The sequence below is a fragment of the Mustela putorius genome, unplaced genomic scaffold, assembly GCF_011764305.1.
Source record: "Mustela putorius furo isolate JIRA1106 unplaced genomic scaffold, ASM1176430v1.1 tig00000785_pilon_pilon_pilon, whole genome shotgun sequence".
Taxonomy (NCBI): domain Eukaryota; kingdom Metazoa; phylum Chordata; class Mammalia; order Carnivora; family Mustelidae; genus Mustela; species Mustela putorius.
In genome coordinates this window covers 7,558,501-7,846,858 of record NW_025421480.1, presented here as the reverse complement: position 1 = coordinate 7,846,858, position 288,358 = coordinate 7,558,501, and the positions used below count along the sequence as shown (strand labels likewise).

General features: G+C 41.7%; 4 protein-coding genes and 1 pseudogene across 9 annotated transcripts; 2 read left to right on the top strand and 3 right to left on the bottom strand.

Annotated features, from left to right (window-relative positions):
- Nucleotides 1-22,658: 22,658 nt before the first annotated feature.
- Nucleotides 22,659-65,469, bottom strand: DESI2 (desumoylating isopeptidase 2). Of its 2 annotated transcripts, none has more exons than XM_045084665.1 (5): nt 65,229-65,469; nt 37,036-37,108; nt 34,452-34,545; nt 32,299-32,440; nt 22,659-26,094 (listed from the first exon to the last, which is right to left on the bottom strand). In XM_045084665.1, the coding sequence occupies exons 1-5, from the start codon at nt 65,268-65,270 to the stop codon at nt 25,861-25,863; spliced, it is 585 nt and encodes a 194-aa protein (XP_044940600.1). In that variant the 5' UTR covers nt 65,271-65,469; the 3' UTR covers nt 22,659-25,860. The 2 variants fall into 2 exon arrangements, with proteins under 2 accessions (XP_044940600.1, XP_044940601.1); XM_045084666.1 differs by lacking the exon at nt 65,229-65,469 and adding an exon at nt 64,617-65,198.
- Nucleotides 65,470-75,736: 10,267 nt separating this feature from the next.
- CATSPERE (catsper channel auxiliary subunit epsilon) lies at nt 75,737-216,985 on the bottom strand. Its single transcript, XM_045084664.1, has 22 exons — nt 216,753-216,985; nt 214,857-214,905; nt 199,522-199,595; nt 199,155-199,224; nt 196,727-196,797; nt 183,382-183,406; nt 173,736-173,813; nt 144,902-145,008; nt 138,373-138,865; nt 130,030-130,504; nt 122,508-122,950; nt 107,956-108,014; nt 105,407-105,482; nt 103,650-103,702; nt 101,365-101,415; nt 100,943-100,976; nt 100,794-100,873; nt 92,936-93,035; nt 86,751-86,837; nt 85,265-85,422; nt 81,405-81,458; nt 75,737-76,216 (listed from the first exon to the last, which is right to left on the bottom strand). Exons 1-22 carry the CDS (start codon nt 216,815-216,817, stop codon nt 76,063-76,065), a joined length of 2,856 nt encoding a protein of 951 aa, XP_044940599.1. The 5' UTR covers nt 216,818-216,985; the 3' UTR covers nt 75,737-76,062.
- Nucleotides 152,555-162,572, top strand: LOC106006231 (annotated as a pseudogene).
- A 1,359-nt stretch (nt 216,986-218,344) lies between the features above and the next one.
- Nucleotides 218,345-253,353, top strand: ADSS2 (adenylosuccinate synthase 2). 2 transcript variants are annotated; one of them, XM_004756800.3, is made up of 13 exons: nt 218,345-218,791; nt 230,497-230,599; nt 231,366-231,434; nt 233,295-233,345; nt 240,128-240,194; nt 240,458-240,565; nt 241,511-241,592; nt 243,644-243,770; nt 245,020-245,174; nt 247,162-247,286; nt 248,299-248,396; nt 250,747-250,896; nt 252,197-253,353. In XM_004756800.3, the coding sequence occupies exons 1-13, from the start codon at nt 218,609-218,611 to the stop codon at nt 252,247-252,249; spliced, it is 1,371 nt and encodes a 456-aa protein (XP_004756857.1). In that variant the 5' UTR covers nt 218,345-218,608; the 3' UTR covers nt 252,250-253,353. The 2 variants fall into 2 exon arrangements, with proteins under 2 accessions (XP_004756857.1, XP_044940598.1); XM_045084663.1 differs by lacking the exon at nt 218,345-218,791 and adding an exon at nt 225,694-225,793.
- A 4,992-nt stretch (nt 253,354-258,345) lies between these two features.
- Nucleotides 258,346-288,150, bottom strand: CUNH1orf100 (chromosome unknown C1orf100 homolog). Of its 4 annotated transcripts, none has more exons than XM_004756797.3 (6): nt 288,049-288,150; nt 287,065-287,138; nt 278,641-278,709; nt 273,113-273,208; nt 266,120-266,292; nt 258,350-258,601 (listed from the first exon to the last, which is right to left on the bottom strand). In XM_004756797.3, the coding sequence occupies exons 3-6, from the start codon at nt 278,694-278,696 to the stop codon at nt 258,510-258,512; spliced, it is 417 nt and encodes a 138-aa protein (XP_004756854.1). In that variant the 5' UTR covers nt 278,697-278,709; nt 287,065-287,138; nt 288,049-288,150; the 3' UTR covers nt 258,350-258,509. The 4 variants fall into 4 exon arrangements, with proteins under 4 accessions (XP_004756856.1, XP_004756855.1, XP_004756854.1 ...); XM_045084662.1 differs by having other exon boundaries at nt 287,065-287,135; XM_004756799.3 differs by lacking the exons at nt 287,065-287,138; nt 288,049-288,150 and adding an exon at nt 284,773-284,842 and having other exon boundaries at nt 258,346-258,601.
- Nucleotides 288,151-288,358: the final 208 nt, after the last annotated feature.

The following is a 288,358-nucleotide window of genomic DNA, read 5'->3' as shown; positions in this document are numbered from 1 at the left end:
ATAAAAGGTCCTTCTTGCACAAAAGTCATATATCTTTGCCTGGTTCGAACCTTCCAGCACCCCTTCACCTCTTCCCGGTGGTTCCTGGTTGTCCATCTGTGAGGGCAAGCCCAAGTCCTAATCAAGTCATAAGGCAGGAGCTGTATTTGCGGGCTCTTCCTGCTTTAACCTACTGTCTCTGCTTAGTTCTAGCACCTTCAACAGCCATCTACGCCTCAAGTGTCCTTGCTTGTGAAATGGGATGCCGTTTCTTTTGCCTCAGAGCCTGGCGTGACACTGAAATGACATCATGCGTGTTACGCCCTTCTATTACAGTGTAATGGCCGGAGCCACTGAATGGTAGTGATGGTAATGGTGATGATGGTGGTGATGGTGATGATGATGATGGTGATGATGGTGGCAGTGATGATGATGGTGGTGGAGATGATGATGATGGTGGAGATGATGGTGGTGCTGCTGCTGATGTGGTGATGATGATGATGATGATGGTGCTAATGATGACAATAGTGATAATGATGATGATGATGATGATGATGGTGATGGTGGTCATGGTGCTAATAATGATGATGGTGATGATGGTGGTGGTGGTGATGATGGTGATGGTGGTCATGGTGTTAATAATGATGATGGTGATGATGATGGCGGTGGTGATGATGATGGTGATGACAGTGGTAGTGATAATGGTGACAGTGATGATGTTGATTCAAAGTATTCCTCCTTCTTCACTTACCCACCCACCACCTCTGATCCCACAGGGAAGTTGCAAAGGTCTACATTTAATAATAGAAATGTACTTCATGGGGCCCCTGGGTGGCTCAGCTGGCTAAATGTCCATCTATGATTTCAGCTCAGGTCTTGGCCTCAGGGTTGTGAGTTCAAGCCCAACATTGGGCTTCATGCTGGGTGTGGAGCCTACTTAAAAAAAAAAAAAAGAAATATAGTTCATGTGAGAAGATGATAAGGTATTCTTTTTAGATGGAAAAAAAAGAAAAAAAAGAAATATAGTTCATGTGAGAAGATGATAAGGTATTCTTTTTAGATGGAAATATCTCTATTTAAGGAAAATATCAAGCTGACTGAGGTAGGTAAGATTCTGAAGTCAGTTGTCCCCAAGAGTCAATATATCAGTAGAAAACTCGTTTGCTATGAACAAGGCAGAGGATTTTGTCTTTCTTCTTTGAAGAAGGAGGAAAGAGACATGGAGAGGAGAGAGGGGCAGGGTTGAGAAGAGCCAGGCAGGGTGAGAAGGCTGGGTTGGGTCAGGGTAGGCCACTGAGGTTACAGAGGTAGAAATCCTGAGCAACATGTCCTTACTGTTGTCCTTATGGAAGTCATTTGTATTTTTACACTGTGAACCTCTTATCCATCTCTGTGTCTGAAATTTCCATGAAACTCTATGAATTTCAGAATGCTTCATGCTTCAAGTGGTAAGGGGTTTTGTGAAAGTCAGAGAGAGAAACGTGTACATATAGAGATAAAGAATTTGCAGAAATCTGAGGGGGAAGCTTTGGATTTCCACAGGCCATGGTTTTGGGGGTCTCCCTAGGGGAGGCCCTATGTGACTTCAAGGTTGCGCTGGCATTTCAGTAGCCTTGACACAGTGAGGTTAGGATCCACCCGCACACAATAAAGGGGAGAGAATCTAGAGATTGTTCCCTTGTTGTTACTATAATTGCACACAAACATTCAAGGGTGCAATTAGCCAATGTCCTTGGATGCAGAATTGGCTTTCCTGATATGGGAACCAGGCTTTTCCTAGGATGCACTTATTTCATCAAATTTTATCTTAAAATATCTGGGGAAAACATGTGGTTCTTATAATAAAGAACCATTGCGAAATAGTCACCTTGTCAAGTCTGTATACTAGAAGGAAGGCCAAATCCATAAAGAGAAGAGATGAAGTCTGTTCTGTTTTGTTCAGATTCCACACTCCACTGCCGCCTGGGTGACTCTGTCGGTTAAGCAGCTGCCTTGGGCTCAGGTCATGATCTTAGGGTCCTGGGATCGAGTCCCACGCTGGGGTCCCTGCACTGCCAGCTCATATGCTCACGTTCTCTCTCTCTCTCTCAAATACATAAATAAAATCTTAAAAAAAATTTTCATGCTCCACTTCTGGCCCAGTTATCAATGTAATGGCAGGCGTTGTCCTGGGTGATCTCGCTCTCCCACTTCACGTGTCTGCTTACAAACGTGTCACCTTTCATATATAGGGGTGATGTCACAGGCTCAGCCTTGATGGAACCGGATGCCGCCTTCGTCTTCCAAGGCTAGGGCTTGGATGGCGTTGCTCCGCCTGTCCCTGGCTGCACGGGCAGCAGGTGCGTGAGGCGGGGGAGCTGGCTAGAGACGTGAGCAAGAGGTCTTATGGGTTGGGTCCTCTTGGCACTGCGCTCGCTCCCGCAGAGCTACCTGACCTTTCACTGTCCATGCTTCACAAAAACCAAAGCCATCTGCTTTCTCCCATCTCGTGTCTCTGCATGCCACGTTTTCCTGGGAAGGTTTCCAGGAGTTTGAGCTCACAAAGCTGGTCATTAGCTCTGGGGCTCCAGAAACAGAGGCCCTAATGGGACTCGTGTCAGGAGAACTGTATGTGCCGGGAGTGCTTGGGACAGGAGGTGCAAACTGGCCAAAGGGGAGAGGATTTCAGGACAGCAGAGCAACATTTGTCGAGCACTGGTTTTGCGTCGGACGCCGTCTAAGGACACACATGCTTGCCTCCTTGCTTGTCATAGTGACAACAGGCAGGACTAGAACTCCCACACTCCAGTGGGACATGAGGTAGAGAGACAGGTCTGTATCATACTCAAAGCCATTTTGCTAATTCTGTTGAGGCTGTATGACCCCACACGTTATGCTTTTAGTTGTGCTATCCCTTTTTTTCTGGATCTGGGGTTACCAAATCTTCTGTCACTTCCTTAAAACTCAGAGGGAAGGAAGGGGGTTCCCATAAGCTGCTCCTGCTTGGGGTTGGAGAATGTGGACAGTGCTCCAGTCTCTGGCCAGTTTTGAAGATCACCTAAGGGACCTGGAGGAGAACCAGCCCCAGAGAGCCTTTTAGGCAGTGTGCCCTTGACCCTCCCCAGGACCCTGGTGGGGTAGTGAATAGAAATACGAATGACCAGTTAAATAATTTATAGTGCCAGTATGCCGATGCAATATTTGGAATATACTTATAATCGAGAATTGTTCTTTATCTGAAATTCAGATTCTACTGGGTGACCTGTATTTCTTCTGGCAACCCTAGACCCAGGGTCCCCTAGGGCTAACCCAAGCAGCTGTGAACAGTGACAGGTATCAGAAAACTCCAATCTTTAAGACAGGCCCGTGGGGCTCTGTCTGAGGTCACCCAGATCTTCCCCAATTGCCTGGTGAGAGCTGTAAAGAGAGCATCCCTAGAAGGTAGCTTTGGGGAACCTGAGCACTGGGGTGCCAAGAAAGTGCCTCTTGGTGTTGTGAGAGGGAGGGCATGGAGGGCTTTATGGCAAAATAAAACGGGAGGCAAAGCCAGCGAGCCGGGGTGCCGTTGACTAGGGCTGTCGTAATAAAACACCGCACTGCGTGGCTCAGCCACCAAAAATTTATTTTCTCACAATTCTGTAGTCCAAGAGTCCAAGGTCAAAGCGTTGGCACCTTTGGTTTCTTCTGAGACCTTTCTCCTCGGCTCGTAAATTGACCACCTTGCCCTGTGTCTTCACACAGTCTTCCCTCTGTGTCGGTGTCCTATTCTTCTTATAAGGACACTAGCCATAGTGTCATAGTGAATTAGGGTCACCCTCAAGGCCTCGCTTTAACTCAATTACCTCCTTGGGCCCCATCTTCTCATTCTGAACTTCTAGGAGTTAGCACCTCAACACAGGACTTTTCAGGGGACACAGTTTAGTCCGTGACGGCCAGAAAAAGATTCAGGAAGCACGTGAATTGGTCTGTGCAGGTGAAGGCTCTGTCATGGTGCCCGGGGAGGCTCCCAGTACACATCCACACAGGCCTCATAAGCCAAGCTTGAATGACAGCTGAATCTAGGTCTTGACAGAACCCGTGGTACTTGTCCCAGAAGAGGAGGGCCCGGGAAGCTTGTGGAGCTGTCAGAGCCATCACTTGCCTCCTAGCTGCCCGGAAGGCTGTTCTAGAAAGTTCCACATCATCTCTCGGCTTCTGATGATGCGTGAGGCTGTCTGTCCTCCCCTCCCCCCCCCACCCAGAGCACAGATGCTCACTGGACACTAGCTGCAGCAGCCTCAGCAACAGGGGGTCCCAACACTGATGTTCGAGTCCCCAGGTCCCTTTCCTTTCAGGGTTGCCCGGAGTGCAGGGTGTCTGTGGGCATCTGGTATCTCTGGCTCATTCCCCTTTCACTGTCCACGTACATGATCCCCCTGACTCAGGGCTTGTTTCTTTAGCCGCATCTGTCAGTCGGGATTGACCTTGGACTTGACTTCGTGGTGCAGGCAGCAGAAAGCTCACACAACCCGAATATAAGGAGGAAGCACCCGTGGAAAACCCTGGAAGGAGCAAATGAAACAAAGGTGGGGGGTGCCTGGGGGGCTCAGTGGGCTAAAACCTCTGCCTTCAGCTCAGGTCATGATCCCAGGGTCCTGGGATCGAGCCCTGAATCAGGCTCTCTGCTCAGCGGGGAGCCTGCTTCCTCCTCTCTCTCTCTCTCTGCCTATTTGTAATCTCTGTCTGTCAAATAAATAAATAAAATCTTAAGAAAACAAAAACAAAACCAAAAAAACAAATGTGGACTCTGTGCCCTCCCACGGAGGGGAAGCGGCAAACAAAATCCGTGTCCGTCAGGATATGCTCAGGGGCTGCGGGGACCAAAAGGCTTCAGCCCAGATGACTGCGAACTTAAGACGTTCCTAGAAATAAGGACTGGGCACAGCTGGGGACTTTTTCCTCCTGTTTTCTGTGCCCAGAGTCTACACAAACATTAAATGCTGACCCTTACCCGTGGGCTGTGGACATTTGGGACGATGGGTGTACTAGAAGGAGGGACATGGAACTGCTAAGGTGAGTAGCTGAGCGCTTAACAGCAGGATGGTCATTTCACATCCTGGGACTCAAAGAATCTGGGTTCAAATCTTTTTCCTTAATTTATAAGCTATGTTTTCCCAGATCAGGGATTTTTAACCTCTTTAGGCTTTACTTTGCTCAGTCAGCACAATGGGAGTATCCACCTGGGAAACACTTCTCTTGAGTTGTGGTTAGGATTGCGTAATAATTGACTCACATGCACTTACTATGTGCCCAGTGTATACCAAATACTCTCTCTATATTATCTCATGTAATTCTCACAAGACTCTCCCAGAGGTAGGCTTGCTACTACCTCAGTTTTACAGGTGGGTAAGGTGAGGTGCTGAGAAGTCAAGTAACTTGCCCGAAGTTAAAGCTGGTGAATGCTGGAGTCAGCATTCAAAGTCAGGCTTATCGCAGAGCTTGATCACTTACTTGGTGGTGGGCTACCAACGGCACAACTAACAAAACCAAAGCCAAAACCACCAAACCAAAACAAAAACCAAACCAAACCAAACCAAAACAACAAAAACCAAAAAACAAAATCAAAACAACAAAACGAGACAAATAGACATGCTAGGTGGACTGCTTAGGACATAAAGACACGACAGATGCTAGCTTCCTCTTCTTTTTCCCTCTCCTCCCTTGAATTTGAGAAATTGACAAGTGCAAAAATTTGTATACAAAAGCAGGAAAAAGAGGTTATCTCTTATCTTTTAAAGATATTTTATTTATTTGAGAGAGAGAGGCAGAGAGTGCACAAGTAGAGGGAGTGGCAGAGGGAGAAGCAGGCTCCCCGCGGAGCAGAGCCGGAGAGAAGGGGACTTGATCCCAGGTGAGCTGAAGGCAGATGCCTAACCGGCTGAGCCAGCCAGGTGCTCCAAAAGATGTTTTCTTTGCTGTATTTGTGTTTTTCGGTTTTTTCCACACAAAAAAAAAATCTTAACGTCTGCAATCAGGAAAAAATCCTGGGAAAAAAAAATCGATCATCATCCCACAAGGAAGAGATCCGATGAAGAGTATCAGGTGCTGAGGTCTTTCCTGCAACTCTGGTTCCCGCTGGTGGAAAGCTACAGAACCCCTGAGACCAGTCCCCCTAAACGACCAGCCTCCAGGGCAACCCAGGCCTGGGGCTGACATCCAAGCTGGGATCCGGTGGGGGCCGTGCGCGGGCTTAATGTGGGGGGTCGAGGGCGGGGGAGGGGGTGCAGGGACCCCGGCAGGCCCTGGAGCCGGTGCCGCCTGTCCGAGGCCGCGGATCTGCCCCCGGAGCCTCGGGCCGACGGATCCCGTTCGCGGCCCGAGAGAGCCCCCGGCGTGGGGGAGCGAGGACGGCCGTGCGGGGCATTGTGGGGTCAGCGTTCGGGTTTCCCCGGAGACCGCAGACCCGAGCCCGAGCGCAGGCGGCGGCCAGGACCCCTCGGCCGAGCGGGGACCCGAGTGCGCGTGCGGAGGCCGCGTGCGGAGGCGGCGAGGGCCGGGCATGGCGGACGTGCGGCCCGGCGGGGCCCGGCGCGGGGGCGCGCAGCACGGGCTGGCGGAGGGGGCGGCGCGCCTGAAGCGCGGGGACGCGGGCGACGGCGGCGCGGGCTGCTGGTGCTGGCGGCGGCTGTTCCGGCGGGGCGCGGCGCGCGGCGGGCGCAGGAAGAAGGCCAAGCGCGCGCGGGGCCGGGCGGCTCCGGAGCGCGGCCTGTGGGCGCACCCGCGCCTGCAGAGGCTGATGCAGCGGCTGGCGGCGTGGAGGAGGCGCTACCTGCGGCGCGGCGAGCGGCCCGAGCGGCTGGAGGAGATCCCGCTGCTGGTGCTGGAGCGCGCGCCGGGCGGCGACTAGGCCGCGGGCGGCCGCCGGGACCCCGGGACCCCGGCCCCTTCCCCCCCCCCCCACCCCGGGCGCCCCAGAGCCTCGGTTTGGTTTGGTTTGACAAAGGCGAGAAAGAAAAATAAACCCGACGTCCTGTGAATGAAAGACCGCGCGGGCTCTTTGGGGCTGGGCGACCCCCGCGCGGGCTTTCACCGACGGGAAGGGCCCGTCCTTCGTCCTTCGTGTCTCCAGGCTGCAGGGCCTCAGGCCTCGAGGCGCTGGGAAGCCCTGGAGGAGCTGGCGGGGGTGCCCGTACCCCACTGGAGCCTTGAATCCTCCAGGGGCTTCGCATCCTCCTGGGGCCCTGCACCTTCCCAAGCACCAGACCCCCAGTTCCTCTGCCCCCCCTACCCTTGGGGAGCCCCACACCCCCCTCTGCTGCTCCTTCGCGGCTGGACACCCCCAAAGGGGATGAGGTGAGAGCGGCCGTTGTTGACACTCTGTGGATTAAGAATAGTTTGTGTAAGCAGCGGATTGCTGAGCTCCTCAGCCCACATCGAAGTGCTCCAACTCTGCTTTTATCTTTTGTTTTCAGGCATTTGTGAGCTCTGACCTAAGCCAACATTAGAACTAAGGTTTGGGGTTTGCCTGCAGGGACTTTGAAAACCAGCCTTGGAGATAAAAGAGCACAGAGCAAGGAGGAATCCGAGGAATCTGGGGGACCCCTGGATGGGTCTTTAATTTCTTCCTGTGCCTCATCAATAAAAGCCAGCTAATGATACTCTCCACAGGCTTGTGAGGATGGAAGTCAAATATTAGAAGCACAAGTGCTCGGAGCACTTTCTGAAAAGAAAGAAGGCAGGCGGTCAGGGTACTTATTAAACTGTTATGCTGGCCTCTCCTGGGAGCTATTCCCAGATCACTGTCTACACCTGCGGCCGCCCGCCCCCCATGCCCCCTCTACCCTCCCCGAAACAGCCCTTTGAACTAGCCAGAAGCATCCAGCAATGGGTCTAGAGGCTCTCCGCTTGATGCGGAAGTGGCCCCTGAGTTCCTGGTCCCTAACAGGGTTCTCCTGGTGCCCGTGACCTAGAAAGTCACTCCCTTCAAGGAAGGAAGTGCCGAGGATCACCACCCCTGTCCGGTGCATTGTAGTGAGAGAGCGGTGGGCAGGCCTGAGAAGGGCAGAGAAAACGAGGCATGGGTCAGAAAGCTGGGGACAGGACTCTGTAATTGAGGTCAGGTGCATTTTGAACTTCTACTACCTCTTCATTCCTGACCTTGCCCCCACAGCTTAAATTATTCCGTAGGGCTTCGATAAGGGGATGCGTTTTCAAGGGGAAAGCCATTAAGCCACGTAGCCAGCCGCCCTGTGTGTAGGGAAAGCAATCCCCACACCCCCACACCCCACCCCGCATCTCTCTAGCCGATTAGACAAGGATCCTAAGAAGCCTGAATTAAAAGTAGCCCACTGGAAGTAGCCCAGTGAAAACATCCTTGCTTGGAGAGGTTAGAGGTGAGGGACTTAGAAAAGGAGAAACACCCAGTGGCTCAGTCTGTTAGGCGTCTTTGGGCTCAGGCCATGATCTCACAGTCCTGGGATTGAATCCCGAACCCCTCAAATAAATAAAATCTTAAAAAATCAAAACAAGGAGAAACCCCTCAAAGAAGATACCAAATCACGGAATCCTCCGACCCGGGAAAGTGGGTTCTATTGTGTAATACGCAAGTACAGGTTGTGTTTCCTGGGTTCCTTTCAGAAAAGCAAGAGCCGCATTAATGCACAGTGAATTCTCTCTGAGCCATCATTTGGCTGTGGCTTTGCCTTTTTGTTTTGACTGACCGTCTACTGCCCCATCATACTTCCCTTTTCAGGAGGCAAGGGAAATTGGGTTCATCTCCGTGAACACATACACGGACTCTGTGTACAGGCACGGGGCATCACGTCCGTGTGTCAGAGAATCACTGTGGTGATGTAATGGGCGTCCTCTGGCATCCGCCCAATGCCACGTGTTTTTGGTAATGCTGCCTGCCTGTGATCGGAGCCTCCTGGCCGTGGGCCATCATGGATCCCTCCCAGGCCAAGAGAGGGGTAGCTTTGCCTAAATTTGTGGGTCGATATCTCCTATCAAAGACCAGATTCAGCAGAAACAATGGCCTTTGGGTGCTCAGGCTCCCTCCCGGGGTTGGGAAGGAGTATCTTCCCGTGGACACCCCATTAGGGACCCCCCTCCCACTTCTCATGAACTTGACTATTTCATGGTGACTGTTTGTACTTCTGATCTTCTGGGGCTGGAGTCCGACCAGCATGTGACTCGTTCTTCCTCTTATATCCATCATCCTCCAGGCCGGAAGCCAATAACAAGAAACGCAGTTTTTCATTAGCCGGCCATTTGGGGTGGTCTTCTGGTGCATTCCCCAAACCCTCCATGTGTCCCTGGGGAAGGACCTCAGCCTCCTAAGCAGTCCCACACGCTGAGCTCTGGGCGGTGGCGGCCAGCAAAGAGGACAACTCCTGGTGGGACTGGTCTTACTGGGATGATCCACAGTGCTCGGGGTTCTTGGAAAAGAGAGTTCCAGATGGTGAATTGCTTTACCCTCTGAAAGAGAAGGGGTGGGGCGCTGTATATTTGGGTCACCACCGATGAGCCCAAGAGGAGGAGCCTCAGCTCTGTGAATAGGCCAGTGTGCTCAGTGTTCCAGAAGCTTCACTCTGCCAGGGGCTCCAAGGAATGTATAGAGGACTAGGCATGCCTAGCAAGGGAGTGCAGTGAGATTTAAGATGCCCCCCACCCCAGTCTGATTTCCACGGGTTCAGGTAGATCTTACTTTGCCTTTATACAATATATTTCTGACCACTACTACATGAGTTGAATCATTTTTTAAAAATTATTTTTAATTGTAGTAAAATGCGCATAACATTTACCATCTGAACTCTTTCTGCATTCGGCGGTATTACACACTTCCATGTTTCGTAGCTACCAACATCCTCCAACCCAGAACTCTTTCCATTTTGCAAAAGTGAAATTCTGTGCGCATTAAACAATGACTTTCCCTGCCCTCGCTTCCCTGAAAACCTGGCTACACTATTCTGCTTTTTGTCTCTCTGAGTTTGACTCTATCCTATAAATGGAATCGCACACTATTTGTGATAAACCACCATGACAGGCTTATGGCTTATTTTTTTATTACTTTTAATTCCAGTTAGTTAACATAGCAGTGACATATTAACTTCAGGTGATCAGTGTAGTGATTCCACACTTCTATACATCACCCAGGGCTCATCACAGCAGGTGGCCTTCATCCCCATCACCTAGTCCACCCCCCCACCCACATCCCCTCTGGTGACCCGTCATCGTGTTCGTTATCCATGGACACTTGGGCTGCTTCCATATCTTGGCTCTCGTAAATAATGCTGCTACACACATAGGGATGCATGTATCCCTCTGAATTCGTGTTCTTGTACTCTTTGGGTAAATATTCAGTAGTGGAATTCCTGGATGGGAGAGTCGTTCTATTTTTAACATTTTGAGGAACCTTGTTATTGTTCCCCACAGTGGCTGCACGGGTTTCATTCCCACCCACCCTGCACGAGTCTTCCTATTCCTCCACATCCTCACCCACACCTGTTGTTTCGTGCGTTGTTGATTTTAGTGGTTCTGACAGGTGTGGGGCGAAATCTCACTGTAGTCCCAATTTGCATTTCCCTGACGGTGAGTGGTGATGAGTATGTTTTGAAGTGTCTGTTGGCCATCTGTATGTTTCCTTTGGAGAAATTCCCTTCGTGTCTTTTAACTGGATTAAAATTAATTTTTAATTGCATTATTTGTTTTTCGGCTGTTGAGGTTATAATGTCTTCAGATATTTTGGATACTAACCCTTAATCAGATAAGCCACTTGCATATCTCTTCCCCCATTCCAGAGGTTGCCTTTTAGTTTTGTTGATTATTTCCCTTGCTGTGCAAAAGCTTTTTTATTTTGAGTCCCAATAGTTTATTTTTTCTTTTGTTTCCCTGGCCTCAGGACACGTGTCTAGAAAAATGTTGTTGTCACTGATGTCAGAAACATTACTGCCTGTGCTCTCTTCTAGGATTTTATGGTTTCAGGTCTCACATTTCGGTCTTTAATCCATTTTGAATTCATTCTTGTGCGTGGGGTAAGAAAGTGGTCCAATTTCATTCTTTTGCATGTTACTCATCACTGTTCTCAACACCGTTTGTTGAAAAGACTGTTTTTTTCCCATTGGATGTTCTTTCCTGCTTTGTCAAAGACGAATCGGCCAAATACTTGTGAGTTTATTTCTGGGTTTTCCTTTCTTTTCCATTGATCTGTGTGTCTCTTTTGGTGCCATTACCATACTGTTTTGATCACTACAGCTTTGTCATATAACTCAAAGTCTGGAATTGCGATGCCTCCGGCTTTGCTTTTCTTTTTCAAGATTGCTTTGGCTATTTGGGGTCCTTTTTGGGTCCATATCAGTTTTAGGACTGTTTGTTCTAGTTCTGTGAAAAACGCTGTTGGTATTTTGATAGGAATTGCATTAAATGTGCGGATTGCTTTGGATAGCACAGACGTTTTGACAATATTCTTCTAATCCATGGGCATGTAATGTCTTTCCTTTTCTTTGTGTCACCCTCAGTTTCTTTCATGAGCGTTCTTTTGTTTTCAGAGTACCCTCTTCCACCTCTTTGGTTAGGTTTACTCCTAGGTATCTTATTATATTGGCTGCAACTGGGAATGGAATTGTTGTCTTAATTTTTCCTTCTGCAGCTTCAGTGCTGGTGTACAGAAATACAACAGATTTCTGTGCATAGAATTTATATCCTGTGACTTGACTGAATTCAAGCAGTTCTAGCAGTTTTTTTGGGTGGAGTCTTTCAAGTTTTCTATATAGAGTAAAATGTCATCGGCAAATAGTGAAAGTTTTGACTTCCTCCCTACTGATGTGTATTTGGAGACTTGAAACCTTGAACTCAGCTCCTGGCCGCTTCAGGCTGGGGCTTCCGGGACAAAGCAGCCCTCCTGGGAGTTCCCATCTGAAAAAACTCCAGGCTGTGGGAAGAATTTGCTGTTTGTTCTAGCCAACACCTGAAGACAGGCCCTTGACCTGCCTTTCTTAGAACTTGTACTAAAATGGGATTACAAGTGTGAATTGCTCTTCTGTCCCCTTGAGATGTCTGTATAGCTTCTCAGACTGACCTGTCTCTTTCTCAAGGACCCGAGAGCCATTCCTTTGAAATGGAATCTGTGGGAGCTGCTGGGCTCAGTCTCCCAGACTGTGTGGAGGAGAGATTCCTAACTGCGGGGATTGCCAGCTTGCAGACTTGATCGCCCGATCACATTTCCACTGACCAACCCTTTGTCATTCTTCACTTGAGGCACCCCCCCACCCCCACCCCTTGTTCCCCCTTAAAAAGCCCGGTCACTTCTGCACAAATGGAACGAGCTCTTTGACCCCAGCCCGCAGAAGCTGGACGCCGTTGCTTAATGGTCTCCTTTTTCGATTACGGACGGATCTACGGACACTGAGAAGTGGTATCAAACTGGACGTCGCAACTGGGGTTTCATTTCAGAATCGGACTAGTAAGAAGCCTGGGCTCCATGTTGAGTACCTGGAAAGGGCGTCCGATTGACTCACTGTGCTGTTTTCCTAGCAGAGCCCTAGACTCTGACTCTTAGTCTCCCCCTTCGCCCTCAGGGGCTCTGGGGGTTGCAGGAGGTGGGAAGAACGTTAAGACTCACTCTCTCACCTGGGAAGGAAAAGTGCAGCTGAGGCGGACATGCTTATCTCCATATTCAAAACAGAAGCCAGTCAGCAGCCACGGGAAAGGGAGGAACACGGTCTTTTTAAGTCCCAGAGCTGTGAGCTCCTGGGATAGGAATCCAGCTGGGCACGTGGTCCTTGACAGTGGCGTTCGGCTCTCATGGGTACACGCTTGTTTGCCACCGAGCATTCATTTCTCAAGCTGCTTGGTAAGAGCATCCCACGTTTCCTTTTGGAACCAGTCTCAGCCATTAGTTTGCAAAAGGTTGACTCTACTCCCGGGTTCAGGGATGGGTTCCAGCTGGCTTTACCAGTGGTCCCCAATCCTGGCTGCACACAGATTCTGTGCCCAGAGATTCTGGTTTAATTGTTATGGTTAGGGCGAGAGAGAGGGTAGAGAGAGTGAGAGAGCATGAGTGTGGGGGAGAAGCAGAGGGAGAAGCAGGCTCCGATGTGGGACTCGATCCCAGGACCCCGGGATCCTCACCTGAGCCAAAGACAGACACTTAACCGACGGAGCCACTCTGGAACCCTGGTAGACTTTTTTAGAGCAGGTTTAGGTTCACGGCAGAACTGAGTGGAAAGTACAGAGCTCTCAAATGTGCCTTCCCTGCTCCCCTGCCATGGCTTCCCCTCTCAACAGCATCTTCCAGCAGAGTGGAATATTCGTCAGAGTCATGGACCCTAAACGGACACCCCATTTTATCACCAGAGTTGATAGCTCACACTATGGTTCGCTCTGGTGGCCCACATCCGGCGGGTTTGGACAGACGGACGATGACACGTACCCATCGGCCTGCCATCATCCAGAGCAGGTTCACTGTCTTAAAAACTTTCCGGATATTCAAGGGCGCCCGGAGGGCTCAGTCAGTCAAGCATCTGCCTTCAGCCCAGGTCATGATCTCGGAGTCCTGGGACTGAGACCCACATTGGGCTCCCTGCTCTGCGGAGAGTCCGCTTCTCCCTCTGCCCCTCCCCCCGGTGGTGCTCTCTGATGATATCTCTGTCCCTACTCTGTCTCTCTCAAATACATAAATAAAATCTTAAAAAAAAAAGCTTTCTGATATTTAAATATTTTAAAAGGCGGGGGGGGGGGTTGCCTGGCTGGCTACGTCGGAAGAACATGCAACGCTTGATCTCAGGGTCATGAGTTCGCGCCCCACACTGGGTGTAGAGATTATTTAAATATTTAAAAAAAGAAGAATTTTCTGTGCTCTTCCAATTCATCCCTTCCTCCCCACAGATTCCTGACAACCACTGTTTTGTTGTTGTTGTTGTTACTATTGCTGTAAGTTTGCCTTTTCTACCATGTCACCTAATGGGAATCATACAGTATCTAGGCTTTTGCGATTAGTTTCATACGCATTGTTAAGACCCTTCGGGTAATTCTAATATGGAGAATTACCACTCTCTAGTGGAGAGTCTATCTGAAGCCAATTAGCAGATTCCATTTTGTGGCTACTGTTGAGTTCAGGGACGGGAAAGTTTCCCCAGTGGGTCTAGTCAAGATAGACCTTAGGACCTTGGGACACAGGTTCTTTTCTGTTGGTTCCAAACAAGGGACCCGTACCCTGATACCAGCTGCGGCTACAGTGACATCGCAAGGGGGGAGCCTGTCTCGAGGAAGGTGGAGCTAAGAAATGTGGAGAAATCGGGTCTGGGAGAAAGCCATGCACAAAGCCAGCCTGGGCCCTTTCAGATGGATGAGTCGGGATGCTTTTGGCAACGACATAAGCAAGTCAAATCAAAGTAGCATACAAATAGGGACATTATCTCACATTATAAGAAATCCCTAGGGAGACCGGTTCCAGGTTCGGATGATCAGCGCAGCAGAGCGGCAAAGCCCCAAGTTTGTGCATTATTCACGCTCTGCCTATCCTTGGTGCAAGGCTCTGCCTTGAGGCTATTGGATGCAAACCGGCTCGGCAGTCCCCATGCGCCTTCCAGGTATAACAGTCCAAAAGGAAGAGTATAGCATCTTGCGATCTTCCAGGAGGAGAAAGCCTTCTCAGAATCCCTCCAGCTGGCTCTCCTCCCGTTGCAATGACCAGGAAGGAAATGTGTTCACGGCCAGCACCATCTGGCTTTACCTTCAGCCTGGGGAATACGGTCCAGAGAGTTGAATGTCTGAATAAAATTGGAGCTTTGGGGACCCCCAGTTCCCTAAGGAGAGAATTTTAGAGGTGAAAGGAAGATGAGGGATAAAGAGGGGGTATGTCCTGCTCCCCCCCCTCACCCCTTCCGTAAGCCGATATGCCTGTTTAAGTAGGGCTGGCTGTCCCGAGTTAGAAAACCCTGGGGAGCCGGATAGAAATGCATATTTCCCGGGGCCCCATCTGGTCTGCTGACTCTGCCTAACTGGAGGCGATGCCCGTGGGAATCTGTTTTAAGCTCCCAGGTGATTCTTGGGTTCACAGTTTGGGGAACATGCAGAAGGGTAAGAGCTGCCGGGCGGGGGCACCTCTGGGAGCCCTCTCTTCTCTCTCCCAGCCCCATCTCCTGGGCTGTGCCAGAGTCTGGCCACGGCCCCTCAGGCCAGACCCAGAGGAGGAAACGGGCCCTGAGAGGGGACGTGAACTTGTCCAGCGGGTCGTGCTGTCTCCTGTTTGCACTGGCAAACGGGACTCTCCATCGAGCTCCCGAAGCGCCAGCTTCAAGCCCCTCGCTGTCCGGCTCCAGAGTCCAGGCGGGGAAGGAAGCCAGGTGCTGAGCAGGAAGCTTTTCCACGCAAAAAGTTTCGGGGAAACTGCCTATAGCGATCTTGAAAAACAAAAACAAAAGACCTTGAAAGCTCCAAGACTCTAGTCATTTATTCTAATTCCTTTTCTCCTTTGGGCTCCAGGTGGACTTGGATGATGTGCAAATGTCACGCCCTGCCCCGCCACACCCACCTTCCACCAGCGGCTGGGGAGGGTCACTAACTCAAGGCTGTCTCTTGCTCCAAAGTGCCCTTTTGCAAATCAGCACGTGGGAGAGGAAGGGCCACCTTGGCACGGTGGTGGCTCCAAGTGCACCCCAAGCTGGCCACCCCAAGCCAGAAGCCGAGCTAGCAGACCCAGCTGAGATGCCCAAATGGCACGGTGTATGGAGTCCTTGTAAAACCTACGCGCCCCAAGCCAGAAGGATGAGCCGGGTAACACACGCAGGGAGAGGACAGGCAGGGCGGAAGGACCAGCCTCCTGAACCCAGGGAGACCCCCTGTTCATCAGGGAAGTCATCTGGATTCCGTTCCTCACCCGAATGCTGAGGATCTGGGGGTGCGGGGCTCGAGGCTTGGGTGCCGTTAGCCTCACAGAGAATCCCATCTTCTCACTGTCTGCCCCATCAGCTGGCCCCACAGTGAGGGGAGACTGCGAGGACCAGAGCTGAGGACACCCAGGGTGGCTAAAGAGACTGAAGATGTCTGAGGTCATGTACACTGTCGAGGTGGCCGCAGCTGACTCATCAGGTAGCAGACAGAGCAGCAGGGCGGGGGCAGCTGTGAGGGCTCAGTCGGTTGAGCATCTGACTCTTGTTACTGGCTCAGGTTGTGATCTCAGGGTCCTGGGATCGAGCCCTGCGATGGGCTTCGTGCTAAGCGAGGAGCCCACTTAAGACTCTCTCCCCTGCCCCTCCCCATCGCTCACTCTCTCTAAAACAAAACAAAACAAAACAAAACAAAACAAGTCTTTCAGGGCACCTGGCTGGCTTGGTTGTTAGAGCATGTAACTCTTGATCTCGGGGGTTGTAAATTCCAGCCCAACATTGGGCGTAGATATTACTTAAAATCTTAAAAAAAAAAACAAAACAAAACAAATTTTTTTTTTTTAAAAATGAAAAAAGTCAATTGCATTCATACGTATGAGGAACAATGGGTCTGAAACTATAATTAAGAGATAAAAGATATTAACCGTAGCAAAAAAAAAAGTAAGGAATTGAGGCATAAATCTAACAAAAATATATAAAAGGCCTTTATGGAGAAAACTATAAACCTTTTTGAGGGTCATTAAAAATCAGTGTAATGGAGCGATGTATCATGTTCTTGGATAGACTCAATGTCATTCAGATGTTGGTTCTTTACAAGCTGATCTATAAATTCAATGGAATTTCAATAGGGTGTGTGTGTGTGTGTGTGTGTAACTTGGGAAGCTGATTCTGAAATTTATATGGAAAAAAACCAAGACTAACCAAAGCACTTCTATAGTAGTTGGGGAGACTTGCTTTTTCACAGACTGGGGCTTATTATAAATCTTAGCAGTTAGGAGAGCGTATCATGAGTCTGGAGATCGTAAACAGCCCAGCGGGACTAGAGGGCGCCCAGAAGGAGGCTCATCTGTGCACAGAAACCTGGTTAACAGGAGATGGGGATGGCCAACCGGGGGGAGACTGACAGGCCATTTGGTGTATTGCGTGAGGGCGAACAGTTATCCATCCGGAAAAAAACTAGATTGAGCTCTACCTCACTTACACACACACAACATACAACTCTGGGTGGATTGAAGACTTAGCTGCGCAAAGGAAACATTAAAATATTTAGAAGAAAATGTAGGAAAATACCTTGATGATCTAAGGGGAGAGATGAATGTCTTCAGATATAAAAAATATTTACCATAGAGAACATTACTGATATTTCTGGCTGCCTTTTCTTTCTTTTTTTTTTTTTTTAAGATTTTTATTTTATCTATTTCACAGAGAGAGACACTGAGAGAGGGAACACAAGCAGTGGGGGGTGGGAGAGGGAGAAGCAGGCTTCCAGCCGAGTAGGGAGCCCGATGCGGGGCTCCATCCCAGGACACTGGGATCATGACCTGAGCTGAAGTCAGACACTTAATGACTGAGCCACCCAGGCACCTTTATTTCTGACTACTTTAAAATGAACTTCAGTTTCTTCAAACACACCAGAAAGATAGTGAACGAAGTCTCCAGCTGGGAGAATATGTCTTTAAGACACAGAACCATCAAAGAAGAGTAGCCAGAATATGTTACTATTTCCTACGAATCAGCAAGAAAAAGACACGTAACCCAGTAGAAAAACAGACAAAGGGTAGGACAGACATTTCACAGAAAAGGAGACATAAGTACTTAGCCCAGAAACCCTTAAGAGTCTCAATCCTACTAATAATCAGGAAAATGCTGATCAAAAGCACACTTAGGTGCCGATTTCCGCTGGCCAGATTGGTGACCAGCCCCGGAGAGTCAGTCGGTATCAGGTATTGGCAAGGGTGTGGAGTGTCGGGACGAGAATCTTCTGCTGGTGGGACTGGACAGCGTTGCAGCCCCTTGGGAAAATAATTTCGGTGACCCGGTGCTGACAGGAGGACAGGAGAACTTTGGGCTGGTTTGTTAAACAAGATCTCTAAGCAGGGGCTTTGGTTTCTCCAAAACGCATGTGGTAGAGAAGTCGCCTGGAGGAAGACTGACTTGCCCTTTGCAACACTGTACGTAAACCAGCGAATTCTCACCTAAGATAATAAAGTGCTAGCAGACGCAGCTGTCCCCCGGAGGCCCCGCTGCTCGAACAGAGCTGCAAACAGCTATGAACGTTCACACGGGTCCACTTAGAACCAGACCTGCTGCAGAACCTTCTTCCAACCACGCCACTCGGACTCTTTGAACTGCTTTTGTGTCTCGAGTGATTTCCTTCCTGGCGGCCGTGTGGGCATACGATACAGTTCTCACCTCTTTGACTCCTTCAGTTAATAATGAAAAAAAAATTTTTTTTTTAAAGGCCAGGATCTGAAATTTCATTATATAACATGATTAGAAAATAGCTAGGCTATGGAGCTCTGTTTGGTTAGCAGGCGGAGAGAGGATTTTATTTAATAAAAGGATAATAAGAAGATGGCCTTGTTTCTTCTACATGAATCAAGTTGGGCAGGAACACTCTCTACAGCCTTGCGATTCCCTTCAGGGAGACATCTCTCCACAAGCAGCAGGAGACATGCATTGTAATAGTCACAGAAGCATCGCTCTAAGGGCAGTAAACCGGAAATGCCCCAGATATCCATTAAGAGTCGAATTGATAAGGGCGCCTGGGTGGCTCAGTGGGTTAAAGCCTCTGCCTTTGGCTCAGGACATGATCCAGGAGTCCTGGGATCGAGCCCCGCATCAGGCTCTCTGCTCAGTGGGGAGCCAGCTTCCCACTATCTCTCTCCCTCTGCCTACTTGTGATCTCTGTTAAATAAATAAATAAATAAATAAAATCTTAAAAAAAAAAAAGTCGAATCGATAAATAAAATGGTATATTTGTACGACAGAATACTATACAGCAATGAAAATGAATGAAGTATCACTACACATACTCATGTGCACGAATTCAAAAAAATAGATGGAATTTAAAAAATCACAGGAAAACATTCACAGTGGGATTCCATTTGTATAATGTTTTAAAGTAAGTAAAACCAAATGACATGCCGTCTAGGGATGAAAATGTGGGTGTAAAAACCATGAAGAAAAGCAAAGGGATGATGAGGACAGAGTTCAGGATGGGGGGGTGGGGGGACGTGTTGGGGCAAGTGCCTGGCAGATGGGGGAGCCCGGGATCCAGTGGCGAGGGGGGGACTGGTCTTTGGAAAGACTAAGAGACCTTCTCCCATTGGGACAGGGACAATGACTCCGATTACAAATTCAGGTGAGTTTGTAGACTGGGAAATTGGAGGTTGTGAGGTCATAGAAGACAGATACAGCGGGCTTTGCCCCTGGTTCCCGACACGGGCGCCTGAAACCCCTGTCCGTCCGACGTGGTGAGAGCACGAGGAGCAACTCCCGTTCTCCTGAGGTGGCTCTGCGTGGGCTCCCGGACGGGGGCGGGTCGGCTGAAAGGCCAAGCCATGATTAGACGCTTGGAATTCGCAGCCCTCCTCACCCCCACTTACCCAGAGAGGGGCAGGGGCTGAAAATGGAGTGGTGATCAGCCCCGCCTGCTTGAAGAATCCTCCGTAGAAATCCCGATGGCACAGGGTTGGGAGAGCCTCTGGGTGGGGGTCGGGGTGCGTGTGGATACTTCCTCGGGCGAGAGGGTGACACATTCCAGCTCCACGGGGACAGATTTCCTGCACTCGGGACCCTCCCAGATTCGCCCTATGTATCTCCTCATTCTTTATCATGTCCTTTAGTCAACGGTAAAACTAAGTAAATGTTTCCCGAGTTCTGTCAGCTGCTCCAGCAAATCAGCTGGACTTAAGAAAGGGAACCTGTGATCGGTCGCTAAGTCAGACAGAGGTTGGGGTCACCTGGGAGCTACTACTTGTGACCGGCACCTGAGCCCTGACAGCTGCCTCCGCTGTCTCTGTTGGAGGAAGCACACAGGGAGGGTCTCAGCTGACGTGTGTGAGGACATGGGGGACATCTGAAGTGACAGGGGGTACGGTGTTATCCGGAGCATCAGAGCCGTGCGGGCCCGGTGGGCAAAGACTTAGAAGAGGGTCAGTCGCGGTGGGGACACGGTCAAGGTTGGAGTGCCGGTGGAAGTGGGGCAGAGACCTTGACCCTGGTTCTCAACCAGGGGACCACCAGCTACCCCCTGGAGGCAAGATGTGTGGGGACCTTTGACGTGGCAATGACTGTGGACTGTCTTGCAGGAGGCACTGTCCCACCCCCGTGGCAACAGAGACCGGGGGGAGAAACACAGGGCCAGGGTACAGGATGGCTGTGACTGGAGTCCTTGCAAATGAATGAGGACAGGAACGTGGTGGAGGGGAAGGTAGGCAGGAGGAGGGAGAGCAGATGGCCGCGCTGAGGGTCACCAGGGAACACGGGCTCAGCGGAGCTGCTGGTTTGGGAATCTTGCATGATATCGTGACACCAGCGGCGCAGAGCTGGTGGTTTGGGACGGAGGAGGAGGAGGTGTTGGAAGCAGCAATGGCAGGTGCGGGGGGAGGGGGCACAGGCTGGGAGTGCGCACCTGCAGGGGACAGCTGGGCTCCAGAGGAAGCAGAGGAAGCAGTCTGCCTGCTGCAGACTGGAGTCCCAGTAGGAGGGGCCCAAGCGGCGGGGCAGGCTCGGTGCAGTCAGTGGTGCAGAGTACCGGGTCCTGCACAGATTGCACAGATGGGAGGTGCACACAGCAGGGCTAGAGTAAGACCATTTCTCTTTTGTCTGGTCTACAAAATCCACTGACAGATGCAAAGTGACTTTTTTTTTTTTAAGACTTTATTTATTCATTTGACAGAGGTCACAAGTAGGCAGAGAGAGAGAGAGGAAAGCAGGCTCCTTGCTGAGCAGAGAGCCTGATGCAGGGCTCGATCCCAGGACCCTGAGATCATGACCTGAGCCGAAGGCAGAGGCCCAACCCATTGAGCCACCCAGGTGCCCCCAAAGTGACTTTTTTTTGCAGAGATGCTGGTCTTCTGTGGATTGTCGGCTGCCCACCAGGGGCCTCTGCGAGGGCCTCTCCATGGCACCCACCCGCTGACCCTGGTGGGGCGGGGGGGGGGGGAGCAGGAGGCTGCAGGGTCCTTCTGTCTTTGATTAGGGCCGAGTCTGGTAGCCCTGCTTGCCTTAGTCTTTCTTGCTTCGGTTTGGTGACCTCAAAACCCCAGTCCCCATTTGGGTGGATAATCACATAGACAGGGCCCCAGGCGGACAGAGTAACTTGTCCTTGTCTAATTTTCTGCTGCCCTGCCCAGTGCATATCCCTTTCCCAGCAGAGCCAGCAGAGCGGGTTGTAACCCCCTCCACCTGAGGGGTCTGGCTTCTGGCTTTGCCGACCATATTCCCAGGTCCACCTGTCCGCAAAGCTAGGCCAGCCTGTTGGGCTACCTCTGCATGGCAGCAGCTTCTGGAGCATCTGAAGGTTGCTCAGGCACTAGCTCCCACCAATCGCTGGGGGTTAGGGGGTGAGGACGCTAGTGTGGTAGCCACTGGCTCCCCTAGCTGGGCCGGCTGAGTAGCCAGAAGTGTTTGGTGGAAACAGGCAACTGCTCCCGAATGAGGGGGTCACAGAGGAGCTCTGGGTACAGGGCTCTACTGTGCTCAACAGCATGGGAATGGAACGTTCCAGATTGGGGCTGTAGAGCCCTCCCCATCGGGACATGGCTGCAGGGTACAGGTACGCCCGTCCAGCCTCTGGAACAGAATGCCTGCATGACCAAGTTGGGAGAAGGCCCTTCTTAACTCCCGTTAGCTCCCCTCCTTGGTGCTGAGAAGAAGGAGACCATGCCCACTGCCCAGGGTAGGGTCAAGGTGCCATCTTCTTGGGGAGGATGTTGTTTTTGGGGGAAAGGATCAAAGGTAGGAGTCTGAGAGGGCTCAGCAGTTCTCTGGGCTCAGAATCTGTAAGGAAACGGGTAGCTGCCTGCATCCAAGTTACCTCTTGGAAGTACAGCCGAAGCCATTCATCTTTATTAGCACAGATTTCTGCAGACTCAGAACAAGGTCAGGGTCTGGGTAGTGAGAACTTGGGGAGGGTAACGGGGAAAAGGAGCTATTGTTTCTCCGTGTACTCGGCATCTTCTCTGTAGGCAAGACCAGCTGCTTGACCAGATCTGAGTTTGCGACCAACTTGTTGGAGGCTGTTCGGAACCTACTCAGATGGGGCACTGGGAGGGGGGGGGAGGTTCCCTTCGGTCCCCGTGCTTGAGGGGAGAGCACATGCCTGTCCGTCATTCCTTTTTAGCAGGGAGGGGGCTGCCAGCAGTTAAACAGTACTTAATTTAAGAGTTTTCGAGTTAGTGGAGGGACATGCTACTCGGCTAGGTACAAAAAAGCCAGCGGAGAAGGGCAGGGCCATGCTGAATGCGCTAGACAGAAGCGGAGCAGGTTTACGGGGAAGAGGGAGCCCGCGTGTGCAGCGGGGGCTCTTCCTCTGCGGGCCACCCCCCTGCGCTCTGGGCGCAGAGCAGAGAGGATGTGTCTTCCCTCCCAGCCTGCTCCCATGGCCCAGGAGCTGGGGCGCGGATACCCGCCGCCGCTGTGAGGAGTGTGGCCATGCTCTCTGGGAGCAAAGGACTTGGCCAGTGGACTTGGGCTTGAGGGAAGCACGTGAGTCAGCGCGTGGGTTGACCGGAGCGCCGACCGCATCCACAGAGCAGATGGCAGCCTGGGGTTTTAAGAGTCACCGCCCACCGCACCACAGCTGTAGTCAGAAAGCACTAGGAAACATTTCTTATAAAAGTATTTTTTAATAAATTGATGTATTTCAATGTTGTTAACATGATAGCCCAATGCTATATCAAGGTAGCAAAAGTGAAATTCCTGGTATTTTTTTTTTTTATATATATATAAACACTATGAATGACCGTACATTTGCATTCAACTTCACAAGAAATGATCTTCAGGTTCATGAAGATTCTTTAACAGCTGTAACACCTCTCGAACAGTGAAGATGTGTATGGACTGCGTAGACAAGGCGAGTCTGATGACTGAGCCGCACCCTAAGACCGAACGGAAGGGAAGGGGACGCCGCGGCAGCGTGGCCAGCTTGCGGAACAAAACCCAAAGGAAATACAGCACGGATCGAAACGACCGAGTATCTTGCAGAAACGGAGCCATAAGAAGACAACACAGATTCGAGCCCTGAAGCAGTGAGTGTGTTTCTACCCGTTTCGTGATGGAGAGAAGCCACGGACACGGAGTCCCGCAGCACGTGCAGCGAGGACTCTTCTGGCACACACGAAGGCGCCCATCGGCGAACCCCGGGCCTCCCTGCTCTGTACAGATGCTGGTGAAGGGAGCTGGGCGCTACTGCTGGGGGCAGAGCGGCGGCCGGCTGGGGGCAGGCCTCCGCAGGAGCCTCTCTCCGCACCTCCTCCTGCAGTTCCAGAGGCCACTTTCCAAAGCCGATGCCCCCTTCTTAGGGTTGACAAAACAAACCGACCGACCCAAGCAAGGGCACTGAAAACCAACAGAAACCAGAAGCTCTGACCGCCCCCACAGTCTGTCACTGTCCAACCCACCGTGAGAAATGTGTTTCGCTTGGTTCCCACTACAAAGAGCATCTCTAACTCCGCCACGTCATATGTACCCTAATGGACACGGATTTTTCTGAACAGGCCGAGAACAAGGGGCAAGGAAGAGCTGGTTAAGTGCTAGTCCATAAGTCCAACCGCAACTTTGAACTATAGAGGGGAACTAGTTTAAATGAGAGTTTCGAAAGTAAAGACGTTTCTTTCTTTTTCAACCTCAAGTACCCCTGGACGGCAAGCAATCTCACACCCAGGATTTTGGCTGATGACTGCTACTATGAGGAGCAGCCTCAGGCCACTATTTATTTCTACCAGGCCCCTTCACGCTATTTTTCACTCCAAATGCCGCAGATGAAAGTAAATACAACAGGACGATGGAGAAATCATTTGTGCGCGAGGCGCTGGGCTCCGGCTAAGCACTGACGGGATGTCCCTGGCGTTCTAGAGGGGTCTAACGGGCGGCCACTCCTTCATGCGGGTCAGCAGCGCAGACTAAAATCACGTCCACCGGAATGGACAGGAAACAACCGTCACCCACCACCGTATTTAAAAAAATCCCAAGCAAACTGCCTCCGACACTTTCCACTCCCTTGGCTTCTGGCGCTAGGGCTCTCCTCTGAGGGAACACATACCTGGCCAGAGTCTTAGTGTTTGATTCTAAATCTCCTTTTGAGGCCTGAACCGAGTCCACTTCTCACAAAGACCATATACTCCTTCCCTCCTTCGGCCGCGTCTCGTCTCTGAAACCAGCCCTCTGCACCCTCTGAAGAACCAAGGGCAGAATGGCCGAGGCTTTCCTCTCCAGAAACGGAACAGTCAGAAGCGTAAATTAGGTTAAGTGGCTTCATTTTCCTCGGGTCAAAGCTTCTAACCCAAGGTTTGGTTTCCCTAGGAACAGCGTGTGCTTCAGTTGGTAAAAATGAATCAAAATCAGCTGAATGGAAAAGTTAAAAACGTCCTTTACTGAAAGGGATGGATCTTCACAAAGCGCTCTAGCAAACAACCCAATCGAGAAGTCTGCGTGAGAGCAGGTGCCTTTGAAACTAACCGTCTCGACAGAGCTGAAGTCACTGCCTCGGATCTACTTCTACGCTGCATCCAATATTCTATGTAGGACATTCATTCTTAAGGCAGAAAAATTGAATCTGACACGTAATGACTTGGCTCTTACGTCCAGGGGTCAAACGGGAAGCAGCCTGCGCACACCGAGTCCTTGCTAATGAGGACCCGTCCGTGGCAGCCAAGTTCTCCCTCAGAGCAGGTTCTGTAAGAGACACATCTGAGAGAACAGAAAAAGATGACTTTTAAGACACACGAATATCTTCCAACAAAAAGTCAACGAGACTCGGTTTCCTATGATGAGGGGACACGACTCCCATCACGAGCCGCGGCCTCCGACGCGCTCGGTCGCGAATGGTAGGTAAGACCGCGGGACGGCGGAGTCGCTCGCTGGACGGTGTTACTTCAGCCCCCGGTTCTCAAGGTCTCATGTAACAGGCGGCCCGACCAGTAAGAAAGCAGCTGCACGTCACCTCACACGGCTACTCAGAAGGTTGTCGCCTGGACCCCCCCCCCGCCCCACCCGCACCCCCCGGCGTCGCAGCGCGGGGCGGGGAGGGTAGTGGATGCAGGTGAGGCCCCCAGCGCGTGTGCAAAAATACTCCTCAGTGACCAGCAAGGGAATCTTCAACGAAAACGAACTTAACGACAGAATCCGAGGTGTCTGAGCCGGACGGACACAGGAAGGGGCCTGCCTGCTGAGCTGGACCAGTATTTGGGATGCAACTGTCCCCCCTTCCCCCCCCCCCACCTCCCTGGCCTGGATCTGCCTGGGGACCGCGCTCCCTTGCGGGGCTGCGAGCCACCGCCCTCAGCCCCGGGTGCTCCTTCCCCACTGCGTCCCGAACATGGACAAACCAAACACGAACCTAAAAGACCACTCGTAAGCAGGGGACAGTGACTGGCTGCTCTGGGACCTGTCGCGTGCCTGGGGGCCCCAGCGCAGCTCCGGCTGCCGTCGGGAGGCTACAGAGCTGGCTCGCCTCGCCCGCTGGGGCCGCGAATGCTTCCTTCTTCCACGGTGGCAGGAGTCCATGCACGATTTGTAAACAGCGATACAAAATACTGTAAACATAACTGAACAGAGCTCGTATAAAACAGAAGGAAATCCAAATTTACAAGTGGGTAAAAAAAACCAGAGGGCGGCTTCATACAAAGTTCTCCCTCCTGCGCCGAGTGATTCTTTTGATTACAAATATAATCCTGAGCTGAAAAACTGGGATGGGGGGGGAGAGCCATCTTTGCATACAGAATGTCCAGAGGACGCGTGCTCTTGTACTTTTCTCTAGCTGACCGTCCCCTGTCCGAGACAGCTCTTGGGGGGGGGGCTTTGGAGACGCTTAGAGTTTGGTGTGGCGCCCGGGCCTGGGGCCGGCCGTGGCGCTGGCCACGGAGGCGGACGCGGCGGCGTCCTCGGCCTCCTCCAGTTCGTCCTGCAGCTCCTGGCTGACGCTGGACTGCAGGGCCGCGGGCGTGAGCCACTCCTTGGGGAGGCAGCTCTGTAGGAAGGGAATGCAGGAGCTGAAGTAGGCCAGTCGGTTGATCCAGCGAGGGATCTCTTTCCCGCAGAGGATCTGCGGACGACAAAGGGTGTCGGGTTAGGTGAGAAGGATGACGTGGGCCTGGCCCGGTGCCAGGGAGTGGGGGAGGCAGGGGTGCCCCGGAAACCTTGCACCCGGGCCTCCGGGGACACGCGGCACCTGCCTTGGGAGCCTGGGCCCTCCCGGCAGCCCCATCCCCCCTTTCTGCGGAGCCTTGTTCGAGGAGCTCGCTCTCTGCATCTCTCTCTACCCCGTGGACTTCTGTCCCTGACCCACTTCTCCCAAAGCACTCGCATCAGCTGAGAAAGCCCATCTCCCCAGACGCAGCCCTGGCTTCGGGAGTCCGGGGCAGGAGTAGGGCCGTGCCCAGGACGAGGCCACAATGGCCGGCTGCCTTTTGTCTGCAGACTCCGCTGGGGGTGGCGGGGGCGACGTGGGGCCAGGAGGGTCCCTCTGGCTGATGGTGTGTGGCTCTCTGCCCACTTCCTGCCCTGACCCTGTCCTTAGGACTCCGGAGCCACAAGCCACGGGCCACCTATCTCAGAGAGTGAGAATTGGGTCTTCCACAGTGAACTTGACTCTTTATTAACGCTCCTGCCTGTCCGCAGGCAATGTTGGGCTTCCTGAGCCCCCACCCCCGACCCTTGCCCTGCCCTGTCCTCCTGGCAGTTTCGCCTCCAGTCACGTCACAGTCACAGGCTAGGATCCGGACATCTTATCTTAGCTGGTGACTCCGGAAAAGATGTCAAAGTATCATAGTCCAAAAATCACTAAAATATAAACAAACCAGGACCTGTAATTAAGCAAGGTATCTCCTCTCTCTGAAGGGGTAGCCTTCCCTGACAAACGTCACTTTTCCTCACATACAACGTCTCTGACTTAACCACAGGGCAAGTCTCACTTAGGGAAGTGGTGGCATTGTTCTGACCAAATTCGGTCACCCGCCAGGCAGCACAGAGAGACAGTACTCAAAGTTATCTGGGAGAGGCGCCTGGGTGGCTCGATTAGTGAAGCGGCTGCCTTCAGCACGGGTCATGATCTCGGGGACGTGGGATTGAGCCCCACGTCAGGCTCCCAGCTCAGTGGGGACTGAGTCTGCTTCTCTCTCTCCCTCTGCCCCTCCGCTCGTGCTCTTTCAAATAGAATCTTTAAAAAACAAATACATGAGAAACATGTCCGTGAACTGGATCTGGGGGGAAGCTGAGGGGTCACCTTACACGATACCACTCCCGTCTCTCTACCGTCAGAAACCCAGGCAAGCAAGTTTTACGTTGTATTTCAGAGCCGAGATGAACCGGGGAGGGACACCCACACAGCTGCAGGGGAAGCGCAGAGGCGTGGCGAGCACCGTGCGGGGCAGCGACAGCCACCGCGGACTAGTCCCTTCCTCCAAACTACTTCCCAAGTCCTGGTTCTACCCAATGAGCTACCTTCTTCCCAACGCCCGGTGGTGTGGCCTGATCAGCCGAAAACATGGTATGAAGAACGACAGCCTCCTGTTCTGGTAGGTGGATCGTGCTGCGACAGGCCACACCCGTGGGCTGAGTTCTTGGTGGCGGAGTCCAGTCTGGGACCAGTCCCTCTCCCCCCGACCCTCTCAGAGGCGTGCTGGTCCTCTGCCAAGCCAACGTCTCGAAACTTCGAGTCCATCCATGAGTCATTCAGCATCGTGACTTGAAGTCTGAAGAGAGGAGGGCCAGCTGTGACACTAAATGCATTACGTACGCCCGTGTACCTGCTGCATCCAGATGTAAAACACACTTCTTACGGTGGGTGGTGGCTTACGGAGCAAAATTACTTCAACCAGTAATTCCCCTTGTAGAAATCCCCCCACCGACACACACTCGCTGGGGGCGAAGAGACAGACGCCCAGGGAGAGCTGGTCCAGCGCTATGTGGAAGGGCAGGAGGCCGCCCCCGTCTTGTTCTGGATCTTTCCCCACCATGTACGACGGGCACTGTGGGCCTGTCGCTTTCGGCCTTTAATGTGGTGAGGTAGTTACCGCTCTACCCACTTCACGGAGAGAAAATTATTGTTAAGCAGATGTTGAATTTTGTCGAGTGCTTTTCTGGACCTACTGAGATGATCAAATGATTTTGATTTTTCACTTTAAGGTGGCGTATCACACTGACTGATCTGCAAATGTGGAACTACCCTTGAGTCCCTGGGAAAAGTCCCACCTGATCCTGGTGTAGAATCCTCTTAATGTAGTGTTGGCTCTGGCTTGGTCTATTCTATTGAGGGTTTCTGCATCTCTGTTCATCCGGGATGTTGGCCTGTGATTTTCCTTTTTTGTGGTGTCCTTGTCCGGTTTTGGTATCGGGGTGTTGCTGGCCTCACAGAAGGAGTGTGGAAGTGTTCCCTCCTCTTTCTTTTTTAGGGAAAGGTTGGAGATTAGGTATTAAATCCTTGAATGAAGTTCGGTAGAATTCACCAGTCAAGCTGTCTGGTCTTAGACTTTTGTCTGCCGGGAGGTTTTTGATGCAATCTCCTCAGTAGTAAAAGGTCTAGCCAGATTTTCTATTCCTTATAATTCCGCCTCAGAAGACAGTGTTTCTAGGGATTTGTCCGTCTTTTCTTGGGTCGTCCGGTCTGTTCACAGCGTTTCTCTTACGAGACGGAGAACTTCTCTCTTTTGTTGAACCTGAAGTATTGATTTCGGTTATACCCTTTAGGGTTCCTGGCCTTACGCCAGTTAAAACAAATCCCACTAAGCATCGAGGTTCATTTTAGAAAGCCGGGTGGCGCCCACCTTTAGTGTCGGTACGAACCATCTTTACCGGGTCGGACGCATCATTCAGAACCTGCATGATCTGGCCAGGAACCCGAAGTCGGCCCAAAGAGGTTTTTAGGCCCGAAGCAATGTCATGACGGGGAACACACCCAGAAAGTAAAACCCCAGAGGGCACGCGGGTTACCCTTAGAACAGTCAGTTTATGCTGTCAGGGCACCCCAAGCAGGGCACACGGGTCAGGCAGTCTGGGTTAAAAGGTCTCCAGCCACTGCACTCTGTCTCTGGGAGTGAGCACCAAGGGCCTTGCTCTAGACCGAAGCTTTCTGTCCCCTCTAAGCTGGCGTGCTGCCACCATCCACTATCGTGCATGGAAGAGGGGCCTTTGGGGGGCTCGGCCCTGGGGCACAGATTAGTGCGCCAACCAGGGATCTGAGTGCCTCCCACCTCTCCCGCCTGTGACCCACGACACAGACCTCACCAGTCACTGAATCTGCCAGAGCCTCGACCTCGGACCCCTGGCCTCCAGAATGGTGAGAAACAAAGGTCTGCTGTGGAGAAGCAGCCCGGTCTGCACTCTCGGGCCCCAGCCACCAAACGCACGAGAAGACGGGGCTTCTGCCCAAGGGTTTCCAATCGAGCCTGGAAAACCGGCTGAATCTTGGTTCCGGAGGGTCTGCCTAGAGACGGTCGGATCCAAAGAGCTGTTTGTCCGTGATGCCAGGTTGTGGGCCTCGCAGGTGTGGAAGCCGCGTGCGGCAGGTGTAGGAACAGGGCGGCAGCCCGGTGGGCTCCAGGTCCTCGCAGCGGCCCAGAGAGGCCGAGCGCAGTGTTTTTCTTTAGGACAAGGGAAGGCGCGGTGTTGGACAAGAAAGGTGATGACGGCCGCTCCACTTCTCTCCTCCTGAGGGGCTGCGGTTTGGGGCTTGTTTGTTCTTGTTGTGAAATCAGCGTGTGCCGTTTAGCAATCCTAACTTTACTTTTTAAAATTGTCCCTGCTCTCATCCAGCCCTCTTTCTGATCTGAAAAGGATGAGCACAGGAGGGACAAAGAGTTCTTATTGGAAATATTTTTATGTACCTGAACTAGACAGCCATATCATGTTTAGGGATTTGTCAGGGTAAAATCCTGAGTTTTCAGAAAATTTCAAAATGGGTTCATACAGCCACTCCCTCTACCCTGACCACTTACCTAGCAAACAGCCTAGAGAAGATGGGGCCGTGTCTGCGGGAGGAGGGCCGTCTGGCTGCCAGTTCCCAACCGCACCAGTCGTGGCCGGAGCCACCCTGAAGCACCTGGGGAGGGGGGCGTCGGGAGCAGCAGGGGCTCACAGTCCTGGTGATGGGCTTTCCCCCCACTTGCAGTTTTGGCAAGAATCACTGGTTACGGATTCAATCATTCCCCATATTGGAAACTCGAAGCTGATGAGCAACTCAACGCAGCCAGTCCCAGCAGGAAAAAGCCCTTCCCAGGGGCATCTGCAAGGGAGCCAGGCCGGCCGGTCAGCGTCCCTAACTTTCATGGTGTAGGGGTCCGAGGACAGTGTCCTGACCTGCAATGGTCCCCAGGGCCAAGTCCCGTTCCCTGAGCCTCTACCTCTCAGTATAGCAGGGAGGGTGGCAGATGGCACCGGGTTTCAGTCTACGAGTCAAGCCCAGCCAATTAGGATTGTGAATTCAGAATTAAAAAATAAAAAAATAAAAATAGGCCGCGGCATTTCTTCTGGCAGGAGTGAGGCTGAGATGCCTTGAGGCCAGGAAGCAACATGCAAGTATTCCCTAAAGCCTTTTCTTAAAACCTGCTACAAAATGTGCGCATCAGGCCGGATAATCAGCAACCTCGATGGGTCAGACATCTGATGTTACAAGAGCTCATCAGTATCTAAAAACTGCTTTTTAATACTTTGAAGTCCCCCTGGAAATGGTCTCTGTCACGTCATCTCCCTCACAGTCTCCCAGCAGCAGCCTTAGACAGAGGTGGCGGCCGTCCGGGGAGATCCCAGCTGGGGCAGGGGAGCAGGGATGCGAGCAGCAGGGAGAGAGTCAGTGTGGTGTCCGCGCTGCTGCCCTTCCTACTTGGCTCAGGCCTGGAAACCTTTTAACCACATTCCCTCTCGCGAGGAGGAGAGAGCAACACAAAAGTTTTAGCACTTTGGGCTGCCTCCAAACTCAATTTTGGGGATTTGGGGGGCTTTTCTCTTCTTGCCGGCAGGAGAGGACAGATCCGGGTATCACCTGGGCCACACTTGGTCCCCCTGAGGTCTGCAGCCTGGCGGAAACAGCCGGGGGATCCAGACGCCGGGTCTCCTGGGGCCGGATCGACCGTTCCAGATCGTGTAGGCTGCCTCCCCTGTAACAACGGATGACAGCCCAGCGGCTCCTCCAGACCCCAGATGAGGGCACAGCGGCCCTGTCACATGAGGTGACTGGATTGGGTGCTTGCTACTGTCTCTGCCAATTTTAACATTTACGGATCCCTATGGGCCCCCGGATGAGGGGACAAGCAGTGTCAAGAAGGATCTGAACCACCTTCTCTCGTTCCCAAAAGGCAACCGGGTCACCTCAACAGTGTCAGCGTGTCGACAAGACTGGTGCTGCCTCTCCGGCTTCCACACCCGGGTGAACCGTCGGGGATCATGCGAATGTGAAGACGCCGACTCCGTGCACCGTGGCAGGACCCTCCGTGCGGCGGGCGCAGGACGCATCCTCCAAGCAGCACAGCGTCCCCACCATGGGTCTGTCCGAGAGCCGAGCTGTGGCAGCTGCGAGGGCCGGGGAGTCAGGGAGCCGGGCGCCCATGCTCAGGCCACCGAGGCAGTGGCTCCACCTGTCCTGCCCGCCGTCCGGGTCCTGCGGGGCCTGGCGCTGCCCCGGCCTCTGGCCGCCCAGAGTCGGCGAACTGGGAAGCTCCTCGAGTGCCCGTTAATCTGCTCGACCTGTTTCCTAATCTTGTGATTTCTTCCCTCCGTCTCCTGTGTCTAGGTCCTACGATTCTGATCTAGCTCCGATCTCCCACTTGGGACTCAAAAACTCCCAAGGCAAGTGCGTGCCCGTGTGTAAGCCGGCGGAACGAAATTTCCAGAGTGGCAACACAAACGACTTAGGAACAATTTTCAGAGCTGGGGGGACAAAACCTCACACCGGAACTGAAACAGAAAAGGAAGAATCTCGTGGCTGAGAGGCAGCCGTCGCTCAGCCCTTGCTTTCTTTCAAGAGCAAGTTCCAGGCTGTAAGAAAATGAATCGGGAGCCGAGGAGACGATCGTGGGTCATCGGTGCGCCCTCTCCCCGCGGCCACGGCGTGGTCGGGGGCACGGTCGGAAACTGCGCCCACTCGGAAGCCGCGGAGCTCAGGGAGCTCATTCATTCCGACAGGACAAGGGGCGCCACGCTCCCCCGACACGAAGGACTGTGCTTACAGGAGACACGCAGGCGGCGGCGAAAGCAGACAGCGAGGACGCCGGGGCCGTCTTTTGCTCGAAGGATCTGCGGAGAAAGCGGCACTCACCTCCGACAGCGCCGAGGAGAAGTGATTGCAGTTCTTGTGCATGAGGTGGTAGGCGTTGCCCTTGTACTCCTTGCCCAGCTCCTCCACGATCTTCTCGATGTCGTCCTCCAGGAAGTCCGTGCTCCCTAACACCACAGCTTCTCTTGAAGAAAAAGGAGGAGGAAAGAAACACGATCGTGTGAGTCTGAAGTATTTCTAAAGTATTAAGTATTTCTAAAGGGCACGTTTAAGGACTGGCTTATTCCCGGGACTACTGTGACTGGCCTAACAAAGCCACAACAAACACGACTACAAGGTCAATGCGATACTTTTCAAAAGTTCTGTGGAGGCTCGACTCTCCTACAATCAACTCCGAGGTGCGCTACTTCTGAATCATACAGACGCAAACCTAGTCATTTTCTTGATGAAGCAGTGTGTCGTGTATTAAAAATGTGGGAACACGTTATTTCCCAAGGCCTGTGTACGCCGTCAGGTTATCAGAGAACCAGATCCATGCCGCAAATTTTCCTGCTCAATTACGCCAGCCCCTAAAGAGCTGGCCACAGTCACGTTCAGAAATTGTCTTTTATGTCATCTGCTTTTGTGCCACTGTGAGCAGAATTAAAACCAACCAATCAACCAAGCCCACCAATTAAAAAATAACCGCCCTGTACCTGACTCCCAGCTACCCTGGACTTGCAACAGACATTATGCAACAGAAAGCAGAATTTTAGTCACATACAAGTTAGGAATCCAAGAAAACTGAAAATACTTAGAAAACCCCTTTACCAGTAGTCCTGTTAAAAGGGAAACCTAAGGATGGCATTATAGCCAATCTGTGACCGGCCAAGAAAACCGATGAACTTCATAGTGATAAAAATGTGTAGCCCTTGAGGCGCCTGGGGGGGCTCAGTTGTTAAGCGTCTGCTTTTGGCTCAGGTCATGATCCCAGGGTCCTGGGACTGAGTCCTGCATCGGGCTCCCTGCTCAGCGGGGAGCCTGCTTCTCCCTCTCCCACTGCCTCTCCCCTTGCTTGTGCTCTCTCTGTCAAATGAATAAATAAAAATCTTAAAAAAGAAAAAGAAAAAGTTGCGTCCTATCCTGAATTCCAAGGTTATAACCTCAATTTCACCACTTTTTACTTGGCAGATTAACGATCACAGGCCCAGAAGTTTCTTTAAAGCTGCTTGAACCTAAGGTTCTAAATAGCTCTTCAAATACAAACCTTCATTAAAAAATGGAAATTGGATTATCAAGCATTCAAATTCTCAGTGCTGCTGACTACTCATAAGGCTCCAGAGTATTTTGGTGTATCCAAACACGTGATATACACACACCTTACTAATAGTTTCTCAGCTAACCAACTGCTCCATTATTTCAAATGTATAAACAGTGTCCCTTTCATTGGGAAAAATGAAAAGATTAAAAAAAAAAATCCTACTGAATGGGGCACCTGGGTAGCCCAGTCGGTTAAGGGTCCCGACTCTTGATTTCAGCTCAGGTTGTGAGATCGAGTCCTGGGTCAGGCTCCACAGTGAGTGAGGGGCCTGCTTGGGATTCTCTGTCCCTCTGCCCATCTCTGTCCCTGCTTGCGCTCTTTTGCTCTCTCTTAAACAGGAAAAAAAAAAAAAAATCCTCCCCATCATTTCTTTTCTCTTCATGTATTTTTTTTTTTAAATTTTAAACTTTATTTGAGTTTAAAATAAACTGGATTTGACACCCAATGTCACATTAGTTTCAGGTGTATGCAGAGTCAACAGCCCCATATGCTCTGCTCACCCCGAGGGTAGCTACCACGTGAACCATACAGACACCTGTCACTGTCTTCCCTCTCCCCCTGCATGGGAGGTCGAGGGGAAACCACTGCTACATACAAACGTCTTCTAAAGCAGAACCCAAGTCCTACCAAGGTAAGAACGTTTTCCAAGTACACAAGGGAACTTACGTGGGTCCTGAATACAAGCAACAGACTAGGTTACGTCAGGCATTTCAGAGGGCCGATTCCCATCTTTATACAACTTCAGACAGATTCAGTTTTAAATAGTCAGCAACTACAACACCGTCAAAGAAACATTTTAACTTCCTAGATTTTCGTCTCCAGAAGGAATTCGGTATGCTTGTAAACACACGTTGGCACCTAAGATAGCATAATAAAAATGATCCTCCCTACTTACTTAAATTTAAATGTCTCTCCTAGTTCAGAAGCATTTCCTGGGGAAATTTCAAATATTCCAGAAAAGGGGTAAGGATGGCCACCATAAGCAAATTCTGAAAAGAGAAAACTCATGATTTTTAGTATTTATCACACAAAACTTAATCAGAAATGCTGTATTAGCTTTAATAAACCATGAGGATAATAATGATAGCATCTGAACATTTTGCAGGTTATCAATTCTTTCACAAACATCTCATTCGGCTGTTCCTCGTACACAACAGTTGATTCAAAAAACCTGAAACCACTAAGGAAAGATACTCCAAGGTGATCCATATCTCGTGTAGGCTGGTGAGAGCAGAATGATTACCACGGGGGAATGTGGTCTCTCTGCCTAGTTACTGTGCCAAACCAAGTGGGTGGTCCATTCCGTGTGTTGTCTTTTTCTAAATTAAAGCGGTCAAATGTTAAACTCGCACTTTACCGGAAAAGCTGTCTAATAACAATGATTTTGCACAGCTCCTGGGTTGAAGACTGTTGGTTTATCTTTGAGTAAGAGTGAAACATTAGCAAGCCTGAAAAACTGAATTCCATTCCCCTCATTCAAGAAAAAAAGAAGCTGCCACATTGACACATACACCTACACACACACTCTCCACAGCACGTCTCTGAGCCAGGAGGGGACGGTGCGTGCTATAGGCTCACGAGAAATCAGCTCTGATCCAGAACAGAAGCAGACAGTGCTTTCAGATAAGGAAGGAACTAAAATTCCTGGGAGGAGATACTGAGATCGTGGTGGACTTATTTTCAAAATCACAAATGTTTAAATGAATCTCCTCGCTGACCATTCACTAAATATAATCGTGAAAGGTCAACGAACAAGGCAGACACCAAGTTTCCTTTTGATCCAGACCTTCCAGTATCACTGGCACAAGGACGTGGATAAGGAATAAAGTGCCTGATCTTAACGACAGGATTTTATAAAACACTGTAGATAATCACGTCAGATGTGGAAAGGTAATGTTTAGTTTTTGTTTAGTTTTTTTTTTTTTTTTTTTACTTCAATTCCAGTAAGAAAAGTCATCAGCCATTTATTCCAGAAGTATCATTCCACTTTCAGGAAGATATTGACCTTAGCTTGGATAAGCCTCCCTGAACATGCTTGGACCGTGTTTTTAATTCTTCCTAAATCACTTGACGGAGGGGAGCACTGACTAGACTGGTGTGAGGGTACTGACTAGTAGGCAAGAACACTCAGGTTCAAGTCCCCGTTCTACTGATCAGCAGCAGGACTTTCAGCAGAGCTGAGCTTGGGCTTGTTTGCAAAATGGAGCAAGTGCCACTTGTCCCCATGTCCTTCTCTATCTCACAGCGGCATGGTCATGTGGCTCAGAACTGGATGGCACTTAAAAGACTGGAACACACCACAGAAAATCAGTTAAAAAGCAACACACACAACTTTGGTAGAAGCCAAATCAAACAGGGGAAGTAAACCCACGGATGACGATGCGGCCTGCAGCGACAATCTGACTGCTAAGCCTTCGGGCAGCAGCCTCCGTGCTCTGGGGGATTACTTGGTAGATGCAGCCTTTCCAGTAAGATGGAGCTCACGGGCCGGATCCCCACAGCAAACATTTCCTATGCTATGCCGCAGCCAGGGGCAGCTAATGTGGAGCGTGAGGAGGGGACAGTATCAGTGCCCCCGACACATTGGGGTACATGAGCCTTTTTCTCGTGTTCGCGCAAGTTGGTCTGCAACCTCCATGGGTGGCTCCGGGCAGGTTGCCATCACGTGTTCTTAAAAGTCTGGTACAGAGACCGCCTGGCTGAGGCAAATAAAAGAGATTTCTGCTACAGGGGGAGTTTATGATGCAAATAATACGGTCTTACAGCCCTGCTGGAACTGGCAATGTGCTCTGCGTTATGCAGACCGTTACCACTTATGGCTCGGTCTGGAGGAAATTACCCCACACCAACAGTGCGAATCAGAACCAAGGAAAAAGCTGTTGATAACAAGCTGCTTGGCCTGAGTGGCTCCTGTCGTATTTATCGTAATAAAGGACCAAGAGGACTAAAAGGGCTGAGTTAATGACAAAGGCCATCATTCCTGAGCAAAAAGCTAGATGTAATCAAGGGTGGGATTTGCTCTGTGACATTTTTAAACTTTGTAATGACACACTTGCAAGTCTATAAAAACAAATTTAATACTGAAATTCCCTCAGGAAATTGGTTATTTCAAGTCTGACACTAGCACCAACTCCTCTCCAACCGCAATGACTGGTTTTCAACGTGCAGGTTTTCTTAGGAACTCCAGTATCACTGGCACAAGACTGTCAATGGTAAGACAATCCCAAAAGGCAAGTATCTTTTAAGACCCTGTATGTGAAATAAAAGATAACTTCATGAATGTATGGTGTCATATACTTTCTCCCCAAATACATTCAACTTTGGGCATTTTCTCAAAATACAGTGTAAACGAATGTGGGGAGATTTTCTTTTTACCACAGTAATGTATGGAAGCAGCCGAAAGCGCTACAGACAGAACTGCAAGTCCTCTAAAAGAAAACAATGTTCCGAAAGTCTACTTAGACTGTGTGTACACATACCTCTGCCGTATACTTCAATGCCCGAATGAAAAACGCCAATTCCGATGGACGAGGTGTATTCGTTCATCCAGTACTAGGAGAAAAAGAAGAGATTCAGAGTATCTGTCCACTTACCACTTAACTCCACATGATAGGAAACTACTACCCCACGTCCTTCACGGAACAGTCAGGCACTTCTAGCTTCATTTCTTAGTATTTTTCCTTCTGGCCCCCGGACTCAACAATAATGGCTCATTTGGTCCTATCTCTGCGCTTCTGCTTGTAAGACATCCCATGTGGAATGCCTTCCTGGGTCAAAATGACTGCCTCAAAGTTGTAAAGGCTTAGAGCATAAGCCATACAGTCTAAACCTGGTCAGATTGGGGGAAAAAATGGATATAAAAGCTCTCCTGCGATTTAAAAAAAAAAAAAAAAAATCACACATAGCATATGCTTTCATATCTATTTTTTTTCTATCTTAAGCCTTCCCTTTCATTCTCTGGTGAGCTCCCTGAGGACTGGGCTATTGTATTTTTTCAAAAACGTTTGAAAAAGACATATAAGACATATATATGGCATGTATGTCCTGATTCAGCTCAAAGTTTGATCACAGTAATACAGGAACAGATAATATGAGGCACAAAGGCTACCACAGTCTTACCAGTGACATGCAGCAAACACTCCCAGAAAAGGCAGTATGTGAATTGGGTTTTTAGGAACAAATGAGGTTTCCCCAGGTAGAAAATGCAGGGGGTGTGGCAGAGTGGAAGGGAATGGGGAAAAATGTCTGGAATGGCAAAGAGGGTGCACCAAGCATCACGATGTGGATATCTGGGGGTGAACGCAGAGGGGTGCCAGGAGGACTGGAGAGGGTTTACCTAGAAGGCGGCAGTAAATGAGTCGACAGCTCATTAAACAATACTTAGGCAACACTTAACAGTGTTACAAACCCATTAAGTTTCTTCTAGATTAGAGGATAGGTAATTTGGTCTTAATGTTTCTGGGTTTATTCAAGTCTTAACCTGGTTCCAGATCCCTAGCCAGTTTTCCAGACTTTGGGAAGTGCATGTTCGCATACATATATATACTTCACTGGAGGAAGTATAAATGGATCATGTCAATTTATTCTGTCCTAAAGGTACCTGGAAGAAAAATTAAGCAATAATAAAGATGAAATACTTGAAAGAGAACAAGGAACTTTCTCATCTAAATATCAATACACTTGAGCGCCTGGGTGGCTCAGTTGGTTAAGCGACTGCCTCCGGCTCAGGTCAAGATCCTGGAGTCCTGGGATCGAGTCCCGCATCGGGCTCCCTGCTTGGCAGGGAGTCTGCTTCTCCGTCTGACCAACCCCCTTCTCATACTCTCTCTCTCAAATAAATAAATAAAATCTTAAAAAAATATATATCAATACACTCATTCACAGGACAGTACTGCTTTAGAACAGATCCTTGCACGTGTAAGAATCTGGTATATGATCAAGATGGTGTTTAGGAAGAATGTTAAAGTTTAAACTATTAAAAAGGTGTTGAAAAAACTCATGCATAAAAATATGTTTCATGTATCTAAAAATTCTGGTGTGTCTAAAAATAATCATAGAGAAGAAAATTGATAAAAAAATTCTTAGATGGGAAAAGATGACCTAAGTAAAGCAAAACCTAGAATTTTTATAGGAAAACCACAGATATTCAACAAAAACTTCAAATTTCTTATTGTGTAAAACCACATGCACAACATCAAAGGATGAACAAGACACAAGAAGAAAAGATGAGAATGATAATATGTCTCGCTCTCTATCAGATTCTATTTGGTTCCTGATTTAGGACAGCCTGAATTTGGATGGCAAGTTAGGGATATTATCTGAATTGAATTGATTTTGGGTATTGTAGTGAGGGTACATACAGAAAGGGATTTCTCAAGACTTCATCAAATCTACTTAATTCTACAGTTTAGGCAGCAAAAATTCAGACAGCAAGGGATACCATACACAAAAGCTCCAGTAAAATAACTCCTTTGGGGTGCCTGGGTGGCTCAGTCACTTAAGCATCTGCCTTTGGCTCAAGTCATGATCCTGGGGTCCTGGGATCAAGCCCCACATCAGGCTCCTTGATCTCTGGGGAGCCTGCTTTTCTCTTCCCTCCCCACTCCTGTGCTCTATCTCTGTCTCTCTCTCAAATAAATAAAAATCTTAAAACGAACAAACCTATTGACAAGTGAGCAATCATGGAAGAAATTAGTGGCTAACAAACATGAACTAACATTTTCACTAGTAAACAGAAAAATACTAATGAAAACAATAAGCTACCATTCTTTTTTTTAAATCCATCAGACTGGCAAATATAAAAAATATTGCTAAATATTGCTGGTGTTGGTAAGGGTGTGAGGAAGCTCCCACTGAAGTGTGAATCAGTAACAGTTAATCAACCATTATACTTCTTGGGCATCTATTCTACAGAAATACTTGAACATATGCAAAGACATTTTCTGGGATATTAACTGTTGTCTATAATACTGAAAACCGAGAAATAACACTGATATCGGTAATGGAATGGTTAAATAAATTATGGTAAATCTGTATTATGAACTATCATACAGCTACTAAAAGAGTAGCTATGTATAACTCGATACATATGACATAAAAAGATCCCTAAGACGTATAAGGTAAAACACCAATTATGATATCTTATCTGTCATGTGATCACATATTTGCAAAATAAATAAATATGCCCTTTGTGTATATTTTGTGCTAAAATGGAAACATACTACAAAACTGTAGTATTTTACTACACTGACTACAGCAAAAGAAAGTTTGAAGGATACAGACCAAACTGTTAACAGTCTGGGAAAGGGGTGCAGACATAGCAGGGAGGGAGCGGAGCAGTAGAAAGGGCTACTTTCACTTTTATCTGAAATATTTGAAAAAAATTACATTTATTGAGGTATAACTGACATACAATATTGGTTTCAGGTGTAGAATACAGTGATTTGAGATCTACATACATTGTGAAATGGTCACCATTATAAGTCTAGTTCCCATCTATCACCTTACAATGTTAATACTATGCTATGGACTATATTCCTGCATGGCACAATACATCCCAATGACTTATTTACTTTATAAATGGGAAGTCAGATCCAAAAAAACATTAAGACTAGTGTCAAGGAGCTTATCGCTGCCTATGTTTTCTTGGAGGAGTTTCATAATTTGAAGTCTTACAATCAAGCCTTTAACCCATTTTGAGTTGATTTTGTATCTGGTATAAGATAGTGGTCCAGTTTCATTCATTTGCATGGAGCTGTCCAGTTTTCCCAATACCATTTGTTAAAGAGACTGTCCTTTCCTTATCTCTATTCTTGCCTCCTTTGTTGTAAATCAACTGACCAAAAATACATGGGTTTAAGTCTGTGAGCTCTATTCAGTTCTAATGATGTATGTGTCTGTTTTTATGCCAATACCATACTGTTTGATTACTGTAGCTCTGTAGTATAGTTTGAAATAAGAGAGAGTGGTATCTCTGGCTTTCTCCTTCTTTTTCAAGATTGGTTTGGCTCTTCGAGGTCATTTGTGGTTTCATACAGATTTTATAATTATTTCTAGGTTTGGGACAATGTCACTGGAATTTTAATATGGATTGCACTGAATCTGTAGATTACTTTGGGTAGTATGGACATCTTAACATTATTAATTCTTTCAGTCTTTGAGGATAAAATCTTGCTATTTCTCCAATTTTTTTCACACATGTATTATAGTTTCGAGTGTACACGGTTTTGCTTCTTCCTCTCCAATTTGCATGCCTTTTATTTCTTTTTCTTGCGTAATTGCTATGGCCAGGAATCCCAATATGATGTTGAGTAAAAGTGGTAAGGGGGGCATCCTGGTTTTGTTCCTGATCTTGAAGAAAAAGGAGAATAATGTTCACTTGGTCTCAAAGTACTGAACCCCACATTTCTCTGTATTATAAGGAAAAAAAGGTATCTTTTAAAAAAATTATATTTATTTGACAGAGAGAGAGAGAGAGATTACAAGTAGGCAGAGAGGCAGGCAGAGAGAGAGGGGGAAGTAGGCTCCCTGCTGAGCAGAGAGTCCCCATGTGGGGCTCTATCCCAGGACCCTGAGATCATGACCCAAGACGAAAGCAGAGGCTTTAACCCACTGAGCCACCCAGGTGCCCCAAAAAAGATTATCTTTGAAAATATGAAAAAAATATGGTGACTATTACTTTATGTAGATGATTAAACACAGTATCACTGACTGATGTTATGTACCTCCTGATGTGATAAAACAGAAAGGCCACAACATTTCCTTTGTTAGTTTTGTCAGATATGTTTAATAGAATATAATCATAAGAAAAAAAATCAGTAACTGGACTGTGGGGCTTTCTATAAGAAAAGTAACCTGGTCTCTTAAAGAAATAGTGACATAAAAGTCAAAAGAAGGGTGACTATTCTTTAAAGAAGATGAAAAAAATTATGACAACTAAATGCAATGAAGGAACCTTGACTATATCTTAGGTTAAATCCCCCTCTCCCTAAGACATTATTAGGGGAAACAGTAATGGAAAATTTCCTGGGTGTGATAACAGTACTGTGGTTAGGCAGAGAATGTCTTATTAGGAAATACATGTTGAAGTATTTAGAGCTGAAATGCTATAACATTTGTGACTTATTATCTGCATGGGTGTGAAAGTGACTGTGTGCGTAGGATAGGGTACGAGAAAGCAAGTATAGTTAAAAAACTGGTGAATCTAGGGGAAGAGTATACACATTGTACTCTTCTTTCAAGTGTTTTTTTTCTAAGATTTTATTTATTTTTATTTATTTCAGAGACAGCATAAGCGGGGGAGCTGCAGGTAGAGCCGGCAGGAGAAGCAGACCCCCCGCTGAGCAGGGAGCTCGATGCAGGAGTGGATCCCAGTGGAGCAGGAGCTGAGCCCAAGGCAGCCGCTTAACTGACTGAGCCACCCAAGCGTCCCAAGTTTTTGTTTTGTTTTGTTTTTGAAGTCATAAACATTTTCAAAATAAAAAGTTAGGGGGAACTGAGGAGAATGATCTAGTTCTCATCTCCTTACAGCAGAAGAGCTGCTTTTCCCTGTTGCTTGCTATCCTCCTACTTGCTCTCCCTTCTCAGAAGAGGAAGCAAAAAATCCCACAAGGTGATCAGGCGAGTCTGCATAAAAATTTTGCTAGTTTCCTTCCAGTCAGTGGTTTCCTTGGCAGCCAACTTCTCTTCGACTTAAACTGTCTTTTCCGTTTGAAAAATTCCATTGTTTATACTGTTTGCAACCAATAATTTGGTCTGTATACTGCTGATTTCCTTAACAACAGCACCGACAGCTTTTGTTCCGAACGCAGACAGCTCTCATTTAAAGGTGACCTTTTCTCTTTTTATAGTGTGAGCTTCTCTACCAAAATATAGAACGTTTTCCAAAAAGAATCCATCTTTTCCAAAAAGAAAATCATCCAAAATGGTTTGTCTGCAATAATCAAATGGTTTAAAACTCTTAGTAAGCTGAGCATTTTTCTCCATTTAATGTCTAATAGCACTTAATTTTAACAATTTATCTTTTAGTTGCACACTAGTTTTCCAAAAGTGCTTTTATAATAAATTTCTATAATGGGACTCTAAATGTTTTCTCAGGAGACAGAAATGTTTTCAGGAAACTAAAAATCATACATAAGCAGTGACTTCTGGCCAGGGTGACAATGGGGACGCATTCGCCAGAGTGGGGATCCTGAACTCAGGAATCTTTTCTTTTCTGCCCTTCCAAGAATAAAGATCATGATCTCTCCCATGCTTAGAACTCCTTTCAGTCGCCTGGGTATGTATGCTACTACTTTAGAGTCTGAAATCTCCCTGTATTCAAGATTTTACATTCTAAAAAAGAAAGGGTATGTTGTGACACATTTTTTGAGAAGGAAAATCTGTAAAATTAGAGAAACTTAAAAACGAGAGAGAAATGTACTATCCAGAAATTTGGCTGGTCCTTTGGAATTCACTATAATAAGACCTGATCTATATAAGATTTCTCGTAAAGTGCTGACATACTACAGTGAAAAATGAATACTCGGGAGCTTTTCAAGCTCCAGCATCTACTTCTACCCTTGGATGCAAAGTTGGACAATCAGGTCAAATGTTTTGTTCAAGGTTTTAGGAAACTTAGAAGTTGCTAAGGAAAGGCTATCTTTACCCAGATTCCTTTGGGTAGTATTAGACAGCAGAAGCCTACCTCTCCTAACATCATTTTTTCCCCCCAGCAAAGGTTTTGTCTTAATATTCTGGGCCAGGCAGGAATCAATGGTGATGCTACATATTCACTGTGAGCAGTAACAACGAAGGGCTCAACAGTCCTCTGATGATCACGTTTCTTTGTATTTTCCATCCCTAGAAAGCCCCCAAATTTAGAGTTAATTTCTTTGTGAGATTAAGGTAACTATTTATTAGTTATAAATCTATGAACAGACAGCTTTGTGGACCTTACAGGAAAAAAAAGGATTATAAGAAATGCTATGAACAACCATATACCAATATTAGATAATAGACGGAATGAACAAATTCTTGAAAAGACACAAACTGCCAGAACTGACTCAAGAAGAAATAAAAAATCTGAATTGATCTATAATCAATGAGAATGAAAGAGAACAGATTAGTAATTTAAACCACCCACAAATAAAAGACTGTGACCAAATGATTTTGGTGAATTCCACCCAACATTTAATTTTTAAAATATTATTTGTTTTAGAGGGAGAGAGAGTGCATGCATGAGAGGGAAGAGAGATGGGGGTAGGGGGTGGGAGCGGGGAGAGAGAGAGAGAAAGAGAGAGAGAAGCAGATTCCCCACCAAGCGCAGAGCCCGATGTGGGGCTGGATCCCACAGCCCTGAGATCATGACTGGAGCTGAAATTAAGAGTCATGCTTAACTGACTGAGCCACCCAGGTGCCCTTCCACCAAATATTTAAACAATACCAGTACCAATTCTTCACAAACCACTCCAAAAGACAGAAGGGAACATTTCCCAATAATGTGACACCAAAACCAGACAGACATCATGAGAAAACTACAGACCAACATCTCTTAGGAATTTGGACTCAAAAATCCTCAACAAAATACTAGAAAATTGAATCCAGCAACATAGAAAAAGCAAGTGAGAGCTATTCCAGGAATGGAAGTTAGGTTTAATATTCAAAAAAATCAATTCATGTCATATACCGTATTGGTAATATACCATACCAACAGAATAAAGGACAAGATCCACAGGATCATCTCCTTAGATGCAAACAAGCACTTGACAAAATCCAACACTCTTTCATGATATAAACACTCAACAGACTAGGAATATAAGGAAACTTCCTCAGTCTGATAAAGGGCATCTGTGAAAACCCACAGTTTGGCCTTTTGGCTAAGATCAAGTGTAAAGTCATACTTAATGGTGAAAGATACAATGCCTTCTTTCCCTTTCGGATCAGGAACAAAACAACGATGTCTGCTCTTGCCCCTTCCAAAGATCCTGTCCTGGAATTTCCAGCCCAGTCAATTAGAGAAGAAAAAGAAACAAAAGACAGCCAGATTGGAAAAGAAGAAGTAAAATGATCTCTACTTGCAGATGGTGTACTCCTGCATATAGAAAATTACTGGAAGTCCACTAATGACCTATTAAAAACTAATAAACAAGTTCATCAAGACTGCAGGGTACAGGATGATACATAAAACATCAACTGCATTTCTCTATACCAGCAATGAACAATATAGAGATGAAATTAAGAAAATTCCATTTATACTGGAAAGGTATGTGCTATGATGAGTGCTGTGAAGTGTGTAAACCTGGCGATTCACAGACCTGTACTCCTGGGGCTAATAATACATTATATGTTAATAAAATAATTAAAAATAAAAAAAATAAAATTCCATTTATAGTTACATCAAAAAAATATTTAGGGATAAATTGAACAAAAGAATATAGCTCTGCATCTGAAAATGATTAAAACCTTCCCAGCAGTATTATTGCTAATAGCCAACCAATGGGAACACCTTAAATGTCCGTCAACTGATGAGTGAACAGGGTGTAGTGTTTCTACAATGTAATATTTCTCGACAAAAGGAATGGAGCACTGATGCATCCAATGACATTAAGAGCCCTTGAAAGCATTATGCTAGGTCAGAAAAAACCACCTACTGTAGGATTTCGTTGCCAAGAAATGCCTAGAATAGGTAAATTTAAAAAGCAGTATTATTAGTGGTTATCTACAAAGGGGAGGTTTGCAGGGAAATGGAAGTGATTGCTAACGGGATGGGGTTTCTTTTTTAGGGTGAAGACAAATTTCTAACATGGTCTGATATGATGGTTGTAGAACTCAGTGAACACACGTGGAAATGTGTCCACAGTAGTAAATAGTTTCTCAGAGTAAAGAACACATGAGTTCACATGTCCACTGAATTGTGCACAGGGTGAACTGTATGGGATGTGGATTAAAAACCCGTTTTAAAAAGGCTAGGAATAGAAATAAAGGGTGTACTAACTTGTGTCAAATGGCAGAAAGCCTATTATTTTACAGTTGGCAAACTTAAACGCAAACGGTTCTATAAATAACGTGTCCCCCAAGGATAAGTTTTCCTTTAAATACAATCCACTCTTAGCTTCTTGGGAGGGGAGGGAAGGAAAGATGGCATTACAGGGAAGTTTCCCTATATTAACAAAAGGAAAACCAAGAAATTCATGAGGAAAAAAGTTCCCATTTCCCTGTTCTTAGTCTTACAAATGGTCTAATACAAACTTTACTAGGAGTGAAAGAAAACAAACAATTATGAATGTGGGAAATTGACCAAAAACAAACAAAACAAACAAACAAGCAAACACCAGTTAAAAATATATTCGTGACCTTAAAACATTTTATAATAACAGAAAAGATGGTCCAATTCGTTCTTGAACTCTTATCCCCAGTCAAAAACCTTTAAATGGGTTACTTCTCAAATTACAGACTGCATTCCGAAGTCCAGACAGCTGCTTTCTAAAACATGTAGAAACCAGGCTATAAACAAATAACACATCAAGAACAGAAAAAACCAACTCTAAACAGATGTATTCTGGTCAGCTACCAGAATGAACATATGAAGAGCAGCGCGCTGCTGCCAAAACTTTCAGAATTTACGCTATGAAGTAGATTCGATGTTTTTTCCTTTGGTGTGATTTTTTTTCCCCCCTGAATGAATTCAGAAGAAAAGATGGTAAAACCTTCCAGGGAACACCGGTCATAGAGAGAGACGCCCTCCAAATGTTTCTGCTCCTGTTCGGGCTTCCTTGCTCTATTATTAGAGCACACGCCTGAAAGGCTCGATCTTGAAAAACTGGCCAGGCTGCTGGTGGAAGCGGGGCGCTTAATTCAAGGTCAGCGTGCCTCGCCTCCAGGAGTCTTTTGGCCTCAAAGTCCCGCCCAGGCTTTGCAGACAGCAGGAATGGTGCCTGTTTTAAGTGGGGATTCGATCAGGTAACTGGAAACAAACACCACCCTCTGGAGAAGCTAAGCCTTTTACTGAATGGTCTCAGTTATCAGACTTCCCCGCTGGTTTAACGGCCATCCCTTCCGAGCTCAAGGTGGTTGAAATTAATGGTAGTGCTTCTCAGCGCTTCTCCAACGCTTGCTATTCCTTGGCTTTACTTTGGGAAAGTATTTACTGCCGTGGACACATTTCACGTGGCATCTCCGCAGTGAAAACCTCCCTACAAAGCTCAACAGGGCTTCTCGAGCCGCTGTGGGAATTCCTGCTTTTGCAGAACGCCGTAAGACACGGACTCTTCTAAGAGAAAGAAAGATCTAAATCTGCAACATGAAATCCCAGCCAAGAACATGCACGCACGCAAAACAAACAAACAGAACAAGCTGCCGAATTAGACGAGACTGGATGGTAGTGCGACTTCTGTGAATTGTTGCTGGATAACGTCTTCGCTGATTTTGTTGTCTGAACAGTAGCAGATGCCAGAGTCTACAATGACACACTTGGGGGAAACGCGATAATGCAGAACAGTGTTACCCCAAGGCGTTTCGCTTGAGCTGGAGCAGCCTGCTCCCATTCCTGGAGCTTGGCGCAAGCCTAAGAGGTCGACTAGCAATCCGGGGGTTAGTTCAAGAACCGTGGCTCCTAGAGCTCTAGGGCATGACACCAGGGCCGGCCACCAGAGACCAGGCTGTGTGACACAGAACCTCGGGCAGGTCCACTGCAGGTGCCTGGATATCCAAGTTTACCCCGTGCTGAGAAAGGGAGTCCCTCAGAGGCTTCCAGGAGAAGTCGGATGTCTGCATTTGAGAAGTGAACTTACTGTTTGATTGCTCTCAAGTCCTTCCTAACATACTGAAGGAAAACAGTAAACCTGCCGGGCGCTACCACAAAATCCGCTCTCAAACCACGACCCAACAGCAGAGTCACCACGACCCGGCTGCAGAACTGCCCACCTAAATCATGTATGAGAGGCTGTCATGAGGTCCGCTTACTCCAAGGCTCTTTCTCTCGACGTCTAACAGGGAAGCCCACAGTGTTCCTCTGTTCCGGGTTAGATCATAAGGATCCGGCTTCTATTATATTCAACTTTCCTCCCGAGATCATGGCTCCGATAAAAAAAAAGGCTGATCCAAGTATGACAACTCACCGGAGCTAAAGCCCGTCAATTACAGAAGACAAGACAGTGGACGGAGGGTCGGGGGACTGGAGCACTTTGCCTCGGTTTCTTCTTATACATGCACACATGCCTGCTTAAGGAACCCGATCGGTCTCAGAAAGTGTCTGATTCCAATTCAGGTCCTGGAGCCAGCATGGGTTCGACTTCCGGCTTCACTCTTTGCCAGCGGCACAACCTGCATAACCCCATTATGATATGGGGATGAAACACAGCCTCTACCCCAGGGGACTACTTCAGAATTAACGAATATATACAGACTTAGAACACTTGTCTGGCCCGTGGTAGCCGCATTAGGAGTAGCAAACACATACATTTACCGACCTACACGATCCTTCCCTAATACTTCTGTTTCCCATAGCGGGAATGCACATGTAAATAAGCAGGTTAGCTCTAGCTCTCTTTTAATTCTCTGGAAGTTGATGTCAAATGATCAAGAGCAGTGACTCATTAAACTGAATGGCAAACAATGGCAGAATTAATTGGATTCTACTTTAAGACTCTGACAAGCAATTATTTATGCTCTTGAGAAGCACCGATTTGAGTAAAAGGTCTCTGTTCAGCGAGGCAGCAGGACGACAGCTACTCGAGCCGGAGCAAGGCGCTGCGGAGCTGACTGTGGCACAAGGACCTTAAGGCCTTGCACTTCCTCAGTAAACAGGGAAGGATCACTAACCCACACTTAACCTCTTTTGACACGAAACCCTGCCACTCGAGTTCACAAGGCTTTTCAAAGCATTTTAAGCATTAACATAAAGTAAAAGAACACACTTCAGAGAAAAATTATCTTGAAATATGTGGGAAGGCAACAAAGGCATAAATAAACTATAATTACTTTCGAACTCGATTTTGCCTTAATGCAAAAAAACTGGCCTCGGGATTTCCATTTATTACTTTAAAGCAGTGTTTACAGAAGTGACTTCACTGTGGCATATTATAGTCCTATATTAAAATGCTACATTATTCTTCTGGTTGAGAACTTCCATCAAACTTCATTTCAGTCAGTGATTTGTCTTATCAACTTAATAAAATTTTAAATTTCCTGTTTGAAAGCAGCAATGACAATAAATGCAATCTTTCTAGTCTGGAACTTAAAACACTTAATATAACCACTTAGGTCCTGGGCCTGACTCCCTTAAACCGATCTCAGTATGAAGTGTGACCATTTCCCCTAAAAATCCTAGAGCCAGTGTTCATATGGATTAAAGCAAATGTCTTTTACTTACTTCCCACAAAAAGGTACTTAGGGAAAAGACAAGGCATTTCAATTACGGAGTTAAGAATTAAAAATAAACGGTGAGCAGTGGAGGCTGTGGGGTAATTACTAGAGGGCAGACTCGCGGAAAACTGTCCTCGCGGTTCACACTGTGGAATCAACTCAGGAGGTCTTTTTGGCACCACTGGGTTGAGTCCCAGATAATTTTACAGCAAATGCTATTTAATAGTAAATCATATTAAAATGCTATCTATAGAGCCTTGGCATCGAGCTAATCGTAACACAGAGTCAATAAAAACTCACTGAACGAGCGGAGACAGTCTAGTATCTTTTCCAGATGAATCCATATGCATCCGGGGCTATCTGTTAATTTGTGTTGAGCCTGTAAGAAAGATGGCACCACACGGAGACCCTACTCTATTAGCGTTTTGAAGAAAATGTCCAATCTTTTCATTACCAGAGAATAATATCTAAAATAAGCATATCACTCACTTTGTAGGTCTTGGGGTGGGGGACAAAACTTTATATTAACAAAAACATTTTCATTATACATTATGTGTATGTTGTTGATAACGTTGCGTATTAAGCTGCAATCTCTGGAAATGATCTCTCCTGATTACAAAAGGTTTGCCAGTATTTTTTAGTTAATAGTGTTTCAAGGTTTGTAAACGCGCTGTCAAGTTTATTCCCTTTTTGAGACAATGTGATCAAACATACACATGTGCACTAAAGTTCAGGCACGGGTGCTTCCCGATTGCCTGGGACGGTCCCAGTTCACATGTGTTTCTGTGTAACTGTTCACCCTCTTTTATTCCCGAGTCCCAGTTTTGATAAATTTTAAGGTGAGCCCACGGCTGGGCTCCCGAGGGTGAGTACACACACCTAAACACGTGTGCGATAATGGAAAACCAAAGAAAATGCAGTGTTCTGTATTTTGAATAAAGTTAAGGTTTCCTCCTCCAATTTTGAAAACACATCATCGTGCTTCTCAAAGGACCCCATTTTAGGACCCACCACAAACTAGACACAGGATCCCTGAACTAGTAAGTTATTTAAAGGAGAATTGATTTTTTTTTTTTTTAAAGATTTTATTTATTTGACAGACGGAGATCACAAGTTGGCAGAGAGGCAGGCAGGGGTGTGGGAGGGAAGCAGGCTTCCTGCTGAGCAGAGATGTGGGGCTCGATCCCAGGACCCTGAGATCATGACCTGAGTGGAAGGCAGAGGCTTTAACCCACTAAGACACCCAGGCACCCATAAAGGAGAATTGATTTTTAAAAGTCAAATTGCTGGCGAACCAAATGCCCTTTGAATGTATTTCAGACTAAACCTATTTTACAGAACCTACAGTTAGACTCTTCTGCTGATGAAAAATCGATGGGCGAGGTACTGGGTCCTGATACCACATCTGCAGCAGAAAACCAAGTTCTTGGTAAAACCTCCCTATCCGGCCTTAGCTTTGTTTGTACCTATGGCTGGTGTCAGATATTTCAGTAAAATCTGAAAACTTCTTGTATGGCTTACGTCTACCTGACCATCCCCCTGGACTGGGCTATAAACTGAACGAGGCCTGAAACTGAGCCTTCTTGAATTCTGGATCCTTCGTGCTGCCTAGGACCTAGCAGACCACTCGAAAGCTTGATGAATCGAAGCGTTGCAGCAAGGAGTTTGCCATGTTCTCCTTTTACTGTCTTTTTAACTGTGGCCCATGGAAAAGAGCACCTCCATTCTTTTACGCACTCAAGCAATGTTTATTGAACACCTACTACGTGTCAAGCACTGGCAATGAAGAAGCAAACCTGAAGTTCTTGCTCTCACGGAGCTTGAGTTCTCGACAGGTGTCTTCAACTGTAGGCTGCAACCTGTTAGAGGATCCCAAAATTTTTTCGGGATGTTGTTACCAGCCTTATGCATGATATATATGACTGAAATATAATGGATGAAAAAATGAAATATAATGGAACAGAACTAATCAGAGGACATGATCCAGAGCAAGGTTGTTTCCTGAACATTTGGTCTCCGTTACCCGTGTATAATTGCATTATGTAAAATGTATTTCTGAGTGGGTCCAGGATAAAATTGAGAACCACCGCTCTAGAAGGGTCCCCCCTAAACTGCACCTCAGTTTAAATCTCATTTAAAATCTTTGCTTACAGCAAAGCTATAAATAAAGCGAGTCAGACAAGTCTGATGTAGTAACATGCGGGCACCCCTCCTATGTGGCAGGGACTGCTGGGCGCCGGGGATACAAGGATGATTAACTCACAGTCCTTGTCCGCAGGGAGCTCAGTAAGAATGAAAACAGTCACAGCTTAGTGTTTAAACAGAAATATGTATATATATAGTAAATTAAAAACTCACTTTTTGAATGTTACCCTACAACACACTTCCACTTACTCTGTCTTTCATAATGACAGGAGTGCATGTAAAATACATAAACTACTTTAGGGACGTCCTGGCAAGCCACTTGGCCACAGTCACATGACGAGGGCTGAAATGCAAACGGAGCGCGCGGGTTTCACAGTTTCCACCTACCGTTTTCCGAACACAGGGCTCTACCTCCAGCAGAGAGTCTCACATGCTCTTGCTTTTCTTTACACGATCTTGAAGCTTCCTGAACAACCTCACAGTAAGATGGAGACCATGACTACTAAGTCATCATTTTTCCTTAAGGGTGAAGTTACAGTGACCCCTCAGGCACCACCATAGACCCAGTCTTTGCCTAAATGCCCTATAATGTGTCCACCCGGTCGCTAATTTAGTAACGTAGAGAACTATTCTGGGAGCTGTCCTTCACATCTGAAAGGAGGGGGAGAAATCTAGAAGATACGGTCCTTTCGGAAACGAGCATTGCAACCGTACTCCGAGTGGACCACTCTTTTTATACCGTTTAGGAAACAAGAGTACGCGCGACAGATTATACTGAGAACCGGAGGAAACAGCTAACGTATAAAATTCTTTATCTGGTGGCTCCTTTAACTTTTTGCTGGACAATGAGCTAGAAATGATAACTAGGCTATGGTACACAAACCAGTCTCAGGCCGAGTTGTTTATTTTCACAATTTCCATCAATGTTTAAAGGCTTAGAAATAGTTCCCCTAAGTTCATCTGGTCGAAAGGCTATAGACCAGCTGTCAACGCCAACATTCAAGGGGGGAGAAAAGGCTTTATGTAATTAACCCAAGTGTCACGCACACACTACGATGGAGATTTTGGAGCAAATGTCAAACATCCAACAGCCTGCTTCTAATGCCTCAGCTTGGGTGGCACTTTGTTCCCTGAAGGAGTACACTCCTGTTGATCCACTGAGGAAACGCGACAGATCGGGTTACTCAGGTGTCGCATGCAAAGGTGCAAAGCATACAGACAGCTCATTTTGCTCCCATAATCTGGCAACAACTACACTAACACACTGCTAACACTTTCTAGAGCTTATCATAGGCCACGTCCCATTCTGTGCATTTCATTTAAGTTGCCTCAAGATCGTACAACCCTACAGACTTGATACCCTCTGATTTCCGTTCCAGCAAGGAACCCTCTGTTTAGCAGGAAACTTTCCTAGGTCACACAGTTAAAAAGCAGGAGGCGGGATGCAAATTCATGCAGGCTAATTCCAGACTGCGCCACAAAGACAAAGAACTGCACACACTACTTAGGAAAACAGATTCCAGACGACAGGCAGATGGCAGGCCTGACCAGGGAGGGCTGGCTGTCCCAAGCCTCAATCGTGGCTCTTTGTCACATCGATACTCTTGTTTCGAACCAGTGCAGGTGTATGGGGCTCTCATGTGCCACCTGACAGACTAGGGAGGTCCGTCAGGACTGCAGAGCAGCAGGTCCCTCGAGGGGAGCAGCAGCTGCGAGCGAGATGACACAGTGGAGAAAGGAACTGTTTCAGGATGACAGGTCCTAAGGGGAACCCAACACACCTTTTAAAAGCCATTACAAAGTACCAAGTTCTGGGAATAAAGAGTAAGACCCTGTCTCTGCCCTCAAGCTCACGGCAGAGTAAGAACTTCAACAGGTGTACTGCTGAATTACTGTTTATACCCACAGAAGAGAGCAACTGGAATGGATGAAGGGGCCTCACACCCCACAGCTCCGGCTTGCTTCCTTGCTAGCCTTCTGAAAGTGGCACACTTCTAAAGAAGTTGATTAAAAAGACATCCTCGGGCTGGAGGGCATAGTACACAATGGTGGATGGCCAGTGGGGATAATGCGGAAGGAACTCTACTCAGCTCCAAGAGGACAACAGGTACCTATTGCAGCATACGCGCATATACCAACTGGAAGGCCAATTTCGGAGCCTTAACCAGAGTGCAGTGCAGGGCTGCGATCTAGCACAGTGGGAGGTCTGACCTCGGATGGGTGGTGGTGACTCCCACCCTGCGCACAGGAGGTAGGACGGAGCACACCATGATGGCAGACTACAGAATCTAACTCAGATGAGGATGTAGTAAGGGAGTGATTATTTTAAGGCACCAGCTCAAACGACTTTGGGGGGTGCCAAGCATAAAGTTGGCAGGGCCAGCTGGCAGGTTGGAGACCCAGGAAGAGTTGATGTGGCAGCTCCTCTGGAAGCCGGATTCCTTCCCTCTTAGGGGACCTCAGTATTTTCTTGGGGTCTTCAACTGATTGGATGAGGCCCATTCACAACATGGAAGATAATCTGCTTTATTCAAAGTCTACTGACTTAAATGAAGAGACTCTTAACTACAGAGAACAAACTGAGGGTTGCTGGAGGGGCGATGGGGGGGGCGATGGGCTAATGGGTGATGGGGACTATGGAGGGCATCTGTGGTGATTAGCACTGGGTGTCACGCATAAGTGATGAATCACTAAATTCTACTCCTGAAATCAATATTATACTATATGTTAACTAACTAGAATTTAAATAAAAACTTTTAAAAAATGCTAACTGCATCTGAAAGATGCCTTCACAGCAACATCTAGACTAATGTTTGACTAAAACCTGGGGACTAGCTTGGCCTCGTCAAGTTGACACATAAAATTAACCATCCCAGAAATAATCACAGATATAGGGGATTTTTTTTTTTTTTCCTACTGCCCACTCATGAGTTCCAGAAAGCACAGAGTGGAAGTCAGTCTGGCAGAGGGGTGGGAGAGGCGGTGAGATTCGGACAAATTAATAGAGAAACAGCACCTTCCAGGGATGGGAGGGGGGGAGAAATACAATGTGGTGGTGAAGGGCACAGACGTCACTGTCGGAGCTCGTGGTTCCAGACTGTGCGCCACCACTTACGGCGTGATTCTGAGCAGGTTCTTCAGGTAAACCTGTGTCATCATCTGAAAAAGGGATAATAATATGGGGCAAGGGCTCACATGTTGTAATCACTCAAGCTTAGTCCTTATATTATGGGGCGACTTGATATTCTAACACCTAACCCCAATTACCATTCGTGAATTTAATGTCATTGCACTTAAAATTTCAGTGAGTTTTTTTTGACAAACTGATTTTAAATTTTACTTGAAAAACTAACATGTGAGAAACATAGAATTCCAAAAGAGAGAAAGAGAGTCTTCCCTCACCAGTATCAAAACGTGCTGGAATACTGCAGTTACACATCTGGTAACGGGGCAGGAAGAGGTAGCTAAATACACAGCTAGCCCAGAAAGTCAGGAAGTTAGATTCCTAGATCCATGATATCTTAGTTTAGGATGACTGCGGTATGTGCCTCCAGTTAGCATAGGGAACCACGGATCATTCAATCAACAGTGTTGGGATAATTGGCTTTCCACTTGGGAAAGTGGAACGCCTATTTCTGTAATTTTAGACCAGGGAAAGCCTCTCCAGGGCTGACAGAAGCCAGAAAGGTCCTAAAACAACAACAGCTTTGACCACATGGGATTTGAAATTTCTGGAAGGCAAATATGCTTAAGAAACTTACAAGGGGGATTACTGTATTTACGACCATTTCATGATCTCTGTATTTGGTCCTACTTGTCTTCATTCAACATTTTTCTCTTTGTTTTCTCTCTTACACTGTATGAACTGTGTTCTTTCTGCTGTTTTGCCTCTCGATGTAACTTTATCCCAACAATACTTACGTTTATATGAAAAAAACTGTACACATACAATCTTCCAATACCAACCCAGACCAACTGCCTCTGCTGACCAAAGATTTGGGCAATATAATCTGGGACTTAATCCTCTTAACATCGTGTTCTCTGTGAAGAGCAACTCTGGACACTGGCACTGGAACCATACATAGCATTATAGATAATATATTTATACATTATATTTTATATACACATACACATATATATAAAATAGAAGATAGCAGTGCTAAATGAGAAGTAGAGCCCATGGGCTGTTCTTTCAGCCATTCTCAAGGTCTGAGTCATTTTCAGCTTCCCAAAAGGTGCCTGATACTCTCTAGGTCCTTTTGCACGAGTGACAACTTACGAAGCCACGGCATTCAGACAGAAATGTCTGCCCTCTCCCTCTGTAGCGAAGGCTCCATTTTATTTAGGCTTTGGTGTCATGAAAAAAAGTTAGCTTCATTTTGTCCACTGGACAAAAGTTACTGGAGTAACTTTTTTGCCTGTGTGTATTTGTAGGACCTTCTACTTTATCCTTAACATTTAAAAGTTAAGCCAGGCTTTGGTCGAATGTTCCTTTTTTTGACTTAAAATTTTTTTTTTTAATTTATATTCAATTTAGTTATCATCCGTGTATTATCAGTTTTAGGGGTAGAGTTTAGTGATTTATTAGTTGCAAAGAACACCCAATGCTCCTTCCATCAAGTGCTCTCCTTACCCTGCCCCCTCCCCACCTTCCCTCCAGCAACGCTGTTTGTTTCCTAGGGCGAAGAGTCTCTTAAGAGTCTGTCTTCCTGCTTTCTCTTATTTTTCCTTCCCTTCCCCTGTGTTCACCTGTTTTGTTTCTCAAATTCCACGAATGTTCCTAACTTTTAGCAAGTTCTGCCTGGCACTCGATCCTTTTAGAGCCTAACATTGACCCTTCTACTCAGAGTTCTCACAGATTTTCTTAATCTTGCTATTTTCTCCTTAGTTTTCAATATCCTGTGGTAGTTTTCAATAAGGCAATGTTGCTCTTCAGCTCTGTGGAAACTATCCTCATCTCGGGGTGCTCTTTCTTTGGTATCAACTGCTCTATTTTCAATGGTCCTCACGAACCTAAGAACATCAGAAATTCCCCTCAAAATCTCTCTTGCTTCTTGCTGTATGATTTACTTAGGAGGCCTGTGGCCTGACTTATTACCCTTTGTACTTGCACACCCTCTGCCTGGAACATTCTCTCCCTACACAGCCACGTGGTGTACCCCTTCAAATTTCCGGAATGTCTTCTTGGTGAGATCTTTCTGGACCACTCTATTGGAAACTGGTCACCTACACTCTCCTACCCCTCCTCTGTTTATTTTCCTGTTTAGCCCTAATGCCACTTAATATACCGTATTATTTTTCACTCATGTCTTGTAGTTTTGCTACATGCATCTTGGCCATGGAAGATAAAATAACTGGATGACAGTCTGGCTTCATTTCTCCAAGGACGCATGGCGTGCCCTGGGCAGGGTTAATGTACCGAAGCTAGTTGTCAATTATTTCTCCATTAACAAAGCTCCTATTTTTAGGTTTGATAAATCTTAGCTAGCGATCTCTACACTGACACGTAGATGTGGCGCTCTTCAAAGAGTGGCTGGTAACAACTATATATATCGACTTGATAAAAAATACGGTGATGGAACCTACTGGAAGTGTGAAGTACAGAGTGTAAAGCCAGACTGCATACTGTACTGTGCTAGCACATGAGAACATCGCAGTTACCGTGCTAACAAAGCTCAGTCACAAACGCATCACAGCACTGGCGGTCTTCCATGCTTCCCCGAGAACTTTGGAATGTCTGTCAACGAACACGTGACAACACGCCAAGACAAAAACCCAGCCGTGCAGAAGGCTTGCACAATGCCATGTAAAGCTCAGTTCCACATGTGCATCCCGGTATCTGGCAACTGATACCTCTCTTAATGCAGGAAGAAACTTTAGTGAAAGAAGCAAAATTGTGATGCTGAGTAAGATGAATCAACAGGCCAAGAAAAGAAAAGAAAAGAGAAAAGAAAAAAGAAAAAAGATAAAAAAGGAAAGAAAAGAGAAGTGTAGTGTACTGCTACAAACTAAAGACTTCGAAGACAAGTGCCTGGTACAATCCACAAGATCAAATCAGTTGTTTACACAATATTGCCATGAGTCTACACGCATTTTAAATGCATTCAAATATGTTGTATTTTGCAATAAAGTCCTTTAATTTTGGTGCTCATTTTTCATGATTATGTCCTTTCAAATGAAAGTACCTCTTTTATATTTTGTGATTTTTTTTTTTTTTTGCAAATTGCCTTACAGTCAATTACTTTTGTGGCAGAAATGTTGGCAGCAAAGATGTCTGTGGCAAAGATGTTTATGGGGAAATCATCTAGAATATTTTACTTACTTTTTCAGTTTATTCTGTTAATAGAATGGCTCACATAGATGGGCTTGGAATGAACCTATTTAGCGATCTGCATATATTAACTATTTGCATTTTCTGGATTAAAAATTTCAAAGAGCGAGAAAAACCCAAACAAACCCATTTTCGTCATTGGGGAAGAAAAGAATATGGAAACAGGAAAGATGTCAGTTCTTCCCAAGTTACTTTAAACTGCTCAAGAACCAGTGTGATTCTGATTAAAGCAACAAGAACAATCTACAGACTGTGGGGCATACATCCACAAGAACTGAAAGCAGGGACGTGACAGGTCTTTGCACACTTACGTGCACAGCACGATGACTCCCATTCGTCAAAAGGTGGGAGCAACTCCGATGTCTGCTGACACATGAACGGATAAACAAAGGGGTGGGTACACATGCATACAGCGAAACATCATTCAGCCGTGAGAAGGAAGGGAACACCGGCACGTGCTACAACACGGATAAACCTTGGAGAAACTACGCGAAGGGAAGTAAGTCAGCTATGAAGAGACGAGCACTACCGGGTTTCCCTTCTTCGATGTATCTAGCCAAATTCACAGACACAAAGTAGAATGGTGGTAACGGAGGTGGGGGGGGTGTTTAATGAATACAGTGTTTTCAGGTTTCGCAGGATGCACACGCCCTGGAGACTGGCTGCACAGCACTGAGAATGTGTGCTACTGAACTATACGGCCATCAGCGGTCAAGGCGATAACTTCTAGGTGTATTTTAACACAATTAAAACAACAGCAACAACAAAGTGACAATGTATGGGATTTTTCAGAAAGCCTAGAAAAGGAAATGAGTAACAGCTAATAAAAACTTGGGAAAAAGAATGAAAGGAAACTGGCCCAGCCATATACAAAGATACGCCATGAAATTATAATAAAAATAGTGCAGGAACGAGACTCACCAATTCTGTACAGGCAAGACTTTAGTGTTATGACAAGGATGCCATCCTAATTTAGTGAGCAAAGACTTTTATTTCAAACGATGGGGGGGGGGTCAATCAGTTTTTAAGTTATTGTTTTGGGAGGCCGGTCACAGTCATATACCCATGTCTATTTCAGATTAATTGAAACTTACAAGTTATTTTCATGTGTCTCATCTCCCTCTATTATTTTTCTGCCTTTCTTATAGTTTACGATGATTTATTTTGGCCTTCCTCCCTTTACACTCTATTCACCAACTGGGTGAGACTTGGAACAAAATTGCTGCTTTGGAATGTAAACAATCTTGTAGAAAATCAGTCAACAAATGAAAAGTAAAGTATGTCCTGTTTTAAAAGAACATCTATTTAATGGAAGAATTCACCTACAATAGTCGGCTCTCCTTGGTATTTAATAGTATTTAATTTACAAGTTTCGCTGAATTCTATTCTGTGAACTTGAGCACAGATGTGACGTCAGGGCAGACAGACCAAACACCAGCACGGTTTGAAGGGTCTTCGGTCACCAACATGCCACTCACAAAGGGTTTCCATGCTTTATTTTTAAACTCTATTTATTTAAGTAATTCCTACACCCCACACGGGGCTCGAACTCTCAATCCCAAGTCCAAGCAGTCGCACGCTCCTCTGACTGGGCCCGTTGGGCACCCCTCCACGCTTTATTTTTTGAATACTTCAAGTCTTCCACTTGAAGTTAGTGAGTTAATACTCATTCCATGCCGAGTCCAAGGACTGCTAAAAGGTATTTCTGGGTTTACAGAATACCGTTCCTAGATGGTGTGATATGGAAAATGACTCTGCGGGGGGTCTACACCCTCGTTTCCCGAACTTGTGAAACGGTCACTGTGAATCATGGCAAAGGGTCTTTGCAGACATGTAAGCCAGAGACACCTGAAGACAGGGAGCTTACTACCGTGGCATATCCTCATGGGTCCCCTTTAATGACACGAGCTATTAGAAGCGGAGAAGTCTCTCTGGATGGAGGTACAAGAGACGCAGCAGAAGGGAAGTCAGAGACATGGGAGCTGAGAGGCAGACTCCAGGCACGGCTGCTGGTTTGAAGACCGGGCAGGCAAGAGGCTTTAAGCAGCGGAGAAGGGCTCCCTGCAGCAGCCGGCGAGGACTGGGCCCGCGACCCTACGACCACAGGCAACTCAGTTCTGGCAACCCTCTGGATGGGCCTGGTGGTGGGTCTGCCCCCGGCACCGCGCCGGCTGCCGGCCACTTCAGGGATCTCAGGCTTGCGAGAGCCCGAGCAGAGGAGCCCCTGGGCCCCCCCGCCCTTGTGACCACACAAGGCACACCCCATGTACCCTGTTTTAAACTGCTAAAATCTTGGCAATTTGTTACTGCAGCAATAGAAAACAAACACCTAGAGAGACTGAATTCTTTTCTCATCTCTACTAAATGGGGACAAAGAAAGGAGAACGCCACGGGTCATGTGGGAGGCAGACTTAGGGCTGTCGTTCCCTCGGCGGGACTCGGACTCACGGCTCCCGGGTCAAGCTGGCTGAGGCAGCAGAGGAACGTCAGCTCCGAGGAAATGAGAACGAGCTCCCGTTAACCGGTGACTCCACGTGAAGATTCTGACAATGTTTTCAAAAAGATTATGTTTCAAGGAGGGACTCCTTGTTCTTGGTTTGTCCCTCTTAGTTGTCAAATGACCGTCACTGCGTCAAGCAGAGCGTCCGCAGGCGGCAGTGCAGGAAGAACACGGAGGCGAGCTGGGCCTCTCACGGGGCGCCACACCCCCACCTCACAAAATAACCCGATTAACACCCACTTCCTCAGTCTAGGCCCACAGTGTTTAAAACAATAGAAAACGATGTCGAAGAAGAATATCTGATGTTTTTCCCGTCCCTTCCCGTGATCCCCACCCGCCTCGTTTGATCAAAAGCTAAAATCTAGAAATACATTAAGTAAAAGTAGGGGGACAAATGCTCAAATAGGTATCGGCCCAAAGAGAAGGGATATCTGAAGGCCTCTCTGAGCCATTTCTCAGTATGGGCGCCATTCCTAATAAAAGCGCCTCCTGGAAATCCCATGCATGTGGTCAATGTTTATGGAACACATTCTCACGACAGATCCTGTTCTAGACACTGCTGTCAAGGAAGCTGGCCTAGCGGGAAGCAGGCAACTAGAACACGTCTGTTGGAAGGTATGTGCAAAGTACAAAGAGGGCACAGGAGTTCACTCGAGTCTGCTGACTGTGGGCTAAGCTACAGGCAGGAGGAGCGGGAGGCGGCCGCTGGACAGAACATTCCAGGTGAGCCCAGCAGGAGTAAAGATACTGCGGCATGAACTACTACAGTACAGCCCATTCATGTAACTGAACGATCCCATCACGTGAGCATAAAGCATCTATGCTGGGGAGGGAACCAGTGGGGGACCAGTAGGAGGTCGGCCCCTAATAGTCAGGTAGGGGTCACATCATAAGGGGCATTAGCCTCTACCTCGCAGGCGAATGTGAAGCCGAGGAATGGCACAATCATTCACATATCAGGAGATCGCTTTGGGAACAGAAGAGGAAAGAGATTCACATGAAGACCAGAGACCGCAACCGGGAGAAGGCTATTATATGAACAGAGATAACCAGCAACATTGGAAATGAGCATAAGGTCCCCAATTTAAGGAATACTCAGAAGGTAAAATATGTGACAGACATCACGGGCTTCCAGCTGACTTCCGTTCCAACTCCCTGCCTTCCTTGCCGCGGCTCAGCAGGCGGGCCAGGAAAGCCAGCTAGCCCCTCTCTCGGCTTCAGTAGCCACAGGTGAGCCCATTCCAGACCATTCCTTAGGAGGGGAGGGTGGCTCTGGCAAAGCATTTTCTGTGAAAAGGAGAAAAAGGCTCTACTCGCCTCTTTCTTCACACCCTGCTGGAGGACATTGTTTGGTGCCGGGATGGTCATTTCCCAACTAGGAGGGGACAAACCAGAACAAAAGCCAACAGGGAAGGGACAGACAGCAGCTCGAAGGGTGGGAAGTCTGTCCTTGGCGCCCCCCAGCTGAGCTGCTGAACTAACCCGGGATCATTGATCTCTGGAGTCAAGAGGAGTATCCTTCCGGCTTAAGCTACTGATGGTCAAGCTATTGCTTTCAGGCAGAATCAACCAGACTTCGAGCGGTGGGGCCTGGGGACTGGACTCTGATGGGCTTGTAATACAGAAGCAGCAGTGGTTTTACTCCCAGCATTCTGGCTTGGGAAACCAAGCAGAAGGTCATCAAGACAAAATTATAATCCAAGACTGGGGGTGGGCAGTGTTGGGTCGAGTAAAGGGTGACTCTGAGCTGGGAAGGGAAGGAGCATGCCGCATGCTGACTTAGGTGAAGGGTGTATGTAGATGCGTCTGGAACTCATTTAAAAAGTCTGAATTAGACGCACAGATGCATGCGAAGTCAGGTCACACGCATATGCCCTCACGTGCTCTTGGAGGACTCAGACGGAAGCAGGATGGTCAAAAGAAATACGGACCCAAACTTCCTTATTTGAAGAGTCTTAGTGCTAAGGCTCTGAAGATGTACAGATGCTATTTGAAAATAAGAAGAAAGCAGCTTACTGAATGAATCTACAAGTATTATCGTGCTACCTCATGTTGGTATTTTGTAAAAATTCATTAGTGGCCAAGATGATCCGAAATGGCACAAATTCGGGGTCTCTGGCAAATGAAGCCCTCGTGGGAGAGAGCCTACACCAGACACTGGCCCGGCACCTGACCCTCAGCTGAATCACCGGCTTTACGTGTGCCCGTAAACTACGAACATGTGAATAACCTCATTCCAGGACCCGGAAATAACCCAGGCCATGTTTTATTGGCAGCAGATTACCCCAAAGTACAAAGAGGAACATAATCACTGAGAAAGCAGCAAGCAATAATTTAGCTGCACTGTGTAAGATTAAGTAACCTTTTAAGGATTATCCTATCCCTCCATGAGAAGAAGTTAAGACAGGTGACCCTGATATGATTTCTTTCTTACATGCAGCAGTTCTGGAAGAAGAGAAATGATCAGCAATTCCCCATCTAGGGAACAGGAAAAATGCAGTCCGAGCTGGAGCAGGTGACAGTCTCCCAGAGAGCCACAAGGATACAAGGCAAAGGGTCCCTATAAACTGATTATGAGTGAAAAACAGGGGTTGATTTTGATGTTTGCAAAGTCTAGTCTGGATGGACTCTGCTAGACGAGGCCTGCACAGACAAGAGCGATCCCCATCAAAGGCACCTATGATGCATGAGCAGTACAATCAAAGATAAAAGAGATTTGACCTTGATATCAAGCAGAACCGTTTCAAAACCAAGACAACTTGAGAAAGAGCAGTTTAAAAGACACGATCTTCTACCTCAACACACTGGTCTTCATTCAAAAACTAACTCTGATCACCCTGCTCCCTACCATGAAAACTTTAGATGGTTCCCCTGGTTCAGAGACCAGCCCCCGCTCAGTCCTTGTCCCAGCCCCAAACGAATCAAGTTCTAATCAGACTGTCCGTTTTGTCTCTTTCACGCAGGCTACACTGTTACAGGGGACCAGCTGTTTCCCAGTCCCACCTGAGCTCTCCTCCCACCACTGTTCCTGTGGACTGTTCTCTGCCTGGAGAGGTCCTGGTGCCCCTCCGCAATCCCTAATTCTACAGCCCACATGTGGTCTCCTCCTTCACACCCTCTTCTGCCATTCCATGATCAAAATCATGCTACTTTGTTCCGAATTGTTACTACTGTTGTACCTCCTCTATGAGAGTCGCAATTCCTCAAAGGAAAAAGGATAATTCAATCATTTTTGTGACTTCTCCAAGGTCATAATAATTGCAGGCTGCTGAATTAGTGACACGAAACAGCCACAGCCTGAAAGCTGTCCAGAGAACATGCAAGGGCAAGTTTGTTAGAAGTCTAATAATTCAATTATTTACCACGCTGATAGACACTCATATTCTCCTTCTCCTCCTATTGCTAGGAAAAAGCAATTGATAAGAAATAAACACAGAAATTATTCAGTAGAGGAGATAATGAATCAGACTGCAGTCTAGAAATTCTAGATCCTACTTTTAGTTATCTGGGCAGGTTTAATTTACCCCTTTCTCTACCTGCCTCCTCTGTAAGTACCGACTTTACAAAAGTGATATAAGGAATACAATCTTTATTAAAAGACAAGTTAATATTTTTAACATCTTTCAGATCACTCTTCCCTTTGAAATATACTGGTTTACGTGTGCCTGTAAACTAGGAATATGTGAATAACCTCATTCCAGGACCCGGAACACCAATATCATCTCAAGCTTTTCCTACAGTCACCACAATTAGCAATGCTTTTTGTGATTCAGAGAGTCCCTAAGTGTAAGGAAGCCTATTACATGCCAAAGAATGCACTGGCAGTTTTATTTTAACAAGCCAAATTTCTCTCTACCTCTACTTTCAGATTTTAGTCTACGATCCTCTGGCCACTGCATAATCCTAATTTATAAAGGGGTCGAATGACCCAGAAGAAAAAAACATACTGTGCTCTCAAAAGAAAATAATGCTGTGAGATATTTTGTAATAGTCTTCATGAATAAACAAGAAACCAAATGCACATCACCGGGGTGGAGACAGGCAATGAAACAGTAAAAAGGCAGTAAAAACTCTTGAACAATAAAGGCATCCAGTACCATAAGAAGTTGACATCTAGAGAATGATTTCTAACCCATGACCTAGGCCAAAGACCTTACCAAGTGCCCTGCTGCTCTAGGCCCTCCAGTTTGCCTCTAATTTTTTTCTGCATGTTTCACTTTCCTCAGCCTGTCAACCCACCTCCGAACCCAGAACCCACGTCAACGGAGACCTCACCTCAAGTCCCCAGCAGTGTCTAGCCCATCCTAACATAATTCCCAGATTAGGGCACGGGGAGCTCCTCTCTACCCAAGAGGTGACAGAGTAAATTTAGAAATGCAGACGCAGTGCCAGGGAATGCAAAGTTCAGATCTGCGAGTGAGAACCATGACTTCTGACATCTAGCACTTCGGCTCTTCTGCCTCTTTAAGCCAACAAAAATGACGAGGACTTCTTCCTCCGCCAAGAGATTTCGCACCTCGAAGGTAGAGGCGACTCTCTCACAAAGCAAAAAACGCACCATGCGAAAGCAAACAAACCCAAGCTCGCATCTTAACTGCCACGACCATCCCCTACCGGGAACTTCAGCTGCGACTCTAACAAAGCCGTCCTGGGACTCGATTCCGTGGGCTGGCCGTCCTGCAAAGTTAGGTGACCTCACACACAAGCTCTCCCCTTCCCTCTCCTGCGGTCACGTCAGGTACCTGTTGCATCACCTGGCGAGTGGTCTTCAGAGGCCAGCGCAGGAGCCCCACCAGGACCCCCACTGAATTCAGCGGGGCTTGCTCAACTGGAGCCTCGTTCGCGTGGACGAGGTTGCTTGCCCTGGAGGCAAAGGGGTGCTGGCGCCCGTTCACCTTGGACGAGATTCTAGCACCGGCACCGACAGATGGGACTTTCGGGACTTGGAAGGGCTTGGGAGTTCCTGAGGACCCGGGGCAGGAAGAGGTGCTCGGGGACGGGGCGGCCCGGCGTCCGGGCGGCAGGAGAGGGCGGTCGGACCCCCCCGACGGAAGCCTCGCCCGCAGGACGCCGATCCGCCGCCCGGGGGTCGGGCCCGGCGCGGGCTCCGGGCCGCGCAGGGGCCACCGCCGGGGCTCCAGGCGCCGCGAGCCCGGGCGGGAGCCCTCGGGCGGACCGGGCAGCGCTGCCCGCCCGCCGACGGGCGCGAGGATCCCAACAGCCTCCGCTCCCCTCCCCCACCCCGAGAACTAAGCTGGAGGCGGAGACGCGAGGCAGGAAGCGCAGGGGCCGGGGGCCGGGGGTCCGAGCCCCGCGCCGAGCGGCCGGAGGCTGCCGGCCTGGGCCGCACTCACCATGTCGTACACGTTGAGCACCACTAACTGGTTAGCCCCCATCCTCCTCCCCGCGGCCGCCGCCTCGTCCTCCAGCCGCTCCGTCTCCGCGGGGCCGAGGCCGCTCCCACCCCCGCGGGCACTTCAGGGGGCCGGAGCCGGGCACTACGCGCACAGCCCGGCCCGCGGCAGCCGGCGCGGGAGCATCGGGGAGCCGGGCCGCTCCCGGGCGCCGCCGACAGGACCCTCTGCGCCGACGGGGCCGGACCGCTGGCGGGCCCGCTCCGGCTCAGGCGCCTCCCCTCGGCAGCGGACACGTGGGGAAAGGCGGGGCCTGAGCGGGGCGGGGGGCGGGCGCCAGGCGCCCCGGGGGCGGGGCCGGCCCGGCGCCGGGGCTGAGCCCGCCTGCGCTCTGGCTCCGCGCGGCCGCACCTCGGGACCTAAAATGGCGCCTCTCACGCTGCAGGAGCGGGGTCCTAGAAATACTACAATTCCCGGCATGCAGTGAGGACCCCCCCCCTTCCTCCTCCCTCACTCTCCAGCTCGCGGCTGGAAGCGCAGAGGCCGAGTCTCCACGACTACGGCTCCCAGCATGCCGCGGGCCACTCCCCCACCGGCCCCCCACCCCCACCTCCCGCTCCTTACCGCACCAGGCCTCCCCAGGAGACTACAGCTCCCAGCATGCAGTGCTTGGGATCCGCGCCGGTCCTCTGCGGTGCGCCCTTGGCGGCAGGTGAAGTCCTCTACCTTCAACCCTTTTTCGTCGGTGCCACTGTTGGTTTCCGTCGCATTGAGCCCGGGGAGGCCAGCTGAATGTGGCAAAAGACCATAGTGACAACCCTGTTTTCCAAGCCCTCTGTGCTGCTTTTTTTTTTTTTTTTTTTTTTCCTGGCACGTGGAACGGTGGGGAAATAGAGGAAGACAGGTTGCTGGGGGGTGGGGGGGGGGCCTCCGATCCGGTTAGTACTCGATATGAAATCTTTTATGAAACTATCTTGTCGACAGGGGAAGAGAGTGCAGTACTCACAGAGGGGCATAACCCTAGGACACAGTAGTTGCTTTTCCATTTATTCAACAAATATTTGTCGTGTGCCTGCCGTGTGCCCGGCCGTGTTGCAGGCCCTGGGGAATACCGTCCACAGGAGGAGGAAGGACATAGACGGGTGATAAGTGCTTTGCGGAGAATCAGAATAGGATGAAGTGATTGACCGTAATCTTAGATTAGCTGCAGCTGGAAGGTCTTGGGGACGAGGTTTGGTTTAAACAGATTTGAATGGCAAATACCCGTCTGGACAAATATCCCCTCAAAGGGCAATAGCAAAGCTAACATTCAGGCAGTTGGGGGGTTGGGGGAATGAAGATGTTCTCTCCTGATTTGCTTTGATTTTTTGCAACATATAAGAGGCAAGACGATCACTGGAGAGCCAGAGGCAGGGCGAGGGATATAGGCAATTTGGAGAGGTGTAGAATAGGGAAAGACAAATATGCTAGGGAAACAGGATTCACGTGCCAGTGTTGTGTGAAGGTAGGTGCTGTGTGCGTGATACTTGATCAAGTGTGCTGTGGACAAATTTCTGAAATTAATTTCGGGTGTATCCTCCTGCTTTGCTTCCGCTCCCTTCCCTTTCCCTCTGTGGCCTTCTCTGCACCTAACCCTGTTGAACAAACTAGAGGTGTGGGGGAAAGGCTCGATCTCGTAACACTTCACTTAGTCTTGGCTGCGCAACTGAGGGCTCGCACCGCGGGTTCACTTCACCTCTGACCCCGCCCACTTGCCTTACCCTTTGTGATCTCAAGGGCTCCTAGCTGTCGCTGTCCCAGGCCAGCCAAAAAGTCTGATGCCCGCATCCTCATACCCCTTGTCTCTCTTGAGCACTAGGCTAGTTTAACCTGGCACCTATAGGACTTCTCCACAAGAGGTATTAACTTCCTATTCTGTTATTAAAATGATCACCTGCTTAGTGGTTTAAAATGACATAACACAAATTTCTTGTCTTAGAGTCCTACCGGTTAAGAGTCCAAAATGGGTCTCCCTGGAAAAGTCAAGGACTCTTTTCCTCCTGGAGGTTCTAGGGGGGAGAATCTGCTTCCTTTCTCAGCTTCTAGAGGCTGCTCTCATTTTTTGCCCTGACCTCTATCATATCTTCTCTGACTCCTGTCACCCTCTTTCACTTAGAAGGACCCCCGTGATTACATTGGCCTACCTGAATAATGCAGGATAATGTCATCTCAGGATCCTTAACTAATCATATCTGCAATGTCTTTATTCCTATGTAAGGTAATATATTTGAAGGTTCTGGAGAATTCGATGGGGACATCTCTGGAGAGCCATTATTCTGCCTACCACACAGGATGTCCCATGATCATTTCACATTCATCAGACACAAGAGAATTCACTGTCTGATGATGAAATGACTTGTATTGCTTGTGTAATTTAGGTACTGATCTACCAAAAACTGAAATTATCCATCATTCATTCATTTTGAGCAAGTATTAAAGGAATATTTTTTACATGTCAACCACTGTTTATCACTCATATATTGTGATAAAACAAGACTCCTGCTCTCATGAAGCTTACAGCTTACAAACCAGTTTTATGTCTTCCACTGGTTTGTGTGTGTGTGTGTGTGTACATATATATACACACACACACATATATATATTCATTAATTTATCATTTAAATTGAAGGAGACAACAGTAGTTGAGCATAAAAAGGAGGCTTTTGGTGGGGGGGTAGTTGCCAGGAGTTGCTCTAGGAATATTAAAGAAACTAGCAAGAGAAATTTTAAAATAAACAGGAAATGTAATATAAATATTAACACAAAATTTAATATAAGAAACATTTCCTATAAAATGTAATATAAATGTAAATTGGGTACTGGAGGCCTAAAAAGACAAAAAAGGGAGCACTGAGGTGTCACAGAGGTAATCAGCACCAGAAGCAGCTGTCATCCCCAGGTCTTGGGGAACAAAGAGGTTGGAATTTTAAGAGTTTTGAAGCTTGGAGGAGAGTCCCATTGAGTTGTGTTTAGTGTCTCTCAAGGGCGCGATGATGATGCCGGTCCTGGAAGGTTTTTATGAATTTGAGTTAGAGGGGCGCCTGGGTGGCTCCGTGGGTTAAAGCCTCTGCCTTCGCTCAGGTCATGATCTCAGGGTCCTGGGATCAAGTCCCGCATCGGGCTCTCTGCTCAGCAGGGAGCCTGCTTCCTCCTCTCTCTCTCTGCCTGCCTCTCTGCCTACTTGTGATCTCTCTCTGTGTGAAATAAATTAAAAAAAAAGAAGAAGAAATCAAACAGTGCTACTCAAGCCTTCTGCTTTGCTGGGGTGAATAAATATGGCTAGGTTCACACAGACAGGAAAGGTGGGGACAGGAAGCCCTTGTTGTTCCTCCTTGCTGGCTAGTGTCTCTCTGGCATGTGGTGCCAGAGAGACCGACCAGAGTTCCAGCCTTCATCGCAGCCAGAAAGGCAGATCTGAGACTGGTAGGAGCCTTGATATGATCTCCCACAAAGGATTCCTTAGGCAACGTGGAGGGAGATACAAGTTTCCAAAGCAGCATAGAGAAAAATAAATGTTAAATTTCTTGCTCCGTGAGGCCTGTTGTAGAGAGGAACAGAGTCCAGCTGTGCCTGATTTCCTGTTATGTGCCATATTACCCCCAAACATAACAGCTTTAAGCAAAAACATCTTAGTTTCTAAGTCAGGAATCTGAGAACGTTGGATTCATGTTTAGGTGAATATTTTTGGCTTATGGTCTCTCCCAGGGTTTCAGTCATCTGAAGGCTTGACCGGGGCCGGAGGCTCCACTTCCAAGCTTTCTTAGGTAGCTTTAGCGGGAGGGTCCGGTTGGTCACCAAAAGTCACAAAGGTGGAGTCTAGAGTTCATCTTGAAACAGTCTGTTTTCCACTTCAGAGTTACCAGCGGAAGAGGAAACGTTGTTGAAAAATTCAGAGGCTACTTGTATTTTTTTTGTCTTAGATGTCTTTACTGATGAAGTGGCTTTTTAAGCCATTGATAATTGAACCAGCTTATGGGTGTGACAGGGAAAGCAATGATCTTTGATCAGTCTTTGATAGTGGTCATTGAAGTAGCCGCTCAGGTAGGCACTTCTGCTCTTGATCACCTTATGCAAGACATTTAGTTGTTCCTGGCTAGGTGATAAGAGTTCAGTGTAGCTCACCTATCCATATTGTGCTTCCCATGTCTCCAGAATTATTCCATATTGGCACTAAATATAGAGCTCATTCTTGTTAAAGTCTGGGCAATCAACTTCCCTAGGGACTGTTCCATTCTTAATTGGTACAAAAAGGCCTGGGTCCTACAAGGATATGGCATCCCACACTCTGTGACCAGACCAGGCAAGGACTTGGCTTGCCATTTTGGTAACCTGTATGAGGATGTGTCCTTGCGCATTCTGTAAGATGGGCAGATAATGGAATATTGTTTTCCATGTGAATATGAATTGTTTCTGATCTTCTTTTCTCATGGGACAGAGAAGAATGCACTGCCAGATCAATAGTTGCACATGGGATACCTGAGCTCCAATGAACCCACCCTAACACAGATACACATCTAGCAGCTGGAGCTGGTGCTCCTACTTGGCTAACTCTGAAGGAGTCATTCTCCTTTACTTTTACTTTTACTTTACTTTTCTGCATGAACCAGCTGGGTCATTAAGTAAAGACATGACAGAGACCACCAACCCTCCATCTTTTTAAGTCCTTAATGGTCTAAGCTGATCTCGGCTATCCCTCCTGGAAAATGGTAATGATTTTCTAACATGGCTAGGTGTATGTGTAGGAGATAGTTTTAAAGGTTTGCATTTGACCTTCCCCACTATGATCATTCGTACTCCACAGACTGGGAGTCCAATGTAGGCTTTACTCCAACTGCCACATATATTAATTTCAGTTATGTGCTTGAGAATGGGCAAAGGACCTCTGGGTGGCTGTGAGGCCCTGTGGCCCTTCAAGGTCCCCACCTGTAAAGGGGGGCTTGATGACACGTTGGGTCTCTTTGCATCAGTGTCAACTCAGACCTGTATCTAATTGTCCTCAAAATGCCTGGTTGTTTCACTGGTACGGTCACCTGAGTAAATGGCCATAGGTCTCACGATGGTGGGTGGTGGGGGAGATTGTCATCATATAGACTCACCACAGTGTTGTAGGGTCCTTCTTCCTTGGGAACTGGCAGATTCCAGATCTGGTAATCTGCTTAGGTCTGGGGACAGGAGCAAGGGACTGTGACTTTTTATTGGGACAATTACCCTTAACCACCACCTCTATTTTTCCTCCTTTAATAGATATAATCAAGAGCCTTGTTGGCTGTCTGACAATTTTGCCACCAACGCCAGCATATTCTACTGACCACAGTTCCCTCCACATCAGGTCCCCTTGACCACTCCTTGTCATCATGGTAATTTTGGTCTCCCAGCTTCTAGAAGTAAAGTGCCTTCACCAAGCCTCTCTCACTTTGAGGCCTCCTCCTTCCCATGAGTGTTAATAAACCCTGTCTCTGACTGCCTCCCTTGCCCTCATCCCTGGCTGCAGTGGCCACCACCACTGGGGGCTTCAGTGATGCTGGTGGTTCTCCCATCCCATCGTCTTTGAGAAATAGTGAGCCCTCTGGACCTCATGTAATGCCTCCATTCCAGCCCGTCACCTCCCTGAGCTGCTTTATTCCTTCTTCTACCACCTGCCAGGACACTCAGGCTTTTCTACTTGCTGAGAGTTGGCTGCCATTTTTTTCCAGGTTTCTAAGAGCCAGAAGGAAGTTTGCCCCATCCTTCAGGGTCCTTGCTAGGGTGTTAGTTAAGTCCCGTATCCTGAGAAAGTGCCTGCAAGTGAGCAAAAACTTGCTTATCCGGTTTTAAAGAACACTTGGAATCCAATCTCAGGTGTACTGCTCTGGCCCTGGGCAGACATGCAGGTTTGTTTTTGTCCTTCCTCCCTTATCAGGTGCAACATGTCATCAGCTGGGTTAGGCTAGGATTTAACCCAGAGCATCAGGGTGGGGGGCACATATTCTCTAGTGAGGGAGTGGCTTCCGCAGCATCCTCGAGAACAGAAGAAGTAGTGGCTCTTACTAGAGACGGACAGGCAATGTCTGTGCCCAGGAGGTGGGCATGGGAGGGGCGGGTGTGGAAAGACATCCATCCAGCCAACCCTGTCCTAGTTTTCAGGACCCCAGTTTGTCCCATGAGCACCTTGACCTCTGCGTCACAGATCTGCCTTGGTCAAGGGTTCAAACATCTCTAGAGCCCTGGGATTGAAGGTCTTCAATCGTATCTTTCATCCTGCTGCTGGTGATAATGATCTCTTTATATAAGTCACCGCGGAGACGCTGTGGTTCTCACGCTTTGCCTTCAACTGCTGGGACTCTGTCTCTCACCGAACTTCTGCAGGTTGTCAAGCAATAAAAGGCGAGGTTGGGGAGAAAAGGGACCCTTTGCGCACTGCTGGTGGGAATGCAAATTTGTTCAGCCACTAGGGAAAACAGTATGGAAGTTGCTCAAAAAATTAAAAATAAAATTGCCCCGTGTTCCATTCTGGGTCTATCGCCAAAGGAAATGAAAACATGATTGGAAGAAATAATAGGCATTTCCCCATGTTTATTGAAACATAATTTACAGTAGCCAAGATATGGAAACAACTGAAGTGTCGAGGGATGAAGGGATAGAAATGATGCCATATACATATATACACATAATGGAATATTATTCAGCCATGAGAAAGGATAACTTCCTATTTGCAAGAACATGCATGGAGCTTGAGGACATTATGCTAAATGAAATAAATCCAAACAGAGAAAGACAAATATTGCAGGATCTCACTTATATGTGGAATCCTAAGAAGCCAAATTCATAAAAACAGAGTAGGATGGGGGTTACGAGACGCAGAGAGCTGGGGGAATGGGGTAGGGGCTAGGAGATGAGCCCTGGAGAGCTATTGCACAGCATCACCATTATAGGCAATGATCCCGCGTTATAAACTCCACAGTTGCTGAGAGATCAGATCTTAATTGTTGCCATCGCAAAAAAGTGAGACGATAATTATGTGACATGACTGAGGTGTTAGCTAATGTCATAAAGGTAACCCTACTGCAGCATATAAATGGATCAGAACAACACATTGTACATCTAACATTTATACAATCATACAATATTACACGTCAATTATATTTCGATTTAAAAAACACATAATTTAGGGCGCCTGGGTGGCTCAGTCATGAAGCGTCTGCTTTGGGCTCAGATCAGGATCCCAGTCCAGGAATAGAGCCCGGCATCAGGCTCCTTGCTCAGTGGGGAGTTTTTCCCTCTCTCTCTGCCCCCAGCCCCTGTCCTCCTGCTCATTCTCTTGCTTACTCTCTCTCAAATAAATATAATCTTAAGAAAAGCCACGTAACTTAGCAGTAACTCACAGACTTTGCTGTCTTTGTCAGCCTATGTTTTTCAGACGCTTGCTGCATTTACTGCACCCGCTAGCACTCCCCTCCCCTGGGACACTTCCCCAGCTCACTACCAGCCACTTTAGCAACTGAACCACCAGCTTGAGCCAGAAACTCCGGGGGCGCCGCATACCCGTCAGGATGGTGCTGTGTCTGCCTGCTGGGCGCTGGATCAGTCTCAAACACCCTCTGACTCCGTTTCCTCAGGCAACTCGTGTCACCATCACCACTGCGTTACTCCAGGTCCCCTGAGAAATGGTCACCAATGTGGGATTAGCTGCGCAGTGATTTTTATTAGAGGAGGGACTCAAATGAAAGGAAATAGGAAGTTGTGGCGGGTTGGGAGACTCATCAGATGCCCAGGGTCCTGGGATTGAGTCCCGCATTGCGTTGGGCTCCCTGCTCAGTGGGGAGCCTGCTTCTTCTGCCTGCTGCTTCCTCTGCTTGGGCTCTCTCTCTCGTGCTCTCTCTCAAATAGGATAAAATCTTTCAGAAAAATAGTGTAAGTTCAATGTGGCAGGAAACAATAGCAAGAAAGAAAATACCACCTGGAATTAGGTCATTTTAAATTGGGTGCCTGCAATTAGGAGCAAATTTCTCGTGCCGTTCCTGTTTTGTTACCCTCTTCACAGTTTTAAGGGTTTGGTTCATCACTTCGCCTCTGCATACATCCCCACTCCCCGTCCCACGGTGACACACGCGTGCGCATGCACACAATGTCAGCGAAATGATATGCATCTTTCTGCACGTTTCTTCACGCTCTCATGCACAGGGCTTTTCTTTGGTTTGTACGATAAGCTCGTGCTGTAAATACTTCTCTGTGGCTTGCTCTTTTCATTGAACAAAACCTTGTGAAAAATCTTTTAAATCAACTGCTACAGATTGATCTGTAGGGCCAATGTACAATCATTTACTCAACTATTCACCTATTGATAAGCATTTTTTTTTTTTGGTAGAGTTTTGTCATAACAACCAATGATACAGCATTTATATATACATATAGGTCCTCCCCATCCCATCTCATCCCATAAATAGATCCCTAAGAGTGGAATTTCTGGGTCCGAGAGCATGTATATTTTTAATAGATCTTACCGGATTGCTTTCCAAAAAAGTTGAAATAATTCGTTTTCCTTCTGAAGTGCAAGAAAATTTCCTTCCTGGAGCACCTGGGTGGCTCCATTGGTTGAGTGTCTGGCTCTTGGTTGGGTTCAGGTCATGATCTCAGGGTCGTGGAATCAGCCCCACATTAGGTTCCACCATTAACACGGAGTCGACTGGGGATTCTCTCTCCCTCCCCTTCTGCCCTGTCCCCCACCCCCGCACTTTCTCAAATAATCTTTTTTTTTTTTTTTTTAAGGCAATTTCCTTTCCATCCCGGACCCTCCTCCTTTCCCAAGAGTATTAACCTTTCCGAGTTTGTGCCCTCAGGTGAGGAATGCAAGCCTCACTGTTACTTTGGTTTGTATCTTCCCAACGGCTGGCCAGCTCCAGCATCCTGGGGGCATGAGCCCCGCATCTGGACTCCGCATGCCCGAATGTGAATTCTAGCTCCATTCTTATCAGCTGCGGGACCTTATAAACATGACTTACCTTTTTGTGCCAGTCTCCTCATCTCTGTATTGGGAAATAACACCCCCATCTCGAGGCCTTGTTAAAGAGGGTTAGGTTAAGTTATTAGAACAATTCCTGGAGCATAGTAAACACTAAAAAATAGTTGCTTTAAATATGTTTATCGGCTATGTGGGTATACCCCACTGTAAAGTGACTATATTCTTTGCTCTCATTTCTATTGGGTAGTTTTGCTTCTTTTTTTCCCTATTAATTATTTTTATCAGATTTTGTCTCACCTCCTTCAATAAAGATTTTGAAGATTGTTTTCATGTATGTCATACACCTTTTATATTAAATTCTGTATAATTTGTCATTACAATGAGTAAATTACTTATTTTTTCTCTTGCTGTTATATAACATTATAGAGAAAATAGGTATTTTGTTTGTTTGTTTATTTATTTGAGAGAGAGAGTGCGTGCTTGCGGGCAGAGCAGACTTCCTGCTGAACAGGGAGCCCACTGGACTTGACCAGGATCCTGAGATCATGACTTGAGTGGAAGGCAGACGCCTAGAAAAGGTATTAATTTTTAAATATCTATCTCATATTGAGCAAATCCGGTTATCTTAACCTAATAATTCTTGTAACTAATTTTGGGTTTCCTAGACATATTATCTTGTTATTGAAAGAGAGGATTTTTTAAATCTCCTTTCCCACAGTATTTATAACGGTCATTTCATTTTGTTTTCCTCTTGTAATGTCAGAACTTACAAAACAGTGATGAATAGCAGGTATCCCTGTCTTGTTCTTGATTTTGGTAAAATAAGAAATTCTAATTACGGACAGCAGCTTTGATCTGTGCCCGTGGAGTTCCATCTTGCTCATTTTATCTGTTGTGATCTTCTATTCTTGATGTCTGTGCTGTAGATTTCAGACTTGTTTAGCTAGCTTCCACAGTCACACAGGCCAGTTCTTGTAAATCTCTTTACACACATGCACGTGCATGTGCACACACACACACACACACCCTTCCCACAAGTTCTACTTCTCTAGTTGAACTCTGACTATTACACTAATTGTTTGAAAGCTGTGGTAACATTTGGGTAAATTAAGCTTATGCTGAACATGAAAATCATATTCTAAAAAAATTAAAACTTAGAGCAGCAGCTTCTCATTCTCAATATCATAAGCTGTACACTGCATGTGTGAATCTACCGCTAGAAAAACTTCTGAAATACATTTAAGAGAGATTATCTAGGACACATGAAGACTTTTAGACATAAACTACAGCCATATGAGATTTCATATGAAAAGTTTTACGCAAATAAATATTTGAGGGGCTCCTGGGTGGCTCAGTCGGTTAAGCGTCCAACTCTTCATTTCGGCTCAGGTAATGATCTTAGGTCTGTGAGATTTAGCCCTAAGTTAGGCTCGGCTCTCAGCGAGGAGTCTGCTTCCTCTTTCCCCCTCCTTCTGCCCCTCCCCCAAGCTAAAAAAAAAAAGTATTTGACATATTTACACACTTCCAAAAATTTACTTTCATTCTTAGGAAGGATTTTAATAGGCAAATTTAGTTTTATTTTATTTTTTTAAAAAGTCACATAAGAGTATATGGAGAACCTTAAGGTAAGGGCAAACACCTTAAAATTAATAACACATAGTAGATATAAGAATGTTTGTCTTGGGGTAATTTAAGGACATTTTTTAGAGCTTGAATTTGTTTATACCTACTATGTGCTTATCTTTAGCATTTCTTAATCACACACACACTTGTAATATGTGTATATATATATATATATATATATGCTCTCTACATATATACATATATATATCCATACTAAACAAACTTTCATTTTTCCTAATTATCCTTTTGTTTTTTATCATATCTTTTAATTGGCTCATAAAGGTATTGTGTATAAATCCTCATGTAATGGAAGTAGCTCAACACCAGAATACTGGAGAACAGCAGCATCAGGATAAAGAGGAAAGCAGCAACCAGGTAGCCACTTGGACTGAAATAAGAGAAAAAAAAAAGTCAATAGAAGTCATCACTCATTTTGGTTCTTAATTTATGTAGTCAAACAATCTTTGAACGGCTAGTTCCTATGCCACTGACAGAAAACAAAGATTAATAAGACATCTTATCTACCCTCAGGATGTTTGCCTTAGTGTTAGAGGTTGGCTATGGAGGAGAATAGACAGTGTGATTAATAGAGTGAGAGAAAGAAATGTAAAATTCATGGGGGCCAGACATTAAGGAAGGACTTCCAGTGGAGGAGAACTTTGAGCTGATTAGCGGAGTTAGCTGGATAGGAGTAGGACTTGGAGCCTTAGAATGGGTTCTCTAGATAAAAATGCCTGGAAGTAGTTGAAGAAACAGGTGGGCATAGAGTTTTAGGCTGAGGGAGATGGCTATGCAAAGTTGTGGAGGCATGGGGAAACCTGAAAGTCACCCAGATATTCTGGAACTAAAACTAGTTCAGTATGATAAGAGCTCAGGTGGTAGGCAGAGTCGTAGAGATGAGGAATGACTGGTGGTTAGGAGAGAGACAGCTTTTATGAAACTACAGGGTGTGGATTTGGGAAGGATGATTCTGAACATAGAGGGCAGAACGGATGAATGGGGAAGTATGAGTGCGGAGGGAGAAACCCCAGTTTTGAGGTTTTTAATAATGCAAGTGTGTCGAGGGACTTAATTAGTGGCTGAGGAAGTGGAGAGAAGCAGATAGATCTAAGACAGATTTGGAAGTTAGACTGAATTGATCTTGGAGATTGTTGAGATGTGGGGTTTGAGAGTAAAGGATGTCTCCCAGGTGTTGGCATGAGGTGACTGAGGATGTTGTCACCATTCACTGATGGAGGAAATTCACAAGGAAGAACACTTTAGCAAGGGCATGTAAACACAGCTGGTTTACTGTGGGGCATATTGACTGGTGGCACCGGAGGGTCAATCAGGTGTGTGTGTGTGTGTGTGTGCGCGCGCGTGCGTGTGCATATGTGTACACCACTTACTAGATGCTACTTTCAGGTGGGTGCCAGACATCTCTCCCTTCACCTGGGACTCTGCATGGCTGCCTCCCACCAGAGTGGATTTACCACTTGGGCCAAATGCTGTGCTACTTTCTCTTTGGTGTCCTGCCCTGGTATCTGACTTCAGTTTTTGGTTCCTTTTTAGGCCTTAATTATTTATTTGCAGTGTTATGGTTTCCCTGGGTCCTAGTCCTCTCACTCTGACCTTCCTCCTATGTGGATACAAGCTTAATCTGGCTCCCGTGAATGGTTTCATTCTTGGAAGTTAATTATTAACTCGACAAATCATCTGATATGAGCCAGGTATTGGGGTAGTGCCTGGAAAGACAATGATAAGTAATAACAGACATGGTCCCCATCTCCTTAGAGAGCTTACATTTTAGTGGGGACATTATTGTTAATCAATAATGAGAAGAGAAATATAAAATTGCACTTGTGATAAGAACTAAGTAGATATACAATGCAATGAAGGCTTACTATTGCCAGATTTAACCTGGTGATAGGATCAAGAAATGCCTCCATGGGGGAAAAGATAATTATCCTAAAATTTGAAGAATTAAATGGAAATGCAGTTGGTGAGGTTAAGTAGACAAAGAGGGGAAGGAAGAGTTGCCACATAGAAGAAACAGAATGTGCAAAGTTCCTGCTATGGGACAGAATATGGTGAGGGTTGGGGACTGAAAGGTTGGTTGGTGGGTCTAGAGCAAAGATGATGAGAGGAATAGAATGCAAGTCCAGATTAGAGAAGTAGGCGGTAGCCTGATTCATTGAAGGTCTTGTATGCCATGTTGAGGAGTTCCATTTTAAGGAAAGAAACGTAAGTGTTTCAAGTTATAAAACAGCATTTGAGAAGATCACTTTGGCTTCAGTGAAGAAAATGAACCAGAAGAAAATAGAAATGAATGAGGGGAGATTAGATCTGTCAGGTGTCTATTGTGGTATTTCCCATCTGAGACAACGGTAGCTTGGATTAAAGTGGTGGTGATGGGGTTGGTAAGAAGTAGATTCATTTGAGGGCAATTCAGGAGATTAAATGAATGGGAGCTAGTGACTGGATGGGCTGGGGGAAACAGAGAAATGAACACAACTCTAGGTTTTTTTGGTCTTTTTTTGGGGGGGTTCTTATTTTCATTTTTGACTCATAGGTATCTGGCTTGTACATTTTAATGTGCTCTTTCCCAAAAGAAGGAACTCTGGAAAACAGGGTTGCCACACTGTTCATCTCTAGAAGGCATATTATAGCCCATGCGAATGGATTCTCTTGGAGCTGCACAATGACAACTCTATACAATTACCCAGTTGGATCCCTTCTAGAGGGGGACAAATAATGGGGCAAGGGAGTGGGTGATAAGATCACGAGATCATTTTGGGGCATGTCCAGTTTGACCAGTCTGTGAGCCACTTCAGAGAAGAGGTTAATAGACGGTGGGACGCATGGCTCTGGATGGACCAGAGTTATGATTAGGAAGTCATGTGTACATAGATGCTTACTGAAGCCATGAGTATGGATGATCTTGCCAAAGGGAGAAGCTCATAAGACCAGGGCTGAGCCCTGAGGGAAATCAGTTACGGCCGGTAAAGGGGGTCAAGGCTCTCTTTACTTGAGAAAGCATGGCTATAGGAGTTTAGGAAACCCTGGGCTTATGTCTATGAGACCCACAGGGTTATAGCAGACAAAAGAGGTCCAGAGGACTTGCAGTGGCTACATCCCCCCTCGCACCTCTCAGCACACAGACAGTGGACTAAAATGTCCAGCTCCCAGTCTTTCCACGAAAGAGCCCTACTTGCATTCTTGAAAAGCTGCTGCCTGAGGGTCCAGTTTGCAACCAGCCTGCATCTAGGTGCTGATGGAGGTCTTCTTCTTTGGGGCACTGACAGGTCTTGGGAACTAAGAAGGCATCTTGGACAATCAAAGATTTGATACACAACAAACAGTTAGGGCCAGGCTAAAGAATAAGGTTCATCTCCTACCTGAGACCAGTCCTTCAAGACTGGGAAAGGTGGTTCTTTAATTCAAAAACCAACCTGGAGAGGCATTGGTGGAGTAATTAGACAGAAAGCAGATTGGGTGGTTTAGGAGAAATGGGGATAGAACATAGGGAAAAGGAGACTCTGTAGACAAGCCTTTGACAAGGATGGGGGAGAGAGAATGGCAGCTGGAGGGGGAAAGAGTTTGAGGTTTTACTTACATTTAAATTAAGAACTTGAGAGTGATTAAAAGCCTATGGGGAGGATCTAGTTGAGGGGAAAGTGGAACATATAAAAGAGAGAAGAAATAATCGATTTGGAAGTTTCCTTAGAAAGTGGAAAGTAAGAGGTTTTAAAGGACCTGTGGAAGAATGATACTTAAAGGGGAGGAATTAAAAGTCTTTAATTTGAACAGTACGGAAAAAGGAGAGAATGGACATAGGTGTTGGTAGGTGTGTTTGGAACCAGGAATCAGGAATCAGGCGTGTCCCTGCCTGCGGTCTTCTAAGTTCTATGTAATGGTGGAAACAAGCTCATCTGATGTTTGTTAAGGAAGGATGGTCCAAGGAGGAAGCGGATTCGATGAGGTCAGAGGTAGTTACCGCGAGTGGAGATACTGGTTGACCAGAGAAAGGTACTAAGATTCTCAGGTGGTGTTGGGTGACCTGTATGAAGTTGGTGATTAATCTGTCCTGTTGTGTAACTTTCTTCACCAATCCTTGACTGCTCAGGTGTAATCAGAAAAAGCAGGTAGTTGGGGGCCTGCCAGATTTGTGGGGGCACAAATCCCAGAGTGGGTAAGGGAATAGCAGCAGGTGTTATTGAAGTAATACACTTGGAAATGTAAGGAAATAGTAAGAAAAAAAAAGGGTATGTGTTTAAAAAAGGGTTTTTGCTTGTTTGTTTTGTTTTAGAAGACCCAGGATAGATAATGGTCTGGAAGTGGTAATGGCGCCCTGAGGCACCTGGTGGGGGGTCTTTGGAAAGTAAACAGCCATCACTCTAGAGGGCTGAAGGTGAAGCGGTGGTCCTGGGGGGGGGGGGACGTAGAGGGGGAGCTCAGAGGACAGTTGAGGATTTAGGGGAGTTTGCTGTCTAAAAGTAACAACTCCAAAGGATGCAGTGGAAAATTGGGGGAAGTGGTTGAATCCTCCAGAAGACAAGTAAGTGCCAAGATCTTTGCCTCCTACAGTCTGATCTCCAGCCAATGTTCGAGAAAGTCTTTCTTACCCGCTGGCCTCTGCTCTGCCTCTGCTCCCACTTCCGGGGCTCAGGTGTATCAGAGACTAAGCTGCAGACACTAACCTAGGGCTGACCTCGGCTGCACCACCGTTACCCGGGCTGCTGGAATCCAGCTCCAGGGAGGTGAGCCAAGAGGTGAACTCCTCCTTCCCCATTGTCTCTCCTCGCCAACTCACGAGTGCCCCCTTCTGACAGTGGGTACTTGGGTGCACATATGTTCTTAATATTCATCTAAACATAACAACCTAATGAGGAAGAGAAGTCACTGCCAAAGGCCATAGATGTTTCCCGAAGTCACTTAGAAACAATGGGTGGCTTATCTCATTTGTGGGTTATTTACACTATTAATCTTCCATTGGCACAGAACATCAAGAAGTCAGTAATATTTAGAGTAGGGCCAGGAGTAACTTCATTGTTTGTCTTCCATTTTTGGTTAACATTTTACAAAAGAATGAAAGCAAAAAAACCAGGCCCAGGACAGAGAAGCAAAGCCGTGTACGATCCCGGTGTTAGCATTAAGACTTTGCTCTCCAAGGAGACTGGAGTCCGGGAATGTGCCTTTCTACCTGTGTCTGGTTACATCCGAGTGGTAAGGCCCGTGGGTGAGGGGTGGGTGAGGGCTGACTCAACCAGCCACCGTCTCCTTCTAGCCCCCCGGCCGCAGCCCATGATCTGTCCTTTAGGTGGGGTTCAAGGACGTGTTTGATGGGAAAACCGGGGCTGCTGAGGGGGTGGGACAAAATGGGACCCCAGCCGCAGCAACAATTCTCCGAAATTCCTTCCTGCTGTGTCCCTGGGATAACTGATACATACAATTTGAGGATGTCAACGTAAGAGGCAGAAGTAGTAGGGTCCCAGGGGAATGGGGGGGGGGGGGGAGATGTGCTTTTCCTGTCCTGGCTGCCACGCCTGTCTTTTACAGCTTCCCTCGCTAGAGCCTGATTAGGCAGAAGGCATTACCTGGGAATCATTCCGAAGGTCTCTATCGCAAATATAGCTGTTAGGTTGCAGAAACTGTAAATGAGACAAATAATATTAACGATTAAATTACATGCAATATATGAAAAGCCTCCCTCCAAATCTTTATGGTAATGATTGACTCATAGATAATCTTCATGAAGGTGTCACTTCCTCAAGTGAAGGAATGGAGATAAGGGATGCGTTTACATCACAGCTGTGGTGATTTTTCCAAACGTGTGCTTGCGGCACGATTTCTCTCAGCTTGTCAGTGCACCCTCACCGCCCTCCTAACATCTTGACATCGTTTTGATAGGGGGTCCCAAGGTGACCATAAGCATAATGTTAATAATAGTCATAATGTTTTACTGAGCATTAGTACTTGTTGAGAATGAATACTAAACGGGCATTTGCTGGGTACCAGGCGGTGGACCAGATGCCCTGCATGAGTTATCTGCCTAATCCTCATAGCAACCGTTTCTTTTGGAAAGAAACAGAGGCTCAGGCAGGTTAAGCTACTTGCAAAAGTTTGCGGTTGTCAGCAGAGCTGGGATTTGAATTCAGGTTTTTCTGCCCAAAGAGCCTGTGACGTTCACCTGATGTAGGCTGACTCAGGAAGCTAAGGATGTTCAAAGCTTGATACAGGGCACTGTGTGATTATTTCTAAAGTTACTATCTCTCACGATTCGGCAGACTGCTTGGAATGAGACAGGACAGAGCCAAATAAACATTCATGATAGCATTTCACCCATCTTCATGTGGGAGAAAAGAGAAGAAAGGAAATTACCTTGACTGAGCAAAATTAGGGATTTTTACCCTGGTACATTCATTTAATCCTCAGAATACTCTAAGATCAGTGTTACAGACTCATTTTACAAATAAAGAAGTGCAGAGACTAAGTGATTCGCTTAAGATGACATATCTACCAGTGGCAAGAGTAGGATTTAAACCACAGTAGACTCTAGAATAATGCCTTCAGGGTCCATCCATGTTGTAGCAAATGGCAAGATTTCTTTCCTTTTTTATAGCTTAATAATATTCCATTATATATATAGAAATAGACATGTATCTAGGAATATATCTATATATCCACTCTATCATTATCTATCTATCCTCTATCACATTTTCTTTATCCATTCATCCATTGACGGACACATGTATTATTTCCATGTCTTGGCTACTGTAGATAATGCCACAGTGAGCAGGAGGGCACATCTTTTCAAGTTAGGGTTTTCACTTTCTTGGATAAATACTTAGGGGAGGAATTATTAGATTGTCCGGTATTCTATTTTTAGCTTTTTGAGAAAACTCCGTAATGTTTTCCATAGTGGCTGTGCTACTTTCCATTCCCACCAAGAGTGTGCAGGATTTCCTTTTTTCCACATCCTTGCCAACACTTGTTATCTCTTGTCTTTTTGAGACTGGCCCTTCTAACAGGTGTGAGGGGATATCTCACTGAGTTTTTGACTTTCATTTCCCTGATGATGAGTGATGTCGAGTACCGTTTCAGATACCCATTGGCCATCTGTCTGTCTTGGAAAAATGTCTATTCAGATCTTCAGTCTATTTTTTAATCGGATTGTTTGTTTTTGTATTGTATTGTATGAGTTCTTTGTATATTTTGTATAGTAACCCCTTATTGGATGTGTGATTTCCACAGGTTGCCTTTTCAATTTGTTGATGGTTTCCTTGGCTGTGCAGAAGCTTTTTCATGCGATGTAGTCTCACTCTAGGTGCCTTTGCTTTTGGTGTCAAGTCCAAACAAATCATGGCCAAGACTGAAATTAAGGAGCTTACTATCTATGTTTTCTTCCAGGAGCCTGATGGCATAGGGTCTTACATTCAAGTCTTTAATCCATTTTGAGTTAATTTTTGCGTATGCTGTGAGATAGTGGTCTAGTTTCATTTTTTGTGTGTGGCTGTCTAGTTTTCCCAATACCACTTACTAAAGAGGTTGTCTTTCCCCCATTATATATTCTTGGCTCCTTTGTAATAAATTGACTACATATGCGTAGGTTTATTTTTGGCCCCTCTATTCTGTTCCATTGATTTATGTGTCTGTTTTTATGCTGGGGCCATATTGCTTTGATAACCAAAACTTCGTAATATAATTTGAAATAAGGGAGTGTGATGTCTCTCGCTTTGTTCTTCTTTCTCAAGATGGCTTTGGCTATTTGTTTTTGTTTTTGTTTTTTTGTCATTCCATACAAATGTTAGGGTTGTTCTTGTTCTGTGAAGAATGCCATTGGAATTTTGATAGAGATTGCACTGAATCTGTAGATTGCTTTGGGTAATATGGACATTTTAACAGTATTTGTTCTTCCAACACTGAATATCTTTCCATTCATTGGAATCTTCTACAATTGCTCTGGATAGGACTTCCAACTCTATGTGGAATAAAAATAAAAGTGGGCACCTTTGTTTCTCATCTTTGTTCCTGATCTTAGACTTTCAGCTTTTCACCACTGAGTATGATGTTAGCTGTGGGTTTGTCCTATGTGGCCTTTATTATGTTGAGGTATGTTCCTACTACACCTACTTTGTTGAGAATTTTTATAATAAATGAATGTTGCACTTTGTCAAATGCTTTCCTGGATCTACTGAGATGATCATACAATTTTGATCCTTCATTTTGTTAATGTGGCATATCACATTGATTAATTTGCAGATGTCAAATCATCCTTGCATCCCTAGAATAAATTCCACTCTATCATTGTATATGATCCCTTTTAATTATTGTTGAATTCAGTTAGCTAATATTTCATTGAGGATATTTTTATGTATGTTCATCAAGGATATTGACTTGTAATGTTCTTTTCTTGTGGTATCCTTGTCTGGCTTTGGTAGTAGTAAAGTTGGCCTCACAGAATGAGTTTATAAATTTTCCTTCCTCTTATATTTTTTGGAAGAGTTTGAGAAGAATAGATATTTTTCTTTAGATGTTTGGTAGAATTTACCAGTAAAGCCATCTGGTCTTGGACTTCTGTTAGTTGAGAGTTTTTTTTCTTATTGATTCACTCTCCTTACTAGTCATCAGTCTGATCACATTTTCCATTTTTTCATGATTCAGTCTTGGTAAGTTGTACGTTTCTAAGAATTTACCCATTCTTTTCTAGGTTGTCTAATTTGTTGGTGTATGATTGTTCATAGTAGTCTCTTATGAGCCTATATATTTCTTTGGTATCAGTTGTAACTTCTCTTTCATTTCTGATTTATTTGAGTTCTCTCTCTCTTTTTTTTCTTGTTGAGGTTAGCTAAAATTTTGTCTATTTTATTTATCTTTTTAAAAACCAACTCTTACTCTACTTGATCTTTCCTACCATCTTTTTAGTCTCTATTTGATTTATTTCCTCTCTAATTTGTGATTTCCTTCCTTTTACTAGCTCTGGGCTTTGTTCTTTTTCTAGTTCTATGAGGTGTAAAATTGAGGGTTTTTTTTTTTTTTTTTTTGAGTTGAGATTTTTCTTCTTTCTTGAGGTAGAGGATTTCCTTCTTTATTTATATCTGAATAATGCTTCATTCTATATTTATATATACCATGTTCTCTTTATCACTCAGTCATTAATGGACACTTAGGTTGCTCCCATGTCTTGGCTATTGTAAATAATGCTGTTATCAACATGAGGGTATACATAACTTTTTGAGTTAGCATTTTGTGAAACTCCTCTTGTAGTGGTGACCCCAGACTCTATGGCATTTTTATTTTTCCTTCTAGCTATGGTCTTCTCTCTTGCCTTCTGTGATGTTGCCATGTTTTAGTGTAATTCATTTATTGGCCTTTGTAAAGTAGAAATTGTATTCAACCGCATCGTTATCCCTTTAAACAAATGATAAAACTATTAAAATAAAACATTTATATTCACCTATAGTTTGGATCCAGGATCTTCACGCGAAACACATACATTCCAGAATGGTCCTCAGGCCAAATTAAATGGTTATAGTTAGACTTGTTGATTATCTCATATGGTTGATTTAAGTCTCCTGGTTTTCCAATAGCATAAGAAAAACAGTGTTTATAGTTCTGAATAGGAAACAAAGATAAAAACCTTAAGGTCCTTCTCTAGGGGACGAGGTGTTGGAGATTATAGGGGAGAGGAGAAAGTATGCAATAGCTAGGGGGGAAATGGGAATGAACTGGAGAAATACACTTATGTTTGTTGGGCAGTATTGCAGGACTGTTTTAATCATGAAATGAAGGTGAAACAAATCCGCGTAGGTACGTATTCCTTGGACCAGGGTCGGCTGCCAAGGCAGATAGTTGGGATCTAACTAGGGTTGCGATTTAGCCACACAAGTCTAAAGAAGTGAGAGGAAGGAAGGAATTGAGGGTTCACATTAATAGAGTGATAAAATTATTGACCATGGAATTTAAGCAGCAGGAAGAGCAAGAAAAGAACCTGGGGTCAGGGTAAGGGTGGTTGGGTCATTTTGAGGTTGAAGGATTGTTAGAGTAAAGGTTCTAGCGTTATGGTGCTGGAAGGATAGGACATGGTGGATGGAAAGTGGAATGTTTGGAGCTGCGACTGCAGAGGATAATACAATCATTTGTATGTATCTGTCTTGACATGAATAGATTCTGATGTAGAAGCAAAGTAACATTCCCATTGTAAGGTTTAGATTTTTATGGACCCAGGTACCATATAGGTCACTTTTATTTATGAGATATGATTTGGTGCTCCAAATAACTTAAACTAATTTCAATTCAAGAAAGTGTGATTGAAAAAAATTGAAAGCAGTATAGGACTGATAGTTGGCATTCAGACATGATATTTCAGTTGTTTTTGTTTTGTTTAAAGATTTTATTTATTTGAGGTAAGAGCGAGAGTGAGACAGTGAGACAGCATGGGAGAGGGAATGTAGAAGGAGAGGGAGAAATAGGTTCTCCACTGAGCAGAGAGCCCGATGTGGGGCTCCATCCCAGGACCCTGGGATCATGACCTGAGCTGAAGGCAGACGCCTAACAGACGGAGCCACCCAGGCACCCCATGATCTTTCAGTTGTACAAGAATTGATAATAGTTCAGGTGTTCTTTAGAAAGACTCACTCTCAATGCTTCAGCATGTTTGTCAGTCATTTAATAAATCTACAAACACAGATTTTCAGCAAAAAAAAAAAAAAAAGAAAAAGAAAAAGAAAAAGAAAAAAAAATGTTAGTAACACAGGAGCCATGGAATATTAAACAGAAATTAAGATGATACATTACTGAAATCATAATATTAACCCAATAGAAAAGTTGGATTTGATTTGCAAAAACAAATTTAAATCCAAAATATTTCCATCAAACTTTGGTTAATCCTGAAATGCCAAATTAGTTATTATAAATAAAATTTGCTGGGTTATTTTCCGTACCTCAGGTCCCCAGGCTTCTTCAAGCGGAAGGTTCTGGTTAAGCTTCGTCATTGACTTCCATGTCTGGGCTTCATTTAAACAACCACTCTGTCAAAAAATCGTACATACAGGAATTTAAGCAGCAAATGAGGGAAGGAGAAAAGAGGAGAGAGACAAACCTAGAAAGAGACTCTTAACTACAGAGGACAACCTGATGGTTGCCGGAATGGAGGTGGGTGGGTGGACGGGTTAGGTCGGTGACGGGGGTGAAGGACGGCACTTGTGATGAGCCCCAGGTGTGGTGTGGAAGTGCCGAGTCACTGAATTGTACACCTGAGAGTAGGGCACTGCACATTAATTAGAGTTGAAATAACAATGTATTCAAAATTGTACACACATATGTTTTTTTATAAATTTATTCGTATTTCGTATATTTAATGTCATTGAACAATTTATATTTAATTCTTTTCCTTATTTAAATGTTTGTTGCTATACCGGGGAACAGCTGAAGTTTGTGTATTGACCTTGCACAAAAGAACTTCTTAAAGTCACTAATTTTGAGTGTTTCGATGAAGTCATGTTATTTGTGAATATGACAGTCTTCTTGCTTCCTCTCCAGTCCTTATACTTTTATTGTTCGTTTATTTGCCTTATTACAGAGATCAGGAACAATGTTGTATAGAAAGTGATGAAACTTGTTTCACTCCTGACTTCAGAGAGAAAGCTTTCAAATTTTCACCACCAAGATGTTTTCTTTTCTTTCTTTCTTTCTTTTTTTTTTTTTTTTTTTTAAGAATTTTTATTTAGGGGCACCTGGGTGGCTCAGGTGGTTAAACGTCTGCCTTTGGCTCAGGTCATGCCCGAGATCATGGCCTGAGCTGAAGGCAGATGCTTAACCAACTGAGCCACCCAGGTGCCCCGGTAAGATGTTTTTCTTTTTTTTTGTACTTACATTTTATTAGGTTAAGGTAGTTACCATATACTTAGAATTTTCCAAGATTTATTTTTGGGTTATTCATTTTTTTTAAGTAGGCTCCATGCCCAATGTGGGGCTTAAACTCATGACCCTGAGAATTCCAAGATTTATTCTAAAAATAATGTTATTTATGAATATTTTTTTAATTAAATGACTTTTCAACTATTATAATAACCCATGCCCATTCTGTATTCCGTCACTAGAGTAGATTTCTTTGATTTTCAAGTGATATTCCAACTCTCCAGTTAGGAGATAAACAAAACTTGTCTGGATGTGTGATTTTTAGGAACACTGCTGAGTTTGATTTGCTAGTGTTTTGGTTAGGTGCTTTGTGTCTGTGGTCATGGTGTGATCGGCTCGTAATGCCCGTTTCTTTTAAGGTCCCCATCAGGCCCTCCTGGATTCACAAAATGAACTGGGAAGTACTTTCTCCACCCTAATATTCTGGAAGAGTTTTTAGAAAACTGAAGGAAAATTTTCTTTTGATGTTTGGTTGACTTTGTCAGGAAAGGCATTTGGGATTAGAGATGTCTATTTTGGGATTAGAAATGTCTCTTTCTTTCTTAGAATATAAGGAACTTTGGTAAATTGTGTTTTCCAAGGCAACTGTCTGTTTTATCCATTTCTTTGTTGTCAAAATTTGTTAATATAAATTTGTTTATAGTAACCTCTATGATTTGGTCTTAAAATGGTGATATTCTTTCTTTATTTTTTTTTTCCATTTGTCAACTAGAAACATGCTATAAAGAGGTGTTTCCCTTTTCTACTATTTCTTTACTCACTGGTATAGTTCATTTGGGGACGGTACGATAAATATTGGTGTCTTTCTCTTTATTTGCCAGTTTTTAAAATAAGGAGTTGATTTCCTATCATTCTCCAAAGGTGACATTTTTGAAAAATTCATTATGAACTCATGCGTTTAACATATTTAATGGGTTTGAGCAATATCGCAGTAACTATCTGTAAGGAAGCTCTGATTGTCCCATCTTTAGCCAACCTCTTCAAGTTGACTTCTGATTGCTTTTGACATGACCCTAGCAGTCTTCGATAACTCCTTGCTATTGGGTACGTCAAACTGTTCCAAACTCATCATGTTTGTTTCCTCCCCCAGGCTTGGAATCGGCTACTTACCTAAGAATCCCCAATTACTTTTAGTGGGAAATGATATTTCAAGACAGCCATGTAGGTACTGAGCAGTTATGTTTCTAGGGATCTTAATGGGCAGCGTAGGAAAAATTTATCTCGTTCTCTCTGAACAAGACAGTTACATATTTATATCCAGATCATATGAGTTTCTAATACCTCATGAGTTTACATTGAGTCCTGTTCAAATTCAGGATGTTTTGTCTAACTTCTATACTACTTATGCACCTCCTCGCTTTTACTTCAACAGCACTTGAAGAATGACAGTATTAGAATATCTCACATTACACACCTCACAAGATCAGAATAACTCATATAAATATTACCCCCACTATCACAATTACTGAAAAGTTATATTTTTCCCCAGCATATGCTCTCATAGTCTCCTAGCATATTTTATGGTTGTGTTATATCTTTATTGTCAGAGAATACGTCCATTGTATATTCTCCTTTTTCCCGTTTAACCCTCACTTTGCTTCAGTTTTGCAAGTAACTCCATCCTACATAATGCTTTCCTCTAGTCCTTATATCTCTTTAGTGATTGTGGTGGTTTGAAATTTATGATCTAGTAAGTTACTCAGGAAGGGCTCCTGGGAACAATATCATCTGAGCGTTTGACATGTTAATAGCAGTTTGTGCCTTTTCTAGAGTCATCAGTTTTGCTGAATATAAAATCCTTGGCTTGTGTTTATTTTCCTTGAGTATCTTAAATATTTTACTCCATTTCTTTCCTGGTATAAAGCATTGCTATAAAAATTATAATTTAATTTTATTTTCCTTATATGTAAATTGCTTTTTTTTTTTTTTTTTTTTTTTTTTTTTTTTTTTTTTTTTGGCCTAGAAGGCCACTTGGGTTGGCTGTTCTGATATTTTGAGGATATGCTATGCTCTTTCAATATGAAGCTTCAAGACTTTTTTGCTTGGGGTGGGGTAGAGATGTTTTCTTGAAAGATTAGCATCAGTTATGTTCCTTTATTCTGGTTTTCTTTTTTTCCCCCTTCTTTTAAAAGATTTTATTTATTTTACACACAGAGAGAGAGAGAGAGAGAGAGACAGTGAGAGGGAACACAAGCAAGGGGGGTATGAGAGGGAGAAGCAGGTTTCCCACTAAGCAGGGAGCCCTATGCGGGGCTCGATCCCAGGACACCGGGATCATGACCTGAGTTGAAAGTGGAGGCTTAACGACTGAGCCACCAGGCGCCCATCTGGTTTTCTTTTTCAGGGCGTTCATTTACCCATCTGTTGGATCTTCTCTGCCTATCTTCAGTATTTGTCACTTTTTTCTTAAATCCTTTTTATCCCATTGTTTATTTCTTTTCACTTTAAAATTTTTCTTCTTCTAATTTCATGTGTCTTTTAAAGCATTCTCTATTGTTCATTTTCATTTTTAGAGGGCTATTTTCATAGCATATAGAATTTTGGATTTGGAATTTATTTCCTTTCAGTAATTTAAAGATATTTTTGTTCAGGGACACCTGGGTGGCTCAGGGGGTTAAGCAACTGACTCTTGATCTTGGCTCAGGTCATGATCCCAGCATTGTGAGATCAAGTCCTGTGTTGGGCTCCATTCTGGGCACTGAGATTGCTTCAAATTCTCTCTCTCCCTCTGCCCTTCCCCCCTAAAAAAGCCGGGGAGGGGGAGATATTTTTGTTCAAAGTCTTCTGGTTTGCATTATTTCTATAAAGAAATCAGCCTTAAGTCTTATTGCTACTCTCTCGAGAGTAACTTTTTTTATTTTGGCTACCTTTAAGGATTTTCTCTTTGTTTTTCATTTTAAAATGTTCACAGTAACATTTCTGGATAAAGATTACTTTTTCTGTGCTTCAGTGTCTTTTGCCTTTTGGGAAAATATTGCTTCTGGTCAACACTCTCTCTTTTCTTTCTAGGACCCCAGTCCTTAGATTTAGGCAGTAAATCTCCATTATGTTCTTGTCTATATTTTCAATCAGCTTACCTCCCTATGCATAGTTCTGGGCATTTCCTTCTGACCCCTCTTCCAGTTGACCAATTCTGTTTTCAGGCTTCACTCCTAATAGTTGAGTCCCTAATTCCAGTTACTGCAATTTCGGTTTTTTTTTTTTTCCTAGAAGTGATTGGCAGCTCAGACAGAGGCATGGATGAGGCTGAATGATGGATGTTTAACGTGGCCATCAGGCGCATAGGAACAACACTGGGAAGATGACTTGGAGATATGGGCAAGATGGTGGCTGGGGGACGGACCCACAGAGCTCAAGTTAGATGGGAAAAGGAGAGGAAACACGGGAAAGGGCAGAGGGCTCTATCTGGTGGATGTCTAGACAGTGTAAGGAAAAGCAAGGGCGAGAGGCTTAGTGGGAAGAACACCCACAGAGCTAGAGAATTGGGGGTTGAGGCCATAGACTGGAGTGTTTGCATTGAAATGTAATTATAACGGGGGGAGCTGCATTGGTTGGTCGAGGCAGCCTCTGTTGCGCAGCAAACCCCACTCCTCAGGGCCCTCACGCATCACAGTTGAATTCCTGCTCACACGTAGTCCAGTGCCGATGCCCCGGGGGGGATGGTCTCTATGGGTGGCGCTCCTCACAGTAGAGGATCAGGCTTCTTCTCTGTCTCGTGGCTCCTCGAAGAGTCCCCTCACCCGACTCCACTCATCCAGCTTGCATCTCTCCATCTCCAACTGTCCCTGGGGTAGACTGTGATGGAGGAAGCTAGGGAGCTCGGGGGCTCATGGGAGCCTTTCTCCAGCACCTCATCGTGGAAGGGACACCTCTCGCTTCTGCTCATTCCACAGCATGAGCGCCGGTCACATGGCCCACGTAGCTGCAAACGGGACTAGAAAAGGTCCTTCCTGTTCAGAAAGCTTCTTCCCAGCAAAAACTCAGAGGACTGAACTGTAACTGCTTTCAGGGCAGGAAGGGAACCCATTCAAGTTCTCAGTATGTGACAGCGACAGGGGGAGATGGGGTCCATGCCATCTGGATGAAGGGGCCTCAAACAAGGGACACTGTAGTTAGGGTGAGGAGATACTGATCTGGAAACGATAGTGTGGGTTAGGGAGTGGTTTGATTCCACAGCCCATCAAGAGTACCCTTGGTCTGAGAGAAAAACAGGGGAAATTATATTTTTTGAGGAATGTCTCCTGAAGAAGTATCTAGGGTCATTTAGCCCTAAGGTGTACTAGAAGAGTTTGAGAAGGTGGAGAGTAATGGGAATCTGGGCCCAGGTGTAAGACGGACAGAAGAGTTTAGGGATGAGATTGTGAGGACAGAGGAGGCCAGAAGGACTCACACTTTGGGGGCTGGACAAGTGTCGGAGGAATGTGGTGGGATGGATTTGTTTGACCCTATCATCGAAAGATGGTTCTTGCAGGAGCCCAGAGCAGGTAGCAGGTGGAACTCGTCTCTCGGCCGCAACCTGGGTGGGTTCTCCTTCTTGGAGAATTAAGGTCTCTGATCGATGAGAAAGCTCTTTGGGAAGGAGCTATGTCTGATCTCTGACTTTGAGCATGAGATTTCTGGGAAAAGCCAGAATCCATATGCTGCTTGTGGAGACGCTCGGTCATGATGGTCAGGAGTGGAGTCTGGGGGCGGGAGGTGGTGAGGCCTTTTTGCCATGGCCTGCAACGTGGAAAGGATTGTCAGCGGGGAGGCTGAGGTGGACCAGTCAGAGGAGGAGTGTGGGGACAGTGAAGCCTTGGCTTGGTCAGTGGGTCAAATGACGCAAGGAAGTCAAGTGAGAGGAAGCCTAGAGCGCGTGTCTTTAATGTAGCACCCGCCAGATGAATGTGCGAGAGCCAAAGGCAGAGCCATAAATAATCGAACACTGACTACACTGTGGAGACAAAAGAAAACACTCACCTAGGATTGCGTCACCCTACTATAAACATTATTTTCTTTTTCTGATCTCTTTACGTCAGTTTCATATGACCGAGGCTTCTTTTGTCGTAAATGAATTTCGGTAGCCACAAGATATAATACACAGGTCCTATTTTTTTTCTACCCACATGCAGTCAGTTCTACTTTCCTTACATAATTTATATACAGATGGAAAATCGATCGGCAGGTGTCACTGCGCTCTAAGCTCTACTGCAATTCAAAGGCGCCGTACCTTCTTCATGGTGTTATTAAAGCTGTAGTCGTTCCTGCCGTGTATTTCCCACACGATGAAGTTCACTTCCACGTCTTCGATGTAGCCATTGCCATTGTGTCTGAGCGAGACAGTGGACACAACAACCCGTTAGAGCAGAAGAGAGAGCTTGAGAGCTGCAGCCCTCCAGTCTGACGGGCTTCTCTGACCAGCGCTGCAACCCCCGTGGAGTGATTTAAGGTCCTCAAAAACCTCAGTATTGTCACTTCTCTGTGGAGCCATCCCAGTACCTATTGTATAGGCTTCCTTCAGCTCTCGAAATCAACCTCCTAGGAGTAAAGCAGGGTATGTTTGCCTTTTTCACAGTTGGAAGCGTAAATGCTGTTCACGTTGACAGGAACCGTGTGTTGGGGAGGCGAGGGTAGCCGAGTGGGCTGGGAGCAGGGAGAAATGACCGAGGAAGGAGGGAGGGCACCGCGAGGGGACCTGGGGTCATTTAATCAACAAGTATTCATTGGGTGACTGCTGCCTGCCATGGGGTCGCTGTGATGAGAGCGGAGATGCCCCAGAACTCCCGGGGGGGGGGGGCCCCGCTGGAAGACGGGGCTCAGTGCCAGGGGGATTGGCAGCAGCAGGGAGAGCTGAGGTGGGGTCCGGAGAAGCAGAAGGGGTCACCAGCTCCTGGGAGCCACAGTCCCACGCAGCCCAGGCCAGAGAGCCTGTCATGACCTTGACCCACAGCAGAGCCTCGCAGACAGTCCTACCCTGACAGGGCGCCCACTCCCCAGATGCCAGCGCTGGACATAGAAGCCCCATTGAGCTTAGAGTCCTCACCCCAAACTCAGTGCGTTGCAAAAAAGATGCTACTTCAGATTAATATCTTTTTTTTTCTTGCGACCGTATGAAAATAGGGGCTTGAGACCAAGCTAAAGTTCACTTAGTGGTAAAGTTACACCTGTGCGTTACCAGAGCTTGCAACTGTTTTGAACACTGTCCTCTCTTCTTTCTCTGACCATCATTGCTCATTTTTCTGAGTGGGATTGTCCCCATCCCCACTGTGGATGGAAATCTCACTTAGGACTTTGGTCCCAGGCACTTGCTCCTGGGCTCTGACTCTTGGACTGTTGCCCCAGGGTCTGCCATGTTCTCTTGCTACCCATCTCCGTGTCTGTCCACCAGATCACGGGTCCCTGACCATGGTGTTTCCTTACTCTCAGCTCACATCTCTGCCGGATACCACGGTCGCTCTACCTAGCTCTATGCATAGGCTACAACTTGGCACCATCCATTCCTGCTTATAAAAGCCTGATGACTCACAGACCTGCACCCCTGGGGCTAATAATACATTATATGTTAATAAAAAATTTAAAATAAAAAAAAAAACCCGCTCTTGCCCCATTCACAAATTGGGCAGGACATCTGTACACATCTGAGAAGCTATTTTACTTCCATCTTAATTCATTTTTAGAAATCATAAAGACATGAACTCAGGTGTGAGTAACTAGGGGTTGGAGTCGTGGTGGTCGACATCTTTCTTGGCACAGGAGGAAGGTCCTAGAGAACTCTAAACTCGAATTAAAGTTCCTCCCACAGGACAATGCACACATGTGTGTGACACACTCGATTGTGTCTGCAGTTTCGGGGACTTGGGTCAGGCTTTAGCAAAGCTCTCATTCGGGGAGCTTCGGAAGGTGTGGCGTTTTTTTCTTACTGCATCTTCCAAAAGCCATCAGATTCTTGAATTATTAAGAACTAGTTGTAAGGTCATATGTTTTATTTATTAAATTTTAAAACCATCTTCATTGAACTGGAAGCGGATATTGGTGGCCACGCGCGAAAGCAATAAGCTATAGTGCCATCTAGTGTCCATAAGGATAAATTACATGACCCGTACTGCCGGGGTTTGTAAATGATCTTTGGTAATACTTAACTGATTCATGGAGAATATGGGACAAAAATACTTGCCCGGGTAAGCATGACTTATTTTTATTAATGTTCATTAGTAGGATAGGACACCAGTGAAACCTGAGAAATTCAGAAATGTCACTAGTGGGCAACGAACTTCCCTATACTTATAACTTCTCCTTTGTGACATTTTAGCTGTTGATCCATTGGACACATACGCTTTCAGTCTGGTGTGACCCTCAACCCAGTGAACCGACCGTGTCTCTTACTTTCTGTTTTGTGATACTGTAATAGCTCGGTTATTGATCCCAGAACTGGAAGCAACTTGCCTTATCAAGTGGCTCCTGGTAGCAGAGACTAAGTTGCCCCAAGAAGGATACACTGCCACGTGGCCAAAGTGTTGTTGCAGGTCTCTGACCCCTCCCCCTCCCCCACAGCCCCTCACCCGCCCCTTGACCTCACCAGACATCCAGTCCTGCCTCCCTCTGCTTTCCTCCTCCAGGCCGTTCCCTCCCCGCCCGGCATCCTGGCTTCACTCAGTGGCTCTCGCCCTGCCTCCAGCATCTCACCCCACCCTTGGCTGTCACACTAGGCCTCCTGCACAGGCTACTTGAGGAATTCAAATATGCGCCACTGGGCTACTCACAGTGTCTTAAGTCAACTGTGCCACTGGTGTCCTCTGATAATCTTTCTATTGGTCCGTGGCCAGCCCTTCTCATATCACCCTAGTGACCCTGACATCCCTCCTCAAAGCTTCTCCTCAACCCCTCGGTGCTCCCAGTGTGCACGTGGCCCTTTCTGTTTCATGTGAGTAAACTGAGGCTGTCAGACATGACTTCTCTCAACTCCGCACTCCTGTTTCGAAACCAGTCACTTCCTGCCTTTAGTTTTACGCCTCGCCTCCCTCCCAAGTTTTACAGGATGAATTCGCCTTCTTTTAACATTGCCACCTGGCCCTTTGATCCTACGGCCCTAGGTTTCTTCACAGACCTGGCTCCTATAGCTACTTTTATTCTAATTAGGAAATAGTTCAAATACGCAGGAAGACACAGAGAAAAATGTGAGAACTGTTACGTATCATTTTCATCCAGGTGTTTATACTTTACTTATCCATAAATCGTATATAGTATTGTTTTCTGAGTTTACAAATATACATGCAGAACATTTCACTGTAAGGATCTTTGGGCCGCCTTTTTTCCCCACTCAATTTTAGGTTTTGAGATGGATCCACAGAAGTTTCCTGTCTCTTGGTCTCTGTTTTCCTCAGCAGCGGCTTCCCGGACTGTCCGTCCTTTCCTATCCGACCTGAACTTCTTGGCTGATTCCCTCTTACAAGCATCTTACTTCATTCATTTTAAGGGCTGAGCAGCATCGCATTGGCTACAATGTAGCCACCTAATTTGCTCTGTTTCATTATGCCTATTTCATCCCCATTAAAAGAATCTATCCTTAAAGAGGCCATAAACAAACATGTCAGCCACCTGTCTTTTTCACTGGGTTTATGGTAAGATACCATGAGGTAGCAGGAAAAGTAGGAGCGTGTGATATCCTGGAAGCCAAATGAAGAAAATATTTCAGGTACAAGGGAATGATCAGCTGTGTAATTCCGGTTAACGAGGTCAGCCAGGGTGAGTCCCGAGGACTGAGCAGTGGGTGTGGGGATGTGGTGGTGGGAAAAGCCTGGCTGGGAGGGATGGGGGAAGAGGCGGAGGAGAGCCGGTGACCCTGAGGAGCTACACAGGTAGTGGGGGTCAGCAGAGGGTTGTTGGCTTTTTTTTTTTCCTGTTTTTGTTTTCAGTGAGGGAAAGAACTGCGGATTTCTCTGATGATCCAGGACAGGGGAAAACCCAATGATGTGGGAGAAGGCGGGCGAAGGTTCGGGAGCAGGGCTCTTAAGTAGGAAAGCGGGTGGGGCTCCAGTTCACAGATGGAGAGAAAGGCCTTAGACTCACATATGTTCACCTATGAGGACAGGCAGACAGACGGAGCTCATGGGTACAGATAAGGTGGTGGAGGCTGCGGAGGGTCTCTTCTCACTAGAGTCGCTGGGACCCATCTCATTTTCCCCACTGTCTCTTCTCATCTATCAGTTATCTATCCAAGCCCCTGTCTATTGGAATCACTAATTTTTCTCATAAATGATTCCTGTTCTTTGTGCTGCCATTTTGATCATTTGTGTTTTTCCTCCATGGACCACCAATACAGTTTACTACCCGTCTCGTGCTATTTAGACTTGTTGCCCTGAAGTTCATCTTCTCCCTTCTCCTGGAGAGGACTAGCTAAGGCAAATATTTGACCGTGCCGCTCTACCATAGTATGGACAGGAAATCTTCTGTGATCTGGACTCTACTGAGCTAATTTCTCTTGTCCTGACACTTCATGCCTTACTTTATGCCCCAACAGCATTAGACATCTTCTTCCTCAAACCATCCCTTTTGCGTGAAAGCCTCGCCCAGTGGAGCTCATTGCCACCTTCCCCAATTCTCTTCTTCCCCCTCTGCCTTCTGCTAAATATTTATTATCCTTTAAGACTCCATGACTCAGACCAAATGTAAGTTTTCTGGAAACATTTCCCAAAGCCCCTCTCCCTTCTGTAGCTGGGCTGGATTCTTTTGAGTTTTCTTTTTATTATTCTGTGTCATCTAATATGTTTATCTAATTCATCAGACTCTTAAGAGAGGAAATCCTGCCTTGTTTATCTTTGAATTCCCAGGGCCTTGCACAGTAAAAGGTTCAGAGGTGTTTAATAATAATGAGTCGAAGAGAAGAATACACTTCTCTGGGAGAGAACATTAAGATTATTTATCCTTGGAGGATTAAGACGCTGCATAGAACAAAAACAAAGCAAACAAGGAGCCTGGGAAGATGGTCGGTAGGAGGACTCTGAGCTCACCTGTCCCATGTTTTCCACTTGGCCAGTCCCAAGTTAACCAGAGAGCAGTGTAAACGCTGGAGGAGGGACAAACTCCACAATTAATGCAGAGGAGAAGAGAGATAGGAAGCACCAGTGCAATAGAAATGAATATTTCTGTTAAAAAAAATCAGTCAAGGAACTCACAAAAAAAAAGGATATAAAATATAAAAACATATGCCTAAAACATGGGGAGAAGAGGAGAAAAGAATGGATTCAAACTTCAGTGACCCTGAACTTCATACACACTGCTACATGCAGAAGAGGTTATATGCAAACCCAAGGGTAATCCTATATCAAAAACCACTAATAAACATGAGAAGAATAAAGAGAAAGAAATCCAAATACATCACTAAAGAAAACCAATGAAACATGCAAGAGACAAAGACAAGACCAGAGAAAAATCTTCAGAAAGAGCCACACAAGTAACAAAATGGCAATAAATACATATCCGTCAATAATTGCTTTGAATATAAACGGACTAAGGCTGACACAGGGCATCAGAACGGATGGGCAAAGGACAATCTCGCACAACATGCCAAAGAATGCAACTGAACCACGTTCTTCCACCAGATACAAAATAAACTCAAAATGGACGAAAGACCCAACTGTGAGGCATGAAACCATAAAATCATAGAAGAGAGCACAGACAGTAATGTATCTGCCACAGGCTGTACCAATTTTTTTCTCGATATGTCTCCTGAGGCAAGGGAAACAAAAGCAAAAATAAACTACTGGGACGCTATCAAAATAAAACGCTTCTACACAGTGAGAGAAACAATGAACAAGGCTAAAATGCAACCTGTGGAATGGGCGAAGATATTTGCAAATGACGTATCTGATAAAGGGTTAGTATCCAAGACATAAAGAACTTGTAAAACTCAACAACCCCCAAACCAACAATCCAGTTAGGAAATAGGCAGTAGACACGAAGAGACATTTTTCTGAAGAAGACATCCAGATGGCCAACAGACACATGAAAAGATGCTCAACGTCACTCATCATCAGGGAAACGCAAATCAAAACTACAATGAGAGACCACCTCACACCTGTCAGAATGACTGAAGTCAACAACATAAGAAATAACAGGTGTTGGTGAGGATGTGGAGAAAAAGGAATCCTTACGCACCGTTGGTGGAAATGAAAACTGGAGCAGACACTGTGGAAAAGAACATGGGGTTTCCTAAAAAGTTAAAAATAGAAGTAGCTTACGATCCCACAATTTCACTACTGGGCATTTACCCAAAGAATACAAGAACACTCATTCAAAGGGATACATGCACCCCGATGTTCATAGTGGCGTTATTTATAACAGCCAAGATATGGAGCCCACCCCAGTATTCATTGATTTATGAATGGATAAAGATGTGGGGTGTGTGTGCGTGTCTGTGTGTTTAATATTCCATTATATTTGTATACTAGAACATTTTTATTCAACTGTAAAAAAGAATGAAATCTTGTTATTTGCAATGACATGGACGGAACTAGAGAGCATCATGCTAAGCGAAATAAATCAGTCTGAGAGAGACAAATGCCGTATGATTTCACTCACATGTGGAATTTAAGAAACAAAAAAAAGAGCAAAGGGGAAAAAAAAGAGAGTGAGACAAATCCAGAAATACTCTCTTAAATATCTTAAATACAGAGTACTGTCTGATGGTTATCAGAGGAGTGGGGGGGGGAACAGGTGATGGGGATTAAGGAGTGCGCCTGTCGTGACAAGCACAGGGTGAAGTGTGGAACGACTGAATGACTGTATTATACACCTGAAACTGATGTAATGCTGTGTGCTAGCTCACTGGAATTAAAATAAAAACTTACAACAAAACAAAGGAAAAAAATGAGGCCTCAGTGGAGGAAGGAGTGTCTAGGGTTACTGGGAAAAGTAGTGGTGCCACTGGATGTCTAGAAGAGGATCAGAACTGCGGAAGACAGCACATTAGCCTGACCAGTCTGACAGCCCAGAGGACCTAGGACAGAGGGCCTGTAGGACAGTGATGTTGAGGGCACAGCACAGACTCTTCAAAGCGGCATGGGTGAGGAATGGTAGGCAGGACATGGTGGTAGAGACCTTCTGGGTCCCAACAGGGAAAGCCCCCATAGCAACACTAAATGGAAGCACCTGTCTTGGAACACTGAAAAAAAGAAAATTAAATTAAGATGTTAAAAAAAACCCAAATGGAACACCTGAATCCTTACGTCACCCCTACCCACCCTGAGAGATCTCAGAAGTTGCTTCTAGCCTTAGAAAGCCCCCAAAGCTGGAAGCCTTGACCAAAGTTTTGATGGTTTTTATCTAGAAGTTTTGCTTCCAGTAATTTTTTCTAATGGCATATCTGGAGTGTGTCCAAACCTGTACAGAAGGGAATATCCACCACCATTTTATTTATAATCGCAAACAAATCTAGAAAATGGGTCATTTGTCTCCTATTTTTCTGTATTTTAAATTTTGTAACAAACAGTGTGACTTTTGTAATCATAAATCAAGAATAAAATTAAAGATGAAGACAAAATAATAGAAAATTATTTGGAAAAGCCTTCCTCAGAGCATTTTATCCTATTATTACAAAGTATTATTTGTAAGAATTAAGTTACAGCTAACATTTTTGTTATCTGTGCCATCTGTACCATCGCCTTGTTATTGTACCTTCCCTATTAGTCACGTAGTTTCGTTCCTTGCAAGCTTTCAGTTACTGTTGGCCCATGGAAGGAAGAGTCATAGTCACCTGGGGAAGGTAGTTCCTATCAAACAGGCAGGGGTGCTGGTAGGAGCTTGGGGAAAGATTAGAGAGAATAAGGCAACGGTGAAGAGACCACCTGCATCACTGAGAAGAGCCTCCGCTGTCTGACCGGCCTTGTCTCAGCAGTGAAATGATAATCTCCCTGCACATGCAGGCACCATGGTAGTCCAACTTTGTGTAACTAGTACGGAAAACTTAGAGATGCATATATCAAGTGCTCAAAAGTATTTGTTATTAGGTGCACGATTAATTAGCATTGTTTTCATACTTTCATTTTGAAACTTTCAAAGTAAGTTAAACATTTTAGCGAGGATATACTTACAATTCAATCAAAGGGTGAAACATTTCTCCGAAATCAAGTCTCAGTGGGCAGCCATATTTTTTCCAATTATATTTTACTCTCTAGGAAAGGAAAAATGATTTAGTTATTTTCTCTATTTGGCTGATTGATAAAATTATGCTTTTTCTTACCAAGTTTTTAGATGGCTGATTCCTCAGATACGACCTGTAGGAAAGACATTTTTCATTACTTATTTTTCTTTCCTCTTTTAAAACTTATAAATTAAAAGCATTACTTTGTTCAGAAAGGAGGTATCACAAAAAATTGATTACAAAATGCTCCCCAGTTGTGTGGGGGTTAAACACACACTTCTAAATAATACATGTATCGAAGAAGAGATCTTAAGAGAAATTCAAAAAGATTTTGAACTAAATGGAGATGAAAACACAACTTATCAAAATTTGTAAGATGCAGCAAAAGCAGTGCCTAGAGGTAAATTTGTAGCAATGAACATATATATTAGAAAAGATTGATGTTAATAGAAATAAATACTGATTCTAAATTATTTGTACTAATAATGTAGAACAGTGCTTACGTTAAAAATATTTCTTACTTTTCAATAATGTAAAAGAAATCATGCTGAAGACAGTCTTTTTTATTAAATCTACAAAAAACAAAACATCGATAAAGTTGTAATATCATTCCTTATACACTTGCATAAACATATAATCATTTAACCCCGTGATTCTCAAACTTGAGAGTATCACAGAATCATCTTTACTGAACTAGAATCCTGGGGTTAATGTGTGGCCTTAGCATTTCTTTTCTTTTCTTTTCTTTTTAAAGGTTTTATTTATTTTAGAGAGAGTGCATGCACAAGAGTGGGGTTAGGAGCAGAGGGAGAGGGAGAGACAGAATCTCAAGCAGGATCCATGCCCAGCAGAGAGCCCCATGCAGGGCTCGATCTTACCACCCTCAGATCATGACCTGAGCCAAAATCGAGAGTCAGAACCTTAACCAACTGAGCCACCCACATGCACAATGGCCCTAGCATTTCTATTTTTAAAAAATCAATATTTCTGAGTCCACCGGAATTAGAAATATACTGATTTATTTGTATTTGATACATGTGAGAAATTCAATGAAAATCTATCAAAATGAAGATAAATTTCTTTGGGCTATTTTTATTCCTCATAATTAACCCCCCCCCCACCAATTTCTAATTGCTGCTGGGGACTCAGTTGTGCAGGTAAGGAGCTACTTTAAGGATGCACCTAATTTCTGGTTAGTGGTCAGGCAAACATAGGCTATCATGATCTAGAAAATGATGTCTTGAGTAAGTTAAATTATTCACTTGACCATTTTTGCTGGCTGTTTCCACTGTAACTCAGAAGGAACCTTGGTCACCACCATGTTTAGATAGATATTGGAAGCCTAAACCATTTCCTACACTGAAGCCCAATATAGACCCCATGAGATGCCCTCCAAGGTGAATATCTCTCCTGTCACAGGAACCTTGGACCCCATAGGCCTCCTTTTATGACTGTGAAAACCTCAGGCCCACCCCAACTTGAATTCAAGGTATTAGGGCCATTTTTAGGGTTCTAGAACAGTGGGTCATTGATTAAGAAGCCTGGAGTAAGGTTCTGAAATCTGAGTTTGTCAAACATGTTCTCCTGGTGGGGCTGATGAACAGCTTGCCTTTGACGATTGCCATCTAGACCCGCCCAGAAATAGACTGAGATCATGGTACCGCACGTGGCAGTCCTGGGAACTGATTCTGGTAACTTTGCATAGAGCAGTTATTCTCAAATTTTAATGCCCTTGCTCATCTCCGGGATATTTAGTTAAAATAGCTGTTCTTGCTCAGTGGGTATGGGACAAGGCCCAAGAGCCTGAATTTCCAAGAAACTCGCAGCGATGCCAGTACTGGTCCATAGACCGTTCCAGAAGCAGGACGCCATGCGCTGCATAGATCAGTTAGCCTTTGTGCGTCCCGGAAAAGGAGTTGTGGGAAATGCACATCCCTTGCTGACTGAAATGGGAAAACTTGATTGTCAGTCTAGCAACTGATGGTTCCAAATGCGTACTCAGAAGATTATTAGGATAGCGGGTGAGTAGATATTTGTTTTGGATGAGAGCAAGTCATTCACTTGGAGAAGTCTCCACTCCCCGCTCACCACCACTCCTGACCACTGGAGAGGAGTCTATTAGGTACATCGCTGTCTTAAGGACCCACTTCACCTCCACTGAACGGATTGTGCACACGGACCTCAATTCTCCCCCGTAGAGGAGCGAGCCCGCGGTGGCCAGTGGATGACAGAAATCAGGGTGCTTCATGGTGAACCCCGGTAAAAGCAAGACAAGTCACACCTCGGGCTTCTCTGGAAGAAACCCCGGTGCTTCTGTGAGGTTTGCTCTAAAAAACCTTCCCGTGGGTAATGGAGCAGGTTTTTCTGATGGGGGCGTAAGCAATTCTGTGGCAGAAGTGACATTGTAACTGGTTTGAGGAGGAGGCAAAGGAGACCTAAGTGTTTCTCCCTCTCGTTTCTTGGGGAATGAGGGCTAGGCCGAGAGCGAGAGAGGCCCTGATGACGGATGGAAACAGGATGGTTAAAAGGGAAGGCGGAGAAAAGCGCTGGCCGCAGGGAAAGAGGTTCATCCTTTCTCCCTGTTGGTATGATTCACATGGAAGCTTTGACTTGGCCCAAAGCTCAAACAAATCGGGTTTGGACAAACTGTCAGCTCAGTTTCTGGACGCCCATGTCAGTTCAGTTTTCGGGTTTCATCGTGAACAAGGCAGTCATCAGGCTGATGGTACCACCGGCAATCGCCATGCAGTTCACCGTTTGTTTGAAAAGGCAAAGATTAAGACAGGTCAAATGCAAATATACTTGCCCTTTAACAACAATGTATTTACTGGAATCACAGCCAACGGCTATTTGGAACACCTAAAATGGAGGAATTTAAATGGTGAGACGCGTGGTTGCAATTCACACGAGTGAAAATGTCCCTACAGCGAAAAGTGATTATACTTTAGATTTGAAATAATCACCTTTCCAAGGTAGGGTTTTGTTACACTCTTTGGTGCGGTTTTACTCTTTATTTTTGATCACATTTTTCCTGCCTTTGCTTCGTGTTGCCCTGTTGCTCACGAGGCTGGGAGGTTAGTTCTCTGCTTTTCCACATCGCTATTTCAGGAACTAACCGCATCTTCTCTTTCGCCAGCACGGCTGTAACCAGGATCATCAACTCTGTTCTTCTGGCCTGTCCCTGACTCAGGCGTGACCATCTAGCTCTTCACTGACTTCTTTCCAACCAGAGACCGGGCCCCTCCCTGACTAGGATGCCTATTTCTCTTCCCATTTGGCGCCGGGATGCTTACCCACCGCAGGGCTAGACAACCCCCGGGCTTGCTAAGTGGGATCTAGATACTTGCTTTCAGTCTCAAACATGTGCTGTAGGTTGCATTTGTCCACAAAGTGAATCTGAAAGAACCTCTAATACTCCCTACCCCGATGAAGGACGTGGGGGTCAGGAGGGTGGGGATAGAGCACACTGTCCAGACCAGCTTGATGGATTTAAAGAGTCAACCCTGCTAAACCCAGATCTCTCCGCCTTCACTGGAAAGGCGCCACTTGATCTCAGACACAGGATCTGATTTGTTCTGTCAGCAACTCTACCCACAGTCCTTGGTGTCCCTTCCTGATCAGATCTTTGGTTTCCCCTTCCCTTTCTCTTCCCTTTTGGTTTTCCCTTTGTCTTCACTAATCTATTCATGTGACACCCTTGGTTGACTGAGGTCCTCAAATCTTCCCGTCAAGACCCACCACCACTTGATCCCTTCTCTTCTGGGGCCCAGCTGAAAAAACCCAGCAACCAACCAACAAACAAATAAATAAATAAATAACAAACCCAGCAACCACATCTAGGACTGGTCCTCGACACAGAAATGCCGGTCCATAGCGTGTTGGGGTGGTGTCATCGCTCCCTGGGAAAATTCCTGCTGGAAGGAACCGCTAAGGCTTTCTGGGGACTGCCTGTTTCACGGGGCTCTGCTCTTGTAAACGTGTCTTCCCGGAATGCCCTTGGTCACCTTCCACTTCCTGCCCAACAATGGACCCTCCCCCTGCCCCGTCCCGGTCTGCCCACTCTTCTGCGCGCTCTGCGCTTTCTCAGAAGTGTGTCGTGCGCCCTCGGCCGAGCTCTGGTTTGCCCCTGAGGAAGAGCCTGGCTTTTCATCCTTGCGGCTCCCATGACCTACCAACAGACGGAAGCAAAGACACACAGTAGGAACACGATAAATTTTAGCTTGAAAACCTTTTTAAAAAGTTATGAAAAGCCATCTTCTCTGACAAACCATATCCCACTTGAGTTCCCATTCATTTCAGGTTTCCTTTATACAGTTGTAGCTCCTGAAACTAAGCATTTTCTGTTTTTGCATGTATTTCTACAGCTCTCTTTCGCTGGTAAGCCTCTGGAAGACAGAACTGTGGTCTGTCTCCAAAGTGAAATAATGCCCCCCCCCGGGAGACATAGACACACACTTTCCTGGGCGGTGGGGGGGCTCCTGCATGGCGGGCTGGTGGGGGTTCTCTCGCCCACCGCCTGCGGCTTTATTGAGGTAATGGTGTTGCTCCACCTCTGTCACTTACCTTTTGGGCAGTTGGACACGCTCTTGCGTACTCACTAGGCCGAAACTGCACAAGCCGAAGGCCCGTGTTCTCGTCTCTAGGAGAAATGGCATGTGCAGGTGCTTAGAGAATCCCAAGGGAGGCAGGCACCGTGCCTGCCTTCCCCGTGGAGCCCATGGACCGTCCCATGGACACTGGATGACTGGCGCCCAGTCATCCAGAATTCTAGAAGTCTGGGAGGGGGCCATGGGGGTGACTATTCTCCACTTCTGCTAAGGCACTGTGGTCACTCCCTGAAGTCACTCTTACCGCCCGGCGGGCTAGCGTAGGGTCGGCCCAATGGGAAACAGAGATGAGCGTCCATCAACATTTCCACCCCCCTACCCCGCCCCGTCTCATTAACACCGTTCGTGGAGGGGGAGGCTGTGCGACTGACATCTGGTCCTGCTTTCTGATGACCTTAGAAGGCCATAGCTGCATTTTTTGTTCTTTCTCTAGCCTCTGTGGATTTTTTTCTCCTATCCATGACCCTTTTGGAACCATAAAGAATAAGTTATGAGATTAGTTTTCTGAGCCAATTTATGCTGCTTATTATGATCTGAGTGGAAGCAAAAGCGAGATCGAATTTCTAGGTTCTGAAGTGCCTAAGAATCGTTGTGCCCAGACAAAAAGGGAGAAGTTGAAATCGCTGAAGAAGTTGTGAAAGTTTTATGGAGGCTCCCTGCTGAGTGTGGAGCCAGACATGGGACCCGATCCCATGACCCTGACATCATGACCTGAGCTATCAGTACTTCTGAGCTGAGATCAGAATATCAATAAAACCGCGAAGGTTTTTACTTTTTGAAAAAAGCTGGAGAAAAGCAAACCACAAACAAATGTTCTTTTTCTTCCGATTTTCATCACATTTTAATATTTATTTATTCGTCATATATTACGTATAAAGTGTAATGAATGAGGATATCAATAGCACATTTTATATTTTTAAATCATTGTACCATATTTCATCAATTTTAAGATACATATTTTTTCTCATTTAACACCTTTGAAATCAGGAAGCATCTTATAATTATGCCAATTGTGGTTTGTTTTCCAGTGTGATGGAAACTTTGATTTGATAAATACAGGAACACAGTCTAGGTCTATGAAGGACACTATAGTAAATATTGCATCTACAATTTTCTATACAAGTTTTCTTCTAGGAAGGTTTGTTTTTTCCCCATCACAGCTGACTTCAAAGCTTTTTGTATTTTTTGTCAAGTCTCGGATTGACCTGAAGTATCTTGGACAATCTGATGTGTATTGGACAGCAACAGAATTCTGAGTAAATATCCACAAAACCAAAAATACCCCAAGGAACCCGTAACATTAGAAGCATCGAGAGAAAAGGGTTGGTGAGGGGCCGGGGATGAAATGAGCCTCCCTTGGCTACAGTCTCTAGAGCAGCCTTTCTCTCTTCCCCTTCCTAACCAGAGAGTGACTCTACCACTTCATTCTGTTGTATTTTCTTTCTTTTTTAAAGATAGGTTTATTTATTTTAAAAAGAGAAAGAGAGCCTGGGGAGGGACAGAGGAAGAGGGAGAGAATCCCAAGCAGACTCCCTGCTGAGTGTGCAGCCCGACATGGGGCTCGATGCTGTGACCCCAAGATCATGACCTGAGCTGAGATCAAGAATTGGACACTCAACCGACCGAGCTGCTGAGGTGCCCTCCTGTTTTATTTTCTTAACTGCACGTGTAACTACTTGGAATTACCTTGTTCGTTTATTTGGTTACTTGCTCTTTGTCTTCTCTTAGAGATATGTCCCATGATGGCAGGATTTCTTCTTACTTGTTCACCATGTGTTTTGAGCACCTACAAAGTGCTTGGCATAGAGTTCAAGCTCACTTGGGGGGAGCAGCAGACTAAGGAAAAATGGACTTTTTCCTAGAAAAACAGTGTTATTTTTCCAGAAATCTATCGAGTCAGGACATAATGATGGCCACAGAAATGCTTCAAGACACCATTCCAGGTCAGTTGTTTCCTCCAGAAATGACGTGCTCGTGTGCTACCTATTCCAAGAGTCAAAGGTGATGTTTTCTCTGATTCTACTCATAGTTAAAGACCTACTCATATTAGAGTTCTAGTCTGCCCAAGGATAGTATGCAAAGACTTTGGGATGGGAATGAATGAGCACATGCTTGAAAATTAATGAATTAAGAAATAGCCCATTTTTCACGATGAATTGAGCCCAATGGATATCATAAGCAACTGATGAATCACTAAACTCTACCTCTGAAATGAATATACTATATGTTAACTAATTGATTTTTAAATAAAAAAAAGAAATAGCCCATTTTCTGCAACTTCAGCTGGACAGATGGAAGCCTCCAGATATGTTTCATTTAATTACAAGGAGCATTTTACATTTTTATACAGAATAATAATTTCACATCTAACCAAACACTTAAAAGAAATCTGAAATCTAGATATTTAAAATGTCATGAGGCCATGTAAGTAAAAGAATACCTACGAATCAATCATCTCAATAGCACATTTCACATTGAACAGGTTCTTTTAAAAGTCATACTTACTGCAACTTGAAGTAGTCATCTACAGCCTCATAATTTACATTCTGAAAAAATGTGACTGTCTGGAAAAGAAAATGAGCATTTGTGTAAAACATGGCAACTGGGAATGGTGACAATGAATGCTTTCAGGACAGATTTAAACCTTTCTTTAGGTAAGGAAAAGAATGTATTTAGCATTTTTTCCAACTTCTTTTCTTTTCTATCCCAGAAACTCCACTTATGGACATACTAGATTTCATTTGTTACATGTTTCTTATTTTCTCTTCTAATGGTATCTTAGGAAGCCCTTTTATTTCCATTGCTTCTCTTTCCCTCTTCACTTCTGTCATTGCAATATTTCTATTTTCATTTATGTCCTGCTGTGTAGCCAGCGCACTCCCATTTCCTGATCCGTTGTCTCTGGACCTTTTCATTTCTTCTTTGAGGTTTTTAAATAATTAAAGATATCATGTTGTCAGTAATTTTTGAGACTATGAGGAATTATTTGCCTGATCCTTCTTCTCTTGTTTTTGAGTAATTAAAAAACACTTATTTGCCTTTTTGTATGTGTTCCTTGTGATTTTCTTCCATCTGGGGCATGTTTCATCTCAAGTTTCAGCATCCCAGAAGGTTTCTATCTTTTCAGAGTAAAGCCATTTACAGAATATGTGTGATAATAGGGGCAAAAAATTATAAGCCTCTTATAAAGCATGCTAACTAGTTACATTCTTAAAGCATGGTAGCTATAGTCCTTATAACCCCTAAATTTTCTTTTTGGTGGTAGTTGTTAGTAGGTAGAGAGATAGGTGATAGATAGATAGATATGGTTATCTTCAGAGAGATAATTTGGTTCTGGCTAATCTGGTGTGATTAGAAGAGACCTTGTACCTCTAAACCAACCTTTGCAAAAAATCTTACTTCTGAGACAAGGTTTATTTATTCATATGTTGGATCCTAAGTGGTATGACACAAAATATACAATCTTTCATGATAAAAATTTGAAGGCTGTGGAGGTTATTACATCAAAAGTAAATCTAGTTCATGTTCAAGGAAAGGAGCTAATTGTCACGTTTCCATTTGTGTTCTATTGTACACCATACTTTTTCTTCATATGTAGTCATTAAAATAACTTTATAAAGGTGTTTCTGCACGTAATTAGGCTTGAAGATTTTTAAATTTTTCTTTTGTGAAATGTAAGCATATTCTCTAAGTTTTGCTTATCAATTGTCACTTAAGTGGTGCTCAAACTTGGGTCTGTAACTCAACCAACATGTATGTGTATTATTTTGGATTATAATCACTGAAAATATTTACCCAGAGGAACTATTTAAAAAATATATTTTGTGGATGTAATCATCTGTTTCATAATTATTTCATCATAAATAGTTAAGAAATGATTTGGAGACTTTCATTTCTAGGAGCAGCAGGTAGGTTCTACGGACAAACTTTTTTTTAAAAACAAACATATGAGCACTGAGTGTTATATACAACAGATGAATCACTGAACTCTGCCTCTGAAACGAATAATACACTATATGTTCATCAAATGAATATAAATAAAATAAAACCAAAACAAAATTTAAATATATCATAAAACCTACAAACCGCAGCCTTTTGAGTCACCTTGAAAGCACCAAATAACTAACAAGACAGTGGGAACTATTAGCCCGAAAACAGGGAAATTAGGAACCTTGAGAATAAAGTGGAACACCAGAGCCCAGAGTCTACTTTCAGCCTAAAGGCATTTGTCAATGTAGTCAGGAGAGGGGTAATTCAAGATAGAGAATCACATTGGATATCCTCCTGACATTAACCTGAGTTACCAGAAGACTATATTCTCAGGGTTAAGAGTAAATCAGGATTAAATCTGTGCCCTCCTTAACCCTTCAGTGACGTCAGTGACTAGGTGATCAGAAAAAGCAAGAAGTGTTTGTGGCCATGAGTAGGTTCTTATATGGCGTTATATCCCAGAATTGTTTGCCTGGAAGACTCAGGGGATTTAAAGAAGTTCAAGGAAGTAGTGTCCCCAGATGTGTCCCTGACCGTGGTGAACGCAGGTCATCTAAAGATCAGGATGTACTCTTATTCGACATCAGGAAATTCTTATGAATACTTTCACAAATGGGTCGCTTGGGTGGCACAGTCGGTTGAGCATCTGACTCTCTGTTTCAGCTCACGTTACGATCTCAGGGTGCTGAGATTGAGCCCCATGTGGGTAGTTAAAAAAAAATTTTTTTTTAAACCAGAAGGGACAAATAGAAAACAAATGGTCTAACGGTAGACTTAAACTCAGCCATATAAAAAAAAATTACATGAATGCACCCAATGAGAAGGTAAAAATGTTCAGATTGAATAAATAAAATCTAATTTAAAAAAACCTTAAAGACACAGATGGTTGATATTAAAAGAATATTAAATATTAAAAGAAAAGAAGATACATTGTGCTAACATTATTCTAAAGAAGATTGGAGTGGTTTTATAAATATCACACAAAGTAGATTTTAGAGCAAAAAATTATCACTAGAGGAAAAGGGTGATACAGGAATTCATTCATCAAAAGGAAATAATTCTAAATGATTATGCTGAGTGAAAGAAGGCAGATAAAACAGAATGCATACTGTATGTTTCCATTTGTATAGAATTCTAGAAAAACAAACTAATGTATAGTGACAGGAAGCAGATTAGTGGTTGCCTAGTAATGGGGAATGGAAGGAGGGATGGTTGACAAAGGAGCATGAAGAAACTTCATGGGTGGACATGGACATTATCTTGATTGTGGTTGTAATTTCATGGGTGTATTCATATATCACATTTTATCAAACATGATATATGCAATTTATTTTATGCCAATTATACAAAAATAAAACAAAAAGATAGTCTATGAGATGCCAAAAAATTCAGTAAGAAAAGGCACACGACCCTATCAAAAAAGTGACAAAACTTGAGTTGCACAGAAGTGGGAATCCACATAGCCAATAAAAACGCGGAAAATTGTTTAACCTCATTAAAAAGAAGAGAATAACAAATAAAAAAATAACACACACATTAGTTGGGCAAAAATTAAGGTTTGACTATACCAATTATTGACATAAGTAGTAAAACCTCCAACTTTGAGATGACATCACGGAAGAACATTTTTGTGACTTAGGGACAGGCAAAGATCTTTTGACACAAAAAGCAATAGCCATAAACAAAAAATCTTTATCAAAATTAAAAAATTCTACTTATTAAAAGTCACCATTAAGAAAAGGAATAGGCAGCGTTCTGATTCAAAATGGTGATGTCGGAGGATCCTGAAATCACCTCCTCCCACGGACACACCAAATTTACAGCTACATGTAGAATGATGTTCTCCAAAAGAAACCCCCAAACCAGCTGAACAATGCCTACACATTAGGTGAGTGAGAAAAACGAAACGAAACGAAACAAAACAAAACAAGACAAAACAAAAACAACCATGTAGAAATAGGTAGGAGAGGCTAAGACATAGCCTCACCACCGACTCCAACCCCAGCATGGTAACCCACAGTTGGGAGGTAACTCGAATTCCTGAGATCTACCCCCGTAAGGAGTATTGAACCCATGAGGCATGGCACCTTTTAAGACCTTATCTGAGAGACAAGCTCCCCAAACATCTAGCTTTGAAAGCCAATGGGACTTGCTCCACAAGACCCAGAAGGCTATTTCAAACTGAGAAACAGTTCTTAGAAGGCTCTTCTCAGCAGACTTATCCACCCCAGGGCCCAATACAAAGCCCCTGAATGAGAAGTTGGCCAGGCTTTCTATGAGAGAGGCTTATACACTTATCAGGCATTGAATTGAACACATCTAGGGAGGAACCTACCAAAATGCTCCAAAGGGGGAGGTAAGTGGTGCCATATTTGTTCTCTCCCTCTACCTCAGTCTGGCCTCTTGCATCTCCCAGAAAGGAGCTTCTACACTGGTCTAGCACCCTGATCTTTGTGGCTGCTGCCCAGAGGAATCTCGAGATCACCTGGCTCTGGTGGCCAATGGGGCTTGTGCTTGTGAGTCTGATAGTGGATGTAATGGACATAGGAGGAAGTCTTAGCTGACTATAACCCCAAGGCACAGCAGAGGCAACAGACTCAAATACCCAGTCTTTCTGTGAAAGACACCTAGTAGCTTAGTTTCATAGATGTGGCCTGAGGGGCGGTTTCTAATTAAAGCAATATCTAAGAGCCAACTGTAATTCTCTCCAGAGACGTCAGAGGGGAAGCAGTATTTTTGTAGTCTTCCTCTGCTTTTTTCTGGGTCACTGTTATTTCTCTAAAAGCAGCTTGTGCACACACCTGGTGCCCTAATTTTTGTGGCTGCTGCTCAGGAGACACACCTGGATTTCCTGGCATTGGGGAACAGAGGGGCTTATGATTGGAACCACAGGACTGTTACAAAAGAGAAACAGTTCTTAACTGATTACCCACCCCCCACAGGGTGCAGTGCAATAATGGTAGACTGAAACGCACCCCAAGTCATTCTGTTCAAGAGGTCTATTAGCTTATTTTTATGGCTGTGGCCTAAGGGGTAGGCTTACTACAATCCTCTGTAGAGATCAGAGAGGCTAGGCAGTACACCATCATCGTGCTTTTCCTCTGTCTTGTCTCAGGTTGTTGGTATCTCTGAGAAAGGAGATTATATACATATTTGGCTCCCCAGCTTTGTGTCTGTCACCCAAAGAACATGTTCCTTGATAGCCTGGCTCTGGTGGATGGCAGGGCTGGTGCTCATGGGTTCAACAGGATGGTAGTAAGCAAAGAGCAGCTCTTACCTGGCTGTTAATCCAGGGCTCAACATTGAGAGAGCAGACAAAAATGTGCATCTCCCAGTCTCCCCAGAAAGAGGTGTGTTTGTATACTTTAAAAGCTGCTACATCAGGGTCTGGCTTCTAATCAGCCTGCATCTAGGTGCTAACTGAGATGCTGACAGGTCTTGGCACACCATCAAATACTGGGAGCCACTAAGAATAAAGTAGGCTGATTGGACAATCACAAAGATTTGAGAGGGCCACGTTGAATGATAGGGTTCATCTCTTACATGAGACTGGGAGAAATGATTGTTTTGTCTACTACATAGATACCAACACAGAGATCCAAGAAAAAAATAAAGAAGCAGAGAAATATGCTCTAAATGAAAGAACAAGATAAAACTTCAGAAAAAACAACTTAGTGAAATGGAGATAAATGATTTACCTGATAAGGAGATTAAAATTATGGTCATAATGATGCTCACTGAGCTCAGGAGAAGAATGGATGAACCGAGTGGAAATTTCCACAAAGACAGAAAATACAAGAAAGTATCCAATGGGAGTCACAGAGTTGAAAAATGCAATACCTGAACTGAAAAATATAATAGAGAACTTGAAGACAGGGCAGTAGAACTCACCCAGTTAGAATAGCAAAAGGAAAAAAGAATGCAGCAATGGCCACGGTCACCAAACTGTGGAAGGAACCAAGATGCCCTTCAGCAGACGAATGGATAAGGAAAATGTGGTCCATGTACACTATGGAATATTACACCTCCATCAGAAAGGATGAATACCCAACTTTTATAGCAACAGGGACAGGACTGGAAGAGATTATGCTGAGTGAAATAAATCAAGCAGAGAGAGTCAATTATCATATGGTTTCACTTATTTGTGGAGCATGACAAATAGCATGGAGGACATGGGGAGAAAGAGAGGAGAAGGGAGTTGGGGGAAATTGGAAGGGGAAGTGGACCATGAGAGACTATGGACTCTGAAAAACAATCTGAGGGTTTTGAAGGGGCGGGGGAGTGGGAGGTCAGGGTACCAGGTGGTGGGTATTATAGAGGGCACGGATTGCATGGAGCACTGGGTGTGGGGCAAAAATAATGAATACTGTTATGCAAAAAATAAAAAATAAATTTAAAAAAGTGTGAAGAGCTTAAGGGATTTATGGCACAACATCAAGCGGATCAATATTTGCATCATAGGTGTTGCAGAAAGAAAAGAGAGAGAGAAAGGGGCAGTAAACTTATTCCAAGAATGACCAAACACTTCCCTCATCTGGGGAAGGAAACAGACATTCAGATCCAGAAAGCCCAAAGTTTTAAATATAATGAATCCAAACACAATCAAGACACCTTATAATCAAAATATCAAAAGTTAAAGACAAAAGAAGCTCTTAAAAGAATTAAGAAAAAAAAATTTGTGTACAAGGGAACGCCCATAAGACAATAAGCAGATTTTTCGGCAGAAACATTGTTGCCACAGAAGAGCAGCACAATGTATTCAAGTACTAAAAGAAAAAACTGCCATCCAAGAATACTATCCCTGGCAAAGTTGTCCTTCAGATTTGAAAGAGAGAGAACAGTTTTCCAAATAAGCAAAAGCTAAAGGAGTTCATCATCACTAAGCCAACCTTACAAGAAATGTTAAAGGGACTTTTAAAGTTGAAATGAAATATTAGTAACAGGAAAACATATGAAAGTATAAATCTAATTGGTAAGATGAAAAAATAGTGGAATTAAGAATTACCTAATATTGTAAATGTAGATTAATCACTTATAAAGGTAGTATGAAACTTAAAGACAAAAAAAGTAGTAAAAATAACTGAAAACATCAACAAACTGACAATAAGTACGTATCTATCAGTAATCACTTTAAGTACTTATGGACTGAATTCTCTAGTAAAGAGACATAAGATGGCTGAATGGATAAAGAACAAGACCCATCTGCGTGTTGCCTACCAGAGACTTGTCAGATGTAAGGATGCACAGAGACAGAAAGTAAAGGGGTGGAAAATGATAACCCATGTAAATGGAAATCAGATGAAAGCTGGGGCAGCTACTCTTACATCTAACAAGGCCGACTTTAAAACAAACACTGTAATAAAAGACAGATAAGGTCATTACCTAATGACAAAGGGGCAATCCAACAAGATGATATAATATTATGCACCCAACAAGGAGCACCTGAATATATAAAACAAATATTAACAGAGCTAAAGGGAAAAATAGATAGCAATACAATAATAGTAGGAGACCTTAGTATCCCGCTTTCATCAATGGATACGTCATCCAAAGAGAAAATCAATAAGGAAACATTAATCTTAAGCAACAGAGTAGATGAGATTGACCTAATAGACATATCCAGAACTTTCTATCCAAAAGCAACAAAATACCCATTTCCCTCAAGTGCACACACTACATTCTCAAGGAGACATCACATGTTAGGCCATAAAACAAATCTTAATATACTTGAAAATTAAAATCAAATCAAGCATCTCTTCTAACTACAATGCTGTGAAACTAGAAATCAGCTACAAGAGGAAAACTGGAAAATTCACAAATAGGTGAATATTAAACAATATGTTACTGAACAAGTAATGAAGAAACAAACAAAAAAATAAAAATACCTTGAGACAAATAAAAACAGAAATACAACATTCTCAGATATATGGGATGCAGCCAAAGCAGTTTTAAGAAGGAACCTTATAGTGAGAAATGCCTACATCAAGAAACAAGAAAGAATCAAATAAGCAACCTAACTTTACATCTCAAAAAACTAGAGGAATAAATAAATCCTAAATTCAGTAAAAGGAAGGAAATAACAAAGATCCGAGAGGAAATAAATGAAATAGAGACTAAAAGGACAACAGAAGAGATCAATGAAATAAGAGCTGGTTTTTGAAAAGATAAACAAAATTGATAAGCCTAGCCTGACTACCAATTAAACAAAGGAACTCAAAAAAAAATGAAATCAGAAATAGATGTTACAATTGATACCACTGAAAAATGAAACATCATAAGAGAAAACTAAATGCCCACAAACTGGCCAACCTAGAAGAAATGGATAAATATCAAGAAACACATAACCTACCAAGACTGAATTGCCAAAGAAACAGAAAATCTGAACAGACTGAATACTAATAAGGAGATGGAATATGTAATCAAAAACTCCCCAACAAACAGAAGGGCAAGACCAGATGGCTTCAATGGCTTCACTGGTGAATTATACAAAACACTGAAAACATAATTAATACCAATCCTCAAACTCTTCCAAAAAGTAAAAAAGGGAGCACTTCCAAACGCATTTTATAATGCCAGCATCAGCCTGATACTAAAACCAGACAAGGATGCCACAAAGAAAATAAATTTAAAGGCCATGATCCTCCATGAAGGTAGATGCAAAAATTCTCAACAAAACTTAGGAATCTGAATTCAATAATACTGTAAAAGAAGAAAACACCACAATCAAGTAGGATTTATTCCAAGGATACAAGGATGGCTCGACATTTCCAAATCACTCAGTGTGGACACCACATCCACAAAATGAAGGATACAAATCAAAATGGTCATTTCAGAAGATGCAGAAAAAGCATTTGACAAAACGCAACATCCATTTATGATAAAAACTCTCCACAAAGTGGGCATAGAGGGAACATAGGAAAGGTTAAATATGTCAAGCCTGTAGCTAATATCCATACTCAATAGAGAAAAGCTGTAAGCTTTTCCTCTCAGATCAGGAACAAGACAAAGGTGCCCACTCTCATTACTTGTGTTCAACATAACACTGGAAATCCCACCCAGAGAAATTAGACAAGAAGAAATAAAAGACATACAAATTGGAACAAAAGGTAAAACTGTCTCTACTTGCAGATGACATGGTCTATATAAACAAAACCAAAAAACCCCTATTCTACAAAAAACTGTTAGAACTAATAAATGAATTCAGTAAAGTGACAGAATACAAAATCAATATACAACAATCTGTTGTGCTTCTATGCAGTAATAATAAACTATCAGAAGGAGAAACTAAAAAAGCAACCTCACCTACAAGTGCATCAAGAAGAATAAAATACCTCAGAAAAAATTTCACCAAGAAGGTGAAAGACCTGTATATTAAAAACTTAAGACATTCATAAAAGCAACTAAAGAAGAAACAAATAAAAGGAAAGATATTCTGTACTGATGGATTTGAAGAATTGATATTAAATGTAAAATGTCCACACTACCCAAAGCAATATATAGATTCAAGACATTCCGTATCAAAATGCCAATGGCATTTTTCATGGAAACAAAGAATTCTAAAATCTATATGGAATCACAAAAGAACCAGGATAGCCAAAACAACCTAAGAAAGACAAAGCTGGAGGCATCATTCTACCTGATTTCAAAGCGTATTACAAAGCTTTATAAGCAAAACAGTATAATACTGGCATAACAACAAACACATCACTGTGCAGAACAGAGCTCAGAATGAAGCCCATGTGTATACGGCCAGGTAATTTATGACAAAGGAGTTAATTATATACAATGGGGAGGATAATCTTCAATAAATGGGAAAACTGAAGAACCTCATGCAAAATGATGAAACTGGTCCCCTACCCCACACCACATACAAAAGTCGACTCAAAAGGAGATTAAAGACTTGAACATAAGATCTCAAACCATAAAACTCCTAGAAGAAGACAGGCAGTAAGCTCCCTGACATCAGTCTTGGCAATATTTTTTTTGGATTTGACACCAAAAGCAAGGGCAACAAGAGCAAAAATAAACAAGTGGGACTACATTGAACTAAAAAACGCTTTTGCATAGCAAAAGAAACAATGAGAGAAAGTAGTTCCAAGTCACACACCTGGTAAAGGGTTAATATCCATAATATGCAAGGAACTTGAATAATTCAACAGTGAGAAAACAATATGATTAAAAAATGGGCAAGGGTTCTGAATATATATTTATTCCTAAGAAGACATATATGTATATATATAGATAGATGACCAACAGGTCCGTCATATCACTAATTATCAAGAAAATGTAAATCAAGAGCACAGTATCTCCTCACCCCTGCTAGAATGGCCATGATCAAAAAACATAAGAGATAACAAATGTTGGAGAGGATGTGGAGAAAAGAGAATCTTGTGCTCTCTTGGTGGGAATGTAAATTGATGCGGCCACTGTAGGAAACAGTATGGAGGACCCTCAGAAGACTAAAGACAGAACTACCATATGAGCCAGTAATTCCATTTCTGGGAATATACCCAAAGGTAGTAAAAACATTAACTCGAAAAGTTATCTGCACCCCCATGTCCCCTGCAGCATTATTTACAGTAGCCAAGACACGAAAGCAGCCTATGTTTCTCTTTCACTTCTGTATACACACCATGGAATATTATTCAGTCATAAAGAACAAGGAAATCTTTCTCTCTCAACATAAATATATAAATCTAAAAAAACAAACAAAAAAAGAACATGGAAATCCTGCCTATTTACGACAGCGTGGGTGAATCTTGGAGGCATGATCCTAAGTGAAATGAGCCAGACACAGAAAGATAAATATTGTATGTCACTTACATGTGGAACTGACACACTCTCCCCACCAATGAACCCCTCCCCCCCAACTCAAAGGTACAGAGACCAGTTTGATTATTGCCTGAGGTGGGAGTGGTGGGTGTGAACAATGAATGAAGGTACTCAAACGGTACAAACTCACACTTATAAAACAAGTCATGGTACTGTAAGGTACAGCATGGTGACTACAATTAATAATACTGTATTGTACACTTAAAAGTTGCTAAGAGAATAAACACTAAAAGTCCTTATCATAAGAAAAAAATGTGTAACTATGTGTAGCGATGGAGGTTAAGTAGGCTTACTGTGGTGATCATTTCACAACATATACAAACAAACACCAAATCATTATGTTGCATGTCTGAAATGAATATAATGTTCTATTCAATTATAAAAAAATACCTCAATTTAAAAAAGGACTATGACAATCAAGATGTTCAAAACATTTTTAAAATTTCAAAACTAAATTTTCATGTAAATATCACTACGAAACCAGCTAGTAGCACTAAAACATTTTCAAAATTAAAGTTATCCACTTTTGTATATAGGTGTTATATTCAGGTTTTGTTTTGTTTTGTTTTGTTTCCCCTAAATTGAGTAATGAGCTAGGATACTTGACAACCCTACTAGCTAGGACACACAATGATTAATCTGTGAAGTCGTATTGACCCAATCTGCACAAAATAAGCAAGGTTATCACATTACTACTGTAATTCATAGGCTCTAAGATATCACAGGATGTAAGACTCATCCTGATTTCATAGATGCTAAAAAAAATGTGTGCTAGGGTTGACGAAATGTGGTGGTGATAACAGGAACAGTAGTAGTCGCAGCAACAGTGGTGATTATAGTGGTGATTATTATTTAGCAACAAGTAAACCTAGTGTTGGCTATGGCCAGAGGCACCTGTAAGTTCTCTATGTAGTTAAACTCATTTTTTTAAAAAGATTTTATTTATTTATTTGACAGACAGAGATCACAAGTAAGCAGACAGAGAGAGGAGGAAGCAGGCTCCCCGCTGAGCAGAGAGCCCGATGTAGGGCTCTATCCCAGGACCCTGGGATCATGACCGGAGCCGAAGGCAGAGGCTTTAACCCACTGAGCCACCCAGGCACCCCTGTAGTTAAACTCATTTAATCCTAAAAGCCTTATGAAGTAAATATTACAATAATAATTATTTTATTACTATATAGTGGCTAATATAGAAAACAATACATTATGGTAACATGTAGGCATAATTACATATGAATTAGATATTCTATTACATATACTATATTGTTCTTATTATTATCATTACTTAGATGAAAGTACTAAGGCACAGAAAGATGAAAAAACTTGCTAATCCCTTTGAATGAGAGTTTTTGTGGCTTTTTTGGGGGGTAAATACCCAGTAGTGCAATTACTGGATCATAGGGTATTTGTTTTTAACTTTTTGAGGGAAATCCATCACAGTGGCTGCACTGTGTGTGTGTGTGTGTGTGTGTGTGTGTGTGTGTGTAATGGAATATTATTCAGCCATAGAAAAGAATGAAATCTTACCATTTGCAATGACATTTTTGGAACTAGAGAGTATAATGCTAAGCGAAATGAGTCAGAGAAAGACAAATATTATGTTTTCATTCATATGTGGCATTTAGTAAATAAAATAGATGAGCAAAGAGGAAAAGAGAGAGAGAGAAACCAAAAACAAACTCTAAACTCTAGAGAACACGCTGATAGTTATCAGAGAGGAGGAGGTGGGGGGATGGGGGAAACAGGGGGTGGGCATTAAGGAGAGCCCTTGTCATGGCTGTTATTTGTAGATTTTGACTGGTAGCTGTATTTTGAAGTTCTGAATTGCAAATGGGCAAAAGTACATTATACAGCACATTCTTGGAAGGAAAACGTATGAGAGCTTATGCAGATATTGTGGCTAGGTAATCAAAGAAAACTTTCCTGGGTTGGAGGATGGTGTAAATCTTTTCTGTTCTTGTTCTGGGAGAGGGGGGTACCTCAGTTTCAGAAAAGTGAATTAAATACCCTCCTTGTTTCTTGAAACATGATCCATCCAGTCTTATTTTATTTATTATGTTTTAGTTTTTCCCTGTATCTTCTGCCTTCATTCCCTTCCGTCTTCCCCCATGTGCAGACCCCCATAATATTTATCAAGCAAGCATGATGTCATTATACTTGATGATGTCATATTGTCTGATAACTGTCCTTGGGTATTGTGTCTGTGTAAAATGAATAATGCTTTTTTTTGTTGTTGCTTGTGATTTATGTGTAGGTGTTTACAATTTTTGTAAATGTTACTATATGATGGATCTCAGTTTCTTACTCGACACTGTTTTCCATGTAACAATGTTTTAAGATCTATCCATATATTATGCAAATCTAAATCAGCTCTCTGTGTTTCTAAACCTGTTTATTCTAGATTGCCTTATTATTGTAGTTGTGGAATTAAATATTATGGGCTGATGAAATTGAGTGTAAAAGGAAAGTAGCATTACTGTTTCCCTGAGAACAAAATGATTGCTTTGGAAAATTTTAATAAAGCAAGTCCCTGAAGAAATTGATTAGGTATGAGCAAGGTAACAGTAAGAGATTGGAAAAAGTGAAAAAAATCTAGAATTTTGATGGCTTTGCCAGTGTCATTAATTTTTCTCCCTCCTCTACTTTTATTTTTTTTGAAGATTTTATTTGCTTATTTGAAAGAGAAAAAAAAAAAACAAAACCTGAGCAGGAGTCTGGGAGAAGCAGAAGGAGAGGGAGAAGCAGTCTCTCCACTGAGCATGGAGTCTGACATGGGGCTTGATTGCAGGACCCTGGGATCATGACCTGAGCTGAAGGCAGATGCTTAACTGGCTGAGCCACCCAGGCACCCCCTCCCCTTTTAAAGAAACAGAGGTGGGAACTTAAGAGATAATGCATTATGAATAAGGTTATGCAAGAAAGGAGAGGAGATGCTCCAGTAAGTTGACTTATTTCAAAGAAAAGTCTGTGGTCCTGTATTAAAAGGTTGACTAATGAATATACATTCATTTATTTAAATTAAAGTATAACATTTCATTCATATCATTTTCACTTTTAATGATCCTCTGCTTAAACTGACTTTGGAATTAACTGAACATTTCATTCCATTGCCTCTGTTAAGATGCCCACTACTGTAAATGCTAAAGAAAGCTGAATGCAGAAAGAGAAGGTGGGAAGTAGAATATACAGTGTTTGGGAAGAAATCGTAGTAACATGTGAAACATTTATGCTATAATGTTCATTGGAAAGTAGTATACAAAATAATACCTAAAGTACATTTGCACCTAGCTGTGCTGCATCATCTGAAAGTTAGCTGCGGTACTTCTTCTCATTCCTGTAGGCACCTCTCTTCATAGGGTAAGTCTGCTGTTCTCCCGTCAAGGGGTGAACTGTATTTCTTCATCCTGTTAATCTAGGCTGGCCTTGTGAATTGCTTTGACGAATAGAATGTGGCCACATGGAGGCCTCAAGAGGTCCACAGGAATCTGCTCACGCTATCTTGGAATACTTCCCTGAGACTCTTGGGGAAAAGCCAGCTCCGGCCTGGAGTGGCCACATGGATGGTGGCCACATGGATGAGAGAAAAGCGCTCAGCTGAGGTGCCTTGTTCACACAAGCCAGTGTGTGCACCAACGGCTTGATGTGTGATTGAGGCCATCCTAGATCACCTTGTCCCAGACAAGCTACCAGATGACCACCACCTCAGGAATGAACCCAGACAGATGAAACCAGCACTATCGCCCAGGTATTCACCACCCAAATGATTGACAAACAGAATTGGGTGCTGTTTGAAGCCATCAGGTTTTGGGGCAGTGTTATATAGGAAAATCTGTTTTTAAAAATATATATATACATACGTATAAATACATATACATAAATTCATATGTATATATATTTTTTATTTGCTTATTTGAAAGAGAAAAAAAAGCCTGAGCAGGAGCGCGTGCACACACACACACACACACACACACACACACACACACATTTATAACAGATGAAGAAAGTTTCAATTTCTTTTCAAATTAAACATTGTTTACCATAATCTGCTAACAGAAATTACTGCAACATGAATCAAAATGACATAAACCTAAAGATAAGTGTTTGTAATCAGAAAACGTCATCAAATGTCACTGATGATGTCAGATTCTATATTTTTCATGATAGGATAAAAATGTAAGTATTTTAATTTTACATTTATTACAATCGAATGAATAAATTTTAAAATATTAACTTACCGTGGTTTTAGTACAGTATCCTAGGGCGACTTCATAGTGAACCTTCTGTATTTCTTGTAATATATTTGGGCCATATGATTCCACAATAACATACAGACCAAGATTTTCTGTATAGACTATTTGAGCCCAAAAGGACAGGTTCTCTCCCTTGTCCAAAAAGTGAAAAACACTAAAAACATTATTATGAAATGCCATGTAGGGGCATTTTTCTTGTATATAGAAATTCACACTTTGTGTTTCCAGTTTTAAAGGATATTCCTGTGACTGTACTGTGGCATTTTCAAAAACATATATGAAATATATTTGAGTAGACGTACTCAATAGAATTAATGACTTCACTGTGCTATTTGCCCATGAGTGTAGTTTTACTGCATCTTTAATATTGATCTTGGAATAAAACAGGATGTTATTTTCCATTTTTGCCAAAATATTTCCATAATAATCTGGAAAAGAAGAAAAGTTTGTTATTCTAGTTATCCTAAGTAACCATAAATCCATGCACTTTTTTACTTTTAAAGATTTTGTTTATTTATTTGACACAGAGAGAGAGCTCACAAGTAGGCAGAGAGAGAGAGGGAAGCAGGCTCTCCGCTGAGCAGAGAGCCCAATGTGGGGCTTGATCCCAGGACCCTGAGATCATGACCTGAGCCGAAGGCAGAGGCTTTAACCCATTGAGCCACCCAGGTGCCCCAAATCCATGCACTTCTAACCAAAATTATTTCTTTCATAGTAATGAAGGATTTATCTTTTTAGAGAAAAATTAGAGTGTGTAGGTGCAAACTTTATGCGATGCTGGAAAGCTTCTACTTCATAGTACAGTGATTCTTTTCCTGGATACATTTCTTCTTGTATTTATGACATCACTTTATATATGACATCACTTACACAAAAAAGCTGGAATTAGTGCACTAAATAATGATGAGCATGGCCATGCAGGAATAGTATTATTAGGAAGCATTTTGCTATGGATGGAATTTTGTCTTCCCCCATGCCCCCAAAATGGATAGGTTGAAACCCCAGCTTGCATTGTGACTGTATTTCGTGAAAATGTCTTTCAGGACATTTAAACTAGGTCATAAAGCCCTAGTCCAATATGACTGGTATTCTTGTCAGAGGAGGAAGACATAAGACCTTTCTGTGCATGCAGGCAGGGGAAAGGCCATGTGAGGACACAGTAAGAAGGTGGCCCATGTCTCCAAGCAAGGAAGAGGGTCCTTGTCAGAAACCAACCTTGATACCACCTTGATCTGGACTTCTATGCTGCAGAACTGCGAGAACACAAATTTCTATTGTTTAAGCCACATAGCCCATGATATTTTGTTATAGAAGCTGTAACAGACTGACACTATTGGGATAAAGAAATGGGTGTGTGTGTGTGTGTGTGTGTGTGTGTGTGTGCTGATACATCTTCAGGTTCACTATGTAAATAATAACCAACTTCCTTTTCTTAACAGGGTATTATGCCTAAGTCACAGAGGTTCATAGACAATAAGTCTCTTAAATTCTTTGATTCTAGTAGCTGTATCTGTAAAATGAACAGTTGGACTAGTTGATTTCATGGCTTTCTTTCCACACATGACATTCTCCGTGGATGGTTTCTAGGGGTATACTTTCCCTAATTTAAAACAACAACAACAACACTTTAAAGGGACTGGCTAGAGGGAGCAAGGTCAACTCATAGAGTGAGAAGCACAGAGTGTACTGTGCTTATGCAACTTACATTTGAAATTTGAACACACAAGTGGCATTTTCACAAATTACTATAAATTACATTCTAGTAAAACTCCTTAATCAGCAATGTCAATTGTTTTCAGGATCAGAATACTTTAAAAAGACATCGCTGTCCATATACACGCTCTTATAACCTTAAGCTCTCATGTAGTGATAATGTCGTCAGCAGGAATTCAATGATACGATAAATGCTGGTGAAATTGTCACATTGATCGGTAAGGTGAATGTGCAGCTCGGAATATTTTTCAGAGTGTTTTAGTATAATTGCAAGGGGGAGATGCCCTTACGGCTGAAGCCCCACACTGGGGGCATGGAGTGCCAGTGCTGACATGTGGCTAAGTTGGCAAACTCTGCGGCTGTGCGCAGGTGAGCTGCGGCGCCGAGGTCCTTTGAGCCTTTGGACCTTTGGACCACGGTCCAAAGGACCGTGGTGACAAGCTACTTTTCCTCATATAACTTACTTTATAAATTTAGCTTTGTTTTGTTTTGCTTTTGGCAATAACTCCTTCCAGGCTTACCCAATTCTTGGCCTGCTGTGCCTTATGTGTTGTGTTTCTAGAAACTTCACCAGGTAGAAGAAGAGAAAAATGCAGGCGGATGACAAAATCCACCGGGATGTTGAGTGAGGAAAGTAGGTGCAGGATACAAACACCCTGTGATGACACACAAAATGTGTAGCCTCACAAAGCAAAAAATATATACTGCTCTTGGATTTTAGATAATGTCCAGGTCATGTGGTGATGTGCAGCGAGCCTTGCTTGTTGCCACTTTTGGGCTCACATACTACGTAGTCCGACACCACAAATTTCAGTTCCACAAACTTGGCATGTTCTCTCCTGCCTCGGGGTCTTTGCTACTTCACCCCCCATCCTGACGTTGATCTAGTATTTCTAGTATGTAGCCTCTTCCTGTTCCTAGTTCTTAAAGGTGTTTTCTTTACTCAGCCTTTCCTAATCTCATAAATCTGGATTAGACGTCCCTCCTCTGTGCTTTCCAGCACTCTCTCTCCTTTCTTTCATGCTGCTCACTAAAACGTTATTTTTTTAAATTAATTTATTTATTTTAGAAAGAGAGACAGCACGGAGAGGTGAGGGGCAGAGAGAGAGGGAGACATGCAGATCCCCACTGAGCAGGGAGCCTGATGCAGGACTGCACCCCAGGGCCCTGAGATCAGGACCTCTGTCGAAATCGAGTATTTTGCTTTTGTTTTCTCTTCCTTTGAAAGGACTTGTTTATCAGATCTACTTTCTATTTAATTCCTTAATTTCTGCTTTTGTCATTCTTGATTCTTCACTTGTGCTTTCTTTTTGTAACTTTGGTGTCTGTTGTTTGCTTCTTAGGGTAAATGATTAGTTCATTTATTTTCAGTCTTGTTTCCTAAGCATTTAAAACTACTAATAAACATAAGGTTGGGGCACCTGGGTGGCTCAGTGGGTTAAGCTTCTGCCTTTGGCTCAGGTTATGATCTCAGGGTCCTGGGATCGAGCTCTGTGTCAGACTCTCTGCTCAGCAGGGAGCCTGCTTCTTCCTCTCTCTCTGCCTGCCTCTCTGCCTACTTGTGATCTCTCTCTTTCTCTGTCAAATAAATAAATAAAATCTTTAAAAAAAAAAACAAAAACAAAAAACCCCATAAGGCTATATGTTTTTCTCACTGTGGCTTTAGCTGCATCCACAAACCTTTATATAGTGTTTTTAATCTTGTTTTAAAAATAATTCCTAATTTTCATCTTAACTTCACATTTAATCCAATGTTCACCTAGTAATGTTTTAATAAGCGAGAAACCTGGGTGGCTCACTTGTAAGCATCCGACTCTTGACTTTGGATTGGGTCATGATGTCAGGGTCATGAGATCGAGCCCCATGTCATGTCGGGCTCTGTGCTGCACATTGGAGCCTGCTTAAGATTCTCCCTGTCTCTCTGCCCATCCCCTGTCCCGGGCTTGCTCTCTCCCTTTCTTTATCCAAACAAAACAAAAAACTTCACAGTATGACCTGACAATTTGTACAAGAGTATGGCCAATAAACATAGGAAGAAACTAGATATAACCTCTTATTATGAAATGTGTGATAAAATGAGAATTACCCATTTTTTCTGTACTATGGGTAAATATCAAATATAGTATATGAAAATATACGTTTTCCAATACTTTTGGAGAAATTTAGACTATGACAATTTTTGCTGGAGAACCACTGGAAAGGATTTATTTTTAAAATATTTAAATTACTGATTCATGAATTCTACATCTTGATAATTTATATTAAAGGATACCTGTACAAATGTACAAAAATATACACAGAAGCACATTCTCTGCAGCACTATTCATGATAGCAAAAGAACTGAAGCCTGATAGCTGTCTAAATATCTATTTACACTCCTATTAGTTTAGATGATAGTGTAGAGAAACCACAGAACACAGTGCAGCAGTTAAAAATGGCATCATTTTTATATGTATTAGTCATTTTGAAAATATGGCTTATTATATTTTGAATTTGCTCTTTCAGAAGTCCAGATAAAATACAGCAACATTTTTTTAAGATCTTATTTAAAAAAAAAAAAACTTTATGTATTTATTTGACAGAGAGAGAGAGATCATAAGCAAGCAGAGAGAGGGGAGGAAGCAGGCTCCCCGCTGAGCAGAGAACCCAACGTGGGGCTTGATCCCAGGACCCTGGGATCCTGACCTGAGCTGAAGGCAGAGGCCTAACCAACTGAGTCACCCAGGTGCCCCTTAAGATCTTATTTTTAAGGGATCTCTACACCCAGTGTGGGGCTCGAACTCATGGCCTCGAGATCAAGAGTCCCATGCTCCATCAATTGAGCCAGCCAGGTGCCCTCACGGCAACTTTTAAAGATTTTATTTATTTATTTGACAGATCATAAGTAGGCAGAGAGGCAGGTAGAGAGAGTGGGGGAAGCAGACTTCCCGCTGAGCAGAGAGCCCGATGCGGGGCTCGATCCCAGGACCCTGGGATCATGGCCAGAATCAAAGGCAGAGGTTTTTAACCCACTGAGCCACCCAGGCGCCCCATCTCATGGCAACTTTTTAATAGTGGGTTGTTTGAGAAATGGAAATGTTGCAGGCTGAGGACTTTTTAAATTCATAGTTCATATGCTTATAGACAGTTTAGACTTTTTATTTCAGCATTTCCAAATGGCTCTCATTATAACATTCAACCTTTTAAGTTTCTTCTAAAAGTATCCCCTGTTGATTATTCTAACTTTATCTCCTTATTACTGTGGTCAACGGCCTTTTAATAAAACACAAATATGATTCTGCTTCTCTTTTGCTCAAAACTCTTTAGAACTCCCTATACGGGCCTTAGGAGAAGGTACGATTTCTTCACATGGCTTGTATAAATCTCGGAACCTGAACTTGGATTTCTCCAGCAGAGATTGCTCCTTTTTCTCTCTGGAGAACTCTATGTCAGCACTGAATTGTCTTTCAAGGCCTGAACTGTACCCTGTTGTCTCTGTCTCTGGGCTGTTGGGCACCCTGTCCCCATGTTGTCTTCACTGCCTAACTAACCTCTGCCCACTCAGCAGGCCTCAGCTTAGACGGCACTTCCGCAAGGAAGCCTTCTGTACCCGCCTGTTCCCCAGAATGGGTGAGGTCCTCAATCTGTGTGCCTCTCTAGCTCCTGATATTGGCTGTCATAGCATTAACCATGTTGCTAGGAGTCATGGCTGGAGGGCAGAATGCATGGAAACGGAGCTCTGAGAGACGTCTGGAAACTAGACCCGGACATGCTTCTCCATTTGGGAATCAGGACGATGAGGGATCAAGAAAAAGAGGCTGCAGAGGAGTAGAGAGTGAAGTAGCAGGAGGGGCAAAAAAAAAACGATGCCCCAGAAGTCAGGTGAAAAAATGTGTTTCCAGAATCAGGCCCTGCTAGGGGAGCCTGGGTGGCTCAGTCGGTTATGTGTCTGCCTTCGGCCATGATCCCAGTGTCCTGGGATCAAGTCCCAGGTTGGGCTCTCTGCTCAGTGGAGAACCTGTTTCTCCCTCTTTCTCTGCCTGCTGCTCCTCCAGCTTGTGCTCTCTCCATCTCTGTCAAATAAATAAAGACTTTGGGGGAAAAAAAAAAAAGAATCATGCCGTGCTGACAACGCCGGCTCATGGAGGATGGCTGAAAACCGGCCATTGGGTTAGCAAAGGGGAGGTTGTTAAGAACCTTGACAAGAGCACTCCCATGGAGTATTTGATTCGTGTGGCTTCACGAGAAAGGGAGGAAAGACGAAGAAGTGAAACTAGGCAATATTTTAAAGAGTTTTGTTGTAAAGGGGAACATAAAAATCAACTGTTTGGGAGTTGCTGGGTGATAGGCATCAAGAAAGACATTACAAAGGGCGCCAGGGGCTCAGCTGGATGCGTGTCTGACTCTTGATTTCAGCTCAGGTCATGACCCCAGGGTTGTGGGACTGAGCCCCGAGTTGGGCTGTGGGCTCAGTGTGGAGTCGGCTTGTCCCTCTCCCTCTCTTCCTCCCCCTGTTCATGCTCTCTTTCTAATTAATAATAAAAAAGATTTTTTTTTTTTTTAAAGAAAGACATTACAATTTACAGCAACATTTCCTTTAAATTCCATGGTTAGGTTTATCTCCTTTTTTTTTTTAATTTTACAAACGATGTCTTTAATTTTTTTTTTTTTAATTTTCAGCATAATAGTATTCCTTGTTTTTGCACCACACCCAGTGCTCCATGCAATCCGTGCCCTCCTTAATACCCACCACCTGGTACCCCCAACCTCCCCCCACCCCGGACTCTTCAAACCCCTCAGATTGTTTTTTAGAGACCATAGGCTCTCATGGTTCACCTCCTAACCAGACTTCTTGAGGATGGAACTTCCTATTTCTTTGCATTGCCTATAATGTTTAGTATACTATCTTGGGAACAGTAAGATTCAGAATTACTACTTTTAGCTGAAGGTTTATAATGTGTCCGGTTTTATTCTAAGCATTTTACAAGCCCTTATCCAATCAACACAGCCACCCTACATTCCAGATTAGGAAATGAGACTTGCAAACGTTCAATGACTTGCCCATGGAGGCGAATATGGGTCCATTCAACTCTACAACACCTACTATAGGTTGAATTGTGTCCCCTCATGAAAGATGTTGACACTCTAATTCCCAGTACTACTTCAGAATGTGACCTCATTTGAATAGGATCATTACAGAGGTGATTAGTTAAGATGAGGCCCCACCGGAGTAGGGTGGGCCCTGTGTCCTTGCAACAAGATGGCACGTGAGGACACAGGGAGAAAGCTATGTCGTGATGAAGGCAGAGGTTGGACTGAGGTCGCTGCAAGCCTGGGAATGGCAAGGTTTGCCAGCAAGCCACCAGAGGTTAGGAAGAAGCAATAGACGAGCCTCCCTTCAGGCTTCAGAGGGAATGTGGCATTGCTCACACTTTGAATGGGGACGTTTAGTCTCCAAAGCTGAGACAATAAATTTCTGTTGTTGGAAGCTACCCAGTTGTGGTAGCCCTAGGGAACCCTAGACAGCACCGTATCACATCTTCCAATGAAAATGCCTGTGTGGGCTGCTTGGTTCGTATCTGCTGAATGATCAAAACGGATCTATGGGAAAGACCCAAACTTGAGTTTGCCATTTCTCCATGTGAGATCATAGTTAACCTCGGTAGAACTTCGGATATCCATTTTTAGGTGGTAAAAGTACACCTTTACCTACCAAAAGCATCGTATACGAGTGCATTTGTGATTGATACACCTTCATGAGGAAGAGGTCTACCATGAAATCTAGAATAATTTTTGCAGAATGAGAATGCCTCACCTATGAAAATATCATGAATAATGCTGTTATGTGCTAATCTGGACAGATTTCCAAATTCTGTAGGTGTTTGTAAAACTCCAGTCTCTGTGAAATTGTGATAAAAATAGTAGATCCTATATTTGTCCCAGAGTACTAAACCTGGCAGTGCTGTGAATATAAAATGCGGAGTTAAAAAGCTGTTAATAGGGACATCTAACGCAAAGTTTTGGTTCACACAGTCTTCTGTATCTTCGTTGTATATTACCAAGTAAATCATTTTGTTGACCGTACAGGTAGTGCAGTAACTTAAAAATAAGGCAAGTTCCAAAGGGTGTCCTGTATATTCGACATTGTGTATAGTTAGTGTAGCAGCTGATGGTATATTTAGAAAATTTTTCAGTTTTTCAGTAGTCATTATTTTGACAAATTTAAGAAAATCATATCCAAGATAAACTTCATTTTTTGTCCAGGTTGCCACTTTACTTCTTGTTTTACCCTATAAAAAATTGAAAATGTTAGAAGATTTATGGTTTTAGTGATAGTCCTAACAAGTCTGGTCTTCTAATTTGCTATATTTAAGACGTGTGTAAACCTGATGATTCACAGACCTGTACCCCTGGGGATAAAAATATATGTTTATAAAATGTAGTGTCTATTAATGTTTAGCATTTAGGGTATTTCTGAATACTACTCTAGGCATTGAAATATATTACATAGAAATATATCATATGTATTCATAAAAATAAATTATTTCAGTAATTTTGTTCTTTGGTATATTGTTTCTATCTGAAGAAATAATTCATCTGAATTCACTTTTAAATTGACCCTCAGAGAATATCAGCTTTCTCTTTTCTTATGTGTTTATCTACTCTGGCCATGAGTGTCCCTTCCATGTTCATTACTGTCAAGATATAAAGACACTTCAAACATTAAGTTGTTTTTGGAATTACAGTTTCCTTGGATATGGGATAAAGAGAAGACAGAACTAAAAACCTTAGACAAACCAATACCACCTTTTCATGAACACAGGCTGTTAGAGAGGAAGGCCTCTGAGAGGCTGCTACGTCTGAAATTCAGTGGGCCTAATTTCATTTAGAGAGCTGAGAACCCTTCTTCCCTGTCTCTCCTTCCCAACTGTTTCTAATTCTTAGAGATTTTTACTTAACATGTAACCTCTACATTCATGATGACCAAAAGGAGTCTCTTGGACACATCTTGTCTCCTTAAGATTATGTAATACCCAAATATTTAGTATTAAATATGCTCAGACAGGATGTAGACAGATATCAAACTGGTAACCAAAGAAACCAACCATTTGGTGAAGAGTCATTTCAGGAAAAAACCATTTTATCAAATGAAGATTCAATTAAAGTTTAGACCTAGTTGCTTTAAATGAGTGGAAGACAATCCTTGAAGAGGAAAAATATTAGAAACCAAATGAGCCCTTCATAGAAAAGACCCATAGTTAGTCTTCTTCGCAGAGGGATGGGAGTCCGTCATAAATATGACAGATGGGAATTCCAAGGAATGAGTTTTTACCCACCCACAAACTTTCCCATAGATCTTCACTTAGTGCTTGTGTGAAGTAAGCCAAATGTTTTGGGACAAGGTAGGGGAGCTGATAGATCCCTCTCAGGCATTCAGCCCTCTCCCAAATAGAAAGCAGTAATTCTCTGAAGATAGGGAGGGGGCTGGCAGCAAAGCAGCCAAGTTGGGAGAAATCCATCTGCATTCTGGATTCTCAGCTACCATAGGCTGGGAGTAGGTCAGGGAGCTGGGGGAAACTCTCCCTCTGACCCACGGTCGGCCTTTTCCCGGTGTAAAGCAGTCTCCCAGCTATGACTTGGGACAGGGAAGCAACAGAGAGAGAGATACATGTCCCAAAGCATGAAAATCTGGAACAAGATGAGGGAGGGAAGAATCCCTTGGTGATCAAAGCGCTGGCAGCTAGGCTATAGAGACAAGACAGTGCTCCCTAGGTTTGGAAAGGTGGTGGCCAGTTGTAAAGTAGGAAGAGATCTCTGGAATCTTGTCAGTGCTAAGAGCCCAAGCATGGCTAAAGACAAAACAACTCATAAAAATGCTGAAGGACCTAGTGGAAAAGATGGGCAACATGAGGGCAGAGATGGGGAATTTCAGCTGAGATATGTTAATGATAAAAAAGAAGTGAAAATGCTAGATATAAAAAATTTTTTTAAATTACATATAAAATTATATTAAAACATTATTCAATGGATTCAAGAGTAAGTGGGAAAAGCCAAGTAGATAACCTGAAGACAGTTTAATATACAAACTGAAATACAAAGAAAGAAGTAGGGCAAAAAAAAATGAATAGATTGTCTGAGATCTGTGGGACAATATTAAACAGTATCATATAAGTGTTTTTAAACTTCTAGAAGTAAAGGAAAAACAGAATTGTGCAGAAGAAATATTTGAAGAGATACTATCCAAAAATACCACTAAAGTAATGAATGACATTACCCCAGAAATCCAAGAAGTTCCCTTGAACCACAAACAGGATACATACAAAGGAAATCATATCTAATCAATAATAAAAGTGCTAAAAACCAAAGATAAGGAGCAAATTCTGAAAGCAGCTACAGATAGAAAGACACATGGTATATATGAGAACAGCGGCATGAATAATGGCTCACTTCTTACCCCAAATGGTTAGAGGCCATAAGATAACAGAATGATGTTTTTATATATTACTCTATAAGCAGCAAAACCCAGCCGTCATCCTATAGTTCTGTATGTCCTTCAAAAATGAAGGGAAAAAATAAAGACACTTTTACACAGACAAATGCTGACAGAACTTGTTATACAAGAAAATTCAAAGACATTCTTCAGGCTGAATGGCAATGAGTTCAAGAAGAACTCTGGGTATGCCAACAGAAACAAAGCATACCCAGGAGAATATAGATGTAAAAGACTTATTTTGTTATCAGTCGATATTCATATACCTATATATCTTTAAGACATTTGGCATTTTTAAAAAGATTTATTTATTTATTTGAGAAAGGGAGAGCATGAACAGGAAGGGTAGGGGCAAAGGGAGAGAGAATCTCAAGCAGACTCCATGTTGAGTGGGGAACCTGACTCGGGGCTTGATCTCATTAACCTGAGATTATGAGCCCAAAACCAGAGTCTCAAATTTAACTGACTGTATCACATAGGTGCCCCATATGACAAAAGCAAAGCTTTTAACTTTTTAAAGCAAAATTATTAACAATGTAGTTTGATAATGAATCTTGGAACACTGAAAAAATAAAATAAAGTTTAAAAATAAAAAATAAAACAAAAAATTGCATTTTGAGATTTATAGCATATTTAGAAGTAAAATGTGAGAGTATAAAGGGAAAAAATGGGCATAAATGGAATCATACAGTTATTAGTTTCTTAACACTATTGTGAAGTATATATTTGAAATTAGGCTCTGATTAAAAATTATTGGATAGCCAAGTGTAACCACTAACAAATAGTTCTGAATGAAAAAGAATCAATACAGTAGAAGACACAGAGATACTGGAAAATACAGGATTCATTCAGAAGACAAGACAAGAGAAGCAAAAGAACAAGTTTGATAGAAAACAAATGCCAAAATGTAGACCTAACTCCAACCATAGCAATAGTTATGTTAAATCTTAGTGGACTGAAGACTGTAATTTTAGGGCACAAGTTGTCACACTGGAGAAGAAGCAAGGCTCTGCAGTTTTTAAGAAATAGAAAACCACAGCATGAATGATAGTAAAAGGATCAAAAACAATGATACACTCTACAAGCATGAAACATAAGAGAGCTAGTGTCTACCCTCTGAAAGAGATCAGACAGTAGAAGACTGAATACATCAAAAGCTGGTGAGATATGGAACTAAATGAAAAAAGCTGCTTCCAATATTTTAAGTCTTAATTACTATAGCCTTATAATAAAGTTTGATATGTGAAAGAAGAAACACTAGGTTATTCCATCCCCTTCTAACCCTCAGCTCTTTACTCTCTCATATATATATTTTAGAATCAGTGTGTTGAGTGCCACAAAGTAACATTGCAATTTTAATTCGATTGGCATCAAATCTATAGATAAATATGGGAAGAACTGAAACACTCTTAAAATTCTGTATTCTAATCCATGAACATGATAGAGCTAGCTACTTATTCAGATCTTCATTAATATTTTTGATATTTTATTTTGATCTCAAACAAGATCTTATACACTTTTAGTGGCATTTATTTTTAGATATCTGTAATTTTTCTTTCTACCTTGAATTTCCATATGACTTTTAGAATCAGCTTCTCAATTTCTACTGCATATGAGAGAACGACGAATAACAGCTGCCCGCTGGGTTTGTTACAGTGTGTGCTGAATTTCTCAAGCATAGACATCCTAATGGTATAGAGTCTTTTCACCAATGAAGAAGGCTCCACAACACCACTGGGTCTGGAACTCAGGACCCTGAGATCAAGCCAAGATCAAGAATTGGATGTCCAACTGACTGAGCTATCCAGGAGCCTGCAACTAACTGGAACATCAAATCTTAAAAGAAAAAAAAAAATCCAATTTGGCAACTGATGTTTTTTAATTAGTGCTCTGGCTATTTAAATTTAATGAAATTATTGATATGTTTCTATATAGCTTTACCATTTTTTTTTTTACTTTGTATCCTCTGTTTTTATCCTAGTGTGGTTTTTTTTTTTTTTTTTTTTTTTTGCCTTCTGCTTTTTTTTTTTTTTTTCATTTTCTGCTTTCTTTTGGATTATTTGAAAAATATATTTTTAGGGGGTGTGTGGGTGGCTCAGTCAGTTAAGCATCTGCCTTTGGCTTGCATCATGATTTCAGGGTCTTGGGATCGAGGCCCACAAAGTGGTCCCTACTCAGTGGGGAGCCTGCTTCTCCCTCTACCTCTGTCTGCTGTTCCCCCTGTTCATGCCCTCTCTCTTTCTCAAATAAATAAATAAAATCTTTAAAATATATATATTTTAGTATTCCAGTATTTCATTTTATTATTATTATTTTTAAATATTTTATTTATTTATTTGACAGACATAAATCACAAGTAGGCAGAGGCAGGCAGAGAGAGAGGGGGAAGCAGGCTCCCTGGTGAGCAGAGAGCTCGATGCGGGGCTTGATCCCAGGACCCTGGGATCATGACCTGAGCCGAAGGCAGAGGCTTAACCCACTGAGCCACCCAGGAGCCCCAGTATTCCATTTTAATTTATATATTCATCATTTACTTTTTTAGTGGCTGCCCTAGGGCTTATAATTTATGTCCTTACTTTTCACAACCTACTTAGAATTAATACTTTAATATTCCAAGTGGAATAAAAAAACCCTCACTACTCCATAGGGTCCCTTTTCCTTCCTCATTTATGTTGTAATTGTATCTATATCGAGATACATTAAAAGCCCCACCAGAAAACATGTTTTAAGTTTTGCTTTTATAGATATTTGCTGTCATACCTATCTTAAGGAAATAAGACAGGATAAGGAACTTATATATTACCCATACAAGTACCATTTCTTTATTGTTCTTTATTAATTCCTGACTTGAAAAATTTTCCATTTCCTTTCCAATTGATAAGTTTCTTAGGCATTTATTAGAAGAGGTCTCCAGGTAGCAAAGTCTCTTAAGTTTTCTTTCATCTAAAAATGTCTTTATTTTTCTCCTTAATTCCTGAAAGACATTTTTGTTTAGATATAGAACTCTGGATTAATATTTCTTCTCTTTCAGCATTTAATATTACTTCATCACCTTCTGTCATTTATGGCTCCTGAGGAGAAATGTGCCATCACTTGAATCATTATTCTCCTTGTACAGGCTACGTCATTTTCCTCTGGGTGCTTTCTATTCTTCCTCCTCTGGTTTTCAGTAGATTATGAATTTCTTTGCAATTATCTTGTTTGGAGTTTGCTGAGTTTCATGACCCTATAAGTTTATATATCTTTTGCCAAATATGGAGTGTTTCTAACCATTAAATCATTCTATTATTTTTTTCTACATGATACTCTTTCTCCTCTCCTTCTTGAAACTTCAATGACATGAATGCTAGACATTTTGGTATCATCCCACAGGTCTCTAAAACTTGGTTTTATTTATTTATTTATTTTGAGATTTATTTATTTCTTTTAGAAAGTGAGAGAGCAGGAGAGGGAGAGAGAGTCTCAAGCAGATGCCATGCTGAGCACAGAGCCTGACATGGGGCCCGATCTCATGACCCTGAGATCAGAGCTGAACTGAAACCAAGAGCTGGACGCTTGACCAATTGCACCCACCAGGTGCCCCAGACTTGGTTCAGTTTTGACAGTTTTTTCTATTGTTTAGATTGGAAAATTTCCAATTGAAATTTTAACACTTCAGTTTTATTGACTATTTCCTATGTCATGTCATCTCCATTTTGCTATTGATGATATCTAATAAGTTTTCAACGCAGGTAATTCTATTTATACTCTAAAATATCTGGTTTTGGTTCTTTAAAATAGTTTCATTCTTGTTCTTCACGCTTGTTTCATCGAATGTGTATAATTTTAGGTTGACAATAATTTGATTTCAGTTGAGTATTTTGCTATCTTCTGGCTTCCACTGGTCCTAATTACTTTATTGCCTTGCTTGTAATTTGTCGTTCTTATCTAGATACTTTTAATATCTTGCTAGTCTTTGACTGCCATGCAACTTGTGACCGTGCAATTTGATTATTTTGTGTTAAGGGGTTTTTATTTCTTAACATATCAATTGGAATTTATTAATATTTTTGGACTGAGGATTGATCTCTTTCTTGAAGTCTGAAAAAGTCTCAGTTCTTTCCCATCTCTCCAGTCTTTCATTTTGGAATGCTGATTAGATGTATATTGGATCTTTTCTTTTCCATTCTCTTTTCTCTCGTTCTTTTTTTCTTGTTTTCTATTTCTTTTTCTCTCAGTATTTTGTTTTGTTTAATTTCTTCTCATCTAATTTTCAATTTAAGTTGTCCATTGAATTTTAATTTCAATTTCATTATTTTACCTAAGCTTATTACATAAAATGTAATATTTTAACATATTAAAACTTTTGAAATATAATCCACATACCGAAAATGGACTGAATAGAAAAATACATTGCTGGAAGATTTGTGCAAAGCAAGAGTCTGTGTAATGACCATGGAGATTTAGAAATGGAATATTATCAGAATTCCCAAATGTCACCCATGCTCTCTCCTAGTCACTACATTTTTCCTTTCCAGGATAACCACTACCCTAAAGCCATAGTAATGGCTTTCTTGCTTTTGGTTTTACTAACTGCCTGGCCATTTGGTAGATTCCTTTTTCCCTATGTTTTCCATTTATTTAAGTCTATTAAAGATATTTTGTATTTTGCCAACTCCAATACCTGATGGCTTTGTAGGAATGATTCTTCTCTTTATTGTTTCTGCTGGCTCTCACAGCATCTAATGTTTCATTGTGTGTTTTGTCGTTTTTTACTGTGAGCTCAATTTTGTCAGAAGGTTATCTGTGGGAAATTTCCAAAGCCTGACTTGAGGGTTTATTTCTCCAGAAATTATGATGTTCAATTCTGCTTGGTGATAGCCTTAATGTTTTTTAAACTACACAGGTCCTGGGAATCTGGGCCCCAGAGTCCATGTGGGTTGATTTCTCATCACAAATTCTAAAGACAGACTTTTCTCTCTTTCTAAGAGTTAACGCTGGGATAGATTTAATTATGTTGGGAAAGTTTTTGAAGGTTCTTGTTTTATGAAAAAATGATTGTCAGATGCCCTACCTTGCTCAGGCCCAAGGCCTTGAGTCTAGGTAACAGAGGTCTAAATATTTAAGATCAGCACATGAGCTTACAGCAGCTGAGATTGGGAATTGGCTTATGCCTCTCCATTAGTGATCTTGGACTACCCCATTCCTCTCAGGATTTCTCCTATTTCCATACAGGTATAGCTATTTGCATTTAAAAACGTTTAAAAATTTTACACAACATTTTAAGTGTTTTGTAGTGGAATAAACTTTAGGATATCTTATTTCCTATATTGCCAAAAAGAGGAGTTAATTCATTTTTTGAGAATACATAGACTTTTTGGGGAAAATAATTTTTTGGATCTTTTGCCCACGTCAAGGTTAAACAAAACTCTCATAATATGGCTAAATGACTGCATAATAATAATAATAAATAAGATTTATTTTATTTCTTTTGTTGGAAGTGTATCTCTATAAAGAGGCCTCTAAAAAGTTAGGTTAGGAAGATGGACTTATTTTCAACCATAAATAAAATAACTCTGCAAGAAAGCTGTACAGTGTAGTCTCATATTTCACTGAATTAAATAATATAGTAAATAAATCTAAATGTGTAAGTGTAATACACATATAGATATATAATCTTTTACTAACCTTTAATAAATAGTTGATCCAACACCATCTTCTTGTTGTAATACCAATAATTCCACTATTGGGAAGATTTTCACTTACTCCCAGCCTTTTGAACTCAGTAAAACTTCTTACGTAAAGAACGCCATTTATTAGAAAAAATATTCCATTCTGTGATAGGCTCACATCAGATACATTGTGCCTTTCATCATCTGTCAAAATGTTTGGAGGCACTCTGACTCTGGTCCAGCTGTGGAATGAGTCATTTGTTTGAAAGGTCTCCATATCAGCAACCACAACAACAGATGAAGGAACACAAGCAGTCCAGGCTGCCATTAACTGACTACCACGTGGTGAAGAGATTGGTAAAAATCCAGGAATCTCAAATACTGTCATCAAAGGAAAGGCCAGCACAAAAAGAAAATCTGCAGTAAAGCAATCTTGAAAAGCCACTTGATTTCCTTTAATCTCCTTTAGCATATCATCAAATGTCATTGGTACCACAATACGCCAGGTCCTAAGAAGAAAAAAATAGGAAATAGAAAAATAAAATGACCTCTCTCTCTTCTCTCATCCAACTTGTACATTGTTTCCATTTATCATTTAAAAAAATTTTTTTTACTTTTATAAACATATATCTGGGTTAAACAAATCAAATAGCACTAAAATGCTATCTTTGCCCCATTTCTCCTCATTTATCACTCTTGTTCCCAAAGGAAAACAGTCTTGACTCTTACAGCTCTTTCATCTGCAATGTGTCTTCAAATTCTCAAATATTCTTATGCTTCTCTCAGTATATGATTTTACACATTATAGATTGGCTTCTTACATGCCAGATGAAGATATATTTCTCATAAAACGTAAGTATTTATATGACTTCTCCCAGTATCACAGTGTTTAGATTAATCTGTAGTACATTACATTGTTTTACTATGTAAATATTGTTTACTACTATGTCAGTTATTTTACTATAATTACATTTCATTTATACATATATATTCATGAGGTAATAATTCTCCCAGAGGTAGTAATTATTTCCTTTTGAAAATTTATTGTTTCCTAAGTGTTCCAATAGGTAATGTGGAGTTCCACAATATTTTCCATGTGGTAAATGTGGAGATAATCTAGCACTTGCTTCATTTCATTACTCTTTGGGCTGAAGCCAACATTTACTGGATCTTGCGCTTTGTTCTTTGTTTTTGTTAAAGCATATTCTTCAGTACCTCTCTGTGAAAGTATATATGAACATAAAATTTTGGGACTCTGAATATCTGAAAATATTTTATACACCTGCTGGATAAATTGGCTAGGCAGAGACTTCAAAAATCTGAGGGCATTTTCTCCAGTCTTTTTGTATTAAAGTTTCCTAATGAAAAGTCAGATGATACATTGATTCTTGTTATTATTTAATGGGTTGCCTTTCTATAAGTTTTTAGGATCTTCCTTTTTTCTCTTGGTATTCTAAAATTTGACAGAGCTGGGTCTATCTATTGAGTGGATATACAGAGGAATTTGTGAAAATAAGAATTCTCCTATGTATCTCAGAAGTTACGAAAAATTCCAAGGAGAGTTTCTTATCAGGGCCATCCAGGGGACATGAGGCTATAGATGTTCAGTAAATGTCTTGAATTTCCTCTTTGCTCACTGTGTACATACTTGGGTGATGGCATTCTGCCCACTCAGGATGTGGTCCTGGCAGGTTGAGGGACCCGTGTTAGGCAGCTGTAGGGTTATTACCAAACCTCTGTGCCCTAAACCATGCCACCATGAAATGCGATGCAATTACTGCTTTTTGCAAGCCACACTATTGACTCTAAAACATCGGTTTCAAGTGCAGTCTGCGATCATCAGTACCATCTTTTACATTGTCCATATGTGTAGTCACATTATAATGAGGTATTGGTAACTCTTCTGTTTGGATGGAACTGTTTATCTACAAGGCCTAGAGAGAAGCCAACACTCAAGGCCTGGTCAGAACATACTGAGCATTTCAATTTTCCATGTCTATCATTTTTATTTCGAGTGTTTGATTTTTTCATTGTGATTATACACTTTTCAAAATCTTTTCTTAATTCTTTCCCATTTTATAACATGTTCGTTTTCTTTAATGTATACAATATCTTCTCCTATTTCTATGAAGATGTTATTTATGCTTTTTTGGATCATTTCTTTTGCTTCCTGCTATCTTTTGTTTCCTCTGAGTTCCATTGTTCTCTTTATTGATTTAGGTGTCCCATGTTCATGTTAGAAGCTTTCTGCAATTCTCTCGTAGTCTTTGGTTCTCCTTTAAAATATAGGAAGTTGTAACAAGTTCTGGGTCAGTTCTTAGGAATACTTCTCACTCCTCTAGTGCTCCATTGTGCTTCTCCCCTTCTGACTCCAAATTTAAGTTATTTTAAGTAGGACTGATCATGTTAATTCAAAGAAGAATCCTCTTCTATCTTGCTAGGAGGATATATGCTAGGTTTCCATATTCAGGGAGCAGAGCTGGAGGAAAGGACTGAAGGCACACTGGAGGGTTCCCATCCCTTTAGAATTCCCTCTGCAAGCTCTTAATTAACACAATTTCATGCTCTGCTATGTCAGACACCACTTCTCTCTCTGCTTTCTACTTTCTGTTCTTGCTTCCCTTCCCGTCGTTTCTCCTTGTAGGATTGCAACTATCTTAGTGAGATAAAGGGAGAGAATAGAAATTAAATAATGCATTTAATCTGTCATGTTTTAATTTATCTCCTTTAAACTGCATTTCATTTAGTCATGTTCTTCTTAGAACCATGGCCCTTTAATTATATCCAGGAAAAAAAATTCAAGCTATTCCAAATGATTTTCAGGGAATTTCCATATTTTTTCCTATTTAATTTCACTTGCCATATTGTATTTCAGGTGTGTTCTTCCTGTTTGCTTACTCTTTGTGTTCTTCCTCCCTCTTGGACTGCCTGTTCTCTCTCCCCTGTCTTTATGTTCCATTGTCTTTGTTTGTTTGTTCCATTGTCTTTTAAGTTCTACCCAGAACCATCTCTCCAATTTTGCTTTCTTGTTTTACCACAGAATGTATCTTTTATAAGGATAAACTTTTCTAAACTTTTCTAAACCCAGATTAGTCAGTCATGTGGATGGTATTCTATGGCATCCAAAGCGATATTTAAAGAAAACGAACCCCTGATATTCTCTATATATGCACGTTTTCTTTGTGTTTCTTTTAAAATACCACTTATTCAATAATTTTATTGTTAATGTATCATATATACAAAAGGTTAAAGAATAATACAAAGATGAACATCTGTGTACTAATCACCTAGATCAAGAATCAGAATGTTGCCAACATCTTAGAAATGTCCTATGCCTCTCCTTTCCCCATCCCCACTTGCTTACACATAATCACAGGCCCAATTTTGTGTTTACATTCCTGTGCTTTTTAAAAACTAGTTTTTCCACAAATATCTTTTTAAATAATATGGAACTACAAGGAGAAATAGAAAAATCCACTAGTATAGTAAGAGATGCAAAACTCCTCTTTCAGTAAGTGGCAGATCCAGCAGGCAGAAAGTCAGTAAGGACATAATTGAACTGAACAGCACCATCAATGAAGTGTATCCAATTGACATTTAAAGAATATCTCATACAACAACCACAGAATACACATTCTTCTCAAGTTCATATGGAACATTGACCAAGACACACTGTATCCTGGGTCAGAAAACACATCTTAAGAAATTTTAAAAAGTAGAGAGTATACAAAGTATACTCTCAAAATACAATGTAATTAACAGAAATCAATAACAGGAAGATAGCTGGAAAAATCCCCAAAGATTTGGAGCTTTCAAGGAAGAAATCTTAACTGAAATTTGAAAATATTTTGAACAAAAGGAAAATGAAAAATGTTTTGAACAAATGAAAAAAAATATAGCTTACTAAATTTTTTTTTTCCAGCTTACTAAAATTTGAGGGCTGCATTGAAAGCAAGGCTTGGAGGGAAATGTATGGCATTAAGTGCATATATTAGAAAAGAAGAATGACCTAAAATCAATGCTCTAAGCTTTCACCTTAGAAAACTAGAGAGCCCCCAACTCCCTTCTCCTCTCTAACTCCCCATGTCCTCCATGCTATTTGTTATGCTCCACAAATAAGTGAAATTGGAAGGGGAGGTGAACCATGAGAGACTATGGACTCTGAAAAACAATCTGAGGGTTTTGAAGGGGCAGGGGGTGGGAGGTTGGGGTACCAGGTAGTGGGTATTATAGAGGGCACAGATTGCATAGAGCACTGGGTGTGGTGCAAAAATAATGAATACTGTCACGCTGAAAATAAATTTTAAAAATTAATTAAAAAAAAAAACTAGAGAGCAAAAGCAATACAAACCTAAAGGAAATGGAAGGAAAAAATGGCAGCAGAAATGAGTAAAATGAAAACAGAAGAACAGTAGAGAAAGATGCCCTAATACCCAAACCAGATAAAGACATTACAGGTAAAGTCGCAGACCTTTTGAACTCATCAATGTGTAAAAAGATATTTACCACAGCCAAATGGTATATACATGAAGTAAAAATGGACGGAATGAAGGGGAAATAGACAATCCAATAATAATAGTTGGAGACTTTGATATACCACTTTCCATAATGGGGTGGAACAACAAGCAAAAGATTGACAAAGAGACAGAACACGTAAACAACACTCTCTACCAACTAGACCTAACAGACATCTACAGGACGCCCCACCCAACAACAGCAGACTAAACATTCTTCACAAGTGGGCAGGGAAAATCCCCCAAGACAGACTGTATGTTGGGCCATAAAATAAACTTCAATGCATAGGAGAGAATTGAAACAGCACAGATATTTTCTCTGACAACAAAGAAATGAAATTAGATACAATATGACTCAAAATTTCAATCCTAGGTATACACACAGGAGAAATAAAAACATTATGTCTGCACAAAAACTTGTAAATAAATGTTTACAGCAGCACTATTCATAATAGCCTGAAAGTGGACAAAACCAAAACGAAATTTTTTAGAAGTTGGCATATCCATGTAATGGAATATTATTTGGCAATTTTTATTCCTTTTTAAAAATGGAATACTGAGGGCGCCTGGGTGGCTCAGTGGTTAAGCCGCTGCCTTCGGCTCAGGTCATGATCTCAGGGTCCTGGGATCGAGTCCCGCATCGGGCTCTCTGCTCAGCAGGGAGCCTGCTTCCTCCTCTCTCTCTCTCTGCCTGCCTCTCTGCCTGCTTGTGATTTCTCTCTGTCAAATAAATAAATAAAATCTTTAAAAAAAAAAAAAATGGAATACTGATACATGCCACAACATGGATGAACCCTGAAAACATGCTAAGTGAAAGAAACTGGTCGCAAAAGACCATACATTGTATGATTCTTTTAATATGAAATATCCAGAATTGGCAAATCCATCGAGACACAAAATAGATTAGTGGTACCAAAGGCTAGGAGGAGGAGAGAATAGGGTTTCTCTCTGAGTTGATAAAGATGTTGTAGAATTAAACAAGGGTGATAGTTCCACAACTGTGTCAATATACTAAAAGCCATGAATTGTACACTTTAAAACGGTGAATCCTAGGAAGCTCCGTATAGTCAATAATAGAGAAGAAACAAAAGGTGCCTGTAGCCTTCCTACTGGCCCACGAAATCAGACAAGCCTTTAGCTGGTTTTTATAATGACGGTTTCTCCTACCTCCCTATCTCCCAAAAGTTTTGCAGAGTCAGCAAGAATTTTGGCCCCAGATTATTATGATTGTTTAAAACATCTTCTCTCTCTGAACGTCACCCTTAACTTTGCATCTACCGAAATGTATCTGCTTCCTCCGGTCTGTTTGAAGGCTCTTGTCTATGCTGCCTCTCTGTTTGGAGTGCTCCCCCAATTGGCTAACTTTTATTTCTTTTCAATAATGTAGATGTCCCCTCTTTAGGGAAGTCCAGCTTGATTCCCTTTCATCCGAGCCTCGATTCGCGCTCCCTCTCGTCCATTTCACCTGGGTTGCCTCTGTTTGTTTACTTAAGTCCCAACTAAGGTAAGATCACTGAGGGCAGAAATTGTGTTTTGTAGATATAAGCCCCTTGCCCTGTGTCTAGCTGTAATAGATTAAGAAAGGCTGTCTAAACACCATAATCACTTACTGAATTAACAGATTTTACTTTCAGGTGGGATCTGTTGTGTTATATGTGTGTGCTGAGGGTGCCAGCGGTTGTGGCATAAGTCACACCACTGGGGTTCACTTTTTTGGAACCGGCAAGCAGCATCTGGAGATAGTGGCAGAATTTGGTGACATCCTGAATGAGGCCCTGGGACTGAAGTTTAGCTGTTACTATCGGTTGTAAAATGATAATCCAGAAGTGTGACTGGCAGTCTCTAAGTTGGTAACTAGTTGTGATTATTTCAGTTTTGGGGGTGCATCATGAAAGAAGCTACTTGGAAATGACACATATTATATGAAATTCCACTAAGGTTTTAGAGTAAATTTCTTTTACTTTAAATTTGATAGTTATTTTACTAAACTGAAAAAATAAAATTTATGTATGAAATTTTAAAATTAAATACCCATTCTCCATTTTGTCATGTGGCAAATAAGTTTTTCTCTTCAGAGTTGTGTATATGCCAGGCTTCTGTCCCAAAGTGGCCAACTGCTTGGTAAGTACTATAGAATTCTGTAAAAAAAAAAAAAAAAAAAATCCTCTTTTCACTTTTCATAAATAAAATTATTCTGAAATTAAGTCATGATATATTGACTTTGACATGTTAGCTAAGACATTATTTATATTTATACATTTACCAGACTTTCAAGAGTCAGGGTTTTTTTGTTTGTTTTTTACCATATAGTTTCCTCCCCGTTGAACTTTATGAAACACAAAGAAGTTGTAATACCATTTCCAACATGTTGAAAAAACTATACATAATCAGATTTCCAAATGAATTGAGATTATGGGGACCTTTAAATAAATGCCCTCATGTTTTAATTTCAATGAACTGTGCAATGGAGTTTCTAAAACTAATCTGTTAGAATTGTTTCTATATAAATCTGACTTCAAAACAACCTATTCTTTAAAAAAAAGATTTTATTTATTTGAGAGAGAAACAAAACACAAGTGGGGCAGGGGCAGAGGGAGAGGGAGAAGCAGACTCCCTACTGAGTGTACAGCCCTATTTGGACCCTACTCAGACCCCAGGCAGGGAATCACATTGGGGTCCACATGGGGCTCCATCCCAGGACTCTGAGATCACCACCTGAACTGAAGTAAGACACTTAATCGACAGCCACCCAGTCACCCCCAATGAAATCTTTCAAGGTAGGTTTCAAATGACATCTGGAGGCTCTAACAGAAATTCTCTTTGTCTAACAATAGATCTGACAAGCCTCCTCTTTTTCTAATGAGATTTAAGGAGTAGTTGAATTGAAGGGAATTTTTCCCAATAGGTATTTTTGGGATGGAGGCAATGGTATTATTATAGGGAATTCCTAGAATAAAAAATCAGATAATGAGGGTCAGTCCAAAATTCCACAGCTTCTGGGGCACCTGGTGGGCTCAGCTGGTGAAGCCCCTGACTCCTGGTTTCAGCTCAGGTTCTGGTCTCGTGGTCCTGAGATCCAGTCCACTTCCAGCTCCATGTTCAGTGTGCAGTTTGTTAGAGATTCCCTCTCTCCTGCCTCTGTCCCTCCCCATGCTCACACACACTCTCTCTCTCTCAAAATAAATAAATAAAACTCTCATATAAAAAATAAATAAAATAAAATTCCATGGCTTCCTTCTGCCCTAATCCTCCAATAATGCACCAGTTAATTTCCTAGAAATGTCAACCATCAACAAAGGAGGCTTTGAGATCGCTATGATGAATCTCAGTTAGAGAGTATTCATTGGGACTGTGGGGTTATCTAATAGGATTTAACCTAATTTTGAGAGTGACTGTGGTCAGGTAAGGCCTCCCTGAAGAATACACATTTATTGATTTTGATAGAGAAGCATAGATTTGTCTCTATATAATAAATAATGGATATTTTAAATTTTATTTCTAAAAATATTATTCACTATTCCAAATTTTATTTTATTTTTTTTCGCTATTCAGAATCTTAAATACAACTGTCTTTCATAGAACTGCAAAGGAAAGGAATAGCTGTAGCATAGAATAAGACAGGAATAAAACATAATAAGTGACATATGCCAAAAATATAATAGAAAAAAGGATAGTTTAAGAAAATTTAAGATAATCACTCAAACAAGCTTAAAAACATGTTTTATGGAAAAAAATGTTTTATCTATAAAAAACACGTTTAAATATATAATATATATTATATATAATATAAAATACATATATAAATATGGCAAAAATTAACACATAGAAATTATAAAAATAAATAAAAATAAAAAACACTATATTTCTTAGAATTTACCAAGTATAGGCATCTGTTACGTATCCACAGAACTAGCAGTCTATATAAACACCATTTTTAATGACACTATGGTAGTCCATTGGGTGAATTATCATCATTGACTGAACACTCCCCTACTGGACATTGAGGTAATTTTTTATTTTTTTCACTATTATGAATATTACTGCCATAAATATAATCAGATGTACAGTCTTTTCCACAGTAAGGACTATTTCTTTTAATTATATTCTGGGAATATGATTACTGGGTCAAAAGCTTCATATGTACACTTTAAAACTCTTGATACATACTATTGAAATGTTTCTGAAAGGACTCTGCCAGTTTATTGTTAGTAATCTACGACAAAAGAAATTTCATTAATTAAAAATAGAGCTGGTACGCCTGGGTGGCTCAGTTGGTTAAGCAGCTGCCTTCGGCTCGGGTCATGATCCCAGCGTCCTGGGATCGAGTCCCACGTCGGGCTCCTTGCTCAGCAGGGAGCCTGCTTCTCCCTCTGCCTCTGCCTGCCACTCTGTCTGCCTGTGCTCGCTCTCTCCCCCCCTCTCTCTCTCTGATAAATAAATAAAATCTTAAAAAAAAAATAGAGCTTCCCTATGACCCTGCAATTGCACTCCGGGGTATTTACCCCAAAGATACAGATGTAGCGAAAAGAAGGGCCATCTGTACCCCAATGTTTATAGCAGCAATGGCCACGGTCACCAAACTATGGAAAGAACCAAGATGCCCTTCAACGGACGAATGGATAAGGAAGATGTGGTCCATATACACTATGGAGTATGATGCCTCCATCAGAAAGGATGAATACCCAACTTTTGTAGCAACATGGATGGGACTGGAAGAGTTTATGCTGAGTGAAATAAGTCAAGCAGAGAGAGTCAATTATCATATGGTGTCACTTATTTGTGGAGCATAACAAATAGCATGGAAGACATGGGGAGTTAGAGAGGAGAAGGGAGTTGGGGGAAATTGGAAGGGGAGATGAACCACGAGAGACTATGGACTCTGAAAAACAATCTGAGGGTTTTGAAGGGGTGGGGTGTGGGAGGTTGGGGGAACCAGGGTGGTGGGTATTAGAGAGGGCACGGATTGCATGGAGCACTGGGTGTGGTGCAAAAACAAGGAATGTTTTTGTTATGCTGTTATGCTGAAAAAAAAATTTCATGATGCTGATATCAAACTCTGTATTATTTTTTTAAAAGTATTTTTCTAGTTATAACATCAATATATCATTATAGAAACTTAATATTCATCTCATTTTTTTTAGCAGCATTTGATACATTGGACTAATCTCCCCCTTTGAAACACTCTTACTTGGCTTTCATGTTACCATTTGCTCCTTGCTCTATTAGAGATCCCCAGGCTTGATCCCAGATTCTCTTCCTCCCAGTAGCATTCTCACAGTACGTTCTCTTCCTAGGTAATCTCATGGCTTCAAGTATCATTTAATTCCTATAAAACTGCTCAAATTGTATGACCCAGATCCCAAATTTTAAATCTAGCTCATATCCATGTACCTAACTAGATTTTTTAAAAAAATATTTTATTTATTTATTTGGGAGAGAGAGAGAGAGCATGAGAGAAGAGAGGTCAGAGGGAGAAGCAGGGAGTCTAATGTAGAACTCGATCCCGGGACTGCTGAAGGCAGTCGCTTAACCAACTGAGCCATCCAGGTGCCCCCCCAACTAGATTTTTAACGGTGATTTTGCTTGTCTTTCAAACACTTCAATATGACCCAAACTGCACTACTGCCTCGAGGTTCTGCCTCCTAAACTTGGATTAAAGAAGAAAAAAAATCTCACCACCCAGAAGAGAGTATAGTTCACATAATACAGCTATGAGAAGAATATTCCAGACAGAATGAACAACAGTTACAAAGAGTCTGAGGGAGGAGAGGAATTATCACGATTGAGGACTTGAAAGGAAGATAATGGCTAGAATGTAGTAAGAGAGAAATAGTACAGGAAAAGTTTAGATGAAAGACAGGCAGGAACCACATCATGCTAAGTATCATCGGTCCTGGAAAATAGTTTGGATTTTATTCTTAGTACAATGGGCAAATGATAAAAGATGTTTTAAAATAGAATGATAACTACTTTTTTAAAAATTGTTTGACTCACAAGAAGTGAGTCAGCTTTCCCCAATGACAATAACTTATATAATCTTAGTGCATGTCAAAACCCAGGAAATTGATGGTAAAACACTGTTAACTCATGCATGAATCTTACTAAGATTTCATCATTCTTTCTACAAAGTGCTTCCTTTTTTGGTATAGTTCTGTGAAATTTTATCATATGTCTAGATTTATGTAACCATCACCACAATATAGAACTGTTATAGAATACAAATTATGGAACCGTTCTGACACAAATTAGAAACTCCCCCCTGTTAACCCTTAAGAGTCACAACTGCCTGCTAACTCGAACTTCTGGTAACCGCTTATCTGTTTTCAATTAGTACAGTTTTGTCACCTCTAAAATCTTCAATAAATGGAATCATACAGAATGCAACACTTAAAATTGACTTTTCAACTCAGCATCCATCCAAGTTATTGGGTGTATCAACAGTGCATTCTTTAAACCTAAAAGGTAAAAGTATAAAATCTCTGGAAGAAAACAGACAGAAATCTTCATGACACTGGATCTGGCATCAATTAAAAAAATATTTATTTATTTATTCATTTATTTGACAGAGAGAAAGAGAGCATAAGCAGGGAGAGTGGCAGGCAGAGGGGGAAGCAGGCTCCCACTGAGCAAGGAGCCTGTTGCAGGACTCGATCCCAGGACCCTGTAATCATGCCCTGAGGCAAAGGCAGACTCTTTTTTTTTCTTTTTTTTTTTTTAAGATTTTATTTATTTATTCGACAGACAGAGATCACAAGTAGGCAGAGAGGCAGGCAGAGAGAGAGAGGAAAGCAGGTTCCCTGCTGAGCAGAAAGCCCGATGTGGGGCTCAATCCCAGGACCCTGGGATCATGACCTGAGCTGAAGGCAGAGGCTTTAATTTAACCCACTGAGCCACCCAAGGCAGACTCTTAACCGACTGATACACCCAGGTGCTCTGGCATTGATTTTTTGGGGGTATGACTCCAAAAGCATAGGCAACTAAAGGAAAAATAGACAAATGAGACCTCATCAAAATTTAAAGCTTTTGTGTACCAAAAGACACTATCTAAAGAATAAAATGACAACTCACAGAATGGAAGAAAATATTTGCAAATCACATATAATACAATGGATTAATATATAGAATATATAGGGAACTTCTAAAACTCAACAACAACAAAAGCCAATTAAAAAATAGGCAAAGGACCTGAATAGCATTTATCCAGAGAAGATTATACAATAGCCAATAAGCGCATGAAAAGATATTTGATGTCACTAATCATTAGGGAAATGAATATCAAAAGCATGGTGAGATACAACTTCACATCCATTAGGATGACTATTATTAAAAATAAAGGTTTTATTGATAAATTTTGCCAAGAATTTAATGAAGAATTAATGCCTATCCTTCTCAAACTCTTCTGAAAATTCAAAGAGAACAAAATGCTCCCAAACTCATTTTACAAAGCCAGCATTACCCTGATACCAAAGCCAGAAGAGGACAACTCTAGAAGACAAATTATAGTCCAGTATTTCTGATGAATATAGGTGCAAAAATTCTCAACTACATACTAGCCAACCAAATTCAATAGCACATTATATAGATCATACATGATGATCAAGTGGGATTTTTCCAAAGAAGACATAAAAATGGCCAATGGGTACTTGAAAAGATGCTCAACATGACCAGTTATTAGGAAAATGCAAATCAAACCCACAATGAGATGGGTTTGGCGATTAGGATAGCCTTAATCAAAGACAAGAGATAATAAATGCTGACCTAGATACAGAAGAAAGGGAACCCACGTACATTGTGCAAATGGTACAGCTACTATGGAAAACAGAATGGAGGGTTATAAAAACAAACAAACAAACAAAAATAGAATGACCATATGATTTAGCAATTTCACCTTTGAGAATATATTCAAAGGAAATGAAAACACTAACCCAAAAGATATCCACACCTCTGTATTCATAGCAGCATTATTTATAATAGCCAACACATGGAAACAACCTGTGTCCAGTGACAGAACAACAGGTAAAGAAGTTGTGATATACTATATATACAGAGTGGAACATTATTCAGCCATAAAATAAACCCCAAGGAAATCCTGACATTTGTGACAACATGAGGGCAATTATGTTAAGTGAAATAAGTCAGAGAAAGACAAATACTGGATGATCTCACTTATATGGGGAACTTAAAAAAAAACAAATTTATGGAAAAAGAGATCAGATTTATGATTACCAGAGGCAGGCAGTGGGGAAGGAGAATTGAAGGAAGGTGGGGAAAGACCCAAACTTTATTTACAAGATAAATAAGTACTGGGGATGTGATATACAGCATGGTGACTACCATTAATGCTGTTGTATGGTATATAGGAAAGTTGTTAAGAGACCAATTCTTAAGAATTCTCATCACAAGAAGGAACCCACCCACTCTCCCTCCCTTCCTTTCTTCCTTCCTCTGCTTCCCCCCCCCCTTTTTTTTTGTATCTATATGAGATAAAGGATGTTAACTCAACATATTATGGAAATGACTTCAAGCCTTAAACTAACATAGTCAAGCCTTAAACTAGTATGTCAATTTTATCTCAGTAAAACTGGAAAAAATTAAAAAGCAAAATTAACAAAAGAGGAGTGACATCAATAAGATGGCAGAGGAGGAGGTTCTCTCACAATAACATTTAACAGCTCTCCATGGGCAAAAATAGCTTTGGGAGAGCTCCAGAGTGTTAAAACTTCAGCAACCCAGTGAAGCACAAAAACTGAAGATGCTCCACAGAAAAGTACGGGAGGCACTTAATCTCCATTACTCTAACCATCAGTCCAGCACAGTTCAATGTCAAGAGGAATTCTGCAGGCTACAACTTCCCATGAGGGAGAAGTAGAGCAGGGAGGCCCCAGCAGTCCTCACCACCACCATGAACCTCCACAGCCTTCTCTACTGAGGGCCCCTGCAGTCTTCACCAATGTGGATCCCAGCATATGAAAGCATAAATCTCACTGGTATAGAGAACTATTTCGACGAATGCACAACATGGTGAAATTGTAATGGTGATGCATAAATTATTTTTAAAGCTAATCTAAAAGATAAAAAAGAAAAATTGTTAATGGATATACAATGCAAAAAGAAGTAAAGGAGTCTCTGACAATAAGAACACAAATGGGGCACATAAATGTAGTTTATATATGTAATTGAAGTTCTACCAATTTAAAATAGACTCTTTAACTACAAGATAATTTATGCAAGCCTCAAGGTAATCATAAAGAAAAACCTATAGTAGAGATACAAAAGATAAAAAGGATCATGGCCAAGCACTACAACGCCCCCATCAAATAGCAAAGGAAGACATCAATAGGGAAAGAGAGGAATAAAGCAGCTGCAAATTAGACAGAAAACAATTAACAAATGGTAATATTAAGTCCTCACCTATCAACAATTTCTTAAACGTAAATGGATTAAATTCCCAATCAAAAGGTATAGAGTGTCTGAATGGATAAAAACAACCATAAGCCAAGATCCAGGAATATGTGGTCCACAAGGGATTCACTTTAGACTTAAAGACACACATAGGCTGAAAGTGAAGTGATGGAGAGGGGCAGGAGGGGCAAGTTGGGAACAATGGCTCTAACGCTGCCAGGCAGCACCTTCTCCTCCTCACCCAGGTGCTAGCAGTGATCAAAAGAGCAACTGTGGCCCCGAATGAAACTGCTCCTGGGTGGGATGTGCCTGAGCCTTGCAACCACATGGCTAGCGCAGAGGATGTGGACTCTGTGGAACACAGCCACCCACTCCCTTTAAGTGAATGTGACAAGGGTACCTTGGTGGCAGCAGGTGGCAGGAAGGGGAACTACCAGTAGGATGTGTACAATGGAGAGGAGTTATGCTAATCATTCCAGGCTGTCTTTTTTCAGAGTTACCTTGATCAAGGAACCCAGATTTTAAACAACAGTGTTGAGAAATCGGGCTGGTTGTTTATTCAATTATATCACTCTTTTGTGTCATCTGTTTTTAAACTGTTTATGTCTAGAACATCTATCAGTGGGTTGCTAGGAAGAGGCTCAATGTTTGTGTTTTCACCAGATGAGGTTTTTTAAAAAATTTTTATTTTTTATTTATTTCTTTTCAGCATAACAGAATTCATTGTTTATGCACCACACCCAGTGCTCCATGCAATACGTGCCCTACATAACACCAGATGAGTTTAAGAGAGTGCTAAACACTAATGCAGACTGGAAAATCCAGAGACTTCTTGATTTCAGTGCTGGATATGGAGAAGTCACAAAAATCATGAGCCCTCATTTTGAAGAAATGTATGCCACTGAGCTATCTGAAAGTATGATATGGCAGCTTCAGAAGAAGAACTACAGAGTACTTGGAATAAATGAATGGCAGAATGAATGCTTCCAGTTGCATTGAATGAATTGAATGAATGAATACATCAGTTGCTTGAATTTGCTGGACTGATATGATCAGCCTGTGACTTATTTAAAGATATCAGAAGTGTCTTGGAGCCATCTAGAGGCAGGGCCATCCTTGCCCTGCTTTTACCCTTCCATCATTATGTGGAAAACAAGTGGCAAGTGGAGAAACCATCAGAAATTTTAGAAATCCAGGGACAGAGTTGGGAAGAACAAGTGAGTAGTCTGCCTTAAGTTTTCAGAAAAGCTGGTTTTGTTATGGAAGCTTTCACCAGACTTCCATACCTGTGTCTAGGTAACATGTATAGTGACTACTACATTCTGGATGGTGCTCTTTTTATTTTCAAACCGGTACAAACATATGGAGGCCCAAGTCTTCAGGGCCTACACCTACAGGGAAACTGAACAACATACTCTTGAACAACCACTGGATCAAGGAAGAAAACAAAAGGGAAGTTTACAAAGATCTCAAGAAAAACAAAAACAAAAACACAACTTATGGTATATTTCAAAAGCAGTACTTATGAGGGAAGCAATAAATGCCTATATTAAAAAAGAGAAACAATCTCAAACACACAACCCAACTTTATACCTCAATGAACTAGAAAAAGAACAAACTAAGCACAAAGTGAGAAGAAGGAAAGAAATAATAAAGATCAGAGCAGAGATAAGCAGAGAACACAAAAGCAATAGGGAAAAAAATCAATGAAACTAAGAATTAGTCTTTTGAAATATAAATAAGATGGACAAATCCTAAACTAGACTAAGAAAAAAAAAAAGACTCAAATAAATAAAACCAGAGGGAAACCTGAATGGCTCAGTGGGTTAAGTCTCTGCCTTGGCTAAGGTCATGATCTCAGGGTCCTGGGATCGCGTCCCCCATCAGGCTCTCTGCTCAGCAGGGAGCCTGTTTCCCCCCCCACACCCCCGTCTCTCTGCCTGTCTCTCTGCTTACTTGTGATCACTCTCTCTGTCAGATAAATAAATAAAATCTTTAAAAAAAAATAAATAAAACCAGAAAGAGGAGACATTACAATAGGTGTTTCAAAAATAAAAAGAATCATAAAAGACTATTATAAACAACTATGTGCTAACAAATTAGATAAACCAGAAAGGATAGATAAATTCCTAGAAACATACAACTAGTAACACTGAATCAAGAAGAGAAAGCCTGCACAGGCCAGTGACAAATAAAGAGATTGAAGCAATAATCAAATATCTCCCAAGAAAGAAAACCCAGAAACAGATAGAAGGATTCACGGGTGAATTCTATCAAACATTCAAAGAAAAATTAATACGAATCCTTCTTCAATTCTTCCAAAATCTAAAAGAGGGAACACTTCCAAACTCGTTTCATGAGGCCAGCCTGACTGGTACCAAAACGAGACAAAGACACCAGAAGAAAAGAAAACTGCGGGCCAATATCTCTGATAAACATAGATGCAAAACTCCCTAATAAAACACTAGCACACTGGGGTGCCTGGGTGGCTCAGTGGATTAAGCTGCTGCCTTCGGCTCAGGTCATGATCTCAGGGTCCTGTGATCGAGTCCCACATCGGGCTCTCTGCTCAGCAGGGAGCCTGTTTCCTCCTCTCTCTCTCTCTGCCTGCCTCTCTGCCTACTTGTGATCTTTCTCTGCCAAATAAATAAATAAAATCTTTGAAAAAAAAAAAAAAGAAAAGAAAATAACATATCTTTTAAGGTTTGGCTACAGTTTAGAAATGTTTCTTTTACTTTGTTCTAATCACATGACATTTGTGTCATATGATATCTATCTTTTTTCAGTTGAGACTTTCCTTTTTCTTGGTCTGATGAGTAATTTTTGGATTGTATCCCCTGACTATTTTAAGTATTATAAAGTTAGATTCTAATTCCTATTTAAATCTTTCACGTTATCCAGTAGTTAATCTGTTTAGGATCAGAATGCAGGTCTTAGATCCCTTTTGTAGATTGTGGTTCAAATGTCAATTTAATTTATAGAGCTACTGCAGGGCTATTTTGTCCCACTTTTGTGTTAACAGGAATAAAGGACTCCACCCAACAGTCCCACAGAACCAGGTAGGGAGGGGAAGCTGTGTTTCCTTGTTATTACAGGGCATTGGTTGGTCAAAGTCCTGCCCACAGGCGCCACGGGGAGGGGGTACTGCCTCACTGCTTCATGGCTTCCTTATTACAGGGTGGGGGTGACTGGGAATTCCATCCACAGGCTCTCCAAGGGGGGTCCCACATTGTAATCGGAAGGCAGAGGTTGAAGTCAGAGTTCTACCTACAGGTGCTGCAGGATGAGGCACTGCCTCCTGTGTGTGTGTGTGTGTGTGTGTGTGTGTGTGTGTGTGTTTTATGCATGAAAAGAAGTGGTAATTAGCTCGGCCTCTCTGGTACTGAAGGGTGGGGATGAAAGTCAAGAGCTCTGCCCAGGAGCGTCCTGAATGAAAGGCACTTCCTCCTTATTGCAGAGGGGTGAGAGTCCGACTTCTACCTTTAGGCTCCACAGGGTAGGGGAGGCTCCTCATTACTGCAGGATGTGGGAGGAAACACAGGGTTCCGGCCAGTGGCTTCACTGCTGCAGCACCTATTATAATGGGAACTGGGAGCGGCTCTTTTTTTGTATGGTGGGTGGTGCAAGAATACACAGGTGTGTTAAAAAACTTCTGTCCTTCTGGGCCACCAATAGGTCTTTCTGGTCTTCTGGATAAAGAACTCAGGCCTTTCTTGGGGCTTGTTTTCTTCTGTGCTTGCCAGAGTATAGAGGAGACAAGGAAAAATTCGGGGAACTCGCGGGTAGGGCTCTCTTAGAATCTCAAGGTCCCTAAGTTACATCTACTTTCCTTTCTGTGTCTTTCAGTATTTCTGTGGGTGAAATGTATGTTGTCTAGGCTTTTTCTTTCATTATGAATAGTGGCAGAAGTAAAATGAAATGCATTTACTCCATCTAGTCTGAAATTGGAAACTTGATATAATATGTTTCAAAACTATCTACTGTCATATGGAAAATGGATTGTAGGGTGGGGATAGAGTGAGGGCATTGAGATTAGTTAAGGAGCGTTTCCTTGAGAAACTAGGAGGTGGGACTCCTGGGTGGCTCAGTTGGTTAAGCATCTGCCCTCAGCTGAGGTCATGATCCCAGGGTCCTGGGATTGAGTCCCATATGAGGCTCCTTGCTCAGCCAGGAGGAGCCTACTTCTCCCTTGCCTGCTCTGCCTGCTGTAACCTCTGCTTGTGTTCTCTCTCTCTCTGACAAATAAATAAAATCTTTATTAAAAAGGGGGGGGGACTGGGAGGATAATGGTGTCATGGACTGTTATGGTGACTCCTGTGGGAAGAACAGATTTATAGGGAAACTGGAGAGTCCACTTTATCCACACTACATAGAATCTGCTTATAAGACCTCTAAACCGGAATGCCAGTGGTCCGTTGAACTTATGATTTGGAAAGGTAAGGGGAAAATTCTTGCTGGAGGTATGAATTTGTAACTCATTATTGTATAATATCTAAAACATTTGGGTCTAAGTAAGATCACCTGAGGAGCAAATGCAAAGAATCATTTAAAGATTAGTGAAGGAGGGGCGCCTGGGTGACTCAGTGGGTTAAGCCTCTGCCTTCGGCTCAGGTCATGATCTCAGGGTCCTGGGATCAAGCCCCACATCGGGCTCTCTGCTTGGCAGGGAGCCTGCTTCCTCCTCTCTCTATGCCTGCCTCTCTGCCTACTTGTGATCTCTCTCTCTCTCTCTAATAAATATATAAAATATTTAAAAAAAAAGATTAGTGAAGGAAGAGGAGAAAGTAAAGGAGATGGCAAAGGGTAACATGTAAATTAGGAGGGAAACCAACATGTTTTGGTGCTAGAGAAGCCATTAGAGGAGAGTGTTTCAAAGAAAAAAAGAAGTAGTTAAACATGTTAAATTCTGCCAAGTCGTGAAAAGTGTCCATTAGATTTCATGACATGGAGATGGACTTTGGTTCCACAATTCAGTGGATTAAAAGTAGAGTCACCATAGCGACTATCCTGATCAAGTTGTACAACCATGTATGGAAGTTCTTGGTTGTAGAAACTGAAGCTGCATGATATGAATTGAAGAATGAATGGAACTAAAAATATATTGTACAGAGTTTTAGCTCTGTCATGTAAAGAGCTTAGAAGGTGTCACTCCTATTACTACCCAAGGAAAAGCCAGACAAATTAAAAATCAATGACTTTTCTTGAGCCCATCCAGGGAACTGAGTTTGCAGGGCAAACTACCAACCCAAGGTCTGTAGAGACAGATGAATCCAGAGAGTCATAGTTGAGAATCTGTTTACATGGAGAAGAAACTACTGGAGCCATAAACTGGTGGTAAGGAACACTTAAATGGTAATTTTGACAAATTACGGGAAGCTGAGTGTGAGATCAAGAAAGTCCTTATGGTTATAATTTAAGGGGAAACTCCACCAGATCTCACCGTGAAGACTAGAGAAAAATCCCCTCATGGATTTGGCAGGCGGAGAGGAAAAATAATCTTTGTGAAATAGACCCAGAGCCTTTTCCACAACAAAGGCCTGCTCTTCAGGGAGAAAGTGTGTACCAGATCCCTGTCCCAGAATCGTAGGGAAGGTTACTCCTTTCACTCCTGTCTCCTCTAGACTTTCAGTCTCAATCAGTTAGGAGGAAGCTATACAGGAATAAACATTTCTGGAGGTCACATACCAGAGATGCAGGCCCACTAAAAGACTGACATTTAAGTGGGAGATTGTACAAGGCTCCCCTAGCTCATACCTTACTACATCAAAAAGGCTTCAGTAAAATAGTGTAGATTAGAATAGAATTAGATAGATTAGAATAGAACTGTAAGATATATACAGTCTCTGATGAGAGAAACTTAGGCATGTCTAAAGTCAAAAAGGGAGACAAAAACAAGAACCTTAAAGCAATTTAAAGCTTCTGGCACCTATAGTTACAGCAAACACCAAACCAAGCCCAATTACTGGCCAGATTAATATAAATCCACATACAAGTGGCTTATTTAACCTCAGTTCCCATTACCCAATTTAACATATATGACTTTCAACAATAACAAACAAAATTGCAAGCTTGCCAAAAAGCAAGCAGAAACAAAGTCCGGAGAGAAAGAAAACTTGAGAACTAGAATCAGAAATGATACACATATTAGAATTCCCAGATAGCTAATTTATAATAACTGTGATTAATATATTAAGGGCTCTAATAGAAAAATGAGAAAATATAGAAGAACAGATGGGTAATGTAAGCAGAAAAGTAGAAATTCTAAGAAAGAGTTAAGGAAATGCTAGGAATAAAAACAATGTAATAGAAATGAAGAATGCTTTTGATGGGCTGATCAGTGAATTTACCAGAGCTGAGGAGGGAATTAGTGGGCTTGAAGGTAGGTCAAAAGAAAATTCCCAAACTGAAATACAAAGTAAAAAAAAAAAAAAAAAAAAAAAAGGACAGCACTTCCAAGAACTGTTGGATAATTTCAAAAGATGTAACACATAAACAACTAGAATGCCAGAAGAAGAGAGAATGGAGCAAAATAAATATTTCAGGTAATAATGGCCAAGAAGCTCAGGAAACATGATGAATACTAAATGTAAAACAACTACTCCAAAGCATACCATAGTCAAGCTGCAGAAAACTGAAGTCAAAAACCAAATCTTTGAAAAATGTGGGAGGGGAATAAAATTGATCAAAAAGAGTAATAATTAAGAGACCTCTTGTCAGAGGCACACATGCAAGAAGAGAGTTGAGTGAAATATTTAGAGTTGAAAGAAAAAAAATCCACCAACCTAGAATTCTATGTCCAGCAAAATTATCCTTCAAGAGTGATAAAGAAATTAAAACTTTCTCAGATGGGGTGCCTGGGTGGCTCTGTTGGTTGAGCACCTGCCTTCAGCTCAGGTCATGATCCCAGGGTCCTGGGATCGAGCCCCACATTGGGCTCCTTGTTCAGTGGGAAGTCTGCTTCTCCCTCTGCCTCCCCCTTTGCTTGTTCTCTCTCTCAAGTGAATAAATAAAATCTTAAAAAAAGAAAAAAAAAACTTTCTCAGAAAACAAAAACCAAGGGATTCCTCACCAGCAGAACTGTCCTGCAAGAAATGTTAAAATATTTTCTTCAGAGAGAAGGAGAATGATAAAGGTAAGAAACTTGGATTTACATAAAAAAAGAAGAGCATTAGAAAAGGAGCAAACCAAGATAAAAGAAAACAATTTCTTCTTATTTTGTATTGAGGTAAAATTAACATATGATTGACCACATTAAAGTTTATGATTCAGTGGTTTTTAGTACCTTCATGATGTGCAACAACTATCTTTTTCTAGTTCCAAAATGGTTTGATCAACTTGAAAGAAAATCCTGTACCCATCAATCTGTCACTGTTCTTGAGTTCATCCAAAAAATAATTGTTTGTTTAAATTAATAATAGTAACAAATAGTAAAAAAGTATTGGACTACTATCCCACATGGATAATTAAATGAATGACAGCAATGTAACAGGATACAAGAGGGTGGAATTGAGAATACTTTGTTTGAACCTAAATTAGAGTTGAGTGGAATAGTGTTATTGGAAAGTAGATTTGGATTAGTTAAAATTAGTTAAAATGTACATTGGATTAGTTAAAATGTACATTGTAAACTCCAGAAACTCCAGGGCAATCACTAAAATTTTTTTGAGGAAATATAATCAATACACTAAGAAAGGAAATAAATAGAATCCTACACAATGCTCAATTAAAACAAAAAAGGCAGAAAAAGAAGCATCTGGCAATGAATAGAAAACAGTTACAAACATGGTTGATATTAAGCCAAATAAATGAATAATCAACTTAAATGTTAATGGTCTAAATGGACCAATTAAAAAGCAGAGATTGCCAGAATGAATTTTTGGAAAAATCCCAATAAGACGCAACTATATGCTAAGTGAAATATGCCAGAGAATTACAAACATATGATTTCACTCATATGTGGAATTTAAAAAGCAAAACCAATGAACACAGGAGAAGGGAAGTGAAAGTAAAATAAGATGAAAACAGAAAGGAAGATAAAACATAACAGACTCTTAAGTATCGGAAACAAACTGAGGGTTGCTGGAGGGGAGGTGGGTGGGGGAATGGAGTAACTGGGTGATGCGCATGAAAGAGGGCCCCTGAAGTAATGAGCACTGGGTGTTGTATGCACTGATGAATCACTAAATTCTACCTCTGAAACTAGTAATATAGTATATGTTAATTTTAAATAAGTAAAAAAAAAAAATAAAAAATAAAATCATTTTAAAAGAATTAAAAAAAAATAAAAAAGGTGAATTAAAAAAAAGATGCAATTATATATTGTCCTTAAGAAACATGTTTTAAACATAAACCTCAGTTTAAAAGTAAAGAAGTAAAGAAAAAAGTATACTAAACTAAAACATAATGAAAAGAAAACTGGAGGACTATAAAATTTCAGACAAGGCCAACTTCAGCACAGAATTTTATTAGTGACAAAAAAGGCAGAATATAAAAATAAAGAGGTTAATTTTCCAAGAGAACATAACAATCCTAAACATGAATGCATCTAACAACAGCACATCAAGGCAAAAACTGACAATTGCCAGGAGAAATAAGAGAATCTACTATTATAGTCAGAAACCTAAATGCCACCCCTCCATCAGTAGCTGATAGATCAATCAGGCTGAAAATCAACAAAAATATCCACTTAACACTATCAACAACTTAATCTAATTGTCTTATATAGAATACTCAATCCTACAACACTAGAACTCATATTCTTATCAAGATCACATGGAACATTCACCAAGATAAACCACGTTCTGGACCACAAAACACTTATAAAACATAAACAAATTTAATAGAAATTGTAGACTTCTGGGGAAGAGGGTGGAGTAGGAGGATCCTAAACTCATAAAATGACACGAAGCTGGCAGAATAGATTCTTTACAGCAAAACATAGAGAAGAGGGCACATCAAGGAGGGTAGAAAGCAGAGACATAGTCGGGAACCAAGCTGACCTGTGAGACTATTTGCAGGAGGGACGGCTACTTCAAGCAAGAAGAAGAGAGAGGAGCACACTCCTCACTGGGCACCCCAGGCACAGGGGCCCAAAATGGGAAGATGAATCCCAACCATAACATTTGTCTTTGAAAACCAGAGGGGCTTAACTTCTTAAGTTCTTATAATCAGTGAGGCTTAACACCTGGAACATTTTTAAAAAAAAAATATTTTATTTATTTGAGAGCGAGAGAGAGAAAATGAGATAGGGAGAGCATGAAAGGGGGGAGGGTCAGAGAGAGAAGCAGACTCCCTGCTGAGCAGGGAGCCGATGTGGGATTTCATCCTTGGACTCCAGGATCATGACCTGAGCTGGAGGCAGTCACTTAACGAACTGAGCCACTCAAGCACCCTAACACCTGGAACTTTAAAAAAACAGTGGCTAGGGGGCACCTGGGTGGCTCAGTGGGTTAAAGCCTCTGCCTTTGGCTCAGATCTCAGGGTCCTGGGATCGAGCCCCACATTGGGCTCTCTGCTCAGTGGGGAGCCTGCTTCCTCCTCTCTCCCTGCCTGCCTCTCTGACTACTTGTAATCTCTGTCTATCAAATAAATAAATAGAATCTATAAAAAAGAAAAACAGTAGCTGGACTCTGGAATAGCAAGAGGAAACTGAGTCCTGGCCATTAAAGAGACAACACAACAGCCCTGCCAAGAGACAGTATAGAAGCAGCGGTTTGAAAAAGCATGGGGTATACGGGAGGGAGATTTGGTTACTAATCTCATAACATGTGCTGGAGGAGCAGGGATCATTGGGAAACTCCAAGAATAAAAAAGCTGGTGGGCACTATTTCCCTCCCCTGCCCCCCAGCTTAGATACATAGACACCTGCAGGAACCAGTGCAGCATCAACACTCTCCACTGGCTTGCCAACAGTGTGCTCTGCGACCATGTCCTCCTGCAGACTTACCTTCAACCCAGCCTCAGCAGCTCTCCAAATCAGTGCCAAGCAACCTCCCACAGTGGACCTCAGCAAACCTTACTGACCCCACCCCCTGAACACTTCTGCCAACCTACCCTCTCCCGCCTGGACTTGGCAGTTTTCCCTGGTAGCTTCAAGTCCCCTTCCACAGCAGACCAGCCTGGATCTTCCTGGCATCCACCCCTGGCTTCTCCTCAGAATTTGCCCCCTCCAAACTGGCTTCATAAGAGTACACCCAAAGCAGTGACACAAGAGTACACCCAAAGCAGTGAGTACACCCAAAGCAGTGACTCATTGTGTAAGCAGCCCTGCTGGGCCAGTACCTCTCCAAGTGACTCTTGACCTGTGGCTCCCACTTGGTCTGGGAGCAGAAAACTGCAGACCCCACCCACCAATGAAAGATTCCCAGGGGACACACAGGAAGAGTGCCTGCAGTTTGGTTCAACTGCAGCTTGGTGAATGCCTGGTCTGACCTAACTGAAGCCCAGGGTGGTCCCAGACTGGCCCTTAACAACATAGGGACCTAAACCTGTTCACAACAGGCAAGGAGAGCCATTGCAGATGACTGGACTGCAAATGTGGCTCAGTCACAACAGTAGGAACATGTAATACACATGGAAGACACCTCTGAAATGCCAGATTGTGGTGAACAAGAAACACTGCACTATAGGGCATCAGATGACCCTTTCTTTATAAAGCCACTACTTGCAAGAGTAGGAGACATAGCGAACTTTCCTAACATATAGAAACATACATAGAGAGTTGTATAAAATGAGGAGACAGAGGAATATGCCCCAAACAAAAGGACAAAATCACAAGAGAGCTAAGTAAAACATAGATAAGTAACATGCCTGATAGAGAATGTAAAGTGATGGTCATACAGATATTCACTGGACTTGAGAAAAGAGTGGAGAATCTCAGCAAGACTCTCACCAAAAAGATACAAAACATAAAAACGAACCAATCAGAGATGAAGCACTCAATAACTGAAATTAAAAATACACTAGAGGGCCATATACCCTATGGAGTATTATGCTTCCATCAGAAAGGATGAATACCCAACTTTTGTATCAACATGGACAGGACTGGAAGAGATTATGCTGAGTGAAATAAGTCAAGCAGAGAGAGTCAATTATCATATGGTTTCACTTATTTGTGGAGCATAACAAATATCATGGAGGACAAGGGGAGATGAGAGGAGAAAGGAGTTGAGGGAAATTGGAAGGGGGAGATGAACCATGAGAGACTATGGACTCTGATAAACAATCTGAGGGTTCTGAAGGGTCAGGGGTGGGGTGGGAAGGTGGGTGAACCTGGTGGTGGGTATTATGAAGGGCACGTATTGCATGGAGCACTGGGTGTGGTGCATAAATAATGAATTCTGGTACACTGAAAAGAAATTTAAAATAATAATAATAATACACTAGAGGAAATGAGTAATAGAGGAAGCAGAAGAATGTATCATTGACTGGGGGGACAGAGTAATGGGAAACAATCACACTGAACAGGAGAAAAAAAGATTAATAAAGAATGAGAATAGATTAAGGGAACTCCACAACACCATCAAGTATAACAATATTCACATTATAGGGATCTGTGAAGGAGAAGAGAGAGAAAATAAGGCAGAAAATTTGTGCAAAGAAATAATAGCTGAAAACTTCCTCAATCTGGGTAAGGAAACAGAAATCCAGATCCAGGAGGCACAGAGAGCTCTCAACAAAATCAAGTGAAAAAGGTCCTCACAAAGGCACACAGTAATTAAAATAAGAAAAAGTAGTTTTAGATAATTTTAAAAGCAGTAAGAGAAAACAGTTATATACAAGGGAAACCACGAAGGCTATCATCAGATTATTCAGCAGAAACTTTGCAGGCCAGAAGAGAGTGGCATAACATATCCAACATGCTGAAAGAAAAGAAAAAAGAAACACACACACACAACAACCCAGCCACAAAGAATACCTCTATGCAGCAAAGCTCTCATTCAGAATACAAGGAGAGATAAACAATTTCCTAGACAAATTAAAGTTAAAGGAGTTCATTACCACTAAACCAGCCTTTAAAAAAAATGTTAAAGGGGGTTCTTTGAGGGGAAAAGAAAGAACATAAGCAGGAGTAAAAAAGGCAAGGAGCACTAAAGTAGTATGATTAAGTATGTCTATGAAAATAAGGGGGTTTGCAAAATGAAAGAATATGAAGTATGATGCTATATACCTAAAATGTAGAGGGGAGACGAATAAAAATTTAGTGCATTTGGAATAGATTTGACCACTTGAGTGGTCATCAGAGTAATACAGATTGTTATATTCATAAACCTAATGGTAACCATAAATTTAAAAACCAATAATTGATATGCACAAAATAAAGAAAAGGAATCCAAGTATATCACTAAAAAAGTTGGCAAACCATGAAAGAAGATAGCAAGAGAAAAAAAAAAGAACTACAAAAATGACCATAAAACAGGTAACAAAATGACAATACATACATACATATCAATAATTACTGTGAATGTAAATGGACTAAATATTCCAACCAAAAGACACAGGGTGATGAAATGGATAAAAAAGCAAGATTCTTGGGGCACCTGGGTGGTTCAGTGGCTAAAGCCTCTGCCTTTGGCTCAGGTCATGATTCCAGGGTCCTGGGATCAAGCCCCACATCAGGCTATCTTTTCAGCAGGGAGCCTGCTTCCCCCCTCTCTCTCTGCCTGCCTCTCTGCCCACTTGTGATCCCTGTCTGTCAAATAAATTAATTAAAAAATCTTTAAAAAAGAAAAAAAGGAGGTGAAAGTGGCTTTCCTTAAAAAAAAAAAAAGACGGGGTGCCTGGGTGGCTCAGGGGTTAAAGCCTCTGCCTTCGGCTCAGGTCATGATCCCAGGGTCCTAGGATCGAGCTCCACATCAGGCTCTCTGCTCAGCAGGGAGCCTGCTTCCTCCTCTCTCTCTGCCTGCCTCTCTGCCTACTTGTGATCTCTCTCTGTGTCAAATAAATAAATAAAATCTTAAACAAACAAAAAAAGACTCCTCTATATGCTACCTACAAAATACTCATATCAGACCTAAAGACACATGCAGATTGAAAATGAAGGGATGAAAAGCATTTATCATGCAAATGGAAGTGAAAAGAAAGTCAGGGTAACAATATTATATTGGACAAAATAGATTTAAAATAGACTATATAACAAGAGACAAAGAAGGACATGACATAATGATAAAAGAAAGAATCCAACAAGAGGATATAATAATTGTAATAATTTATGCACCCAACATGGGAGTACCTAATTACATAAAGCAACTATTAAAGGAAGAAATTGGCATTAATACAACAATATTAGGGGACTTTAATACCCACTTACAGCAATGGATAGATCATTAGATACTTAGCAAGGAAACAGTAACTTTGAATGATACATTAAACAAGATGGCTTTAATAAGTATATTCAGAATATTCTATCCTAAAACAGTGGAATGCACATTCTTTTCCAGAGCACATGGAACATTCTCTAGAGTAGGTCATATGTTAGGCCACAAAACAAGTCTCAGCAAATTAAAAAATATTGAAGTCATACCCTGCATCTTTTCCAGCCATAGCACTATGAAACTGGACATCAATAACAAGAACAAATCTGGAAAGAGAAGAGAAGAAATAACAACCGATACTTAAGAAATACAAAGGAATATAAGAGACAATTATGAAAAATTATATGCCAACAAATTGGACAACCTAGAAAGAATTCCTAGAAACATGTAACCTCCCAAACTGAATCGGGAAGAAATAGACAATTTGAACAGATTGATTACCAACAATGAAATTGAATAAAAAATTTTTAAAAACTCCCAATGAACAAAAGTCCAGGAACAGATAGCTTCACAGCTGAACTCTAGTGAACACTTATGTTTTCTTCTCAAACTATTCAAAAAATAAAAAAGGAAGGAAAACTTCCAAATTCATTCTAAGAGGCTAGCATTACCCTGATACCAAAACCATATGAAGACACTACAACAAAAGAGAATTACTGGCCAATATCTCTGATGAACACAGATGCAAAATCTTTTTTTTTTTTTAAAGATTTTATTTATTTGACAGAGAGAGATCACAAGAAGGCATAGAGGGAGAGAGAGCGAGAGAGAGAGGGAGGAGGAAGCAGGCTCCCTGCCCAGCAAAGAGCCTGATGCGGGACTCGATCCCAGGACCCTGAGATCGTGGCCTGAGCTGAAGGCAGAGGCTTAACCCACTGAGCCACCCAGGCACAGATGCAAAATCTTTAACAAAATATTAGCTAACCAAACCCAACATTACATTTAAAAAAATCATTCATCCAGATCAAGTGGGATTTATTCCTGGGATGTAAGGGTGGTTCTATATTCATAAATCAACCAACGTGATACATCACATCAACAAGAGAAAGGATAAAAACCAAGCTATCATCTCAGTAAATGCAGGAAAAAAGCACTTGACAAATTACAAGAGCCATTCATGTTAAAAACCCTTAACAAAGTAGGTTTAGAGGGAATGTGCCTCAACATAATAAAGTCTATACAGGAAAAATCCACAGCTGACACAACCTTAACAGGGAAGAACTGAGAGCTTTTCCCCTAAGGTCAGGAACAAGGCAGGGATGTCCTTTCTTGCCACTTTCTTTGAACATAGTACTGGAGGTCTTAGTCACAGCAATCAGACAAGAAAAACAAAAGGCACCCAAAGTGATAAGGAAGAAGTAAAATTTTCACTGTTTGCAGGTGACATGATACTATATAGAGAAAATCCTAAAGGGGATATAGGTCACTCAGTTGGTCAAGTGTCTGGCTCTTGATCTTGGCTCAGGTCTCAATCTCAGTTTTGTGAGTCCAAGCCCCACCCTGGGAACCCTGCTGGGCCAGGAGCCTACTTAATTAAAAAAAGAAAGGAAAAGGGGCGCCTGGGTGGCTCAGTGGTTTAAAGCTCTGCCCTTTGGCTCAGGTCATGATCTCAGGGTCCTGGGATCCAGCCCCACCCGCATTGTGCTCTCTGCTCAGTGGGGAGTCTGCCCTCTCTCTCTGCCTGCCTCTCTGCCTACTTGTGATTTCTGTCAAATAAATAAATAAAATCTTAAAAAAAAAATAAAAGAAAGGAAAAGAAAAGAAAACCCTGAAGACTCCACCAAAAACTAGTAGACCTGATAAGTGAATTCAGTAAGGTTTCAGGATACAAAATTAATATGCAGGAGTCTGTTGGATTTTTATGCACTAATAAAAAAATTGCAGAAAGAAAAATTAAGAAAACGATCCCATTTACAACTTCACCAAAAATAATAAAATACCTAGGAATAAACGTAACCACGGAGGTGAAAGATCTGTGCTCTGAAAACTGTAAAACACTGATGGAAGAGATTGAAGATGACACAAATGATTGGGAAGATACTCCATGCTCATGGAGTAGAAGAAGAAATATTGTTAAAATGTCTATACTACCCAAAGCAATCTATAGATTTAATGCAATCCCTATCAAAATACCACCAGCATTTTTCACAGAGCTAGAACAAATAATCCTAAAATTTGTATGGGTCCACAAAATACCCCAAATAGCCAAGCAATCTTGAGAAAGAACAAAGCTGGAGGTATCACAATTCCAGATTTCAAGGTATATTACAAAAATAGACATACTAGTTCAATGGAATAGACTAGAAAGCTCAGAAATAAACCCACAATTATATGATCAATTAATCTATGACAAAGGAGGCAAGAACATATAATGGGAGAAAGACAGTCTCTTCAACAAATTGTGTTGGAAAACTGAACAGCAATATGCAAAAGAATAAAACTGGACCACTTTCTTACACTGTATGCAAAAATAAACTCAAAATGTATTAAAGACCCAAATGGAGACAAGTAGCCATCAAAATCGTAGGGGGGAACACAGGCATTAATATCTCTGACCTCAGCCATAGAAATTTTTCTAGATATGTCTCCTGAGGCAAGGGAAAGAAGAACAAAAATAAACTATTAGGACTACATCAGAATAAAAAGCTTCTGCACAGCAAAAGAAACAATCAACAAAACAAAGTCCTCTGAATGGAAATGATATATTTAAAAAAGGGTTTAGTATCCAAACTATATAAAGAATTTACACAACTCAATACCAAAGATAATCCCAACAATTGAATTAAAAAATGGGAAGAAGACATAAACAGATATTTCTACATAGAAGACATAACAGATGGCCAGCAGACACATGGAAAGATCTTTAATATCACTAATCATCAGAGAAATGAAAATCAAAACCACAGTTAAATCGTACCTCACACCTGTCAGAATGGCTAACACCAAAGAAACAAGTGGTGGTGAGGATGTGGAGAAAAAGGATCTCTGGTGGATGGTTGATGGGAATGCAAACTGATGTAGCCACTGTGGAAAATGGAATGGAGGTTTCTTTAAAAATTAAAGAAAGGGGCGCCTGGGTGGGTGGGCTTAACTCAGTGGGTTAAGCCTCTGCCTTTGGCCCGGGTCATGATCCCAGGGTCCTAGGATGGAGCCCCACGTTGGGCTCTCTGCTCGGCAGGGAGCCTGCTTCCTCCTCTCTCTCTGCCTGCCTCTCTGCCTACTTGTGATCTCTCTCCCTCTGTCAAATAAATAAATAAAATCTTTTTTAAAAAATTAAAGATAGAATTACCATGTGATCCAGTAATTTCACTACTGTGTAGTTACCCAAAGAAAACAAAAGTACTAATTTGAAAAGATATATGCACCACTGTATTTATTGCAGCACTATTTACAACAGCCAAAATGTGGAAGCAGCCCAGGTGTCCATTGATAGATGGATGGATAAAGAAGCTGTGAGATATATATATACACTGGACTACCACTCAGCTGTAAAAATGAAGTGAAATCTTGCCATTGGTGATAACATGGATGGGCCTAGAAAGTAGAATGCTAAGTGAAATAAGTCAGAGACTTATTTTTTTTAAGTTTTATTATTTTTAATATTTATTATTAAATAATAAGTCTCTGACTTATTTCACTTAGCATTATAATATGATTTCACTCGTATGTGGAATTTAAGAAAACAAATGATCTAAGGAAAAAAAGACACAAAAAACCAGACTCTTAAATAGAGAGAGCAAACTTGTGATGGTCAGAGGGGAGGTTTGTGGGAGAATGCGTGAAACAGGTGATGGGGTTTAAGGAGTGCCCTTGTCATGATAAGCACTGAGTGATATATAGAATTATTGCACTGTATTGTAGAGATGAAACTAATATAAAAGCAAACATTACTTATAGTAGAATTAACAAATTTTAAAGAAGAGTAGAAATCAGAAAATATGTTGTCAGAGTATAACAGAATTAAACTAGAAGTCAGTACAGAAACATAATTGAACAATCCCCAAGTACTTGAAAATTGACATGCTTTTAAATAACACATGGGTCAGGGAAGAAGTCTCAAAAGAAATGTAAAAATTTTTAAAAATCTAAATGGAAATACAATAGCAAATAGAAACCAACAATATACAGAAAGAATTATATACTATGGCCAACTGGGATTCATTCTAGGTATGTAAGGCTGGTTCAACTTTCCAAAAATCAATCAGTAGAGTTAACTACAACAGAGCAAAGAATAAAAATCATATGTACACAGTAAAGGAATTCAAAATGGAAAAAACAAAACAAAACAACGAAGTGAAAGGTATCCTACAGAGTGGGAGAAAATATCTGCAAATCATGTATCTCTTAAGGGGGTAATATCCAAAATATAGAAAAACTCACATGACCTCAATAGCAAAAAAACCCCTAGCAATCCAATTTAAAAATGGGCAGAAGATAGGAATAGACATTTTCCCAAAGAAGACGTTCAGAGAGCCATGAAAAGATGCCTCGCCTTACACCTGTTAGAATGGTTAAAATAAAAAAGATAAGATTAACAAGTGTTGGTGAGGACGTGGAGAAAGAGGAGCCCCATGCACTGTTGTAGAATATAAACGTCCATTGCTGCAGCCACTGTGGAGAACAGTATGGAGTTTCCTCCTAAAAATGAAAACTAGAAATACCGTATGATGCAATAATTCCACTACTTGGTATTTATCCAAAGAACATGGAAACAGTAATCCAAAAAATCCGTGCACCCCTATGTTTATTGCAGCATTATTTCCAATAGCCAACAGATAGAAGCAACCTGTCTGTTGGAGGATGAAGGGATAAAGAAATTATGGCATCAATACACAAGGGAATATTATTTGACCATAAAAAAGAAGGAAATGTCTCCATTTGCAGCAACATGGATGAACTTGAGGGCATTACGCTAAATGAAATATGCCTGACAGAGAAAGACAAATACTGTATGATGTGCTTGTATGTGGACTCTAAAAGAAGCTGAACTCGCAGAAGCAGAGTAGACTGGGGATTGCGGGGTGTGGGGGGTGAGCAGAATGGGGACATGGTGGTCAAAGGCACAAACTTCCAGTTATAAGATGAATAAATTCTGGGAATTTAATATATACCATGATGAGTATAGTTAATGATGCAGTATTAAATATTTGGAAGTTGATAAGAGAGTAAATCTTAAATCTTAAATAACCCTGTCACAGAAGAGAAAAAAAAAGAAAAAGAAAACAAGTAATTATGTGAGGTGATAAAGGTTAAAAAATGCTACTGTGGTAATCATTTCACAGTACTTAAGTGTATCAGATCAGCAGTGTACAACATAAGTTGATAAAGTTATACAATATTATATATCATTTGCATCTCAATAAAGCTGAACAAAGGGCGCCTGGGTGGCTCAGTGGGTTAAAGCCTCTGCCTTCGGCTCAGGTCATGATCTTAGGGTCCTGGGATTGAGCCCCACGTCGGGATCTCTGCTCAGTGGGGAGCCAGCTTCCCCCCTCTCTCTGCTGCCTCTCTGCCTACTTGTGATCTTTCTCTGTGTGTCAAATAAAGAAATACAATCTTAAAAAAATTTTTTTAAAAAGCTGAACAAAAAAAGAAACCCAACACTCATTACAAACAAAACAAAACATAAACCAACCCAAAATTCATCAATGACAGAATGGATAAAAAATGTATAGTAGGTTGAAATGATGAAATATCATACAGGAACAAAAATGAATAAACTATAGGTACATTACAACACAAATAAGTCCTATATAAAGTAGACCACCCAAAAGGAATACGCACAATGTATATAAAACATGATTCCATTTATATGAAGTAGAAAAATAAACCCAAACCTAAAACCCACTAAACCTCATTGTTTAGGAATCATGAGGAAAACTAAAAATAAAAGCAGAGAAATTATTACCATAAAATTCAGAATAATGGTTACCTTTAGAGGGATACAGGAATTATACTCATCAAGTACTAAGGTGGAGGGAGAAATCATGTCCACAAAGGTGGCACATAAGGGGACCTTCTGTACTACTGTTAGTGTTTTACTTCTTGATAGTGTTTATATGACTAATTATAATTATTCATTAAGGTATATACTAAATTTTTTTTTCTTTATGATATAATTTACAGTTAAATGGTAAAGAAAAAACCCTCAAAATAAAACCCTGAACTTTCGAATATTTTTTAAACCAAATTGTACAAGTAAGTTATTCTGTACCCTACCCCGAGCTGTACGCCACGGTTGGTCCTCTTTTCTCTGGTGTGGGTGTTGGGCACAGGGTAAGACTCATAGAGGAAGTTAATGAGAGACAGGGATGGACTGAGGTCCAAAGAGAGAATAAAATACAGGAATGAGTTAAAGATGAGGGAATATTTAGAGTTCAAGGTCAGAGGTGGTTCAGGAAGAGAACGAAGAGAAAAGGGGGGAACGATGATTCGAGTGCCCTTCAGTCATATTACATATTGGCTGATAAAAACACGAACAGGCGATTTACATTCATTTTGCCAGAGCTGTTTTGTTGATGATTTACCAAAACCGTAGCATTAAAATAATGCCCTCAAAATACTCGTGTGAAAAAATCCTGATTTGATCAAGGCAAGCATCCTAGACACAGTGATATCTGAATTGAGACAGAAAACATGAGGAAATGAACATAGGGAATGAGCAGTTACCATAGAGGGAACAGCATCAGCAAAGACTCAGAGCTATGGAACAGCAGGTGTGTGCAGGGAAACAGCAGAGTGCTGTTGCTAGAGGTAGGACATGTGGAGAGCTGAGACCAGAGAAGAGTGGCAGAGACAGAATATTCCAGGGCTTTGTGTGCCGCAAGTGTCTTAAGAGCCAAAAGCCTACTGTTGGTAACTAAGAGCCATAGAAAGGTTTTATGGGAATGACATGGCCGTGAATAAACATGAAATTTTCCAAAATTTTCCAAAATTTCCACCTACATTTAGCATGCATGGATGAAATAACATTAAAATGCACATATTTTCACTTAAAAGGATTAGAAATTAAGTAGCAGTAATGCTTAAAGTGTTTAATTACAACTGATTACCTGTATGCCCTCTAAAGCCATTTGCCAAATAAAACAATTGATAGATTGTCATTCTGATTTATCAGTCCATCTCTTGTGAATTTCATTACCAAGAGGTATGTAACATGCTATTCAAAAATCAGATCTTGACTCATTAAGACATAGTATCACATGAGATTAAAACAACTCATTTTATATTTCTCTTCAATACACTTTAATTGTAGCAGAAGACAGAACTCAAGTCTTGAAAGAGGTAAATTTGTAACAAATCAGAGAAAGGACTTACAGATTTTCTTTGAATTATGATGGAAATGTCCTGATAAGCCCATTGTCAATGGAAATATCGTAAGTCAACAAGGCATTCAATGTGCCTTATCTACCAACATTATAGCTTAGCCTAGCCAATCTTTAATGGGCTCAAAACACCTACATTTAGCCTACAGTTGGGCAAAATCATCTAACACAAGGTCTGTTTTTGATAAAGTGTTAAATATCTCATGGAAACCACTGAATACTGTACTGAAAGTGAAAACAATGGTCGTATGGGTTCAGAACAGTTTAAGTGTACTGATGGTTTACTCCTGTGATGACTGCCGCCACCCAGCGTCCAGTGCTGGTATCACAAACATATTGCTCCCCGCTAGCCTGGGGAAAAGACCCACGCTCAGGGTAGAGTTTCTATAGAATGCAGATCACTGCTACGGTAAAGTTGAAAAACCACAAGTCAAGCCACCATAAATTGAAAACCATCTGTATTTATCCGCTGTGCTGCACCTTTAGGAAACTCACTAGTCTCCAAGTGGTAAAGGATTCACTAGCCAAGTGGACAGATTTTTGAAGGATGATTTTAAGATAGATGCACAAGGAACATCTTTAAAGCACTTTGAATGTTAGCATCTTCATGAATAATGCAGTTCGTAGGAATTACGGACAATGCTTGATAGAATTCAAGAGAAAGATCTGTAATTGTGGAGATTGAGCATTAGGCTCAAAATCTCTACGATAGCGAAGGATACTGGACAATTAAGATGCATGTAGTTAGTTCTGGAATGCTTAACATAGATTATTTGAAGGATAGCACATTTTAAAATTTATGATAATAATAATGTTTCCACCTACTAGTGACGGTTCCTGGGCAGTCCATAGCAACTCTTCAGGGTCTGCATTTTCTGGGTCATAAATCCATATAACAATAACCTACAAAATAAAAAGCGTTTGTGTTTCCTTACATTTTGGACAGATTTCATTTTTAGTTGTGGCAAAACACAACCATAAAAATGTTTTTATTTTTTTTTAAATTGTGATTATCCTATTAAAAATATCAAAAGTAATCTGTGTGTGTGTGTGTGTGTGTGTGTGTGTTTAACAAGTGCAACAAACCAAAGACCTATGAAGGAAGAGTTAAGATCTGTCTATACTCCTGAGGTAACCAATGTTAAAACTCTGTATGAATGTGTATAAATCTTTCTCTACAATCATAATTAGACACAGCAACTCCCCACCCCTGCACTTTTTACAAAAATGAAATCACAGGATGCATGTTATTTCTAACTTGCTTTTGTTACTTATATGACATGGTCATTTCAATAGATGTAGATCTAATTTTTTTCTTTCTTTCTTTTTAATTTTTTTCTTGAATAGACAATTTATTCACATAGTTAAAAACAAATTAAAACTAAAGTTGAAATTTTCTCTCCCATCACTCAATCCCTACAAGCCCACTGTATATGCCTCAAGGATCTACTAAGTTTTCTTATTTATATTTCTGTAAAATTTTTGTGCATGACTAATTAAGATGTTATTTTTTATATAAATGTAAGTATGCGGGGCACCTGGGTGGCTCAGTGGGTTAAGCCTCTCTGCCTTCGGCTCAGGTCATGAACTCAGGGTCCTGGGATCGAGCCCCACATCGGACTCTCTGCTTAGCAGGGAGCCTGCTTCCCCCTCTATCTCTGCCTGCTGCTCTGCCTACTTGTGATCTCTCTCTCTCTGTCAAATAAAAATAAAATCTTTTAAAAAAATGTAAGTATGCTAAACACATGTTTTCAAACATTATATTCTTCACTTAAAGTTTTACCTTAGAGATCTTTACATATTCTCATTAACTTTTCCACTGCTTATTATTCCAAATTATGGAGGAATCATAATGAAATAGTAACCTACTAATAAACATTCATTCTCAGTCCTTTGCCATTATAATCAATGCCATAATGAGCAACTTTGTATATGTATTACTTTGTACCTGGGACCTTAAAGTGTAACTGTTGAGGCATATGCAACTGTAATTTTCATAGATACTGCTAAATTGTTCTTGAAGCAACTCCTCTAATACATGTCACATCAGCAACGTATGAGATTTCTTCCTTCCTCACAGCCTTCTCCGCATCGTGTGTTGTCACATTTATAATTTGCCAGTCTGATGGGTGAAAAATGGTGCTTTGGTACAGTTTTAACCTGCATCTCCTTTATTATAGAAATGTTTGAGCACCTTTCCATGTGTTCAAATTCCACTTGTATTTCCTGTCTTGTGAACTATTTGTTCATTTCCTTTACCTATTTTCCAGTTTTCTATTGGGTTGTTAGTCTTTTATTTATTAATTTGTGGAAGTTCTTTATGTTAAGAACTTGTACATCTGTATGTTTTATATCTGGATCTACATTCTGGCTATGTGGATATACACACACACATACACATATATGAAGATTTCATTCCTTTTATTGCTATAGGACATTCCTATTTATCCTGTTTCACCTGTTTGCCTTAATTCTGTATTGTCCCTATGTAATTCTGCCTTCCCTCCTTCCATGGTTTTTATAGCAGGGTTTTATTTCTCCTTATATTTTCTTCACCTATTAAGACTCTCTCAATCTATGTCACTTGATTTAAACAAGTAGTATGTATCCTTCATATTTTTCTCCACACTATGTGTTTGCAGACATGTACACATATTTACATTTATCTATTTTTTAAAAAGAGGCATTTACATTTATGTATTTTTTTAAAGAGACATTTTAAGAGTTTTAAAAACAAAACTGGATATTATACACACTTCCCACATGCTCTTTTTCTTATGCAAATATATACATCATTGAAATTCTCCAGTGTCAACTCTTATAAGGCCTGAATAATAGTCTCTAGGTGTACAATATAGTAATTCAATAGTTCCATACATCACCCAGTGTCCCTCGTTCAACAAAATTTGAGAGTGGCTCTTGCTACAGATTCTGTGTCTTTCTTGTTAAATTTATTCATAAGTATTTTATAGTCTTTATTGCCAGTATAAATTTGTAATATTGTACATCTTTTCTTGTCTTATTACTTACACGATTATGTTCAAGACAATGTTAAATAATAATGATGGTACTGAGCACATCTATCCAGTTCCTGATTTGATTGAGGTTTTCATTGGGAATTCCTATTCAATTTTTAAACTTATTATGTGATCATTTATTTCCTTCTTTATTGTGTTGATGGAATGGATATTGTCTTCTGCTTTCTTGATATTGAATCAATGCTGCATTCTGGAAGATACTGGCCTTTTTCAATGCAGTCTTTTAATATATTGCTGGATTCTATTTGCTAATATTTGTGTAGAATTTTTGCACCTACATACACAAGGATATTGGTCTACGCTTCCTTACCTCCCTCCCTTCCTAACTTTCTCGTTGCCTGCCTTTTGTTTTAAAGTAGTGTTAGATTCAGGAAATGAATGAGGGAAATTTCTATCTTCTTTATGATCAGGCGAGACTATATTGTTAAGTACAGATGATATTATTTTCCTCTTCATGGATTTTTCTGTTGTCATGAAATAATTTCCCCCTTTATGCCTTTTAAAGTTTTGGGGCTTCACCTATCTTTTATTTGACATTCATATCATCACCCCAGTTTTGATAGTATTTACCTGTTTACATCCTTTTCTTTCCAAATTTTGTGTTACTCTTTGTTTTAACTGTGTAACTTTTATTAAAATCAGATTTCTGGAGTTTTTGTCATTTAATAGGTAAATTTAATCCAAGCACAATTTTGATTAATAATTTAATTTAAGTGATTTTAAAAATCTTATCTTTAGGGCTCTATATTCTGTGTTTTAATTTTTCTTTATTTCATGTTTCATTACCTTCTATTAAATTATTAGTGTTTTAAAATTCCTTCTTCCAGAGCTCTACTTTTTAGAAATTACACAATTATTTCTATTACTTTAATGGACAATCTTACATTTTTACGTGCATATTTAATGTAGGCTAAAGTTAATCCAGTATCCCTATCCTGAATGCTTATAAGGACCTTAAACAAATTTAAACCCAAATCTCCCTTCATTTTCCACTGTTTTGTTGGCTAGCCTTTTCATTTTATTTTGTTTAAAAAAAATAATTACTGAAAAGTTTTGATTGTCAATGCTTATTTAAATTTATTAGCATATTATATAGTTCATTTGTTCACCACTATTTACTACAACCTGCACTTTAGTTTTTCAGTCTGAATACTCATGTCTTCAATTGTGAAGAATCCTCCATATTCCTCTCTTTTAGTACTATGTCCAATTCATTTTATTCCCTTTTTGGAATTCCTATTACATGTATAATAAACTATCTCAGTCTATGTCTTTTAACTCTTTGGATATTTTCCATATCTTCACTTTTATGCACTGCATTCTTCATGATTCCTATTCCAAATTACTAATTCTGCAACTTTCTCAACTATATCTGGCTTTTATTGAAACTGTCCCTGAATTTTTATTTTTAGTTGCCTGTTTTTTCGTTTCAAGACATTTTAGTGAGAGGTTTTTCAATTTCTGGATGCTGTATAATTAATTCCTTCTTTTATCTCTTTGAATATTTCAAATATGGATTTAGTAGTCTTTCAGATGGTTCTCATTTCTAGCTTTCAATAGTATAAACTTTCTTGATTTTTATGTGTCTATTCCAGACTGTTTTTGTGGTTTATACCCTTTTTTTTAAAAAAAAAAAAAAGATTTTATTTATTTATTCAACAGAGAGAGATCACAAGTAGGCAGAGAGACAGGCAGAGGGAGAGCAAGGGAAGCAGGCTCCCCGCTGAGCAGAGTCTGACATGGGACCCGATCCCAGGACCCTGAGATTATGACCCCAGCCAAAGGCAGAGGCCCAACCCACTGAGCCACCCAGGTGCCCTGGTTTATACCTTTAACTTTGAGGTTATTTTCAGAGGGACTGTCTTCTATGAGAATCTTATATGCTCTGGGTTATGGAAATGAGTTTAGCAGTCAACTCTGCCTGGACCCTATGTATTTCACTGCTTGCATTTTGTGTTTATTACTTGGCTTTATGTTCTTCAGACTCTTGGGCTACTAAACTTGAACATCCACGTGACACTTCATGTAGCTAACTCCAAATGCATTTATAGCCCTCAGAGGATATATCATTTCTTTGGAACTCCTCTAAGCCTGTGAGTGGAACTTTACTCTTTCACACTTTACAGATATTTTATAAACCCTAGCGAAATGTAGGGAGACTAGTTTCAGCTCCTCCTTCTCTCATAGGTTAGAGGCCTTCATTTTCTATCCCCATACATACAATAAAACATCATCCCTATCTAGGGCTTATCTTCTAACACTCATAGTTCCAAAGTCAATGTTATAACTCTGGCTTTAGATTCTTTAATTATTTCTGACACAAGTGCACCTATGTTGATGTAAATGTGTAGACTGGCATTCTCCACACATATTTTCTAAAGGCATTTCTTTGAGTGAGATGGAGGTTATTCTGTATTATTTGGGTCTGTAATATGTATTCTACTCCTAGAATTTTCTATTTCTTATATTAAAATTATCCAATAATAAACACTCTCTTTTTTTTCACTGTTCCAGTTACAGCTTTAATAAGAAATTCTTTAACATCAGTTGGATTTGAGATAAGAGTGCACATGGACACATGGACTCATTCAACTATCTTGATCTGCTATTGGAAGGTTTATTTGTTTATTTATTTTTCACACGCTAGGACAAAAGTACTATTTAAATTATGTTAATTTAAAAATTATGTATATAGGGGCACCTGGGTGGCTCAGTGGGTTAAAGCCTCTGCCTTCTGCTCAGGTCATGATCCCGGGGTCCTGGGATCAAGCCCCGCATCGGACTCTCTGCTCAGCAGGGAGCCTGCTTCCTCCTCTCTCTCTCTCTGCCTGCCTCTCTGCCTACTTGTGATCTCTGTCTGTCAAATAAATAAATAAAATCTTTAAAAAAAAAAAAAAAAAAAAATAAAAATTATGTATATAAATGCATGTTGTGGGCCTGTGTCTGCCCAGGGACTTTGTTGATGAGGCACTTGATGGGGGGCTGGGCAGAGGGCAGCAGACACAACTCCCTGGGGTGGGAATAACAGCAAGAGGCAGGGAAATCAGTATCCTGTGTCATGCTTCCATGGCAGGGCCTGTGGCTGAAACTTTGAAGTGTTGCCAGGTCACTTCTGTGTGCTTCAGCTGAATGGCTCCGAGGCTGTAACTCAAACAATAGTTTTGCCAGCTTCTACTTCCTCACTCTCAGAAACCACATACTGGAGTGCAAGGAAATAAAAAACAGGAAGCCAGAGATAAGGTGCTGTTTTCACTTCTCCCTTGTGAATTACTTCCGAGTTCAGGCTGAGGAAAGAATCAGGAAGCCAAAGCAACGGCCTCGTCTTTAACTTCTCTTTGGGGAATTCCTTACTCATTCAGGCTCTTGGTCAAGAGTCCTACTCAACATTTCCCTGGATGCGGGAGTCAGGGATGATCCAGAAGTTGAAGAGAAATTCATAGATTACTGGCTTTTATAAAAGGATGTAGCTTAAGAACAGCCAGATGGAAAAGATGCAGAGGGAAAGGCATGGGAAAAGGGTGAGGAGTTTCCATGTCCTCACTTGGTGTTCACTCTCGCCGACTATTCATGTGATCACCAACTAGGAAAGCCCTCTGAACTCTGTCCTCTGGGGTTTTATGGAGGCTTCATTATACCAGGAGGTTTACTTATTATGATAGTCATTATTATTTTACTGTCTTTATAGTAAACTTTCAATCACTATTTTAGAATGGAATGCTTTCAATGTATCTGTTAGGTCCATCAGGCCCAACGTACCATGCAGAGCCATTGTTTCCTTGTTGATTTTCGGTTTACATGATCTGTCCATTGATGTAAGTGGGGTGTTAAAGTCTCCTACTATTAATGTATTATCAATTAGTTCCTTTATGTTTGTTGTTAACTGGATGCTTCTGTGTTGGATGTATACATATTTACAATTGTTATATTTTCTTGTTGGTTTGTCTTCTTTATTAAAATGTAGTGTCCTTCTTTGTCTCTTGTTACACTCTTTGGTTAAAGTCTATTTTGTCCAGTATATAAGTATTGGTACTTATATTGAGTCTTTTGTAGGCAGCATGTAGGTGGGTGTTGGTTTTTTATATATTCTGTCATCCCTACATCTTTGCATTGAAGCATTTAGTCCCTTAACATTCAAAATAATTATTGATAGGTATTTATCATCATTTTATTATCTGCTTTGTGATTGTTTCTGAAGATTTTCTCTGATCCTTTCCTTTCCCTTTTTCATAATTTGCTGATTTTTTTTAAGTGGCATGTATAGATTTCTTTCTATTTATTCTTTGTAAATTTATTAGTGGGTTTTGATTTGTGGTTTCCACTAGGTTTGTATATAACCTCTTCTTCATGTAAGAGTCTATGTTAAGTTCATGGTCATTAAAGTTTGAACCCATTCTTTACTCTCCTCCTCCCCACATTTTAGATATATGTTGTTATATTTCACATACTTCAATTTTGTGGATTCCTTGACTTTTTTTTTTACTGAAATATTCATTTTTACTGGTTTTGTGATTCCTATCTTTATACTGTCAATTTTGGTCTTTCTTTTCCATTCAAAGTGTCCTCTTTAATATTTCTTGCAGTGCTGGTTTAGTGGTCATGAACTCCTTTAGTTTTTGTTTCTCTGGGAAACTATCTCTTCTCCTTTTCTGAAAAATAACCTTGCTGGATAAGAGTATTCTCAGCTGCAGATTTTTCCCATTGCCACTTCCTTCTGGCTTGGAACGTTTCTGCTGAAAAATTTCCTGCTAGCCTTATGGATTTTCCCTGGTAAGTTACTGTCTTTTTTTGTCTTGCTGCTTTAAAATTTTTTTCTTTATCACTATATTTTGCCAGTTCAATTACAATATGTATTGGTGTGTGTCTGCTTTTGTTGATTTTGATGGGGGTTCTCTGTGTTTCCCGGAACTGGATATCTGTTTCCTTCTGCAGATTAGGGAAGTTTACAGCTATTATTTCTCCAAATAAATTTTCTGATCCATTTTCTCTGTTCTCCTGGGACTCCTATTATATGAATGTTACTATGTTTTATTGAGTCACTGAGTTCCTTAACTCTATTCTTGTTTTGCCTAATTCTTTTTTATCTCTTATGTTCACCTTGATTACTTTCCATCATTCTGTCTTCTGGGTTACTAATTCATTCCTCTCCTTCTTCTAACCTCTGTTCATTCCATGAAGCATGTTTCTCATTTTATCATGCCCTCTCTCTCTTCCATGTTGTTCCTTATCTCTGTGTTAAAGTTCTCACTCATGTCTTCTACTCTTCTGAGGTCCAGTGAATATTCTTAAGATCAATGCTTTACATTCTCTACCAAAGCATGTTACTTATATCTGTTTCACTTAGCTCTCTGGCTGTGGCATTGTCCTGTTCTTTCATTTGGGATAAATTTCTCTGTCTTCTCATTTTCTCTATATCTCTGAGCCTGTTTCTCTGTTAGAAACATTAGCTATGTCTCCTATTCTTGATGGTAATGGCCTTATGAAGAAGAGGTCCTGTGGCGCCCTGCCATGTAATGTCCCTCGTTCCCCAGGGCCTGGCACTTCTGGGAGTGTCTCCAATATGTGCTACATGTACTGTGCTGTTTCATTCTGGCTGCTTTATCCTTCAGGCCAGTTATCTGCAGATTCTCTCTTTGCCTGTTGTAGGCAGTGTTTGGTCCTTGGACTTAATGTGGCATGTTTTAAGTAGGTGTGCTTTGGTCTGTTTGTGAAATAAGACTTGTTGCCACTGCTGGCAGAACAGAGGCTTGGCAAAACTCCCACAGTGGGAAGTATGGTGTGAGCAGGGGTTTGGGCAGTCTTCTGGGAGATGGCCTGCTGCACTGGGACTGGGCAAGCATGTTTCAGGTAGGTGGTTTCACTGGAGTGCATGTGGGGGTTAGGGTTTTATAGACACAAGTAAGTTAGCAAATGTCGGCACTGCACTGGTTCCTGCAGGTAGCCCTGTGCTTATACTGAGGCATGATACTGAGGCAAGAGAGAGAGGGCATGATAAAATGAGAAACATGCTTCATGGAATGAACAGAGGTTAGAAGAAGGAGAGGAATGAATTAGTAACCCAGAGGGTCAGGATAGGGAAATGGTTTCGGCCAGTTCCTTTGTTCCCAGAGGTGTCTCTGCATGAGTGCTGCCTCTCTGGGACTCACACCTTCCCAGTGTGTGCTGCAGGTGCTCCTTCATCATTGTTTCCATGCTGCGTGTCGGCTAGTTGTTTGTCTGGCGTCTTCCCAAGCCCAGTGCAGTACTCTCTGGGCTTTATCCCAGTCAAGTTCACTGGCCTTTAAAACTCTAGGCTTTAATCCCTGCTGGTTGCAAGAACTCACAATATTCAGCCCTCCTTACTTTTCAAGCCAACTGGTATGGGATTCATTTTTCCCGTGTGCTCCCCTGTGTGCTAGTTTAGCTCTCACCCTTCCCTCCCTTCCACAGTGGCCGTGATCTGTTCCTCTCCCAAACTGCATCTCTGTACTTCCTAACTTCTTCAGTGTGACTTCTCTACCTATAGCTGTAGAGTTTATTCTGCCAGTCTTCAGGTCAACTTCTGGTGTATTTAGGATAATTTGATAGTATTTAGTTGTATTTATGGAAAGAGACAAGCTAGGGTCCTCCTACTCCACTGCCAGCTTCCACCCTTGGACCAGATTTTTTAAAAATTTAAATTCAATTAGCCAACATAGAGTACATCATTAGTTTCATAGGCAGAGTTTAATAATTAATCAGTTGTGTATAACACTTAGTGCTCATCACATCACCCCCATCATACCCACATCCCATTCTTAATGCCCATCATGCAATTACCCCATCCTCCTCCCCACCTCCCTTCCAACAACCCTCAGTTTGTTTCCTCTGGGTAAGAGTCTCCAGATCAGATATTAGAACTTTTCGATCTCAAGACACTTTCATAGCCTTAAAAATTATTGTGAGTCTCACAGAGCTTTTGTTTTATGTGGGTTAGATCTATCAGTATTTACCATGGTACCAGGTACAAATTAAAACTGAGAAAATTGGAAAGCACTTATTTTAAAAGCCAAAATAAACCCATAAATGTAACATGATATATATTTTTATGAAAAATAACTATTTTACAAAACAAAAAAATTAGAAAAATGGTTTTGTATTTAATAGAAGACAGCTGAATTATCATCTGTGTTCCCAATTCAAGCTATTGGTATATGTTGTTTTGGTGGAAGCATATGGAGAAAATCTATCCTCACATAGATATGTAGGTGGAAAAGGGTAGACCTCATGGATCTCCTGAAAAGGTCTGTAGAGTTCTAGGGGTCCTCAAACCATATCTGAAGTATCACTGCACTCTAAGCTTCTTTTGTTGAAAATTAGTTTGGAAAATTCTCTTTGTGGGAAACATGAATGCTTAGAAGGAAATAATATAGTAGTGATATATGAAGGATATATAAAATCTTTTAAAAATGTTTTACCTGGGTTAAATTGTGGAAGAAACTTCTGTTGGGGAAAAAGAGGAATCATATTTTAGTAAACAGCACACTAAATATTAGTTTAAATATTCCATTTTCAATATACATGTTTCTAAGTCCTTCAATATCTTCCTTACACTCTATTACAGATAAACAATTAAATATTAAATGTTTAAAAAGCTACATATATCTATAATTAAACATAACTATTAGTTCTCACATGTCAAAGTGCTGAGAGGTTTGAATCTGCATGTTGTCTTAACAATACTACGAGTTCATATAGCCAAAGTTGCATGAGTATAAATCTTTAAGAATGTGACATGATCATTTTGCCTAAGAAAACCTGTAGTGTTGCAAAAACAATGAATTCTGTTATGTTGAAAAGAAATTAAAAAAAAGAAAACCTATAGTGTTTACATGCTGTAACTTATGCCAAATACAAATTCATTAATTAGCAATGCAAATCCTTTATTAATCAGCCTTGCAATATAAATTTTCTGAAAGGGACATTGATTTGTATGTTAAGTTGCATGTTTTTTAGAAGGTGATTTTTTTTTTAAATTTAAAGATATCTATTTTTTTAATCATATAATCTCTAAAAGTCAATGCTTCAGGACTATGTCCTTTTATTGGCTAATTGATGCACAGTGCCCAGGACATTATTATATATAAATGAAGATATTTGGGGAATCAGTAAATATGGATGAGGTGAGTGTCTGAGACCATATAAAGAAAACAATATTTCATATGTTCAATCTGATTTTAGAAAAAAAAAATAAAATAAGTAATATAAATCTACAAAGGCAAATGTGCTGAGTTCACAAGTATTAAGTTGATCAAAAAGCTCCATAGCTCCAGGGCTGGTATGTCTGCCCTGTGTTATGCTACTTTTCAGAGGTGCAGGAGGTAAGAACAGAAGTGTATCACTGAGTTACCTATCTGTAAAGGAATATTTATAGGCAAAAGGATAACTATACTGATATGAGAAAGGCCTTATTTCATATTAAGACTAAATTATTATTGTAAAAGTAAAAGTAACCTTGTAGAGTGATAGTATCAGCTGACGTTAAAGTAATAACCTGATTCCCATGGAAGATAAGCAACTTTCTGTTGGATCTTTTATCATTTGCTTAGCTTTCTTGAGTTGGTGCACACACTTAAGTGTAAAGTGAGAAGGGGCCAAGGAAAGAAACCTGAGTGGTGCTGACATTTAAGGCAAGGAGAGATTATAAAAAGCCAAAGAAAGAAACTGGGAAAGGGTCATTATAGAAATAGGAAAAGCTGATGTCACCAAGATGGTGCAGTAGGGAAGCCAGCCTCTGTCCCCCACAAAATCAAGAATTAGACAGCTATCTACAAACAGTTCTGGATGCTTAAGAGTCAACTTAAGAAACTTCAACATAGTGGAACAAAAACCTGAGAACAACTGCAAAAAAAAAGGAAGAAAGAATGCTTCATTTTGTCCCGATCCCCCCATCCACCAACCTGACACTGCTCAGTGCCAAGAGGTAACTCACTGACCAGAGAGTTCCCCTCCCCAGGAAAGGGAGAGGGACCAGCTTCTCCAGTCTTTCTGGGTATTTCCATGAAGGACCTGCTTTGGTTTCACCCACCCAGGGACCAACAGAGCTGAGATGTATAGAGATGACTAGGAACAAGGAAGAAGGGCAGGGGCCGCCCAGTATCAGCGACCAGGGTTCCCGGTGACTTGCTCTTTACAGAGGACCTGGCGACTTTCCCCATAGAAGAAACCAGTGATCAGTACAGCCACCATGGATCCCTGTGGATTTCACTGGTTTTTAACCCACAGGTTTTTGCATTTGCAGATCCCAGCTGCTTGTGTCCCTTCTCATTCCCTTCCCCTCACCCGTGCCAGAGAATGGGATCCACACAGGCAGCTAGCCCCTGCCTCTGCAGCTGTGCTAGTGCAAGAGGCAGCTTTGAACCCCACCCCTTGTGGGTGCCTGGGGTTAGCTTCTCCAAATGTGCACCTATAGGCCCCCCAGCCCGACTTCCATTACTTGTTCTGCTACCGTGAGCATGTCTGTGGTAAGCCCTGCAGCTGTTGGAATGCATCCCAATGGTCAAGGCTCTCAATGCTGTTTGTGAGCCCAGACCTGGCCCTGTCTCCTCTCACTGGCCTCCACTACTGTGCCAGCATCTATGGTGAGACACCACAGCCAAGGAGAGCACATAGATGGTCAGGGCTCCTACAGCTGCTAGTGTGCCTGCATTCACCTGGCCCTTGCCCTCAACACGATGTACATGTCTGAAACTGACCCCTACCAGTACACAAAAAACTACAGTAGGCCCCCACATCTGAGTATGTGCACACCACTGGCTTGGGCCACTAGCACTTCCTGCTCTGGCCCCTAGTCCCTGGAGCTGGAGTTGCTACTGAGAACCCTACCAGCCCTTGCAGTGACTATGGAGACTACACCATACTCACCAACTACCACACAGTTGCTGATGCTATGGACCCCACTGGTCTGGGCTATTGAGACATCATGGCTCCCAGAACCCAAAGATGCCGCATGCCCCTGTCATGCCTTACCTCATGAGACCTGGGGTCATAATATGCTCTATCCTGGGGTGAAGGTTTTCCTTAGCAAAATAAGTCTTCCAAAGTTTGGAAGAGGTGACTGCTTTTTCAGATATGTAGAGACTTATGTAAAGCTAAAGGAACATCAAGAATCAGGTTATCCTGACACCACCAAAGGAACACAATAAAGTCCAGTAATGGATCCCCAAAATGGAAAGAAGTACCCTAAAAAGGAATTAAAAATAACAGGTCTAAAGATGTCCAGAGAGGTATAAGAGAACAAAGATCAACAATTCAATGGAATCAGAAAAACAGTAGAAGAACAAAATGAGAAGTTCAAAAATAGAAAACATAAAACAAAACAAAACAAAACCCAGAAATTTTGGAGCTAAGGAACGCACTGACTACACTGAAAGATTTACAAGAGAGCCCCAACAGTAGACTGGACCAAACAGAAGAAAGAATCGGTGAACTCAAAGGCAGATTATTTGCAATAACCCAGTTCAGAAAATAAAATAATAATAATAATAAAAATGAATGACCAAAGCCTGTGAAACTTATGGGATACCATTAAGAGACAATCTAAGCATCACTGAGGTCTCAGAAAGGAAGAGAAGAAACCTAAAGATAAAATGGCTGACAACTTCCCAAAAGTAGGAAAAGATTTGATATTCAAGTCCATAAGGCTGTCACCCCAAAATTTTAATCAAAAATTTTGGTCTCCACAACCATTATAATAAAACTATCTAAAACCAGAGACAAAAACAGAATTTAAAGCACCAGGAGAAAAACAAAATCCTCTCATACAAAGGAATGCCCCTTAGCTAAATAGTGCATTTCTCAGCAGAAATTTTATGTGTTAGTCAAGCAGGAGAGGATATATTCAAAGTACTAAAAGGAAAAACTGCTAACCAAGAACACTTGCCCAGTGAAACTGCCCTTCAGAAATGAAGGCGAGATAAAGACCTTCCCAAACAAATAAAAGTTGAGGGGGTTTATCACCACTAGACTTGCTTTATAAGAAATACTGAAAGGAGTTCTCCAAGCTGAAATAAAAGACCTCTAAGAAGTAAAAAGAAACTATGAAAATATATAACACACTACTACTAGGTAAGTATATAGTGAGATTCGGAATAAGTTAAAATCTTAACAAGGTGGTGTGTTAGTCATTTACCGTTAGTACAAAGGTTAAAGGACAAAATTATCAAAAATAGCTCTAGCTACAGTAATCTGATAACGGATACACAACATAAAGAGATGTAGAGTTCTGGGAGGACGGCAGAGTCAGAGGATCCCGAGCTCACTACATCCCACAGACACACTGAGATAACAGCCACATGAGTGCAACTAACATAGAAAATGACCCAAAGACTGGCAGAACATATATTCCACAGTTAATCACAGAGGTGAGGCCAAATCGAAAGGGTAGAAGGGGCAGACACGTAGCTGGGAGCCAAACACTTTGGAGAGATTAACCACAAACAGGAGGGACCACAAGCATGGCGAAGCAAGAGCATCCAACTCCACACCGGGCACCCCAGGTATGGGGCACCCAAACTGGGAAGACAAGGATCCATGACATTTGGCTCTAAAAGCCAGTGGGGCTCAATTTCATGAATTTTTATAATCAGCAGGGCTTACCTCTGAATACTATAAAAATCAGGGGGCTTAGCTCCAGGCAAGCCAGAAGGCAATAGGAAAGAGAAACCCCACCCTTAAAGACCCAGCATAATAAATCACCCAGCCACAATACAACCTAGAAGCAGCAATTTGGAAAGGGCCTGAGGTATATGGTAGATTTATTTACTGAGGTGTGGATTTATTTACTAACCTCCGAATGTGTGCTGGAGGGGCAGGGAGGATCTTTAGGAGACTTCTCCAAGAACAAAAGAGCTGGTAGGCACCATTTCACCGCCCCCCCCCCCCACCACCGAACACAATGCACACATGTTGCTAACACGGCGCGCTCTGTCTCCACGCTCTTCTGAGTCTCCACTCCATCCCATCCACCTCACTTGGCGTCCCTTCGAAGTGGCTCCTGCCCCACCAAACCTTGCAAAAGCAGTCTTGGCAGGGACAAGTGACTTTCCAAAGTGACTCCACTCTTGGGGAGAGAGGAAGAGAACCCCCCCCCCCCACACACACGTTCCCATAGTCCCAGCTGAACCTTGTCGTTGGCAGTGTAGAATGAGTGCCCTACTGGTCACCGTCACTGCATCGCCAGCACATGTACTGGGGGAAGGCATCCTTTCTGAGTGTGCCTCCACTTACCAACAAAACACTCTCAGGGGCAGCACAGGAAGAGAGTCCTGCAGTTCAGTGTGACTGCAGCACCCGCAGAAAGACTGGGGGCAAACTTTGAATCTCATTGTCAAGTTCGCCCACCAACAAGAGCCTCCCAAGGGACAGGCAGGGAGAGCACCCTGCAGGCTGGTGAGGGAGCGGCCCCAGCAAATGGAAAGGAGGCAGGCAGCTGGTCTAACTGCCAGATCCACCCACCAATGAAGGCCTCTCAGGACAAGGCAGGGTGGGTGTCCTGTATTTGGGGAGACCACAGCTGAGGGTAGGCATCCACTCTCACTTCTGAAACTACCAAACTGCAAGCCCGCAGTGGCTCCAGATTGGTCCTAAGGGACAAGGGACAGAATAAGGCCTAAGTCCCACTGGGTACACCCACAAAAGGCAAAAGTGAGCCAATGCAGCTGACTGGACTGAAGGCAAATGTGGCTCAGCCACAACAGTAGGGCACACACGACCCACACAGGAGACATCCCTGAAGTGCCTGGTAATGGCAAACCTAATGGTGGCATCCAAAAATCAAAAACCTGTAATAGACACACAATAAATGAAGAGAATGGGACCCAAGTACATTGCTAAAGAAAGCCATCAAACAACAGGGGGATTGAGCAAAAGGAAAAGGAAGGAACCAAGAGGAACTACGAAAACAACCATAAAATAAGTAACAAGCTGGCAGTTAAGTACACACCTACCAATAGTTACTTTAAATGTTAAAAAAAAAAAAAAAAAAAAAAAAGGTAAGTGCTCCAATCATTGGTGTCAAAAGACACAGGGAGACTGAAAAGATAAAAAGGTAAGATGCATCTATATGCTGCCTACAGCAGACTCACTTTAGACACATGCAGACTGAAAGTGAAGGGATGGAAAAACCTTTATCATGCAAATGGAAAAAGAAAGCTGAGGTGGCAGTACTTATATCAAACAAAATAGACTTTAAAACAAAGACTAACAAGGGGCTCCTGGGTGGCTCAGTCAGTTAAGTGTTTCCCTTTGGCTCAGACCACGATCCCAGTGTCCTGGGATTGATCCCCGAGTTGGGGTCTCTGCTTGACAGGGTGTTTGCTTCTCCCTCTCCCTCTGCCTGCTGCTCCCCCTGTTTGTACTTGCTCAATCTCTTTCTTTTTGTCAAATAAATAAGTAAAATTTTTAAAAAGAAAAAACAAAGACTAACAAGAGAGAAAGAAGGACATTGCATCATGATAGAGGATACAATCAAAAAGAGGACATAACAATTGTTAATATTTATGCACCCAATATGAGAGTACCTAAGTATAGAAAGCAACTATTAACAGACATAAAGGAAGAAACTGACAGTAACACAGGGACAGAAGGAGACCTTGACACCTCACTTACATCCATGGGTAGGTCACAGAGACAGAAAAGCAACAAGAAAACAGTGGCTTTGAATGACACATTAAACCAGATGGATCTATCAGATGTTCAGAACACTTCATTCCAAAACAGCAGAATACCCATTCTTTTCAAGAGCCTGGTGCACATTTTACAAAATAGATCACATGTTAGACAGCAAATCAAGTCCCAATAAATTAAAAAAAGACTGAAATCATATCGTGCATTTTTCATGATCACAGTGGTATGTATGAAACTAGAAATGAATCACAAGAAAAAAATCCAGAAAGGACACAAATACATGGAAGCTAAGTAATATACTACTGAACAATAAATGTTTCAATAAAGAAATCAAAGAGGAAATTAAAAAATATAAGGAGACAAATAAAAATGAAAACACAATGGTCCAAAATCTTTGGGATGAAGCAAAATCTGTTCTAACAGACCTAACTCAAAAAATAAGAAAGATGCCAAATAAACATGCCAACCTTACACCTAAAGGACCTAGAAAAAGAAGTACAAAGCACAAAGCCAGTAAAAGAAAGAAAATATTAAGATTAGAGCAGAAATAAATAAAATCAAGACTAAAAAACCAATAGGATAGATCAATAAAATCAGGAGCTGGTTCTTTGAACATATCAACCAAATTGATAAGCCTTTAGCTGGAGTCATCAAAAGAAGAGACAGACACATACGCATACACGGAGGGAGAGAGGAGAGAGAGAGAACTGAAAATCAGAAAAATCAGAAATATAGGAAGAGAATTAATATCCAGTATCAAAGAAATACAAAGAATTATAAGAGAATATTATGAAAAATTATATGCCAATAAATTGGACAACCTAGAATGGATAAATTCCTAAAAACATAACCTTTCCAAAACTGAATCAAGAAGAAATAGACAATTTCAACAGACCAATTACTACACTGAAATTGAATCTGTAATAAAAAAAAACTCCCAAAGACAAAAGTCCAGGACAGATAGCTTCACAGTGAATTCATGGTACTTCACGGTAAATTCTACCAAACATTTAAAGAAGTAATAGCTATTTTTCTCAAACTATTCCAAAAAATAGAAAAGGAAGAAAAGTGTCCAAATGCATTTGAGGCCAGCACTGCCCTGATACCAAAGCAGATAAAGACAAAAGAGAACTACAGGCCAATATCTCTGCTTACAGATGTAAAAATTCTCAACTAACAAATCCAATAATACATTTAAAAAATTATTCACCACGATCAAGTAGAATTTATCCTGGGATGCAAGGGTGGTTCAGTATTCACAAATCAATCAACATTACATATCACATTAACAAGAGAAATGATAAAAACCATATCATCATCTCAACGGATGTAGAAAAAGCATTTGACAAAGCATAACATTCATTTATGATAAAATCTCTCAACAAAGTAGATTTAGAGGGAACATACCTCAGCATAATAAAGGCCATTTATGACAAACCCATAGCTAACGTAATACTCAATGGTGAAAAACTGAAAGCTTTCCCTCCAAGGTCAGGAACAAGACAAGGATGTCCACTCTCATTGCTTTTATTCAACAGAGTACTAGAAGTCCTGGGCACAACAATCAGACAAGAAAGAGATCAAAGGCATACAAATCAGCAAAGAAGAAGTAATACTGTCAATATTTCCAGATGATATGACACTACATACAGTAAACCCTAAAGACTCCACCAAAAAGTATTAACGAATTCAGTAATGTTTCAGGATACAAAATTAATATACAGAAATCTGTTGCATTTCTAAACAGTAATCATGAGATAGCAGAAAGAAAAATTAAGAAAATAATCCCATTTATAAATACAACCAAAAATAATAAAATATCTAGGAATAAACTTAACCACGGAGGGGAAAGACCTATGCTCTGAAAACTGTAAAACACTATTGAAAGAGATTGAAAAGGACACAAATACATGGAAAGGTAGCCCATATTCATGGGTTGGGAGAACCAATATTGTTACAATGTCTACACTACCCAAAGCAATCTACAGATTTAGTGGAATCACCATCAAAATACCAACAATGTTTTCCACAGAACTAGAACAAACAATCCTAAAATTTGTGTGGAACCACAAAAGATTCCAAATATACAAAGCAATCTTGAGATAGAAGAGCAAAGCTGGAGGTATCACAATTCTAGATTTCAAGATATACTACAAAGCTGTAGTAATCAATACAGTACGGTACTGGCACAAAAACAGACTCGCAGAGCAATAGAACAGAACAGACAGCCTAGAAATAAACCCATGCTTTTATGGTCAATTATTTTTGACAAAGGATGCTAAAATATACAATGCAGAAAGGATAATCTCTTCAACAAATAGTGCTGGGAAAACCGGACAGCTACAGGTAAAGGAATGAAACTGGACCACTTTGTTTTACCATACACAAAAATAAACTCAAAATGGATTAAAGACCTAAATGTGAGACTTGAAACCATAAAACTCCTAAAAGAAAACACAGGTAGTAATTTCTTTCTTATCAGCAGTAAAACATTTTCATAGATATATCTCCTTAGTTGAGGAAACAAAAGCAAAAATAAAACTATTGAGATTACATCAAAGTAAAAAGCTTTGACACAGCAAAGGAAACCATCAACGAAATAAGAAGGCAGCCTACTGAATAATAGAAGATATCTGCAAGTGATATGTCCAGTAACAGTTATAACTAAAATATACAAAGCAATACAAACAGTAATATCCAAAATATTAAATAACCTAACACCATAAAAATCCAAATAATCCCATTAAAAAATGAGCAGAGGACCCAAATAGGTATATTTCCAAAGAAGACGTATGGATGGCCAACAGAGAGACATGAAAAGATGTCCAACACCATTAATCATCAGGAATATGCAAATCAAAACCACAATGAGATATTGCCTCACATCTGTCAGAATTGTTAGAACAAACAGCTCAAAGTTAGCAGAAAAATAGAAATAACAAAGATCAGGGGCACCTTGGGTGCCTCAGTCGTTAGGCATCAGTCTTCAGCTCAGGTCTTGATCCCAGGTCCTACAATTGAGCCCTGCATCAGTCTCCCTGCTCAGTGGGAACCCTGTTTCTCCCTCTCCCACTCCTTGTTCCCTCTCTTGCTGTGTCTCTGTCAAATAAATAAATAGAATATTTTTAAGAAGAAAGAAAGAAAAAGCATAGTTATTGGAAAGGGATAAACAAAACCACCATTATCTGCAGGTGATGTGATTTGTAAAAATTAGGTTGTGGAATATAAAAATTAATATTCTATACAACAGGAAGGTCTGGTTAGAAAATGCAACTTTAAAAAATTGAGTATAGGGTGGCTCAGTTGGTTAAGTGGCTGCCTTTGGCTCAGGCCATGGGATCGAGTCCCACATCGGGCTCCTTGCTCAGCAGGGAGCCTTCTTCTCCCTCTGCCTCTGCCTGCCATTCTGTCTGCCTGTGCTCACTCGCTCTCTCTCTGACAAATAAATAAAATCTTAAAAAAAATAAAAATAAAAAAATAAAAAATTGAGTATAATAGCAACAAAATTATAAAGCATCTTGGAATAAGTCTAACAAAGATGTCCAGGCACTTACATGAAAAACTATAAAATTTTATTGGCAGACATGTAAAAAGACCTAAATAAATGGGAGTTATATATTATTCTTGAGCTGAAAGACTCTTCAAATTGATTAAAATATTTAGACCAATTATAAAAATCCCTACTAAAGTTTTTGTGGAATTTGACAAACCAATTCTAAAAAATCACAGGCAATTAAAATGGGCCCAGTACATAGCTAAGAGATGCCTGAAGAAGGTCAAGAGTTAGGTTCAGAGTCCGGTACTGGCACTGCCTCTTATCGAGATTTGCAAATGAAACCATAGTAATAAAGATAATGTAGTATTGATTTAAGGAGCATAGCCAGCTGGGGAGAAACCTGCATTCATGGAAAACTGATTTATGACAAGGTAGGTATTATTGGTAAATACCTTATTTAATAACTGGGTCTGGTAAAATTAATTATTCATGAAAAAAACCCATAAAATTGGATCCCTATTTCAAAGCACATGCAAAAACTAATTCCAGATGGATTAAGAACTTTCAGAAAACAACGTAGAAGTCTATTTTTACAAACTTGGAGGAAAAGATTTCTTAAATTGATTTAAAAATTCACAAACACATTAAGGTTAAGAGTTGATAAATTCTACAACAGGAAGGATATTAGTTATCAGTAGAGTCATAAGAAGTGAAAAGTTGCATAAACTAGGATAAAATTCTTTCAAGATACATGTTGAAATGTATAGATAATGTCCTAGTAATTAAAATGCAATGAAATCTTATAAATTATTATGAAACATAAAAATAAAAAATGGGTAAAAATATTCATTTAACAGAAAGGGAAAAAAAATTCCTCATGAATAACTGAAAATATGCTCGATAGTTATCAGGGAAATGCAAAAAAGCACAATGGTATAATTTCACACCTACCAGACTGACAAATTAAAAAATCAGATTATATTAAGAGTTGGTGAGGATATGGCCCAATGGTAACTTCTATCCACAGCTGGTGGAGGCTACGTAGATTAGAACTATCTTTTCAAAAAGAAATTGGGCACTAACTAGTAAAGCTGAGCGAATGCATATCCTACTTTTAGTCGGTTCTACCTGTAGGTCTATATCCTAGAGAAACTTTGATTTATGTGCATTAGAGTGGTACGTCCTAAGCAGTAATGTACAAACAATGTCTATAGGATCTTGTTAAAATGCACAAAATGATTTAGGAGCTTGGGAATGAAGCCCCAGATTCTGCATTTCTTTCTTTCTTTCTTTCTTTCTTTTTTTAAGGTTTTATTTATTTGACAGACAGAGATCACAATTAATCAGAGAGGCAGACAGAGAGAGAGGAGGAAGCAGGCTCCCTGCTGAGCAGAGATCCCAATGGGGCTCGATCCCAGGACCCCGAGATCATGACCTGAGCCAAAGGCAGAGGCTTTAACCCACTGAGCCACCCAGGTGTCCCTCTGCATATCTAAGTAACAGATTTTAAGGTTCCCATCATGTTCTATTTCTTCACTTGTGTGATGACTACTGGGGTACTAGTTTCATTTTATTCTTTAAATGGTATTTTTACAGGGGACAGACTATGAACATTTCTACCACCTATGTAATAGGAAAACACTTAGCTCCCTCTGAGTTCTCTCTTCTTAGGTTTGGATTTTACTTTCACAATCCATAACCAGATCAGGGTAATCTGGAGGCTCATCTCTTTCACCAGCTCTTGGGGCTCAGTGTGTGTGAGACTGGAGATGTGGGAAACTGGCTATAAATGCCTTTTTTTTTTTTTTTTTTTTTTTTTGCAGATTCTCTTTTCTGATGGTCCCATGGTCCCTACCTGGGGGAAGCAGAAAATAGCCCATTTGGCCAGAAAAGCAGGTTCTATTCTCTAGTTCAGCTGCACCAGGAATTTTTATCTCCACATTTTCCATTGTCTATATTCCAGTTGGTTCAAAATCCATAGGAGAAAGCTGGTAATGTAATAAATACTTTTAAAATTAATGCCCACAAACATAAAACCCTCCCTGAATCTTAAATAATGATGACTGCACAGAATGAAGGCTTATGTATATCTCTTTTTAATGTCCTTGTCTTCACTCTATGAGCGCCCCAAAACTCTGATGCTGTCTTTATTTCTGTTAATTTTTTTTAAACATTTTTATTTATTTATTTGACAGAGAGAAATCACAAGTAGATGGAGAGGCAGGCAGAGAGAGAGAGAGAGGAGGAGGAAGCAGGCTCCATGCTGAGCAGAGAGCCCGATGCAGGACTCGATCCCAGGACCCTGAGATCATGACCCAAGCTGAAGGCAGCAGCTAACCCACTGAGCCACCCAGGCGCCCCTACAACAACTATGCTTTCTTGAAGATACGAGTATCTTGACTGATTCTGCCTGGGTCATGTGTCAATCCTCACCAAATCACTGTGGCCCCGGAAGCGTGAGTGTGTGGAGTTAGTACCATATAAATCACATGAAATTAATTTATCACAGGATAGGGGAGGGATAGTTCTCCCAAAGGAAAGAAAGTTGGGTAGACAAAAAGAAATAGACACATCACAGTCTTCTGGAGAGCCGGGACACGTAAGACAGTTGTTTGTATTCTATACAGGATATTGTTCTATACAGGATATTGCCTTGACTTTGAGAGTAAAAAATATTTGGATTCACTGATGCTTTTAAGTGTCAAACAATTTTGTAATGCAGTTAATTATCTTCCCTTGTTCCACTTTTCCTTTTTTTTTTTTTTTTAATTTATTTGACAGAGAGAGAGAGACATCACAAGTAGGCAGAGAGGCAGGCAGAGAGAGAGATGGGAAGCAGGCTCCCTGCAGAGCAGAGAGCCTGATGTGGGGCTGGATCCCAGGACCCTGAAATCAGGACCTGAGCCAAAGGCAGAGGCTTAACCCACTGAGCCATGCAGGTGCCCCCAGTTTTCCCTTTTTAGTTATGTTCACTCACTCTCATGTTAAAATGGGTTTGAGAAACTATCCAAAACAAAGAGCATCCTTTTGGAACAGTGTGTATATAATGAAAATCAAAGAGCCCAGTAGCCTAAAAACCAGTCAAATCCCAGTGCTATCTTTTAGTAGCTGTATATTTTTATACAAATTATTTAACCTATCCAAACTCACTTTTCCTTGTTTATAAAATAACAATAATAATACTTACAGTCATGTGTTTGTTATGGAAATTGAAAGAGATAATTTACATAAAGTCTGAACATTAGAATTGTAATGTTCAAATGGTTTCTACTGTTACTTTTAATGTTTATTCCCCAACAGTAGTTTGGCATCTTATTTGAGGATATCTTGATTGGTAAGTGAAAAGTTTATATGAAAATAATAATGCAAATAATCCGTTTGTGGTTAATTCAAAGTTAAAGCTAAGCACTCTTTTTAAAAAAAATATTCTATTTATTTGAGAGAGAGCGAGCGAGCACGAGCAGGGGGAGGGGCAGGGGGAGAAGCAGACTCCCCACTGAGCAGGGAGCCCAACTTGGTACTCAATCCCAGGACCCTAGGATCATGATGAAGGCAGACGCTTAACTGACTAAGCCATCCAGACACTCGAAGCTAAATACTCTTAAAAAGCTTTGTATTCAATATTACATTACATTACTTACATAACTTTAAGATACCACAGAAAACACATATGGGAACTGTCCACAGACAAATTGCGTTCTTCTTCTGTATCCTGAAAGAAAATGGAAAATAAACTAAGATATATAAATGTAACTTTAAAATAAATACACATTTGGATACAAGCATAGGAGTCACAGAGGAACTAAATTAAATATCTAAGATCAGAGGAAGTAAAATGAACAAACTTCAGAATGGAACTAATGAATATTCATATAATACTAGTTCTATTCTTTAGCTACTCTTTGTAATTAAGAATTTACTATCAGGAGTGACAAATTTAGCGTATTGTTTCTGTTATATTTGTCTTTGTGAAATAATGAAACATGTATATATGTGTCTTTTTACCTGGTTCCTGCTAATATTCAGTCTCTGACTCTGGTGCCTGATGCTTCAGTCCTATAGTTCTTATAATCTCCCAAATGACCAGAGGGTCTGACATAGAGCTTTCTTTTGTTCTAATGAGGCAATCCTGGGTGGCCTCCTGGATGGGAACTGGTCCCTTTGAAGGCCACACCATCATTAGAAGCTTGGAACTTTTAGCTCAACCTCCCACCCTCTGGAGAGGGGAGAGGAACTAGAAAATGAGTTAATCATTGATCATGCTTATGGGATGAAGCCCCTGTAAAAATCAGAGTGCTTCCAGGTTGGTAAACGCGTCCACTGGCAGGTTGACGCAGCCCAACTCCACGGGCCAGAAACTCCTGTGCTCGGAGCCTTTCCAGACCTTGCCTTAGGCACCTCCTTTCTGGCTATTCATTTGTATCCTTTATCATATCTTTTATTATTATAACCAGTAAATGGTTTATTGTATTTATATTTATAGTATTTATTATTTATTTATTATTATAACTGGTAAATGTTTCCCTGAGCTCCGTGTGCTGTTCTAGCACATTTTTGAACCTGAAGACAAGGTTGTGGAAACCTTGGTTTATAGCCAGTCAGTCAGGTGACAAACTGGAACCTGCAATTGGCATGTGAAGTGGGACAGTCTTGCGGGACTGCGCCCTTGACTGGTAGGATGTGAAGTTACTCCATGCAGAAGATGCCAGAACTCTGACTCGTAGGATATTCCGCTGGTGTCAGAAACAGTCCGCCTGGAAACCAACCCCCACACCACATCTGCTAACAGAAGTGCTCTCTGTGAGTGCGTAAAGGAAAACAGTGAGTTTTCATAGACAGTCTTGCTCACGGAAAACACAATTCAATTAATTTTCTTGTTTAATGGTTCTGAATCAGAGATGATTTTGCTCACCAAGGATACTGGAGACAATTTTGATTGTTGTATCTGAGTGCTTTTGACAGTATTTCAAAAGTCACATGTACATCCTTAAAGGTTGTAAGATCTGATGAGACCATACATAAATGGCAAAGATATTCTTATATATGTATGTTTGTCTGGACAAAATTTCTATATAACATTTCACATTTGGGCTTCCAACATACGACCGGAGCGAAAGGAGTAAGCCTTTACTTGTTTGGGAATTTTGCCCATGAACCTGGTGAATATTCATAAACTCAAAAGCCAAATTCAACTATTTTTCAATCTATAAGTTTTGAAAAAATGAATTAATATTCAGCTGGCCTCTCCCATAGCACTCTACTTATTATCTGAAAATAAAGATTATTCATTAAAAAGAAGGCACAAGCACCAAAATAAAGAAAAGATTTGTCACATGGAGTCTCTCCAGCAATGGCTTTGGGCACACTTTTGTGGGAACATCACGTATGAGGTGCATGGCCAGTATCTGTTACTAATTAGCAGAGAGCCAATGTTTTTAATGCTTAACTCTTTCTTTTTTTGTAACAAGAGAGGATTCAACATCACTCTCATGTATTTGCATTCACATATGCTTTCTTGAAGAAATTATCATAAAAACGAACTTGACAAAGATGGCTTTTACCCAGAGAATTGTCATAAAAGTATATAACATAAGACTCACTAGGTAGGGAGTACTATTATCATTAAGATTAAGATGGTAACTGGGGCTTTAACATACTCGGTGAAAAGGCTAAGATAAAAATCACATATCATTTTATAACTGAATTTTTAAATATTTATTTATTTATTTGAGAGAGCACACAGAGGGAAAGGGAGAGGGAGAAGCAGACTCCCCACTGAGCTGGGACACCCCCCCTCCAACATGGGGCTTGATCCCAGGACCCTGGGATCATGACCCGAGCCAAAGGCAGATGGCTAACCAACAGAGCCACACAAGCACCCATCATTTCTTAACTTACAATCTGCTATGAGATATACCTGAAAATTGTCATATTGACAATTTAAAAATACCTCTGATTTATACTTAACACTTCTATATTAAAACAGGTTGAAAGCTCAAAATAAGGAAAATAAAATGCAACAGAGACACTTATGCAAGATTTAATAACTTGTCTTTAAAATCAACTTACTGGGCCAATAAGAAGTGGTCTTATAGTCTGAATACCAGGAGAAGAACAACGCAGTTCTGTCTTGGGAGAGCTAGTATTTAAAAAGAACAGGGAGATAAATAAGCATAGATACATACAAGATTAGTAAAAATTCCCGGATTGCTTTTTAAGTCTAAAAACATCAGTTGTATGTTAACAAGAAAAATTAAAAATATAGCAATATTTTACTTTTACTTTTCAAAGAGATTTTTGTCTTTCTTTTCACATCTATGTAATGGGAAGAAATTTACGTTCAATCACAGCCTTGGATCTGAACATCCACAGTATATGAATATGTTTTTATGTGTAAATGCATGCTTTATGTTGACATTCACAGCAAAAATTTTACCTTTTATTTTTTACAGAACAAGTTGCTGGCACACTCCACTCAGAAAATAATGTTCCTTCATACTCTAACTTAATCTAAAAAAGAAGATAAAATAGTTCAAACAAAAGTCTTCTCCAAAATTTTTATCTCAATGCTCTGATGGAGGGCTCAATTTCCTGGGTCCTTACTATTTAAAAAAAAAAAAAGAATAACTAAAATTTGATTCCTTTACAATTTTATAAAGTAATGTGACAAAGGAAAAGTAACTTAACTTTTCCAAGATGCTTCAGATGTCTCCCCCCCAACCAAAACTATGATTCTTTTTTTATTTTATGTCAGAAATAATCTATCAAGTATCCAGCAGGTGACTGGCACTCCAGTAAATTCTGAGGATAAAGAAAAATGAGTGAGACAAGATCCTTCCATTAAAAACAAGTCATGGTAAATTCTGAGGTCCTACTCTTCGCATATCACTGACTCACCCACGGTAACTCCCATCAGTCACATCTTCTCTATTTCCTTACTTTTTTTCTGTTTCCACATTCTTTGATTTATAAGTTCTTTCTTTCTTTTCTTAGATCAGGATACTGATCCAATTTCTAACATCATCAGTCTTAGTCTTAACATTGGTTCTCTCTCTCTGTCTTTTTTTTTTTTTAAAGAGTCTCCGGGCCCTGGGTGGAGTCCAGCATGGGGCCTGAACTCAAAACCCTGAGCTGAGATCAAGAGTCAGACACAACTGACTGAGCCACCCAGGTTCCCCTGGTCCTCTTCTTAAGCCAGGTTTGGAACCAACTTCATATTTATTGCAACAATTATGTGCACAAACACATGTAGTCATTTCATGTAGATATACATCTGTAACAACTGCTTCAGTTTTTTTTAGCGGTAAAATGGGGATTATAAGACCAGCTCTGTCATAAATTTAAATTATAGGATTAATGACAATGTATAAGAAGAAAAAAGGAAAAAAAATCACCAGAAGATACAACATAACCCTGAAATATATAAAGCAAAACAATTCTTTTGAGTATACTTGACACAGGAGGTATGGCAGAGTGATTCTGCAGATCTTTACATTGTGCCACGTTCACTGCAAGTGTAGCCCCCACCTGTGCTGATAGTTTGCTATTACAGTATCATCAACTACATTCCTTAGACTGTGTCTTTTTTCCCCCTGACTTACTCATTTCATAACTGGAAGCCTATACCTCCCACTCTCATTCACCCATTTTGCCCAACCCATCACCCTTCCCTCTGGAGACCATCAGTTTGTTCTCTGTATTTATAGGTCTGATTTTGCCCTTTATTCATTTGTTGTTGCCATTGTTGTTTTTTAAGATTCCACTTATGAGTGAAATCATATGGTATTTATCTTTCTCAGCATGATTTATTTCACTTAACATACCCTCTCAGTCTCCCATGTTGTTTCAAATGGCATGATCTTATCCTTTGGTATGGCTGTGTAATATTCTGGTGTGTGTGTGTGTGTGTTTCTTAACCATTCATCTTCTTTTTTTTTTTTAAAGATTCTTTTTTTTTTAAAAGATTATTTATTTATTTATTTATTTGACAGAGAGAGATCACAAGTAGGCAGAGAGGCAGGCAGAGAGAGAGGAGGAAGCAAGCTCCCTGCTGAGCAGAGAGCCCGATGCGGGACTCAATCCCAGGACCCTGAGATCATGACCTGAGCTAAAGGCAGCGGCTTAACCCACTGAGCCACCCAGGCGCCCTTTTTTAAAGATTCTATTCACTCATTTGACAGGCAGAGATCACAAGTAGGCAGAGAGGCAGGCAGAGAGAGAGAGAGGAGGAAGCAGGCTCCCCACTGAGCAAAGAGCTCGACGCGGGGCTCGATGCCAGGACCCTGGGATCATGACCCGAGCTGAAGGCAGAGGCTTTAACCCACTGAGCCACCCAGGCCCCCCAACCATTCATCTTTTGATAAGAAATCTTCCTCATCCATTCATCTATTGACAGATACTTAGGTTGCTTCTGTATCTAGTTATTGTCAATAATGTTGCAATAAACGTAGGTGTGCAAATGCCTTTTTGAATTAGTGTTTTCATTTTCTTTGGGTAAATACCCAGTACTGGAATTACTGGGTCATATGGTATTTCTATTTTTAAATTTTTTAGATTTATTTAAGAGAGAGAGTAAGAAATATCTTCAGAAGGGGGAGGGGCAGAGGAAGAGAATCTTAAGCAGACTCCATGCTGAGCATGGAGCTCTGTGTGGGGCTCAATCCTGTGACCCTGAGATCATGAACTGAGCTGAAACCAAGAGCAGAGTGCTTAACTGACTTAGCTTCCCAGGTGCCCCTCTATTTTTAATTTTTAATTTTTAAAGTTACCTCCATACTGTTTCTCCACAATGGCTGCATCAGTTTGCATTCCCACCAACAGTGCACAAAACTTCTTTTTTCTCCACATCGTCACTAACACTTGTTATTTATTATGGTTTTGATTCTAGCCCTTCTGATAGGTGTGTGGTAATAGTCTCACTGTGATTTCAATTTGCACTGATGATTAGTAATGTTGAACATTTTTTCATGTCTCTGTTGGTCATCTGTATGTCCTTTGCCTATTTTTTAACTGGATTATTTGGGGGATTTTTCAGTGTTGAGTTGTATAAGTTCTTTATATATTTCAGATATTAACCCTATATCATATACGTCTCTTGCAAATAACATATCCCATTCAGTAAGGTTTTTTTTTTGTTCAGTTGGTGGTTTTCTTTGCTATGAAAGGAGGTTTTTTTTCCTGATGTTGTTCCAATAGTTTGTTTTTGCTTTTGTTTTCCTTGCATAGGAGACATCTAGAAAAATGTTAAGGCTGATGTTAGAGAAATTACTGCCTGTGCTCTCATCTAGGATTATTATGGTTTCAGGTCTCAAGTTTAGGTCTTTAGTCCATTTTGAGTTTATTTTTGTATATGGTATAAGACAGTACTTCAATTTCATTCTTTTACATGAAGCTGTCTCATTTTCCCAATACTTTTTCTTGAAAAGAAAAAGTATTTTTTCTTTCCCCATTGTATATTCTAGCATCCTTTGTCATAGACTAATTGACAATATATTCATTGGCCTATTTCTCTTCCATTGATCTGTGTGTATATTTTTGTGCCAGTACCATACTATTTTCATTACTATAGCTTTGTAGTTTATCTCAAAACTGGAGGTTGTGATTCTCCCAGCTTTGTCCTTTCTCAACATTGCTTTGGCTATTTGGGGTCTTTTGTGGCTTCATACAAATTATTCCAGTTTTGTGAAAAATGCTGTTGGTATTTTGATAGGGACTACATTGAACCTATACATTATATAAAGCATTGATATAAAGCATGATAGAAGTACCAGGAAATAATTTAAAAGCCACAAATACAGTGGTAGATTTTTGACACACTTTTCCAAGCTAAAGATAAACCTATACATAAACCTATAAAATTAACCAATGTAAACTAAAATATATTCTTTCCAATCTCACATAGAACATTTAGCAAAATTGATCATATAACAGAAGTCTTAGCGAATCTCAAAGAATTATCATCACACATACTATGTCTTTGATATTAATAAAATAAAATTAGAATTTCTCATAAAGTTAGCCAGAAGAAATTCTTAAGATATTTGTAATTCTTAAAGGAAAAAAAGAAAACAAAACCTAAACTTTACTTCCAAATGATTCATGAAGTAAAGGAGAAATCACAGTGGAAATTACAAAATATTTATAACTAAAGAATAAAAGTATTCAATGTTCTCAAAAGTTGTGGTATATAGTATAAATAATCCCGAAAATGAAGTTGATAGCCTTAAATATATACAAAAGTAATAAGGTAGTTTGAAAGTGAATGAACTTGGTTCTCAGTATAAGATGCTAATAAAATAACAACAGAGAAAACCAAAAAAGTAAAAGAAAAGATGCAAAAGGAGGCATTTGCAAAAGAAAATGAATTGGGGGGCGCCTGGGTAGCTCAGTGGTTTGGGCTGCTGCCTTCGGCTTGGGTCATGATCTCAGGGTCCTGGGATCGAGCCCTGCATTGGGCTCTCTGCTCCACAGGAAGCCTGCTTCCCTCTCTCTCTCTCTCTCTCTCTGCCTGCCTCTCTGCCTACTTGTGATCTCTGTCTGTCAAATAAATAAATAAAATCTTTAAAAAAAAAAAAAAAAAAAAGAAAATGAATTAGGAAGGGTTAGTGGTGATTCAGTTTTTCAATCTACTCAAATTTCCTTGTAGGCACAGAGAAGACAATTAGGATAGTACCAAAAACAAAAACAAAAACAATAATACTGGATAATGTCAACAATAAAACTTAGTGACAAAGTATTCCTCAAAATCCCAAAGTATAAGTGGGTTGGAACAAGCTAGCTAAAACAACCAGACTCACATGGTATCAGCATAAGGCAACAAAAGAAAGCAAATATGGTAGACCTCAGTGTAAGGACCTATTTAGCCAGAGCACTTCCATCCAGTTAAACAGTAACTTTGTTGTCTAAAACTTAAACTGTCCCTCCGCCCCCTTCCCCCAGGGGACTTACTTAAAAACAAGTCCCAGAAACCAGTCCCAGGTAACAAAGCCCAAATACAAGGGTGGGTCAGGCCAGGTGGAGACATCCATCAGTGGGGGGGTGCATACTGTATCCCTAGAGTATGGGCCCTGCCCTTTGGGCACCTTTTGGGTGCCAACTCTGACCAAGGTGATAGGCTGGCTCAAATATCTACGAGGATAAATTGTAATTCAATTGGTCATTTGTGTGTGACCTAACATGACTGTGCAGCTTTCTCTGTGTGTTACAATTTCATTGGCCACCTGAGCGTGGCCAGGTCCAACCACATGGCCTTTGCCCTTAAAAGCTAGTTTGAAGCAGAGAGAGGTCTCCCTCTTTGTAAGAGGCATGGCCCAGAACATTCGGTTTGATTCTTGATGCTTGGTGTGAAATAAAGCTTTGTTTGACCTTGGCTTTGTATCAGTCTCGCTCCTTTAATCATGGACCCATTATTGGGGGACCTTTCACGCAGAAGAGAAGAACACTGAAATCAGTGATAGGTATTCACTGGAAACCAAGACAGGACAACTGGAATATAGCAACTCTAACCAGAGGGGTTGTTGTACTTTTCAATTTCTAAGTCCAAGAGGTCCATGATAATATTTGAAGGGGCAAAAGAAGCTAGGATCTATGAACACCAAAACCAAGGATCTAAAGATAGCTTCCAGGGCAAGGATGTGTAATGAAGGGAAAAGAATCCCAGTTGAGCTGGAAAAGGACAATAAAGACAAAGGAAAGAAAAACTACTGATGAATGAGAGAAGGAAACAGAATCTGGAGATCTCAAAAGTATTAGCCTTATTTTTGGACACTTTACAAAACAACAGAAGAGATAACTCTAAAACTATGAAGTTAAAAAAGTTATTTTGACCCACCCCACCTTAAAGATCAGGTAAATCAATTTCATGTTAAAAAAAAAAAAGCAACAGAAAAAGGATTACAGTCTACTTTCACACAGTTGTTATAAGAAAATACAAAGCAAAATAACATCTCTAAGAACATACCCAATAAATAAGTGAAAGCTACAACTTAATATGAGGGTTAGTCTTACGTATCAACTTGGTTAGATTATAGCACCCAGCTACTTAACATAGGTTTTGCAGTGAGGATATTTTATAGATGTGGTTTACATCTACAATCAGTTGACTTTAAGTAAAAGAGAATGTCTTTGATAATGTTGATGAGGCCTCTTCCATCAGTTGGAGACATTCAGAAAAAAACTGAGGTTTCCTAGAGAAGAAATTCTGCTTCAAGACTGCAGCATTAACTCTCGCCTGAATTTCCAGCCTGCTGGCCTGACCTTAAGATTTCAGAGTCTTCTGTTCCCACAATCACGTGAGCCAATTTCCTAAAATAAATCTTAGTATACATATGTACAAGTTCTATTGGTTCTGTTTCTTTGTGAGAACACTGGTTGATACATCTGGTATTTTAAAATGAGGAAAAGTAAATCCGAGAACGACAGACATTATGAAAGAACAATATAAATCAGAGTTTGAAACTTGTAAGCTGACTTCTACGTTGGGAAAAATATAGAAACAAAAGAAAAAGTCATTTCAGAAATAAACCAAATTAGAAAAACCACAATTATGAATAAACAATAGATAAGGCTTTGAGAGATACAGGTTTTTAAGAATAAAAGAAATAAAAAGTAATTCAGGAGTAAGTGACAAATATAAAAGATAGGCAAAGAAAATTCAATATATGTATAGTTGGAGATACTGAAGAAGAAAACTGAAGTATTTTTCAACATTAGCTATAATTTGGGACTAGCATGTGAACTAAAATAATTTGAAACAATATATTGAAAAGGGACAGCTCATACCAAGGAAAAAAATTAAGAATAATTAAAAAAATAAAAGCAACCAGGAGCTATATTTATAAAAGCATTGGGGGGCGCCTGGGTGGCTCAGTGGGTTAGGCCTCTGCTTTTGGCTCGGGTCATGATCTCGGGGTCCTGGGATCGGGTGTCAGGCTCTCTGCTCGGCACGGAGCCTGCCCCCCACCCCCCGTCTGCCTCTCTGTCTACTTGTGATCTCTGTCAAATAAATAAATAAAAATAAATAAAAATCTTTAAAAAAAAAAAAAAAAAAAGCATTGGTCTTAAAGAGAATCACTTTGGGGATCTTCACCAAAACAACAAGAATAGCAAAACACATGTTATTCAGAAAGGAAAGACAATCATATTTCCAACAGACTTTTTGGAAACAACATTTTTTGTCAGAGACAACAAAGTAACATATAGAGAAGGAAACAGAACACAGGGCACCTAGATGGCTAGTCAATTAAGGGTCCAACTCTTGATTTCAGCTCAGGTCATGATCTCAGAGTCATGAGATTGACCCCTGCATTGGGCTCTGTTCTCAGCAGGAAAGCTGCTTAAGATTCTCTCCCTCTGCCCCACTACCCACTCATACTCTCTTTTCTCAAACAAATAAGTAAATATGTAAAAAAAAAAGGAAAGTAGAACAGAAGCCAATAATTTTTATATCCAGATAACCAACTTTTAGATATAAAACCTACAGATAAACTCTTATGACCACAAAATAATTCAGAAACTGGTACTCTTATGAGCCCTTCCTGAGGAATTCACTAGAAGAGCTTCAGACCACCAAAATGACTGCAGAGATATCAACATAAAGATGATGCTAAGTATTACATAAGAATTTTTTTGTGAAGGGCATGCCTGCGGCTCATGTCATGATCCTACGGTCCTAGGATCAAGTCCTGCATCAGGCTCTCTGCTCAGTGGGGCATCTGCTACTCCCTCTCCCTCTCCCCCTACTCATGCTGGGGTGCCTGGATGGCTCAGTAGGTTAAAGCCTCTGCCTTCAGCTCAGGTCATGGTCCCAGGGTCCTGGGATAGAGCCCTACATCAGGTTCTCTGCTCAGCAGGAAGCCTCTTCCACCTCTCTCTGACTGCCTCTCTGCCTACTTCTGATCTCTTTCTGTCAAATAAAGGATCCAAACAGGAATCTCAGCAAAGAAGATACAGAGATAACAGCACATGAAAAGTTGCTCTATCTCATATGTCATTAGGGAATTGCAAATTAAAACAGTGTGTGTGATATAGCAGCACACATTTATTAGAATGGTGAAAATTCAAAACGCTGACAATTACTAAAGACCGTTGAGGATATGGAGCATCAGAAACTCTCATTCCATGAAAAAACCCTGCATTCTTTGGGGTTCACTACCCAAACACCTATACTATTGCTCCAGGCAATCACTTTCTTATACATTCATTTATTCAGGACATTTCATATTAATAGAATCGTGTGTATGTATCCTTTCTAACTGGCTTCTCCTGCTTAGGGGCGCCTGGCTGGCCCCATCAGTAGAGCATGCTGGAATCATGAGTTTAAGCCCCACATTGGATGCAGAGCTTGCTTAAGGAAATAAAAATAATAAAATAAAATTTAAGAATCTTAGCATTTTAAATACACATACTAAAATATTTATGGATGAAATAATATGTCTGGGATGGCTCTTTTTGTTTATTCACATTTTTTAGATTCCATTTGGAGTGGAGTCATATGGTATTTGCCTGTCTCAGTCTGACTTATTTCACTTATCATAATATCCTCTAGGTCCATCATGTTGTCTCAAATAGCACAATCTTATCCTTTCTTATAGCTGTGCTATACTCCTGTGTAAGTGTGTGTGTGCATGTGTGTATCACTTCATGTACTGATGGAAACTTAGCTTGCTACTATGCCTTGGCTACTGTAAATAATGCTGCAATAAACACAGAAGTACATGCATCTTTTTGAGTTAGTGTTTTCATTTTCTTTGAGTAAATATTATTGGATCAAATGGTATCTGTATTTTTAATTTTTTGAGGAACTTCCATACTTTTTTCCACAGAGGATGTATCAATTCATATTCCCACCAACAATAAATGAGGGTTTCTTTTTCACCAGATCCTTATCAACACTTGTTTCTTGTCTTCTTGATTTTGGCCATTTTAATAGCTTGAATTGATATCTCATTGTGATATTGATTTGTATTTCCCTGATGATTAGTAATGGTGAGCATCTTTTCATGTTTCTGTTGGCCTTCTGCATGTCTTCTTCAGAAAAATGTCTTTAGCTGCTCTGACCATTTTAAACCAGATTATTTGTGGGGTTTTTTGCTGTTGTGTAAGTTCTTTATATATTTTGGATATTAACTCCTTATCAGATATGTCATTTGCAAATATCTTTTCCCATTCCATAGGCTGTCTTTTAGTTTTGTAGTTTCCTTTGTTGTGCAAAAGCTTTTTATTTTGATGTAGTCCCAACAGTTTATCAATAGTTTAACAATAGCTTTTTTTTTTTTCTTTGCCTTAGGAGACATATCTAGAAAGCATTGCTATGGTCATTGTCACAGATATTATAGCCTATGTTCTCTTCTAGGATTTTTCTCATTTCAGATCTCATGTTTAGGTAATTAATCCACTTTTAGGTTTCAGGTTTTGTTTGTTTGTTTTTTAATGTTGTCAGAAAGTAGTCCAGTTTCATTCCTTTTCATATAGCTGCCCAGTTTTCCAACACAATTTATTGGAAAGACTGTCTTTCCCCCATTGTATATTCTAGCAACCCTTGTCATACACTAATTGACTATATAAATGTGAGTTTATTTCTGGGGTCTCCATTCTGTTCCATTGATCTATGCATTTATTTTTGTACCAGTATCATTCTATTTTGATTACTATAGCTTTGTAGTATATTTTGAAATCTGAAACTGGGGAACCTTCAGCTTTACTTTTCTTTCTCAGTATTGCTTTGGCTATTTGGGGCCACATACAAATTTTAGTATTATTTTTTCTAGTTTTGTGAAAAAGGCTGTTGGTATTTTGATAAGGATTGCATTGAATCTGCAGATTGCTTTGCGTAATATGGACATTTTGACACTATTAGTTCTTTCAATCCATGATTATTAAGTATCTTTCCATCTGTGTTATTTTCAATGTCTTTCATCAGTGTCTTACAGTTTTTGATGGAGTTCAGGTATTTCACCTCTTTGGTTAAGTTTATCACTAGCTATTTTACTATTTTTGATGTGATTGTAAATGGTGTTGTTTTTCAAATTTCTCTTTCTGCAACTTCATTGTTAGTGTATAGAAATTGTACAGATTTCTGTTTATTAATTTTGTATCCTGTAACCTTACTGGTTTATTACTTCTAGTAGTTTTTTGTGGGGTCTTTAGGATTTTCTATGTAAAGTATAATGTGGTCTGCAAATAGTGACAGTTTAACTTGTTTACTAATAAACATGCATCTTATTTCTATTCCTTGTCTGATTGCTGTGGCTAGGACTTCCAGTATGTTCAATAAAAGTGATGAGAGTAGACATCCTTGTCTTGTTCTTTACCTTAGACCTAACCTTGGAGGGAAAGCTCTTGGTTTTTCACCATTGAGTATGGTGGTAGCTGTGGGTTTTTCCTATATAGCCTTTATTATGTGGAGGTATGTTTCCTCCAATACCATTTTGTTGAGAATTTTTATTGTGAATGGATTTAGAATCCTGTCAAATACTTTTTCTGCATCTACTGAGAAAATCGTATAATTTTCGCCTCATTTTATTGAGGTGGTTAATGATGCTGATTGATTTACAGATACTGAACCAACCTTGCACTCCCAAATAAAGCCCACCTGATTGTTTAATATATTGTTGTATGCAGTTTGCTAATATTTCATTGAGGTATGCTGTGTTTCCATTTTCATTTGTGTCAAGTTATTGTTTGATTTCTCTCTCAATTTGTTTTTTCAGGCATTGGCTATCCAGTAGATTTTTCAGCAGAAATATTGCAGGCCGGAAAGGAGTGGCACAAGATATTCAAAGTGCTGAAAGAAAAAACTTCCATATAAGAATACTCTGTGCAGCAAAGCTTTCCTACAGAATTGAAGAAGAAATAGAATTTTCCAGATTAACAAAAGCTAAAGGAGTTTATCATCACTAAAATGGCCTTACAAGAAATTCAAAAGTGACTTCATGCTGAAAAAAAAGTTAGGTGGGTGCTAATTAGTAATAAGAAAACATGAAATAATAAATTTATCTTAAAAGATATAAAATAAAGGTAATGGGTTAATTAGTTATAAAACTAGTGTGAGGGTTAAGAGACCAAAGTAAAAATATAACTTTAATAATTTGTTAAAGGATGCATAAAATAAAAAAAGGTATAAAATGTGACATTAAAAACAATGTGCAAGGGCACCTGGGTGGATCAGTGGGTTAAGCCTCTGCCTTTGGCTCAGGTCTATGATCTCAGGGTCCTGGGATCAAGCCCCACATCAGGCTCTCTGCTCAGCAGTGAGCCTGCTTCCGCCTCTCTCTCTGCCTGCCTCTCTGCCTACTTGTGATCTCTCTCTGTGGCAAATGAATAAATAAAATCTTAAAAAAAATGTGCAAAGGGTGAGTAAAAGTTTAGAGCTTTAGACTGTGATCAAACAAGTTATTATCTACTGAAAACAGACTTGTTACAATTTTTTGTATGTAAGCCTCACAATAACCACAAAGCAAAAACTTATAGTGGATACAAAAAAGATAAAGAATCTAAGCATACCACAAAAGAAAGTCATCAAATCACAAAGGAAGAGAGCAGAGAATAAGAAAAACACATAGAAAATTACAGACCAGCCAGAATACAGTTAACAAAATGGCAGTAAGTAGAGTCATACCTCATGTTATTGTGCTTCACTTTGCAGATAGCGCTTTTTTTTTTCAACTGATGAATTATGGCATTGCTGCTTTTTAAGAAACCTCCATGTGCTTAACTTTTTTAAAAAAATATTTTATTTATTTATGTGTCAGAGGGAGTGAGCACAGGCAGACAGAGTGGCAGGCAGAGGCAGAGGGAGAAGCATGCTCCCTGCTGAGCAAGGAGCCCATGTGGGACTCGATCCCAGGACCCTGGGATCATGACCTCAGCTGAAGGCAGGCACTCAACCAACTGAGCCACCCAGGCATCCCTGTGCTTAACTTTTGACATTTAAATTATAATTTAAATAATTTGGGTTCTTCTTATTTGGAACTCTCTGGGCTTCCTGGATCTAGATGTCTGTTTCCTTTCCCAGGTTAGTTTTCAGTATTTCTTACAAATTTTTCTGCTCCTTTCACTCTTCTCCTTTTGGGACCCTATAATGTAAATGTTAGTCCATTTGATGTTCTTCTATAAATGCCTTAAAATATGTTTAGTTTTTTCTGCATTCTTTTTTCTTTTTACTGCTCTGTTTAGGTGAATTCCACTGCTCTGTCTTCACGTTCACAGATCCTTTCCTGGCCTAGTCTGACATTGAACCCTGTGTACTTTTCAGTTCAGTTACTGTGTCCTTCAGTTCTGTGACTTCCATTTGGTATCTTCTTATATTTTGTATCTCTTGGTTGAAGCTCTTACCATATTCATCCATTCTTCTCCTGAGTTCTGTGAGCATCTTTATGACCCTTACTTTGAACTCTTTTTTAGGTAAATTATTTATCTCCATTTCACTGAGGTTTTTGTTTGAGCTTTTATCTAAGTCTCTTGTTTGGAACATACTCCTCTGTTTCTCCTATTTCCTTGACTCTCTTGTGTACATTGTTACACATTAAATAAAATAACCACATCTCTTAGTCTTGGAGGAGTGGTCTTGTGTAAAAGATGAGTCTTATCATTTAACCTTGCCCTAGCTCTTTGCTCTTTCAAAACTTTGTGATTTTCCAAGCAGTCTATTTTGTTTTTAATAACTCCCAGTATACGAGGATGTGCCAAGTCCAGTCATTGTTCCAAAGGGAGGATCTCAGCCAGCACCTAGATTCATGGTGGCTGGAAGCTAAACACTCAAGCAGCAGCTTTTAAAGTAAACAAATAAATACAGTCCTACGGGACTACAAGTGTAAGCAATGGTCACCAGAGCCAGGCATTCTGGAGGTATCCCGTGGGCAGCACCAGGCTCTAGACAAATGCATAAGTTCCTTTCTGGGAGATACTGGCAAGCTGTAGTGAGGCAGAGGGAAAGTACAGAGATGGCCTCCACCAGTTTATGTTACCTGAGAGCACCTTCATAGGTTCCTGGATGGTGTGTCAAATCCGAATCCTGGGCCTCATGCCAAAGCTCCAGGAAAAGCAAATAGGTAGAAAAACTTATTTTAAAATGCTTTCCATTAAGATTTGTGAACTATTTAATCCCTAAAGTATCTTCTGTACATTCAATATTTTCTTTCTTTCTTTGAATATCACCTGTAAGCAACCTGCAAAGCCACGGTTTTACCATCTACTCGCTTACATTTTGTCTACTTCCTTTGTTGAAAATCAGACTCTCGCTCCCAATTTTCATTTCTGTAATGACATAACTCCATTGTTTTGTTTACTAATTATCAATTATACATGACACATTTCTGTCACCTCCGGAAAAATGATAAAGGGACAGCAGAGATCAAAAAAGACTTTTAGGGGGTGCCTGGCTGGCTCAGTTGATGGAGCATGCGACTCTTGATCTCAGGGTTGTGCATTTGAGCCCCATGTTAGGTGTAGAGATTACTTAGAAAAAAGGAGATTTTTAAAATGACTAATAAAATGGTCAATTTTACAATAAAGCTGTTCAAGAAACAAAGATGAAATACATAAATAAATGATATTAAATAAACTAACTACAAATAACAACAATTTAACTGGTAAGTACAGCTTTAATAAGAAATGGATAGCAATGAATTTAAAAACAAATGACACTGTAAAAGAAAACATAGTTTTATATAGATTCCTCTGCCTGATTCTGAATAGTGTAAATATAATGATATATATAAACATAGAATGTAAGTGTAAACTGATACAATTATTTTATAAAATCTTTTGGCACTATTGACTACAGCTGAACACGTGCATAATACCCATAATACGACTAACCAATCCCACTCCTAGCAGAAACGTATATATATATACATAAAGCAGAAGATGGGCATAAAAATGTTGATAGTAGGCTACCATGTCTAGTACTCCACTAATCAAAGCAGACTAAAAAGACTAAAAACAGAAATAATCTAATTGCTTATCTAGAGTAAAATGATGCATATAGTATGATTTGTTAATTCAAAGGAAGAGTAGGTAGCAATGCAGCTACATGAAACAAGAGAGGATCAGTCAACTCTACCCATAGGAAAGAAGAGAGCTCAGAAATTGATACAACTATATATGGAAAAAAAGATAATGCCAGAAAAATAATAGAAAACACTAAGTTGTTTAATAGGTGGTGGTTCATTATGTGAAGAAAATAATATGAAAGCATACTCTAGATTATATATAAGTGGATTCCAGATGGATTTATAACCTATATTTGAAAGGTCAAGATATAACACATATAAATGAATAGATAGGATAAATATCTTCATAACTCTGGGCAGGAAAAGATTTTTCATAAGATTCTAAAAAAGTAGAAAGTATGAGGTCAAAAAGCGTGTGTGTGGGTATATGTGTATGTAGGGGGGCTGGTTTGGCTCAGGAAAATTGAACTTTCTCTTAAAAAATAAAATATCTACAGACAACATTAATAGTTAGATGAGTAGATGAGAGAGAAGAAAATGAAACATTTAAAACCAACATTTAATTAATATAGAGGGTGGAAGGGATACAGCACTCCATAAATTAACAAGAAAAGGGCACAAAATTAAATAGAAAATGGACAAAAGGTATGACCTTCCAGAGAAGACTGCATAAATATGGGAAGAGATGCTCAAAACCACACGTCACCAGAGAGTTGAAAATAACAACAGCAATAAACGATTATACATAGTAACAAAATTGGTTTAAAAAAAAAGAAAAGAAAATTCAGTAATATCAAACTTTGGTGAAGATGTGCACTAGGTGAAAGTATTAACTCCAACTGCCATTCAAGAACAATCATGGAGAATTTAGTTAATCAGGTGTTCGCTCTCCCTATGTCCCAGCAACTATAGTTGAAAAATTATTGCGCAGACCCATAAAAGAACATGTAAAAGGGCATTCATCACAGTGTTGTTTGTGGAGATAGAAAGCCATGTGTCCATCACTGGGGGGTGGGGAGCGCTGTACAAATAAAATAAATCACATACATACTAGTGTGTGGTAGGCAGCATTACGAAGAAATTAAGTAAACAAAGTATTGAAAAAAAAAAAAGTAATATAGAGAATGAAATCTATGGCTTCAGTGACCATTCATCCCAGTTTGTCAAGGCAGTTGTGATCCATATCTGTTGTCCCAGCGTAAATATTAATAGCACTATCTTTCATTTTCAACAGTTTACACAATATAGTGTATGGCCACCCTATCTGTCAATATTACATCACAAAAAACTCAAAACCGTACCACTTATATCTGCTACATATATATTTAAGGACATTTATTGGCAAGGGAGTTTATATTAGGATGATAAATGAGACAAAAGAAATGAAATAAAAATGTATAACTGTGCTATACAACTGAGTATAAAATACTGCTTTAAGGCAGAAAATAATAGTATAAATAAATATCTAATAAATAATATATTTATTCTTATAAATATATTTATAATTATATAAATAATATAAATTATATTATATAAAAATAAATATAAATTATATAGATATAGGGCGCCTGGGTGGCTCAGTGGGTTAAGCCGCTGCCTTCGGCTCAGGTCATGATCTCAGGGTCCTGGGATCGAGTCCCGCATCGGGCTCTCTGCTCAGCAGGGAGCCTGCTTCCTCCCCTCTCTCTCTCTCTGCCTGCCTCTCTGCCTACTTGTGATCTCTCTCTGTCAAATAAATAAATAAAATATTTAAAAAAAAAAAAATTATATAGATATAAATATAAATAAACTATAGTTTGAAAAAAATATATACACTTACAGTACTTCTGGTACTAAAAATGAGATAGTTTGGGCTGTTAGTGGAATACCTGTGGAGGAAAAAGGGCAAATACAAACATTAAACATAATTTCTTCTCCAAAGAGGTGATGTTCAATAAATAGAGCTGGAAAATGGATCTGGATTCATAAGGAGAAAGAACTAATCACAGTCCTATCTTAGATCATTGAAGAAAGGCAACTCCATTGGGATAAGAAATGTTAAAACAATATTCTTAGGAGAAAATTTAGGTAAATGTCTCTTAGACGTTGGGAAGAAAGAATTATTTAAAGACATCTACCTTGAATTCTCCATCCTCTCCCCCCAAAAAGCTAACAATAAAAAACCATTACATGAAATTTTGTCCTTTAAAAGAACACCTTATTAAGATATAAAAATTCAAGGAGCCTGTGACTACCATAACAAACAATAATATCTTTGTCTTCATTAAACTCTCATTGAGGAGCACCTGGGTGGCTCAGTGGGTTAAAGCCGCTGCCTTCGGCTCAGGTCATGATCTCAGGGTCCTGGGATCGAGTCCCGCATCGGGCTCTCTGCTCAGCGGGGACCCTGCTTCCTCCTCTCTCTCTCTCTGCCTGCCTCTCTGCCTACTTGTGATCTCTGTCTGTCAAATAAATAAATAAATAAATCTTTAAACTCTCATTGAAAATTTAGGGAAGGGAAAGAAATTTAGCATTCTCTTCAGTTACGAAGCTAGACCCGGGGTTGGCAAGCCAAGGTCAAATTCCACCTTTTTTGTAAATAAATTTTCATTGACCCACGGGCCACATCCATTGGTTTACTACTGTTGTGGTGCACATGGCAGAGTTGGGTGGTTAACACACAGATTGTTATCAGCTGAAAAGCCTGAAGTATTTACTACCTGGCCCTTACAGGAAGTTTGGTGACCTCTGGTGTACAGTATAAAGTTTTTGAAGTCCCGAATTTATAGGCCATCCTTAATATCCCTTATCCATATCCAATGTTTGCCAGGCACGTGATGGGAGTTCAATGTATTTTCGCATTCGAGCCTCACAAGAATCCCATGAGACAGGTTTTATTTTCTTCACTTTATAGAGGAGAAAACAGAAGCTTACAAAGTTCTGTGAGAATGCTGTCTTTTTCCTTTTTCTCACCACTTCACTGACCCTTTCGAAGGCTACTCGCACTCTCTTCCATGCCCCCTCCATCGTCCAATGTGGCGCCCTGGATCCCTGCCCTCTGAAATCGCTGTTATAGTTTAATGGATTGTCGGAATTTTTACATCATAATGTTAGAGAGTACTAGTTAGTCATAGCAGGACCTCCATTGAATGGAATGTTCACAATATTATTTTTCGGGTTAATTATCTGTATGTTAACCCGTTGAAAATCTTAAAATATTTTGATACACTTCCCAGTCCAGCAGTTACTGAACACTGAACAAAAATCACACTTGCACCGAGGATTTCTCGGGACTTGGAAAGCTTTCCCTCCCTAAATCAGGTCTGACTCAACTCTCCGTCCTTCTGCGGGAATCACAACCCTTCCATCCGCACAGTGCTTACGCCGGATAAAGCACTTTTCACCAACCACCCCTACACCCGCCTCACGGAGACCGTCAACTACCTAGTTAGCCTTGAGAAGTCCCCAGGGGCGACTTTGGGGCTCTCATTTGCTCCTCTCCGGCAACACAGGGTTGCCGCGGCAGAAAAGGAGTCTGGGGGCTCAGTGGTCCCACGAAGTTACCCAGACCCTGGAGGAGCAGAGCCCTAACACTGCTCTTCATTCTCCGCCCTCACCCCGCCGAAACTCTCGGGAGGGGCGCCGGGAGCCGGGGCTCCGGGTGGTGGGCCCCGGGGGCGGGGCCCCAGGGGCGACCCCCGCCCGGTGCTGCGGGGCGCCCCTGGCGTCTGTCTACCTCCACACGGCCCAGCCGCAGCAGCTCAGCCACGGCAGCAGCACCGCCACTCCCTGGGCTGACATGGCGCCCGGACAGCCTCCGCCCAACCGCCCCGGCCGCGTCCGCCCCCGGCCTCGCGCGCGCTCTCGGGGGGCGCCGCCGGACCCGCGGAGGAGGCGCTGGGGGTCCGCGCGCCCCGGGGCGGGGCGGGGCGGGCTGTCCCCGCCCGCGAAGGCGACTGCGTGTGCGCATGCGTGCCAGCGCGCGCCGCTACCTGGCTTCCCGGGAACGTCGCAGTCGGTCAGAGTCGAAAATATAAACCCGTCTTGAGGAAAGGCAGAAACCGTGCTGTTTTGGAATGAGACAGCAAAACCACTTCGGAAAATCCCTGGCTGAACGAGGGTGAAGCTTTTAAGTTGCGGTATCTTAGCCCAAATTTTCGTTGTGACCGTGTATCAGTACTGCGATAACAAACAACGTAGTCTGGTTCGTGCTTTTCCAGGTGAGGTTTCCGTAAATGGTTAAGTTCACCGGACGCGAGCAGTAACGGGTGCTTGCTTACTGAGCGCCTCCCGAGGTCCAACCCACCCGGCGCACTTGGGTACAAAGAAATAGGACCGCTCTCTGGTTTAGGAAGGGGTCTGTAATCTTGTGGTGAAGCCAAAATAAACAAATACCCAAACCGTCACATACTGTTATAATTTATCTGTTTATTTGTGGGTGGGCCGAACAATCGGAGTCCTTGAGTGCTGCGACTCTATCTTTGCTCCTCTTTACGTCCTCAGGGCCCAGGACCTGCGTAGTTTGTAGTGGGTCCTCCATGGTCACCGACAACGAAGCATGGAGTAAAACCGGTGTCATACTACAGTACGCGCGAGGTTCGTTAGAGAGCGTGACTGTGTGCGTATGATGTATATGCAGGAGACACTGGATTTAATGTGACTCGGATATTCCCACTTTTAAGTCCCGTAAAATAAGGGTAAGGTAGTACTACTTACATGGTTGTGGGATTGAAAAGCGCGAAGTGCATCCCAGGATTTGGCACAAACGATACATCACTGTTGCCTTCCTCCCCCTCTGAGCCTCTATTACTGATGTGTAATAGTTTTCAGCTCAGATTTTCGGTTCCAGGGTCCTCTATTGCTCCACTTTGGAATACACCCTTTTCGACCCCCGTCCCCCCTCTGTTCTTACTTGTAGACCTTTCGTTCCCAGTTCTAAATCTGTACGTTTCCACTCCATCCCATTTGTAGTTTGGCACCACCCTTTGTGCTTGGCACACAGTACCCCTACCCTTAATAAAAACAAGTCGTCAAAACATAATTTGAAAACGCCTTCAGAGAGGGTGAGCTGGAGACGACAACCAGCATGGCACCAGAAAACGTCGCCTCGGCCCAGGGCGTTGCATGCCGGGAGTTGTAGTGCGACGCTCGGGCGCGCACCTCCGCGCCTCTCCGGTTTGAAAAGCGGGAGAAGGGCAGGTAGGCGGGGCGTCGAGGCGACGCGCGCTGGAGGCCCCGCCCCGGCCCCCTTCCGCTCGCGGGGCTCGCTCTGGGGTGGCGCGCCGGGCTGCGGAAGGGGCGTGGCCTCGGTCCCGGGTGGCGGCGGTTGCCGCCACCGGGGCCTCTTCCTGCGGGCGGTGCTGCGGCTGCCGGCCTGCGCGGGGCAGTCATGGTCGCCCCTTGAGTGGGCTGTGGCGGAGAGCGGGGCGGGGCCTGGCTGGAGGGTGGCGGCCCGGCGGGGGCGGGGGCGGGGACGGGGCCGGCCTCTGGCTCCTTCTTCCTCCGCATGTGGCTGGCGGCCGCAGAGCGGTTCAGTTCGCGCACTCGTCGTCGCCCGCGTCTCTTTCGGGCTCTCCTCGCGTCACTGGAGCCATGGCGTTCGCCGAGACCAACCCGGCGGCATCCTCCCTGCCCAACGGCGACTGTGGCCGCCCCGGGGCGCGGCCCGGGGGGAACCGGGTGACGGTGGTGCTGGGCGCGCAGTGGGGCGACGAAGGCAAAGGGAAGGTGGTGGATCTGCTGGCGCAGGACGCCGACATCGTGTGCCGCTGCCAGGTGAGGCGACCGGGCTGTGACGGGCAGCCGGGCCCGAGGGCGCGGGCGCGGAACCTGGCTCCATCGTCCCAAAGAAGGTGTCACCTTGAGGTTCTCTCCCGCTCGGAGCTGCGGCGACGTGGAGAAATGGCGGGAGGTCGGAGACCCCTGACCTGAGGTCCTGGGCTGAGGGTTGCGGTGGCGCTGGAGGAAACCAGGGTGGACCCGGAGTCCCCGAGAGATGCGCGATGCCCGGGGAGTAGCAGTTTTCCGTCTGGGGGCCAGTGCCCAGCCCCGAGCTTGGGGCCGGGGTGGGGGTGGGATACGGTCTGAGTTGGAGGAGCTGCCGCCAGAGGCCTGCTCCCGACTCCGGGCGGAGACCCCTCGCGGCCGCGAGCCCCCTCCTCCCCCCAATCGCCCACCCACCCAGCGAGACCAAGTGGGACTGGATTGTTCCGACGCGCCCGAAAAGCCTCTCGCCATCCCCCACCTGCAGGCCCCCGGTGTTCAGACCTTTGCCGCCTCCGGTCCACTTTGTTGACATGAGAACCCATCCCCGCCTTTGGACGGTTAATGGCCCGGGTTTTCGACTCCGTATTCCGCGTATTGATATTACGGGTAGATGATTTTTACTCGTCGGTCCCAGAGGAGAGAATCCCAGCTCTTTTGCGAGTGAGGCAAGTAAATACGTGGATGTCAGATCTGGTGTTTAGAAATATTTACATTGTTACGCTCACATGGAAAGTGAACTTTCGGGAAATGGATTGGTAATGTACTTCCTACCGGGAGACACGTGGTTTTCAGTGTAAGCTTTCTTCCTATTTGTCGCTTGCTTTTGAAGCAGCCTCTAGGCTACGCTTTTGTAAAGGCTCTTAGATAACTATTACCAATTTCAAAATTCGAACTAGTTGAGCAATAACCACTTTCAAAACAAATTGTAATATGTCTGAAACGAGCTGCTGTTTACCTCGCGACAGGGTTTCTTCATGAACATGGCACAATGAGGATGCCATGCTGTATATGTTCTAACAAGTTAGTAGGCCCGCTGGATTGAAGGCTATTCACCTGAAACTGATTATCATTCTGAGCACGCAGGAACAAAGGTAATCACACTCACAGAAAAAGCTAAATACAGAGATTCTGATTTGTCTTTTTTTTTTTTTTTTTTTGGCATGCAGAAACTCCCTGCCCATTTTTTAGCTGAAATAGGTGTTGCCTCCTAGTATTACCACCCCACCACCTCTCCCCACCTTTGGATCTCTATCCCTCCACCTCTCTGGAGACATACTTACATGACTTCGTATCTTACTTCTAAGCTTGTTTCCATTGAAGTCCTGCCCAACATTGCCTAAGGAATTGCTCTGCAAGTCAATTTTCACCCCGCTTTTGTCTTAAAATCAGATCTGGCCATGCTGTAGGGAAAGAAGTAGGAGAATACCTAACTCTTGTTGGGTAAAAAGGGAGAGAGACTGGGCCTGTTTGTCCCCTTCCATGTCGTTCCGGAGCTCTTCCTTTTCTGGAAATATTAATACTTAGTCTGAATTACATTATGGATTGTAAGAAGGTTTGGGAAATGTAACGGTCAGTAGCATTTATTCTAAAAGATTCTCAATTGTAATGTTTCTTTGAAAAATAGTGGAATTAGTTTGTAGATTGGAGAAGATGTTACAATGTTATCATGCATGTCCTCTTGAAGAAGGTCATGGACCAATCTCATCTGATGCCCTTGGGAAGCCTAGAGAGAAGTCATTGAGAAGGAGCCAAGTTTGGCTTTAAACTGTTAACTCAAGATAGAGGAGGAACGTTAGAGCAAACCTGTTAGGCAGACTTTCCTCTCCTGTAAACTTCAACTTCCTGCAAACTTTATATAATTCTAAAATCTTCATATGCTGGTGCCCTTTAAGAACTCATCATTAGAAGGATTCTTACTAGTTTTGTTAGTGAAAGTAGACACAGAATGAATAGATTGAAGCGTATCTCTTATGATTCACTTTGATTCACTTTATATTAATTGGCCAGCTCTAGTAAGCTGACTTCTTAATGAAGTTCTCCTGGCTTATAAAACGGAAAACTACTGAATGTTGAAATTCTTAGTGTGTGTAGAACTCTGGGGTAAGTCAACATTTGAGAAGATATTTTAAGCTTGAATTGCCTTGTTTGATCATTTAAATTTTGTGTATTACTGAAAACAGTTACTTTGTTGGAGTTTAATATGTGTTTTTGGTCATATTTATGCCCCAAACTCAAATTTTATACACATTGTTTCTTGAGCGGTGGTATACGTATAATGTATCCATAGTTTAACAACAGAATCATAAGAAATTTTTTCCAAAATAAAGTTTTTAAAAGAAAAACTGACATTGTACTTAAATGGATATTTTAATATATCAAATGCCTTTTGGAAAGAGTAGATGCAAAGATAGTGGCATTTTCATCATCGGTGCACTTAAGGTCTATATTTCAAATTCAGGATTTTTATGCAGTTATTTATAATTTGGTAAATTCTCTAGACCCATAAATATGTGTATAGAACTTGCATCAAAGGACAATCACTAGAAACATCTTAATTTTAAACTGATGTCTTTCAAGACAAAGAAGTATAGGACTCTAGGCCTAGTTCATTTATCCAGCAATCACATAATGAGGATCTACAGGTGATAGTCTTACGGAACTGCTTGGCCCCAGAATTAAGAAGTTTAAAATGCAAGGATTGTGCCCACAAGTAGCTTACAGTCTACTGGATGACTGCTACATAAGCAAGTATTGCCAAGGTCGGGTGGAGAAGGATACTGGTACAGGTTTTTCAAAGAGTTAAGGTATGGGCAGAGGAAAGCCCCTTTCTGGCAGCTTAAAAGTAGGTTTGTTAGGAGGCCTCTTGCTGTCTCCCCCTCCCCGCCAGATCCTCCAAAGTAAACTGTTATAGTTTATTTTATTTTGTTGAGTAGAAACTACAGAGATTTTAACTGTTGCACTTTCTACTGCTTCTTAAGCGAGGGCTTACTTAGTGTTCACCTGGAAAGCAAACATGGTAGTCTTGGAAGTTGCCTGTGATTGGGAATAGCCAGAACAGTATTTCATTTCTTGGTGTTCCCCCCTCCCCCCGCAAGGATTTAAAGTAATATAAAGAGAAAATATTAGCTGAAATTAATTATAAAGGGAAAGTCTATTCTGTCACTTGTTATATATATAAAAAGCTTGCTGTGTAGTAAATACAATGAAAAAAACGTTAACTTGTGGTTAGATGCTGGCATTCACAGAAGGCTCTGAAACCAGCTAAGTCCAAAAAGAAAGAAAGAAAAGTGTAAAAGACTTAACAGCAGCAAACTGAGACTTTCTCCTTGGAATAATCAGAAAAACTGAGAGATAACTTAAAAGGGATAACTAAAGTGTTATGTAATGCCTTGACTTTCTACAGCTAAAATTACCTCCCAGATCACTTCCTGTAATTTGGAAGATGGTAGAGAATTAGGGTTTAAGGTAAGTCATTCTTCCAGGTTTAAAATAATTGCTGTTTTCTGTGCCCCTGACTATGAGTTGTTTTTGTTTTTTGTTTTTGTTTGTTTGGGTTCATAGTATTTCCCAAGTACAGAATTGTATACCAATGTGTGGTGTACTTGGTTAAATCTTGCTTTCTTGGATTTCTTTGTTTTCCCTGCTAGAAGTTTTCTCAAAAAGAGGACTTAATTCTTTGTTGTTGTCTTTTTCCATAGCATCAAGTGCTCTGTGAGGCAGAGAGGAAGTAAATACTCCACAAATACTTATTAGGTGACTGGATCACCTCTAGAAATTTTTTTGAAACCAGAAGCTTAACCCTTTCTTGTAGACTATTTTAACATCTCCTTGGACAAGTTAACTGAGTGATGGCATGATTTTAAGGTGGAATCCCCAGCATTTATTGAATTAATACTTGTTACTTGGTATTTTAAGTAATACTTACTATATTGTGCCATTATGTTCAAAGGCTTTAGTAGATTATACTAAAGTCTTATCTCTTGTATCTGCCTGAAAATAGATAACTGATATTTGTATCTGTGTGTATTTCCTTAGCATAGTCGAATGCCGTGTAATTCTAGTAAATAGTTTTTGCCTGCTGAGGGTAGTAGATCTGAAAGTTGAATGAGGATGTCCCAAGTTGTTCACTATTTAAGCCTATTCTATTGATATACATGATCTATAAATCCTCTCATTTGCATGTAATGGTACAGTAGTATATAAAAGTATAGGTGATCTATAATTATTTAAAAAATATATTTTCTCTACTTTTGAGGCGTAAATTTTTAAATAATGACGTCATCTCAGTGGTATCTGGTCAATTTTTTTTTCCTTTAATTTTGGTGGGACCGATCAGTTAGTTGGGTAATTTTAAGTTTAAGTTATCTTTAGAACAGACTGTTGCCCAGAACAAATCTAGGGTGAAATGGTAAATTGAAAAATAGGTAATAGTTTACTATAACTGGATACAAATTTAACTCTATTATCTTTTGGGGAACTGTTATATTTTGACACTAAAGATCCCTGTCGATGAGCTACATACCAATAAGTGAAGCTTGGTAACTATTTAGAATATTTTACCAGTGGAAAAAGGGACTTTGAGGTATTTAGTTTGCCTGGCAAACAGCAACTGAGAAGAGTAAATAGTAGACCGTTCCCAGGGCTACTTTGGCTCCAATATGGGTTGGTTCTTTGCATTGAACTTTTAATTATATTTAATTCAGTATAATAGAATTCTTTTAAAAATGGGATTTTGTCTTTTAAAAATGGGTTTTTTTGGTATTAAGCTTTTTAAAACCTTTTTAAAGGAAACATTTTATTTATGAGAATTTTTTTTTTTTACTTGAAATCTGCTGTTTAATTTCAGTGTGTTTTTAAGAAAATGTTTTTATAAATATAATGATTAGGTGAGTTTTTAATCACGCATTTACAAAGAACTGCATCACACATCTTTGGTTTATGCATTTTTTGGTTGCATGTATGATCTTCCCTTCTGGGACCCTGGTTTAGTAAGTGTGTATATTAGATTTAGGTACCTAGAGTCTAAAAGCTTCTTGATTTGGACCTAAAAACGTCCACAAAGCTTTTCGTCATGTGTATTTATCTGTGTATGAAACTGGAAGTGAACTGTAATAATGTAAAGTGGGTATCTTAAAGCCTTAAAAGATAACTGAGAAGTATGCTTGGATGTCTTTGCAAAAAAGAAATTCAGATACCCTGTATATGTTTTCTCTTCCTATCTAGTGTATCTGGTTACTGTTGAATAGATTAATTGTTCAGCTTACTGGTGGTAACTTAACCTGTGCTACTTTGAAATCACAAGCTAATTGCGGTTACACAACTTTTCATAAAGTATAGTCAACCTTGGGGCACTCGGGTGGCTCAGTCGGTTGAAAATCTGCCTTTGGCTCAGTCCTGAGGGTCCTCCGACTCCCTGGCCTGCTGCAGGCCCCCTCTCCACTCCCTGCTGCTTGTTCTGTCTCTCTCTGGCTCTCTCAGATGAATAAATAAAATCTTAAAAAAAAAAAAAGAAGAAGAACAGACTTCCTTGTTTATGATTACTTTATTGCTGTGGATTAACAAGTGTTTTAGTTTTGGTGAATAGTGAAATGTTTCACCTAGAAAAACAGACACCGCTCTTTACCAAGAAATCAGCACAGGTAATAAGCATTGTCTCAAAAGATTGTTAGGTTTCTAAGATGCTTGAAGACTCTAGGCCAGAATTGGGGACCCTTGTTTTGGTGGCTGGAATAGTTCTGAGGCGTGGGGTCCGAGGCATTGCGGCTCTCTGCTGTAATCCAGAGCACTCACTGTTCTTGACAGATGTTCACTTAGAGCTCCGTCATTATAATAGAGTGTTCATGTATTCAGAGCAGAAAGGACAAAGAGAAGACACATAGACCATTTTAGAGGCCTGAGTGGCCTGAGAAATGCCTCCCAGCCGTGTGCATGAGATTGTTAGCCCTGGACTCTTGGGCCTCTACCGTTGCTGGCAGAGATGCCATTGTCGGAGTTTGTAACCCTGCAGGAGGCTGTGGACGCGTCTTTAACTCCTGGATCACAGCAGGAAATTGGGGCGGGGCAGACAGCATAGTTTGCAGTAAAGGAAGACCTAATAGCAAACTTGAGTTAACAAGCATGAGTCACTTTTTTTGTTGTTGGGTTTTTTCTAAGTAGTTACTTTTGCAGACCAATGTCAATTCATTCCCTTCCAAACTTTTCTTTCTTTCTTTCTTTCTTTTCTTTCTTTCTTTCTTCTTCTTCTTCTTCTTCTTCTTTTTTTTTTTAATCTCCCCTGGACCTTGGAGCTTCTCAATTAGAAACTTGCACATATCAGCATTTCCTGATCCAAACTTTAATTCTAGAGTTCAGCTTGACAGCTTCTGGTTCCCTCAGAACCAGAGGTTCCTCAAGCCATGGAAAGAAAACGACCTTTCTTAAGCTTAAAACCAAATTGCTAAGTACATAGCTGAGAACAGTTACAAAATAACTAAATACCATTATATCATCCCTGTACTGTTTGAGAGTTTTGTTCTGAACTACATAACTATTAAGATTTGGAAGTTAATAATTTTTTATATTCAGTTTATCACCAGGCCAAGACGTGAACTTTAGAGAGCCAGCTGTATACATATTATGTCGCAGTTAGTTTGTGTTGTGAATCATTTGGATTCTTTTATTTGCAGGCAATGGAGAAAGACCATCTTAAGCAAAATGGGGATTTGTTTGAGGCAGGAGCTGGGTGGTCAGTCCTCAGAGCGGCCTTAGGTAAAGGCAGCTCCTGGGATCTCAGCAGCCAGAACTGGCAGCCTCCCCGCCCCCGCCGCTCAATGCAGGGTGTCCCTAAACTAACTGCCTTCCTTGCTCTCAAAATCAAATTCCTAGAGGGGAGGAGCTTGTCTCTGGCTTAGGTTAGATCAAGTTTCCAGGTCTGGATCAATTACTGTGGCCAGAGGGAATGATTACTATGATTTGCAAAATAAGGGGTTTAGGAGGAAGGAAGGGAAAGAAATGGGACCGAACGCACAAAAGGTATGGCTGAACTAGAGTTAATTTCAGATAGGAAAATACGGAAGGAGGAGATATCAGTTTTGGGTTATTATTTGTGAATTGTCTGCTAATAGTCTTAACTGTTTGACCTAGGGTTTTTCTTGAGGGAGGAATGTTTGGAATTTAAATAGGTTTTTATTATTTTAACTATAAAACAATGAAAATGAACTATCTCAGTAGTGGTTTAAAAAAATGAAAAAGTATACACCAGAAACTTTGACTTTTTTTTTTTTTAAGCTTTGAGAACATAGAATTTTAGTTCCTTCTTTTTTTTTTTTTTTTTCTTTTTTCACCCCATCATCATCTTCTAATTTGTCAATGGGGACATTTTTTTCTTGGTCATTAAAAAGCTTATTTAATAATTTTTTTTTACATTTAATCCTGATGTAACAGTAATAGTCAAAGAAAATGAGTAAAATAAATACCAAATTAGGGGATGTTTTGTGATTCGTGAGATGTGATTGGGATTTTTTTTTTTTGTATATTTATTCTTTAATACAATGAATTTGTATTTATTCTTGGTATTTGGTCATCAGTAAGATATTATAAACTTGTGTTTTTCTTTAAAGAAAGTTGCCATGTAATATGGTCACTTTGGGTTCATGCTGGTCTTTTGTTTCTTGGGGTTTGAGAAGTTATATTTCAAATAAAAATATTAAAAATTTTGAATAGTTAAAAACCTTTCTCTTTTGATCTGATTGATCTGGAAAACAACATTAATTGCTAGTCCACAATATTCTGTGTTTTTAGTTACATAATATAAAACATACAACTTTGATAATTAAGTGTTAAATGCTACATGAGTGACTGGGATCATGAGTTATGGGTATTTAGAAAACAGAACGAGGTAGTTATATTAACTGATAACCTGAACACATGATTAGTACTATATAAATTAGGGATAATTTATCAAGTTTGTCTTGCAGAAATTTTGCATTGAAAAGCAAATGGTATGTTCCTCTTAAAAGTAGGCAAGAAATTATTTTGTCTTAACATTTATATAGTTATCTGGCCTCCCCAGTGCTACTTACAGGAATTATTAATCCTGATTAAATATATGCGTTCTTGCTGCTTACTCTGGCACCCGCTCATAGAGTTGCTCATGGGAGAGGCAGGGTGATTACGAATGTGGAACCAGTGGTTCAGACTCTGCCCTTGTAATTCGCTGGAAGGCTTGGGTGGGTGGGTGAGGCGGTGGTTGGCAACGGTGTTCCTGTCGAAACCTTGTTTTGCTGTTTGCTAACGCATGTGACCTCTCCTTGGACCAGTATAATCTATGTTCGGAGACAAATGCCTGAGCTCCCAAGGTGAATTTTGTATATTCCACGTATAGAATATAAATATTTTATGTTAGTATCTAAATAGACACTTCAAATTTGAAGCTTCGTCCTTTGCATTTTGTAAAACATGGCTGTATCCTAAACTTAATTCATGTATAGATTGCCTTGTAAGAATCTCCTTAGTAGCTCCTTCTCCGTTCACCTTGAGAATCTTTTTTTTTTTTTTTTTCACCTTGAGAATCTTTTTTCTACAGGTTGTGTGTTTTAAGATTAGAAGCTGTCATACCCCCATTTCCCCTTAGGGCACTAATGACCAGCTATATTAAGAAGCACACTTACATTTTTCTTCCCTAGCTCCTTAATAGGATAATCTAGCGTTATTCTGGGTATATTTAACCATATTTTCTTGCTCAACAAAATAGAATTTAAATGAGATTTTAATCAGATAGTAAGCCTTATAGGACATTGGTTATTGAAGGGGTGGGTTAATGTTGGAGTGAGCTCAGCAGTTCAGTAAAGTGATTCAAGCCTTTTGCAGTGAACTTTTCTAGCCCAAACCACCACCTGTAAACTTGGAAGAATTTACAGATTAAGGCAGTTTATCCCCCTAACATCATCTGTCACAATGACTCAGTTCACAACCACCTGCGTCACAGAAAGAAACATGTCTTTATTATGGTTACTGCCACCAGTGCTGCCTATCTCGGTAAAATGTTATCAAAGTAGGGTTTTGTTACACAATAAGATCATAATTGGGCACCACTGAGTTAATAATAGTTTCAGCAAAAGATATATGTTGGTATCTCTATAAAAATAATTTTGTGTAAATTAGGGAGACTTACTTCAAAGGTCTTCTCAAAAGTTATGGTGTGGTTTTTTTTTTTTTTTTTTTTTTAATCTTAAGCAAATGATGGAAACAATAAAATAACAAAAAATAAAACAATAAAATGATTTTGCTGAAATAATCTTGACTGGGTTTTTTTGTGGAAAATTACTAATGCTTTAGCAATTTAGTAAAAATTTATGAGATTTAGTGATTTACAACAATTTAGAATTTAGCATCTTCATAGGATCTCAAGAAATTTTAATGAGCTTCATATTCTGAAAAGATTTTTCCTGAAGTTTGTGGGAGGTTTGCTAAATCATAAAAAGTCCTGATAAAAAGGCCAATATTGGTAGGAGGGATAGAGTAAAAGATACTCTTTGAAAACCAAGGGGGCGCGTGGGGGGCTCAGTGGGTTAAAGCCTCTGCCTTCAGCTCAGGTCATGATCGCAGGGTCTCAGCAGGGAGCCTGCTTTCCTTCCCCTCTCTGCCTGCCTCTCTGCCTACTTGTGATCTCTGTCTCTGTGAGATAAATAAAATCTTAAAAATCACCGCCACCACCAACAAAACAAGTAAGAATTGTCCTGAGTTATTTTTATCTTGGGAGTCTATCAGAATTGGTGATAAGCTTGCACACGTGTGAAGTAATAATAAAGTGTGCACCAGGAAGTGTACTGTGACATTGTTTATAACGACAAAAGGTTGCAAACAACCAGGCTGCCTCTTTGGTGGGACCAGGTAAATAAATTCCGTGTCCTTATGAGTAGCAGGACAGTGTCGCTGTTAAAAAGGAGGAGATGCTTTGGCTGCAGGGTGAGGAATGTGTGCCCAGATCTGCTTAATAAAAACAAGCTGCCCAGGAGTATGTAGTTTGCTGCCACTTGTATGTGTGGAATAAAACAACATGCAAATACCTGTTCGCTTATGCAGAATTCCCTCGGGAAGGACAGCAAAAACTGGTGGCAGCTGGCTGGCCTGGAGCCGGGTAGGGTGGGTGAGGAAGGAGCATGAGGCAGACGTCACTGTGTGTCCCGTCTGTGCCTTCTGTATTATATGCAGATATTTCGTATTAAAAAATAAATAGGAAGGAAATAGTCACTGATCCTGTTGGTGTGTCGGGCAAGGAGGTATTGCTTGCCATCCCCCCATTGTTTTCCAGACTTCAGGTCCCCACTGCAGTCTTCTTCACACCTGTCATACACTAGTCTCTAAGTGAGGAATTCTTTGCCTTGTATCTGTGCGAAACACAGTCTAAATAGGCATTTACTTTTTAGATGATTTTTTTTTTCCTTTGCAGGACCTGTTTTCTGGCTTTTTGGGGGGTGGGGATTCCTGGTTGGTGTTGATTTGGTAAAAAATAAATAACATTCATCTTGTCAAAAATAGCCATGGGATAAAGTTAAACCAAACATTCTCAAGGGACGTAATTTCGATTGGAATTTTTTTAAAGTCCAGCCAGGATGTTAAGGTTTTTATTTGTTGCAAATATATTCCTAGTTTGTTTGCTTTAAACTTTTTGTGACTGTCAAAGTGTAGAAGTTTAGGCATATAATCGGTTGGTTTTTCTTCTGTGTTTTTTAAACTTAAAAATAGAAAAATTATCTGGTCACTTGATCCATCTGCTGTGCACCTGATTTTTAGAACCCAACTTCATATCTTGCTTCTTCTTGACCATTTTAGGCCTGAGCTTCAGGAAGTTTCACTGTGGGTTTATAGTATGTTTCTCCGCTTAGGGATACCTTGACCCAGTATAATATTTTATCCAGAAATGAGTGGATTCAGGGATTGGTACCAAACAGACTCACAGGATTGACTCATAAATTAAAAAAATTAGAGTCTCGGGGTAGCTAATATTTGAGAAAGTTCCTTGGGAAATTTCCCAGCTGATAAATACAAATTTCAGGTCACAGAGCTGCTTGATACTCTGAGTACAATGGGAATTACGTAAATGTTTACATCGACTTAGGGTAACTGGTTAGATTCGTCTTTTCTAATTTAGGGATTTTTCTTTTCTTTTTTTAGATTTTATTTATTTATTTGACAGAGATCACAAGTAGGCAGAGAGGCAGGCAGAGAAAGAGGGGGAAGCAGGCTCCCCTCCGAGCACAGAGCCCCATGCAGGGCTCCATCTAGAACCCTGAGATCATGACCTGAGCCGAAGGCAGAGGCCCAATCCACTGAGCCACCCAGGTGCCCCTAATTTAGGGACTTTTCTACGTTTAGATAAAATATTATCCATGTCCTAGAGAGTGCCAAGAACAAAATATTGTTCCCTGTACTTTTTTCACATTTTTTTCTTTTAAGAGGGTGTATGTCTGTCATACAGAATTCCAGAAACCTGAATTCCCCAGTTTCGTAGTTCCTGTCAGAAAAGAAACCACTCCAGGGTACTGTGATGGGGAAAGAAGAGAGGGTAGCCAAAATAACGTGAAGCCTCTGAAGAATATGTATTTGTGGGAGATACATACTTGGGTTTTCTTAAGTTATATTGATATTTTAGGAAGAAATGATTAATTCGCTTTGGAGATACGTTACTCGTCATATTTATGGTCAGGTTCAATTTTCCCGTCTTGTACTTTCAGGGAGGAAATAATGCCGGCCATACAGTTGTTGTAGATTCCGTGGAATATGATTTTCATCTTTTGCCCAGTGGAATAATTAACCCAAATGTTACTGCATTCATTGGTAAGTGTATGAACCGAACCACTTGTGTTCCCCCCTTCCCTCAGTTGATAATTGTGTTCATTTTTCATTATCTGAGCTGAGTTCATCTCTCACTACTCAAATGATGCATTGATCCCTTGTTAGTCTTCACCTTGGTACCTTCTGGAATATACCTTACTGGCTATTTTACAACTCTGTCTTTTAACTCTAATTCTTTTTGGAGTAATTTGTGTTTAACTGTCATTGGCAATCTTAATTTTATAAACTAGATCATCAGGTTAGCTTTCCAAACACTGATGCTCAGTGAGCAATAAAAGGGGTGTTTTGTGGATCGATTCTGAACCCTTATAACATGATGCAATCTGCAGTCGTCTAGTTTTTAATCTTTAAAAATGCTAATCACTTTTAACCCACTAAATTAACTTTTTCATCAGTAATAGGATATGATTCCCTAATTTGAAAGGCCTTGATTTAGTGTCTGCTGTAACTTTGTTCCATTTGCCTAGAACGACGCAACTTGGTTCTTTCAAAAGATCAGTTTTACTTTGTTTTAAAGAAATTTCAAATTATACTGAATGTAATATTAGTGTTTTATATTCTATGTATTATGTATTTACATTACACTACTGTTTAAAACTGGAATCATTTCTGTGGTAACTCCCTTGATCAGATGTCCCATTTGTCAAAGTCTTCATTTTTACACTATTCATTCTAGGGGAGGGTTATCGTAAATGTCTGTATTATAAGTATAGATATTTAAGGTTGGGATTTGTTTGCTTTTCTTTAGGAAATGGTGTGGTAATTCATCTTCCCGGATTATTTGAGGAAGCAGAGAAAAATGTCCAAAAGGGAAAAGGTATGGAGAGAATGAGCACTTTGCCTAGGGACTAGTTTGTTTTTTGGAAATTGCACTGGGATCTCATGTCAGACAAAGTTAACATTTGGTCTTGTACTTTAAAATTGCTGGTTAAAGCTGTGGGGCAGCTTTTTCAGTTAAATTGTATTCATTTTAATCAGTATTTCCAACAAAAGACACACATAATACGGTCATTGTGTAAGCCCGGACTTTTCACACCTGGGTCATCCGTAGAGTGTCTGTAGGCTGCTGGGGTTACTCTCCACCGGCGGTGAGACTCAGAGATTCCCGAGTTCTTTTTGTCATTTGTGCTCAAGTCTGTGTCCCCATCTCCCAAACCAAACATTAACTTCCTGAGTCAGGAAACCAGTGAGGTCCCCTTTGCACACCGGGTCAGTCAGTCTTGTTTGTGTTGGTTATGGAGCCCAGGGATAAAAGGGGGTGTTTACCTCCCTCCTTCCAAATGAAGGAAATGCTTCTTCTAGGACAGGTATTGACTTCCGACTCCTCAAAAAAAAAAAAATGTGTTTTAAGGCTTCATTTCCTGCCCTTCCTAGTAATCTCTTTTGGGTCTTTGGAAGGCTGTTTACATTCACTTTGGCTGCCTTGCTAGGGTTTCGTGGGGAATTTGGTCATGCAAATAATACGCAGTTGAGGAAAAGCATTGTTTCCCTTTAGCTTGGCTCCTATTTAAAATACTCAGACTCATTATGTTGTGAAAGTTCTTTGTTCAGGTTCAAAAGCAACAACCCAACCTCAAGTGTTCGTAGCAATAACTCTGCCCGCACGGAATCCTGTCTGCCCCCCTACCATCTCTGCTGTCCTCTGCATTTTTTACTTCGGTGTTGGCTACTTTTGAATTTGGTCAGCTGGTTCCCAGGTTGCCCTCTGTTCTCCTAAATCCCCTTTTAAAAATTTTGCCCTCCTTTCTTTTTCCTTTTGGCCTGTCTTACCAGCTGAATCTGCTTTACTCTCTTTGTAATATTTTCTTTATAATAGGCCTGAAGCTAACTTTAGAAAACGTACTCACATGTCAGAAACAGCAATAGAGAGGGAGGATTGAGATTCCCGTTTCACTTTTAGCACTTCCTCTTGATAAGGAATTCTTTTCGAGACACATCTTTGGATATTATCAAAATTAACAGTGAAGTTTTACTATCTAGATACTAGCTTTGAAAATGTTTAGAGCCTCACAGCTTATTCTTAGAATGCATGTAGCTCACTAAGGCACTGTCTTTAAAGAAACATATCCATTTGGATCCATTTATTCATTCAGCAGTAGTTCTTTGAACAGTTATGGGATGATAGGCCCCATGCTCTGAACATTCATGGTCCCTGCTCTCAGGCATTCACAGCTAAACGGGGAGATGTGTATATTATGTTATAAGTCTGTAGTAAGGTCGGTGGTTGATAGTGCTTTGGAGGAATTAGAACATTTTATTATTTCATTTAATCCCACCTATTTATAATTGTCTTTTGGGAAAGGGTGCTGGTCCCCAAATTAACCCATTTCTTGAAATTCTCCTCCTGCTCTGCAGCTAATTACCCCTCCCCTGCCTCTAACAATAATGACCTTTTCCTCCCATTTGCTTTTGGATTCTTTGAAGTATTTTATGTGGATTTGGTTGGCTTACATTTGGAGCTGTTTAGAATAAAATATTTGAAAAGACAGAATAAGTGAATGAGTGTAGATATAATGAATGACAGGTGAGAAAATTCGTATTTAACATGTTTCCTATATGGAAGACAAGATGTGTAAGTGATGACTTCTGTGAAAAACACTTTTAAACATTGTATTTCTAAAGAAATGAGATATTATACAAAGTGTTTAATACGCTGTATCTTTTTTCTCCTCTCTAGGTCTGGAAGGCTGGGAAAAAAGGCTTATCATATCTGACAGAGCTCATATTGGTAAGAGGCACATAACGCATTTAACTGTTTTATTGTCAGAAACTTGTCACATGGTAGCATTTAGTAGCCAGTTTTTCTTTAATTCTAGTGAATACTAAATAGCATGGACTATATATTGGGCTCCAAATACATGAAATCTTAGTAATTTTTTCCTTTTTTCTTTTTTGGTCTTCTGTGGAACCTAGTCCTTAACTAGCCCCAATTTTACCAATTTCTGAAGAAAGAATTAGCTAACCAAATGAGTCATAAAAGCAGTATTTCACAAGACATCTCTAATTCTGTTATAAAATACACCGCATCAAAATATTTATTTGCACATTAATTATGTAAAAGCAGGTCTGCTCTCTGGCAAATTAATGAGTGAACTCTTTGTGTCTTAAATGTAATAATGCAGCTTTTTCAATGGTCCAGACTTTATTCAGAGTAGCCTTCTCCTCCACGATTAGTTAGAGCAAACTGGATTCCCAAGGTAATTTCAGCCCCACTAACAAATTTGAAGTTTGTTTCCCTATTACTCTCCTATCTGAGGTGATGGAATATTTAATTATCGAGACAATAACCTGGGTAGAGAGATTGGACTGATATAAACTCTTCCGTTGTAATTAAGTACGGGTGTCCCCTGAGGCAGTGGCTACTCTGGTTTTAGCCTTGACCCCCATTTAAGAGCAGCACCAGTAGGGACACCTGGGTGGCTCGGTCTGTGAAGGGTCTGACTCTTGACCTCAGCTCAGGTCCCACATTGGGCTCCACCCTGGACATGAAGCCTGCTTGTATTTAAAAAACAGCGAAAAAAGAGTAGCCCATCAAAGTTTTTAAGTATCCGTGCCTCCAGATAACAGTCAGAGGCTGGAAGTCTGTGCGTAGCCTCAGTAAGCAAGAAAATAACTTCTTTGAAGTAAACTGTTCTGGACTGACATGTTTTACTCACTTTTTCTAACCTCTTTAGAAGCTTACTAGATCATTGACTTCAGACCATTCTTTTTTTTATGTGAGCATTTAAAGCTGCACACTGCCTTAGCTACATTGCACAAATATTGACATTTTGTATGTTTATTTCCATTCAGTAGAAAATACTTGATACGTTTTTGTGATTTCTGTTTGACCTATGAGTTGAGAAATGTTTAAATTTCTAAATATTGGATGATTTTTCTGATTTCTCTTATTTCTAATTTTGTTGCAGAGAATATACTTTATGTATGATCTCCATCTTTTTAAATTTGTTGAAACTTGTTTTCTGGCCCAGCACAGGGTCTGTTTTGGTTCGTGTTCTACATGCACTTAGAATGCGTGTTCTTTTGAGTAGAGTTGTTCTGTGTCCTAGCTGATTTTTTTCCTGCTTGCTGTCAGTTACCTAGAAAGAGGCATGTTGAAACCTCCAACAAGAATTGAGGACTTGTCTATTTTTCTTTTCAACTTTTGTCAATTTTTGCTTTGAAGCTCAGGTAGATTACATGTGTATTTAAATTTACATTTTTGATGAGTTAACTCTTTCATCATGATGAAATGGCCTCCTTTTCTATAGTAATACTCCTTATTCTTTAATACTCCTTAATATCAAATACTCCTCAAAGCTTACTTCGATATTAATATAGCCAGCAGAGCTTTTTTTTTTAAGATTTTATTTATTCATTTGAGAAAGAGAGAGTGAGAGAGAACATGAGAGGGTTCGAGAAGGTCAGAGTGAGAAGCAGACTCCCTGTGGAGCTGGGAGCCTGATGTGGGACTTGATCCCAGGACTCTAGCATCATGACCTGAACCGAAGGCAGTCGTTTAACCCACTGAGCCACCCAGGTACCCCATAACCCAAGATTATTAGAAGAAAATGTTTCAGTTTCCCTCTTCCAGTCCCTTGTGTCATTATTGTCCTACATTTCATGTCCACATCATAATAAGCTCTATAATGTGTTAATAGTTTTGCTTTGAACAGCCAGTTTCCTTACAGAGAAATCTAAGAAGGAGTCCATTGTTGGCCGGTTTTTTACAATTACCATACTTTAGCAAGTACGCAAGAAACTATCTATTATAATTGTGCCCTGTCTCATTGAAACGCATAACAAAATTTGTGGTATAAGAGATCCTTGTTGAGGGAAAGAGACCAAAGAAGTGGCTGAGACTTCAAATTTTTTTAAACATATGAAATGCAGGTTGTTGGGTGGTTTGTCCTTTGACTCAACAATTCCCTGATGAAAGACCTGGTGTGGTACCTGGTATGGTGGTGGGCCCCAAGGATTCAGAAAAGACCAATGAAAATTCCTAGTGGAACTTACAGTATAGTAGGGGGAGACATCATAAATGAGATGAACATGTGATAATGTGCCATGGCACGGAGCGATGAGTTCCAAGAAGAGAAAGGAGCTCCGTCGTGGACCATCTGGCAGTCTCTAGGAGGCGGGTGGTAATCTATAACTTGAGATGAAGTGGCTGGGGACATTTCACTATGGAGATGATGTTCACAGCATCTGCTGAAGGTGATGACCAATGAATAGGTTCCAGAGACACATAGTACAACACCGAGACTGTTGATAACAGTGCTGTATTGTGACTTAAAAATCTGTTCAGGGGGTAGATCTCACGGTAAGTGACTGCAATTTAAAGAACAAAAACCAAAAAACACTTTGAGGAAAGAAGACCTGAGGAGATGGGCGAAGTCAGTAAAGTGGGTACTCTGGGTACTGAGGCTCACAGTGGACACATTCATACGGTGTAACATTAATAGTGTTAATAAAACTTAATGATAATAACCCAGAAAGATGGTATTAATGAATTACCTATTGAACATGCATAATAATCTTTTATAAAAATTAAACGGAGTCCCTAAGGCAGCATTTTTTGTCCTCAATATAGAAAATGGAAGATATTCAACGCAACTTCACACAAAAACTGTTCTCTCAAAAACAGTGTTGGTGGAGGTATTAAGGCTCCATGTCATGACGGAGCTTTATGAAAGTAATTGTGTTGATTTCCCTAATAGCTCCCTGGGGCCTAGAAAAAAGTTAAAAACCATTAGCTCTGTGACAAGGTACTAAATTAACTTCTAAAAAATATGGTTTACCTGCTTTCCATCAACCATTTACTTGTGATTTGCCATGTGCCTTTGTAACTCATTTGAACATAGAAGATAAAACAGATACTTTAATGTAAAATGTCTTCTCTTTCAAAAGAAATGGCTTCCTCCAGCATCTCAGTTTTTGTCCTAACTGACTAGCAAGGTCGGAATTTAATGAAACAGCTTCTTAAGAACTATTCTGGCCCCTCAAAAGTAGATGAGAAAGGAAGGCTATAAGGTATATACTGAATTAGGAGCATGACAATAAATTAATTCCTATTGTATATGATAGCTATTGTTAGAAATAAGTAAACTTTTTAACATAGCACACAATACAGCAAAATGCCCAGTAAGTGCATAGTATTTTACTCCTTTCGCCACTAACTACCTTGTTATACGGAACCTTTCTCGTGCCTGAAAAAGCTGCTCTGCTAGTCAAGCATGTGACAGACCTAAACTTTGACAGCTGTAAGACACTGATGAAAGAAATTAAGTCAGACTCAAATAAATGGGAAGATACTCTGTGCCCAGGGACTGGAAGAATTAGTATTGTTAAAATGTCTGTACTACCCAGAGGAATCTACAGATTAGTGCAATCTCTCTCAAAATTACAGTGGTATTTTTCACAGAGGTAAAACAAGCAATCGTAAAACTTGTATGGAACTACAAAGAAGTGGAATAGTCCGGGCAGTTCTGAGCAAGAAAACCCCAAAACCCCACAGACTCAAAGACAGGGAGAACACATTGGTAACTGCCAGAAACAGGCAGTTGGTAGGGGTGTGCAAAACGGGCGAGGGTGGTCAGAAGTTATAGACTTCTAGTTACAGGGTAAAAAAGTCACAGAGATGTCCTGGACAGCATGGTGACTCTAGTTAATAATACCATATGGCATTATTTGAAAGATGCTAAGATAATAGATCTTAGATGTTCTCAGCATGGGGTACCTGGGTGGCTCAATCAGGAGAGTATCCGGCTTTCGATCTTGGGTCTTGATCTCAGGGGTGTGAGTTCAAGCCCCACGTTGGGCATGGAGCCTAGTTAAGAAAAACAACAAAAAAAAAAGTTCTCATCACACACACAAAAAATCTGTGGCTTTTTATGGTGTTGGATGTTAACTAAACTTACTGTGGCAGTCATTTTGCTGTATAGACAAATACCCAGTCATTATGTTCTGCACCTGAAACTAAAGTTGTATGTCTATATATCTCCATTTAAAAAAAAGCTTCTCTGATAACCTTTCCTAGTTATTATCTAGTCCCCTTCACTAAGGGTAACCCCTGTTCTCTCATCATAGATTGGTTTCGTTTGTGTTTGAATTTTATACAAATCACACATTTATGTATTCTGTTGTGTCTTGACTTCCATTCAGCAGCAGTATGCCCATTCGAGTCCTCCATATTATTAAATGAAGCAGTGTCTTACTTTCATTGCTGAATCGTATATCCCCCCCCCTTTTTTTAAAGATTTTATTTATTTATTTGTCAGAGAGAGAGAGCAAGAGCGAGCACCGGCAGACAGAGTGGCAGGCAGGGTCCGAGGGAGAAGCAGGCTCCCTGCGGAGCAAGGAGCCCGATCGATGTAGGACTCGATCCCAGGACGCTGGGATCATGACCTGAGCCGAAGGCAGCTGCTTAACCAACTGAGCCACCCAGGTGTCCCCGTATATCCCCTTTTATGAATATGGGACAGTTTATCCATTTATACCATGGATGAAACTTTGAGTCATTTCCAATATTGAGTTATCACAAGTAATAGTGCTTTGCACATTCCTGTAAATATCTTGAGGTGTACGATAGGCCACTGTAGTTTAAGGATGTCACCCAGTTCTGTGACACTGAGAACAGATAGTGATTTACAGGATAATTTTAAATCACACAATAAAAATCTAGTTTCTATATTGTGATCAACTAGTGTAGGAAGTGTTGGAACTCCCCATGAGACCACTAGGGAAGCCCATTAGTCTGTGCTTATTAACTTTGCCAGGCAGAGGAGAGGACTGCCTTGTCAATTCTGCCGTGTCTCAGAAAAGGAACTTAGGGCAAAAAAGGCTTTAGGATCAAATCCTAGAGGCTGGGGTTGATCAGACGGTGGCTTAAGGTCTGATCTCCCTGATTTTTTTTTCCCCCCAGTTTCAACATCTATAACTACAACATTAGTTTTCTGGCATTGCCAAATAATTCTTTTAAACATGCCACCACTAGTTCTAGGAACCTCATATCAGTCATTCTGTTTAAAATTTATACATTTCAACTTACTGGGTACAGTAGCAATCATTAGCAAAAAGAAGCCATGGTTTAATGTATGGGAAAATGATCCAGTTGTACTTAGTGGGTGAATTTTATGGTACGTAAATGATATTCCCATAAGGTTTTGTTTTTTTTTTTTTTTTAAACAAAAGAAGCCTTGGTTAAAAGTTGGAAGACCAGGGGCACCTGGGTGGCCCAGTGGGTTAAAGCCTCTGCCTTTGACTCAGGTCATGCTCCCAGGGTTCTGGGATCAAGCCCCACATGGGGCTCTCTGCTCAGCAGGGAGCCTGCTTCTCTCTCTCTCTCTCTCTCTCTCTCCCTCTCTCTCTCTCTCTCTCTGCTTGCCTCTCTGCCTACTTGTGATTTCTGTCAAATAAATAAATAAAATCTTAAAATAAAAAAGTTTGAAGACCAAATTCTAGGTCTGCCTGTCCCATAAAGTTGCTATTTACTCAGTCGGTTAAATATTTGAGAACTTGTAGGCTCAGGAAATCAACTGGTAAGCTAACTGACATGGTCCCGAGACTCATAAAATACTGGTGAGAGAGAGTGAGCATGTGGGCGTGAGTGCGCTTGTGCGTCCAGGCCCAGGAAAAGGCACATTCAGGCGGAAGGGTTTGCCTTGTAGCCTCGGCTACGGCAGATTGTCCGGCTGACCCAAGGGCAGAAAGGGGGCCCCAGATGAAAGAGTGTATTATCTCTGCACAGAGGCCACATCAAATTATCCTGTCTTTTTCTTTCGAGCAATAGAAAGCCATTGACTTTTAAAGGCATGGGGGTAGTGACATCAGATTTGTGTCTTGGAAAGATGGCTTTGTTGCATTAAAAATTATGAGTTTGAGATGTCCAGGAGTGGAAATATGCACCCTCATTAGTTGGCTAGAGTTTTGGCTGGAGACAGTGGAAGCTGGTGAGAGAGAGAGAGAGAGAAATGGCAGAATAACCCAGAGATGTCTGGAGGGTAGAAGCTGAAGAAAAGAGGGTATCTTAGTAAACTGAACTTCATAGAATTGTGCGGTACCCTCTTACTGACCGTTCCTAAAACCACAACGTAGGTTGCAGTTAGTAGGAATGAACAATCGGGCATATTTCCCTATTCGTGTATCTGTTGGCATACCTAAACCTTCGCTCCCACCATCGCTGCTGCTTTTTAAAACGCATACACTTGGGGTTCCAGGTGTCACAGTTGGTTGAGTCCCAGTTCGTGGTTTTAGCTCGGGTCGTCGGGCTCCACACTCAGCGTGGAGTTTGGTGGAGATCCTCTCTCCCTCTCCCTTTGCCCCTCCTGCTCATGCCCCCCCCCTTCCTCTTTCTGTCTCCTCCCCCATAAATAAATCTTTTTAAAGAAATAAAATGCATCCATTTGATTAGTCCTGAAGAAATTAGGCTAAGGGATTTATAGCTTAAGTAATTCAAAATGCAGTATGTTTTGCTCTTCCTGTAATACCTTTGTTTTGACAACAATTGTGATTTGGTTTTTTTCCCCTCAGTATTCGATTTTCATCAAGCCGCTGATGGTATCCAGGAGCAACAGAGACAAGAACAAGCAGGAAAAAAGTAGGGGTTTTTTTTTGTTTTTATTTTTGGTGCAGTTTAAGCATATCCAGACCTTAATGTTTAAATTGTAGGCCAGAGGTTTAAGAAATTATTAGAATATCCTATTTAGATTCTAGAGAAAATCAATAGGATTGTGAAATTAAACTTATAGAAAATAGCAAAGACAGAAAATAGTCAAAGTACCTTCATTCGATGTGATGATCTGACCACAAGAACTCCATCTTTCTTGTCTAACTCAAAGCTTGTTCTGATTTATTTTTAAGCTTGGGTACCACAAAAAAGGGCATTGGCCCAGTTTATTCTTCCAAAGCTGCTCGGAGTGGACTGCGGATGTGTGATCTGGTTTCTGACTTTGATGGCTTCTCTGAGAGGTAACTAACTTGGTTTTTAGAGTGAAAGAGCAAATGGGGTTTTTGGAATTTCTCAAATCCAGGATGCAAATTGGTATTCTAGGATGGAATTTTTCAAATTGCAATTTTTCAATTCCAGGATGCAAAATCAATGGTGGTTGACTTTTTTGGTTTAATTTGGACTGTAAAGTTATTTTTATTACTTAATTTCAAATTAAACTTCACGAAAAGTAACCTCATGATGATATCCTACCAGTACTCAAAGAAAGCAAAGCCAAAATTATATTTAAGGATTGGGATTTGGAATGGTTTGCTGAGAAACAGATTTCAGGGGATGCTTTGGTGGAGTTCCCGCATCCTAGAGCCTTGACCCTCCGATTTTCAGTTCTGGAGATCCCCCCCTCCCTTACCCCTACCAAGACATAATTAGGCTCTTAGGTACTGGTGAACTGTTATGTACCAAACTCACCTTAAAAAACAGAAATTGCCTCATTGACACTTACTCTCTAGAAAAATCTCCATGAGAAACCTAATGTCATCGAAACTTTATGGTGACTCAGTGACAGAGAGTTTGGTGGTTGCATTTAATAACAGTCGGCATCAAAGGCTTTACAACTGTCTCTTTTAAAAGCATCATGTAGACCATCCCCTTTATTTTTCACACGGTGTAATATAATTCAGATTTAAGTGTTGTTACAGATTTAAGTTCTTCCCTTTCCCTCCGCACACTTCATCTTCCACACACACATTATGTTGTTGGTATTCCTAAATTTGAATTAAAAATACTATTTTTGAGTGTATCATTATTTATATGATTGATCTGTTTAGATTTTGTTTCTTAGAATGTAGCTTCAGTTTGGGATTCATTTGTTAAAACCACTTATCTACAGAAACCATTTGAATTGAATGATATTATTTGGACTATTCTTAGTTGAACTAATGTCTTGATTTATCTGTGTTTCTCAGGTTCAAAGTTCTGGCTAACCAGTACAAATCTATATACCCCACTCTGGAAATCGACATTGAAGGCGAATTACAAAAACTCAAGGTAGTGCTTTCATGTCCTTTTTAAAACTTGTTTGCCAGATTGGCCTCTAAGATTTTTCATTCATTCAGGTTTTGCATTAGGACCTGCAAACATAAGAATTAAGAACATAGAGTGTTAATTTCCTTTATGGAAATTACACTATGAGAAGTTATATGTTAAATAATTTATAGTATAATAAATGCCACAGAGATATGTGTAAAGCATTGAAGATAAGAACTAGTAAAGCAAATTACTTGTCCTCTTTAAGTCTGAAAGCATATAGGCCTACCTAAAAGGACAGGACATGTTTGAGTCACTTCACATGATGTGACTGAAAGAAAAGATTGAGTAGGTAGCAGAGAGTAGAAGTTCACGGTCTTGTATTGGTCTTATATACGCAGTGATAGGGAGTTTGGCTTTGTATCCTGGAGTTAATGAAAGGCTATTCAGTAATTCTCAGCAGAAAAAAGACTAGGTTTGTATTAAATAAAAATCCCTCCTAGCAATGTGGAGCATGGATCAACAGAGGGGCAGGCAGCAGGAGGTAACTTGTAAAGCTAGCTGGGCCGATCTGGAAGGATGCCCCACGGAGCCAGTGTCTGTAGCTCTTTGTCTTAAAAGACAAACTAGGTGATTGGCCAAAGGTTGGGTCCACGTGTGGCTGTTTTTAGGTGTCAGTGGTGCCTGAGTTCGTCAGGAGTCAAATCTCCTACCCTTTCCACCTCACATTCGTCCCTGATGTTTGGTGTGTTTCGAGCTGGGCCCTATGTATCTGATTATTACTTCTTCTCTTCTATAAATAGGTATGAACGTGAAATCCAGAGCTGAGTAGGAATTTACAAACCTCATATGCCATTCTAGAATGGTTGTAGACCTTAAGCATATCTACTCACTAAATTCCTTAAGCAGGGGCAGCGGCGGGGGTGAGGGACCTCCAAGGAAGAGTCTGAATGTTGGGTGTTTAGATTTCAGTGTATTGCTCGTTGCTTAGAATAGGCTGCCATCTTCTTTTCATTCTGTCATGCAACAAATATTTCAAATTTATTACCGGCAACTTGGTAATATTTATGCACTAAAGTGTGGATATGGCTTTTTTATCCATGTTTCATGGAATGTAAAGCAGATGAATAATTGTGAAGAGAGTTGGAGAAGAAGATTCTTAATAGGTGGTAGATATCAAATCAGCACTTTAAGGAATAAGGGACACGGTGAATGGCATGGTCATTTCCGGCATAACGAAAGGTCTAAACCAGGAATAATAAGCAAGAGGCTAGAGCTGAGGGGCGGGGGTGGTGTGGATATAACATGTTCAGTGAGTTCATGAGTGGATGGTAGAATTTCCATATTAGACTGGCTGAATAGGAAACATGGTTGAAACTAGATTTTATTGTAGTTATACTTTAGGCCTTGGGGGAACTTTTGTTTATATTACGTTTTTAATTGAATTAAAAAATTAAGCAGTATTATTAATACGTTTAATATATTTTGTGAGAGTTTTAGAATGCTCATGTGTAAAATAGTATTTGCTATTATCTGCTAGTAATGCTGCTGAGATGCTGCTGTAGCGGACGGAATACTGTGGCAAAAGAATATTAACGGTTACTGCTGTTTGCGTGCTCGGCCGTGTCACTTGTGACCCACACCAACATTTTGGCAGTCCCTGGATGCGTGTTTCAAAGCTCTTGGTTACATGGATTATAAATGCAGTTTTTTAAATACCTCCCAGAATATAAAAGCACAATGTAGTATACTCAGCTCTTTTTATTTTCCTGAGAGCTGGTTCTTGAGGGATGGAAGGCCATCATCATCACTTGCAGTGGTTAACGTCGAACCTTTGAATTTCATGGTTTCTCTACTGATCTTGAGCTAGGGTCTCTTTTCTGGAGAATCAAGACGAGACACCAGAGCTAATCCAAATATACTGTAGGGTGGGTGCCGTTACCAACCCCCTTCGTCTTTGCACAAGTTAAGTTTGCTTTGTCACAGAATTTTACTTGGCGAGTTTTACTTGTACCGATCATGTTGGGAACTTATTAGCACACGCTGAAATTGGCTTTTGTCTCTGTCTATAGGGTTATATGGAAAGGATTAAACCAATGGTGAGAGATGGAGTTTATTTCCTCTACGAGGCCCTCCATGGACCACCAAAGAAAATCTTGGTAGAAGGCGCAAATGCAGCACTCTTAGATATTGATTTTGGTAAGTGAGCTATGACTTGCCGGAGCTTAACCCAGCCCTGAACTACTTAGGGTATAAATAATTAATGTTCGCCTTTACAGGTTTTAAAACAAGGCTTTTAGCTTGTATATGTAGGAATGATGGACATTTGTCACCTCTAATCTTTTTTTTTAAGCACTATTGTAGAATACACAATGCATATAATACATTTTATAGTTTATTAGAAAAATGAAATCCCTATTTGGGTCAGTGGGTTTAGGATTCTGTAAACTGATTTCATTGTTTGGTTCATGTTCTGTTTGCTTGAAACTAAGATGATTAGAGAAGTCCTGTGGAAGGATCTTTAATTCAGCCTTTTTTAAAAATATCGAGAACTAATAAACATTGTCATTAAACATGCGTATTCTAAGATCTGTGGAAATCTGCTTAACTCCCTGGGCCTAAGATTCTGAGTGGATTAGGGCCTTTCTTCCACCTTCAAAAAGTTAAGGCTTTAATGTCTTTCAGCTACTGCCCCATTAGGTTGTTGGCCTTTCTCTCTGAACATGATCTCAAAGGATAAGTCAGTGTTCTCAGCTCTTACTGACATTTCATTGGCTTTTGACTTTCAAGTAAACCAATTAAAGAAAAAGTATTATTTCTATTACAGTAGATATGTATTTTTGGACTCCATAATATGCCTGTGGAATCTGGAAAGAAAGCAGAGTGTCTGGTTAGATGTGGATAGTTAAGTAGGAACAGGATCTTTAGGAATGAAGGAGCACACTCCTCAGCTTCTGTTATTTTTGGGATTATTCCCTTAATGGAGATGAGAAGCTACGATAATGAATACCACCAAATTCTTAGTATACTGCTGTCACTCTAGATTGTGTCTGTATCTTAAAAATGTGTATCAAGAAAACAATAAATTCATTTTTAAAACAATAGGAACATGTTAAAAACACGTAGATTAAAAAGTCTGCATAGTAGAATAATGCCCGGGGTCCAGCATGAAATTATTTCGCGATCCATTAGGTGAGCACCTGCCACACAGAGCTGACTGCGCACGCTCCAAGAGCCTCACCAGAATGAGTGTTGCGGGGAGAGCTCTGACCACTGTGGTTTGCTCTCATTCCGGACAGAAGGGCTCAAGAATAAAGGCTGAGGTTTGAGAGGGTGGTTATAGTCAAGTCTGTCCAGTACCTAGAATGTACTCAAATGCATATATTTTTTTTTAGTAATTGTTTCAGAGTAATGTATATCTGTGTGTGTATGTTTGTTTCTTTTTTAGGAACTTACCCTTTTGTGACCTCTTCGAACTGTACAGTTGGAGGTGTCTGTACCGGGTTGGGAATGCCCCCCCAAAATGTTGGGGAAGTGTACGGGGTCGTGAAAGCTTACACAACTCGAGTTGGCATTGGTGCCTTCCCAACAGAGCAGGACAACGTAAGTCTGTTTTTCACTAGATCCAGTTCTGAAGGTTTTAAAATAAAAACTTCCATGTCTCCTGGGTGGCTTGGTTGGTTTAGTGTCCGGCTCTTAGTTTCGGCTCAGATTGTGATTTTGTGTTGGGCTCCGTGCTCAGAGTGGAATCTGCTTTAGATCCCCTCTCTGTTTCTCGCTTGTTCTCTTCTCAAATAAACAAACAAACATAAATAAATAAAAATCTTACAGGGTGGCTCAGTTGGTTAAGCATCTGCCTTCAGCTCAGGTCATGATCCCAGGGTCCTGGGAACCAACCCCCAGGTTGGGCTCTTTGCTCAGCGGGGAGCCTGCTTTTCCTTCTCCCTCTGCAGTTCCCCCTGCTTATGCTCTTTCTCCCTCTCTCTGTCCAATAAATAAACCTTTAAAATATAAAATAAAAACTGCTTTTTTCCCTCTTATTTCTTATCTTCCTGTGTTTTCTACTGAAGTGGCAGCAGACTGGCAGCAAAAGACAAAGGGGTAGAGAGTACTTAAAGGTAACTGTAAGCGCCAGGCTGCATGAAGGTGGGCTTGTGAGGGAGGTTGAGCTAGTGAAGGGGAAAGAAATGGTTAAAAATAAGAACTGGGGGCACCTGGGTTAAATGGGTCAAGCCTCTGCCTTCGGCTCAGGTCATGATCTTAGGGTCCTGGGATTGAGCCCCGCATCAGGCTCTCTGCTCAGCGGGGAGCCTGTTCCCCTCTCCCCCCGCCTGCCTCTCTGCCTCCTTGTGATCTCTCTCTCTTTTTCTCTCTACTAAATAAATAAAATCTAAAATAAATAAATAAATAAATCAATAAGAACTGCCTTTCACCAAGGGCTTGTTAGGAGCTGGGGCTGAGAAGAGTGACTTCAAGACCTGCTCTAGTCCTAGCCAACAGCTCTGCAGTGGTGACGTCGGGCCAGACACTGTCCAAGTATTATATCCTCAGAAGCTCTCTGGACCTCATGATCCTCGGGGAGCTGGGTGGTGTCACTGTCCCCCTTCTACACAAGAGGAAACAGGCACGGAGAGCTGAAGTCACTTGTGCAAAGTCACACAGAGATGGGGCTGGGATTCAGATCTGACAGATTGATGTCAGAATACAAGAAATCAGAAAGGTGTCAATGAGGGAATAGATAGATGATAAGTGAAAAATTAGGTTGCAAGGAATGGCTGTGGCTTAGATCTTTTTTTTTTTTTTTTAAGTTTTTTTTTTTTTTTTTTTTAAGAATTTTATTTTTTTGGGGCGCCTGGGTAGCTCAGTGGGTTAAGCCGCTGCCTTCGGCTCAGGTCATGATCTCAGAGTCCTGGGATCGAGTCCCGCATAGGGCTCTCTGCTCAGCAGAGAGCCTGCTTCCCTCTCTCTCTGCCTGCCTCTCTATCTACTTGTGATTTCTCTCTGTCAAATAAATAAATAAAGAGAGCCCGATGTAGGACTTAATTCCAGGATCCTGAGATCATGACCTGAGCTGAAAGCAGACACTGAACTGACTGAGCCACCCAGCCACCCCTGCAGCTTAGATCTTGAGCATTGCAGTCAGCCTTCATTCTTTCCGAAAGGGTGTTGTGCCTTCCAGAACTACTGACTAGCTGAGAGTTTGTCTTGTGATTTTCAGGAGGATCATTGAACTGCAGTTCTTGGAACAATTGGCTTGTCTATTTTAATAAATTTAATAAATACTTAATTAACAACCTTGTTTCTAATATGTAGCATTTTCTATGTTAATCTAAATTTTAAGAAGTTATCTAACATCGTAAAAAATACTGGTTTTACAGAAGTGGTAAAAATTGAAGCCAAAAGTGGATCTGTTCCAAATAATGCCTACTTCACACATCATTGATATGGAATTCGGTCTTCCACTGAGTAATGTTTTGGAAGATGTTCATCTCTATAAGATTTTTGACTTGTTATGTGATCTTATGCATAATTCTGCTAGATTTTACAGCATTGGTGTTATAATCCTAAAGTCCTATTTTCTGTTTTCTAGGAAATTGGAGAATTATTACAAACAAGAGGTCGAGAGTTTGGGGTAACCACTGGTAGGAAAAGAAGGTGTGGCTGGCTGGACCTGGTTTTGCTCAAATATGCTCATATGATTAATGGATTTACTGCGTAAGTTTCTTAGAAACATTTCTTTCAGGGAACTAAGGTACAGTTCATGACCACAGGTTACATTTTGTGGAGTGCAAGCTTGAAAAGTAGTACCCTGGTAGAAAAAGTTCACTGTTTAGACTCCAGATGAAATCGTAGCTCAGGGTTCAAGTGGACCAAGATCTAGGGGAAGGGGACCCACAGGAAAAGGCCCCAGGTTGTCTTCCTACACATCCACAGTTGGGAAAAAGGAATCCTGTTAATCCCCCGTGCATGTCAGTATAGAGGGAAGTGAGGTAGGTGGGTAGGTAGGTAGATGGTGCGTTTTGCTTATATGGAAGGGAGGCAATATAACCCATTTAGGGTGTGATTAATGTCTAACTCAAATCTCAGATTCACGCGTTGTGCCATGACTTTGGTTAAGTGAATCTTTCTGTGCCTTTTCTATCATCTTTAAAATCTAGATAATAATTGGGGCGCCTGGGTGGCTCAGTGGGTTAAAGCCTCTGCCTTCGGCTCTGGTCATGATCCCGTGGTCTTGAGATCGCGCCCCACATCGGGCTCTCTGCTCAGCAGGGAGCCTGCTTCCTCCTCTCTGTCTGCCACTCTGTCTACTTGTGATCTCTCTCTGTCAAATGAATAAATAAAATCTTAAAAATAAATAAATAAACAAAATCTAGATAATAATATTACCTACTTCGTGTGGGTGTTTTGAAAATTAGATGAGAAATACAGTGAGAGCATATAGCACCCTGCCTGGCTCCCTGAAATCACCCGGTGAAAAGTTGCTGTTCACACATGTACATGAATATGTAAGCAAATGTATTCCTGTTTGTATTAATTTGACTTAACTTCCAGCAAATAACAAATAAAGGATAAAAAACAAATAATTTGCAGATAAGAATGCCAAACCTACTGTTCTCTCTAATTGTACAGATTTTTCCTTTGAAACTATTTCCCAGGCAGTTTATTGGGAGATTTGATATATTTTGAAGAGGTTTGCTGTTTGAACATTGCTTTTCCTTCCACTTAGGTTGGCACTTACCAAATTGGATATTTTGGACATGTTTACGGAAATCAAAGTTGGAGTTGCTTACAAGTTAGATGGTGAAATCATACCTCATTTCCCAGGTACTTTTTTCTATCTGTGATACAAGGAATATTATTAGGTGAACATGTTGGAGCCATTTCATGAAGTTCTGTGTAGTTTGTGGTATAGAGCCACGGGGTTGATACCCTCTTTGTGGATAGCACAAGTATATTCACATGTTATTGGCATTTGTTTCATAGCTGCTGTGCATTTGAATCCTGGATTGCAGTAGTAAGCATGTGTTCAGACTCAAAATAGGAAAGAGAAACATGGTCCCTCTGAGCTCAGCCAGCTGTGCTGTTCCCAAATCTCATCTTCCCTACTTTGAAAGTAACTTCTATGTAGGCATGCTTCTCTTCCTGGAGAAACATGGGGTAGGAAAAAAGAGTGCTACTCAAAAGAGTAAGCAGGCTCCTAATACATTTACCTACCCTGTTCTCGAAGCCATAGGAATGATTTTCTCATCTCCTATGTCAAAAGTGGGTGGTTGTAGGAAGACTTCCTACATGAGGCACTGTGTTTCTTCAGGCATATCTTTAGTTACAAGATTTTTTCAGTTACTCAGGAAGTTCCATAAATGTTTCCAGCTTCCAGAATAGGAACTGTTCATTTGTTTAGTCACCCTATAAGCCTGGGAATATGCCAAACAAAGGAATATGCACTTGAATGAAACTTGGTAGGCTGGTACAGGTTTTGTGACTTGATGGTGATGACCAGTCCTTGGCAACCAAGGATCACCTCAAGTTCTTAGAAACACATTTAAAATCATTACCTGTTAGTCTGACATCTGGGCCATCTCCAGTCTTGTTTCTCTTGACTGTTCTTTTCCTTGATTGTGGATCACTGTTTTATGACCAATGACTTCTGGTTGAATGTGCTTAACAGTGTAGTGACTCAGATTCTGTTATCCTCCTCTAAAGAGTGTTGGTTCTTGTTTCAGAGGACAGTTGAATTACTGGCTGATCATCTTGAACTTGCATAAGCTCAGTTTTCTGCTCTGTTAGTATAGTTACATGAGTGCCCTGGATATTGCCCAAACCTTTAACCTGGTGTGGATCAGTCTCCAAATTCTGTCTCCTCTGTGGATCTCGGTAGCTTGGTTTTAGGCTTTGTTATGGAGGGTCAGTAGTCAGTTATACTCGTGAACATGGTTTTTTACATTTTAAGGAGCTGCTCTCCCAGCTGGACGCCAGGAGAGTTACCAAGGTGTAAAGAGATCGCTCTAGTCGGGCAGTGCTGGAGCTCCAGTGTATCCCGTCCCATCCCTTCTCTTAGCACTGCTTGACCTCTAGAACCTGTCCCCTCAACTGTGTGACAGCTAACATCTGGTAAGCCTTCCAGTGATCCCGTGGGTCCTTCCCATGTGAAGGGACTCTCACACGGACTTCGGAGGGGTGAGAGCTCCATGTATAGCCCCCTCCTCTGACACTTGACCGTGATGCCTCTCACCACTTCAGCTTCCCTGAAACCTGATTATCCGCCTTCTCAGCTCAGTGGGACCACTGTTCTCCACTGACTCTGGTGTCGTGGCTTCCAGTGGCTGGGAAATTGTCCCTGGGCAGAGAGTTGCATAGTTTCAGGACTTGCTTGGGAGTTTTCTTTTTCTCAGAACCCATGTTTTTGTGCTGCCTGTTGTCCACATTGACCAGTTGTGGGATTTGGGCTGTTCCAAGGAGGCAGCTCCCTTCAGCGGGGGGCAGTTTCTGAGCACGAGTCCTCCGTGAGCAGTGCTTCTACAGGCGGGGGAATGAGTGTCTCAGTCCTGACTTGGGAAGCCTGGACCGAATCCCCACAGCATCCGCTGTAACAGCTCTAGTTAAACTGTTCTTACCTTTTGTACATTTTCCGTTCCTGTTAGGAGATGCAGAGAAAATGGTTAGGTGAGATAATAAAGAAAATTTCCAGGTCAGCTTTGTACAATCACAAAATCAGTAGATCTCCCAGATGAGAGCACGTTTGCAAGTCTCCTTTCTGTGAGAGGTGGTGGCAACCTCTCCTTTCTGTGAGGTTGCCACCTGTATGCAACCATACATAGGTCCATAATCTCTAATCCACAGTGGGGTATCTAAAATCTCTAAAAATGGAAAGTGTAAAGTTTGGCACCAAAGTCCTTTGACAGCAAAACTTGAGTTGCTATTAGAACTAATAATCTCTCTGCTTCGAGTGAATTAGCCTGTCGCTGCAGGACTGTGTTGGATTATGAAAACGTTGCCTCAGGTGGTCAGTGTCCTGTCTGACCTTCCTGCACTCTGGGAAACTGCATTCGCATTCCAGAACTCCTCTGGCTCCAAGGATTTTCATAAGAGATCATGAAACTTTGACATAGAAAAAGCTGTTTGGCAACAGGCAGCATGCCACCATGGAAAAACAGATTTACTCTTTAACTTTCAGCAAACCAAGAAGTCTTAAATAAAGTTGAAGTTCAGTATAAGACGCTGCCTGGTTGGAACACAGACATATCAAATGCAAGGACGTTTAAAGAACTACCTGTTAATGCACAAAATTACGTTCGATTTATTGAAGATGAACTTCAAATTCCAGGTAAGTGTACTTTATGAACAACGGTCTTCTGTTTCTAACTTAACGGTCTACCTTTGAGATACAATAAAAGAAAGATCAGTATTATTTTGTAGAGTGTTCATGATTTGCAGCAATGCCCTAGAAAATATAAAATAATCTTATTTCTTAGAGTAAATATAGTTATCTTTCTTTAATCCTTTGTATGCCTGAAGACAGTAGGTTACCTCACACTGTTTTGACTCTGTCTTAATTCTCTACTACTCTGGTATTTACCCCGTGACATTCATGCTTGTTGCTTTCTTCCTCTTAGTCACAAAGCCTTTTGTATCTTCACCTCCACCAAAAATGGTTTGTGGTTTTTCCATTTGCGATTAAACTACCCTTGGGAATTGGGGGGGTTGCTTGAATAATTAGGAAATTACTGGTACAGAAAATAGGAAATCCAGTTTGAAAAAATATAAGAGGAGAGGAAAGAATAAAACTTTATTAAAAAACAAGCTGGCCAGGGAGTTGTCCGGGGAGTTAGGCATAACCAGGTTATAGCTGTGACTAGTTAATGGAAGTTTTTAACACATTGCTTTCTTCCTTCTACTTGTACTGGTAGAGATTGAAAAGACAAAAGCAACGTGGGTAGAAGGTGTCCTTTATGTAGAATCTATTGTGTAGTTATTCTGATTTGTATTGTGGTTCGTCTCAAGTACTAGTCTTGTTTTCCAGATTGCTAGCTGCCCCAGCCAGCGTGATGTCCAACTTAGTCAGCATGTTTGCTATGGCTCTTAGTCAACATTTTTTTGAAATACAAGCGAGAGTGAATTTAACAGTGTCCTGTATAAAAATTCCATGAAGGTTAACCCATGTGGTATAATTAATATTTAGAGATTCCTATAGACTGGTTTAGTCTGTGCAAGTTAAAATAGTATTCTCTTCCAGATGTTTCTACATTTTGAGATGTAAAAGTTACACTGTCACCTCTTAGCATCCTGCTTTTATCAAAGATGCTTAGATCTCATCTAGTAATTAGGGACTTAATCCAGGGTTCAATAAGTCTCTGGTGGTTTGGGCCAGTATTTTGCTAACCTAAGTATTAGGCATTGAGGACTTGGAAATACCACGTGATTAAAACTGGAACTGGTAAGGCACACACCAGCACCGGTATGTTCCGTTTAGAAATCAGCCTGGTCTTCTAGCAGGACAGCAAAGGATAGCAGAAGGCACCTGGAAAGTTAAATAGTGACCCTGAGAAGAGTGGGGATCTTTTCATCCCAAGGATTGAACATTATAAATGAATTGATACTATTCTTGTACTTTCTTCCCTTACCAGTGAAATGGATCGGGGTAGGTAAATCCAGAGAGTCTATGATTCAGCTCTTTTAAGGATTTCCAGTGACGCAAGAAACACTCCTTCAGGAGGGAGGGAAAGGACTATTAAATATTTCATTTATGATCTGCAAATTTCAAGAAGGCAGACATCGAAGTGAGTTTTAAGCCCTAGAGTTGTTTCCAGTCCCTGAAGATGGCTGGCTGATGTGGAGAGAAACTAATGGCTTGTTCCAGTGTCAGCCACCTCCGCTGGCAGAATTGCCGAGTCATGTGTTGCTCCTGCTGCTCACGGTGCCACGTTTTCTTTCAGTGTTTAGTCATAGTATGATCTGTGTTGTTTGAAATCTAAAATAGAATTCCTTCCAGTGTAGTTTTTCTTCTCTATTGTCATTGTGCGTTCTTAGGTTTTATCTCTACTAAACGGGAAGAACAATTAATGCAGTTTTGCACAAATATTTTTTACATTCTGGTCATTCAATTTGTCAGTGTGATCTTTGCCGTTAGGAAAAAAATGATGAAAAGAGGATTCTGTAAACTTTTGTAATGCTATAAATTCTGTTTAACTTGTGAACTGTTTATTTTCTGCTGAGACCATTGCAAATTTGAGCTTTGGCGAGGGAGGGGGAGGGGATTATATTCATGTATCCTTTAATTTGTACAGAACACAAAACTTACTTCTCTGTAAATTATTTAATACATTGGGCATTTAATTAAATGTCCAGAGAAAGATGTTCCCTAAAACAACAATCTTAATGTTTAAAAATATTAGTCATTAAAAGATCGTTGTGATCATTGGTGGATATTTTTCTTTAATTTCAGGCATTAACTCTGAAATGTATAGCTGGGTTTTTTTGTTTTTTTCTTTTAATCTTACCATTATTTCTAAATCTAGTGAATTGATTTTCAACATTGTGCCTGCCAGTATGCCTACAGAATCATCTATAAGTGTCCACATGAACCCAAATTGTCAGTCATAATTTTGATCATGCCTTTTTCTTTCTTGGAAAAAAAGAGGTGTTGTTTTGACAATTAGGCTTAACCTACTGTGTTGTAGATTATCCTTCAGTGAACTATTTTAAATGTTTAAATTAGGTGCCACTTAAATTTATTTTATTATACCATCAATAGCTGATTAAAAAGAACCAAATATTTCTAGTATGGTTTGTGTATTGTGTTTTTGTTCTAGTAAAAGAAGTACTGGTAATACTAGTATATAAAAAAAGAGCTTTATTCCTGTAGTATGTAGGGATGGGGTAGGGAGACATCAAAACAGACTTAGAAAAGAATGTAAATACCTTTTGTCTTCACTAGAACTATTTTTATCAATACTTCAGAAAATTCTGAAATAGAGCCAGCCTTGCTGGATTCAATAAACAAAAAGGATAGTACAGATGATCTTACAAGCCCATTGCCAATCAATAATGACTTTTGTGTAAAATTCGTATTTAATATTACAATAAATAATTTTTATTTATGCTAATGGAAATTGAATGGGCTTTTTATTTCTCCTTACCCTTTATCTTTCTACTTGAACTACTTATCAGGTTGAGTTGAAACAGGGTTTTTAAGTCCACATTCTCTTCTTGGCTAAAAGTGTTGTTACTGAAACCATTTTAGTAATGGTCCAGAGGCAGATGTGAAGAACTCGTTCTCCAAAGAGATTACTAAACAAATAAACTTAAAAAACAAAAACAACAACAACAAAAAAACCAAAAAAACCCTCTTAACTGAGACATCACCTGGATTCTTGGTCCCAGGTTGTGTTTGAGCCCCACGTTGGGTATAGAGATTACCAGAAAAAACAAATGAAGAAAAAAGCATTGATTCTCCAAGTCACTGCTTTTTTTTTTTTTTTTTTTAAATCAAAAAAGTGCAAATCTATTGATGTTGATAGACATTTACTCAATTTTGACCAGGTTGAGTGATTCTTGCCTCTCAGTCTTTAGAAGTGTAAGTTGGTTAAGAGAGAGGTTCTGATCTTCAGATTCAGTTGTCTTGAAATCCTAGGTAACTATTACAGTAATCTCTACTGGACAAGAGTATTTGCTAGAATCTGCTAGGTGTTGGGGGTGCGGTGGTGTATTGTAAGGCAGCAGCCAGATAAACGTATTTGTAAGCAATCTGCGCCACAACGGGAAAGTGCAGGGTGTTAGGAAGGAGAACTTAACGTCAGTTCAGAAAGAGTCAGAAATGGCCTGTAGCAGAAACGGGATTCAAACAGATCAAGAGGGTGAGTAGTCAGGAACAAGGGCAAAGACCCAGAGGCTGAAAACATTTTGGAAAGTTGGGGCAACTGAAAAAAATGAATGAGGGGCTGGTGAGGCAGATAAAGTTGGCAGAAAGTTAGAGGAGGACTCTGCCAAATAACCAAAATGTGTTTCCCTGGAAAAAAGGTCAAGGCCAAAATGTAATAGATGCGATTATGGAGGCATAACAGGGACACAGAAAAACTGAAACAGATTTTAAAGCGCAGTAGAAGGGAACTACATGGCAGAACAAGGTATTTCGGTGGGGAGATGCCCTTTTTAATATATTTATTTTTTATATATTAGTGGATTGATAGAGCTGAATGTCCTTCACAATTGCGTATGTGAGTTGAATGCCATTCCAGTCCGAATTGCCAGGGGATTGTCTAACTGGACAAAATTATATTGAAACTTTGGTGGAAAAATGAATGTGCAAGAATTCCTAAGAGAATTTGTGAAAAAAGTGTGTCAAGAGGTTGTTCCTCACCAGCTGTTAAAACACTATTGAGCTCTTGTAGTCAGAGTAAGTGATATTGTCATGGGAATGAACGAATACACAAGGGGAATGCAGTGGGCATTTCAGAGGTAGCTGCAACATACATGGGAGCTTGATAATAGAGGCTTAAAATGGCATTTCATGTCATTGGAAAGTACATTAAAAAATGATAGCAAAAGACCATTATTATTGCAGAAATATTTCTCTCCTCAAATCCATCAGTGTTTGCTTCATATATTTGGGGCCCCTGTTGTTTGGTGAATATATATTTATAATTCTTAATATTTCTTGATGATTCCTTTATCAAAACATATGTCCTTTGTTGTGACAGTTTTTGACTTAGTCTATTTTTTATGATATTAGAACATCTTTTTCCATTCTTTAATTTTCAGCCTACTTGAATTTTTGGATCTAAAGTGAGTAACCCAAATAAATAAATAAATAAATAAAGTGAGTGAGTGACCTGTAGACTGCATTACATGACCTTGGGTTAGGCAGAAGACTTCTTAAAGATGATAGTGAAAATACAATCTATAAGTGAAAAACTCTATAAATTGGACTTGATCAAAATTTAGAACTTTCATATTTCAAAAGATACCTCTACAAAAATGAAATGGCAAGCCACAGATAAGGAGAAAATATTTGCAAAGTATGTATCTATAAAGAACTCGTATCCAGAATATATAATGATATACAATGATCTGGTATAATTAAAAAGAAAATAACCTAATTCAAAAATGGTCAAAATATTTGAATAGACACTTCACCAAAGCTATATAAATGACCAAGAAAAGAAGTAGCAACATCATTAATCACATTATGAAAATGCAAACTAAAACAACACATCTCTTCACAACAATTAGAATGGCTACAATAAAAAAGACACACTATTACATGTATTGATGAGGATATGGAGAAATAGGAACCCTTTATACATTGCTGGTAGGAGTGTAAACTGGTGCATTTTAGAAGGTTCTTCTAAAAAGTAATTATAAATGCAAAATATGATCTAGAAACTCCACTCCTAGGTGTCTAGCCAAGAGAAATGAAAAGATATGTCCACACAGACTTACAAATGCTGCACAGATGAATGAAGAAGAGGGAGTATATCTATATAATGGGCAAAAAGGGGGATGAAGTCCCGAAGTCCCTGGTATGACTTCATAACATTACAGTAAATGAAAACAGCCAGATACAGAAGACGGCTTATCCCATGATTTCACTTACATGAGAGGTCCAGGAAAGGCAATTTAATAGAGACAGAGAATAGATTTGTGAGGTTGGGGGCAGGAATGGGGAGTGACTACAAATGGGCACAAAGAATTTTTTAAGATTTTATTTGAGACAGAGAGAGAGAGAAAGCAAGATCACAAGCTCTGGGGAGGGGGCAGAACAACAAGCAGACTCCCCACTGAGCAGGGAGCCCAGTGGAGGGCTGGATCCCAGGACTCCAAGATCATGACCTGAGCCAAATTCAGACAACTGACTGAGCCACCCAGGCGCTCCTGGCACAAATAATTTTTATGGGGTGATGGAAATGTTCTAAAATTGGATTATGGTGATGGTTGCACAGTTTTTTAAATTTACTAAATCACCACACTGTATTATTTTTTTTTTAAGCTTTTATTTATTTGGCAGGCAGAGAGGCAGGCAGAGAGAGAGAGAGAAAGGTGGAAGCAGGCTCCCTGCTGAGCAGAGCGCCCGATACGGGTTTCTATCACTGGACCTGGGATCATGACCTGATCTGAAAGCAGAGGCTTTAACCCACTGAGCCACCCAGGCACCCAACAATGGAAATTTAAAAACACACTTTCAACAAGTGGGTCAAGGAAGAAATCACAAGGGGCATCAGGAAGCACTTAAAGATGAATGACAAGGAAGGCCCAACAGTAAAACCATGGGATGTTGCAAGCATGGGCAGTTCAGTTCAAGAAACTGAAGACAGTTAAAGGTCTCACAGCAACAACCTAACTTTACACCTTAAGGTACTAAAAAAAGAAAGCAACCTAAACCCAAAACCAGTAAAAGGAAGGAAATAGTAAAGATGAGAGTGAAGAGAAACAAAATAGAGACTAGAAAACAACGGAGAATATCAGTGAAACTGAAAGTTGGTCATTTTAATTCTCTGTGTTTTCATGTGTGAGGCCACAGCATAAACCCCTGCATATGAGAAGTTTCTGGTCCCTTGATGATTTTCTCTTATTTTTTCTGTTCTGTCTCTAGGATGCTTATTAGTCAGATGATGGACCCCCTAATTTATTGTTCTAGGTCTCTTATTTATTTTTATTTTTATTTTTAAAAAGATTATTGTGAGAGAGAGAAAGCGCGCACTTGAGTGGGGGTGGGGAACAGCAGTGGGGAGGGAGAAGAAGGGAGTCAGAATCTCAAGCAGACTTCCCTCTGGGTGTGGGCCCTGATGTGGAGCTTGATCTCATGATCTGAGCGGAAACCAAGAGTCAGACACTTAACAGACTGAGCCACCCAGGTGCCCCTCTGTGTCTCTTTTACAACAAAAATCTTCTTTGCCTTTCTATTCCATAAAGAGTTTTTCAGATTTTTCTTCCAGTGCTGTCAGATTTTTAATTTTAGCAATCATAGTTTTCATTTCCAAGAGCTTTGGAAAGATCGTTCATGTTAGTGGATGTCATTATTTTGAGGCATCCTTTGTCAGATGACAATGTTACTCTGTTAGCTTTGTTTAGGTTCCTTGGTGTTCCCTGAATTGTTTCCTCCGGCATCATTTCTTCTCTTTATTTTGGTCTTTATCTTTCATGTTACGTTGTTTTTCCAACTCTCAGGTGATGGTTAGCTCTTCACATCTGAGACCATGGCAATGGAACACAACCAGAAATTGTGTTCCTGGGGGAAGTTTATCAACTGGTAGGCTTCATTTTGGGGTGTTGAGTGGGGAACCAACTTGTATGTTGGGGAGTTACTAAGGGCCAGAATGTAGGATTCTTTTCTTCAGGATCCTTCATTTCTTTAGAAAAGACCCTCTAGTTTTTTGCCGGAGGAATTGATGCCCAATTGTTCAGATAGGCTTATTCACTCTCTGTGTATAGACTTTAAATTAGTCCTTTTGTATTTTACCAGTCTCATAGGTCACTACATCCATAGCAACTTTAGGGTCTGTGGTGTTGGCAGTCTTCCTTCTTGGCTACATCCTCAAGATCTTTTACTTTTTTTTTCCAGCAGTGAGTGATGCAATTATTGAACGGATAATATTCTTACCTGGTCCCCCGTATAACTGCTGGATTATATGTAAGATGGTTTGTCAGCATCAGCAATGAGACTGCTGTTGGGGCTGATGTGCGAACAGATGGCAAGTTCTCTTAAACTTGACTCTTTATTCCCTGCCCTAGGTTGATCACCTAATTCTGAAAAGAATTTGCAACAGGTAAATATTTCAGGATAGTAGCCATCTGGATACACACTTAAGTCAAAAGTCGTTCTGGATACACACTTAAGTCAAAAGTTATTCGGTTATTATTTTAATCTAAAGGGGTCAACTAGGAACTCTGAATGTTGTTTTGACCAAATGCCATTGTTACGTTAATTTAAAAGGTTTTCTTTCAAAACAGCCTGTCTTCACAACAGTAGAACTCTGGCAGTGAATTTAGTGGTCTAGGATTCGATGAAATTGTGGCTAATTTCTGGTCCCAATCTGAAATTTAAAACAAATTAATGATTAGTTTTAAGACCATTCACTCCTAAATTTTAACATATGGTCAACAACAATTATGTGCAATAACAAAATAATTTGGTGGATTTAAGACAAATGAATATAATATGTAAGAGATGGGGAGAAAAGGACTTGAAACTCAAAAAACGATTATTTCTGTGTTTCGATCTCTGATCAATAGGGAGACCGTTGAATTAGGCCCAAATGTAAATAAAATTAAATCAGCCATATAAATTGGCATTTGACATCCTAATTTTAGACCCCCATACCCTTTAAACCCTACATTATTAACAGATCATTTTGTATGATGTATGTGTCAAACTTCGGTTATTACCATCCCTAAAGTCATACCCACTGGAGTTCCCTTGTACTTTATAACCTCTTATCTACAGTCACAGACAGTTCTGCTGTCCAAAGGTGAGCTTTCAAGGAGGGCTTGGGGTTAAATACGTCAACCATCTTGATGAACCAAAAAGCAAGAGCGTTTCAATGATACCAGCGTAACACAAATATATTATGTGTGGTGCTGTGCACTGTGTTCAGTGTTTTACTTAGGTTAATATCCACAGTAATCCTCACAGACCCGCCCACAGTTTCACCATCCAAGAAAGATGAATGAGCTTGGCCAAGTTTATAGGATTGTGAGGGGACCCAACCCAGGATTGTCTGGCCCTAAAGTCCCTGATCTTTTCCCTGCTCTTTTCCACTGGCCACAGCACGTCAATAGCACCGAAGACGCAGCAAACATTTCTTGAAATTAAGAATAGATAACGTTTCATTGAACCCCGGAGTATGACCAGAAATGCCATCCCTGGAAGGATTTTTTAAAATCGTATTTAGTAAAGTGTGTACCTGTCCGTAGTAAGTAACCATTTGACTTCCCGAGGCTTACTGTGGGGTTAACATAGCAACTCTGACCTTCTGGAGGGTTTCACTGTGTTTCAGGGAAATATATCTAAGTGGCTTAGGAGTGTGAGGAATCCCATTCACCAGCCTCAGTGATCCTTGGTCAGAGTTGCCGTGGAGCGGAATGACCCATTCATTTAACGAGGTAAATTCAACAGACTTTTGTGGGGATTCCTTCTGAACCTCCATGCCCACAGACAGTAGATGCTATCGAGCCTGAGAAATGCTATGCAAATTTGGGGTGGGGAATACTATGGAGAGGACGTGTGAAATGATCTTTGGGATTTCCTTACCACTTGATAAAGTGAAATTATTGTTCTTGTGGAATTGTGGGGGTGACATCTTTGGAAGTCATCATCGAAAAACAAAATGAATAATTAATTTAGAACTACAGAGAAAATTTAACCAACTTGCTGAATCCCATTTACTCCAGCTACTTTAATAATTTAATATCATTTAATATTTTCACTTTGAACAATTTAAGAGATTTTCAAGGATAACTTTGATTCTATGTGATTATTACTTTAGGCCTTGGTTTTAGAACTTAATTCCTATGTATGATACAATTCCATTGCCTTGGGTTTTTTGTTTTTGTTTTTTGGCATGTGCTGATTCTTTGATCAGTAATAATATAATGGCTAACTTTTTTTTTGAAGGGTTATAAATGTTACAGGCAGAATGCTAAAGTCTTTACATGGATATCTCAGTTCTCTTAGGTAGATACTATATTTATCCTTTCGCAGATGAGAGAATGGAAGTTCAGAGAATCTAAGGGTCACACTGCTATTGAGAACATACATTTTATTTTTGAAGAATGAGTTCTTTTAAGTATTTGGTGCCAGGATGAGGAATACAAGGACAATTTTTGTCTGAGGGGCCATCCTAATCCTCCCAAGCTCAAGTTCTCTGAGGACAAAGTCTTCATTTCTTACACTGTGTCTTGCCCATAGTCTGCGTTGCCTAAATGTTCTCTAAAGAACATTTTTTTACTGAAGAAGAACTTCTTGCGTAATAACTGTGATCTATCTTGATCTCAATTTAATCTGTTTCTCACCAATTCCCAAAAAAGAAATAAGAACTGACCATGAAATGCAAATCAGTCCTAAGCCCTGCCTTTAAAATCTGATCCCAAAGACTGGTCAGATGGTCAAGGGAAAAAAACCCACCACCTTGATACACAAATTACCATCCATCTTACTCTGTGAGGAGCCCTTCCCCCAAAAGACTCCTTCAAGAGTCAGCTTCCTGGTTCAAACCAATGCTTGACTGAGCCCCTGCTGTGTTTGCTCTCAGTGCTCAGATTTATGACCTCTCTCTCCTGGGTCTTGCCTGCCTGACTGTTGTTTACAAAACAATGGCCAACCAAGTATCTGGCAAATCCATCCAATTCTCCACTGTTCCCAGCTATCATCAGCCACAAACCACTGCTTCCTAAACTTGGCTGCATGGTGGGATTAATTTGGCAAGTTTTTTAAGGTATTGATGCCTAGGACCACCCTCTCCCAGCGGGAGATCCTGGTTTGAACGGTCTGGGTCTGTCCTGGGCATTGGGATTGCGAAAAGTGATGTCACTGAGGTCAAGAACATTTAGCCTAACCGTTGCCATGGCCTCCTGACTCACCATATTCGATCTCTGCCCCACCCGACTCCCCAGCCTGCCTCCTTTTCCTTCTCCACGGTTAGAGCAATCTTCTCAAAATGTGTTTTTAATCATGTCACCTCTGTCCTCCTTCCAGAGTTTTTGCTGGTTTCCCATTAATCTCAGCCCAGAGTTGTCACAGCTGAAAATGACCTGTAAACCCTCTCTTTGTTCGAGCCTCAGCCAGCTCCACCCTTCCTGACTTCAGTGCTTTCCTCTATTTCGTTGGTACTTTTTTTTAGTTCTTCAAATATGTCACGCCCGTACCACAGGGCTTTTGCACATGCCCTACTTGCGGGGAAGCTCTTCCCAGACTCCTTCCCTGGTGAACTTCTAGCTCATCATTTCCTCAGAGACTTGTTGTTGTCCCTTTCTGACTCGTTAAGTGCTCCTACGGCATCACATAAACTCTGCTTCCTAGCATGTATGGCAGGTGAAATTGTATGCTTCTTTCTCTCCTCGTTCCCCACTGAAGCCTCCTGAACATAGAGACTTTGTGTCTATTTTTGCTTGATGTGGTATTGCCAAAACCTTGCACAATGCCTGGCATCCAGTAGGCTCTCAAATTATTTACTGAAAGAACACAGATGAATGAATCAAAGTGCTCTCGACAGCAGATCTATCACCAAGCCCCACTGATGTCACCTCCAAAATATCTCTGGAATCATTCATTCTTTTTCGTCTTCCCCGCTGCTCCAAGCTGCCATCATCTCTGTTCTAAACTAGTAAACGGTTCCCTCACTGGCCTGCCTGCCCTGCCTCCTGTTCATCTCCAAACAGGGTCTTAGCAGCAGCCAGAGTGATCTTTTAAAAATACAAACGACAGGGCCCCCCTCTCTTGGAAACCCGTTCAGATCTTCCCTTTGGGCTTGGACTGGAACCCGGGCGTCTTACCACGCATACCCTCACTGACTACACACCAGCTCTGCTGTCTCCTTTCTGTTCCTCAAACACGTTGAGGCCTTTCCTGCTTTCAAGCTTTCACGCTTTCTGCTCCTTTAAATGCTCTTCATGTGACTCATTGCTATTTTCCAGGGCTCAGCTAAAACCGTATAGAGGTTTTTTTTTTTCCCCTGACAGCACTATTAAAAGTAATTTCCCTTAGCCGCACTTATCACCCTGCTTATTTCCCTTACAGCCCTACTACAGTCTATAATTTTTTTTTAAAGATTTTTATTTATTTATTTGACAGAGAGAGACACAGCTAGAGAAGGAACAAAGCAGAGGGACTGGGAGAAGAAGAAGCAGGCCCCTGCAAAGCAGGGAGTCCAATGCGGGGCTTGATCTCAGGACTCTGGGATCATGACCTGAGCCAAAGGCAGATGCTTGATGACTGAGCCACCCAGGCGCCCCCAGTCTATAATTTTTTAAAAAATGTCCTTGATTATGCTCTGTACCTCACCCCCTCCCCAAAGAATGTCAGCTCCTTGAGAGCAGGTATCTTGTCAACTCCCACCAGACATACAGTGTCTAGTTCATAATGGGTGCCAATGAGCGAATCATCTCACGGTTGCCGGCTTCCAAGATGGATCCCAGTAATTCTCACCCCCTGGCATCCGTGCCTTGTATCATCCCCTGGCACACTGCCTTAGGGTTGGCTGTGTGTGACTGGTAGGACACCTCAGAAGTGACAGTGTGTGACTTCTGAGCCTAGGTCATAAAAGGCATTGCAGTTTGGCCATTCTGGGGCAGAACACATGGCACCCCTGTGGGGAGCCCTCTCGGAAAGGCACTGAGACCCCCATCACCAGCCAGCATATGAGTGACGGCCGTGTGAATGAGCCACCTTGGACATGGGTCCTCCGGCCCCAGTCAAGCCTTCAGATGATAGAGGGCTCACTGACATCTGGCTGACCCCTTGAAAGACCTGAGCCCGAACCGCCCAGCTAAAAGATAGATATCATCATCATTCATCTTCTAAGTCACTAGGCCTTGGAATGCTACGTTACTCCAGGAAAGATAACAAATGTGCACTCAATCTGTGGTTCAGTGACTGGAGCCATGAATATTTCAACATAAATTACCTCTTGAATGGGTTAGGCCTCAGACCTCCCCGGGGAGGGGACTGTTGGACCCTGTTCCTATCTTAAGTTTCCTGCCTGTGCCGTCCAGCGCCTCATTCCAGTTGTCTGTGGATGCCAACTTGACACTTCTGCCGAAAACGGTGCTTTCTATCAGAGGCACCGACAATTGTGCCAGACGTGGATAGCAATGAGCTTTAATTTCTCTCTTCTCTCTCATGAATTCTCTCTTAATACCACCTTTCCCACTCCAGATCCTACACCACGTGAGTCTTCTTCCCATTTCCCACGAAGCCTCCTCAGTTCAATTCAAGAGCAAGGGTTGGGAGTGCAACAAATCTGGATGACCTGAATGGACGACTTATCAGCTTGAGGAAGTTTCCTGAAGTCTCTAAGACTCAGTTTTCTCTTCTGCTACATGCAGTAAATAATAATACCTCTTTTCACAGTGTTAGGACTCACGGCAACCACGAGTGTGGACACATGTGTGTATACCCCTTAGCACAGTTCTTGGCACAGGACAGATACTTTAAATAGTAAAAATTTATCCTAAAATGCAGACATTGAATTTCCATTCTACACAGGCACAGGCAAGTTCAGAGGAGCTGAGTGTCTTGCTCAACACTGCAGAGCTAGAATGTGCAGGCCAGCGGCCCCCAAGGCCCGAGTCCTGCCCACGCTTCCACAGCTCCATCCTGCCTGACTGCCAACGTAGTCGTGCCTTCTCCAACCCATCGTGAGCAGGCCGACCCACCAACAGCCTCCGAGGCTGCCTGGGCTCTTCCTTGATGGGTCCCAATGAAACTTTCCAGACTCCCTTCTTAACTCCTCTTCAGTTCCAGCCATTCTGTCCTACTCTGCCAACTGCATGGGATCCCCCACTCCCTCCTCCTCCTGCCTGGTCCAGACAGGCCAGCGTCCTCGTGTCTGGCATGCCCCCGCCCCCCCCCCCCCTCCACAAGGCTCACCCCTCTAGCTGCAGGGTCCCTGTCTGCAGTGTGCACCACTTCTCTGCCTCAGACCTCATCCAGTGGGGCCCAGCTGGGGTCCCCATGGCCTCATGTTCTAGACCCATCTTCCTACTCTGCTAGTTGCTTCTCAATCATTCAGTGATAGGCTGATGGTTTCTTCATCTTCCCGATCAGACTGGGAACTTCCCGTGGACTTGGACTTGTGTTTGCCTCCTCCCCCTGGCACCCAGCATGGTGCTAGGGACACAGGAGATGGTAAATATCAAACCCCTTTGCTAAACACTCACCTGGGGCTGTAGGTTTGGAAAGAATTAGGAATTGTCTAAAACAAGCTCGGGAGAAAACCTTCTATGTCCGTCTAACTGGAGTCCCTCATAGCAGAGCTGTTGTAAAGAAGGTCCTGTTTACTATCGTTTTGGTAACTCAAGGCTCACCCAAACTCCCACGTGGCAGGGGAGACGATTTCCTACTCAGTCAGTCTTGGAAGGGCAAGCGCTGCTTAGCCAGTTTTGTGGGGACAGGATCCCCACTGACACCTCCTGACCACCAATTCTTTCCAGCTGCTCAGTACCTGGAGGCTTCTGTTCCCCCACCCAGGCCTCACCCTTCAGCCCCTAACAGGCACCCCCACCCACTCCAACCTTCTTTAATAGCGCCCTCCTGGGGCCCCCCGGGGGATGCCCACTTGCACCATCCCTCACTCCCTCCTGGCACCTCCTTCCCTAAACGAGCTTATCTCAGCTACCAGCTCCCTCTCCTCTCCGCTCCCTTCTCAGCCTCCAATCCTCTCCCCTCCCAGACCCCAGCTCTTCACGGCTGGTAACCTCGTCAGCCAGATGCCTCCTGCCCATTTCCGCCCCATCCGGCTTCCTCTACTGCCCCTCTCCGTGGCTCCACTGTCTGGAGAATGCCTGGTTCCATCTGCTTCCCGTCTTCCTGGTTGCTGTGATTCCTGGTTCCCTTGGGACCTGAGCCCCATCTCTGGCCCAGCACCCCATCTAGGCCTCTGCCCTTTACAGGGGAGAACAGAAGGAAGGGCCTATCCTTCTCACCCCCAGCCGCCAACCCCCCTGTCCTATGCATTTCCTTGTTCTTGTTCAAGCAAAAAGAAAGAAAATTATTAAATAAATAGCAATGCAAATGACTCTCAGCTGTGACAAAGGCAGTACTGCTTAAGGATCAAGCACAGAATTCTACATTTCAAATGGCTTTGGTCTGAATTCTGCTTCTCCCACCTACTGCGCTGTGATCTGAGGCTGCTTAATTAATTGCAAATCTGCAACTTGATCTCCTTTATTGTAAAATGGGGTAAGTAATAACACTTACCTTAAAAGCTCTTAGGGGAACAAAATATGTGTCTGCCACAGTGTAAGAGCCCCCAGAAATGGTGAGATTTGCTCATTTAGAAAGTCTGTCAATGCAGCAACTCCTCCCACTTGCTAAAATTCAAAGCATCAATGACAACAGGAATACAAGTAATGTCTACATCGGTGCCCACGTGTGTACCTCCAGGGTCACATGGTGTGGGGGCTTGGTTGTTCATACTCACACATGTTGCAACATAGACAGAAATTAGAATCTTTGAAATATGTCTTCAAATGTCAAATAATTGTCATAAAGCCATTTAAAATGGGAGCATAAGAAAGAAAAAAATTTCCCTCAATAATACGTTTAGGCACAATAAGGAATCTGCTGAGGAAAAGGGGCTCAGTGAGATGTAGTCACACTTGAGTATGCTTCCTACCAAGAACATTTGTGCATTTTTATCCATGATTCCATAAGGAGCTAGAAAAAAGAGGAGAGGAGGAAGCAGCCTTGGTTCAGTCTCAAAATTCTTCCTGCACTAGGCACACATGAATGCTTTCCCCCAGTTTGACTGGTCCCTGATGGCAGCGAACCCACGAGAAAGGCTCATCTGAGGGGAGGTTGATCTCAGAGAGTAAGAGCGGTTGACCTGACTTACCGATCTTGTAAAATGGCAGAGAATAGTTTCTTTGGTAGGTGGTTTCTTTATACCATGGCTCAGCAGGCTTTGAATGTCTTCGGAAACAAATATATCGAATGAGAGTTTGTTGGTCTAGTTGAGGCTGAATCAGACTTTCTCTCTGGGGTGGGATTGTCAAGTCTATGAGAGGTCTAAATGAAAATAGAAAGAGCTTACTGACCACCCAGTAGAAGAAAAGCATTCCATGTTCTCATCAGCCGAGATCCATTCTCTGGAAATGGCCAGGAGGCTACCGAGATGCCATTGGCAAGACTCCATAGCTCCAGGGTCAGCCCAGCAGTTTTCAGTGGGTGGCTCGGGGATCCTGGTTCCCTGCTCCCCTGCTTTAATATCCCTCCTCCTGTCCAGTCACAGGTTACAGAAGGTGACCTGCATCAAAACTTCTGTAGGGTCTGCTCATGTGTGGCTACTTCCTATACTCCAGATCTCCCCAATACCCTTTCCCTCTGTAATTTTTCAGTATAACTGAAATCAGTTATAACTTTCCTGTAGCTCCACTCAGATAACTACCCTCTAAAGGTAAAAATAAAGAAGAATCAGTGTGTAATGAGGGAATAGCTTCATGCAATTCTGGGAATACACATTCACTGGGCAACTTGTGGGAGAATACTTTGGTGATGAGTATTGATATCCCTAAAATGTGCATATACCTTGTCACAGCAATTCCAGAAAGTAGGAAAGTCAGCAAAGACTTAGCTCCTAGAATGCTCACCAACGTATTTTATGATCATAAAGGAATGGATACAATCTTCATGTGAAAAAAAGGGGGATTATTTAGAAAATGATATATATAAGAGTACCCTACCTACATTTTATTTATAAAATGAATATATATAAGAGTACCCTACCACCGCTAAAAGTGGTGCTGTAGAATTATAAATTTTGAGACGGGAAAGAGTCTACAATACAGAGTTAGGTCTAAACATAGGTTTCAGTTGAATCGAACACTTTAAATGGATGAGTTGTATGGGATGTGAATGATCTCAAAACTATTATAAAGAACAAGGTTTCAATCAATAAAATATTATCAATCTGAATTCAATAATACATTAAAAGGATCATACACCATAATCAAGTGGGATTTATTCCTGGGCTGTAGGGATGGTTCAACATCTGTAAGTCAATCAACAAAATACGCCACATTAACAAATTGAAGGATAAAAACCATACAATCATCTCAATAGATGCAAAAAAAATTTTGACAAAATTCAACATCTATTTGTGATTTTTAAAAAACTGTCAACAATGTGGGTATCAAGGGAACATATTTCAGTGTAATGAGAGGCCGTATAGGACAAGCTCACAGGTAACATCATACTCAAAGGTTGAAAGTTGTAAGCTTTTCTTCTAAGATCAGAAATAAGACAAGGATGCTCACCCTCACCACTTTTATTCGACATAGTTTTGGAAGTCCCATCCAGAGCAATTGGGCAAGGAAAAGAAATAAAGGGTATCCCAATAGGAAAAAAAGAAGTAAACTGTCTCTATTTGCTAATAACATCATTGTATGTAGACTCCACAAAAAAACCTGTTAGAACTAATAAAGGAATTCAGTATGGACTCCTGGGTGGCTCAGTTGTTAAGCATCTGCTTTCAGCTCAGGTCATGATCCCAGGGCCCTGGGATCAAGCCCTGTGTTGGGCTCCCTGCTCAGTGGGAAGCCTGCTTCTCCTCCCATTCCCCCTGTTTGTATTCCCTCTCTCGCTGTGTCTCTCTCTGTCAAATAAATAAATAAAATCTCAAAAAATAAAAAAAAAATAAAGGAATTCAGTAAAGTTGCAGGTACAAAATCAATATACAAAAATTTATTGGATTTCTATGCACTAACAAAGAACTATCAGAGAAATTAAGGCAACAATCCCATTTACAATTGCATCAAAACAATAAAATACTTAGAGGAGTAAATTTAACCAGGTGAAAGAACTGTAATCTGAAAGCTGTAAGGCATTGATAAAAGAAATGGGAAAAAGCACAAATAAATGGGAAGATAGTCTGTGCTCATGAGTTGGAAGAATTAATATTGCTAAAGTGGTCATACTATCAAAGCAACCTACATTTTCAATGCAACCCCTATCAAAATTCCAGACATTTTTCATAGAACTAGAACAAAGAATCCTAAAATTTGACCCATAAAAGACCAAAATAGCCAAAGCAATCTTGAGAAAGAAGAACATAGAAGAGATATCATCCTTCCTGATTTCATATTATAAACTACAGTAATCAAAACAGTATACTATTGGAATAAAAATAGACACATAGATCAGCAGAACAGAACAGTGAACACAGACATAAACCCACATCGATGTAGTCAATTAATTTATGACAAGGGAACCAAAAGTGTACATTGGGGAAAGGATAGGATAGTTTCTTCAATAAGTAGTGTTGGGAAACTGGAAAGCCACATGCAACAGATAAAACTATTTTATAACATACACAAAACTCAACTCAAAATGGGTTAAAGACATGAAGGTAAGACCTAAAACCATAAAACTCTTAGAAGAAAACATAGGGAGTAAATTCCTTAACATCAGTCTTGGCAAGGATTTTTTTTTTTTTTTTTTGGATTTGACACCAAAAGGAAAGGCAACAAAAACAAAAATAAATGGGACTACATCAAATTTAAAAGCTTTTATTGCACAGTAAAGGAAGCCAAAAAAAAAAAAAAAAAAAAAAAAAAAAAGAAGGCAACCTGCAGGATGGCAGAAAATATTTGCCCATCATAGATCTGATAAGGACTTAATATCCAAAATACCTCAGTAACTCCTTCAACTCAATAGCAAAAATACAGTATCATTAAAAAATGGGCAGAGAATCTGAATAGACATTGTTTTTCCAAAGAAGATGTACAGAGGGCAAACAGGTTCATGAAGAGGGCTCCAAGTCACTAATTGCCAGGGAAATGCAAATGGAAACCACGCTGAGCTATCATATCAGCTCACAGCCCTTAGAATGGCTGTTGTCAAAATGGCAAGAGATAAGAAGTGTTGGCAAAAAAAAAAAAGAAAGAAAGAAAGAAAAAAGAAAAAAAGGAACCCTCGTGCACTGTTGGCAAGAATGCAGCCCTGTGGAAAGTATGTGGGTTCTCAAAACATGAAAAATAGAGCTATCATATGATCCAGTAATTCCACTTCTGGATGTTTATCAGAAAAAAAAAAAAATGAAATTCCTATCTCAAACAGATAGCTGCACCCCCACGTTCATTGTGGTGTTATTGGCAAAGGCCAAGACACAGAAACAATCGAAGTGGTCATTGACGGATGAATGGGTGGAGATGGTGTGTATGCGTATAAAATGGAATACTCTTCAGCCACGAAAAGAAGGAAAACCTACCATTTGCTGCAACAGGGATGGACCTTGAGAACATTGTGCCAAGTGAAATGTCAAATAGAGAAAGACAAGTACTGTATGATCTCACTTAAATGTGGAATATAAAACAACAAATGCATCGAGAAAAGAATGCTGGTTGCCAGAGGCAGAGCTGGGGGATGGGAAAACCGGGGGAAGGAGGTCACAAGGGATAAACTTCCAGAAAGTAAGTTCTGGAAATATAATGTGCTGTATGGTGATTATAGTTAATAATACTGTATTGTGTATTTGGGAGGTGCAAAGACAATAGATCTTAAGAGTTTCATCATGAGTGAAAAGATTTACAGCTCTATGGGGTGACAGATATAAACAAAATTTATTGTAATAATCATTTCACAATATGTACATATATTAAATCATTAAGTTGTACACCCTAAAAGAATACAATGTTATATGTCAACACTATCCCAATAAACTAGGGAAAAAAGGGTTTCAAAATACTATTCATTCTGGGGCGCCTGGGTGCCTCAGTGGGTTAAAGCCTCTGCCTTCCGCCCAGGTCATGATCCCAGGGTCCTGGGATCGAGCCCCGCATCGGGCTCTCTGTTTGGCAGGGAGCCTGCTTCCCTTCCTCTCTCTCTGCCTGCCTCTCTGCCTACTTGTGATCTCTGTCAAATAAATAAATAAAATCTTTGAAAAAATACTATTCATTCCATTTTGTGTAGATCTGGAATAATCTGCATGATTATCTCTGAGTGTGACACTATGGGTAATTTCAATTCTTTTTTTATTAATGTTTTCTGAATGTTATAATAAACAAGTATGCCTTTAAATTTTATTTTCCTTTTTTTTTTTTTTTTTTGAGTAATCTCTACTCCTAATGTGGGGCTTGAACTCAAGACCCAGAGACTGAGAGTCACACGCTCTACTGACTGAGCCAGCCAGGCACACCAACATGGGTATTTTTGAACTATAAAATATATGAAATGAGCAGCTCTAGGTGTGAAAAATATTAGATGTTGGGTGAGATTTAGGAACATCTAAACCCAATCATCTATTAGTAGGATGTAGCCTTACTTGATGGGATCACCATGATTAATCACATTTATTTATTTATTTATTTATTTAATAAAGATTTTTATTTATTTATTTGACAGACAGAGATCACAAGTAGGCAGAGAGGCAGGCAGAGAGAGAGAGAAGGAAGCAGGCTCCCTGCTGAGCAGAGAGCCCGATGTGGGGCTCGATCCCAGGACCCTGAGACCATGACCTGAGCCAAAGGCAGAGGCTTAACCCACTGTGCGCCCCCAGGCGCCCCGATTAATCACATTTAAACGAGGGGACTGAAACTATATAATCATAATATATTGTGATTCCATATTCGGGTTAAAAACTTGATTATAATGGGCCTTCTTCAATGAATGGTTAGCAGAAATGGATAAGTTCTGTCCAAAGTTCAGGAAAAGCAACGCCTATGGTTTGGGTGCGATACTGGTTGGGGGTGGGGAGTAGGGGGTGGAGGAGTATCTGGTGTGTGGCTGGAGCTCCATGGTTCATCACCTTGGAGAAGCATCGAGAATTCCCGCCCACCTCTACTTGCTCTTATTTTATGCTTAACAGGCACTGGGTCCTGTAAAGTGGCTACCCTAAATGGTGGACAGGAACACTCCTTTCCCTACAGGGGCATGCCCCACAGCCCCGCAACGATCAAACATCAGTTGCCTGACCAACAGATCAGTCCTTTGTGAAGTTGGGTTCTGTGTAACCATCCCGGATGTCTGGTCACTTCTGTGCCTGGCTTCAGAACCACATCCTGGTGATTGTTCCTAGATCTCTACCCCTGCTGGACTGGCAGCCCACTCTGCCTTCGCCTTGGGTGTTTCTATGGAACCAGAAGAGTCGCCATTTTCAAGTAATACATCAGTGTCCCAAAGATAAGACTTTCATTCAAAGGATCCGATTCTAATACTGGAAACACTAAGTTGGTAGGGGAATATATCTGGGGAAGGTAGGCCACGAGACGCCTATCAAGTTAAACTACAACCACAAAAACTGAAGATAGGACTTGTCCCAAGAACTGCATTATTTCCCGTTTTTTTTTTTGTTTGTTTGTTTTTGCTTTGTTTTATTCTGGTGGAAGGAGTGGAAAGTGCTTAAGGGCTTGTCTTTTCCTTCTTTTCTTTTTTAAATTTTTTTAAAAAAGATTTTATTTATTTATTTGACAGAGAGAGATCACAAGTAGGCAGAGAGGCAGGCAGAGAGAGAGCGAGGGAAGCAGACTCCCTGCTGAGCAGAGAGCCTAATGCGGGACTCGATCTCAGGACCCTGAGATCATGACCTGAGCCGAAGGCAGTGGCTTAATCCACTGAGCCACCCAGGCGCCCCAACTTTTCCTTCTTTTTAACTAGAAGCTTACTATAGTCATTGATTGGTATGTGCACTCAGTTTCCCCCTTGAGGCTCATCTTGGGCGGGCACTAGTCTCGTCAGAGTCTAGTAGAAGTAGAGTCAAGGTTTCCTTTGCCTGAGCCGTCCTATGGGGAGGACTGACATTCAGGTGCTGGGTGTTGGAGTTGGGGGTGTCGTCACAGCCCACAGAGTCCATGGGGAGAGTGCCCTGGTGGTGGGGCCGCCCTTGACAAGAGTTTAGTCTATTGTGGATCTAAATTAGAACACAAAGCCTTGAACTGAAAATCAGAAAACGTGCATAGTTCCAAGTACCAGCTTTCACACCAACCAACTCTACCTCGGGTACAAGACATGGCACTTCTCTGGGCTAAATCTTATTGACTTAATGGATCAGAATGACCTCTAACGCTACTTCTAGTTTGATCTTCTATTAAGTTAAGACTTTGTGCTGCTTAATAGATGGCATGGCTCCCTTTTCCTTACATGGAGGCTAATCTAAAGTTAACTATAGTAAAGATGATAAAGAGAAGAAATTTGTAAAATATATTAGACAATGAACTCAAAATTAGAGCAATCATATTTCAAATGCTTGCTATGTTCTGGAATTTTACACCAATTATTTTACCTAACAGATAAGGTAACGGACTCCAGAGGATTTAGAGAGAAGGTTGCCCATGATCAACCATTTCAAAATTTAACTCAAATTGTGGCTCCTAACTACTATGGTTTCTAGCCTCTCCAAACTAGAAAATAATATTGAAGTGACTGTTTTTTATTTTTTCCTTTTCTTCTTAAAAATCACATCTGGAAAGGCAGAAACCAGTTAGGCCAAATTCACAATTTTACTGAGAGGGAAACTGAGTCTCAGGAAGGGTAAGTTTTCTGAACAAGGTGAAACTCTGAACTCATGATGTTTCTTAAATTTCTTTGATGATTTCATAACATTCTATATTTATTGTTGATTATAAAAGTAATACATGTTCATTAGAGAAAATCTGGAAAATGGAGAAAAAGGTAAAAAATAAAATCAAATACTGCCCTCTTACCATTCAGAAAAAGCCATTATTAACAGTTTGGTGTAGCTCCGTCCACATTTTTTGAATTCATTAAATAACAATTATTAGTATCTGTTCTTATTACAATTATGACTACAATTTGTGACTCCCATTTTTTTTTTCACTTATCCTTCTCGCTTTAGTGAAATTTTTGAAAACTAAGATTTGGGAAGGTGTCTTACCTGGGGTGTCTCTTCCTACTAGAATCAAAATGGACTCTTGCCAGCTGCCCGGGGTAATATCCTTGGACGTCCTTTCCCTGATGAGTGATGAATATACTAGTAGAGAAAGTAAGAGGGGGATTAAAAAAAAAATAAAAAAGAAGTTACTACCATTAGTTCTTTACAGAAGAATGTCACTTGTGGCCTGATAAAAAATTCCATGCCCTTTGCCCCTGGTTCCTGGCACGGAGCTCTTGGAACCCATGGAATTTCTTTCTTGACGGGAGTATCTTCTCTTACTCATTTTTCAGGATTTGGTTCTCAAGATTCATAAGGAAATATTCGTCTTGTCAGGTATTAGTTTCAAAATATGAGAAAAAGAAATAAGAAGCCATATAAAACCAGGGGGGCAAATGCTGATAATTGTTACAATGTGAAAATGGATAAATGGGTGTTCCTTATGCTGATTTTTTTTTCTACTTTGGGTAGATTTACACACTTTCACAAGTGTTTTTTTTTTTTTTTTTTAACTGTGATGATTAAGCGTATGATGCAAGAAATGAACAGGCACTAGAAAGGCTTAACGCATAGGGTGCTTTGGGCTGGAGGAGGAAGCCTAGCCCCGCTGGGGAGGGTTGGGTTTTGAGGAAGTTTTGAGGCACAAAGGAGGTAGGAAGTGTTTCTGGGCGTGAAGGTGAGACAGGGCGGATAGCTGAACCCCCAGAGCTGGGGGCAGAGGAGGTGAGACGAGGTGCGGTGAGGCACAGTGAGGGTGAGGTGGTGCCCAGACCTCACCTTTTGAAGGACATTTTATTTTATAATCAATTACTTTTCCTCATAGATTTTAGTCCCTGCATTATGTAGTTATTTAAGAATTGCATGTAGTTGGATTATGTTATTTGCAGATTTTATTTCAGAAGAGCAGGAGGAACATTATAAGATATTTGTTAGAAATAAAGGGAGCATTGTGTCTTGAGAGGTTGAGAACCACTCTTGTAGGTGACATGGAATCTTGGTAGCATTTTTAAGAAGATGAAAGGCTTAGGACCATTTTTATTCTAGAAAGATCTTTTCCAGTGGCAGCGTGGACCACAAAGTGGTGGACCTTTGGACGAGAGGTATAGAGACTGGCCAAGAGGCAACCGTAGTCACGGACGTGGGACACGGAGAAACCCTGAGCTTTGTGGAGGGAAGTGGGGGTAGGCAAATAGGATGGAAAACAGATTCTAGGTGAGGCGAATTTTAGAACCCAAGACGTGGCCAGGGTTGGGATCCGTGTGGAGTGTGTGGGGGCCGGTGGAAACCTCGCTGTCTAGAAAGTATGAAAGGCAAGCACTGTGAACAGGGTGTGTCTGTCTGTCTTGGCAAACAGGACCTCAGGGAGCTCTGATTTTCAGAAAATCACAGGCTGTCTGGGCCTGCCCTATGGCTGGGATGATGTGGCTGAGCCCCGAAGAGTACGTAACAGCAGGGATTTAGTCATACAGAGCAGGAGGAACTGGCACAATAACACGGAAAAAATGACATTTCTGAGCGCCTGGGAGTGGGACTTTCTTGGGCACCATCCCGTTTCTGAAGCGCTATCTTGGAGAGAAGACCCTAGGGCCATGTTATGGTTTGTTAAGAACCCAGCTGGGGTTCCAAAGTCACACTGGTTTCTCACAGTTGTTGTGCTGTTTCCAGTAGGCTGAGTCTTGACCATGGATTCTTCCCTAGCATGCATTTAACCAGTGCCTGCTGTATACCGGTGAGTCACCTAAGCCCTGCTCCTTGAACGTAGTCTGCCAAAGCTGTTTTGAGAATGGAGAAGCCCTTCTTCTCCAGCACTGGGTAACAAGCCCTGCTCGCCATCCCTGGGGAATCTCTCTTGGTGGGTTTTGGCCCAGAAGTTGAGAAAGGAAGGGAAAGTGTGTGAGCGGGCGCTGGAGGGGCGTAGGGTTGGGTGGAGAAGCTGAATGGTTTGGGGAATAAAGGGTGGCTTTTGCCTCCAACTCTTTGCGTAGACTTTCCAAGCACCCTGTGTGACTAACTTCAGCTCAAACAGGAGAAAGTTCCTTGGCAGGAGCTTAATGAGGGGCAATGCCCACCCTGGCCCCGCCGGCCCGTGTTCCCAGAGGCCTCACCATAGCTGGCCTCTTCTGAGAAGCTGGGGAGAGGACCTGGCTGAAGAGATGTGCCGGACTCTGCTTAGGCCCATCCGCTAACGTGGCTCTCAAGATTGCTGAACAAGTTGTAGGAAGGTCTTTCCTTCTCGTGTGGGAGCAGGAGTCCTGCTTTGTCTGATTCCCCCACACATTGTTCAGCAGTCTCTGACAGCTTGGCTCTTTCAGGTGACATGTTCTGTCTAGGCAAGAGCCAACCTGTCCCCTGGGTGGGTGCGTGTCGCCAGAGCAGAAATCTGGGCTTATCCATGGACAAAATTCAGTACCCACAGGAGAAGTCAAGAGCGTTCATCCCTCAAGAACCTGGCCCCAAGGCCCGAGGTGGCCCATGCTCCTAAGTGACTCTGCTGTCCTCTGTTATGTCTGTGTTGAGCCTCAGGCTTTAGGAAGGTGACCTCATCTAATTCCCAGTCACGTTGCCAGGTAAATATTACGAACACCCTGTTACAGAACAGGAGATTGAGGCTCAGAAAGGTCAAGTGGGCTCTCCAAATATCACCTGCCTGGTAAACGCCGAGCCATGGATCAAACCCCATTCGCTGAACTCCATGGGGCATCCAGAGTCATCTCCGTGTACACAGGATGGCTTTTTTCCCAGAAGAGTTCAGTATTATTTCTATAGGAACTCTGGGGTTCTCTCATGGGCAGACAGGAAGTAGAGGTCATGCACCACAGGAAGAGGAGAAAGAATAGTGTGGGCCTGAGAGCTGGACGTGGCCTTCCATTCAGTGAGACAATTTCCCATTGAAGGCCCTACTGTGGCCGCCATGGGCCAGGTGCTAGGGACACAGTGATGATAAATACTGTCTTCTACCCAAGAGATCACGATCTGGTAGGGAAACCACACTCAGGCACTAACTCATCACACACAATGAGTAAGCGCTGGGCCAGTCAGGAACAGGCTCAAGAGAATGAGTCACTTAGAGAGGACACGAGCAAGTCAGCACAGAGGATGGGACACCACCATGCCCGCTCTGCCATCTCCCAGACTCGTTACCCCCTCAAGGAAGAGGGGATCCTCAGGTTCCCTGTCAGTAAAGTGTGGGGCACCATCACCCCTTCAGAACGACTCCATGAGTCAACCAGACGACGTGAACATCCTTGGTGATCTGTGGTAGGTGCTGTCATGGCTCTGGGAAGGAACAGCTGCCTCTGGGTCTCCCAGACACCACTTCAGGTGGTGTTTCAAAAATCCATCTTATGTCTGACAGAAATTTGCCATCTTTTCTCTTCCACACTGCACTGTGTTTCCTCCACACGAAGCAATCGTTTTGGGAGCATCCTGTGCTTTGTAGACCAACCTGGCCCTCAGCCCTGCCTGGGTGGGGCCTGTCGCCTGGGGGTGACAGCAAGTCACATTTGCATCTGATACAGTTCTTAAGGGAGCTGTGTGAGCCCTTGAATATTTAATTTTATCAGGTGCCCCTGCCAGTGTGTGATTCCGTTTTCCCTCACGAGGAGCCAAGGTTTGGGCGTGGAGGGAGGGACCCGATGTTGTCTGAGAGGAAGGAGGAGGTCCGTGTCTTCCACAGGATCCTGCCAGTCAGCAGGATGCCAAGCCACAAATCTGTGACAAGATACTCACTGATTCATGTTCATTCTTTTTTTTTTTTCAACAAATGCGCATGGAGGAACTACTGCGTGTGGCCGTCGGCTCTGCAGAGGTGACAGTGGTGGGCGGAGGGGGGCAAATGAGCCCACCCCAGGGACCTCCCTGGACATGCAGCCAAGTGCAGGGATCAAGAGCACAGATGTTGGGGCCAGACCTGTGGCTTCAAATCCTATCGCTAGGACTGGGACAGTCACTTAACTACTCCATGCCTCAGTTTCTCCTCTATACCTCACAGTCGTTGTGAAGATGAAATAAGCAAATATGTGCTGGGTGTGAGCCAGGCGGGCCTGTCGGGGGAACAAAGGAAAGACAGTAGGAGGGAGGAGCCTGAAGCGGGGGCAGGGCCAGTTCATGGAGGGCCGGATAGGCCCCAGCAGAGTTTAGAGTTTATACCACATGCAGTGACTGCAATGCAGGGTTTCGTGCAACTGAGGGCTTTGATCCAATTTACATTTCATGGAGCGCCCTCTGGAGGCCGGGAGGGAGGAGGACAGGAGTGGGCAGTTGGCTGTGGTGATGGGGAGAGGCAGCTGAGTGTGGGAGGTAACATTCCAGAGGTGCCACTGAGGAACCTCATGAAGGGTTGGACCCCGCTACGGTTGCAAAGGTCAATGGCGTCAAGTCCACGAGGACCAGCTGCACCGTGAGTATGGTGGGGAGGCTGGGACCCCACCTGGGAACTGCCTAGTTCAAGCAGCCTGCCTCCTTGTGGGGTTCCAATGGATGAGCAAGAGAACAGAATCCAGCCGCCCTTAGGACTTCATGGACCCCCTGCCTCCTGCACTGCGTCCTACCCTAACCCTCAGGCTCCCCACAGGCTGGCTTAGGCCAGACCCAGTGACTCGGACTTGGATCCCCAGAACTCCGGGTAGCAGCACCTGGGGGAGGTTTGTTTCCGTTCTGCCCAGGGGATGACCCACAGTTAAATACCCCAACAATACTCAGAAAGACCAAGGGCTTGTGGGGAAGCAGAAACTGGGAAATACGGGAACCCATCCCTGTCTCCCTCCAGTTCTTCCTCATGTGGGTTGAGGGTAGTCTGCGGCTTCTCCGAAGAGGACTCACAGTATGTAGGAACAAAGCATCCTTTCGCTGCCCTACTTCAGTCATTTCTGGAAGCAGAAGGACTTATCTTTGTTGACTAAACATTGTTAAAAATAACTAGATACGAAAACAAACGTGAGGCTTACTTGAAACCACGAAGCCAAAGAGGCTGACCCCAAAGTCACTCGCTATGGGAGAGTTCCTGCCTGAATTTCATAGCTTCTAACCCTTTGCAGACCCCACGGCCAGTGGTGAGGGAAGGCGAGGTTAGGATCTACAGATTATTATCCGCGATCTCTCAGCAATGAATTTAGCCCAGTAAAACACATCTAGGACTTGTTAGTCTTGGACCATCTATGAATCAGGAGAAAGCATAAAAATCCTACTTAGTTTCAATCTGTGCAACTGCCCCCCCCTCATATGGAAGAAGGATGAAGAAGTCTGATTCCAAGCAGAGTAAAGGGCTCCTCACTAAAATGTGGGCTTTCCAAGCAAAAACCAATATCCTTCCCTCTTTGGGGAGTTCAAAGTAGCCAGTTTGCTTGGATTTTACCATGAGTGTGGGATTTTTTTTTTTTTTTTAACTTTCCCCAAACCCAAAGAAATGTCACTGGAACCTCTGGGAGCAGCTGTTTGTCAATCAGAGAGCAGCAGGTGAGCAAGATGGCCCCCCAGGTGTCCGACTGCCCCAGGGCAGCTCTGGATGGCATCTCTGTCTGCAAGGACATTACCTGGGTGGGATCACTGGGCGGCGGTCAATAAATTCTCGAAGCCGGATGGCAGCCATGATGGATGGGAATCTAAAAAATATTACAGAGTGAAGGTCGATATTGCAAATCCATACACACTACATACTGTATATCATATTGTGTGAACACACTCTACACACCATCCATTTCCACGCAGGAGCTGTCTAGTGCCACCAAGTCTGTCTTGAAAGAAATAACAGTAAGAAAACTGAGGAGTGGATAGACTAACCATGACTTTTGCAAAAAAAGGACAAAAAAAAAAAAAGTGGAAAGCGTAAGCCAATACATACAGATATACTTTTTTGAAAAAAAGATAGAAACTACTGGGGTATCTGGGTGGCTCAGATAGTTTAGGGTCCGACACTTGATTTTGTCTCAGGTCATGTTCTCAGGGTCACGAGACAGAGCCCCACATCAGGCTCCTCGCCCAGCAGGAAGTCTGCTTGTCTCCCTCTCCCTCTGCCCCTCCCCTTGCTCTCTCTCTAAAATAAGTAAATAAATCTTAAAAAAAATGCAAAATAAAACCAGAAACCACTGAACTGGTTCTCACTCTGCTTAGGGTGCCTTCCTACTACATGAGCTTGCAGGCTCTGTGTTTCACACCCAGAATCCCTGGCACCTAGAGCTCTGGATAGGAATTAGACTCCTCCCACCCCACAGACTGGATTGAGACTCAGTAGGCAGAAACAAGACGGAGGCCACTGACTGTTGCTTGGAACTTTTCTACTGGCAGGCAAGGCTGGAAAGCTGTGGTATGGTGAGTTTCTCCAGCACTGGGTGTCAAGAGGCAAGTGCATTGAAGGCAGTAGCTGAACCCTGCTGTCCATCTTTGGGAGTGTGGAGCGGGCGCTGCAGTGGCAGTGGTGGTGGCTTTGGGAGGAGGTTCTGGAAGCAGCTTCCTGAGTAGGGCCCAGGTAGCTGCTCCCATGATGGGTCAGTTTTGTGGAGGCATTCTAGAAGCTTCCTGAAGGCCTTCCCCAGAGTTTGCTTCTCATTGTCCCTTCAATGATTTTGTAAGTGACTCACCCTCTTCATCAAACTTTTTGTTTCCCAGATGTGTTTCTAGGCTCAAATTCATATTGCATTGGTCTCCTACTGGAGAAGAAGACTTGCCACAGAAGACTACTCCATCTAAATATTCATTTGAAATGTGACAGATTACAAAATCAATGCACAGAAATCAGGTACTTTCCTATACACTAACAATGTTTAACTGTAGAAGGAGAAATTAGAGAATTGATTCCATTTACAATAGCACCAAAAACCATAAGATACCTTGGAATAAAGCTAAACGAAGAGGTGAAGGATCTATACTCTAGAAACTACAGAACACTTACAAAAGAAATTTAAGGAAAGACAAAAATATGGAAACATTCCATGCTCATGGATCAGAAGAATAAACATTGTTAAAATGTCTATGCTGCCCAGAACAATCTATACTTTCAACGGCATTCCAAACAAAATACCAATGGCAATTTTCAAAGTTCTGGAACGAACAATCCTAAAATTTGTATGGAACCAGAAAAGACCCCAAATCACCCAGGAAATGTTGAAAAAGAAAAACAAAGCTGGGGGCATCACGTTGCCTGATTTCAAGCTATATTACAAAGCTGTGATCACCAAGGCAGCATGATACTGGCACAAAAACAGACACATAGACCAACGGAATAGAGCAGAGAGCCCATATATGGACCTTCAACACTATGGTCAAGTAGTCTTTGATAAAGCAGGAAAAAATATCCAATGGAAAAAACACAGTCTCTTCAACAAATGGTGCTGGGAAAATTGAACAGCTATATACAGAAGAATGAAACTTGACCATTCTCTTACACCATTCACAAAGATAAACTCTAAATGGATGAAAGACCTCAATGTGAGACGAGAATACATCAAAATCCTAGAGGAGAACATAGGCAGTAACATCTTCAACCCTAGCCATAGCAAATTCTTTCAAGACCTGTCTCCAAAGCAAGGGAAACAAAAACGCAAATGAACTTCAGGGACTTAATCAAAATAAAAAGCTTCTGCACAGCAAAGGAAACCGTCAACAAAACAAAGAGGCAACCCATAGAATGGGAGAAGATATTTGCAAATGACACTACAGATAAAGGGCTGATATCCAAGACCTATAAAGAACTTCTCAAACTCAACACCCGAAAAACAAATAAGTAAAAAAAATGGGCAGAATACATAAACAGACACCTCTCCAGAGAAGATGTACAAATGGCTAACAGACACATGAAAAAATGTTCATCATCATTAGCCATCAGGGAGATTCAAATCAAAACCACACTGTGATACCACCTTACACCAGTTAGAGCAAAAATTGACAAGGCGAGAAACAATAAATGTTGGAGAGGTTGTGGGGGAAAAGGAACCCTCTTACACTGTTGGTGGGAATGCAAGTTGAAACAGCCACTTTGGAAAACAGTGTAGAGTTTCCTCAAAAAGAATAAAAAAAAAAAAATAGAGCTACACTATGACCCAGCAATTGCACTACTGGACATTTAACCCAAAGATACAGGTGTATTGAAAACAAGGGCCATATGCACACCATGCTCATAGCAGCAATGTTCACAATTGCCAAACTGTGGAAGGAGCCGGGATGCCCTTCAAGAGATGAATGGATACAGAAGATGTGGTCCATATATACAATGGAATATTACTCAGCTATCAGAAAGGATGATAACCAACATTTTTATCAACATGGACGAAACTGGTGAATAAAGTCAAGCAGAGAAAGTCAATTATCATATGGTTTCACTTACTTGTGGAACATAAGGAGTAACATAGAGGACATTAGGAGAAGGAAGGGGAAAATGAAGGGGGGGATTCAGAGGAGGAGCTTGCATGGAGCACTGGGTGTTACACACAATGAATCATGAAACACTACATCAAAAACTAAGGAAGTGGGGCACCTGGGTGGCTCAGTGGGTTAAAGCCTCTGCCTTCAGCTCAGGTCATGGATCCCAGGGTCCTGGGATAGAGCCCCACATCGGGCTCTCTGCTCAGCGGGGAGCCTCCTTCCTCCTCTCTGCCTGCCTCTCTGCCTACTTGTGATCTGTCTGTCCAATAAATAAATAAAAAATCTTAGTGAAAAACAAAAACCAAAAACCAAAAACCAAAAACTAAGGATGTACTGTATGATGACTAACATAATAAAAAAATTAATTAATTCATTAAAAAAATAAATATTCATGGGGCGCCTGGGTGGCTCAGTGGGTTAAGCCTCTGCCTTCGGCTCAGGTCATGATCTCAGGGTCCTGGGATCAAGCCCCGCATCAGGCTCTCTGCTCAGCACAGAGCCTGCTTCTCTCTTTCTCTCTGCCTGCCTCTCTGCCTACTTGTGATCTCTTTGTCAAATAAATAAATAAAATCTTTAAAAAAAAATAAATATTCACTTGAGAAAAAGTCAAGACTGGGGAAACAAAAGGAATACCTGGTGGACAGAGGAGGGACAGAGCCTTACTCTTTTATGGTTTACCTTTTGTGCACCTTATAAATTCGCTATTGTTGGAAGAGGGGTCATTGGTTACTGTATCAAAAAACCCGAGTCCTGAGACCCTCAGATGTGTATCGATGGGTCATACACTTGTGGGATGATTGCCAACGTGTATCTTGGGCAGTAGAGATAAAGGAAGTTTCCAAAAGAATCATTATATGTTAAAGTAGACTTACAGGAACCTGGGGTTTGGTTCATATTATATGTGTATAGAGACAACTGGCCCTCTGTTTGCATAAACATGGCGAAGAACAGTGTAGCAGAAGAACACTGACAGGAGTCTCACACCTTACCTCTGGCCCCCTCATATTCACATGTTATACGCTGAACCCAAAGCCGTGGTACTTGAGGACAGAGCCTTTGGGAAGCATTGGGGGTGGAGCCCCCATGAACAGAGCTAGTGATCTTACAGAAAGAGACCCCAGAGAGCTCTGCCCTCTTCCTGTCACGTGGGGAGCCAACAGGAAGTTGGCAGCCTGCAGCCCAGCAGAGGGCTCTCACCAGAACCTGACCACACTGGCGCTTTGAACACAGCCTCCAGAATTGTGAGAAGTCAATTTCTGACGTTTAGAAACCACCCATTCTACAGTAATTTGTTATGGCAGCTGGAATAGACGAAGGCCCCTCGTTCTGTACGTTGCTGATTACAATACCTCTCTGGAGGGTCAAGTGAGCTATAATGTGTGTGTGTGTTCTGTAACCAAAACAGCAACTTTGAGAAAACAGAAATTTGAGTTTCTACCTAAGGGCATATATTATGTGTCAGGTGATATGAATTAACTAACTTCTCTGAGCCTTCCAGAAACCCTGTGAAGTGGTCCCACTACGTTACTGACAAGAAACCTGAAGGCTTGAGAAATAGAGTAACTTGTACAAGGTCACTGAGGAACCAGGATGGGGACCCATTTGGTTCCAGAGACAGTTATCTTGAAAGTATTCTTAAGCTCTATTGAACCACCCCAGGACATCCCGACCACCAGCCAAAACAAAACTGGGACAGCCCCCAGGAGGCAGTAGCCGGGAGGGAGACAGGTTTCCCTGGGAGAGAAAACAGTGTATGGGGCCTCCCTCTCCCCTACTCTAGTCAACACAGGTCAACGTATTGCCCACACGCCAGCTAGCTGTGTTCTGTCACCTCTGACTGTGTTTTTCAAGCAACTCGAACATTTTCAAGCCAGATTACATTGTTACGGACTATTTGGCTATCCAGTGGAACCTGTTCATTATATAATGTTTTCCCTTTTAGCTCTTGTGTGATTATTAGGAAGAAAATAAAAAGGGAAGAAAGCACTGAAGAGAAAATTTGAGTAAATACCATCGAGCTCTTGCCTAAGCTCGGAAAGCTTTGTGACTGCGGGGCTTTTCCTTCACGAGAAGTGACATGCTGGAGAGAAGAATGCAAGATATTCAGGACATTTGTGTCTCATGGAGACAACACTGCGTCTGCCATTCACGATAGAGTGATTGCTCAGTGCCTAGAAATTCTGAATCAACACCAGAGGGAATAAGCCAGGCCCGGGCTGCCATGCTTTGGCCATGCCACAAAAACATTTTCAGAAGAACACATGAACAGCCCGCATGGAGTCTAAGCATAAGCTCCCGGAATCATCGGAAGACGTTGTCTGGCAATGGTTGTAACCTGTCTTTCTGCATCTTTAGGGAACTGGGCTACCACATAGATACCAAGTCACATCTTGTGTGATTAGTTGTCATCTCTTGAACGCAGAGGAAAATGTCGTCTGCAGGAAGACATGTCAGTACATTTTATTTTAGTCAATCTTAAAAAATAGGTTTGCATGCCAAAGCTGAATGAGATAATTATGAACACATGTTAAACTTGCCATCATTTCCATGCTCGCAGCCAACCCTGCACAACCACTGTTCTCGGCACCCTGAACAACGTAACGAAAAAATCTATGTAATTTTAATTAGTCGCCTCAGTAGAAGCTTCTTTCTCAGCTGTACCCCAAATAAAATTTTTCCAGCACCAACATGAGTTCTCTCTGTATCCTCCTCACACATTTCATTCATCTTCAAATTAGCCTCAGGGAACCTTACAGACTTTTCACGATGTATTTATTTGAGAGAGGGGGAGGGGCAGCAGGAGAGACCCTTAGGAAGGCTCCCTGCTTAGCATGGAGCCTGACCCAGGGTTCAGCCACATGACCCTGAAATCATGACCCAAGAAGACACCAAGTGTCAGATGATTAACCAACTGAGCCACCCAAGCACCCAAATGTTTTCTTGTTTTAAATTGAAAACATAATTATGCTCAGAGTAAACAATGCTGTAAAATAATAATAAAATTATTCACAAACAACTGTTTTCATTTTTTTATTATATTTATATGCAAATTCTTAAATTCTTGACCCCAGCAGATATCCTATTTTATATCCCTTTTTGATAAGCTATGAAAAGTTTACCACATTGCTACAGAGTGTACTTAATTCTAATATTTAATGTTCCTTTATATTGGTTGGTGAGGTCCACCTTTCACTTTATTTAAACTAGTATCCCATTCCACTCCCATGTCCGAACTTCTTATCCATGCTCTATGCTTTGTTTCCAAAACACTCATCAGTATCTGCCATGCTGCATGTTTATTTATGTACCTTATTTATGTCTGTCCCCCCTGCTGGAAAGTAAGCTCCAAGAGGGCAGGAAAGTGTCTTTTGTTCTCATAGCTGTATCCCTAGGGGCCAAAGATTATAATGACATACGGTGGACATTTCATAAATGTTTATTGAGTAACTGAATATACCATAATTTATGAAACACAGCTGTAGTGTTGGGCATTTTGGTCATGCTGGCATAACAATATTTGATTCTATGGAATTTATTTCTTAAGATACATTTGTAAGAATGAGATAAAATTTGGGCATCCTCATAGCTCCGGTTTAGGAGAATTTTAACCACTTCCAATTAATTAACACTGGCCCATAAACTATTATGGTTAGACTCCCAGGACACAGAAATTAAAGTTTAACAATAGAATTTTTTATTATGCTGAAGTTCAGGAGGTGAACTAAGGTAACGCACTTGATCTTTGCCAAAAGTCCAACTGAAAAGAAGTAATTGGACTAAGGTAAACGAGTATGAGATATACATTGCAAGAAACTTCCTCAGCCTTAATAGTCAAGATACTGACTTCAGAAACAAAGATATAAGATTTATCTTGTCGGGGAACTTGGGTGACGCAGTGGGTTAAGCCTCTGCCTTCAGCTCAGGTCATGATCCCAGGGTCCTGGGATTGAGCCTGCTTTCCCCCCATCTCTGCCTGCCTCTTTGCCTATATGATCTCTCTCTCTCTGTGTCAAATAAATAAATAAATAAAAAGATTTATCTTGTCAGCTTTCTCAGCAACTTTTGGAAATTATAGAATATTTCATGGATTATATCAGAATTCTGTAAAATAGAATAACAGTCAAAAAATCTGATTAAAACCCCGTGATAAAAATTTATGGTAAAATTTCTCAGCCAGCCATGAGGAAACATTTTCAACCTAGTAAGAAATATCTATAGAAATTATAGCTAACATCATACTTAATAGTGAAAGACTGATTTCTTCCTAAAAATCAGCAACAAAGCAAGAATGTCTCTCTCACCATTCCTACACAGAGCAATAAGACTGGAGTGGGAAATATAAGGCATATAGATGGAAAGGAAGAAAACTGTTCCTATTTACAAATGCTATAGTTGTCTATGTAGAAAATCACAAGAAGCCTACAAACAAGCCCTTAAAACTAATAACTGTTTTTAACAAGATCATAGGATACAAGAACAACACATATAATTGCGTTTCTATACTTTACTTTTTTGAAAGATTTTATTTATTTATTTGAGAGAGAGAGAGAGAGCGAGCATGAGTTGAGGGCAGGGAGAGGGAGAAGCAGGCTTCCTGCTGAGCAGGGAGCCTGAAGAGGGGCTCGAACCCAGGACCCTGGGATCATGACCTGAGCCAAAGACCCTTAACCAACTGAGCCACCCAGCTGCCTTACATTTCTATACTGTAAATAAAGAATTGGAACCAAAATTTAAAATGCAATTATTGGGGCACCTGGGTGGCTCAGTCAGTTGAATGTTTTACTCTTGGTTTAGGCTCAGGTCATGATCTCAGGGTCATGAGACTGAACCCCACAAGGGGCTCCTCACATAACACAGAGTCTGCTTGTCCCTTTCCTTCTGCTCCTCCCCATCACCCCAACTTCTCTCTCTCACATAAATAAATAAAATTTAAAAAAAAACCCACAAATATTTACATTAGCTAAAAAAAGAGAAACATTTTTCACCAATCTAACAAGACTTGTACAGATGCCGGATGCTGAAGGCTAAAAAATGTTGATGGAAGAAATCAAAGATGGTCTGAGAGATACACTATGGTCCTGGTTTGGGAGACTCGACAGCACTAAGATGACAATCTCTCCACACTGATCTGGTTTATGTGGTCAAACTTCCCAGCAGGAGTTTTTGTAGATATAGACCGGTTTATTATAAAGTTTATTTGGAAATGCAAGAGAACTAAAGTAGCCAAAACAATTTTGAAAAAGATCCACCACCCTCTGTTGAAAAGGGACGGCAGAGACATCGTTCTGAGGGACTGCTCGTTATCCCCCCAACTGCTGGCACGCACACTACTTCGCTCAGTCCTCACAGGAGTCCTGATCATATCCTGACTATCTAGAAGATGTTAAATTTCATGTTGAAGGTTACACAGCCAGTAAACAAGCAAAAAACCCACAAATCTGTCTGACTCCAAGACCCCTCGCCTTCTGCTACAGTGCCACTGATTCATTGATTCACTCAACAGATACTGATTGATCAACTACCTTTGCTTGGCACTGCACCAGGTGTGAGGGAAAAAGCATTTAGCAAGAGACATGTGGTCCTGCTCTTATTTTACTTACCTGGTGGAAGAATTGAAGTCAGATATTAATCACAGTGTTGCACAAGTTGATATACAATCAAAGCTCAGTAGCTGCTGAAACAGAATCCTTGACAAGTTACCTTTCCAGTAGTTGAATGGCTGTGTCCCCACCCCCAATCCAACCCCCTCTTTCATAATTTTAAAGGAAAAGGCTCCAAGAACATTTTCCCTGATATGAAGCATGTGATACACTTTCCTCATGGAGATCGGCTTTCTGAGGTTTAAATTTCTAAGTTGGCATCAATTTTTTATGGTAGAAAAGAGCTAAAAATATTATTTGTTACATCAGAGGTTAGGTTCTCCCAGTGTGGTAGTGAGAGGAACCAGTAATAACTGCCTGGTAATGTTAGTCAGCTTGTGAACCTCAGTTAAATAACTAACAAGTTTTATCATTTAATTAATCTGTCCAAAGAAGGGGAAGAGGCAGGCTATTTGACAGGTCCCAAGATTCTGTTATTTATTGGTAATTTGGGGAAAAGTCAAGAAATAAGGAGAGGCATTTAAACTGGTATATAAGCCACAACAATTGGTTTTCTAGATGTACTTCATAACCCCAGAGTCCTCAGGGCCTCCTTACCTTGGAGGTGTGATACAGGTAAGCAAGGTACTGGGGGAAGTTGGGCCCCTGGGGATATCCATCCCCTAGTGCCATCGCCTAGAAGCCCTCTTCTCTGGGTTCCAGAGTGGTCAGATGCTTAACCAACTGAGCCACCCAGGTGCCCCTAAAGACCTCATTTCTAAGAAAAAAAAATGTTGAGCTAAATCTGCTCAATAATTTGAAGCTGAGAGGTATGCATATTCCCTTTCTGAAAGATTTCTTGGCTTTTCAAAATGCTTTGCCACAGAGTTTCTTTAATTGTGAGCTGTTATCTCCAGAACATCCAAAATTCAACCAGCTATTTAGTAATGCAACCACTAAGTGAGAGGAGAGACGTTTGGGTGGTAATGACCAGACTGGTGTTACCTGCTTGGGCTGCAGTGTGTAGAACCTTCTTTGTTCTTAAAGGCAGTTTTCTGAGGACAGCGGTTATTTCAGCTGCCTCCTGGTGTTGGATATCCTGCAAAGGCACACTGCATAGTTATAGGACTTGATCCTTTTACATCATTCAAAGGGTATTGTGATGTACTGTGGGATAGAAAATTCAAACGGTATTGTGATGCACTGTGGGACAGAAAATTTTACTAGGTGATGCTTTTCAGGTTTCAGCCCTATAAAAAGTAGGGATGCTTTGGTCTCCAAGAGAGCCCAGCTACACAAGGAAGAAAGGGTGAAA

What these genes read in the sequence shown, in the direction of transcription:
- ADSS2 (XM_004756800.3), top strand. Translation starts at nt 218,609, where the DNA reads ATGGCGTTCGCCGAGACCAACCCGGCGGCATCCTCCCTGCCCAACGGC. An exon ending in AAATGTCCAAAAGGGAAAAG is followed by an intron (nt 231,435 to 233,294) that starts GTATGGAGAGAA and finishes TCTCCTCTCTAG; the next exon opens with GTCTGGAAGGCTGGGAAAAA. An exon ending in TTTGATGGCTTCTCTGAGAG is followed by an intron (nt 240,566 to 241,510) that starts GTAACTAACTTG and finishes TGTGTTTCTCAG; the next exon opens with GTTCAAAGTTCTGGCTAACC.
- CUNH1orf100 (XM_004756798.3), bottom strand. Translation starts at nt 278,696, where the DNA reads ATGGCTGCCATCCGGCTTCGAGAATTTATTGACCGCCGCCCAGTGATC. An exon ending in AGTAGGAAGAGACACCCCAG is followed by an intron (nt 266,293 to 273,112) that starts GTAAGACACCTT and finishes ATTTTCATTTAG; the next exon opens with ACCTCTCATAGACTTGACAA. An exon ending in TCTGCCATTTTACAAGATCG is followed by an intron (nt 258,602 to 266,119) that starts GTAAGTCAGGTC and finishes TTTAAATTTCAG; the next exon opens with ATTGGGACCAGAAATTAGCC.
- DESI2 (XM_045084665.1), bottom strand. Translation starts at nt 65,270, where the DNA reads ATGGGGGCTAACCAGTTAGTGGTGCTCAACGTGTACGACATG. An exon ending in CATTGAAGTATACGGCAGAG is followed by an intron (nt 34,546 to 37,035) that starts GTATGTGTACAC and finishes TTCTCTTTTCAG; the next exon opens with AATTTGCTTATGGTGGCCAT. An exon ending in GGAGAGACATTTAAATTTAA is followed by an intron (nt 32,441 to 34,451) that starts GTAAGTAGGGAG and finishes TTTTTCTTCAAG; the next exon opens with AGAAGCTGTGGTGTTAGGGA.
- CATSPERE (XM_045084664.1), bottom strand. Translation starts at nt 216,817, where the DNA reads ATGTCAGCCCAGGGAGTGGCGGTGCTGCTGCCGTGGCTGAGCTGCTGC. An exon ending in TGCGGCTGGGCCGTGTGGAG is followed by an intron (nt 214,906 to 216,752) that starts GTAGACAGACGC and finishes TTTCCTCCACAG; the next exon opens with GTATTCCACTAACAGCCCAA. An exon ending in AAATACATTGTTGTTAAAGG is followed by an intron (nt 101,416 to 103,649) that starts GCAAGTATATTT and finishes TGTTTTTTGTAG; the next exon opens with ATTTAATAAAAAAGACTGTC.